The 288,358-nt window shown below is 41.3% G+C and overlaps 5 protein-coding genes across 14 annotated transcripts in view; 3 read left to right on the forward strand and 2 right to left on the reverse strand.

The window, feature by feature from the left end:
* Top3b (DNA topoisomerase III beta) overlaps positions 1-16,889 on the reverse strand; it is a 25,843-nt gene extending 8,954 nt beyond the window's left edge. For 3 of the 6 annotated variants that reach the window (XM_038345082.1, XM_038345084.1, XM_038345079.1), the window contains exons 1-7: positions 16,798-16,889; positions 7,721-7,905; positions 6,562-6,693; positions 6,213-6,319; positions 3,200-3,274; positions 952-1,148; positions 375-531 (exon numbers count right to left, since the gene is read on the reverse strand). In XM_038345082.1, coding sequence (XP_038201010.1) covers positions 375-531; positions 952-1,148; positions 3,200-3,274; positions 6,213-6,319; positions 6,562-6,693; positions 7,721-7,790 — 738 coding nt within the window. In that variant the 5' untranslated portion in view covers positions 7,791-7,905; positions 16,798-16,889. The other 3 variants (XM_038345081.2, XM_038345080.1, XM_038345083.1) reach the window with 3 other exon arrangements.
* A 2,201-nt stretch (positions 16,890-19,090) lies between these two features.
* Vpreb1 (V-set pre-B cell surrogate light chain 1) lies at positions 19,091-20,181 on the forward strand. Of its 2 annotated transcripts, none has more exons than XM_038345086.1 (3): positions 19,091-19,365; positions 19,445-19,569; positions 19,656-20,181. In XM_038345086.1, exons 2-3 carry the CDS (start codon positions 19,524-19,526, stop codon positions 20,018-20,020), a joined length of 411 nt encoding a protein of 136 aa, XP_038201014.1. In that variant the 5' UTR covers positions 19,091-19,365; positions 19,445-19,523; the 3' UTR covers positions 20,021-20,181. The 2 variants fall into 2 exon arrangements, with proteins under 2 accessions (XP_038201014.1, XP_038201015.1); XM_038345087.1 differs by having other exon boundaries at positions 19,448-19,569.
* Positions 20,182-59,845: 39,664 nt separating this feature from the next.
* On the forward strand, positions 59,846-71,438 carry Igll5 (immunoglobulin lambda like polypeptide 5). The gene is made up of 3 exons (XM_038344958.2): positions 59,846-60,339; positions 69,596-69,711; positions 70,993-71,438. Exons 1-3 carry the CDS (start codon positions 60,146-60,148, stop codon positions 71,313-71,315), a joined length of 633 nt encoding a protein of 210 aa, XP_038200886.1. The 5' UTR covers positions 59,846-60,145; the 3' UTR covers positions 71,316-71,438.
* A 301-nt stretch (positions 71,439-71,739) lies between these two features.
* On the forward strand, positions 71,740-213,433 carry LOC119824649 (sperm-associated antigen 6). 4 transcript variants are annotated; one of them, XM_038344955.1, is made up of 12 exons: positions 71,740-71,821; positions 75,166-75,420; positions 75,504-75,599; positions 101,834-102,000; positions 138,761-138,944; positions 164,738-164,943; positions 166,212-166,385; positions 167,274-167,426; positions 168,855-169,046; positions 176,232-176,348; positions 176,872-177,017; positions 211,862-213,433. In XM_038344955.1, the coding sequence occupies exons 2-12, from the start codon at positions 75,396-75,398 to the stop codon at positions 211,929-211,931; spliced, it is 1,530 nt and encodes a 509-aa protein (XP_038200883.1). In that variant the 5' UTR covers positions 71,740-71,821; positions 75,166-75,395; the 3' UTR covers positions 211,932-213,433. The 4 variants fall into 4 exon arrangements, with proteins under 4 accessions (XP_038200883.1, XP_041911809.1, XP_038200884.1 ...); XM_042055875.1 differs by having other exon boundaries at positions 71,743-75,420; XM_038344956.1 differs by having other exon boundaries at positions 71,743-75,410.
* A 15,874-nt stretch (positions 213,434-229,307) lies between these two features.
* Positions 229,308-230,362, reverse strand: LOC119824319 (Kruppel-like factor 18). Its single transcript, XM_038344445.1, is given in 2 exon segments — positions 229,308-229,514; positions 229,517-230,362. Coding segments are annotated over 2 exon segments (1,053 nt in total).
* Between the last annotated feature and the right edge of the window lie 57,996 nt (positions 230,363-288,358).

Raw genomic sequence — 288,358 nt, forward strand, 5'->3', positions numbered from 1 at the left:
CTCTGTTATGCTTTAGGAGGTTTTTATGTAAAAAGGCTCTAAAAACCAATGAAGTTTGAAAGCACACAGTCTTCATTCTATGCTTGGACTTCCCCACTGCAGACAATGGCTGAATGGCTGACCTCACTTCACACCCCCAGAGGGAACTCACTCCTACTTATCCGAATTTAATGCATCCAGATTCAGTTCAGCCTACTGTCCCCATGAAAGCTGGCGCCTCTTCCTCCTGGGCACCGGGACCAACAACTGTTTGGTTCTGTAACCCACACTCGTGCACTCAGCCTGGAGTTAATGAAGTGCTGATGCTGACCAGGAAAACTCTCAGAGTCCACACCCCAAACCTACAACACAACAGGAGTTGAAGGGAGGAGAACCTTGGCTTGTAGCACCCAGTAGGTCTCTGGTTTGAAGGATTGGATTTTATCATGTCTTTCCACACAGAATCCCAGGGTAGGAGTCTGACATGGCCCAAAGGAGATGAGAGAGCTGTCTAAATCTCCATATTTTCCCTGGAAATACTTTGTTTGGAACCTACAGGGTTGGGGAAGAGAGAAAAATGGTGGATCAGTAATTCATTCTAGACAAATCCTAAGCAAACCTAGCTTGTGGATCTGGGGGTACATGAAGAGAGGTCACACAAGGAGGATGCTCTTCACTTAGAAGACAGCAAAAGTGACAGAGCAGAAAGTCATCAAAGAACAGGATGTTCATTCTGTGTGCACAGGATGGAGCGAGGATAGAATGCACACAAATAAATAATCTGCTTCTGAAGTTGTGGCCTATATGATGTACACCTGATAAATATGCAGTTTTATTGAGTTTTTTTTTTTTTTTTTTTTTTTTTTTTAAAAAAAAAAGGTATCTCTGGTAGCTTATGCAGGCTCCAAAGACCATAGGCAAGGCAGTACCCTGGCTCAAGGGGCATTATGTGCACGTGGCAGGAAACAGCACCTAGTGAAAGCACAGCCGATGCGTAGGTCTAGTTCCTGGCGGGCATCCACTGAGAGTGCCTCATTGTGGTCTGGCTCACTCAGGCGGGTCATGGCATTACAGATGTCTGTGTCAGTGATGGAACTGAACCTGGCCCGGAACACTGTCTTCTCACCACTGTGGGCATTATTCATGACAGGCAGAATGGCATCAAGGACCTGGGAGGAAGAATACTGGCTGTGGTTAATGCCTACATCCTGTCTTTCACTCTTTGGCCCCACTGCAGGGCTAGCCCCCTTCCAGGGCTAATCTTTCCCCACCCATTCTAGGTCCCCCTATATCCCTTTGTCCTTTCAGACAACTCAGCCTCCCCACAAATCCCTTACCATGTGGCTGACTCTTCTTCTGGTTACCTACACTTCCAGATAAGATATCCACCTACCCCATTAGCCCAGTTCCTTTCTTAGTGTTGCCCCACAGCCACTACCCTCTTTCATTTCTCTTGTGCTTTTATCCAAACCAACCAGTGAGTGCCAGTGCCAAGCACATAAAGGACCTCACACTCCAAACCCCTTCCCTTTTCTGGAAGTAGGGAGTGCTTGGATGGATAGGCAGAATATTTACTTACTTACTTACTTACTTACTTAATTTATTTATTTATTTATTCATTTATTAATTATGTATACAACATTCCTTCCATGTATGCTTGCATGCCAGAAATGCCAGAAGAGGGCACCAGATCTCATTATAGATGGCTGTGAGCCACCATGTGGTTGCTGGGAATTGAACTCAGGACCCCTGGAAGAGCAGTCAGTGCTCTTAACCTCTGAGCCATCTCTCCAGCCCAGATACGCAGAACTTTTACATGACAGGAGAAAAAACAAGGAAAAGAGAAAATGTGTAAGAATGGGAAGGTTATTGTACACCTTATGTGTATGTGGGAGCTGTGTGGCCATGGAATTGAGGCTTAGGCTATACAGAGGGAGGAAAGCCACTAGAGAAGCTGGAGCATGCAGTGACATCATTAAGGGAAAGCAGGACCCATAAGCAGCTATTGTTTCTAGCCCCAGAGGGCATACTCCTGTGAGGTGGACAGGGAAAGAAGAGAAGCAGGTATCTGAGAAGGAACAGTACAGAATTAAGTTTGCTAAGAGAGCTATACGAGAATGCTGGGTACCCTGAATTCCTGTTTTACTGGAACCATCTCCTGCACTTGTGTGTCAATTCCCAGGGAGGGCTGGAACATAAGGACACCGAGGTGACCTGTATGGAGCCACAGCGTGAGGGGCACTAGTAGGAATAGCAGGCATAGCCAGCAGCATTAAAGTGTCATTACAGAGGGCACATGGAAAACCTTCACCAGCCTCCCTACAGGCAGGGCTCCCAAGGATAAGTAGGGCAGAGGACATGCGAAGGTGGGAGGTGAGACCTGGGGCTGGAGTGATGGCTCCTTGGTTAAGAGCACTTGCTCTTGCAAAGGACTCAGGTTTGCAACCATGAGTAACTCGAGTTCTGGGGAATCTGATACTCTTTACTGATTTCTGAGGGCATCAGACATAAACACAGTACACATACACACATCTAGACAAAACACTCATATGTATTAGGAGATTTTCAAGGAGATTAACAGCAACTGAAGGTCTGATATAGGCATGGAGCTAGGCAAACACTATTATATATATTATATATTATATTATATATAAATATTATATATAAATATATATAAAATGATGACAATAATAATAATAATAATAACAACAACAAGTTATTATTATTGGTATGTGTATGTGTTTATGTTCCATGGTGTGAGTGTAGAGGTCAGAGAAAAACTTTCATGAGTTGGCTTTCTCTTACTACGTGGGGCTCTGGGAACTGAATTCAGGTTGTCAGACTTGGTAGCAAGCAAGGAACCATCTAGTTTATGAATTAAAAAAAATAATTATTTAACTTTATGTGTATGTATGTATGTATGTGCCCCATGTGCATGCTTGGCACCCTGGGAGGTCAGAAAGAGGGCATTAGATGCTTTGGAACTGGGAGTTATAGATGGTAAATCTGGGTCCTTTGTAAGAGCAGCTCTTAACCACCGAGCCATCTCTCCAGCCTTAGTTCTATGCATTTTAAAGTAGCTACAGATTTTCTGAAGCAGAGAGTGGGAGAAGACTTTTGTTTTAAAGCTACTATACTTCCTATGCTAGCCTCAGGAATAGTGACAAACTCAGGTCAGGAAGGGTGAGGAAAAGGGAACCAGAGTGCTCCCCACACTCACCTCAAAGCAAATATTCTCGCCTTCCTTGTCACAGTCCAGCCACAGCACGACATAGTCACAGCCTCTGCCCTCCACCTGTCACAAAGCACACATTGACAAATCTCTGTAGCATTCCCCTTCAGGGACAGGAGATGAAGCCCCGTACTGAGCTTCCAGTTGGAGGACCAAGCCTGGGCTGAGCAAGAAGCTGTCTGAAGCGAGGCTATCTTAGAACTCAGAAAAGATTTTGGTTCAGAACTATCATATTGTTAGATCAAAATATTATAATTACAATATGATCGATCCTTCTGTGATAGAAATGAATACTTTACATTGGCATGGACTTTGGTTTATTAATATAAATTTAAGGTCAATTTTGTTATATGTATATTTCTACTCTTATTTAAGGTATTATGTTTATACAGCTCATTTGAAAATGTAATGTATAATTAAAAATATGGATTAATAGATAGTCATTTATAATAGTCAAACTTGTAGTCATGTTAGTTAGGTTTTCTAGATGTACAGAGATATATTTCAGTAAGATAATCTTCAACACTTCAAAGAACTACAAAATATGGCATTTAAAATGTTTTAAGAGTTTAGACTTTTCTCGACAGTGAGACACGTCTGCTTCTGGCAGTGCCAATTACTTCAGGAGGCATCAAAAGGCTCCTTACGAGTTTGTTAGCCATCTGGGTAAGAAACTGCTCTTGCCTAGACTGCTGGATGGTATGCTGTACAAACTGGACATGCAGGACTCACAGAAAAATGACTGCTGAACTTGCCTAAAGGTGAGATAATCCTTTAGGGTTCTTGCTTCATGAAAGAGTCTGCCAGACATTCTGCAGGACATAAACTGCCAATATAGGTGAAACAATCTTTCAAATTTCCTGCTTCATGGAAAAGTCTGCCAGATACTATGGGCCTGTAGACTCAAGATGGATGCCCCAATGTTACAAAAGAACTTTGGGTGACTGTCCAGGCAGCAAGATGTCTTTGTTAATTTTAAACTTTGGAAGTTGCTTACAATGCATTTCCTGTTTACTTGGGTAATATTATGTCCTTCTGGGGTCTTTGATGGAGTTGAAGACAGATAGTTATAATTATATAGTTTTCCTTGGTTGTGATGGAAGATGAATTAGATATAGAACTTTAGACTTACAAAGACAGGATAAAGTATCTTTCTTAATTTGCCAAATGGAAATGGACTAAATATTGTACTATAATTCTTGCTTGATAACTGTTTTGTTGTATGTAATTTTACTATGTTAAAGTTAAAAACCTTCCTTTTTACTTAGACAATAAAAGGGAGATGATGTGGGATTCCCCTCTGTATGGTGTGAATATGTCTTATTACCATTGGTTAATAAAGGCTTTGGCCTATGGCAGGGCAGAATATAGGTAGGCAGGAAAACTAAATTGAATACAGGGAGAAAGAAGGCAGAGTCAGGCAGTCACCATGTAGCTGCCAGAAAAGAAAGACGCCAGAACCTTATTGGTAAGCCACAGCCTCGTGGCAATACATAAATTAATAGAAACGGGTTAATTAAAGTTGTAAGGGGCTGGAGAGATGGTTCAATGGTTAAGAGCACTGGCTGCTCTTCCAGGGGTCCTGAGTTCAATTCCCAGCAACCACATGGTGGCTCACAAACATCTGTAATGAGATCTGGCGCCCTCTTCTGGCATGCGGGCATACATGGAGGCAGAATGTTGTATACATAACCAATAAATAAATCTAAAAAAAAAGATGTAAGAGTTAGTTAATAAGAAGCCTGAGCTAAAGGGCCAAAGAGTATGTAATTAATATTAAGCCTCAGACTGGTTATTTTCTAAGCAGGCGATGGAGAAAAACCTGATCCAGGGGCACCAATGGACAGAGAATATTTGTAGCTACACTTCTGCTTGTGGTGTGGTATATGTGTAAGGCTGTGCAGGTGCATAAACCTGCTGGCAGAGGACAGAGTGGGTTTCTAGGTACTTTGCTCTACCATTTTGTCTTATCCCCTTAAGACAAGGTTTCCTGCTGACCCTGGAGATGTGTGGTTGGCCAGCAAACCTCAGTAATCCTTCTGCCTTTGTACTCCATAGCACTCACCATGGGTGCTGGGATCCAAACTCAGGTTCTCATGTTTGTGCAGCAAGTGTTCTTACCCAATGAGCCATCTCTCTAGCCCCTATGATAGATATTTAAAAAATACTTACTTTTATTATGTGGTCACAAAACATATGTGCTCCATAATTTTCAGAGGGAAATAAAGGATTAAAGTGGATTTATTGAAGGTTTTATTTTTAATAGTTTTCAAACATATATATATAAATATATAAAATATACTTTGATTATATTCAACCCCATTATTTTTTCTTGTCCACTTTCACTGACCCTCTTTTTCTCCTACAATGTGACCTTAATGCCCTTAATGCCCTGATCTAAATAAACATTCAGTGAGCTGAAATATTAATAGTGGTTGTTTTGGATCATGTGGCCATACTTTTTTCTTCTTTAAATTTATCTTTACTTTTTAGTTTTTAAAAAAATAGTGTCTACATATTTATTTACTTATTTTTAAAAGGTTTATTTATTAATTATGTGCAGTGTTCTGTCTGCATATATTCCTGCAAGCCAGAAGAGGGCAGCAGATCTCATTATAGATGGTTGTGAGCTACCATGTGGTTGTTGGGAATTGAACTCAGATCTTTTGAAGAGCAGTGAGTGCTCTTAACCTCTGAGCCGTCTCTCTAGCCCATACATATTTATTTTAAAATTGGGAAAACCCTTTAGCTGAGCCATTATAAAAGCTCTCCAAAATTGGTCACAAGGATGTCTGGGACAGGGAATCAGGCATAGATAGTGGTGCAGCAGAGCGTACTCACAGAAAGGGCAGAAAGATGGGTCCAGGGCTGCCACCAAGAAGCCCTGGGTATTAAGATGTGGATGAGGACACAGATAATGGTGCAACAAGACAGCTGTTGGCACCTATGATATAGGGAGCTGGGAGGGGCCTCCTTGGTGAGCTTTTACTCCCTCACATACCTGCAGGAACTTGACCATGTTCAGCTTGGGGTTAGCTTCCTTTTTCTCTGTTGGAGCTTGGCTGAATAGCTCCGCAGGATCCACCTTATCCCACTTGTTGTACTTTCCTGTAAACCATACCCATGAAGACACTGAATCACACTTCACAGTTCACAAAGGCTCAGCCTCTACAGTTGTCACAACCCTAGTTACAAGGTAGGGCACATCATGCAGAGATGGGTATGGGTACTTTACCCAGTGACTAGCCCACTTCATGGTCTGTTGGAAACAGGCTTTAACTGGATCCTGGATAGTGCTGTACAGTGCTCCTTTCAATAGGACAGGGACAGGAGGGGAACAGTCATCTTACCCAGAAAATCCAGGGTCATCACATGACCACAGACAGATGTCATCTTGAAGTGGACAGGCTGGCCAGCGAAGGTTCCTGTGTACTTGTGCACTGAACATGCCCCATTCAGCCCTTTGTGTGAGGACATGTTCCCTGGTGAGGAAGGCACACAGACAGCTGTGAGGTTGAGCTGCAGATGCTGTAGGTCCCTGAGCCTCCATGTTGACTCTCAGAGGACAAGAGTCCTCCTTCCCCAAAGTGGTCATTGGTAACTTTCCCCAGCCCACCTGCAGTTAACTAGGTCCTGGGTGACTTAACAGTGCTCAGGGACAAAGGAATTTATGAAAATTTAACAGTGACTCACACCAGAGTCCCATATTGGCTGGGAACAAGAGGCAGAGACTCTTGGATTCTCACCGCATCTGTTCTTTTTTCAATTTGAGTTCTACCTTCATTTATTTAAAGGTTACCAGAAACTTCGTAATTATCATATCCTATGTTTCCTCAGCTGAATACTCCTGATACTTGGAGATGAGATGATGTCTTCTGTACCTCTCTGGACCTTTGGATGCGTTCTCAGCTTAAGTAGGGGCTCTTTCTCCTCCAACTGTTGGTAAAAGGGAGGTCACAGTGGATGTCTGCTATTGCTGGGTACTCACCCAGGATCCAAGTGTTCTTCCTATTTAGAGGGAAACAAGCCCCTATGTATGGCCTCAATTGCAGAGTGGATCCTGATGAGAAAATCTTCCTCTATTTTCCTGCCTTGTAAGTCACTGGCCATTTGTGAGTGATATGAACTGTGGAGGATGTAACCGTAACAACCTCAAGGGTCTAATAGGCAGTAGTGAGTATTTAGTGGTGCAAAATTCAAGACTTAGTCTCATCTACCTCCTTCCAGGACTGCTTCTTGTGCTTATGAGCACTGCCCCCTACTGGTCTAGCATGCTGACAAACACTGCCTCCTTCACTGTTTTTCCTGCAGGCTTCAGCCATGATATTGCACATACAGCACATCATAGGAGACTTGCTACTGAGGTGTTTCCTAAAACCTGTCAATCCCAGCCGAACCTTCCAGCTGGGAGAGGTACACTTTTGGAAAAAGAAATGCCCTAAAAATCACAAATGACTGTGCTCACAGGTTAAAACAATCACGCAGCCTAACATTTTTTTCTTTTCTTACCTCGGGAGAGGATTTTGGCAATGGACTGTGCCAGGGATGGCTTTTCTGCTACCATGAGCACGGTCTTCATTCCTGTTTCCGGCTGTTAGGGCCCACAAACTGTAGCACCCACACCCAAGACAACAGCAGTGAGAAAGCTTAGAAACGTCTCCTCTGTAGCTCCACACGGCTGCCAGTGCTGACTCCTGAAGGGAAGAGAAGACAGTACATTTACCCCATCCCCTCCAGGGCTCAGGGAACTCTGTGATGAGGGCAGGAAGACGGTACAGGATAGAAGGAGTGAAGCGTTGTGGAAAGCCTTCTTCCAGGCAGCAAGGACCTAAGTGCAGTTGCTGAGGGAAGGAGAAACATTTCCTTCAGTGGCGTAGTGTCTAGGACCCTGTAAATAACCTAATGAAACTTACTGAGTCACACACACACAAAGATGATATGAAAGAAGAAGGGAATCACAGAGAATGGGGCAAAAAGGGCAATCAGTCATGAATGTAATAAAATACATTATATTCATGTATGAAAATGTCATGATGGAACTCACTAGTAGGTATAATTAACATTTGCTAAATGACTGGGTTGGCAAGATGGCTAAGTGGGTAGAATAAGGAAAGTCACTTTTCTTTCTTACATTGGTACTGGAGATGGTACTGAGGGCCACCAGTATGCTAAGCAAATATTTTACCACTCAGTTATACCCCAGTCCTAAGGAAACTAAATTAATGAAAGCTGAGGGCAAGAAGAAAATCTGGGAAAACTAGACAAAATCTGGCCTACAACCTACTGCTCAGGTTAAAGCAAGTGGGAGTCTGGCTTTATGCAGGGGAAGCAAAAGTGACACTATAGTTTTACGTCAAGTTTGCTGGAAAGATGCTGGGAACTACAGACCTAGACTCACAGGCTAGGAAAGGATATGGATGTCCAAGTCCCTGGACTTGGGATACCTGTCTGCAAACTCTTATCTTATATGGCAGAGGAATGACTAATTTCTAGGTTGAGAAAGGTACTTTATCTGGCTGGGATATATGTTACTCAATGCAGACAGCCAGGCCAGGGCCCCCTAGGCCCTATGAAAACTATCATATGGCCTGAGACCCACTAACTGCACAGTGCAGTCCCCATCAGAACACAGCAAGCTCTTCCTAAGTAGCCTCACATCTACCTTACTATCCTATTATTTTGCAGGTCATACTCTACAATCAAATTACAATTTCACCCAATGGGGGGAAACCTATTTGGACTAGGACAAAGAACAGGATTCCCCAAGGAAAGAGAAATAGAATACATTGTAATGGAGATAAGAAGAGGAAACTAGAATAGGAGGATTAAACAGGGAAGGGACTAGAAGGATAAAGGAAAGAAAATGAGGAGGAGCAACTAATACTAAAAGCCATTTGAGAAACCATATGGAAACTTACTCCTGCAGAAGCTTCCTAAAATAGAATCATATGAAAGGAATCAGAAAGGAGTTGCTGAATAACAGAGGAGACAATACCCCAACTAGACATCTTATGCCACCAGGTAAAACCTTCAGTGCCAGGAATGAGTTACATCTTGTTGAGTGAGCCTATGGGGCCCCCTAGAAATCCCAATCTTAGCAGACTGTTGTCAAGGCTATTGGTTGCTCTCCACAATAATAGGGCTAAAGCCCTATTACTGAGAACACTTACGAATACCATCAAACATCAAATGTGGAGAAGCAGAGCTTGTTCCAAACTAGAGGTTTCACCCTACTGACTAGCATTTATGGTATTGCAAAGTACTCTGCATGCCACCAGAGAAGAAAGGTAATTATCATCTCTTCCAGCTACAATCTTCCCGACCTCCAACAGAGACTTGCAAGTTATATTGGTACCACAGTGGCACGAATGCTATGGGAGTAACTAACTACTTCCTGACTGGCAAAGGCATAATTAGTTTCTTCCAACAGAGTCTCAATGTGTATATTAACCATACCTCAAGGCAGGCACTATGCCCAGGAGTAGTTGGCCAACCCAAAATGAACCGAAGAGGATTTTTGTAGTCTTTTTGTCTCATTTTGCTTTGTTTTGGCATTCTTTTTGTCTTATTGATCTTTCCCTTGTTTGATTTTCACTTGTACTTTGTGTGTGTGTGTGTGTGTGTGTGTGTGTGTGTGTGTGTGTGTGCGCGCGCGCGCGCTTTGCTTTTTTTAAGCAGGGGAGAAGAAAACAAAGTTGAGTGCATAGAGAGGTCATAGAGAGGTGGTGAGGAATTGGAGGAGGGGAAAACATGATCAAAATATATTGTATGAAAAAGTAAAAATCTTTTTTTCATTAAAAATGTCTTAAAAAAATAAAACAAAAAAATCCAACCATATTTGGGCACTTAGAAGGCAGAGGTGAGAGGATCAATAGTTTAAGGTCACTGGCTACACAGAACACTCAAGGCCAGCCTGGACTACATGAGACTCCATCTCAAAATAGCAAAACCAAAAAACATCCATTTAGAGCCTTGCCTGTGCTCCCTGGCTGAAATGTTCTACCATTCTGAAAAACACTGTTTGGTGACCCTCTTCTTTTTGGCTTATTTTTGGGGCAGTGCATGGAGCTGTACTGAGCCTTAGAGTTCTACTAACACTGCTTACCAGAGTCAAGGCTCTCCTCTCACACCCACTGTCCTTGGCCAGGCTTCTGTCTTAACTAACTCACATTACACTGCACTATGGCCAGTGATCCCCTGCAAGAGGTCATACAAACTTCATATCTGGACCACTGTTGCCCCCTGCTATTGTTTTCTGAAACACTAAAGCCTGATGGTAGAGCAGGAAAAAAGACAATAAACACAAAAACCCTACCAAACCAAAATGACAACATACCAACCAAAATAAAATGGAGTGTGTGTGTGTGATTTGCATTTCTTACTTTCAAGATTTCTTTTGTTATGTGTATAGATGTTTTGTCTATATGTGTGTCTGGGCATCATATGCATGCAGGGTCCGTGGAAGCCAGAAGAGGGTGTTGATTCCCTGGAAATGGAGTTACAGATGTCAGCTACCACATGGGTGCTGGATACTGAACCTGGGTCCTCTGCCAGAGCAACAGATGCTCTTAACTGCTAAGTCAACTCTCCAGCTCCTTTTTCCTTTTCGTTGTTGTGCTGGGGTTTGAACCCAGGGCTTCATGCAATCCAGGCCATAACATGAATCCTACCTCCAGTTTCCCTTCCTTTTTGATCTACAGACATACAGCATTATTATTTTGAGATAGAGTTTCACTCTGTATTCCAGGTTGGCCTTGAACTGGTGCTAATTCTCCTATCTCAGTTTCTCAAAGTGCCATGATTATGGGTCTGAGCCACCATACCCAATTGCATTAATGTTTATAAATAAAGCATTGTGTATATTAAAAAACTGAAAGAGCTTTGTTCAGACAACTAGGCAACCTTCTGGGGAAAAAAGTGATGTGAGACATTTACTTTATAACTTGAGATGGCTCAGTAAGGTGCTTGCTGTGCAGGCCTAAGGACGCAGCTTTGAGACCCATATAAAAGCTAGATGTGGCGGTATGGGCTTAGAATTCCAGCGCTGGAAAAATGGAGACAGGCTGGTGATGGTGCTCACCGCTTGGCTAATCTAGTAGAAATGACGAGCTTCAGGTTTACTAGAGATTCTGTCTCAAAAAAAAAAAAAAAAAAAAAAAAAAGGAGGAGAGCAAGAAAAGGAAAACCTTGACTTCTGGCCTACAAGGGCAAGCATATCTGCAAACATAAAAAGTTTCTTTTTCTGTTTACTTAGAGTTGCTTATATATTTTGCTCACAATTGGGGATAATTGGACTGCTCCCTTATTTTGAGGAATTGTAAAAGAGAATCAGAATTTTGCTGGAGATGGCTGAGCAGGTAAGAGTGTTTACTACTCCTGCAAAGGACTGGAGTTTGGCTCCCAGCACTCATATGGGTAGCTCACAACTACTTGTAACCCGAGTTCCAGGTTCTGGCCTCTATGGGCACTATACTTATGTACACCCCCTCTTATATATACATAATTAAAAGTAAAACCTAAAAAAAATATTTTGTGATATGAAAGGCTGTGTGACAACACTCATAAAAAAAAAGAAGAGTTAAAGTAAATCTGTAGTTAGTAGCAAAGACCAGCGTGGGACAGCTAGACCAGAGCCATCTGTGTAAGTGCACCTCCTCAGCAGTTCCCTGCCTAGAAATGAATGCCATCAACAGCAATTTTATTGAGCAACTACAATACTCTTGGTCCAGTCCTGGGTTCAGGTAAGATGATACAAAGCAATACTGGTTCATGTCTTCTTAGAGCTCACACTACACTGTTATGTCTCCATGGGTGAGAAGGGTCAGGGTAGGACTGGACAAGATGGCATCTGGGAGAGGTGTGCAGGTGATCAGGGAAGGTGAGGCCTGGAGAGAGGTGGCTGGACAGTTGGAGGGGCAATAAAGTGGATGGTGTGGGGTGGGGAAACCGGGTGTCAGTGTCCATTACCGTGGAGTTTAACAACCTGACCTCAAATGTTAAAGGGACACACAGCTGACACACAGGTGACTGGACCCTGAAGAGCCAGGGCTAGGCGAGACTGGGATGGAATAACACAGATAACCTCTAGATCTTTGGCTTAGACAACTGAAGGAAGAGATTCCTGCTGGCTGATGGAAACTTGAGAGAGCAGCGGCTGAAGTCAGAATTCAGGAGCGGTTAAGGTGTGGTGGAGGAAGCAGCAGTGGTACATGGGAAGGAACGCAGCTGGGAGCCAAGGAGATGAAGAGGAGCCATTGGATGGTGGCAGGAGAGGTGAGGCCTGAAATCTAAGAAAAGAGAACACTTTAGTGTCTTTTATGACAGCACTACAGTGTCAGATGCAGGCTGTGTGATATGGCTGCCAAGAACTGACCATTGGGTTAAGCGACCTGAGTGAAACCCAGTGACCCTGATGGGAGCCATCTATTCAGTGACAAACGCAAAGGCTGATGGGATGAATTCTAGAAAATCCCAAGTGTGCTTTTACATTTTGTTTTGAATGGCACGCCACTGTGATAACTGTCCCTGTAGAACAGAAGGAAGACAAAGGAATGGGGAAACTGCTGGAGAGACATCAGAGTGGGTGAAGGGTCGAGAGGCAGCTGGCTAGCCAAGGGCATGGAGAAAAGGCTGGGAAGGTGTCCAGGTAGTTTGGGGCTCAGACAGGAAGCAAAGGAGGTGGCACTGCTCGATCAGGAGAGGGCAGAGGTTAAGAGGCATGATCAAGATGGCAACCTAATTCTAGGAGGGGAAGGAAAGGGTGTTGGAAGGGGCTACAACACTGTGTTATGTGGGCTGTAAGGATAAAAATCTTGGTACTAAGGTGGGAATGAAGTCAGAGGGATCAACACTTGGCTTTTAAGATACTGAGTCAGGAATATAGATAGGCTTAGATAATGAACACTGATCTGAGGAGGGACCACAGAAACAAGAGGTAAGTGCTAGCAAGACTGTTCATGTGGACAGCGAGCCCTGTGAGGTAGAACCAGAAGAGACATCTACGAGAGAACACTACTGGGGAATTCTCTGCAGCATCATCATTCAAAGTAAAAGAGCAGAACCAACCTAGTAGTCAACAGGGAACTGGTTACAAAAAAGAATGTCATGTAAATACCTCAGAACACCCAGGGGTCACCAAGATGAGTTACATAGGGAACCTTATGCAATTAATCCAAATAGAAAGCATTGTTATCAGTGATCAAACACATCTATGTTTATATATGCTCTTACAAAAGGCAGATGCATCTGCATACAACTTGGAAGCAGTTGCCTGGGAAGGGTGTGAAGGTCTGGTGGTGGTGGTGGTTCTAGCTTGTCACAATCCCTTCTGTATTATTTAAAAATTTCCTGTCTTGGATGTGTGACTGATGGAAGAGAACAAAGACAATGGATTTTAGAATACTGACGGCTGCAAAGAGCACTGTTCAGAAACAACGGAGATGTCAACAAATACTCCTCCACCAAAGGGGTTTCTACTAAAGGGGTTTCTGCTACTCTTTATGATGTACGGAAGTAGCCTAAGTCAAGGTTAGCCTGGGCTTCAGTTCTTGCTGTAGAGCCACAAAGAAATAAATTTTGTTCCAAATAAAAACTTGAATGTTTTCCCTAAATATACAATGTCAGGGGGAAAAGAGCCAAGCTCTTAAAATGTACTTGTTCTGACTTCCTGACTCATTTCCCCCTGAAAACCATACTCGGGCACCATAGGTCTGTCTCTATATGGATTGTGTCTTGGTTACTGCTGTTTTTCTTTTTCTCTTTTTTTTTTTTTTTGGTTTTTCAAGGCAGGGTTTCTCTATAGCTTTGGAGCCTGTCCTGGAACTAGCTCTTGTAGATCTGGCTGTCCTCAAACTCACAGAGATCCACCTGCGTCTGCCTCCCAAGTGCTGGGTTAAAGGCGTGCGCCTCCACTGCCTCGCTTACTGCTGTATCTTTGGCATTGTGTGCACAAGGCCCGTTTGTTGGAGCAATGAATAGATGGAACAGTCATGTTTCTGATGTTCACTCTGGGCAAGTTTTGGCTTAACCACAGTCAGAGGCCTAGAAGTGAAATTTAAAGGAGACATGGGGCCTTCCTCTCTCTCATACAGAGATGTCAGAAGCCAGAACGGAAAACTGGAAGCAGGAGACTGTTCTATGAAGGATTTTTGAGTTTCCTGTCTCTTCTAAAGAAAGGAGAGGCACTGGATAGTCCTGCCAGGGTTGCTGGGATGGGGGCATTGTCATTATATTGCTCTATAATGGGAAGGTGGGTCACACTAGAGCTGGAGTGGAAGGACGTGGATTTGCCCTGGCCCTGTTTGCTCTAAAACCTGTGCTCTAAGATTTTATCCTGTTGCTTCTGAGAATATCTCTGTTGCACTGCCTGCAGCACTTACTAAGCCGGGTGTGGACTCTATCAGGTCCTTGTCTTAGAGCCCCTAGAACATAAGCAAGTTCTGGGAGAACAGGGACTTTTCTTTGCTCACCCTAATGGGAAGAAGTAGATGATGAGCAAACCCTGTTGAATGAATGTCTGAATACAAGAGAAAAATTTGTCTGTAATGCAAATAAAATGCTTTAGGGCCTTAAAATTAAAAAAAAAAACAAAAAACAAACCCAAAACCCAAACTGAAAACAAAAACTTACTTTAGGCAAGTCATGGTATGAGGCAAAGGCAGGGAGATCTCAGTGTGTGTTTGAGGCCAGTCTGGCCCATACAGTGAGTTTCAGGCCAGACAGGACTACACAGTGAGGCCTCGGCACATAAAAACAAGAGCAGCACGGCACTTTAACCATAGGGGCTGCAGACACTTCTATCCTAGGTGATCTTCTTCCATCTCTACCTCTCCTCTGCAGCCCAAGATTCTAGGTTATTGAACAAACTGTCAAGGCCCTTCAGACACAAACATTCTGCCTTAGCAGGGATTATGTCTTTTGTCCAGGAAAAGGAATATAATTGGAATTATACATATACATATATACACATACACATTATATACATCCAGGAAAGGAACACTTCCCTTTCCCCAGACCAGAGTCTACCTTTTAAAAAGATCTCTGCAGATGTAACTGTAATTCTCTATGAAGGCACATCTTCCATTTCAAAATGGAAACCAACGAGCAACCCGAACCTGATGGCTGACATGCATCACTTATACACCGCACTCACTTCTGACTCAGTAACACGTCAATTCACTTAAGTTCTTGCTTTTTGTGTATGTGGAGAGAGGACATTGAGACAGTGCCTTGTGTAGCCAAAGCTTGCCTCAGAGTCACTATGTAGCCAAGGATGGCCTTTAATTTACATTCTTTCTGCCTTTAACTCCTGAGTGTTGGGAAATACAGGTAAATGCCAAAATGTCTGCTAAGATTTTTTCTATATGATCACTTAAATATATAAAATAGACTCTGTAACATAAACCTACATGACACACCAAGTTCGATCTTGTTTCCCAATGCTCTGAGACTAGTTTGTCCTGTTCGGGAGTGAGGTAAGCAAGTGCTATTTAGGTGTTCACTGCAAAGAGAGAATAGCAAGGCAGCCTGTTTATACTTTGCCAAATCTCACTGCCAATGCCACCATCACTGCATCCTTTTGGAGACATTGTAAATATGGGCATTTCATTTCTGGCCAGTGTCTTATGAAGTAGCAGATTTCGTCTGAAGAGGAGGCCTGGAAGAGGTCAGCAAAGCATCGAAAGTCTGAGTATTTAGCACTCCAGTGACGTTTAACAATCTACAGACTCAGGAAAACAGCCTACCTCTTAAGCTCCTTTGTACTGAGTATGCTGCAGCTCTATCTACCAACATCTCTATAAAATAGGAGTTAAATAAAAAAAAAAAAAAACATTTATTTTTTTATGTGTGCGTACATGTATGGGTGCACACATGAGCAGGCTACAAGTGGAGGTCAGAGGGCAGCTTTGGGATTCGGCTCTTTTCTTTTACCATGTTGGTTCCAGGGATTGAAATCGGGCTGCCAAGTTTGGTTGCAAGAACGCTGAGCCATCTCAGCAGCTGAAGTTTTAAAGCCAGAGTAAATTGCAATTCGCAACAATTAGGAACTAGTGAGAAACCTTGGCAAGTTTTGTTTCTGTTTTTGCCTCTCCTACTATCAAACCCTGACTGTTCTGGCTTCTTACGACCGGTTCCCAAAGGCGTGAGTGATAAACAGGTTCAGGGAGGTCACAGTCTTCCCTCTCACCTATGCGTAAGTGCTGGCTCTCGATTCTAGTTCACGGGTTCACCCAAGTTTTCTCCAAGTCAGAGAACAGCCGCGGTCTCCAGACGGAGAGGCGGCGCGCGGGCCTCTGTGGGCGGCACGGCCTCCCAAGCCGGTTTCCCTACCCGTGAGTCGGGGGGAAACACCTCACCTCGGGGCCGCGGGGCGCTCGGTGGAGGAGCCACAGTCGCCCACTCCGCGCCGGCCCAGCATGGCCCAGAAGCCCCACCGCGAGAGCCGGGCGCGGCGGCGAGAAAGTGGCGCCAGGCAGGGACCGTGCTCCGCGCCCCCGCCCGGGTCTGAGCTCCGCTACTATTCCGGAAATGCCTGAGGAAAGCGAGCGTTTTCTGCTTCCCCGCGCCAGCAGCAGCCCACCGCTCACCCGCTGTGCCGCTTCACCGGGCTTCTCCGGTGGCCACTCGCGCATCCACTTCCGGCTCTGTCCGCATGTGGCGTCCCCTCGTTTGTTCTCCGATGTCGACACTTCGGTGTCTGAAAGTTCCGAGGCTGGTGAGTTCCGGGTGCCGAGCTGTCTGCATCCGATTTGGTGCAGCTGCGGTTCCCCAAGCCTCCACTATATCCCTTCTTCTCCCTGCATCCTGGAGGGGGGTCCCCCAAAAATCACCCAGAGAAACAATGATAATGATTGTCATTATGGATATGAAAACTGACATGAAAACAGATGCTATTAATAATTAAAATAATTTTAAAATTGCAGAAAACAGACTTCTTTCAGAGTTAGAAACTTTTGAGAGTCAAGGATGGTGACTCATACCAGGAATTCTTTCAGTAATCAGGAGACTGAGGCCAGTCAGGAGCTACACATTGAGTTTCATTCTAGCCTGGACTACGTGCTATACAAAACAAAGCAAAAAAAAAAAAAAAACCCAAAAAAACCCCCCAAAACTCCCCCCAAACCCCCAAACAACAACAAACAAAACCACCTAAAGTATTATTTGTGTTAATATAACTGGGAAATGATGTATAAATTTTTTTTAGAGAATTAGGATCACAGAAGTTTTAAAATAGTTTCATGACTTTATTAGCATATTGCTCTTAATAGCCTGGTGTAGCGACACATAACCTTTAATTCCAGAATTGGGGGGGGGGGCGGCAGAAGCAGGTGGATTTCTATGCCAGCCTGGTCTACAGAGCTAGTTCTAGAACAGTCAGGGCTACACAGAGAAACTCTCTCTCAAAAAATGAGAGAGAGAGAGAGAGAGAGAGAGAGAGAGAGAGAGAGAGAGAGAGAGAGAGAGAGAGAGAGAGAGAGAGAGAGTTCTCCTGGTTTTAAACCATCACTCTGACAGTCCTAACAAGCTAGGGTTGGGCACCCATTCTGAATACGTCAGTGAAAGAGACAACTAAGGCTGCATGACTGCACATGACAACAAAGGCTGCATGACTGCACAGCATGAAAAGACACTGCCAAGCTGGCCATGTGCACATGACATAAATAAAAATAAAGAGATAAGTATTACTAAAAAGCAGAGAAAAGAGGTTTATTCAATGTGCTCACATATGGTTGAGTAGCAACTAATGAGGTCTAGTAATTCCCCACAAGTTCTTGGGGTCCTGAAATGAGACTTAGGTTTAAGTAGAGAGCAAGAAGTACACTTAACTACATTACTACATTGTCAAGGTTGTTGTTTCAAACTTGGGATAAATGGCTGAGGTGCCTATTTAACATATCAAAGCGAACCTGGCCTCCAGGTTCTCCCAGCATCCCTCAGTCCCTACCTGCTGGCACACCTCTGCCTTCTACCCTGAACTCTCTAGGCCAGGGGCTGGGCTGCCCTTGCCTCAGAGGTTCTTCCTTATATAATCCAGACTCTTTGGTCACCTGCCTCTTTGGCCTCCTGGCTGCTGCACCAGGTTCCCCTCTCTTTTCTCTCTGCTCCCTCCTCCCCCATGGCCCAGCTCAACCTGGTCATGTCCACTCTGGACTTTCCCAGATGTCCCTGCCTGTCTCTAGTTACACTCTGCCTTTTATCTATCATAAACCTTCACCTCCACTATGCCTAAGAGCAGTCATGGGCTTCCCTTTCCTTTTCAGTTCTTTATTTCATTCCGAGATTATTATGAGATTATGGGTCTCGCCCATAATCTCATCGATGTCACACAGTGATCTGATAGATTGTCAGAACTGAGTGAAATCTCTTCCTGAGAGGCAAGGCCTTCAGTGGCTGGCCCCAAGTCTTCAGCCTTTGCCCTCTACCAGAATGGGATTCCTAGGGAAATTTTAATTCTCTGGGGACAATAGTCTGATAGCATAAGTGTTTGTCTTTAAATTGTCATTGTAACATCCTGGCAGGGTGACTCCATTCTAAAGAGCAGCCCCTCCCTTTGTCCATCAGATTATGATCTCTGTTGCTTCTTTTTTTAAAAATTTTCTTTACCTGGCTTTGTTCTAGGAGGGAAAGACCTGGGTTGACAGCTCTTCAGAATTTAGAAGGGGTAAGAGCACCCCTCTCCTAGGACCCCCGATTTCCTGCTGTGTGAAGAGGTGCTTTTCCTGCCCTGAGGATGCATCCTCTCGTCCCAGTTCACCAGGCATTTACACGTGAACAAGAAATCTGTTTCGGGGGCTGGAGAGATGGCTCAGCGGTTAAGAGCAGTGCCTGCTCTTCCAAAGGTCCTGAGTTCAATTCCCAGCAACCACATGGTGGCTCACAACCATCTGTAATGAGGTCTGGTGCCCTCTTCTGGCCTGCAGACATACACACAGACAGAATATTGTATATATAATAAATAAATAAATATTAAAAAAAAAGAAATCTGTTTCTACGGGACTCATCTTCTCAGGGGGAGTTGAGGTCACCCTCCTCAGGGAGATGAGCCCACCAGCTAGCTCCTGGGTTCTGGTCACGAGCTTCTAGCAGGTGCTTCCTCCCAGCACACTTCCACAGGACCAAGGCAGAGCCACAAAGGCTGCTGTCACACCATTCTGGTAAGTGATGCTCCAGAGCCCCAGAAAGCTCCGGAGGGTGGTGAGCAGGAACCAGGGTGCAATGACCCTCTTCTCAAAGCAGGGAGGAGAGTGTTTCCCAGCTGGCAAGGGCCCCAGGAGCAGTGGCTGTGGGAAGCAGACTGTGCAGGTCGCAAGCCATGGCCTGGACTTCTGTCCTGATCATGCTGCTGGCCCACCTCACAGGTAAGGGAACTCCTGGGGCCTAGAGCCTTTTTGCCCTCCTTTTGCCTTGCTCTGCCCGGGTGATGGGCATGCTTCTGTCTTCCCAGGTTGTGGCCCTCAGCTCGTGTTGCATCAACCACCATCTGCCTCTTCCTTGCTTGGAACCACCATTCGTCTCACCTGCGCCCTGAGCAGCAACCATAACATCGACATTTACAGCATTTACTGGTACCAGATGAGGCCGGGTCACCCTCCCAGGTTCCTGCTGGGACATTTCCCACACTCAGACAAGCCCTGGGGTCCCAAGATACCCGCTCGCTTCTCCGGATCCAAAGACGTGGCCAGGAACCTGGCATATCTGAGCATCTCTGAACTGCAGCCTGAGGACGAGGCTGTGTATTACTGCTCCATGGGGCCCCGGAACCAGGAAGGGGAGAAGTGGATGGAGAGGGAGAGAGGAGGAGAAAAGTAGTTCCAGATTCGGGATCCCAGGCTCTAGAGACATTCAGACCCTGCACTTTAGGTGCAGTTTGCTTTGCTGGGCTAGGCTGGTAGAGGGAGGAGGGGTAGAGCATGGGGCTTCGCAGAGCCAAGGAGATGGAGCCATTCAGCTTTCCCTTGTCTTGCAGTGTTGCTGTGAGCCCCACTGGAGGCTGGATTATAGAATTAAAGCTGTTTCTCTGAGTTTGGCTTGACTGCTTTGTGATCTCAGAACCAATGTAAGAACTGGCTAGTCCCTGGAACCTGACTAGTGGTTCTCAGCTTGGCCATGAACAACAAGCTCATTATGATCACGGGGCAAGTGGGTGACAGAAACATCCTGGAGGGGGACCTCCTTGCCAGGGGCAGGGTCTTCTATTGTCGCCTTCATAGTCACAGGGTGAAGGGGCTTAGGGAACACCATTACTGGCCCTCTACTTTGGGGTACAGCAGGTTCCCTTCCTTGGTACCTAGTGGTGCTTAGGGATGAGGCTGCTTCGTCATGGGGCTGCCTGTGCATTGCAAGTGTTGAGCAGCTTCTCTGGCCTCTACTACCAGATGCAGTGCACAGCACATGCCCCCACTGTAAGTGATGACAACCCAGATGGCTCCAGATAGTGGTAAAGGTCCCCACGGTAAGAGAGACACATCTACCTTCTATACAGTGGAGTTGTGGAGCCAGCTAGTATTTAAAAAATAAATACACAAGAAATACTTATTTTCTTTCTTTATTGATGTTTTTGAGACAGGGTTACTCAGTACCCTTAGCTGTCTTGGAACTCAGAAATCCTCTTGCCTCTGCCTCTCAAGTGCTGAGATTAAAGGCACGCGCCACCATCACCCTGTGAAATAATTCTTTATTATTGCAGCTGGTTAGTAAGTCAATTGTCATTCTGTAAAAGTCAAAGGACAAAAGTATTTACAAATAACTATGGTTAAATAATACTAGTGAACACATTATAAGAATAGTTGCAAATTGTGACATCAGTGAGTACAATGTGAAGGGAGGAGAGGTAGAAAGCAGAGCATTCTTGCAAATATTTATCAGCTTAAAATAGACTGCCGAAACTACAAGTTATCTTATGTGAGTCCATTGGTAACCACGAATGAAATAGTATAGAAGTTACACACACACACACACACACACACACACACGGTATGGGGGATGTCCAAACAATGCAAGACAATAATTGAAAATAGTAACAACATCAAAAATTACATCAAAATAAATTCAACAAGTGAAAAGTCTGTATATATTTTTGCGTTATCTTTTTTCTTTTATTGAAAATATATATTTTCATATATTCTCTTCATATATTCTGATTACATTTTCCCGTCTTCCTGTTCTTCCCACCTCTCTTTCCATTGGATCCACACCCTTTTCATCTCTTTTTAGAAAATAAAAAGGTATCTGAGGAACATAATAATAAAATATAATAAGATAAAAACAAATCAGAATAGGACGAATGAACCAAACAAACAAACAAACAAACAAACAAAAAGAGCCAAAGAAAATCACAAGATAACACATATAGACTCAGAGACACACTTGTTGGAACACTCAGGAATCCCATAAAAATCCAAAACTGGAATCCAAAATATACACAAAAGGACATGAAGGACACACACACACACACACACACACACACACTCTGACTTAGCATTATGACACCTCCCCCAAAGATGCCATTGGGTTTGTTTTGTGTTGACATCCACTGCTGGGCATGGGGCCTCTCTTTAAGAGTGGTTTGTTTCCCCAGTGAGACTCCCTTGGAGACACAAATATTTCATTTGCAAGTGGCTGTCAATTGGAGATAGCTTCTGGGCTAGAGATGAGCTGTGTGTCCATTTCTCCTTTCAATTCTAGGGCCCCATCTAGTAGAGACCCATGCAGGCTGTGTGCATGCTGTCACAGTCTCTGAGAGTTCAAATGTGCACTGTCCTGCTGTGTCTAGAAGGCCTTGACTCTCTGGCGTCCTCTGTCCCCTCTGGCTCTTTCACTTTTTTTTTTTTTTTTTTTTTTTTGCCTCCTCTTCTGCAGGGTTCCCTGAGCGCTGAGGGGAGGGATTTGATAGAGACATCGCATTAGAGCTGTGTGTTCCAAGGTCTCCTTACTCTGCATATTGTCTATTTGTTCCCATCTGCTGCAGGAGGAGGCTTCTGTGCTGACTGAGCAAGGCAGGGATCTATAAGTATAGCAGAATGTTCATGAGGAGTCACTTTATTACTACATTCAGAACAGTAGTCTTTGGTTTTCCTCTAGGTTCCTGGCCTATCTAGTCTCATGTTCGTGACCACCCAAGCAGTATTGGGTATGGGATCCACCTCAGAGTAGGCCTTAACTCAGATCAGATACGGTTGGTTACTTTGTGTCCTCACTGCACCAGCAGATCCTGCAGGCATGCCACTTTTGTAGATTGCTGGGTTTATAGCTGGGTTGGGGTTTACCTCTCTTTGGTAGCATGCAGAGTACCTTCTTATGAACACTACTCTGTAGGGGTGAAGGCTCAAGGTAGGCACCAGCCCACCTTTTCTGTATTCAATGAGTAGTGTAGGTGTGGTCTTTGTCAATAGGACCTTGCCATCTGTTTGTGGGAATCGTTTATCTCTTTCCATCCGGTGTGCCTGAGGGACCAAACTCCGATCTTAAGACTTGGCAGCTAACACTTTTACCGGCTGGGATGAACTGTCAGGCTTGCCTGCCATGGATGTGGCCTGTTCTTCCTTGGTGTCACATCAGTTATTTGCCTTCATCTGAGTCGTTTCTCACCCCGCCCCCCCTTGGGCTTCCTACTTCTTGCTCTGCTGTAGCGGTGACTTGTCCTCCATCCTTGCTGTCCCTTTGCCTACTCTGCCTTCACTCTGATGTTTCCTCTATTCTGAGGCATGGCGGCTGGCCGTGTCTGTAGTCCCCAACTTTCTAGTCACCACATTCAAATAAAGTGACTGTCTGTTGGCATGAATCTATAGTCCTGGAGGCTGAGGCAGGAGAATTAAGTTTGAGGCAGGAGAATTAAGTCTGAGGTTAGTCTGGGCAACATAGTGAGATCCCCTCATGTAAGTCCTGACTCAGAAAGGTGGAACTTTCCTTTTTTCTTCTTTTCTGTCTTTTCTTTGGAATGTGGGCCAGAATGCAAGTATGCTTTCTCTGGCACTTTGGTTTTTTTCAGTCTTTCTCTGAATCTATTCCCTTTTTGCTAGGTGGCTGTCTGCTGACCCTCCATACCTAACTGAATGGGTATGGTTTTTTTGTTTCTTCTCCACCTCCCTCTCTCCTTGGGCAGCTGCTAATGTTTTCAGCCTGCCTATCCTGTTGTTTTTCTTTTAAATGCTAATGAAATTGTCCTCGAGCTTAAAAAAAGAAATAAGTAAAAAAAAAAAAAAGCAGGTGAAATGATTTCTAATTATATATTTTATTTAACACAGCATGTCCCAAATATAGTTATTTTAATGAGCAATCAGTATAATAGGCACGTATGAGGATTACTTCTTCTTTGATATTCCATCTTTGAAATCCAGTATGTTTTTATCTGGATGTTGTGGTTTATCTCAGCTCAGAACCACAACAACTGTGTATGGTGTATGAAAAGAACACAGACTGAAGGGACAGAATTCAGATTCCTCATCACCCAGCCCTTCCTGTGCTGGAACTCCTGTCTTGTCCCCTCCACCTGCACTGTCCATTTCTGCCGCGTTCCCCTAACTGCCATTGATCAGGTGCCTGGTTCGCTTTGTCGCCTCCAAACCTTCCCTCAAGCTGCTTACACCGGGAGGGTTCCTGTGCCTGCCCTCTGCAGTGATGCAAGGCTCCACAGCAATCTCGCCTCCCCCTCCTTGGGCAACCGTTTCCTGGCTCTACAGTTGCTCCCTCCCTCCAGTGGGCAGACAGCCTGTTTTCCTAATTACAGTTAGCACCTGCCTTGCAGCTCTGTTTTTATTTAGCAAGACTCTTACACTAGCCTGCAAATTCCCAGCTGGGTGGAGGCTCTGCGTGTGATAAACACTCTAGGTGATGAGACAGGCGGGTGAGCGAGGGAATGAGTGATGAATGCATGGGCGAGGGAATTCTAGGCTACTCTCAGTAGGATCTCACTGGGACCCCACGGTGGCTGGGGTCACTGTGATTCCGGGAGACTGGGGAGAAGCAGCCCCGGTTCACATTCACATTTGTGACTGGCCACACTCTCCCACTGTCTGTACAACTGCCTCTCTGTTGCTTCCCTCTGTCGCATTACCATCCTCTGATGTCTGACTGATGAAACAAGTGACTGAATGCTGTAACCAAGAGGGGCCCGGAAAGGGAAAGCTTGAAGGAGGAGAAGGTGATGTAGGTATGTCTTCTATCTATCTGATGATTTCATTGGATAATTAATAAAGAAACTGCCTGGCCCATCTGATAGACCGGCCTTTAGGTGGGTGGAGTAGACAGAACAGGAAGAAGGAAGTGAGGTATATGGCTCAGTCAGATGCCACGCCTCTCTTAAGTTAGGCAGACCACCATGCCTCTCCTCAGAGATGCCAGATGCGATGAAGCCAGCCATCAGGTCAGACATGCTGAATCTTTCCTGGTAAGACACCACTTTGTGGTGTTACACAGATTATTAGATATGGGTTAAAGCAAGAGATGTGAGAATAAGCTAATAAGAGGCTGAACCTAATGGGCTAGGCAGTGTTTAAAAGAATACAGTTTCCGTGTAATTATTTCCGGGTAAAGCTAGCCGGGTGACCAGGAGCCGGAAGGCGGGAAGCCGGCCCACAGCTCCTCACTACAGAATGGCGCCCACGTGGATAACTGAATCCACAGAAAGCCTGAGAAAGCTTGGGAAAGACTAGAGTAAAGCATGTTTTCTTGATAACAGCAATTTCTTGGGTCTGAGCAAGCGCTTTCATCTAAGAGAGGCTTCCTGACTCAGCTTTAGCTGCAAAACCCTGCAGCTCATTAAGAGGTCCTGCCACAAAACATTTAAACGGTGTTGATGAAAAGCTTTTCAGTTTTCAGCTGTAGCAAGAAAAAAGTTGTGCTGTTTTAAAATGCCAGCTTTCTGGGTCATCCTACCAGGGCAAACTCTGACTCTTTCAAGCGGGCGGTACTGACTATGGAGCTTTTGATTGTTGTTTAACACTGTTGCAGCTTGCTTGCTGGCAGGGACCTTGAAATGCCATAGAGTTGTGGCGATAAACATGGCTCCTGCGGGTACCTCCGCCATGAGGCTGGAAAGCTAAGGAATGGGATGGATCTAGCTGTTAAGGCCATGGCTTTGGTCCTACCTATATTGCTTGGTAAATTAAAGACTCGTGTGATCAGAAAAAGAGAGATATACAGTAAAGAGAGATTCAAAGACAAAGAAAACCTCTAAATGGTTTACAGCGAGTTAAAAATACATGTAGGCTAAAAGTTAAAGTTCTTACAGTTTAAAAAAGAGAAAGAAAGAAAGAAAAAGGAAGTAGTTTGTTGTGGTGGTATACACCTTTAATCCCAACACTTGGGAGGCAGAGGTAGATTGACCTCTGTGACTTCAAGGTGTGGCAGGACACACCTTTAATCCGAATGCTTGGGAGGCAGATACAGAAAGATCTCTGTGAGTTCAAGGTGTGGTAGCATACACCTTTAATCCCAGCACGTGGGAAGCAGGGGCAAGTAGACCTCTGAGTTCAAGGACAGCCTGGTCTATAGAGTTATTCCAGGACAAAGATATACAGAGAACCTGTCTCAAAAAGTAAAAGTAAAAAATAAATGAAATAGAGGTTAAAATAAAGCCGCAAAAAGATGGAAAATACACAGAGAACCTTGATACTGTATGCTATTATGCTCTCTTTGAATTGTTTGAATGCTGAGGAAGGAGCAACAGCTGCTAAAATATATTTGTTTAAAAATGCTGCTGAACTAATCCAAGAAAGATATCTTGAAAATACCTTGACTTCAGAATTTGGATCTAAGGATATGATACTTTGGAAAAGAGATTTTTCTTTTATTTTTACAGAAAATGAGAACCATTGGATTGCTATCATCCCAATATGGTATGATAGACCACGACCTCCTGAAAGGTTGCTGTGAACACCTTCAGAAAATTACTTCACCCAACTGATGACTGAGATGAACCTGGCACACAGGTTACACCATGAAAGATCTGATTAACAGCGTCCCCATTCAGCAGGAAGCAGTTTGGAGAGAGATAACTGAGCCCATATTCCCAAATATTGTTTAAAAATGTTCTTTTACATTTAAAGGGGGATATGATATAGATATGAATAATTTTATGATATAGATATGAATAATTTGTATTGGTATAGATTTTAAGGTCAATTTTGTTATATGTATATGTATTTCTGCTCTTGATTAAGGTATTGTGATTGTGTAATTCATTTAAAAATGTAATGTATAATTAGGAAATATAGGTTGTTAATGAATAATCATTGATAATAGTAAAACTTGTAGTCATGTTAGTTAGATTTTCTAGATATATAGAGATATATTTCAGTTAGATAGGCATACTTCGTATCTTTCAAAAACTGCAAAATATGGCATTTAATGTTTTAATAAATTAGGACTTTTCATGACAATGAGACATGTCTGCTCCTGGCAGCACCAATCTACTTCAAAAGGAAGATGGGCATCAAAGAGGATCCTTATTGAGTTTGATAGCCATTTGGGCAAGAAACTGCTCTTGCCTGGACTATTGCATAAACTGGACATAGAGAACCCTCAGAGAGAGGAATGCTGAACTTGCCTAAAAGTGAGATGATCTTTCGGGATTCCTGATTCATGAAAGAGTCTGCGAGACATTCTGCAGGACACAGCAGATAGTGAACTGTCATTGAAATTTCCTGCTTCATGGGAAAGTCTGCTGGATACTGTGGGCCTATAGGCCGAAGATAGATGCCCCAACAATACAAAAGAACTTTGGGTGACTGTCCAGGCAGCGAGATGTCTCTATCATTTCTAGAGTTATATGGAAATTGCATATTTCTTATTTACTTAGGTAATATTGTGCTCTTCTGGAGTCTTTGATGGAGCTGAAGAATAGATAGATAGTTAGAGTTGTTTTCCTTTGTTATGATAAAAGATAAAGTAGATATAAATATTGTAACTGTAATTTTTGCATGATAACTGTTTTATTATATGTAATTTTACTATGTTAAAGTGAAAGCTTTTCTTTTTTGTTTAAACAGAAAAAGGGGAAATGATGTAGGTATGTCTTCTATCTATCTGATGATTTCATTGGATAATTAATAAAGAAACTGCCTGGCCCATCTGATAGACCAGCCTTTAGGTGGGTGGAGTAGACAGAACAGGAAGAAGGAAGTGAGGTATATGGCTCAGTCAGATGCCACGCCTCTCTTAAGTTAGGCAGACCACCATGCCTCTCCTCAGAGATGCCAGATGCGATGAAGCCAGCCATCAGGTCAGACATGCTGAATCTTTCCTGGTAAGACACCACTTTGTGGTGTTACACAGATTATTAGATATGGGTTAAAGCAAGAGATGTGAGAATAAGCTAATAAGAGGCTGAACCTAATGGGCTAGGCAGTGTTTAAAAGAATACAGTTTCCGTGTAATTATTTCCGGGTAAAGCTAGCCGGGTGACCAGGAGCCGGAAGGCGGGAAGCCGGCCCACAGCTCCTCACTACAAGAAGGCACTGAAGGAAAGCAGGGAACCTTCTGAGCCTGAGCCAGAGAGCTAGTGGGGGGCGCGAGGTCCCAGCGTCAGGACCCACTACCCAGTACTGCTAAGACTCCGCTTAGGGAATCAAGAGGACTCCTGACAGTCGTGTGGAACTGTGGGGTTTGAGGACTGTGACCTATGCACACAGCTTCCAAATGCAACAGGAAAGAGAACCAACTGAACTGGACATGTTGACAGCAACTCAAACATTCTGACCTGAGAAAGATCCTGAGTCCCTGGGGGAGGGGATCTGAGGAGGCTCCTGCGGGGGGGTCTTACAGGGAGGCACTTAGATTTTTGTCATCCACCCCACAGCGAAGCTATTACGTTTATTTCCCCTGCAGGGCCCACTTTTCTTTTCTTTTTTTTTCTTTTGATTGGCTTTTATTTTTTTTTCTTCTCATGATTTATTTTTTTTATATTTAAAAATTTCCATCTCCTTCCCTCCTCCTCCCCCCTCCCTCCCCTCCTTCTCCCCCTTCCCTCCCCTCCTTCTCCCCCTTCCCTCCCCTCCCCTCCACCCATACCTCCCCTCCCTCCCTCTCAAGGCCAAGGAGCCATCAGGGTTCCCCACTCTATGCTAAGACCAAGGTCCTCCCAACTCCCCGCAGGTCCAGGAAGGTGATCGACCAAGCTGAGAAGGCTCCCACAGAGCCCGTCCATGCAAAAGAATCAGAGCCCAGCGCCAATGTCCTTTGCTTCTCAGTCAGCCCCCGCTGTTGGCCACATTCAGAGAGACGGGTTTGGTCGCATGATCCATCAGTCCCATTCCAACTGGAGTTGGTGATCTCCCATTAGTTCTGTCCCACCGTCTCCATGAGTGAACGCACCCCTCTCGTTCCTGACTTTCTCTCTCATGTTCTCGCTCCTTCTGCTCCTCATCAGGACCTTGGGAGCTCAGTCCAGTGCTCCAATGTGGGGCTCAGTCACCTTCCCCATCTGTCGCCAGCTGGAGGTTCCCTCACGGTCCTGACTTTCTTTCTCATGTTCTCTCTCCTTCTGCTCCTCATCAGGACCTTGGGAGCTCAGTCCGGTGCTCCAATGTGGGGCTCTGTCATTTTCTTCATCTATCGTCAGGTGGAGGTTCTATGGTGATATGCAAGAAATTCATCAGTATGGCTATAGGAACTGGCCTTTTCAGGCTCCCTCTCCTCAGCTGCCCAAGGAACTAACTGGGGGCGTCTCCCTGGAAACCTGGGAACCCCTCTAGGGTCAAGTCTCTTGACAACCCTCAGGTAGCTCCTTAAATTAAGATATATGCTTCCCTGCTCCCATATCCACCCTTCCTATATCCCAAGCACCCCATTCCTCCGAGCTCCCCCCGTTCTCCCCTTCACACTTTTCTCTCCCAATCTTCCCTTGGCCCAGTCTTGCCCAACCCTCAAGTTCCCAATATTGCCTGGCGATCGTGTCTACTTCCAATATCCAGGAGGATTACTATATCTTTTTTTGGGAGTTCACCTTCTTATTATCTTCTCAAGGATCCCAAATTTATAGGCTCGATGTTCTTTAATTATGGCTAGAAACCGATTATGAGTGAGTACATCCCATGTTCATCCTTTTGGGTCTGGGTTACCTCACTCAGAATAGTGTTTTCTATTTCCATCCATTTGCCTGCAAAATTCAAGATGTCATTGTTTTTTACCGCTGAGTAGTATTCTAGCATGTATATATTCCACAGTTTCTTCATCCATTCTTCCACTGAAGGGCATCTAGGTTGTTTCCAGGATCTGGCTATTACAAATAATGCTGCTATGAACATAGATGAGCATATGCTTTTGTTGTATGATTGGGCATCTCTTGGGTAGATTCCCAATAGTGGAATTGCTGGGTCCTGGGGTAGGTTGATCCCGAATTTCCTGAGAAACCGCCACACTGCTTTCCAAAGTGGTTGCACAAGTGTGCATTCCCACCAGCAATGGATGAGTGTACCCCTTACCCCACAACCTCTCCAGCAAAGGTTACTATTGGTGTTTTGGATTTTAGCCAATCTGACAGGTGTAAGATGATATCTCAAAGTTGTTTTGATTTGCATTTCCCTGATAGCTAGGGAGGTTGAGCATGACCTTAAGTGTCTTTTGGCCATTCGAACTTCTTCTGTTGAGAATTCTCTGTTCAGTTCAGCGCCCCATTTTTTAATTGGGTTAATTGGCATTTTACCGTCTAGTCTCTTGAGTTCCTCATATATTTTAGAGATCAGACCTTTGTCAGTTGCAGGGTTGGTGAAGATCTTTTCCCAGTCAGTAGGCTGCCTTTGTGTCTTAGTGACAATGTCCTTTGCTTTACAGAAGCTGCTCAACTTCAGGAGGTCCCATTTATTCAATGTTGCCCTTAAAGTCTGTGCAGCTGGGGTTATGCGTAGGAAACGGTTCCCTGTGCCCATTTGTTGTAGAGTACTTCCCACTTTCTCCTCTATCAAGCTCAATGTGTTCAAATTAATATTGAGGTCTTTAATCCATTTGGACTTGAGTTTTGTGCATGGTGATAGATATGGATCTACTTTCATTCTTCTACAGGTTGACATCCAGTTATGCCAGAACCATTTGTTGAAGATGCCCTCTTTCTTCCATTGTGTACTTTTGGCTCCTTTATAAAAAATCAGGTGTTCATAGGTTTGTGGTTTAAGATCCGGGTCTTCTATATGATTCCATTGGTCAACTTCTCTGTTTTTATGCCAATACCAAGCTGTTTTCAATACTGTAGCTCTGTAATAGAGTTTGAAGTCAGGGATGGTAATGCCTCCAGAAGAACCTTTATTGAATAAGATTTTTTTGGCTATCCTGGGTTTCTTGTTTTTCCATATAAAGTTGATTATTGTCCTCTCGATCTCTGTGAAGAATTTTAATGGGACCTTGATTGGGATTGCATTGAATCTATAGATTGCTTTTGGTAGAATTGCCATTTTTACTATGTTGATCCTCCCAATCCACGAGCAGGGGAGATCCTTCCATTTTCTGGTATCCTCTTCAATTTCTTTCTTCAAAGACTTAAAGTTCTTGTCAAATAAATCCTTCACTTCCTTGGTTAGAGATACTCCCAGATATCTTATGCTCTTAGTGGCTATTGTGAAAGGTGACGCTTCTCTGATTTCTTTCTCTGCTTCCTTATCCTTTGTATATAGGAGGGCGACTGATTTTTTGGAGTTGATCTTGTATCCTGCCACGATACTAAAGGAGTTTATCAGCTGAAGGAGTTCTTTGGTGGAGTTTTTCGGGTCGCTTATGTACACTATTTTTTTTTTCGAGACAGGGTTTCCCTGTAGTTTCTAGAGCCTGTCCTGGAACTAGCTTGTAGAACCTGGCCTCGAACTCAGAGATCCGCCTGCCTCTGCCTCCCGAGTGCTGGGATTAAAGGCATGCGCCACCACCGCCTGGCTAGTACCCACTTTTCTTAGCCTCTGATGATGCTGATGTATGTGTTCCATATTTGCTTCTCTGCTGTTATCTAGAAACAGGTCATGGCTTGGGGATGCTGACAGATCCCAACCTAACACTTCTCAATCAGGCTTCAACCCTGGCTCATAAAGACTACGCAAACACTGACCAGTTCTAAACACTGGAAGGTCTAGGAGGACCCAAATCCCTCCCTCTTGAACTGTCTCCTGAAAACTGCAGAATGAATATAGTCAGGGGAGGCTCCTGTTAGAAGTCTCTGCTGGAGAGGGGGAGCCTAACTTCAAACAGCCCCAGTCAGCACTCCTAGAGTGGCAGTGGTAAGAACTGCAGATTTCTCATTATAAACCAGTAATTAGTAATTAGCAAATATGCCATTCTACACAAGGGACATGAACATCTCTGGAACCAGAGGACAACTCCACTTTTTGCCATTTTAAAAAATTCTTTAATTTTATATAACAATGCCAGTTCCCCCTCCCTCCTCTCCTCTCACTCCCCTTCCTCCACCCCTGCCCCCATCAGTTCTTCAGAGAGGTTAAGGACTCCCCTGGGAAGTCAACTAAGTCTGTCTCATCATCTCCTTGAGGAGGACCAAGCCCCTAGGCTGAGCTAGGTATCTCTGCATAGAGAATAGTCTCCACAGTGTCAGTACATATATTAGAGTTAGATCCTGGTCACACAGCCAGGGACCCCATATACTGCCCAAGCCATGCCATTGTCACCTGTATTCAGAGGGCCTAGTTCGGGCCTATGCATGCTCCTCACTTGTCAGTATGGAATTAGTGATCTCTCACTAGTTCGGGTTAGCTGGCTCTGTATTCTGTGGGTTTCTCTATTGTGTACTTGACCCCCTTTGTTCATATTATCTCTCCTCCCTCTCTTCAGCTGGAGCTCAGCCCAGTGCTTAGTTGTGGATCTCTGTATCTGTTTCCATCTGTTTCTGAAAGAGGATTCTAGGGACTTCTCTGGGGCTGGGGACTTCTCTGATTATCCTTTATTTTATGTCTGGTATCCACTTAAGAGTGAGTATATACCATATTTGCCTTTCTGGGTCTGGATTATTTTCAGGATGTTTTTTCTAGTTATGTCTATTTGCCTGCAAATTTCAAGATGTCATTTGTCATTTTTTTTTTAAAACCATTAAGTAGTACTCCATTGTGTAAATGTACCACATTTTCTTTATTCATTCTTTGGTTGAGGGACATCCCGGTTGTTTCCAGGTTCTGGCTATTATGAATAATGTTGCTATAAACATAGTTGAGCAAATGTCCTTGTGGTGTAATTGTGCCTCTTTGGGTATATGCCCAAAAGTGGTATTGCTAGGTCTTGAGGTAGACTGATTCCTAATTTTCTGAGAAATCAGCAGACTAATTTCCACAATGGCTGTACAAGTTTACATTCCCACCAGCAATGGAGGAGTGTTCCCCTTACTCCACATCCTCTCCAGTCATCAGTGTTTTCTATCCTAGCTATTCTGATTGATTTAAGATGATATCTCACAGTTGTTTTGACTTTCATTTCCCTTATGACTAAAGTTGTTGAGCATTTCCTTAAGTGTCTTTTGGGCTATTTGAGATTCTTCTGTTGAGAATTCTCTATTTAAATCTGTGCCCCATTTTTAATAGGGTTATTTGGTAGTTTGATGTCTAGTTTCTTGGAGTTCTTTATGTATTTTGAAGATCAACAATCTGTCTGATGTGGGATTGGTGAAGGTCTTTTCCTTTTCTGTAGGCTGCCATTTTGTGTTGCTGACTGTGTCCTTTGCTTTACAGAAGCTTCTCAGTTTTGGGAGATCTCATTTATTAATTGTTGCTCTCAGTATCTGTGCTACTGGGGTTATATTTCGGAAGTAGTCTCCTGTGCCAATGTGTTTGAGATTACTTCCCACTTTCTCTTCTAACAGACTGTGTGACTGGAGGTCTTTGATCCATTTGGACTTGAGTTTTGTGCATGGGCATAGATATGGATCTATTTACATTCTTCCATATGTTGGCATCAAATTATACCAGCAAGAATTGTTGAAGATGCTGTCTTTTTTCCATTTTATGTTTTTAGCTTCCTTGACAAAAATCAGTTGTTTATAGGTATGTGGGTTAATATCAGGATCTTCCATTCGATTCCATTGGTTCACCTGTCTGTTTTCATGCCAGTACCAAGATGTTTTTTAGTACTATAATAGAGCTTGAAGTCAGGGATGGTGATGCCTCCAGATGCTCCTTTATTATTCAGGGTTGTTTGGGCTATCCTGAGTTTTTTGTTTCTCTATATTAAGTTGAGTGTTGTTATTTTGAGGTCTGTGAAGAATTGTGTTGGCATTTTGATGGGCATTGAACTGAATCTGTAGATTGCTTTTGGTAAGATTGTCATTTTTACTATGTTAATTCTACCTATCCATGAATACGGGAGATCTTTCCACTTTCTGGTGTCTTCTTCAATTTCTTGCTTCAAAGACTTGAAGTTCTTGTTCTACAGGTCTTTTACTTATCTGGTTAGAGTTATCTCAAGATATGTTGTTTATGTTGTTGGTGGATATTATAAAGGGTGATGTTTCTCTGATTTCTTTCTCAGCTTCTTTATCATTTGGGTGTAGGAGGGCTACTGATTTTTCTGAGTTGATCTTGTTTCCTGCACATTACTGAAGGGATTTATTAGCTGTAGGAGTTCCCTAGTAGAGTTTTTGGAGTCACTTATTTATACTATACTATCATCAGCAAATAGTGAAAGTTTGATTTCTTTCATTGTAATTTGTATCCCATTGATCTCCTTTTTATTGTCTTATTGTTCTAACTAGGACTTTGAGTACTATATTGAATAGATATGAAGAGAGTGGACATCCTTGTCTTGTTCCTGATTTTAGTGGAATTGTCTTGAGTTTCTCTCCATTTAATTTGATGTTGGATGTTGGTTTGTTGTATATTGCCTTTATTATGTTTAGAAATGTTCCTTGTATCCCTGATCTCTCCAAGACCTTTGTCATGAAGGGGTGTTGAATTTTGTCAAAGGCTTTTTCAACATCTAATGAAATGATCATGTGGCTTTTTCTTTCAGTTTATTTATATGTTGAATGACATTGACAGATTTTCATATGTTGAATCATCCCTGCATCTCTGGTATGAAGCCTACTTGGTAATGGTGGATGATGTTTCTGATATGTTCTTGGATTTGGTTTGTCAGTATTTTACTGAGTATTTTTGCATCAATGTTGATGAGGGAAATTGGTCTGCAATTCTCTTTCTTAGTTGCATCTTTGTGTGGTTTGGGTATCAGGGTAGCTGTAGCCTCATAAAAAGAGTTTGGCAATGTTCCTTCTGCTTCTGTTTCATGAAACAATTTGGGGGAGTTTAGGTATTAGCTGTTCTTTGAAATTATGGTAGAATTCTGCACTGAAATCATCTGACCCTAGGCTGGCTTGCTTGTTTGTTTGTTTATTTATTTATTTATTTATTTATGGTTGGGAGACTTTTGATGACTGTTTCTATTTCCTTATGGGTTATAGATCTATTTAACTTGTTTATCTGATCTTGACTTAATTTTGGTATGTGGTGCTTATTCAGAAAATTGTTCATTCATTTTATATTTTCCAATTTTGTGGAGTACAGGTTTTTGAAGTATGACCTTATGATTCTCTGAATTTCCTCAGTGTCTGTTGCTATGGCCCCCTTTTCATTTCTGATTTTGTTAATTTTGATATTTTATCTCTGTCTTTTGATTAGTTTGGATAAAGGTTTGTAAATCTTGTAGATTTTCTCAAAGAACAAACTCTTTGTCTCAATGATTCTTTTATTATTTTCTTTGTTTCTATTTTATTGATTTCAATCCTCAGTTTGATTATTTCCCACTGTATACTCCTTCGGGTAATTTTTTTTTTGTTCTAGATCTTTCAGGTGTTCTGTAAATTTGCTAGTGTGAGATTTTTCCAGCTTCTTTTTGTAGGCATTATGTGTTATGAACTTTCCTCTTAGCACTGCTTTCATGTTATCCCATAAGTTTGGGTATGTTGTGTGGTCATTTTCATTGAATTTAAGGAAGTCTTCAATTTCTTTCCTTATTTTTTCTTTGACCCAGTTGTGATTCAGGTTAGCATTGCTAAATTTCCATTTGTTTGTGGGTTTTCCTAAATTAGTATTGCTGTTGGATTCTAACTTTAAGCTGTGGTGATCCAATAAGATACTTGGGGTTATTCCAATATTTTTGTATCTGTGGAGGTTTGCTTTGTTACCAAGTAGGTAGTCAGTTTTTAACAAGGTTCTATGACATGCTGAGAAGAAGAAATATTCTTTTGTGTTTGGGTGGAATGTTCTACAGATGTCTGTAAAGTCCATTTGAGTCATAACATCTGTTAGTTCTCTAATTTCTGCTAAGTTTCTCTGGCAGACTTCCCAGTGGTGAGAGTGGGGTGTTGAAGTCTCCCACTAATAGTGTGTGTGGCTTAATGTGTTATTCAAGCTTTAGGATTTTTTTTGTAAACAAATGTGGGTGCCCTTACATTTGGGTCATAGATGTTCAGAACTGAGAGTTCCTCTTGATGGATTTTTCCTGTGATGGATATGAAATGTCCTTCTTTTTCTCTTTTGATTGAGTTTGAAGTCTATTTTGTTAGATATTAGGATAGCTATACCTGCTTGTTTCTTAGGACAAATTGATTGCAAAAAAATCTCCCAACCCTTTAGTCTGAGCTAATGTCTGTCTTTAAGGTTGAGGTGTCTTTCTGATATGCAGTAGGAGTCTGTTAGCCTTTGTCTTTTTTATAGTGTATTGAGTCCATTTGTATTAAGGGATATTAATGACCAGTGATTTTTTTTCTCATTTTTTTAAATTAAAGATTTCCATCTCCTCCCCTCCTCCTCCCCCTTCCCTCCCCTCCCTTCCACCCAAACCCCCACTCCACCACTCTCCAAGACAAAGAGCCATCAGGGTTCCCTTCACTATGTTAAGTCCAAGGTCCTCCCAGCTCCCCCTAAGTCCAGGAAGGTGAGCAACCAAACTGACAAGGCTCACAGTGAGCCCATCCATGCTGTAGAGTTCATGTTCATTGCTGTTGTCCTTGGTTTCTCAGTCCTCCTCCACCATCAGCCACATTCAGAGAGTCCTGTTTGGTCCCCTGTTCCATCAGTCCCATTCCGACTGGACTTGGTGGTCTCCCGTTAGCTCTGTCCCACCGTCTCAATGGGTAAACGCACTCCTCACGGTCCTGACTTCCTTGCTCATGATCTCCCTCCTTTTGCTCCTCATCAGGACCTTGGGAGCTCAGTCCGGTGCTCCTATGTGGGGCTCTGTCATTTTCTCCATCCAATGCCAGGTGAAGGTTCTATGGTGATATGCAAGATATTCATGAGTATGGCAATAGGATCTGGACATTTCTGGCACCCTCTCCTCAGCTGCCCAAGGACCTAGCTGGGGGCATCTTCCTGGACACCTGGGAACCCCTCTAGAGTCAAGTCTCTGCCAACCCTAGAATGGCTCCCTTAACTAAGATATATAATTCCTTGTTCCCATATCCACCCTTCCTATATCCCAACCATCCTATTCCCCCAAGCTCTTCCCATCCTCCACTTCACACTTTTCTCTCCCCATCCCCCCCTCCCCCATCCCACCCCACCCCTATGTTCCCATTTTTTGTCTGGCAATGTTGTCGACTTCCAGTATCCAGGAGGATAACTATATGTTTTTCTTTGGGTTCACCTTATTATATAGCTTCTCTAGGATTTTTTACGAATTATAGGCTCGATGTCCTTTATTTATGGCTAGAACCCAATTAGGAGTAAGTACATTCCATGTTCATCTTTTTGGGCCTGGGTTACCTCACTCAGGATGGTGTTTTCTATTTCTGTCCATTTGCATGCAAAATTCAAGATGTCATTGTTTTTTTTACCGCCGAGTAGTACTCTAATATGTATATATTCCACACTTTCTTCATCCATTCTTCCACTGAAGGGCATCTAGGTTGTTTCCAGGTTCTGGCTATTACAAATAACTATAAACATAGTTGAACAAATGCTTTTGTAATATGATTGGGCATCTCTTGGGTAAATTCCCAAGAGTGGTATGGCTGGGTCCTGGGGTAGGTTGATCCCAAATTTCCTGAGAAACCTCCACACTGCTTTCCAAAGCGGTTGCACAAGTTTGCATTCCCACCAGCAATGGATGAGTGTACCCCTTACTCCACATCCTCTCCAGCAAAGGCTATCATTGGTGTTTTTGATTTTAGCCATTCTGACAGGTGTAAGATGGTATCTCAACGTTGTTTTGATTTGCATTTCCCTGATTGCTAAGGAGGTTGAGCATGCCCTTAAGTGTCTTTTGGCCATTCAAACTTCTATTGAGAATGCTCTGTTCAGTTCAGTGCCCCATTTTTTAATTGGGTTCATTAGCATTTTAAAGTCTAGTCTCTTGAGTTCCTTATATATTTTAGAGATCAGACCTTTGTCTGTTGGAGGGTTGGTGAAGATCTTTTCCCAGTCAGTAGACAAATAGTGCCTTTTTGTCTTAGGGACAGTGTCGTTTGCTTTACAGAAGCTGCTCAGCTTCAGGAGGTCCCATTTATTCAATGTTGCCCTTAATTTCTGTGCTGCTGGGGCTATACGTAGGAAGCGGTCTCCTGTGCCCAAATGTTGTAGAGTACTTCCCACTTTCTCCTCTAACAGGTTCAGTGTGTTCAGATTGATATTGAGGTCTTTAATCCATTTGGACTTGAGTTTTGTGCTTGGTGGTAGACACGGATCTACTTTCATTCTTCTACAGGTTGACATCCAGTTATGCCAGCACCATTTGTTGAAGATGCTTTCTTTCTTCCATTGTGTGCTTTTAGCTCCTTTATCAAAAATAAGGTGTTCATAGGTTTGTGGGTTAAGATCTGGGTCTTCTATTCGATTCCATTGGCTGACTTCTCTATTTTTATGCCAATACCAAGCTGTTTTCAATACTGTAGCTCTGTAATAGAGTTAGAAGTCAGAGATGGTAATGCCTCCAGAAGTTCCTTTATTGTATAAGATTGTTTTGGCTATCCTGGGTTTCTTGTTCTTCCATATAACGTTGATTATTGTCCTCTCAAGATCTGTGAAGAATTTTGATGGGATCTTTAAGGGGATTGCATTAAATCTATAGATTGCCTTTGGTAGTATTGCCATTTTTACTATGTTGATCCTCCCAATCCAAGAGCAAGGGAGATCCTTCCATTTTCTGGTATCCTCTTCAATTTCTTTCTTCAAAGACTTAAAGTTCTTGTCAAATAGGTCTTTCACTTCCTTGGTTAGAGTTACCCCAAGATATTTTATGCTATTTGTGGCTATCGTGAAAGGTGACGCTTCTCTGATTTCTTTCTCTGCTTCCTTATCCTTTGTATATAGGAGGGCGACTGATTTTTTGGAGTTGATCTTGTATCCTGCCACGATACTAAAGGAGTTTATCAGCTGAAGGAGTTCTTTGGTGGAGTTTTTCGGGTCGCTTATGTACACTATCATATCATCTGCAAATAATGAAAGTTTAACTTCTTCCTTTCCAATTCGAATCCCCTTGATCCCCTTGTTTGGTCTTATTGCTATTGCTAGAACTTCAAGCACTATATTGAAGAGATAAGGAGAGAGTGGACAGCCTTATCGCGTTCCTGAATTTAGTGGGATGGCCTTGAGTTTCTCTCCATTTAATTTGATGTTAGCTGTCGGCTTGCTGTAAATAGCCTTTATTATATTTAGGAATGACCCCTGTATCCCTAATCTCTCCAAGACCTTTATCATAAAGGGGTGCTGAATTTTGTCAAATGCTTTTTCTGCATCTAATGAGATGATCATATGGTTTTTATCCTTCAGTTTATTTATATGATGGATTACATTGATAGATTTTCGTATGTTGAACCAGCCCTGCATCTCTGGGATGAAGCCTACTTGATCATAGTGGATAATTTTTCTAATGTGTTCCTGGATTATGTTTGCCAGTATTTTATTGAGAATTTTTGCGTCAATGTTCATGAGTGAGATTGGCCTGTAATTCTCTTTCTTGGTTGAGTCTTTGTGTGGTTTAGGTATCAGGGTAATTGTAGCTTCATAAAAGGAATTTGGCAATGACTGTTCTGTTTCTATATTATGAAATACCTTAAGGAGTATAGGTATTAGGTCTTCTTGGAAGTTCTGGTAGAATTCTGCATTGTACCCATCAGGTCCTGGGCTCTTTTTGGTAGGGAGGTTTCTGATAACAGTTTCCAATTCTTTGCGACTAACAGGACTATTTCGAGCATTTACCTGGTCCTGGTTTAACTTTGGTATATGGTACTTACCTAAAAAACTGTCCATTTCTTTTACATTTTCCAATTTTGTGGCATACAGGCTTTTGTAGTAAGATCTCATGATTCTCTGAATTTCCTCTGTGTCTGTGGTTATGACCCCTTTTTCATTTCTGATCTTATTAATTTGTGTGTTCTCTCTCTGCCGTTTGATTAGTTTGGCTAGGGGTTTGTCAATCTTGTTGATTTTCTCCAAGAACCAGCTTTTTGTTTCATTGATTCTTTGGGTTGTTTTCTGTGTTTCTATTTTGTTGATTTCTGCCCTCAGTTTGATAATTTCCAGTCTTCTACTCCTCCTAGGTGAGTCTGCTTCTTTCTTTTCTAAAGCTTTCAGGTGTGCTGTTAAGTTTCCAATGTGTGCCTTCTCCATTTATTTTAAGTGGGCACTTAGTGCTATGAATTTTCCTCTTAGGACTGCTTTCATAGTGTCCCATAAGTTTGAGTATGTTGTGTCTTTATTTTCATTAAATTCAAGAAAGACTTTAATTTCTTTCTTTATTTCTTCCTTGACCCAGCTGTGGTTCAGTAGTTGACTGTTTAGTTTCCATGAGTTTGTAGGCTTTCTTGGGGTAGCATTGTTGTTGAATTCTAATTTTAATCCATGGTTATCCGATAAGATGCAGGTGGTTACTAATATGTTTTTGTAACTGTGGAAGTTTGCTTTGTTACCGAGTATGTGGTCAATTTTCGAAAAGGTTCCATGAGCCGCAGAGAAGAAGGTATATTCTTTCCTGTTTGGGTGGAATGTTCTATAGACGTCTGTTAAGTCCATTTGGTTCATTACCTCTATTAAGTCTCTTAATTCTCTGTTAGGTTTCTGTCGAATTGACCTGTCCATTGGTGAAAGAGGAGTGTTGAAGTCTCCCACTATCAGTGTTTGGTTTGATGGCTGCCTTGACTTCTAGTAATGTTTCTTTTATATAAGTGGGTGCTTTTGTATTAGGGGCATAGATATTCAGGATTGAGACTTCATTCTGATAGATTTTTCCTGTAATGAGTATAAAGTGTCCCTTTCCATCTCTTCTGATTGATTTTAGTTTGAAGTCAACTTTGTTAGAAATTAGTATGGCCACACCGGCTTGTTTCTTTGGTCCATTTGCTTGATAAACCTTTTCCCAACCCTTTACTCTGAGTAGATGTCTGTCTTTGTGGTTGAGGTGTGTTTCTTGTAAACAGCAGAATGTTGGATCCTGTTTTCGTATCCAATCTCTTAGCCTGTGCCTTTTTATAGGTGAATTGAGTCCATTGATATTAAGTGATATTAATGACCAGTGGATGTTAACTCCGGTTGTCATTTTTTATTTGGTAGTAGATATTGTGTGTTTCCTTTCTTTGAGATGTGCTGGTGAAGGGTCGCTAGATGTCTGAGTTATTTTGGGCAATGCTGGACTCCTTTGTTTGTGAATTTCCTTCTATTACTTTCTGTAAGGCTGGATTTGTGGCTATGTATTGTTTAAATTTGTTTTTATCCTGGAATATTTTGATTTCTCCATTTATAGTCAATGAAAGCTTGGCTGAGTATAGTAATCTGGGCTTGCATCCATGGTCTCTTAGTTTCTGCAAAACATCTATCCAGGACCTTCTGGCTTTCATGGTTTCCATAGAGAAGTCAGATGTTAGTCTGATAGGTTTACCTTTATATGTTACTTGACCTTTTTCCTTTGCAGCTCTTAATATTCTTTCTTTATTCTGTATGTTTTGTGTTTTGATTATAATATGGCGAGGGGATGTTTTTTTTTTTGATCCAGTCTATTTGGTGTTCTGTAAGCTTCTTGAACCTTAATAGGAATATCTTTCTTTAGGTTTGGGAAGTTTTCTTCTATAATTTTATTAAATATATTTTCTGGACCATTGAGCTGTATTTCTTCTCCTTCTTCTACGCCTATATTATTCTTAGGTTTGGTCTTTTTATTGTGTCCCAGATTTCCTGAATGTTTTGTGATGAGAATTTGTTGGATTTGCTGTTTTCTTTGATCAGTGCATTTATTTTCTCTATGGTATCTTCAGAATCTGAGATTCTTTCTTCTATCTCTTGTATTCTGTTGGTTATGCTTGTTTCTGTAGTCTCTGTTCGTTTACATAGATTTTCCATATCTGGCTGGCCCTCGGGTTGTGTTTTCTTCCTTGCCTCCATTTCAGTTTTCAAGTCTTGCACTGTTTCCATTATCTGTTTGATTGTTTTTTCTTGGTTTCCTAGGATATCGTTTACGGATTTACTCAATTCTTCAAACTTTTTGTTATTCTTCTCGTCCATTTCCTTAAGGGAGTTTTTCACCTCCTGTTTAAGGGACTCTATTACTTTCATAAAGTCAATTTTTTCTACTTCTTCTTGATTAGTGTGTTCAAGTCCTCCTGTTATAAGTTCGCTGGGTTCTGGTGCTTTCATGTTGTTTTTCAAATTGTTAGAGGAAATCTTGCATTGGCGCCTGCCCATTTGTTCCTCTGAATAATCCCCTTTGGGTCTTCTTTTAGAAGTTCAATTCACCCCAATGAATTCAATTCACTCACCCCAATGAATGATGGATCCTCTGGCAGACTGTCAGGTCTCCTTGCAGGCTAAGCAGCTCACTGACAAAGGGCCTACCTTGCTGCAGGCAGACTAATGAAGGACGGGACCTCCCACCGGCCTGGGTGCACTCAATTCCAGGTCCCTGGCGCCCAAACAGGCTGAGCTGTGGGATTTTGTGGCCCCATAGAAGGGAGGATGAGGCGGGGGAGGGGGGTTCTGGGTGCAAGCTGGGAAGGGACAGGAAGAGAGAGGCAGTATCCTGGGAGAATAACCCCTGCAGGAAGAGCAGGAAGTGTGTGGGTGGTGGGGAGGGGGGGGGAGTTGGGGAATGTCGGTGGTCCCTCTCCCGTGGTTCGGGCACTCACTCCTCACTCACCCCAAAGAATGATGGATCCTCTGGCAGACTGTCAGGTCCCCTTGCAGGCCAAGCAGCTCTCTGACAAAGGGCCTACCTTGCGGCAGGCAGGCTAATGAAGGAGCGGACCTCCCACCGGCCTGGGTGTAATCAATTCCAGGTCCCCGGCGCCCAAACAGGCTGAGCTGTGGAATTTTGTGGCCCCAAAGATGGGAGGATGGGGGGGCTTCTGGGTGCAAGCTGGGAAGGGACAGGAAGAGAGAGGCAGTATCCGGGGAGAATAACCCCTGCAGGAAGAGCAGGAAGTGTGCGGGTGAAGGGGGAGTTGGGGAATGTCGGTGGTCCCTCTCTGGGCTGCTGCCGCGGTTCAGACACTCCTCACTCACCCCAATGAATGATGGATCCTCTGGCCGACTGTCAGGTCTCCTTGCAGGCCAAGCAGCTCACTGACAAAGGGCCTACCTTGCTGCAAGCAGACCAATGAAGCTGACCAGTGATTTTTATCTCCTGTTATTTTAGTTTTCATTGTTGGTCATGTTATTGTATGCATTTTTCTCTTCTTTGGAATTTGCTGCTGTGTGATCATCTATTGTTTGTGTTTTTGTGGATGTAGCTAGCTTTGTTGGGTTGGAGTTTTTCTTCTAGTACTTTGAATAGGGCTGGGTTTGGTTAGGTGTTGGTTAAATCTGGTTCTGTCTTGGAATATCTTGTTTTGTCCATCTATGGTGATTGAAAGTTTAGTTTGGAATAGTAGTCAGGGCTGGCATTTGTGGTCTCTTAATATCTGCATAACGCTCGACCAGGACCTTCTGGCTTTCATTGTTTCCATTGAGAAGTCAGGTGTAATTCTGATAGGTCTTCCTTTATGTGTTACTTGGCCTTTTCCTTTTGCAGCTCTTAATATTCTTTCTTTATTCTGTATGTTTATTGTTTTAATTATCGTGTGTTGAGTAAACGTTTTTTAATCCCAGTCTATTTGGTGTTCGGTAAGCTTCTAGTATCTTCATATGTATATCTTTCTTTAGGTTGTGAAAGTTTTCTTCTATAATTTTGTTGAATCTATTTTCTGTGCTTTTGAGTTGGACTTCTCCTTCTTCTATACCTATTATTCTTACGTTTGGTCTTTTCATGGTGTCCCATATTTCCTAGATATTTTGTGTTAAGCTTTAGTTAGAGTTAATATTTTCTTTGACTGATGAGTCTGTTTCCTTTATTGTATCTTCAGCACTTGAGATTCTCTCTTCCATCTCTTTTTTTTTTTTCTCATGGTTTATTTTTTTTATATTTAAAAATTTCCATCTCCTTCCCTCCTCCTCCCCCCTCCCTCCCCTCCTCCTCCCCCTTCCCTCCCCTCCTCCTCCCCCTTCCCTACCCTCCCCTCCACCCATACCTCCCCTCCCTCCCTCTCAAGGCCAAGGAGCCATCAGGGTTCCCCACTCTATGCTAAGACAAGGGTCCTCCCAAATCCCCCCTGGTCCAGGAAGGTGATCGACCAAGCTGAGAAGGCTCCCACAGAGCCCGTCCATGCAGAAGAATCAGAGCCCAGAGCCATTGTCCTTTGCTTCTCAGTCAGTCCCCGCTGTTGGCCACATTCAGAGAGATGGGTTTGGTCGCATGATCCATCAGTCCCATTCCATCTGGAGTTGGTGATCTCCCATTAGTTCTGTCCCACCGTCTCCATGAGTGAACGCACCCCTCTCGTTCCTGACTTTCTCCCTCATGTTCTCGCTCCTTCTGCTCCTCATCAGGACCTTGGGAGCTCAGTCCAGAGCTCCAATGTGGGGCTCAGTCACCTTCCCCATCTGTCGCCAGCTGGAGGTTCCCTCACGGTCCTGACTTTCTTTCTCATGTTCTCTCTCCTTCTGTTCCTCATCAGGACCTAGGGAGCTCAGTCCGGTGCTCCAATGTGGGGCTCTGTCATTTTCTTCATCTATCGTCAGGTGGAGGTTCTATGGTGATAAGCAAGAAATTCATCAGTATGGCTATAGGAACTGGCCTTTTCAGGCTCCCTCTCCTCAGCTGCCCAAGGAACTAACTGGGGGCGTCTCCCTGGAAACCTGGGAACCCCTCTAGGGTCAAGTCTCTTGACAACCCTCAGGTAGCTCTTTAAATTAAGATATATGCTTCCCTGCTCCCATATCCACCTTTCCTATATCCCAAGCACCCCATTCCTCCGAGCTCCCCCCGTTCTCCCCTTCACACTTTTCTCTCCCCATCTTCCCTTGGCCCAGTCTTGCCCAACCCTCAAGTTCCCAATTTTGCCTGGCGATCGTGTCTACTTCCAATATCCAGGAGGATTACTATATCCTTTTTTGGGAGTTCACCTTCTTATTATCTTCTCAAGGATCCCAAATTTATAGGCTCGATGTCCTTTAATTATGGCTAGAAACCGATTATGAGTGAGTACATCCCATATTCATCTTTTTGGGTCTGGGTTACCTCACTCAGAATAGTGTTTTCTATTTCCATCCATTTGCCTGCAAAATTCAAGATGTCATTGTTTTTTACCGCTGAGTAGTATTCTAGCATGTATATATTCCACAGTTTCTTCATCCATTCTTCCACTGAAGGGCATCTAGGTTGTTTCCAGGATCTGGCTATTACAAATAATGCTGCTATGAACATAGATGAGCATATGCTTTTGTTGTATGATTGGGCATCTCTTGGGTAGATTCCCAATAGTGGAATTGCTGGGTCCTGGGGTAGGTTGATCCCGAATTTCCTGAGAAACCGCCACACTGCTTTCCAAAGTGGTTGCACAAGTGTGCATTCCCACCAGCAATGGATGAGTGTACCCCTTACCCCACAACCTCTCCAGCAAAGGTTATTATTGGTGTTTTGGATTTTAGCCAATCTGACAGGTGTAAGATGATATCTCAAAGTTGTTTTGATTTGCATTTCCCTGATAGCTAGGGAGGTTGAGCATGACCTTAAGTGTCTTTTGGCCATTCGAACTTCTTCTGTTGAGAATTCTCTGTTCAGTTCAGCGCCCCATTTTTTAATTGGGTTAATTGGCATTTTACTGTCTAGTCTCTTGAGTTCCTTATATATTTTAGAGATCAGACCTTTGTCAGTTGCAGGGTTGGTGAAGATCTTTTCCCAGTCAGTAGGCTGCCTTTGTGTCTTAGTGACAATGTCCTTTGCTTTACAGAAGCTGCTCAACTTCAGGAGGTCCCATTTATTCAATGTTGCCCTTAAAGTCTGTGCAGCTGGGGTTATGCGTAGGAAACGGTTCCCTGTGCCCATTTGTTGTAGAGTACTTCCCACTTTCTCCTCTATCAAGCTCAATGTGTTCAAATTAATATTGAGGTCTTTAATCCATTTGGACTTGAGTTTTGTGCATGGTGATAGATATGGATCTACTTTCATTCTTCTACAGGTTGACATCCAGTTATGCCAGCACCATTTGTTGAAGATGCCCTCTTTCTTCCATTGTGTACTCTTGGCTCCTTTATCAAAAATCAGGTGTTCATAGGTTTGTGGTTTAAGATCCGGGTCTTCTATACGATTCCATTGGTCAACTTCTCTGTTTTTATGCCAGTACCAAGCTGTTTTCAATACTGTAGCTTTGTAATAGAGTTTGAAGTCAGGGATGGTAATGCCTCCAGAAGAACCTTTATTGTATAAGATTTTTTTGGCTATCCTGGGTTTCTTGTTTTTCCATATAAAGTTGATTATTGTCCTCTCAATCTCTGTGAAGAATTTTAATGGGACCTTGATTGGGATTGCATTGAATCTATAGATTGCTTTTGGTAGAATTGCCATTTTTACTATGTGGATCCTCCCAATCCACGAGCAGGGGAGATCCTTCCATTTTCTGGTATCCTCTTCAATTTCTTTCTTCAAAGACTTAAAGTTCTTGTCAAATAAGTCCTTCACTTCCTTGGTTAGAGATACTCCCAGATATCTTATGCTATTTGTGGCTATTGTGAAAGGTGATACTTCTTTGATTTCCCTCTCTGCTTCCTTATCCTTTGTGTATAGGAGGGCGACTGATTTTTTGGAATTGATCTTGTAACCTGCCACGTTACTGAAGGAGTTTATCAGCTGTAAGAGTTCTTTGGTGGAGTTTTGGGGGTCACTTATGTATACTATCATATCATCTGCAAATAATGAAAGTTTAACTTCTTCCTTTCCAAATTGAATCCCCTTGATTCCCTTATGTTGTCTTATTGCTATTGCTAGAACTTCAAGCACTATATTGAAGAGATAAGGAGAGAGTGGACAGCCTTGTCATGTTCCTGAATTTAGTGGGATAGACTTGAGTTTCTCTCCGTTTAATTTGATGTTAGCTGTCGGCTTGCTGTAAATAGCTTTTATTATATTTAGGAATGACCCTTGTATCCCTAATCTCTCCAAGACCTTTATCATAAAAGGGTGCTGAATTTTGTCAAATGCTTTTTCAGCATCTAATGAGATGACCATATGGTTTTTTTCCTTCAGTTTATTTATGTGATGGATTACATTGATAGATTTTCGTATGTTGAACCAGCCCTGCATCTCTGGGATGAAGCCTACTTGATCGTAATGGATAATTTTTCTAATGTGTTCTTGGATTCGGTTTGCCAGTATTTTATTGAGAATTTTTGCGTCAATGTTCATGAGTGAGATTGGCCTGTAATTCTCTTTCTTGGTTGAGTCTTTGTGTGGTTCAGGTATCAGGGTAACTGTAGCTTCATAGAAGGAATTTGGCAGTGACTCTTGTGTTTCTATATTATGAAATACCTTAAGGAGTATAGGTATTAGGTCTTCTTGGAAGTTCTGGTAGAATTCCGCATTGAAACCATCTGGTCCTGGGCTCTTTTTGGTAGGGAGGTTTCTGATAACAGTTTCTAATTCTTCGCGACTAACAGGACGATTTAGAGCATTTACCTGGTCCTGGTTTAACTTTGGTATATGGTATTTATCTAAAAAACTGTCCATTTCTTTTACATTTTCCAATTTTGTGGCATACAGGCTTTTGTAGTAAGATCTAATGATTCTCTGAATTTCCTCTGTGTCTGTGGTTATGTCCCCCTTTTCATTTCTGATCTTATTAATTTGCGTGTTCTCCCTCTGCCGTTTGATTAGTTTGGCTAAGGGTTTGTCAATCTTGTTGATTTTCTCCAAGAACCAGCTTCTTGTTTCATTGATTCTTTGGATTGTTTTCTGTGTTTCTATTTTGTTGATTTCTGCCCTCAGTTTGATTATTTCCAGTCTTCTACTTCTCCTAGGTGAGTCTGCTTCTTTTTTTTCCAGAGCTTTCAGGTGTGCTGTTAAGTCACCAATGAGTGCTTTCTCCGTTTTCTTTAAGTGGGCACTCAGTGCTATGAACTTTCCTCTTAGCACTGCTTTCATTGTGTCCCATAGGTTTGAGTATGTTGTGTCTTTGTTTTCATTAAATTCAAGAAAGACTTTAATTTCTTTCTTTATTTCTTCCTTGACCCAGGTGAGGGTCAGTAGTTGACTGTTCAGTTTCCATGAGTTTGTGGGCTTTCTGGGGGTAGCATTGTTGTTGAATTCTAATTTTAATCCATGGTGATCCGATAAGACACAGGTGGTTACTAATATTTTTTTGTAATTGTGGAAGTTTGCTTTGTTACCAAGTATATGGTCAATTTTCGAAAAGGTTCCATGAGCCGCAGAGAAGAAGGTATATTCTTTCCTATTTGGGTGGAATGTTCTATAGATGTCTGTTAAGTCCATTTGGTTCATTACCTCTATTAAGTCTTTCAATTCTCTGTTAGGTTTCTGTCTGATTGACCTGTCCATTGGTGAGAGAGGAGTGTTGAAGTCTCCAACTATTAGTGTGTGTGGTTTGATGGCTGCCTTGAGTTCTAGAAGTGTTTCTTTTACATAAGTGGGAGCTTTTATATTAGGGGCATAGATATTCAGGATTGAGACTTCATTCTGATGGATTGTTCCTGTTATGAGTATAAAGTGTCCCTTTCCATCTCTTCTGATTGATTTTAGTTTGAAGTCAACTTTGCTGGAAATTAGTATGGCCACACCCGCTTGTTTCTTAGGGCCATTTGCTTGATAAACCTTTTCCCAACCCTTTACTCTGAGTAGGTGTCTGTCTTTGTGGTTGAGGTGTGTTTCTTGTAAACAGCAAAATGTTGGATTCTGTTTTCGTATCCAGTCTCTTAGCCTGTGCCTTTTTATAGGTGAATTGAGTCCATTGATATTAAGTGATATTAATGACCAGTGGTTGTTAACTTCAGTCATTTTTAGTAGTAGAGTTTGTGTGTTTCCCTTCTTCTAGTTGTGCTGGTGAAGAGTCGCTAGATGCCTGAGTTATTGTGGGCGTTGTTGGACTCCTTGGTTTGTGATTTTCCTTCTATTACTTTCTGCAAGGCTGGATTTGTGGCTGCGTATTGTTTAAATCTGTTTTTGTCCTGGAATATCTTGTTTTCTCCATCAATGGTGAATGCAAGCTTTGCTGGGTATAATAGTCTAGGCTTGCATCCATGTTCCCTTAGTGTCTGTAGCACATCTATCCAAGCTCTTCTGGCTTTCATGGTTTCCATTGAGAAATCAGGTGTAATTCTGATAGGTTTCCCTTTATATGTTACTTGACCTTTTTCCTTTGCAGCTCTTAATATCTGTTCTTTATTCTGTATGTTTTGTGTTTTGATTATTATATGGCGTGGGGATGCTTTCTTTTGATCCAGTCTATTTGGTGTTCTGTAGGCTTCTTGTACCTTCATAGGAACATCCTTCTTTAGGTTGGGGAAGTTTTCTTCTATAATTTTGTTGAATATGTTTTCTGGGCCTTTGAGTTGTAATTCTTCTCCTTCTTCTACCCCAATTATTCTTAGGTTTGGTCTTTTCATGGTGTCCCAGATTTCCTGAATGTTTTGTGTTAAGAATTTGTTAGATTTGTTTAGTTCTTTAATCTGTGAGTTTATTTCCTCTATTGTATCTTCAGAGTCCGAGATTCTTTCTTCCATCTCTTGTATTCGGTTGGAAATACTTGTCTCTGAAGTTTCTGTTCGTTTACTCAGAGTTTCCATTTCCAGACGTCCCTCAGATTGTGTTTTCTTCAATACCTCCATTTCATTTATCAGGTCTTGTACTGATTCCCTTGCCTGCTTGATTGCTTTTTCTTGTTTTTCTTGTTTTTCTTGGGTATCTTTGAGAGATTTATTTATTTCCTCTACCTTTTTGTTTGTCATCTCCATTTCTTTATGGCAGTTTTTTACCTCCTGTTTAAGGTCCTCTATTATTTTCATAAAGTACTGTTTAAGGTCGGTTTCTTCTATATCTTCTGGGGTAGGGTGTTCAATTCTTGTTTTTTCGGGATGTCTGGCTTGTGGTGATGTCATGTTGCCTTTCATGTTGTTGGAGGAGCTCCTGCATTGGCGCCTGCCCATCTCTTCCTTCAAAAGGAGCCCGGAGGAGTTTGGTGTCCTAGACCAATCTTTGCTGTGACTGAAACTGGTTGGATCTCCCCAGTGCCAGAGGAGGACCTATTCCTTGCTTCACAATCTGAAGAAGCCCGCACTCCCTTGCAGGAATCCTCAGACCTGCCTGGAGGCCAGAGTCTGACCCCTCTGGGTGGATGGCCTTAGAACAGGAGCAGGACACCTGAGAACACTAGGGAAAGCTTGGGAGACACAAGCCAGTTCAGATGGAATGTCAGGGCACAGGATCAGGGATTCCAGGCAGCCCAGGGTCGCAGCCCAGACAAAAGGGCCAAGGTGGGGGCAGGGCGGGATGGAATACCACACAGCGAACCTGGCAGCACAATCTGAAGGAGCCCGCACCCCTCCGCAGGAATCCTCAGACCTGCCTGGAGGCCAGAGTCTGACCCCTTTGGGTGGATGGCCAGTTCAGATGGAATGTCAGGGCACAGGATCAGGGATTCCAGGCAGCCCAGGGTCGCAGCCCAGACAAAAGGCTCTTCCATCTCTTGTATTCTGCTGTTTATGCTTACATTTGTGGTTCCTGATGGTTTTCTCATGATTTCTTTTTCTATAATTTCCTCAGTTTGTGTTTTCTTTATTGTCTCTATTTTGGCTTTCAAGTCTTGAATCTGTTTGATTTTTCTTGGTTTTCTTTGAGGGATTTTCTTCCAATTTTTTGTTTGTCTTTTCCTTCATTTCTTTGAGAGAATTTTTTATTTCCTCTTTATGGGGCTCAAACATTCTCCAAAAGATTTTTCTTAGGTCATTTTTTTTCCTGCTTCATCTACATTGGGGTGTTTAAGTCTTGCTTTTGTAAAGCCACTAGGTTTTGTTGGTGTCATGTTGTTCTTTGTGGTGTTGAGTGTGTTCTTACCTTGTCTACCCATCTTTTTCTCTGATTTGTGTAGTTGGGGCTATGTCTCTGATGATCAATCTTCCAGGTGCCAGTGGATCCAAGGCTCAGATGGTTGCTCCTCATGGTGCAATCAGGGCCACAGTTCCAGTCACTCCAAAGGTCACTCGGTGTTCCCAGATGTCGGTTGGTGCTCCCAGAGTTTGCTCTGCAATCCCAGAGGTCACTCTGCAATTCTGGAGGTCATTTGGGTCTGCTCCCATGGAAGTTGCTAGTTCAGCCTTTTTTTTGGTTCTTGTAATCATTTTTTTATTGAAAAAATAAAGTAATCATTACTTTTTCTTTTATTGAAAATAGTTTTTTTCATACAATATATTCTGATTATGGTTTTTCCTCCTACTCCTTTCCCCAGTTCTTCCCCACTTCCCCTCTCATCTGGATCCACATCTTTTCTGTCTATTGTTAGAAAACAAACAGGCATCTAAGGAAAAATAATAGGTTTATTTTAAGATATTTTAATAAAATAAAATACAATAAATCAAAAACAAATTAGAATAGAACAAAACAACCAAACAAGAAAAAGACCAAAGAAAATTTCAAGAAACACATATAGACTCAGAGATACACATGTTGGAACACTCAGGAATCCCAAACTGAAATCCAAAACTGAAAGCCACAATATATACACAAAGGACCTGAAGGATGGACACACACACACACACACACACACACACACACACATACACACACACACTGACTTAGCATTATGAGATCACCCCTCAAAGATGCCATTGGGTTTGTTTTGTGTTGGCATCCACTGCTGGGCATGGGGCCTCTCTTTAAGAATGGTTTGACCTTAAGTGTCTTTTGGCCATTTGAACTTCTTCTGTTGAGAATTCTCTGTTCAGTTCAGAGCCCTATTTTTTAAATGGGTTAACTGGGACTGAAAAAGCACAGGATAAAACCGGACTCCCTGAACATGGTGGACAATGAGGGCTACTGAGAAACCAAGGATAATGGCACTGGATTTGGCTCCTACTACATATTCTGGCTTTGGGGGGGGGGGCCTAGCCTGATTGGATGCTCACCTTCCTAGACCTGGATGGAGTGGGGAGGAACTTGGACTTCCCATAGGGCAGGGAACCCTTATTGCTCTTCGGACAGAGAGGGGGAGTGGAGGGGGGAGGGGGAGGTATATGGGAGGCGGGGAGGAGGCGGAAATTTTTAATAAAGAAAAAAAAAAGAATGGTTTGTTTCCCCAGTGAGACTCCCTTGGAGACAACAATTATTTCATTTGCAAGTGGCTGTCAATTGGAGATAGCTTCTGGGCTAGAGATGGGCTGTGTGTCCATTTCTCCTTTCAACTCTAGGGCCCCATCTAGTAGAGACCCATGCAGGCTGTGTGCATGCTGTCACAGTCTCTGCGAGTTCAAATGTGCACTGTCCTGCTGTGTCTAGAAGGTCTTGACTCCCTGGCGTCCTCTGTCCCCTCTGGCTCTTTCACTTTTTTTTTGCCTCCTCTTCTGCAGGGTTCCCTGAGCGCTGAGGGGAGGGGATTTGATGGAAACATCTCATTGGGGCTGAGAGTTTCAAGGTCTTACTCTGCATGTTTTCTGGTTGTGGTGCGGGTGTCCTTTTGTTCCCATCTGCTGCAGGAGGAGGCTTCTCTGATGATGGTTGCCTATGAGCTGTGCTTATTCCTTTCTTCACACTGAAGTATTGCTTTCAGTATTTTCTATAAGTCTGATTTGATGGACATGGATTCTTTCAGCCTGTGTATATTATGTAATATTTTTCTTTCTTCTTCAACTATGGTAGGTAGTTTTGCTGGGTATAACTAGGTGGGCATCCATGGTCCTTTTGAACTTGAAGTATATTTTCTAGGCCCTGCTGTCTTTTAAAGTTTCCACTTAGAAACCATCTGTAGTCCCAACAGGTGTCCCTTGTATGTGACTTGTGCTGTTTCTCTTGCAGCCTTCAGTACACTCTCTTTATTATTTATTCTATTTTTTTATTTATTTTATTTATTCTTTTTTATTAAAAATTTCTGTCTCCTCCCCTCTTCCTCCCCTTTCCCTCCCCTCTCTTCCACCCATACCTCCACTCCCTCCCTCTCCAGGCCAGAGAGCCATTGGGGTTCCCTTCACTATGTAAAGTCCAAGGTCCTCCCAACTCCCCCCAGGTCCAGGAAGGTGAGCAACCAAACTGACAAGGCTCACACAGAGCCCGCCCATGCCGTAGAGTCCAAGCCCATTGCCATTGTCCTTGGTTTCTCAGTCATTCTCCACCATCAGCCACATTCAGAGAGTCCGGTTTGGTCGCATGTTCCATCAGTCCCATTCCAACTGGACTTGGTGATCTCCCGTTAGTTCTGTCCCACCGTCTCAATGGGTGATCGCACCCCTCACGGTCCTGACTTCCTTGCTCATGATTTCCCTCCTTTTGCTCCTCATCAGGACCTTGGTCTCTTTATTATTTATATCTAGTGTTTTAACTGTACAAAATCATAGGGAATGTGATGGCTATTCTTGGTTGTCACCTTGACTACATATCTGTAATTTACTACAAATCCAAGCAGCGAGGCACATCTGTCAGGGATTTTTCTTGATTGGATTATTTGAAGTTGGAAGGCCAACCTTAAATCTGGATCATACAAGGTCAGAAGACCCCCCAAACCTAGGCCACACTTGGGCCCATATAAAGGACGTGGAAGAAGAAAGCTTTTGCTTTTCGTTTGTTGGCCTTCACTCTCCCTGACAAGTTCTTATATCTTGCTACAGAAGCATTTCTTTGCTGGTATTCGATCCTAGTTCTTCAGGGTTTTGATGTATGCTGAGGAACAACTGAGGCATCCAGCCTCGTGGAAAGAAGAGCTATTGGGTTCTTGGGAGACAGTGACAGATGGACTAGCAGGAGCACAGCATGTAAGCCCTCTAATAAAGTTTTCTTATATATAAATTCATGTATCAGTTCTGTTCCTTTAGAGAACCCTGATTGATATGGGGAGTTTCTTTTCTGATCCTGTCTTTTTGTGTTCTAGGTGCTTCTTGTATCTGCATGTGTATGTTCCCCCTTAATTTGGGGAGTTTTTCTTCTGTAATCCTGTTGAAGATCTGATCTATGCCATTGACTTTGTATTCTTCTCCTTCATCTATAATCTGAAGATTTGGTCCTTTTATGGTATCATACAATTCTCACAAGTTTCCTTCATGTGTTTAAAGTATTGTTTTCATATTCTTTGCTTGTGTGGTCTAATTCCTCCATGTTATCTTAAAATTCATGTATTTTGTCTTCTAATTCTACTTGATCATACTTATAAGACTTCCCCTTCAGCTTTCTGATTGTGTTATTTTCAGTTCCATTTTTGTTTCAGCTTGAATTTTCAATATTTCTCTCTTTAAATAAGCTTTTGAGTCTTGGATTATCTTCATCATTTGATTCACCTGTAGACATATCTTAGGTGCTTTTTGCTCTCCATTTAAGTTCATTGAGTGCCACGGACTGGCTCAGGGGAGCCACTCAGACTGTGGGAGAAGCAGGGTCTTGGTACACAGGAAGGCACAAGTTCGGTGAATGACAGACAGACACAACATACAAGAGAATGGTTGGAATCTGCTGCGATTTTACTGAATTCATGTTTTTATTATATAGTATTCAATCAAAGAACAAATCAGAAGGTCATATATCATTGGTTGGCACAGTATGAAAGCTTCTTTCAGTCACATCAGCGATATTTAAGAAAAGCATATTATCAGGGACAGGTGTTAGACATAAAGCATCCTTAGAAGAGGAAATCTTGTCCTTGGGAATGTAAACCTCAGACAAGTGGTATCATCTTATGAATAGAGAGTTTCTATCTCATTATCGCTATCATGGCCTTTCCTCTTTCTAACCCTTTCTTTATCTCATCTAGTGACCAAATATGCCTAATCAGCTCTCTGCACCTGTTGAAATATATTTTTTAGTACCTTCTTATGCAGCAGACACCATGGGGGTTGGGATCTAGCAAGCCTATCCATAAAGTTCAAAGTATACTATAACAGTCTTTCTTCATCAACATTAACCCATCTATTCCTTTGCTCATCATACGCCCCGTGTATGACAAAGGTTCTGCTGTAGTCTTATACATTCCCATACTGTGCTTCCCTATCTCAAAGTTGTTCCTGAAGAGAATGATCCTTGTCTTGTATATATAAAGACTATCACTATTATGAAAGAGATTGTGCAAAGCTCATATCCTGCATAGCCAGCTAATCGAGAAACCTGTGTATGCCCCAAGGACGGCCAATACCGGGCTGTCTGACATTGACCTCCAGGAAGCCTAGTCCCATGAGATATGTAGCTCCCGTCCGGCATAATGACATATGTCATGTCACACAGACGACACTGGAGTTGGTGTGGCAATTGAGGTTGGGTTTTTTTTATGTCTTCTTTAATCTTTTTAGATTCTTTGTTCAAGTTTATGATTGTTCTCTAAATTTATGTGTGCTGAGATTTATCTCAGTAATTGTCTTTGGAGAACATTTCTATAGTACTAACTAGTGGGTGGGTTTTGCGAGGGAGGAAACATTATCTTGGTATTTCATATTGTTTTTTTTGTGATATTTCCTGGGCATGTGAACTTCTTGTCTTGGTCTTATATGGAGTCCAGCTTCAGACTGGGCCAGCGCAGGAGCTGCTGTGGGAGTAGAGCCAGGTTTGGGAGAGGAGATAGTGTGGCATACTGGGCTTGAGTAAACTCTTTAGGGAAAGACAGTGAGCTGTGCCTCCTGCATTGAGAAGTTCTAGGAAGTTATGTTCTAAATCAAAGAGTATTACTGGTAGCAAGACAATGGTCAGTAACCAGCTGGTTGAGGACTCTTTTGTTTTGTTTTTGCATTGAATAGGCAAGAAGCTTTTATTTAAAAAATGGTCATTTTCACTACATTTATTCTATCAATCAATGAGTATGAGATGTCTTTCTTATTAATTAATTAATTAAATTTCCAACATGATCATAGGTTCCCCTCCCTCTCTTCAGTCCCTCGGCAAAACCTCTCTTCTCCACACACCTCCATCCACTCCTCCTCCTTTAAGGCCCATATGGCAGCAGGAAGATCCAGCCCGAAAACTCTTGTTCTATGTTGCTAGGACTTTTGGTTGGGCAAGGAAAGCTTTTTTTTTTTTTTTTTTTTTTTTTTTTTTGGTTTTTCGAGACAGGGTTTCTCTGCAGCTTTTTTAGAGCCTGTTCTGGAACTAGCTCTTGTAGACCAGGCTGGCCTCGAACTCACAGAGATCCACCTGCCTCTGCCTCCCGAGTGCTGGGATTAAAGGCGTGCGCCACCACCTCCCGGCTAAGGAAAGCTTTTTAAATGCTCGTCTCTAGTAATTTTTATTTCCATAAGTGGGTAATATCACTAAATGGCTGTTATCTACCTATTAATTAATTAATGTTATCATCCCAGGTAACCCCAGGCATCAGAGCCTTTAGGCCTTGCAGTTTTAAATTCCTGCACAGATCTCAGACATTAGAACCCTTGGCTCTATAAGTCTAACATCCTTTTGCTGATATTGGGACCTTGCCCCTTTAAGTGCCATTGGCCTCACAAGTATTATGATCTCCATGCAGTCCTCTGGTATGGTTCTACTAAACCATTCCATAGGTGAATGCCCCAATTACCTAATTACCTTCTAGTAGACTCTACCTCTGTTTGAATGTGTATTTGTGTATACATGTTAATGTGTGTGTGGGATGTATGTGTGTTGTATATAGAGGTCGGAAGTTGATTGCTGAAGCAGGGCCTTTCCCTCGAACCCAGACCTCAGCAATTCCGCTGGTCTAGCTGGCCAGCTTGCTCCAGGAATCTTCACTTTCTACCTTCAGAGTGCTGGGAGTATAGATGGGCATTTATGTGGTTCTGGGGTTCAGACTGGGGACCTCTCCCTTGTGTGACAAGCACTTTGACCTCTGAGTCATCTCCCCAGCTCTTAGACCCTACCTTTCAAAGGTACCATCATCTTTAGGATTGCCACACTGGGGACAAAGCTTTGAGCACATGAACTTTTAGAGGGCAAACTCCATCCACACCAGAGAGAGTGGGTGTCAGGGAGAGGTATTTGCTTTCTTCTCTACACTCACACATGGCACCTGCGTGTGTCCTCGTGGTTTCTGACATAGATGTTTTGAAGAGCTCTGACTGGCCTGTGGTGGAAATCTTATTTAGCAATGCAACCCAGGCGTCTCCTTTAAGGGCAGTCCTTTCACAATTGTGCTGTTAGCGCTGCTCAGGCCAGTCCCAGCTTTGGCATTCTCAATTGCCATGGGTTTTGGTTTATCTCTTTCAGGAAGTGTCGGCAGGGCAGGGGAGGAGGGCAGAGTTGGTTATCTGTGGGTGTTCGTCCCATTCACTGACCAGAAGGTCAGTGTGCCCAGGTCACTGTAAGTCCTGCAGATCTGTACCCATGGTTCTAGTCGGCCTCGGGCAGAGCATCAGAATTAGTGACTAGATTTGTCTTCTATCTGGAACTCGAACTTGATCTTTCTGTGATTCTCTCTACCAAGAGAGCCTTGACTACACCTTGTATCTCATGTATCCTGATCATGAAACATGAAACATCTGTCTGGACTGAACTCTGTGAATCCTGAAGCCACTGAGTGCCATCATGTTCGGGGTTCAGTGCACAAGAGAAGCTGAAATGAATGTGGACATTTCCCGCTCACCCCAGATTTCAAGTCTAACATATGTGTAGTTAACTGTGGAGCCCCGCGGGTCAGAAGCAGCATTGTATGGAGGCATACATTGTTTTCTGAAAGATTTTCTGTGGCTTTCCTCACATTTTCAAAAATATTCATGACTCATAAAAGGCTTAGTGTTTTTGGACTTAAGGCCCTCTATTCTTTCCTGGCTTGGGCAGGAAGTGTACCAGTACAAACCTATGCAGGAAGTGTACCAGTACAAACCTATGGCTTTCAGTGTGCCTATCTATGAGAGACTGTAGTGAGCACTCCATGGATATCAGATGACATAGCTTATTTATTAATAGCATAGAGAAAAATGTGTGTGTGTGTGTGTGTGTGTGTGTGTGTGCATGCAGAGAGATTAAGATTTTCAGGAATTGTTGTCCACAGCTTGAAGATGGCAAGTTCAGAATCTGAAGGGGGCTGTCGGACTGGAAGCCCAGTGAGGCGTTGCTGTTCATGTTCAAAGTCATCAGCCGGCAAAATTTCCTCTTGTTCAGGGAATTTCCATCTTTGTACTCCAGTGAGCTAGATGAAGCTATCAATATCACAAAAGGAAATCAATATTATTTGAAGTCCATGATTTAAATATTAATTTCACCAAAATAATTCACAAAACCTCAAGATTAATGTTTGACCAAGTCCCTGGACTCTGTGGCTCAGTCACATAGACACATAGACCTCATCACATTGGCTTCAATACTTGCCAGTGGTTGTTCCATTATCATTCTTATGTACAAGGAAGCCTTGAAACCTCTGGGCTTTGGAGAGTGGTTTGCGCCCTCCAAAAAACACAGAAGCCACTCCAGAGAGGGTCTTGGGAGCCACAGAACAGGTCAGGGATTCTGAAAGCCAAGAAGCTTTTTAGAGCATCAACAAGTGTGATCTAGAAAAAGCAGCTCTGTAGCTGTCCTAAAGTTAATCTGTGTAGGTGAGTGTGCAATGGTGGCAGGCTGCAGCGAACCCCCCTGCCCAGCAGGGAAGAACAACCACCCAGTCGAGGATTCTTCTCAAATCACGCTTTATTGGAGCCTCTTGGTTAAAGGGAGAGCTGGAAGCGAGGGGCCCAGAGCACTAAACGGCAGCCACTTATATAGGGAGAGTGGACACGGGTCGTGCCTGCGGGAGGTTCTGTCTAGAGCCTTGCCTAATATGGAGTTGTTTACTTGGCGCTGCAGGGGCTCAGCACCATCTTGTGATGGTGGCCGGCAAATCGGCTCCCTGCAGCAGGCAGCCTCGCTGGAGCCTTGAGGGGAGAGATGGGCAGGAGCTAGAGAAAAGGGGGCATTTTTTTTGGTCCCAAAGCAGGGCTGAAGTACCTGAAGAGGAGACAGTTTTCTACCTGAAGAGAGAAGTCACGCATCTTGAGTGTTCAGGCATCTTGAGTGTTTAGGCATCTTGAGTGTTCAGGCATCTTGAGTGGCGAGCGAGGGTGCGGTCTGATGGCTACATCTGGATAACTGCAGGAAGCAGTGGTTTGTGGCTGCTTCTTTCCCAGAGGCCATGGTAGGATCAGGACTCAGAAAACAGTTGTGAAGGGCTGGAGATCTGGCATTGCTCCAAGGGGGCATCCATGAATCCAAGGATGTGGAGTTTCTGGAGTAGAACAACATAGGTAATATCCTTTTGGATTCTTCCTTCGATGTTCAAGTTATAAAGAGCCCAAAGAAGGCAGTGCCATGTGCCTCAAGCGAGGAAAAGCTAGGCTGTACCAGAAGCACCCCTTACTTCGCATCTATTAGGTAACTCACACTCTGTTTTCTGGTGCCTGTCCTCGACTGGATGGACCATAGGCACTCCAAGATGTAGTACTTGTCCCTCAGGGTCTGCAGTCAGTTTTTGAGGACACAGGGATCCAAGCAGAATCTCATGAGTTCATGGAGTCTGGGCTCACTATGGCCCTTATGATCTCTGTGAGACAAGCAAGACATCATCTTGTTACAGAATCCCACAGTGTGGCTGGATAGATGATGGGGGAGGCTTGCATGGCCAAGCAAAAGCTTCCACAGCTGGCGAAGAAGCCTACGGGCTTTGGGCGAAAGTTGTACAAATGAGTTCTGAAGTTCTGCCATGCCATAGGAAGTTAACAGGTCATTAAAAATGGTGATGAGGGTAGACTTTACATGATCTGATCATACAGAAAACAAGAGTTCAAGCTACTTCACAATGCACATGTAAGGTGTGTATCCAATGAGCATATAATATACTACTGTAAAATTCATTATTTTCTCTGTTTTGTGTTGCTTTCTTTGCAACAGGATCTTATTATGTCTCAGGATGGCTTTTAACTTACCATCCTCCTGTTTCAGCCTCCCCAGTGCTGAACTGTAGACAGGGACCACCATGAGCAGCTAATGTTTATCAGTTATACTTTTACAGATATGGAGTGTTATCTATAAAGATCTATGGGTGCTGAACATGGTGCATTAAACACCATTCTAAATACTATCTCATAATTCCTGGATCATGATAATGGCTTTTTGCTGAATTCAAACCTCGTTTTCAGGACACCCATGACCCTGCATTAGCTACAACCGCACCTCCTTGGCATTAAGCCTCTAGAGACTCTTGTTTTGTTAGGCAGGTGTTCAACTGCTCTCTGTGGCCTCTCTAAGCTCTGGGGACTTGCTCTACAGACCCAGGGGCCCGTGGGGGACTGGATATCAGTTAGGCAGAGTCCCCCAGAGCTCCAAGGATGGGGTTAGACAGGCAGGTGTGAGCTTCATTCCAACCGCAACAGGGTAGTTTTCAGATGTCCCTCTGGGAGAGGCTTCCGCAGAAGAGGACTGTGGGCACTAGAGGGTGCCTGCTGCTGGTGGAAACCACAGCCAGCCTGGGGTTTGGCTACACAGATCCATTTGCGCTGGAACAGCTTCTGGCCATCAGTGGAGGAGTGAGCCTTTTTGCCAGGAAACCTACACTGCAAGTGGGGCCAGAGTTAACTTTGGACCTTAGGGACAATGCAACTCAGAACAGGCCAGTCATTGGGTACCATCCCCAGGCAGTGCAAAATTCTCCTACTGTTGCTGCTGGTGGGTCTAGTAGGTGGTGTTCAGCATGTACTTTTGCCAAGCTCAGCACGAAGGAGCAGAGCTATGGGCCCTGGAGCTTCAATGAAAAGCAGCAGGCCTAGTCTGTGGGCCTTGCCAGGCAGGTAAGGGACTTGCTTATGGGTGAATGTTTGGGTCCATGGACTGGAGGCTGGAATGGGTGACTAGGAAGGAAGGTGGCCCTTGAGGCCAGAGGTGAGAGAAGGGAGGATCTCCTCTGTGGGAGGAGGGCTCTGGGCAGATGATAGTTTAAACTAAGTTTAAACCTTGTTCATGGTGGGCCAGTTTTCTACCAAAGAACCACACCCTTAGCCCATCTTCCTTTTCCTTTCCTTTTCTTTCTTTCTTTCTTTTTTTATTTTGAGAAAAGGTCTTGCTAGGTTGCCCAGGCTGATGTTATTACTCTCTGTAGCCTAGGCACGATTTGAACTTGCAATCTTCCATCCTACACTGTCTGGAATAGCTGGGATTAAGACCATGGCGCAAGAACATTTTAGTGTCCCACGGTCCTAATTCATTTAGAATTAACTGTGTGTGTTCATCTTTGTCAAGTAGTTGTAGTTCTAGAAATTTATTCTAAGAGAATTATCAAATTGTCCATTAAATATTATGGAAGTCTTGGGTGGGGAGAGTAGAAACTGGAGCCACAGAGATGGCTCGGTCCAGAAGACCTTGCCCCTCAAACACGAGGACCTGAGTTCAGACTCTCAGTGTGCATGCAAACAGTGGGAAGTGGTAGGCCTTGCTGCTAATGCTAGCACAGGGAAGTTTTGGGGAACACTGTGGCTCACTGGTTAGGTAGTCCAACTGGATCCATGGGCTCCAGGTTCAGTACAAGACCCCGTCTCAGCGGGCTCTGTGGGAGCCTTCTCAGCTTGGTCGATCACCTTCCTGGACCTGGGGGGAGTTGGGAGGACCTTGGTCTTGGCATAGAGTGGGGAACCCTGATGGCTCCTTGGCCTTGAGAGGGAGGGAGGGGAGGTATGGGTGGAGGGGAGGGGAGGGAGGGGGGAGAAGGAGGGGAGGGAAGGGGGAGGAGGAGGGGAGGGAGGGGGGGAGGAAGGAGGGAAGGAGATGGAAATTTTTAAATATAAAAAAAAATAAACCATGAGAAAAAAAAAAAAAGACCCCGTCTCAGATAATAAGATGGTCTGCTCTGAGTTGCACCATGGCTGTGTTCTGCAGAGGGAAGCAATGTGTATTTTTCATTTGGCCTGATACACTGGATGTTCACCAGGGGGTGGAGGAATCACTAGTTATTTCCTCTTTTTAAAGATGAGGAATCTCAGTGTATATAACCTTTGAACTTGTACTCTTTAGCTCAGTATGACACTTTTGCGATTTATCCAAGTTGTTTTATCAGTATTTTGTTCTTTGATTACTGAATGGGTTCCCACTTTTAACAATCATAGCCAAAGAAAAAATTAATGAAACATTAAAATTTTTTATTAAATCATAATTAAAAAACATTAGAAATGATCAAGAAAATGGAAGAAATAAAAGCAAAATTATAAACTACTCTTCATATAGGTTGAACATATCTATTCAAAAAAGTTCCAAACTCCCAAGCTTCACGAGTGCAAACCTGGCTCTGCTCATGGAGAACTGTGTAACTGGCCTCATGGCCAAAATGCAGGCACACTGGGAATGCTATATCATGGCCTCGTAGTCAAAATGTGGGCACACTGAGACTGCTGTATAAAAACACTTCCAGACTATTGTATGATGTGTATATCAAATATAAATACTGCTTTGTTTAGAGTTGGGGCTCATTCCTCATAGATCAGATATGTGCAAAAAAATCCCCAAATCTGAACTATTTAAGAGTTTCAGGTAAGGAAATCATTACTTGTGACAGGGTGGAGGTCATCATAGTAGGTGCTATAGTTGAAGTATGCATCAGAAATACTTTGTCCCAATAAATTTCAAACACAAGCTACCAAAACGACACAAGAAAAACACAAACCTGTAGTCCTTCTTCTGTGGAAAAAACTCAATGCCGATGTGGAAAACTGGTCTTTCCTATTGGAAGCCTCTTCTGGCATGTGACGGTGTTGTCTGTTTTTTACTTGAGAATGGGACATTGTGCAGAGGACACTGTAACACTGGTGATGGTAGACTGTGGTCCTCACTACACTGTGAGCGTGGCTGGATAATTTGGCAAGATGCTTTAGCATCATTAAGTATTTCTCCTTGACCTGACTCTTACTGCTGTTTTCCTGGAAGATTAAAAACTAGCTTCTAGTATTTGGGGCACTAAAATAGAAAAGAGACCTTAGGGAATCCCAGCTTCCGAGGTGCAAGTGTTCACTTAACTTTCAGTTCCAAGGTGGTAATTGACCTCAATTGGACGTGGCATTCCCTAGTCCAGATTTATTGTCATTTCCCTTTATGGTTATGTTCAAGGTAGATGGTATGCAGCTTTGGGGAAGAGTGCTAAACATTTTTTTGTAAACAGATTTCACATTTATTTTCATATAACCCCACCATTTAAGTTGTAGCTCTTTTTCTGAGATCTCTGATCAGCTCATGTGTGTGGTATGATGCAGGGAAGTGCCTGTCCCTTTGTCTGAGCCATATGTTGAATGGTAATTCTCACCTTGAACCGTTTTGGCACCTTTGCCAGCATGTCAGTCATGAATGTTTATACTATCCAGAGTGACTAGACTCAATGTAACCCCTATCAAGATTCAATCACCTTTTTTTTTTCTCTCATAAATAGAAAAGAATAGAACTGGGTGTGGTAGTGCACACCTTTTATCCCAGCACTTGGGAGGCAGAGGCAGGCAGATATCTGAGTTTGAAACCAGGCTGGTCTATTTAGTGATTTCCAAGTCATCCAGGGATACAGTGTGAGACCCTATTTCAACACACAAACAAAGCAAACAGACGAACATCTTGAAATTCATATATGGTGCAATAGCACAACCAGTGACCATTCCTGAAGAATCTAGCAAACACCTCTGTGATAAACACAATGGTCAAAGCAACTTGGGGAGAAAAGGGTTTATTCAGCTTGTGCTTTCACATCACAGTTCATCATCAAGGAAATCAGGACAGGAGCTCAAACAGAGTGGGAAACTAGAGCCAGGAGCTGGTGCAGAGGCCACAGAGGAATGCTGCTTACTGGCTTGTTCTCCATGGCTTGTTCAGTTTTCTTTCGCCAGTTGTTTCTTTTTAAACTTTACTGTATGTGCATTGGTGTGAAGGTGCCAGGTCCCCTGGAACTGGAGTTACAGACAGGTGTAACTGTGAGCTGCCATGTGGGTGCTTGGAATTGAACCCATGTCCTGTGGAAGAGCAGTCAGTGCTCTTAACCAGAGTCATTTCTCCAGCCCCCACCTTTTAAAAAAGATTTATTTACTTATTATATATAGTGTTCTGCCTGCATGTGTGCCTGCGGGCCAGAAGATGGCGCCAGATCTCATTACTGATGGCCGTGAGCCACCACGTATTTGATGGGACCTATAGAAGAGCAGGCAGTACTCTTACCCGCTGAGCCATCACTCCAGCTCCTCCCCGACCCATTTTTTTTGAGACAGGGTTTCTCTGTAGCTTTGGAGCCTGTTCTGGAACTAGCTCTTGTATACCAGGCTGTTCTCGAACTCACAGAGATCTGCCTGCTTCTGCCTCCCGAGTGCTGGGATTAAAGGCGTGCGCCACCACCATCCAGCAGCTTTCTTTCTTACAGAACCCAGGAGGACCTCCTCAGGGTTGGCCCCACCCACTATGGGCTGTGTCCTCCCACATCAATCACTAATTAATTAAGAAAATGCCTCAAAGACTTTCCTACAGCCAGATCTTAAGGAGGCATTTTCTCAGTTGATGCTCCATCCTCTCCAATGGCTGTAGCTTGGATCAAGTTGATGTATTACTAGCCTGCACATCCTCTGGCCAAGTAAATGTCTCCTAGCTATGCTGTAAGAATCACTTTCTTTGTTTCTGAGAAACAAACTTTGAATGACTTTTTGTAGGTGATAGTAGGTTGCAATTGTTATTTACTTTGAAATCTATTTTGTATTGGTTAATAAAGAACAAAATTCAGAAATCATATACAATGTGGAAGAAACTTGAAGACATTGTGTTTAGTGAAATAAGCCTGACCCCATAGGACCAACAGTGGTTCCACTCACGTAGAGTACCTCACAAGTGTAGATTCATAGCGAGGGCACAGACAATGTGATAAGGGGCAGGTGGAGGGGAATGAGAAGTTATTGTGTAATGAGTACAGAAAAACTCTATGAGCATATATTCACACCATTGGGCAGAGCAGGTAGAGATGGTGTAAATGGGAAAATACACTGTTTTCCTACATAGTCTAGACTGATCCTCCTGTCTCCTAATCCCACACACTGGCATTACCAGCACATGCCACCATGTCTGGCTTGCTATGTTTATCTTACCACAATTTTTGCATTTATATTTGCTTAATTGTTTTATGTTCTTATAATTTTAAAGCAATAAGAATTTTAAGCAAAAACATTATTTTGCATCATAAAATCTAACTATTCCTTATAGTAGAAGTGATTTATAAAGTAGAAGAAGAGTCATGGTTGTTTCAAAGATAGAAAGAACTCATGGAGTCAGGGTCATTATCATCTGGACACAATGAGTTTGGGTATTTGTTGTACGAGGAGGCTGCTTGTTTGTTTCCTGGCTGCCCAGACTCCCGAAATAATCCCTCAGAAATCATATTATTTGCAATACTGTTTGGCCAATAGTTTAAGCATATTTTTGGCTAACTCCTATATCCTAAACTAACCCATCTCTATTAATCTGTGTATTTCCATGTGGCTGTGGCTTACCGCGTAAAATTCCATCTGGGGTCTGTCTCTGGTGGTAGTAATGGGGGTCTTCAGTATGGGAAGATGGCAGAGAAAGAGGACCCAGGGGCTGATTTTGAGCTAGCAGTTATGCATGGTCAGGGCAGAAGGGGAAGCCAGGAAGGGAGGGGAGTGTGTGGTCTGAGACACCCAAATGAAGAGAGACACAGGAAAGAGGGATGGATCATTTGATTGAGAAGGCCTTGGACTTGACCACGATGAGGGTCTTGTGAGCCTTGTCATGAGAGGTGTCACAGAAAATGGAGGTAGGACCAAGGGGGACTCCTGCCATGTCTTTACCATGAGAAACCATAGATGGTATCTTAGCCGGGATTCCTATGGCTGTGGAAGGGCACCATGGCACGGTAACTCTTGTTTTAAACATGGTAATTACTCTTTCTTTAACATCATGGAATCTCAGTTCCATTCATTTCCCTGTCCCTTCATATCTGCACTCTGCCTTTGCAACCTCTTCCCAAAATAAAATAAAATTTAAGAGAAGAGAAGAGAAGAGAGAGAGAGAGAGAGAATTAAAAAAATCTCGTCACGGAAGCAGTAGTGTGACACAGTGAGTCACAGTCACAGTATCTCCTTCTGTCCATTTAGCTTTACTTGCAAATGTTCCTTACACAGAGCCATTCCTCCCCACCAGGTGAGCTCTCCAGCATTGCCCTGCCTTTCACCCTATGCAGCAATGAGCAAGGGGCTGGGCCAGTTCTCCTGCTTTCATGCCCTCAGGGTTGGCACCCCCACACCTATGCCATCAGGGCCAGGCGAGATGCAGGGGCTTTTGTCCTGAGTGCTGCATTTGGTGGGGGAGCAGGGACAGCTCTTCTGCTTAAGAGAGGCCTCAGGGCCAGCTCTTCCAACTGCCACAGGCAGTGAGGGCAAGATGGCAGAGGGTGTCTTGCTCCTGCCACTCACACCATAGGGCAGATGAGGGGTAGGGCCAGATCTCCCAAGCTCACACACAGTGCTGTCAACAGGGTCAACTCCACTGTGCTGCACAAAGCAAGGTAAGGGGGAGGGTCAGCTTCCTCACCTGCTGCCAGTGGCAGGGACATTGTGGGGAGGGCATCTTTCGCCAGCCCTCACCGCATGGCAGACGAGGGGAACATGGTCAGCAATCCCACTCTCACTCTCTCAGGGCCGGGTTACCTGCATCCCCTTCCACGCCAACAGGGCCAGCTCTATTGTGTTGCCTAGGTGAGGAGCAGGGCCCACTTTCTTTTTTTCTTTTCTTTTTTTTTTTGTTTTTTTTCGAGACAGGGTTTCCCTGTAGTTTCTATGGGCCCACTTTCTTGAATGCTGCAGCTGGTAAGGGGGAGGGTTAGCTCCTTCATCTGTTGGAAGAGGCAAGGGGCAAGAGGGGCATCTCTCCCTTGCTCCTGCTGCATGGCAACTCTTAAAGAAAAATCATTTAATTAGGGTGGCTTACATTTTCAGAGGTTTAGTCCATTATCATCATGGTGGGATATAGCAGCGTGCAGGCAGACATGGTAATGGAGAAGTAGCTGAGAGTCCTACATCTTGACTTGCAAACAACAGGAAGTGCTTTATTTAACTGGGCATGGCTGAGCAGAGTGACACACTTCCTCCAACAAGACCACATCTACTCTAATAAGGTCACACCTCCAACTAGTGCCACTCCCTTTGGGGCCCATTTTCTCTCAAACCACCACATTCTACTCCCTGGCCCCCAAAGGCATGTAGCTATATCTTAATGCAAAAATGTGTTTAGTCCAACTTCATAGTCTATAAGTCTCAAATTTATTTGAAAGCTAAAGTTCCAAGTCTCTTATGAGATTCATACAATCTCTTAACCGTAATCCCCTTTAAAATTAAAATAAAAGCAGATCACATATTTCAATATATAATGGCATAGAATATACATTATCATTCCAAAATTTAGGGAAGGGAGCATAGTAAGAAAATACTGGACCAAACCAGTTGGACAAACTCCAAACTTTGCATCTCCATGTCTGATGTCAAAACATTCTTCACATCTCCAACTCCTTTTTGCTTTGTTGACTGCAATACACTTCTCTCAGGGGTGGTTTCATTCTCTGTCAGTAGCTGTCCTCACAGGTATCCCATGGCTCTGATATCTCCAACATCTTGGGGTCTCCAAGCCAATTCAGACTTCACCTTCACAGTTTCATACAATGGCTGGCCTCTCTAGGCCTCCATTCAGGGACACTGCTGACACATGCCTGCCCTCAGTGGCTTTCCTCAGTCGTGGAGAAATATTCCGTAACATCTTTATTCTATCCTCAACTCTAAAGCCAGAACCACATGGTCAACGCTGCCAAGTTCTACTGCTTGCTGGGGCTGGAACATGGCCCCTTGTTAACTACATCTTCACCAGCTTTCTGTTTTTCATGGTTTGCTTCATCACCTAAGCTTGGCTGTCTAGAACTTTTTCTGTAGACCAGGTTAGCCTCAAACTCAGATCTGCCAGGTACCACCTTCTGAGTGCTGGGATTAAAGGCCTGTACCACCACATCTGACTCTGAGCTTTTCTTAATTCCTTTTTACAAGTTGCATACTTAGCTGGGTGGGATCTTGCCCTGAGGTCACCACTTCCTTTATTCCATTTCTTAATCTTTTTATTTTCCTTAAACACAGGGTTTAGCTCTATTCCACTTCCTGGTACCCATTTTTCAATCTGTACATTTTGTATTTTATTTGCTCAGCCTGCTCCTTTTCTTTATAAATCTTCACCAGAGTTAACACTAATAACCACACAACAGAGTCAGTACTAGGTTGTTTGGGGATTTCCTCTGCCAATGAAATTAATCAAAAAATTCTTCACTTTAGCCTCAGGCAGACTTTTTGGACAAGGGCAAAAAGCAGCCATATTTTTCACCAAAATATCACAAACCAGTCTCTAGGCCACATACTAATATTTTTTTCCTCTGTAGCCTCTTGAGTCAGGCTCCACAGTTCTAGTAACACTCAATAGCACAGTCTCCCATGCTCCTACTAGTGTGGAACATTTAAGCAGCAATAAAAGTGTTCAACTGCTTTTCTAATCCAAAGTTCCAAGGTCCATGTTCCTTCAAGCAGAAGTCAGGTCAGGCCTGTCACAGCCTGGTACAGTTCCTGGTACCAATTTCTGTCTTAGAGTTTCTATTGCTGTGAAGAGACACCATGACCACAGCATTTCTTATAAAGGGAAAACATTTAATTGGGGCGACTTACAGTTTCAGAGGTTTAGTTCATTATCATCATGGTGCGACATGGTGTTATGCAGGTGGACATGGAGAAATAGCTGAGTGTCCTATATCTTGGCTTGCAGGCAAAAAGAAGTGGTCTGTCTCACTGGGTGTGGCTTGAGAATATATGAGACCTCAAAGCCTACCTCCACAGTGATGCACTTCCTCCAACAAGACCACACCTCTCCAACGAGGCCACAACCCCCATTAGTGCTGCTCCCTTTGGGGGCCATTTTCTTTCAAGCCACCTGAAGGCCTCATGACAGAAATGGAAAGCATTGGAATCCTCACAGGGTAGTGTGATTGGGTCCTGGTTTGGCTTAGATTACCAGAAACTGGTACGGAAGAGACTCAGACACTGTAAAAAGACACATTAGTGTGTAGCACGAATTCTAATTGGTCTTAATAAATAAAACCCAGAGTCAGATATTAGGGGGTGAAGGCTGAAGGATCAGAGTAGCAGTGCAGCCAGCCACTTTTTACTTTTCCCGAATACTCAGAATGAAGGGGCGATCCTATCTCTGAATCCTCAGACTGCACGCTTAGAATGCCTTGAGCTCCTGTCTCCTCCCGCCTCTTATTCCTCTCTCCGCCCAGCCTATCACTCCTGTATTCAACTCCCTACTGCTGGGATTAAAGGCGTGAGATCCCAAGTGCTGGGATCACTTTTGTGTGAGCTCCGTTTCTCTTTTAAAAAGACTAGATCGGGGGCTAGAGAGATGGCTCAGTGGTTAAGAGCATTGCCTGCTCTTCCAAAGGTCCCGAGTTCAATTCCCGGCAACCACACGGTGGCTCACAACCATCTGTAACGAGAGGTCTGGTGCCCTCTTCTGGCCTGCAGGCATACACACAGACAGAATATTGTATACATAATAAATAAATTAATTAAAAAAAAGACTGGATCAATTTTGTGTAACCCAGGGTGGCCTTGACTTAACAGATCCATCTGCTTCTGTTTCCTGAGTCCTGGGATTAAAGGTGTGGCCACCACTGCTTGTCCTCTAGAGGCTTAGTTCTGCACTGTGATTTTCAGGCAAGCTTTATTTGTTAAAACACAAACAAAATACGTACACATGAGCATGTACACACATACACACACACACACACAAACAGGTTCCACCATTTTCACCAGTGAAGATATACCACCCAGAAATTTTTTTGAGCATCTTCTGGGCCTGGTGTTGCTATCAGCACCAAAAAATTCAGAGAGAGAAGTGGCAGATGGGATAGCAAGACTTGTGGGATACTTACTGTTCATCTACTTTCTGCCAAGGGACATAGTTCATTTACTGTGGCCATGTGCCTGTCTTGCCCAACAGGTTCCTGTTCCAGACCATCCCACGGGGCACAGGCCCCAGGTGCTGGCCCCATGGGCTTTCATCTGAGCCCCAGTCAACGTTGGTCTTTGGTGGTGGCACCCAGCTCACAGTCCTAGGTAAGCGGCTCTCATGATCCGACTGTCTCAGAAAAGCCTGCTTTCCCTCGAGGGAATTATTCCCATCTGCCTTCCCTTGCCTTACAGTCTGACACGTACTGTTTTCTGTGGGTGAGGGAGAGGCAGCTGTCTTAGAGTAAACCACAGGAAGGACCCCAGTAGCTTCATCTTTTGAGACAGATCCCCAACAGGACCCAAAGGCTGGGTTTTCAGGTCTTAAAGATGGCTAGATCCCAGTGTCTGAATTGAGGCCCAGATGTGTATCCAAACTGAGAAGGCCACAGAGTATGGCCATTTATATGGCTGGTGCCATGAACCCAGGCTTTAGAGCTAAGGTCACTCCAGGTGGAAAACCGTGGAGGCTGGGAGAGGGATCTGTCTCAGTCTAGGCTGCAGGTCTCTAATTTTTGGCTGGCCCACGAAGTCTCAGGGATACACAAAGGCTCAGGGTGACAAGGTAACTAGAACCTGGTCCTCTCTGGATGATTACTAGGAAAAAGAATGAAGACTGTCAATTGCTCCTGGGCTCTCTCAGGCTTGGGGCCTGGTAGCTAACTTGGTGAGGTGTTTCTCTTGTCTTTCCTCAGATTTCCCTAGACTTAGATGAGGAATGAGGGAACAAATGATGCCAAATGAAATCAGGGGTCACCAGAGACCTCTGGTGTGCTCAGGGGGTTGCTATCATCATAGTCTGGGATATGGAGCCCCAGGAACACAGCCAATGCAGGGTCCTGTGGTTAGGTAACCACTGTGCACAAAGTGTCAGTTCCTCGGGTTTTTCTGGATGGAATCTAATCCTTGGTGAGACATCTGAATGGAGTCTGGAGCCCAGGCCCCAGAGCCCTTAGACAGCAGGCACACCTCAAGATCTACTCCCCAGGACCAAGCTCCCAGAGTAAAGGAGTATTCCAGTTCATAGGGGAGGCTCTTAGCATTGGAGAAGTAATGGAGGTGGCAGGGCTGAATCAGAGTGGATGGATGTACAGGAGGTCAGCGTCAGGTCCCAATTCAGACTCTAGCTACTGGGAGAGAGGAGCAGAGTCAGCATTGGGCCAAGTGGGGAAACTGAGATTGCAAGGGGCTGGGTCTGGATCATGTCACCTAATAAGGTACCAGGCTATCTGCTCTCTAGGGGACTTGAGTGGACAGAGAAGAAGAAGGAATCAGGATGGAACTCTGATGGTATCATGAATGGTCACAGAGCTCCTGTTAGGAGAAAAGTGCTTCCCTGTCACTTGGGCTCTCCTGAGACATCTCTCATCCCCTTCTCTGTCTGCACAGGTCAGCCCAAGTCTGACCCCTTGGTCATGCTGTTCCTGCCTTCCCTGAAGGATCTCCAGGCCACCAGCAAGGCCACACTGGTGTGTCTGGTGAGCGAATTCTACCCAGGCACTTTGACGGTGAACTGGAAAGTGGATGGAATCCCTGTCACGCAGGGTATAGAGACAACCCAGCCTTCCAAGCAGATTAACAACAAATACATGGCCAGCAGCTACCTGACATTGACCTCTGACCAGTGGACACCTCACAGCAGATACAGCTGCCAGGTCACTCATGAAGGGAACACTGTGGAGAAGAGCGTGTCACCTGTTCAGTGTTCTTAGACCATGATCCTCCCTGAAGTCTCAGGGGCCTGGATCTGAAGTGCCAGAATAAAGGTCTATTTTGTCCCCCCCCCCACCTCCTGTGCCCAATACTCAATAAATATCTTGTTCTTTATCTCATTATCCCCATGCCATATGTCACTGGAATGCCCAGGAACTTCAGAGTTGGGAAGTTTTGGAGCCCAGGGGGAAACTCACCCAGTGAGAGCCCACAACCTGCACATTATCTGGGAAACAGTGTTATTGTTAAAGTCCCTTCCTGGGGAGACATAAGCAACATATTTCCTCCTTCTAAGGTCCCAACAAAAAACCAAGGAATGATTCCACCAAAGTTCACCCTTTGCTTCCTTACAGAGCCTAGGTGAGGGGTTACTTACGGGGGTGTGGGTGCCCCTCTCTCCTCACAGAGTGTACCTGAAAAATAAGGGATGAGGGCTTTTCCATAGCCCTCACCAATTAAGGCAGAGTTGTACTCAACAGGCCGTGACAAAGAGTGCGACACCCAGGTGAGAGTCTCATGCCCCCTCCACCCCTCCATTTGGGGGGTGTAAACTATCAACAATCTCAACTGGATGATTTTTTGCATGGGTGTGGCTGAATGCCCCAAGATGGCAGTTGCTTGTGTTGGAGAACAGGCACTCACAAGTGTGGTTTTCAGGATTTCGGTTCACGTTCCCTCCCCTGTGTTTTCTTTCGCCTTCCAGTGTAGCTCTTTCATTACTCCTGCCTCCCTCCAGGATGGAACTAGGACCTCCTGAGATACCGTCATTCTGTCTCTAGTCTGAGAGATCAAGGCTTAGAGACATTAGGAAGTGGCCCAGGTCACATCTGAGTCACAACCAGAACTGGGATTGGAGCATACTCAAAGACAACTTTTTCTCCACCCCTACTTTCTACGTCTTAAGAATCCTCTGTCTAGTACACAGTGTTTCAATTTAGAAGAAATTTCTACACAGAGTTATAGGCAAGGTCACTGGCATTGGGGAAGTGACCTGTTCCAACCTTTCTCCTTTTTTACTGGCCTAATTCACACTCTGTAGCATCTTAGGGTACACTGCCTATCTTGGCTCTGTTGGCAGCTCCTGCATCCAGGGACTTTGAGCTTTCTCAGATGGCTGACCTTTGAGGTCCCTCACCAAATTCTCCTTTGGCTCTTTTAACTGGTATCTCCTGCCATCTTCCTTCAATGACTTACTTTCCCAGGTGGTGAACTATCTGATCCGTGTGCGTTGTTGGATTCTGTCTTTGTTAGGGCTTCTGTTGCTATGATAAAAGATTATGACCAAATACAACTTTTGGAGGACAGGGTTTATTTCAACTTACAGTGTGCAGTCCACCATTCAGAGGAGTCAAGGCAGTGACTCAAGGCAAGAACTAAAGCAGAGGACAGGGCTGCTTACTGCCTTCCTCTTCACGGCTTGCTCAGCCTGCTTTCTTTTAGTACCTAGGAACCTGCCCAGTGGTGACACCATCCATTCTACATCAATCATCAATCAGGAAAATGCAGCATAGGCTTGTCTACTGGCCAGCCTGGTGGGGCCATTTTCTCAGCGGAGGGTCCCCATTTCCAAATGACTCTTGCTTGTGTCAAGTTGACAAGAAGCTAGTGAGCACAATAGACACTGTGTCAACTTGACATGACAATACCCCACTATCAAACCATAACTTTTTCCTTTTTTGTTGTCTCTAAGATTTCATTTAATATCAATAACACAATATAAAATATTCCAACTTTCAAGGGTCCCATAGTCTTTAAAAATTTCAATATTTTAAAAATTCAGATTCTTTAAAATATCCAAAGTCTCCCTGAAATTCCAAATATCTGTAAAATTCCAAAGCTTCTTAACTGTGGGCTCCTGTAAAATAAAAATGTAAGTTAAATACTTTCTTACTCTAAGAGGGAAAAACCAGGTACCATCACAATCATTTCAAAGCAAAACCAAAGTCAAACATCGTGAAGATCAATGGCAGGCTTTTGGGACCTTAAATCTCAAAGGGTATTTTGGCCTGCTCAGGTAGCCCGTATCAGAGGCTCAGACCAGCTTCTGCCCACAGATGCTGCTGTTCTTGCTGATTAGTTTAATGTATTGGTGTCTCTAAAATGCTGCAGTCTCCTGCTGAGACTGGGCTGCACTTTGACCAGCAGTCTCTCCTGGGCCATCCTCAGGGACTCTGATCTGCTACATGATGCCAAGTGTAAACTTCTCTCCAGCACCCCTCAGTTTTGATGGTTCTACGTTAGGCTAAACTTTTACCAAGGGTTATCCACACTTCTCCCAGTGCCAAGACTCAGCAGTTCTCCACGACTCCTTCATGCCTCAATGACCAGTAAGTACTACCTGGAAAACACATTACCAGGTTTGCCTGCTAGCACAAGATACAATCTTGGCCCTGTCTAGATCACAGCTTCTGTGTGCTCACCCTGAAGAAACACTTCCCAGAAGATTCTGCCTCATTTATGTTGGTCTCTTCTTTTTTTGCTTTTATTTATTCTTCTCTCATAAAATACATCCGATTGCAGCTTCCCTTTTGTCCATTCCTCTTAGTCCCCTCCCCAACACCCGCCGCCTTCATTTCCCTTCAGAAAGAAGGTCTCCCAGGGGTATGAACCAAATACGGCATTACAAGATACAATAAAACCCTTGTATCAACTGGACAAGGCAACCCATTAGGAGGAGCAGTGTCCTAAGAATGATGTGTCAGAGACACACTGACTCCCACTGTTAGGAGTCCCACAAGAAATCCAAGCCAAACAATCACAACATATATGTAGAGGACATAGTACAGACCCAAGCAGGCTCTGCGATTGCTACTTTAGTCTCTGTGAGCGCCTATAAGCCCTGTTTAGTTGATTCTGTGGGCTGTGTTGTTCTGGTGTCTTTGACCCCTCTGGCTCCTACAATCCTTCCTCACTTTTCACAGGGTTCCCAGAGCTCTGCCTTATGTTTGGCTGTGGGTCTTTGAATCTGCTCCCATCAGCTTCCAGAAGAATCCTTTCTGATGGCAACTGGGCTAGGCATGGATGTATAAGTATAGCAGAATATCACAAGAAATCATTTCATTGCCTTTTTTTGGGTTCTGTCCTAGGTCTCTGAACCATCCAGCTTCTGATTCCTGGCCACTCAGGCAGTGTTGGACATAGGCTCCCTCTCATAGCATGCATGGGTCTCAAGTTGGACCAGTCATTGGTTTGTACTCCCACAAGCTCTGGGTCACCACTGCCCAGCACATCTTGCAGGCTAGACAGATTGTAGGTTGAGGATTTTGTGGCTAGGTTGGTGTCTCAGTCTCACCACTGGAAGTTGCCTGGTTACAGAAGATGGGCAGTTCAGACTCCATATCCTCCTACAGGGCCAGTTTGAGACATTGTGTGAGACACTACTGTATATGACTTATAAATCATTACATTTATACATATATAAAATTTTCAAAGAATAAATTTTTAATAAGTAAGAAGAAGAAACTGGGTTTCTTTAAGCTTAAGATATATTTTCCCCACCATGAACCGTTGGACATTAATTATGTTATTTGCTCTTCTGTTTTCCCCAATGAATTTCTCTGACGGACTGCTTACTTGCTATCTGAAGTGTAATTAAGTATTTGGTTGTTGTGAGCCTTCAGAGATCCGGAAATAAAAACTTTCATGTGTACCAAGGATACACTAAAAAGAAAACACTGAGTTAAGGATGCTTTGACAATATGGGATCGATCATATTATACATGATTTACGTGTTTGGTTATTCTTGACAGTCCAGTTACAGTTTTCTCCAGACACCCCAGCGCTCACACCTATAGGTGCGACACCAGCTACTCTGGGTCAGTGTGTAAAAGGACCGTGTTCTCCTGACAGTCGCCAGCCTGGAAAAAACCCACGCCCGTAGACTGGTGCTAAGCAGTACTCAAAAGTGTCAGCCTCCGACACCCTGGCCGTGACGTCACGACCTCGACTGGCGGTTGCATCCGGTTTGGCTCGGTTGCCCTGGAGACGGATACACAGAGGAACGGATCCTGGAGCAGTCCGGGAGGTGGCGGAGGTCCTGTTACCTGCGGACCTGCTGCGCCTGAAGGACCAGCTTCACCATGAGCCAGCGGCAGGTGCTGCAAGGTATGACCAGGGCGGGCGGGCGGGCACTCGGGAGCGTTGGAGCCGCGGGTCACGGGACGGCTACACCGGGTCTCTCTCCTCAGTGTTCGAGCAGTACCAGAAAGCCCGGACGCAATTCGTGCAGATGGTGGCGGAGCTGGCGACCAGACCCCAAAACATCGAGACGCTGCAGAACGCAGGTGAGCCTGCATCTCATGCGTTGCCCGTCTGCCTCAGTCCATGCCCTCTTGGCTCTTACCACCACTTTGGGCTTGCCTCTAATTTCCCACGCCCGCCGACCTGCCACCTCACTCCTAATTCGTCCTTAATCTCAATCCCCTGGACCCCGGCCCTCTCAGTCCCTGACTGCTATCCGTTGTACCTCTGACCCTGAGCTGCTGAACTTGTGAGTCCCTTGCCTGCTAAGCTTTGTGTGTGGGGGTGGGTATGGGCTCGCGGGTGAGGCTGGGGTCTGGGCGACCGGAGGAGACATCTCCAAGATCCTCCTGTACAATTTCAGTCCCAGTAGGGGTCTTAATGGGTGAGGCCAAGAGGGTGAAAGGGCAACTTGATGTCTTTATTTCCATTTTCACTGAAATCAGGCAGGGTGTCAGGTATTTTAAAGCAGTATGAACTCTCTGAAAGTCATTTTGCATAGAGGTTAATCTGCCCTAATCAGACCCATTTTACCCATTAGCCATGTGGACGTATATATCATGGTTCCTGCCAGGCACTCCTGTGGCTGAATATAGGTATATGTCTTCCTCACACAGGAATCTGTACCCTGCCATACAGGGTTGCAATACTGGCTGTTGGCAGCCTCACAGCTTGGGGACCACAGGCACCTGCCACCATGCCCTGCCTTTTTGTGGGTGCTGGGGATTCCTAGCAGAGTCTGTAAACTGGCTCAGCAAGTGCTTTACTAAGTCATCTCCTAAATCAATCCTTTTCAATGATTAATTTTTTTTTTTTCTTTCTTTTTTTTTTTTTTTTGGTTTTTCGAGACAGGGTTTCTCTGCAGCTTTTTTAGAGCCTGTCCTGGAACTAGCTCATGTAGACCAGGCTGGCCTCAAACTCACAGAGATCCGCCTGCCTCTGCCTCCCGAGTGTCAATGATTAATTTTTATTTCATGTGCATTGGTGTTTTATCTGCATGATTGTCTGTATGTGATTGTTGGATCTCCTGGAACTGGAGTTGTGAGCTGCCATATGGTTGCTGGGAATTGAACCCAGGTCCTCTGGAAGAGCAGTCAGTGCTCTTAACCGCTGAGCCATCTCTCCAGCCTTTTTATAGAGATATATTTAAAACTAACTTACATACCCCTGTACCTTTTTGGTGCTTTCTTTGATCCCTTGGATTTTGGTGTTTATTCTTGGTTATTTTCACTGGTAGAGGTGGTGAGGGAAACATTTAGATCTTTAATTTTGAAAAATTTGAGATAAGTTTAGGCTTATTACCTTCTATTTAACTTCCACTAGTAACGTATGCCAACATTTTATTATTACAATTATGATGCTGAAATTGACAGAAATTCATTAATTTAGTCCACATTTCCCCAGTCTTCTTCGTGTTCTTCATTCTACGTATTTTTATCTCCTGTACTCACCATCATTATTCTCAAGGTACATTGCATTAGGTCAGTATGCGGGACTCTCCATTGTCCTTTACATTAGGTCAGTATGCGGGACTCTTGTGTTGTTCCTTACATTAGGTCAGTAAGGGGGACTCTCCATTGTCCTTCCAGAAGCACACCCACCTCCTTCTGTCCCCAACCACTAAATTAGTACTAAGTTATGAGAGGTTGTCATTAAAAACATTATTTTGGGGCTTGAGAGATGGTTCAGCCATTAAGAGCTTGTGCTGTTCTTCCTGAGGATTGTAGGGGAATTTGTTATAGCTGTGGAGCCGCAAAGATATCCTGACTTACCACGAACCCAGGCTATACTTAGAGCCGGAATAGTACAGCTCTGTAGGATAGAGCCGCAACAGGACAGCTCAGCTCTGGAGGGAAGGTGCCTCATTTATAAGGAAGCCAGGCAACCTAGCGCTGGGGTGTGGTGGGGGATGGTCTCCCCACAGGATATAGCTATCCGGTTCTTCTTCCGGAGGGCCCTTACAGCTGAGGTCTTCTCTGTTCTCTTAAGAGAATGTCCTAGCAGAGCTATCTGCTTCTGCCCAAGATGTTACTTCTTTTGCTAACACTCTGTTAAAGGGGAAGCCCCTTGCAGAAATGTAGCAATCTATTTCGACTCTAGAGAAAACTTGTTACCTTTTCTGCTCAGTCTTGCTTAGCCCCCCCACCCCAATCCCTTAGGTAGTATTCCAGCAAGATTCTTCTGTTCTGTTGTGCTCAGCCTTGCTCCGCCCCCATAAGGAAGCACCTCAGCAAGGTTTTTCAGTTCAGTCCCCTAAGGGACGCCCCAGCCAGGTTCTTGTATTCTGTGCTGGTGAATGAAGACCATCACCGAAGAAAGAGATTTATTTAGGAAGGAGTTCAGGAGAGTGGCTGCCTCTGCCAGGGAGGGAGTAAAAGGGAACTTTTAACTGAATGGGCAGAGAAGCTTATATAGGGCTTTTTAGGGGTAAAGTTTTCCCAGGGAGAAGAGGGATTGGTTAGTTTTCCCTGCTCAGGGATTAGTTTAACTGGTAGGGACAGAGATGGCTCTGATTTCATGGCCAATCTGTGTTTCTTTCACTGGTCCTTTTTAGCCTTTTGACTCTAATCTTAGGACCAGAGCATATTTCTTTCACTGGCTCAAATTCTAGGGACACTGGTTTCAGAATCAGGGCATGTTTCTTTGGGTCCTGGGTTCAGGGATAAAGATGTTTCTTTCCCTGGCTCAAGTCTCAGATCCATGATGTGTTTCTTTCACTGGCTCTAGGCTCAGAGTCAAGGTGCTCAGTGATTGGTTGGTTTCCTGCTGCATTTGGCCCTTTTACCCTACATTCCCTCCTTTTTTGTTTGTTAATAAATAACTGGGGGACTAGAAAGGTGGAGACATTTTCATTAGACTACTGAATTGGGATGTCGAGGTTCTTGGGACAATCTTGATCTTCATCCGCAGAATGTAACTGAATGCTGCAGGTCTCCGACTCTGTAGCTAGGGCTTGGTAATCCCATAACAGTAACTGGTTAGAAAATAAACTTAAAAAATCGGTTATTTTGTTTTGCAGATGTTTTATGTAGATGAATTTTTTATTCCCTGTTTGTGCAGATGTATTCACAATCTTTGGAGTGTCCATAGTAGAAGTGTCCAATGTAATAGTAAACTTTACATTCTAATTCATCATCTCCTTCCATTTCTGTCTCCTCTGCCTCCTAGATTCATGGCCTTCTCTTCTTTAACCATCATTGTTGCATGTACATGCGAATGAAATAAATGTATACATACAACCTGTTGGGTTCCTTCAGGGTTGGCTGCACATGTATGTTTCTAGGGCGGTTGGCTTGGTATTGGGCACTCATCCCTGGGGAAGTCTTCCTCTCTCAGCAGGTGCTAATTGCTTGTAGCTTTTCATCTAGGGATGGGAGGAACCCTAGTATATTTCCCCGAACTTATGTTGGGATGTCAGCCATTGTTGGAATTGTCTTATTTAGGCAGTCATGTTGTTGAGCTTTCATGGCTGTAGCTTTTCTGCTGTAGCTAGAAGGCACAGTCTCACAGCAGTCCTCCTCATCCTCTGGCTCTTGCAGTCTCCCACCATTTCTTCCAAATGTTTCCTGAGCTGTAGGTGTAGGAGTGTGTAGTAGATACATCGATTGGGGCTGGGCACCCCATGGTCAGTTGTTCTCTGCATTCTGGCACTCATGGCTGTCTGTAATGTAACTACAAAAAGAAACTCCTTTGATGAGGGCTGTGTTTTACATTCATCTGAAGTCCTAAGGATAAGAATTTAGAATGTCCTTAGGAATTATACTGATGGAGGGAAGTCTAATATCCATGACCTCACTAGCCCTAGGTAGTTGTCAGTGTTTACAGTACCAGGCACAATTTGCCCTCTGTTAAGTGGGTTTTGAGTTGAATTAGACACCTGTTGTTTGCTGCCAAGATATGAATACTGCCCTTGAACTTTCAGAAGTATCTTGCTGTGCTGGTCATTGTTGTGGTCATAGGTGTTATAGCTGAGTCATGACAACCATCGAATGTTTTTCTTCCCAGCAGCTTCCATAGTACCTTCAAGTATTGCCCAGGGAGGAGGCTTTAGGTCAGTTCCAGTTCAAATCTTTTGAGTTCTAAGTCAAAAGTGCATGCTGTCCTTGGCAATGGGTATTTATTTACCTTCAACTTCTGGGAACAACCAAGGACAATGACAATGACCTATATTGTTTATGTGTGCTGATGTAACCTAAACAACAAATCAAAAGGAAGTTTCTCATACCTGTACCCTAATTTATTAATTAGTCTATAGCTCCTGGGGGTGGGAGTATAACTTCCTTATGTTATACACAGTCATATGTATTGTATATAAGTTTAGATAAATATAAAAAACAGTGATTCTCCATGTCTCTCAAGCATGCCCTGTTATTTATCCTTCTGCTCCCTCTGCTGTACTGACTCACTGTGCAGTCGAGGTCACACTTTCAACATCTGATGATGCATGTGGATCACCACACCTGACTTTTAACATACAATTTTAAGAGCTGAAATCGTTTTTTAAGAACTGGCTTTTCCCGTAACTTCTTTAAATCAATCAGTGAAGCCGTCAGTTATCATGCCACACACATCCAATAGGAAGACATGCTTACTTATTCTGTAAGCTTTAAATGTTTTGTTTAATGCTTGTAGCTGGGCATAAAATTTTAGTCAAAAATTTATTCTTTATTTTATTTCATAACATCTATGTTCACCTTTTTTTTTTCTGCCAGGAAACTCATGTGCAGAACTTAATTTCTGTGGAATCCCATCTGTATTTCTGATACCGCTATCAGTGCCCATCTTCACCACATGAGGATTTGTTGTTATCTCTTTCCATGTCTTTTTATGTGTGCTGAGAACTGAACCTGAGGCCTCTGCTATGTTAAGGATGTCTTATACCATATATACATGTCTTTAAAACTAAACTTTCTCTGAAGTATACATATAAACTGTCTCAAATCTTTTAGAGTAGGTGAAATATGTACAAAATAATGGATTAATCCTAACTAAAGGTGGATTTTGTGTGCGTGATGCTGGATAGTGAATTTAAGCCTTGGCTGTGCTAACGTTGAGCTGCATCCGAAACCTCAGACAGAGTTTTAATTAACTGTCTTATAAATATTTCCTTTGTGAATACCTCCCATGAAGCTCTTGCAGAGGTCATCTTTTCAGTCTGCCCCTCTTACTCACTGGCGGTCTCCTTCCTAGGTAGTCTATCTTCTGCTGACAGACGAATGCAGTAGGTATGTATTACAGAAGGGAAAATACATTAGTAAGAATAGGCAACATATGCCCAGAATTTTGGCCTCCCTAGAAGATCTTCAAATTAAAGCAGTATTGTCTTTGTGGGGTGATTTTAGGTGAGGAAACACTTTATTTTAATGGGTGTTTTGTCTGTATGTGTTTCTGTGCACCACGTACATGCCTGGTGCCCACAGAGGCCACAAGAGGGCACTAGATCACTAGAACTGAAGTTATAGACACTTGTGATCTGCTGTGTAGGTGCTGGGAATTGAACACAGGTCCTTTGGAAGAACAGCTGGTGTTCTTGATCACTGAGCCATTGCTGCAACCTAAGAAGGAACAGTTTGAATGACCAATATGAATTTCCTAAAGCTATGATAATAGTAGTTTCTGATACCTGGCATCTTGCACCTAAAATTTATTTATAAATGCGGTGTTATGTATTTTCTTTGGAACCACAATTTAACTGTAAGGAGAGAAAATTGTACACTGACTTTCACAAGTCTCTTCATTTGTCATTCAATGAAGATTTATTACATCCACAAGATCAATGGGTTCTGAGCCCTCATGACACTTGCATGATGCTAAAAGGAATGTCTTTGTCCATAAGGGGCTTGTTTCATAATAGAATTCTGTGTGTACTGTTGTTATGTATTGCTGTGTGTTTAAAGTTGCTATGTATCTGAAGGGAACTTAAGCCAATTTGGGAATAAGAAGTACTGTTTAAAAGACACATCTAAGTATAAGTGTTAGTTCTCCTGCATTTGCTAGAAATTAGCCACATGCAACTGCATTTAGGCAGAGAGAGTATTTTGTGTAAAAGCATACACACAAATGCAAAGCTGATACTGAACAGAAATGGTCGATGTTTAGATATCACTCGTGAGTGAGGGAGAGGCTGGAGAGGAAAGCAGGACATGATGTTTGTGTTTCTGTTGAGTAAATACATAGCCACTCAGGCTTGTAGTTAGAGGAATTGTTGGACTCACTTTGTGCATTAGAGAGTTTACTACCAGGCTTTTCCAGTTGCTTGGACACCAGTGCCATTCAATAGCAACAGACACACAACACAAAGGGAATTGTGATTTCTTCTGGAGGCTGAAGTATGTCAGGGACATGTGCTCACTTGGGGTATTATTAACTGTGATAAGCAGTATGGAGACAGAGAGCTGAGGTTTGGGAAAGAGATCTTAGTTGGAAAGAAACAATTAGACACACGAAACTTAAATGCTCATTTGATAACAATATAAAAGTCCATTTACTATTTCCTTATGCAATTGTAAACATATTTCAATCATTTTGTTTCTAGTATAATGCAAACTTAATTTTAAGTAACTTTAAATATGTAGTTCTGGGGATTGACCCTAAGGCCCTGTACTTGGTAGGCAAGCATTGTATAACAAAGCTATGGTTGTTATCTATAGCTTTGAGATAACTTTTATGTTATTGACATACTCTTTTAGTTTAAAATATCACGGGGAAATGGTAACAGTGTTGATGGAGTAAAGAGCAGGGTAGTTCTGTAAGCAAAATGAGTGGAGCTTTGAGTTGATGGAGTGATTGTGGAGCATAGTTCTGGCAATGCCAATGGCAGGCAAATGAATCCCACAGGCTGAACCTTTGAGTGTATATTCTAGATCTGTCAGCTGTGATAGACAGTGAGAGAAACATACCTTAGCGACTGATGCTGCCAATAGTAGTATTTACCTCACAGAATTGAAGATTAAGAGCGTTGATGTTTGTTAGTTTCTTAGGGAAGCTCCTAACAGATAGGAAGACTATACAAGTGTTTGCTGAATTAGTAAACAGATTGAGAACATGCATCTTTGCCAATCTAGAATAGTTGCTAGACAGCCAGGGAGAGCCACTGGTCTGTGTCCCATCTATCACCCCTCCACCCTCAGAAGTCACATACCAGACATGGCAGTCCTTGAAGGGAAAGGAAGGCCAGATAGGTTAGTTTATATTTGGACAACATGGTGCCGATATGGATATCAGGCATGGGCCAAGATGGCTAACACTGGCTATCCAGGGGACTGTGAGTTAGAGTCAATTTGTCTGATGTTGGATGTCTGGGGAACCCACAAGTAAGCAGTGGTGTAATTTTGTATAATTATTCCTTGCAAAATGTCACTTTTGTATGATAAATATGGCCTTGTGGTCACCTTCACCAGCCTGTCTCTCTGTAGTCCCATGTGTGCCTATCTCCACTGTGGCCATATGCTTATATGCATACGTTTCTGGCCATCTTTGTGAAGACCATGTGTGTTGGCATGTGTCTGTGTACCTGCTGCCATCTGCCTGCCTAGTGGTCTGTGTGCCAGTAAATAAAATATGACTTAGCCGATTTGGATCCTTGCAGTCTCTTCAACCTCCCAGCCTCCCAGAACCCTTCTCCTTTCTTGCCACTGGAACTTAAATGTCACAGGAATCCACTCATACCCAAATTACTATTGAAGTACTAGTCAGAACTCAGAGGGTATGAGACTGCATGAGAATTCTAGTTCATAACAGTATCTTGATGGATGTAGTGCTATTGTTGAATTCTCTGACAGCAGATTCTTTGTGTTTCTTTAGGACTGAGTAAAGCACAGCACTGTGTTACAAGGGACACGATGTCTTAGATCATAATTGACTTCATAATTATGACAGTAAAAATTGCTTCATGGGAAATAAGGCAAGTAGATGTGCTATACCAAGAGTTTACATCTGAGCTTTGACAATACAGTCCTTTCCAACTGAACACTCTCCTGTCCTTCCCTTTTTATGTCATCCATTTCCCCCCGGGGGCATCTGCTTACGTGCCCTAGATTTCAGCTTCAGTGTCACTTTGTGTCCCTCTCTGTGTCCCCCAGAGCCTTCTTTGCTGTAGGGCAGCAGAGAGCAATCCTTCTCTAGGTGCACACATTACAATGTATTGAGATCATCTTTCTTTTTTTCCTATTTTTTAAAACAATCTCAATAAAATGATTTTTGTTTTATATACCAATCTCAGTTCCTCTTCTGTCCCCTCCTCCCACTGCTCTCCTCTCCCCCCTCACATTGTCTCCTCAGAGGGGGTTAGGCCTCCCATGGGGAGTCAACAAAGTCTGTCACATCCCATTGAGGCAGGACCAAGGCCCTCTCTCCTGTTCATAGGCTGAGCAAGGAATCCCTCCTTAGGGACTGGAAGGTCCTTGTTCACAATTTATCTGAAGTTCTTTGAGGACAAGGTGTTTCCAGCACCTTGAAGATTTACATTTTATATATTTTTCGAGAAAATTCAAGCTGCGTGTGGTGCTGTACACCTGTCATCCCAGTGTTTAGGAGGCAGGGACAGGAGAGTCACCATTGTGAGGCTATCCTCAGTGACATACATAGTTTAATTTTGTTTCAAACAAAAATCAAAACACAGCAACATTAAAAAACCCAAAAAGTAAATAAAAATAAATCATTCAAAGGTAATTCTAAAATATATGGTAAAATGGCAGTCAGATCATAAATATTTATTATGGTAGAATATATTAGCAAATTCTTCATTAATAATAAATGTATTAATAAAAAACTTAGCAAATTGATTCTTTTCACACTAACTTGATGGTATTTACCTAGAATTTGATAGTTTCTATTTTGTTTCAAATAATGTTCCTGGCACTTTAGATATTTTACCTATTCCCATAACTTTATGCAAAATTTTAGTATTTATTACCATTTTACATACGAGGAGACCAACGCACACAGATTTTAGGCAACCTTGTCTGGGATCCATAACTAGGAAGTGGCAGAGGCCAGATTTAAACAGTCTTTCTTTAGATTCATGCTTTTAACCTTATTACTCTTACACTTATTACACAAGTGATCATGTAGCAGGCAGGACCAGAGACCCTAATATCTGAGTCAGATGGCAATCCTGCAATCAAAAATGGATCCTTTGCCTTGTAATTGTTGTCTGGTTGCATGCAAGTATCACTTTCTTAAGACGTGAATGAACTGTAGGAATTGTAGATTCATAGTAAATGGTGAATGAACTGTAGGAATTGTAGATTCAGAGTAAGTGGTCACATGCATTAAAATGAGATGTACTATTAGGATTTAAAATTTTAAAGCTTTTAAACATAAAGTAACAAATATCTAATGTGTTTTATAAACTCTTGATTAATTTTGAATTGAAAAATGAATAAAAGACCTGGTCAAAATCACTTCATTTTAAATCCAAATCCTGGAGTGGAGGGCTGCAGTGAATAGACTGTGACAATCCTAAACTCTAGAACCAAACAAAAGTCTAAGACTGCCAAGGGACCCTATCCAGAGACTATGAAGACAGTCTTCAGAATGGAAGAGAATGCATGCAAAGTGTAGAAGTGAGAAGAGATTAATATCTAAAATTAATACTCCAAGAGTCCCTGCAACTCAACAAAAATTGTCCAATTCAAAAATGGGCAAATTACTTGAATAAATTGACTAGGAAAAACATACAGATGGCCAATAGTTATATGGAAAGATTCTCACTAGACAAGAAAATGTAAATTAAATTCATTTGAGTGGTATCTTCCTGTAGTCCAAGATGTTCAGGAGACTGGAGCAGACTGTTTGTTCAAGGTGAACCTAGGGACAAAGGGAGACCTTGTGTGATTACTGTAGCCTTGGTTGCCTCTGTAGTCAACTGAGCCATTTGCTTGGTCTATGAGGACATTTTCAGGAAGGATTACTGATGGGAAAGGGGCCTCTCACAATGTGTGGTACCTTCTGGTGTGCTCTTCAGACAGAAGGAGAGTCTAGAGGAAGGCTGTGCTCTTGCCTGGCTACCGTGGCTCTTTCTGCTCAGCTGTTGCTGTTGCAGTTACAATCTTTTGCTGATATCAGGACCCAAATTCTTCAGACTTCTAACATGAACTGAAGGCCAGTGACTCTCTTGGAATCTTCTAGACCTTCAACAGAAGACTGGGGCTGCTGAGACATCCTGGGGATTCCTGGGAGTTTCCCTAACATCAGGTTTCTCCCTAACCTCATAATGGTTCCTTCTACAAGCTATCTCTTTTATTCCCTCAATCTCCACCCCTCCCCCAACCATCCAATTCTCTCATGTTCTCATTCCCAGTTCCCCCCTCTACCGCCCCCCCCCCCAGTTTACCCAGGAGATCTCATCTGCTTCCCCTTCCCAGGGCAATCCATGTATCCATACCTCTAAAGGTCCTCCTTGTTACGTAGTTTCTTTGGGGCTGGAGATCGTAGCTTGGTTATCCTTTGCTTTAAATCTAATACCACTTATGAGTGAGTACATACTGTGTTTGTCTTACTGTGTTTGTCTTTCTGGGTTTGGGTTACTTTACTCAGGATGATTTTTTTCTAGTTCCCTCCATTTGCCTGCAAATTTCATGATGTCGTCATTGTTTTTTACAGCTGAGTAATACTCCATTGTATAAATGTGCATTTTCTTTATCTATTCTTCAGTTGAGGGGCATCTAGGTTGTTTCCAGGTTCTGGGTATTATGAATAATTCTTCTATGAACATAGTTGAGCAAGTATCCTTGTAGTATGATTGAGAATCCTTTGGGTATATGACCAAGAGTGGTAATAATGGATAGATTGATTCCCAATTTTCTGAGAAACTGCCATACTGATTTCCAAAGTGACTGTACAACTTTGCACTCCCACCAGCAGTGGAGGAGTGTTACCCTTACTCCTCATTTCATACTTTCCAACATAAGCTGTCATCAATGTTTTTTGATCTTAGCTATTCTGATAGGTATAAGATGGTATCTCAGAGTTGTTTTGATTTGCATTTCCCTGATGACTAAGGATGTTGCGCAATTCCTTAGACTTCTTTGACCATTTGAGATTTTTCTGTTGCGAATTCTCTGTTTAGATCTGTACTCATTTTTAATTGGATTATTATTATTTTTTGATGTCTAGTTTCTTGGAAATCATCTCTGTCAGATGTAGAGTTGGTGAAGATCTTTTCACATTAGGTTGCCATTTTGTCTTATTGACCATGTCCTTTGCTTTACAGAAGTTTGTCAGTTTCAGGAGGTCACATTTATTTATTGTTGCTCTCAGAGTCTGTGCTACTTGTGTTTTATTTAGGAAGTGATCTCCTGTGTCCATGTGTTCAAGTGTACTTCCCACTTTCTCTTCTATCAGGTTCAGTGTGGTTGGCTTTATGTTGAGGTCTTTGGTCCACTGGATTTGAGTTTTGTGCATGGGGATAGATATGGATCTATTTGTATTCTTCTCCATGTTGGCATCCGGTTATGCCAGCACCATTTGTTGAAGATGCTTTCTTTTTTCCAGTTTTTGTACAGTTTTGGCCTCTTTGTCAAAAATAAGGTGTTCATATTCCTATGCATATCTGTAATGAGAAGGAGAAAGCTGAGTAAAAGAAATTGTAAAATGTATAGACTGAGGAGAAAAGGGTTACCAGGAAATAGAATGGAGCTAAATCCTGGGTTCAAGGAGATAAGCAGATTAAAGAAAATCCTGGTGTTAAATGGAATAAAGGGAGTGGTGACCTCAGGGTAAGATGCTACTCAACCAAGCTTCCTACTTGTGAAAAGGAATTAAAAATTCAGAGCTGGTTGTGGTGGTGCACACTTTTCCTTCATTTCAGTATTCAAAAGGCAGAGGCAGGTGGAGCTCTAAGTTTGAAGCCAGCCTAGTGTACAAAGCAAGTTCACAGACAACAAATCCTTTTTTGACATGGCTTTAGTATATTTTTTATTGTCCACAAACAAAACAAAACAACACAACCCCACTTTGTATCATTGTTGGGGGAAAATGGTTAGAAGAAAACATAGTAGAATACAACATGAGATTAATCTGTGTCAACTGTAACTTTTGACATCCCTCAGAGAACTTGCATGTTTGTTAGGATGGAACTGTACAATGGAGGCAAATCAGACAACCAATCTTAGGCAGTGAAGGTAACCATCAAAAAATCTGCTGAGGCCAGATTGTGTCAGGGGTGTCCCTGCAGGGAAGCCTAGAGTGGAGAGACCATTGTGTGAAGCTGTGAAAATGAAGCATGGATTGCCTTGGCGACCCAAAATATTGGAGATGCCAGAGCCATGAGATACCTACCAAGGAGAGTTGCTAACAGGGACTGGAAATAGTCCATGAGAAAGAAGTGTGCTGCATAAAAAAAAAAAGAAAAGAAAAAAAGAAAAAAAACAGAAAGAAAAGCCGGGCAGTGGTGGAGCACACCTTTAATACTAGCACTTGGGAGGCAGAGACAGGAGGATCTCTGCGAGTTCAAGACCAGCCTGGTCTACAAGAGCTAGTTCAAAGCTATAGAGAAACCTTGTAGCAAGGGCGCCAATCTGTTGGAGAAGGGCTGCTTGCTAGTTCCCCGCTGCCTGGCTAGCTTAGGCTGGAAATAATCACATAGAAACTGTATTAATTAAGCCGGGCGGTGGTGGCTCCCAGCACTCGGGAGGCAGAGGCAGGCGGATCTCTGTGAGTTCGAGACCAGCCTGGTCTACAAGAGCTAGTTCCAGGACAGGCTCCAAAGCTACAGAGAAACCCTGTCTCGAAAAACAAACAAACAAACAAAAAAAAACAAACAAAAAAAGAAACTGTATTAATTAAATCATGGCTTGGTCCATTAACTCTAGCTTCTTTTTGGCTAACTCTTACATATTAATCTAACCAATTTCTAGTAATCTGTGTATTGCCACATGGCTGTGTTTTATCAGCTAAAGTTCCCAGTGTCTGTCTCCAGCAGGGGCTACATGACGTCTTTCTGACTCCACTCTTCTTTCTTCCAGCATTCTGTTAAGTTTTTCCCACCTAGTTCTGTTCCACCCTGCTATAGGTCCAAAGTGGTCCTTTTTTTTTTTTTTTTGGTTTTTCGAGACAGGGTTTCTCTGTAGCTTTGGAGCCTGTCCTGGAACTAGCTCTTGTAGACCAGGCTAGTCTCGAACTCACAGAGATCCGCCTGCCTCTGCCTCCCGAGTGCTGGGATTAAAGGCGTGCGCCACCACTGCCCGGCCAAAGTGGTCCTTTATTAACCAATGGTATTCACAGCATACAGAGGGGAATCCCATATCAAAACCCTGTCTTAAAAACAAAACAAAAACAAGCAAACAAACAAATAAATTGGCATTGTCATAGTATCTCTTTCACAGCAATAGAAACCCTAACTATGACAGAGGGGCTTCTTTGACTGTAAGCATAAGGATAAGATTTAGAATGTAATAGGAATTATGCTGGTCTAGTAAAATGGAGGTAGTGTATGCTCTTCTAAGATCCATGACCTTACTAGCCCTGGGAAGTTGGCTAGGACCCCAGTACCAGACATGACTTCCCTCCAGTTGAGTGGACCTTTAGTTAAATTAAACAGATGTTTGTTACCACCACCATGTGAGTGCCACTTATTGCACCTTTATGGATATCTTGCCATGTGGGGTGTTGTCCATAGGTGTTGCAGCTCTGTTGGACTGATTAATTGCTTCCCTACCTTAGCGGCTTGTATGGTATTTTCTGGAATAGTATAGTTTTTGGAATTGCACAGTGTGGAAGCTAGACCTCAGGAAAGGTGATTTCAAATCAGATCCAGCTTGAAACATCAGTCTTGTATTCCAAGTGTCTTCAGCAATAGGGACCTACCTTCAACCCCTGAGAGGCACTAAGGGCTTCATAAATAGTCTCTATTGCCTTTGGAGTCACGAGGATTACTCTGACTAACCATTTGGAACCATGTTTCTTGTGCCTGCTACTGAGACTTTTTCAGTCTATGGTTCTTGTGGGAAGCATTGTCAGTCCAACTGGCTTAGCTTACACACACACACACACACACACACACACACACACACACACACTTCCATGTATAAATTGATGGAGGATTCTCATTGGCTAATAAACTGCCTTGCCAGCCCTTAGGTGGGTGGAGTAGACAGAACAGGAAGAAGGAAGTGAGGTAGATGGCTCAGTCAGATGCCACGCCTCTCCTAAGTGAGACAGACCGCCCTGCCTCTCCTCAGTGAGACAGATGTAATGAAGCCCCAGTGCAAGATGGACGTACGCTAGAATCTTCCTGGTAAGGCACCACTTCGTGGTGCTACACAGATTATTAGATATGGGTTAATCAAGATGTGAATAAGAGGCTGAAACCAATGAACCAGGCAGTGTTTAAGAGAATACAGTCTCTGTGTTATTATTTTGGGGCATAAGCTAGTCAGAGGCCGAAAGCAGGGCGGCGGGAACACAGCCCACAGCTCCTCACTACAATAAACTTAGGTAAATATAAAATAATATGATTCCTTGAGGCTTAATCAAACAACCTTGGTGTTATTTTTTCATTGTTCATTCTCCATCTTTATTGACCCCCTTCCTCTTACCTAAGTGGAGATCTTCCCCATTTTTCATTTTCCAATTCATATTACCTAAATCCTGCTATTCTCATATCATCCTCCCACTGCCAATGTATGGTCTCTTTATATTTTCCTGGTTTCTGTGGCTACTCTATGTTGTATAGTCACATCTGATGATTTGTAATAAGAAACCACAAATGGGCAAGAACATGCAGTGTTTGTCTTTCTGGGTCCAGGTTACCTACTTAATGTATTTTAAGGTCCATTCATTTACCTGAAAATTTCATGATTTCATTTTTTTACAGTTGAATAGTATTCCAGTGTGCATATATACCACAGTTTCATTACCTATTAATCTGTTGAAGGGCATTTAGCTTGTTTCTATTTCCTTGCTACTGTGAACATGTCTGAAAAAGTATCTGTGGAATAACATATTGAGTTCTTTGGGCATATACCAAGAAGTGGTATAGCTGGGTCATATGATGGATGTATTTTTAGTATTTTGATAATTCTCCATTTTGATTTACAGAGTGACTGCACCAATTTGCATTTCCACCAACAATGAATAAGGTTTCTTTCTTTCCCCAAAGCAACACTGGCATTTATTTGTTTTTAGTTGTTTTCTTGATATTAGTCATTCTGAGTGGGGTGAGATGAAATCTCCAAGTTGCTTTATTTTGTATTTCTCTGATTGCTGAGTGGTCTGAGTGTCACACTGAATGAAGCTTGAGCAAAGGAGACCACAAAGTCCACTGCCTCAGGGACACACTTCCTCCAACAGGGCCACACCTACTTTAACAAAGTCACACTTCATAATAGTGCCACTCCCTTTGGGGCCATTTTCTTTCAAGCCACCACATTTCACTCCCTGACTCCCAAAGGCTTGTAGCCATATAATAGTGCAAAACTGCATTTATTCCAACTTCAAAATCCCCAAGTCTATTACAATCTCAACAATGTTTAATGGTGCAAAGTTCAAAGTCTCTTCTGAGATTTATACAATCTCTTAACTGTAATCTACTATAAAATCAAAATAAAAAACAGATCATATACTTTCAACATACAGTGACACATGATGTACATTACTATTCCAAAACCTAGGGAAGGGAGCATAGTGAGGAAATACTATACCAAAACAAAAACAAAAACTAGTTGTGTAAACTCCAAACTTTGCATCTCCTTGTCACATGTCAAGGTGCTTTTTAGATTTCCAATTCCTTTCAGCTTTGTTGACTGCCGAATACTTCTTCTCTTGGGCTGGTTTCACTCCTTGTTAGCATCTTTTCTCAGCAGGTATCCCAATTGCTCTGGCATCTCCAATATCTTGGGTTTCAACTTCACAGCTTCACGCAATGCCCTCTCTAGGCCTTCATTCAGCCTCACACATGCCTTGCCCCTGAGACTTTCCTTAGGCACAGAGGCAAATTCCATAATCCATTTCTTCTCTCCTTGACTCTAAAGCCAGAACCATGTGGCCCAAACTGTCAAATTCTGCTGCTTGCTGGGGCTGGAACATGGCCCCTTTGTTCAATTACATCTTCACCAGCTTTTTGTTTGGGATTGTTATCATCACTGCCTAATCTTGACTGTTTTGGAACTTGCTCTTTGACTACACTGGCCTGAAATTTCGAGATCCACCAGCCTCAGCCTTCTGCATGCTGGGATTATAAGTGTGTGCCCAAACACTTGATTCTCAGCTTTTTTTAGTTCCTTTTCATAAGTTGGAAATTTAGCTGGGTGGGGTCTTGCCCTGGGGTTACTGTAAAAAGAGACTGCTCTTTTTGTTCTTGGCTCTCCAGACCCAAAAAATCACACAGAAATTATATTAATTACAGTACTGTTTGGCCAATATCTTAGGCATATTCATACCTAGCTCTTATATCTTAAATTAACCCATTTCTATTAACCATGAGGATCTGGCCTACTGGTAAGGTTCTGGCATCTTTCTCCTTTGTCAACTACATGGTGTGTCCTTGACTCCTCTCTCTCTCTCTCTCTCTCTCTCTCTCTCTCTCTCTCTCTCTCTCTCTCTCTCTCTCTGTGTGTGTGTGTGTGTGTGTGTGTGTGTTTCCTGCCTGACTTTATTCTGCCCTGCCATAGGTCAAAGTAGCTTCTTTATTAACCAATGGTAATAAAACATATTCACAGCATATGGAGGGGAATCCCACATCATCTCCCCTTTTCTGTCTAAATAAAGAGGAATATTTTAACTTTAACATAGTAAAATTACATATAAAACAGGTATCAAGCAAGAATTATAGTTATAATATTTCTTTGTGAGTCTAAAGTTTCATATCTAATTTATCTTTTATCATAACTAGGGAAAACTTATCTATAACTAACTGTCTTCAACTCCATCAAAGACCTCAGAAGGATATAATGTTACCTAAATAAACAGAAATCACATTGTAAGCAGCTTCCAAAACTCTAGAATTGACAGAGACATATGACTTTTGGATAGCCACCCAAAGTTCTTCTGTAATATTGGGGCATCCATCTTCAGCCTATAGGCCCATAGTATCTGACAGACTTTTCCATGAAGCATGAAATTTCAAAGACTGTTTCACCTATATTGGCAGTTTGTCAGTCACTTTCTACTGTGCTCTTCAGTATGTCTGGCAGACTAATGAAGCAGGAACCCTGAAGGACCATCCTGTCTTTGGAAAGTTAGGCAGTCACTTTTCTGTGGGTCTTGCAAGTTCATACAGCATTTCATCAAGCAGTCCAGGCAAGAACAGTTTCCTGCCCGAATGACTAGCTTTGTCACATTGAAGGCAAATTCCATAATGAGTTTCTTCAATTCCCAGCAACCTCTCTGAAGTAATTGGTGTTATTAGAAGCAGACATGTCTCACTGTCGAAAAAAGTCTTAAGTTATTAAATCCTTTTAAATGCCACATTTCATAAGTCTTTGAAGTGTTGAAGATTATCTATCTAATTGAACTATATCTATAGAAAACCTAACATGACTAAAGGTTTGACTGTTATAAGTGACTATCTATTAATCTGTATTTCTTAATTATACATTGCATTTTTAAATGAGCTGTACAAGCACAACACCTAAAAAAGAACAGAAATACATATACACAGTGTAACAAAATCAGTCTTCAATTTGTATCAATAAACCAAGATTCATACGCTGCAAAGTAGTCATCTGTGCATCATATTCTTCCCCCGTTTTTTTAAAAAAGAGATTGACTGTGACCATTAATGATTTATAGCCAACCCCTTTTAAATGAAAACAAACATTTATAAACAATCATTTTGGGAATTTGGGCACTGTTTTCTCCAAACTGCTTCCTGCTGTTTGTTGGACAAAGTATTTTTAGGGTTTATGGATACATTTCAGGGGCAATTGTTCCATCAAACTACATTAGCCTGGAAGGAATCCACAGGTTCTCATCTTCTGTGGAAACAAAAGCAGAACCTCTTTTCTAAAGTAACATATCCTTAGACTCAAATTTTTAAATCAGAATACCTTTATATTGGTTTAGATTAGCAACCCCCAGAATCAAACATCTCTCTGCCATGAAGAAATTCAAAGAAAATACAATAATATACATAATCCAAACTCTTTTTGTATTTTTCATCTTCAGGTGGCTTATTTTTATCTACTACTTTTTAGTATTTATTTTATTATCTTTACTCCTTTAATCTATTACTCCTTTATATTACTTTTACTGTCTCTTTAAAGATTTTGTTTTATTTTTTAAACTGTTTCTTTTTAAAACTGCCTATACCCACTTTCCTTTTTTTTTAAAGCCTACATACATTTTTAAAAACACACTGTGACTCATTTAGAGGTCTTTTATGTCTAAATCTGTCCTATTGTATATCTGTATATCTGTAATTCTTTTTAGACCAGAAGAGTTCTTTTTTTAAAAAATTTATTTATTAAAAATTTCCACTTCCTCCCCTCTTCCCATTTCCCTCCCCCTCCCTCTCCAGTCCTAAGAGCAGTCCAGGTTTTCTGCCCTGTGGGAAGTCCAAGGTCCTCCCCCCCCATCCAGGTCTAGGAAGGTGAGCATCCAAACAGACTAGGCTCCCACAAGGCCAGTCCATGCAGTAGAATCAAAACTCAGTGCTATTGTCCTTGGCTTCTCAGTCAGCCCTCATTGTCAGCCACATTCAGAGTCCAGTTTGATCACATGCTCTATCAGTCCCAGTCCAGCAGGCCTTGGTGAACTCCCATTAGATCAGTCCCACCATCTCTGTGGGTGGATTCACCCCTCATGGTCCTGACTTCTTTGCTCATGTTATCCCTCCTTCTGCTCCTCATTTGGACCTTGGGAGCCCAGTCCAGTGCTCCAATGTGGGTCTCTGTCTCTATCTCTATCCATTGCCAGAGAAGGTTCTATGGTGATATGCAAGATATTCATCAGTGTGGCTATAGGATAAGGCTAGTTCAGGCACCCTCTCCTCTGCTGCCCATGGAACTAGTTGGGGAAATCCCCTTGGACACCTAGGAACCCCTCTAGAGCCAAGACTCTAGCCAACCCTAAAATGGTTCCCTTGGTTAGGATAACTTCTTCCCTGCTCCCATATCCACCCTTCCTCCATCTCAATTATCCCATTCCCCCAAGCTCTCCCCAATCCTCCCCCCTCCCTTCTCTCTCTCCATCTCCCCTTATCCCTAATCCTCCCCACCACCCTGCTCCCAACTTTTGCCCGACGATCTTTTCAACTTCCAATATCCAGAAGGATAACTATATGTTTTTCTTTGGGTTCACCTTCTTATTTAGTGAAGGCATAAGTCACAAACAATCCCACACCAGTTTGGAATTATGATTAATAGAATGGTTATTTATTTAAAGGGGAAAAACTTACAGATCACGGTCCCAGTCAACAGCCCTCTGCGTAATCAGGAAGGAGGAAGCGAGCCTAATCGCCAGAAACAGAGCTGGAAACCAGAGAGCGAGCGGAGGGAAGTGGCCGCGTTTTTTTTTAAAGGGAGAGACCACGCCCCAATAGGCTGGTATCTCAACGGCTATTGGCTTAAAGAACAGAAGGAGCTCCCGCAACACCTCCCCCTTTTGTTTAAGTAAGAAAGTTCTAAACCTACTACGAAATTATATACAATAAGTACAACTATCCTATTCCAACTAGTTTAAGTCTTGTATAATAAATAACTTGGCCAAATCATGAGAGGAAAGTCACTACATGTATATAGTCTTCAATCCCATCGAAGATCTGAGAAGGGAAATAATGTTACCTGAGTAATTAGGAAGTACATTCAAACAACTTCCAAAACATGCAACAAATCACAGAGACAACTAGCTACCTGGACAATCACCCAAAGTCACGTTTGCAGCGTTGAAGCAACCAACTTTGGCTAAGGCCTAACGTAACTGACATACCATTTTTAAAGGCAAGAAACTTTTCAGAACTATCTTACCCTGTCTTGGCAGGATATGACAGTCCTGTTTTATCCATTTATGGATACTCTGTATCTGTCAGTGGTTGAGGTATGGGCATTTCTTTGCCCAAAGACCAGTTCTGCCAAGAAGAAAGGCTCCAGGTGGAGTGTCTTTGGTGCTCAACATTCTTTCGGGAATAGATTGGTGTTGCCAGGAGCAAACCTGTCTCATTGTCATGAAAAGCCCTAAGTTATTAAAACATTTTAAATGCCATGTTCTGTAGACTTTGAAAGATATGAAGAATGCCTATCTAACTGAAATTATCTCTATATATCTAGAAAATCTAACTAACATGACTACAAGCTTGACTATTATCGACAATTAACCATTAACAACCTATATTTCCTAATTATACATTACATTTTAAAATGAACTACATAATCACAATAGCTTAATCAAGATCAGAAACACATATACATATAACAAAATTGACCTTAAAATCCATACCAATGCAAATTATTCATATCTATATCATATCCCCCTTTAAATGTAAAAGAACATTTATAAACAATATTTGGGAATATGGGCAGTTATTTCTCTCCAAACTGCTTCCTGCTGAATGGGGGCGCTGTTAATAAGATCTTTCATGGTGTAACCTGTATGCCGGTTCATCTCAGTCGGCAATTGAGTGAAGTAATTATTTTTTTATTTATTTTATTTATTTATTTATTTATTTATTTATTTATTTATTTATTTATTTTGGTTTTTTGAGACAGGGTTTCTCTGTAGCTTTGGAGCCTGTCCTGGAACTAGCTCTTGTAGACCAGGCTGGTCTCGAACTCACAGAGATCCGCCTGCCTCTGCCTCCCGAGTGCTGGGATTAAAGGCGTGAGCCACCGCCGCCCGGCGAGTGAAGTAATTTTTTTGAGGGTGTTCACAGCAACCTTTCAGGATGGCGTGGTCTATCATACCATATTGGGATAGAAGCAACCCACAGGGTCTCGTTTTCTGTAAAAACAAAAGAAGAATCTCTTTTCCAAAGTATCATATCCTTAGATCCAAATTCTGAAGTCAAGGTATTTTCAAAATATCTATGTTGGATTAGTTCAGCAGCATTTATAAACAAATCTCTTTTAGCAGCTGTTGCTCCATCCTCAGCATTCAAACAATTCAAAGAGAGCATAATAGCATACAGCATCAAGATTCTCTGTGTATTTTCCATCTTTGTGTGGGTTTATTTTAACCTCTATTTCTTTTATTTTTACTTTTATTTTTTTTTTTGAGACAGGTTCTCTGTATATCTTTGTCCTGGAATAACTCTGTAGACCAGGCTGTCCTTGAACTCTCAGAGATCCACTGTCTTGCTTCCCAAGTGCTGGGATTAAAGGTGTGTGCTGCCACACCTTGAAGTCACAGAGATCAATCTACCTGTACCTCACAAGTGTTGGGATTAAAGGTGTGTACTACCACACCCAACTACTCTTTCTTTTTTTTTTTACTTTTAAGAACTTTAACCTTTAGCCTACATATATTTTCAACACACTGTAAACCATTTAGACGTTTTCTTCGACTTTGAATCTTTCTTTTACTGTATATCTCTTTTTTTGTGATGACATGAGTCTTTAATTTACCAAACAACTAAAGCCGTGACTTAGACAGCTAGATCCAGCCCATTCCTTAGCTTTCCAGCCTGGTGGTGGAGGTACCGGCTATAGCCATTTTTATTGCCACAACTCTATGGCATTTCAAACAAGTTGAGTGTTGTTTAATACTCAAGAGCTCCATAGTCAGGACTGCCTGCTTGAAAGAGTCAGAGTTTGTCCTGGCAGGACAGCCCAGAAAGCCAGCATTTTAAAACAGCACAACTTTTTTTCCTGCTGCTGCTAAAAACCAAAAAGCATGTGTTCAGCTTTTCATCAACATTGTTTAAGTGTTTCGTGGCAGAACCTCTTAAAAGAGCTGCAGGGTTTTGCAGCTAAAGCTGAGTCAGGAAGCCTCTTGTAGATGAGAGTGCTTGCTTGTCTCTAGCAAGCAGAGCAGACCCAAGAAATTGCTGCCACCAAGAAGCCATGCTTTACTCTATTCTTTCTCAAGCTTTCTTAAGCTTTCTGTGGATTCAGTTATCCACGTTGGGTGTGAGCGGAGGGAAGTGGCCGTGTTTTTTTTAAAGAGAGAGACCACGTCCCAATGGGCTGGTATCTCAATGGCTATTGGCTGAAGGAGCGGAAGGACCTCCCACAACAATTTAGCTTCTCTAGGATCATGAACTATAGGCTCAATGTCCTTTGTTTATGGCTAGAATCTGCTTATGAGTGAGTACATACCATATTCCTCTTTTGGGTCTGGGATATCTCACTCAATAAAGTGTTTTCTATTTCCATCCATTTGCATGCAAAGTTCAAGATATCATTGTTTTTTACCGCTGAGTAGAACTCTAAAGTATATATGTGCCACACCTTCTTTATTCATTCTTCTATTGAGGGGCACCTAGGTTTTTTTTCCATGTTCTGGCTATTACAAATAGTGCTGCTATAAACATAGTTGAACAGATGCTTTTGTAGTATGATAGTCATCTCTTGGGTATATTCCCAAGAGTGGAATTGCTGGATCCTGAGGTAGGTTGACTCCCAATTTCCTGAGAAACTGCCACACTGCTTTCCAAAGTGGTTGCACAAGTTTGCATTCCCACCAGCAATGGATGAGTGTTCCCCTTACTCCACAACCTCTCCAGCATAGGCTATCATTGGTGTTTTTGATTTTAGGCATTCTGATAGGTTTAAGATGGTATCTCCAAGACTTTTATCATAAAGGGGTATTGAATTTTGTCAAATGCTTTTTCAGCATCTAATGAAATGATCATATGGCTTTTTTCTTTCAGTTTATTTATATGATGTATTGCATTGATAGATTTGTGTATGTTGAACCAGCCCTGCCTCTCTGGGATAAAGCCTACTTGGTCATAATGGATAATTTTTCTAATGTGTTCTTGGATTTGGGTTGCCAGTATTTTATTGAGAATTTTTGCATCGATGTTCATGAGTGAGATTGCTCTGTAATTCTCTTTCTTGGTTGGGTCTTTGTGTGGTTTTGGTATCAGGGTGACTGTAGCTTCATAAAAAAAGTTTGGCAATGACTCTTCTGATTCTATTATGTGAAACACGTTAAGGAGAATGTGTATCAGCTCTTCCTGGAAGTTCTGATAAAATTCTGCATTAAAACCATCAGGTCCTGGGCTTTTTTTGGTTGGGAGGTTTTTTTATGACAGCTTCTATTTCCTCACGACTTATAGGTGTATTTTAATTGTTCACCTTGTCTTGATTTAATTTTGGTAAGTGGTACTTATCTAAAAACAAGTCCATTTCTTCTACATTTTCCAACTTTGTGGCATATAAGCTTTTGTAGTAAGACCTAATGATTCTCTGGATTTCTTTAGTGTCCATTGTTATGCCCCCCTTTGCATTTCTGATCTTGTTAATTTGCATGTTCTCTTTCTGCCTTTTGATTAATTTGGATAAAGGTTTGTCAATCTTGTTAACTTTCTTAAAGAACCAGCTCTTTGTTTCATTGATTCTTTAAATTGTTTTCTGTGTTTCTATTTTGTTGATTTCAGCCCTCAGTTTGATTATTTCCTGTCTTCTACTCCTCCTGGGTGAGTCTGCTTCTTTTTTTCTAGAGCTTTCAGGTGTGCTGTTAAGTCTCTAATGTGTGCTTTCTCCGTTTTCTTTATGTGGGCACTTAGTGCTATGAACTTTCCACTTAGCACTGCTTTCATAGTGTCCCATAGGTTTGAGTATGTTGTATCTTTATTTTCATTAAATTCAAGGAAAACTTTAATTTCTTTCTTTATTTCTTCCCTGACCCAGGGGTTTTTCAGTAGTTGACTGTTCAATTTCCATGAGTTTGTAGACTTTCTGGGGGTAAAATTGTTGTTGAATTCTAACTTTATTCCATGGTGATCCGATAGTACACTACAATTTCTTTGTATCTATGGATGTTTGCTTTGTTACCAATTATGTAATCAATTTTTTGAGAAGGTTCCATGAGATGCTGTGAAGAAGGTATATTCTTTTCTGTTTGGGTGGAATGTTCTATAGATGTCTGTTAAGTCCATTTTGTTCATTACATCTGTTAGTTCTCTTATTTCTCTGTTAAGTTTCTGTCTGGTTGACCTGTTCATTGGTGAGAGTGGAGTGTTGAATTCTCCTACTATCAGAGTGTGTGGTTTGATGGCTACCTTGAGTTCTAGTAATGTTTCTTTTACATATGTGGGTGTTTTTATATTAGGGTTGTAGATATTCATGATTGATACTTCCTCCTGATGAATTGTTTCTGTTATGAGAATAAAGTGTCCTTCTCCATGTCTTCTGATTGATTTTAGTTTGAAGTCAATTTTGTTGGATATTAGTATAGCCACACCCACTTGTTTCTTTGGGCCATTTGATTGGAAAGCCTTTTCCCAACCCTTTACTCTGAGGTAGTGTCTGTCTTTGAGTTTGAGGTGTGTTTCATGTAAACAGCAGAATGTTGGATCCTGTTTTTGTATCCATTCTCTTAGCCTTTTTATAGGTGAATTGAGTCCATTGATATTAAGTGATATTAATAACCAATATTGCTACCTCTGGTTATTTTTTCTGGTGGTAGAGTTTGTGTGTTTCCCTTCTTTATGTTGTGCTGGTGGAGGGTTGTTAGATGCTTGTGTTATTATGGGTGTTGTTGGCTTCCTTGGTTTGTGGTTTTCCTTCTAGTATTTTTTAGCTGGGTTTGTGGCTAAGTACTGTTTAAATCTGTTTTTGTCTTGGGATATCTTGTTTTCTCCATTGATGGTGAATGCGAGCTTTGCTGGATACGGTAGTCTGGGCTTGCATCCATGGTCTCTTAGTGTCTGCAGCACATCTATCCAAGACCTTCTGACTTTCATGGTTTCCATTGAGAAGTCAGGGTTAATTCTGATAGGTTTCCCTTTATATGTTACTTGACCTTTTCCCCTTGCAGCTTTTAATATTCACTCTTTATTCTGTATGTTTGGTGTTTTGATTATTATATGCTTTTTTGATCCAGTCTATTTGGTGTTCTGTATGCTTTTTGTACCTTCATAGGAATATTCTTCTTTATGTCCCAGATTTCCTGGATGTTTTGTGTTAAGAATTTGTCAGACTTGTTATTTTCTTTAATCAATGAGTTTATTTCCTCTATAGTATCTTCAGTATCTGAGATTCCTTCTTCTATCTATTGTATTCCGTTGGTTATACTTGTCTCTGTAGTTCAGGAACTACACAGTGAAAAGACCAAACCTAAGAAAAATAGGGATAGAAAAAGGAGAATTACAGCTTAAAGGCCCAGAAAATATATTCAACAAAATTATAGAAGAAAATTTTCCCAACATAAAGGGTAGGGTTGTGTGGAGCCAAGAAGCCCCTGCTGCACGAGCTGGAAGTGCCGTGCACTACCCTCCAGCTGGGCAGGTGCACACTCACCCTTCTGGGTGGGTAGCCTCAGTGCAGGAGCAGGAACTGTTCCTGGGCCAAGGACCTCACCGACAATAGGGCAGGCTTGGTGGGGTCAGGGATGTGAGGAACAAAGAGGCCCCTGCAGCAGGAGCTGAATGGGCCAGTGCTCCTTTCCCAGATGTCTCAAGTACTTTTCTATTGCTGTGATAAAATACCATAAGTCCACTTAGAAAGAATCTCTTTGGGTTTGTGGTTCCAGAGGGACAACAGTTTGTGATGTGAGATGTGGACAGTAAACAGCAGGCATGATGCTGGTGACTGGAAGCCACACCTCTCAAGCTACTTCAAACAGAGCCATGAACTCGGAACTAAGGGTTCAGATACGAAGCTCTGGGGCATTCTCATGCAAACTACCGCTGTGGCACATGCTATTACCATATGCTGGATATGTGCTGGCAGGAGGATCATGAGATCATCAATATATTTTTAAAAGAGTTTGCATGATTTTGTATCTTGTCCAATTTGATACCAGCTATATATCTGTACATTGCAGTGTCTCTCTTTGCAATCTAGGCTAGCTTTGAACTTGTGACTACTCTGCTCAGCTTCCTAAATGCTGAGATTGCAGACATGCACTGTGATATCTGGCTATTAGTTGTTTGCTTTTGCTGGAAGTTTTACCCTTGTTTTTTGTGTATATGTTAAATCACATGTTTGAAAATGTTTTATGTGTATAAGTGTTTTGCCTGCACATATGTATGCCTAGTTTCTGAGAAGGCCAGAAGATACCCCGGATCGGATGTTGCAGACAGCTGTAAGTGGCCTTGTGGTTATGGGGAACTGAATGCAGGAACCCTGAAAAAGCAGCAAATTCTCTCAAGCACTGAGCCACCTCTCCAGCTTCCATGTTTTGTTTTCTAATAACAATTTTGCTGATTTCTGTTTTTCATAATTTAACTCAGGTGTAATGTCTTTGCTGAGGCCTCTTCTTCTGGATGTGGTCCCAACAATTCAGCAGACTGCTGCTTTGGCTCTGGGGAGATTGGCCAATTACAATGATGACTTAGCAGAAGCAGTTGTGAAGGGCGACATTCTTCCACAGCTTGTTTATTCATTGGCAGAACAAAATGTAAGATTTTTTTCAAAAATAATTTATGTATTTTTGGCTTTAGATAAAATATGACAATTTTGTCACATAGTTGTGGGTTTGAAGACGTTGGGATGATTATATTATTTTGATTTGGGTGTGATAGGCAGCTTCTTTCCATCATTGTTAATTTTGGGCAGTGTGTAAAAGAATTTTTGCAAGGCATGCATGAAGTAGTGTGTGTGTACATGGGAGCTTTGAACAGAGCTGTAGGTTCTATCTGAGGGAACAGTGCAAAGACCCTAGGTGAATAAACTCTTTTGCCATCCTTATATGAAGGTGGTTAGTGGGAAGAGTAAGTCCTGAAGGGAGAGAGTACCTTTAATGAAAGTTTTGATAAGCATTTTTTAACTAAATAGATGAGCATTTCAAGTCATTAAATATACCCTCTGGATGTGTCCACCCCCACCCCAAATGATGCAGTGTTTTTTCTCTACAGTGTTGCCAATTTAGTTTATACAATAGTTATGAATTTAAGCATTTTAAACCATCCATTACCCTCCATTAGTCTATCATAACCTAAAGATGACACTAAATTTCTTGACATTTTTAAGACTAAATTTCTACTTGCATAATGAAACAGAGCTCAGCTGAAAAGTGGGCAAAAGTCTTGAATATTTTCCCAAAGAAAATCCATAAACAGTCAACATGCACGTGCAAAGGAGCTGAACAGCATTAGCAATTAAAACTAAAAATCAACTCTCAACGGGTAACTCCTTATATCTACTAAGATGACCATAATGAAAATAATAAAAAGGAAATAAGTATCAGTGATGATGAGGAAAAATTGAAACCATGTGGTATTGGTTGGCATGTAAAACGGTACAGTTGCTGTGGCAAACCAGTTGGCAACATACGATCAGTGTATTTACCATCTGATGGGGCAACTTTCCTTCCCATCATACACCCAAAAGCACTAAAACGTTGTGGCACGTGTTCAGACAGCACTACTCAGCGGTCTGTGTGTGGAAACAGCACAAAGCCATCAACAATTAAATAGCTAAACAAAGTACTGTATCTATACAACAGACTGAAGCACTGATAAATGTGATATTTATGATTTCAAAACCATTTTATCAGGGATCAAAAAGATGGCTCAGTGGTTAGATCACATACTCCACAGAGACTTATTCTTACTTAAGAATGCCTGGCCTTATCTTGGCTTGTTTCTAGCCAGCTTTTTAAACTTAAATTATCCCATTTCTCTTTAACTACATTTTGCTCCCGGGCTTTTTACCTTTCTTTATTATATATGTCTTTCTTTCCTATTTGCACCATGACTGCCTGTGTGACTGTGTGCCTGGCCCCCGATGTCCTCCTCTCCTTGTTCTTCTCTTCCCTAGATTTTCCTTTTTATTCTCTCTGCATGCTAGCCCTGTCTGTTTTTCTCTCCTGCCTTGTTATGGACCATTAAGTTCTTTATTAGACCAGTCTTGTGTTTTAGGCAGGTAAAATTACACAGCTTTGCAGAGTTAAACAAATGCAACATAAAAGAATGCAACACATATATGCATCACTAAACAAATATTCCATAGCATAAACGAATGTAACACATTTAATATAATATTCCACAATTCTGTTCAGAATTGTTTATGACTGTTCAGGACTTTTTTTTCTATTTACAAATGAAATTTAAGATTATTCATTTTAATTTCTTTAAAGAATTGCTTTGGATTGAATTTATAAATTGCTTTTGGTGAAATGGCCACTTTCACAATATTCATGAATATAGAAGGTCTTTCCATATTCTTGTGTCTTCTTCATTTTTTTGATGTCTTAAAGTTTTAATTATAAAATATTTCATTTTCTTAGATTTATTCCAAGGGGTTTTTGAAACAATTGTGAAGGAAATGGTTCCCTGCTTTTTTGGGTATGTTTGTCCATTTGTACATAGGAAGGCTACTGATTTTTGCGTGTTTTTTGTAAATCTCTACTTTGCTGGTCTATTACTGGTGGAGTATTTGCTTTTATGTATAAGATCATATCACCTACAAATAAAAGTTATTTAACTTATTTTTCTACTAGTATCCTTATCTCATTCACTTTTCGTATTGCTTTAGCTCAGACTTTAAGAACTATGTTGAGGAAGAATGGAGAGATTGGATATGTTGTCTTAGTCTTGATTTTGTGGAAATGTTTGAGTTTTTCTTCATTTTTTTATGATGTTGCTTGTGTGGTTGTTGTGTATTGCCTTTACTATGTTGAACTATGTACTCTATATCCATACATCCTCTAGGACTTCTATCCTCAAGTGATGTTGGGGTTTGTCAGAGGCATTTTCTGCATCTAGTGAGATGACCATGTGGTTTCTGTCCTTTATTTTGTTTATGTGGTGGATTACATTTATTTATTTATGTATGTTGTTGAACCACCTCTGCAACTCTTGAATAAAGAGAACATGACTGTGTGTATAATCTTTTTATATGTTTTTAAATTCAATTTGCAAGTATTACATTGAGAATTTTTGCATCTATGTTCATAATGAGTATTAGAGACATCTGGATTTGGTGTCAAGGTAATGATGACCTCATAAAAAGCACGTTCAACAATGTTTCCATCTTCAGCTGACTTCTTTTTAGTTTGATGAATCTTAATTTTTGCTTTTCATTGGTTGTTAGGGTTTATTTTAGTTACTTAGCTCATCTTGCTTTAGTTTTAATATAATTTAATAATTTATACATTTAAAACCTTATCAATTTCTCTTAGATTTTTCCAGTTTGGTGGAATATAGATTTCTAGACTACATCTTTGTGTCTCTTAATTTGCTCAGTATCTGTTGAAATGTTTCCATTTTCATCTCTAATTTTTTGAATCTTCTCTCTCTTTTGATTAATTTGGCTAAAGATTTCTCAATCTTGTTAATCTTTTCCAAGAAAATCACCTAGTCTGGGGGGAGTTGGGAGGACCTTGGTCTTAACATAGAGTAGGGAACCCCGATGGCTCCTTGGCCTGGAGAGGGAGGGAGGGGGGTATGGGTGGAGGGGAGGGGAGGGAAGGGGGAAGAGGAGGGGAGGAGATGGAAATTTTTAAATATAAAAAAATAAACCATATAAAAAATCACCTAGTCTTCCTTTAATTGATTTTTTTTGTTTTTTGTTCCATTTTATTAATCTTAGCCTTGACTTTTATTATCTCTTCTCATTTACTTTTTTTGGGCACCATTTGTTCTGGTTTCCCAAGGCCTTTAAGTAATATTAAGCTATATCTCTCCATTTTTAAATGTAGGCATTTAATGTTATAAACCTTCCTCATAGGGAAGCCTTCATTTTGTTCCATAGATTTTGGATATTATGTTTTTATTTTCATTATGTCCTAGGAAATTTTAAATTTCTTTTTTGATTTATTCCCTTATGCAACTTTCATTGAGTAGTGTTTCATGACTTCTTATACTTTCTGTCATTTCTACTGTTGTTGATATCTAGCTTTGTTTCTTTGTGGTTAGACCTTAAACAGGATTCAATTTCAAGTTTTTAAATTTCTTGAGACTTGCTTTGTTTCTCCTTTTGAAACTCGGTGCCCCTGTGGTTGGTGCATAGATTTTCAGAATACCTACCTCTCTGTATTTTTCCTTTAATGAGTATGCAATGTCTCTCCCTATCTCTTTTATTTTGTTTTCATTTGAAGTCTATTTTGTCAGATATTAGGACATCTATGCTTGCTTGTTTCTTAGTTGTATTTGCTTAGAAATACCTTTCTCCACCACCCATTTACACTAAAATGGTGTCCATCACTGGTGAGGTGTGACTTTTTCTTGGGTGACACTCTTCCCTAGGAGACATGAACAATCATCTACTTATCACAGATAATGAACTGATGACAGACCAAAGTAAGTATATTATAAAGTAAGTATATTATAAAGTAGGTATATTATAAAGTAAGTATATTATAAAGTAAGTATATTATAAAGTAAGTATATTATAAAGTAAGTATATTATAAAGCCCAGCTTGGTGAACCGATGACTTTTATTGGGTTACTTTCAGGAATATGGGAGAGAGATTGCTTTGAAGGAACTTGTACTATATAATTTTAGCTGTTCCAACAGCCATCAGTGTGCCTGAAAATAAAACCTGGGTTCAACACTTTTGAGACAAGACTTGGGGCATCAAGAAATTCTAATGAACTTTGATTTAGACATTTGAAAAAAAAAGTTCTGTGCTCTGTCTTCTGATTCCCTGTCTAGGACTGGTAATGCTAAGAACTCTTTTCTACTTCCTCCTTTCCTCTATTTTGTGTCACCAGTCAAGGTTTTCCTTTCGTCACTAATGTTGGGGTCTTTTAGGAGGAATACTCTGACCACCACATCTAATGCCTCATTCAACTTGAAGAAGCTAGTTCAGTCATTGCTTCAATAAGAGTTATGGCATGATAAAAACAGGAGGAAGAAATTGACTAGTCAGTGTAGGGTAAGAATATTCCTCCCCTAGAGGTAACTAGTTTCCTTGCTAAAAGCCGGAAGTATCATTAGTCCTCTTGGCAGTCTCGTCCTTGCTACAGATCATAGATGCCAGAAATGTTTAGGGCTCTGATTTCTGATTTGGCTTCTAAGTAATTTTAGGGTTAAGTTTTAGTAGGTATTGGGGGGAAATATTAGAGTAGCAAGAAAGTCTTATGTGCTGGTTAGTTTTTGTCATCTTGACACAAACCTAGATGTTTCTGGGAAGAGGGAATCTCAATTGAGGAATTGCACTTTGTAGGAATGCTTTTGGGGTATTTTCTTCATTAATGATTGATGTGGAAACATTCAAGCCTCTGTAGGAGGGCTGCCCCTGTATTCTGGGGGTTGTATAGAAAGCATTTGGAGCAAGCCATGAAGAGCAAGCAAGTAAGAAGCTCTCCTCCATGGTTCCTGTTTCTGCTTAAGTTCTTGTCCTGACTTCCTTCATGTTTGATTGTGATCTGATATGACGCCAAACCAATTTCTCTGAACATGCTTTTTGGTCAGTGGTTCATTATAGCAACAGAAGACAAAGTATCCTGTTAAGGGAAAATTTCTGATCAATAGAGTATTATCTCTGACCTGTGTGGAGACCTAAATGATCCAGCTGGGCCTTCTCTGTCACCTGGCAAGGGACTGCAACTAAGAAGGTGGGCTTAATTTAAGCCGTGCTAAAGAGATAGGCAGAATAATTTATTCCATGTCTTAGGGGCTTTGTCCAGAGGCTCATGGAGATTTCTGTACCAAGGAATTGCCATACACTTATTACAGCAATTTATCGCTACCAGAGACTGCAAATTCACATGATCTTCCCAGGTCTTGCCACCTCAATTATTAGCTCTGATTGGTTGGTTGCTGGCTCTAGTGTTGGAGGCACATGGTTAGGCAAACTCTGGTTCTCTAAAAGCTAGTAAACATATCCTGTAAAACCTTGTCAAGATTTAAGAAATGTCCCTCTGGGGAGGTCTGGTATTACTTCCTTAGTTCAGTATAAAAACTTCTGTGACCTTCTCACTTGACAGCAGAGCCTCCTCTGGCTCTCATATTTCCATGATCTCATGAGGCAACCAGGAAAGATCATAGAAAAGGAGAAGGCTAAGATGTGTGACTGACTGCCTGTGGTTCAGGAAATTCTAGGGTGTGGTTATCCTCTGAGAGGGCTCAGTGGCATTGGGACATTTCAGGGTGCTGTCATTTTGGTTTACGCAGTATGGTTCTATTAGCCAAGATGGCAATAAAGTTCATTTGATCTTTGTCATCTTGATGATATCAGTAGCCAAGCTGCTGTCCATGTCACATGGTGGCTACGATCTTACTGGGATCACCAGCCAGGATGGTGACAAAGCCACATGGCTACTTTTTTTTTTCTTGATGAGAGTGTTTATTTCTTTTTTTTTTTTTCTCATGGTTTATTTTTTTTTATATTTAAAAATTTCCATCTCCTTCCCTCCTCCTCCCCCCCTCCCTCCCCTCCTTCTCCCCTTTCTCTCCCCTCCTTCTCCCCCTTCCCTCCCCTCCCCTCCACCCATACCTCCCCTCCCTCCCTCTCAAGGCCAAGGAGCCATCAGGGTTCCCCACTCTATGCTAAGACCAAGGTCCTCCCAACTCCCCCCAGGTCCAGGAAGGTGATCGACCAAGCTGAGAAGGCTCCCACAGAGCCCGTCCATGAAGAACAATCAGAGCCCAGAGCCATTGTCCTTTGCTTCTCAGTCAGCCCCCGCTGTTGGCCACACTCAGAGAGACGGGTTTGGTCGCATGATCCATCAGTCCCATTCCAACTGGAGTTGGTGATCTCCCATTAGTTCTGTCCCACCGTCTCCATGAGTGAACGCACCCCTCTCGTTCCTGACTTTCTCCCTCATGTTCTCGCTCCTTCTGCTCCTCATCGGGACCTTGGGAGCTCAGTCCAGTGCTCCAATGTGGGGCTCAGTCACCTTCCCCATCTGTCGCCAGCTGGAGGTTCCCTCACGGTCCTGACTTTCTTTCTCATGTTCTCTCTCCTTCTGCTCCTCATCAGGACCTTGGGAGCTCAGTCCGGTGCTCCAAGGTGGGGCTCTGTCATTTTCTTCATCTATCGTCAGGTGGAGGTTCTATGGTGATATGCAAGAAATTCATCAGTATGGCTATAGGAACTGGCCTTTTCAGGCTCCCTCTCCTCAGCTGCCCAAGGGACTAACTGGGGGCGTCTCCCTGGAAACCTGGGAACCCCTCTAGGGTCAAGTCTCTTGACAACCCTCAGGTAGCTCCTTAAATTCAGATATATGCTTCCCTGCTCTCATATCCACCCTTCCTATATCCCAAGCACCCCATTCCTCCGAGCTCCCCCCGCTCTCCCCTTCACACTTTTCTCTCCCCATCTTCCCTTGGCCCAGTCTTGCCCAACCCTCAAGTTCCCAATTTTGCCTGGCGATCGTGTCTACTTCCAATATCCAGGAGGATTACTATATCTTTTTTGGGAGTTCACCTTCTTATTATCTTCTCAAGGATCCCAAACTTATAGGCTCGATGTCCTTTAATCATGGCTAGAAACCGAATATGAGTGAGTACATCCCATGTTCATCTTTATGGGTCTGGGTTACCTCACTCAGAATAGTGTTTTCTATTTCCATCCATTTGCCTGCAAAATTCAAGATGTCATTGTTTTTTACCGCTGAGTAGTATTCTAGCATGTATATATTCCACAGTTTCTTCATCCATTCTTCCACTGAAGGGCATCTAGGCTGTCTCCAGGATCTGGCTATTACAAATAATGCTGCTATGAACATAGATGAGCATATGCTTTTGTTGTATGATTGGGCATCTCTTGGGTAGATTCCCAATAGTGGAATTGCTGGGTCCTGGGGTAGGTTGATCCCGAATTTCCTGAGAAACCGCCACACTGCTTTCCAAAGTGGTTGCACAAGTTTGCATTCCCACCAGCAATGGATGAGTGTGCCCCTTACCCCACAACCTCTCCAGCAAAGGTTATTATTGGTGTTTTGGATTTTAGCCAATCTGACAGGTGTAAGATGATATCTCAAAGTTGTTTTGATTTGCATTTCCCTGATAGCTAGGGAGGTTGAGCATGACCTTAAGTGTCTTTTGGCCATTCGAACTTCTTCTGTTGAGAATTCTCTGTTCAGTTCATCGCCCCATTTTTTTTTTTTTTTTTTTTTTTTTTTTTTTTTTTTTTTTGATTTTTCGAGACAGGGTTTCCCTGTAGTTTCTAGAGCCTGTCCTGGACCTAGCTCTTGTAGACCAGGCTGGTCTCGAACTCACAGAGATCCGCCTGCCTCTGCCTCCCGAGTGCTGGGATTAAAGGCCTGCGCCACCACCGCCCGGCCGCCCCATTTTTTAATTGGGTTAATTGGCATTTTACCGTCTAGTCTCTTGAGTTCCTTATATATTTTAGAGATCAGACCTTTGTCAGTTGCAGGGTTGGTGAAGATCTTTTCCCAGTCAGTAGAAAAATAGTGCCTTTTTGTCTTAGGGACAGTGTCGTTTGCTTTACAGAAGCTGCTCAACTTCAGGAGGTCCCATTTATTCAATGTTGCCCTTAAAGTCTGTGCAGCTGGGGTTATGCATAGGAAACGGTTCCCTGTGCCCATTTGTTGTAGAGTACTTCCCACTTTCTCCTCTATCAATCTCAATGTGTTCAAATTAATATTGAGGTCTTTAATCCATTTGGACTTGAGTTTTGTGCATGGTGATAGATATGGATCTACTTTCATTCTTCTACAGGTTGACATCCAGTTATGCCAGCACCATTTGTTGAAGATGCCCTCTTTTTTCCATTGTGTACTTTTGGCTCCTTTATCAAAAATCAGGTGTTCATAGGTTTGTGGTTTAAGATCCGGGTCTTCTATACGATTCCATTGGTCAACTTCTCTGTTCTTATGCCAATACCAAGCCGTTTTCAATACTGTAGCTCTGTAATAGAGTTTGAAGTCAGGGATGGTAATGCCTCCAGAAGTACCTTTATTGTATAAGATTTTTTTGGCTATCCTGGGTTTCTTGTTTTTCCATATAAAGTTGATTATTGTCCTCTCAATCTCTGTAAAGAATTTTAATGGGACCTTGATTGGGATTGCATTGAATCTATAGATTGCTTTTGGTAGAATTGCCATTTTTACTATGTTGATCCTCCCAATCCACGAGCAGGGGAGATCCTTCCATTTTCTGGTATCCTCTTCAATTTCTTTCTTCAAAGACTTAAAGTTCTTGTCAAATAAATCCTTCACTTCCTTGGTTAGCGATACTCCCAGATATCTTATGCTATTTGTGGCTATTGTGAAAGGTGATACTTCTCTGATTTCCCTCTCTGCTTCCTTATCCTTTGTGTATAGGAGGGCGACTGATTTTTTGGAGTTGATCTTGTATCCTGCCACGTTACTGAAGGAGTTTATCAGCTGTAGGAGTTCTTTGGTGGAGTTTTTGGGGTCGCTTATGTATACTATCATATCATCTGCAAATAATGAAAGTTTAACTTCTTCCTTTCCAAATTGAATCCCCTTGATTCCCTTATGTTGTCTTATTGCTATTGCTAGAACTTCAAGCACTATATTGAAGAGATAAGGAGAGAGTGGACAGCCTTGTCATGTTCCTGAATTTAGTGGGATAGCCTTGAGTTTCTCTCCGTTTAATTTGATGTTAGCTGTCGGCTTGCTGTAAATAGCTTTTATTATATTTAGGAATGACCCTTGTATCCCTAATCTCTCCAAGACCTTTATCATAAAAGGGTGCTGAATTTTGTCAAATGCTTTTTCAGCATCTAATGAGATGACCATATGGTTTTTTTCCTTCAGTTTGTTTATATGATGGATTACATTAATAGAATTTCGTATGTTGAACCAGCCCTGCATCTCTGGGATGAAGCCTACTTGATCGTAATGGATAATTTTTCTAATGTGTTCTTGGATTCGGTTTGCCAGTATTTTATTGAGAATTTTTGCGTCCATGTTCATGAGTGAGATTGGCCTGTAATTCTCTTTCTTGGTTGAGTCTTTGTGTGGTTTAGGTATCAGGGTAACTGTAGCTTCATAGAAGGAATTTGGCAGTGACTCTTGTGTTTCTATATTATGAAATACCTTAAGGAGTATAGGTATTAGGTCTTCTTGGAAGTTCTGGTAGAATTCCGCATTGAAACCATCTGGTCCCGGGCTCTTTTTGGTAGGGAGGTTTCTGATAACAGTTTCTAATTCTTCGCGACTAACAGGACGATTTAGAGCATTTACCTGGTCCTGGTTTAACTTTGGTATATGGTATTTATCTAAAAAACTGTCCATTTCTTTTACATTTTCCAATTTTGTGGCATACAGGCTTTTGTAGTAAGATCTAATGATTTTCTGAATTTCCTCTGTGTCTGTGGTTATGTCCCCCTTTTCATTTCTGATCTTGTTAATTTGCGTGTTCTCCCTCTGCCGTTTGGCTAAGGGTTTGTCAATCTTGTTGATTTTCTCCAAGAACCAGCTTCTTGTTTCATTGATTCTTTGGATTGTTTTCTGTGTTTCTATTTTGTTGATTTCTGCCCTCAGTTTGATTATTTCCAGTCTTCTACTTCTCCTAGGTGAGTCTGCTTCTTTTTTTTCCAGAGCTTTCAGGTGTGCTGTTAAGTCACCAATGAGTGCTTTCTCCGTTTTCTTTAAGTGGGCACTTAGTGCTATGAACTTTCCTCTTAGCACTGCTTTCATTGTGTCCCATAGGTTTGAGTATGTTGTGTCTTTGTTTTCATTAAATTCAAGAAAGACTTTAATTTCTTTCTTTATTTCTTCCTTGACCCAGGTGTGGGTCAGTAGTTGACTGTTCAGTTTCCATGAGTTTGTGGGCCTTCTGGGGGTAGCATTGTTGTTGAATTCTAATTTTAATCCATGGTGATCCGATAAGACACAGGTGGTTACTAATATTTTTTTTGTAACTGTGGAAGTTTGCTTTGTTACCAAGTATATGGTCAATTTTCGAAAAGGTTCCATGAGCCGCAGAGAAGAAGGTATATTCTTTCCTATTTGGGTGGAATGTTCTATAGATGTCTGTTAAGTCCATTTGGTTCATTACCTCCATTAAGTCTTTCAATTCTCTGTTAGGTTTCTGTCTGATTGACCTGTCCATTGGTGAGAGAGGAGTGTTGAAGTCTCCAACTATTAGTGTGTGTGGTTTGATGGCTGCCTTGAGTTCTAGAAGTGTTTCTTTTACATAAGTGGGAGCTTTTATATTAGGGGCATAGATATTCAGGATTGAGACTTCATTCTGAAGGATTTTTCCTGTTATGAGTATAAAGTGTCCCTTTCCATCTCTTCTGATTGATTTTAGTTTGAAGTCAACTTTGTTGGAAATTAGTATGGCCACACCCGCTTGTTTCTTAGGGCCATTTGCTTGATAAACCTTTTCCCAACCCTTTACTCTGAGTAGGTGCCTGTCTTTGTGGTTGAGGTGTGTTTCTTGTAAACAGCAAAATGTTGGATTCTGTTTTCGTATCCAGTCTCTTAGCCTGTGCCTTTTTATAGGTGAATTGAGTCCATTGATATTAAGTGATATTAATGACCAGTGGTTGTTAACTTCAGTCATTTTTAGTAGTAGAGTTTGTGTGTTTCCCTTCTTCTAGTTGTGCTGGTGAAGGGTCGCTAGATGCCTGAGTTATTGTCGGCGTTGTTGGACTCCTTGGTTTGTGATTTTCCTTCTATTACTTTCTGCAAGGCTGGATTTGTGGCTGCGTATTGTTTCAATCTTTTTTTTGTCCTGGAATATCTTGTTTTCTCCATCAATGGTGAATGCAAGCTTTGCTGGGTATAATAGTCTAGGCTTGCATCCATGTTCCCTAAGTGTCTGTAGCACATCTATCCAAGCTCTTCTGGCTTTCATGGTTTCCATTGAGAAATCAGGTGTAATTCTGATAGGTTTCCCTTTATATGTTACTTGACCTTTTTCCTTTGCAGCTCTTAATATCTGTTCTTTATTCTGTATGTTTTGTGTTTTGATTATTATATGGCGTGGGGATGCTTTCTTTTGATCCAGTCTATTTGGTGTTCTGTAGGCTTCTTGTACCTTCATAGGAACATCCTTCTTTAGGTTGGGGAAGTTTTCTTCTATAATTTTGTTGAATATGTTTTCTGGGCCTTTGAGTTGTAATTCTTCTCCTTCTTCTACCCCAATTATTCTTAGGTTTGGTCTTTTCATGGTGTCCCAGATTTCCTGAATGTTTTGTGTTAAGAATTTGTTAGATTTGTTTAGTTCTTTAATCTGTGAGTTTATTTCCTCTATAGTATCTTCAGAGTCCGAGATTCTTTCTTCCATCTCTTGTATTCGGTTGGAAATACTTGTCTCTGAAGTTTCTGTTCGTTTACTCAGAGTTTCCATTTCCAGTCGTCCCTCAGATTGTGTTTTCTTCAATACCTCCATTTCATTTATCAGGTCTTGTACTGTTTCCCTTACCTGTTTGATTGCTTTTTCTTGTTTTTCTTGTTTTTCTTGGGTATCTTTGAGAGATTTATTTATTTCGTCTACCTTTTTGTTTGTCATCTCCATTTCTTTATGGCAGTTTTTTACCTCCTGTTTAAGGTCCTCTATTATTTTCATAAAGTACTGTTTAATGTCGGTTTCTTCTATATCTTCTGGGGTAGGGTGTTCAATTCTTGTTGTTTCGGGATGTCTGGCTTGTGGTGATGTCATGTTGCCTTTCATGTTGTTGGAGGAGCTCCTGCATTGGCGCCTGCCCATCTCTTCCTTCAAAAGGAGCGTGGAGGTGTTTGGTGTCCCCAAATAATGATGGATCCTCCTGCAGACTGTGAGGTCCCCTTGCAGGCCAAGCAGCTCTCAGACAAAGGCCTACCTTGCTCCGGGCAGTCAAATGAAGGAGGGGACCTCCCACCGGCCTGGGTGCACTCAATTCCAGGTCCCCAGAGCCCAAACAGGCTGAGCTGTGGGATTTTGTGGCCCCAAAGACGGGAGGATGAGGCAGGGGGAGGTGGGGAGGATTCTGGGTGCAAGCTGGGAAGGGACAGGAAGAGAGAGGCAGTATCCGGGGAGAATAACCCCTGCAGGAAGAGCAGGAAGTGTGCTGGTGGCAGGGGGAGTTGTGGAAAGTCGGTGGTCCCTCTCCGGGCAGCTGCCGCGGTTTGGGCACTCACTCCTCACTCACCCCAAAGAATGATGGATCCTCCTGCAGACTGTGAGGTCCCCTTGCAGGCCAAGCAGCTCTCAGACAAAGGCCTACCTTGCCCCAGGCAGTCAAATGAAGGAGGGGACCTCCCACCGGCCTGGGTGCACTCAATTCCAGGTCCCCAGAGCCCAAACAGGCTGAGCTGTGGGATTTTGTGGCCCCAAAGACGGGAGGATGAGGAAGGGGGAGGGGGGGAGGATTCTGGGTGCAAGCTGGGAAGGGACAGGGAGAGAGAGGCGGTATCCGGGGAGAATAACCCCTGCAGGAAGAGCAGGAAGTGTGCTGGTGGCAGTGGGAGTTGTGGAGAGTCGGAGGTCCCTCTCCGGGCAGCTGCCGTGGTTCGGGCACTCACTCCTCACTCACCCCAAAGAACGATGGATCCTCCTGCAGACTGTCAGGTCCCCTTGCAGGCCAGCAGCTCTAAGACAAAGGCCTACCTTGCTCCGGGCAGTCAAATGAAGGAGGGGACCTCCCACCGGCCTGGGTGCACTCAATTCCAGGTCCCCAGAGCCCAAACAGGCTGAGCTGTGGGATTTTGTGGCCCCAAAGACGGGAGGATGAGGCAGGGGGAGGGGGGGAGGATTCTGGGTGCAAGCTGGGAAGGGACAGGAAGAGAGAGGCGGTATCCGGGGAGAATAACCCCTGCAGGAAGAGCAGGAAGTGTGCTGGTGGCAGGGGGAGTTGTGGAGAGTCGGTGGTCCCTCTCCGGGCAGCTGCCGCGGTTCGGGCACTCACTCCTCACTCACCCCAAAGAATGATGGATCCTTCTGCAGACTGTGAGGTCCCCTTGCAGGCCAAGCAGCTCTCAGACAAAGGCCTACCTTGCTCCGGGCAGTCAAATGAAGGAGGGGACCTCCCACCGGCCTGGGTGCACTCAATTCCGGGTCCCCAGAGCCCAAACAGGCTGAGCCCAAAGAACGATGGATCCTCCTGCAGACTTTCAGGTCCCCTTGCAGGCCAAGCAGCTCTCAGACAAAGGCCTACCTTGCTCCGGGCAGTCAAATGAAGGAGGGGACCACATGGCTACTTTTGTTGGAGTTTAGCTTCTTGATAAAATAAATCCATGGGAGCATAGGCCTTCTTGGATCATGTGTCTCTCAGATTTAATGAGGAGTCACCCCCTTCTCTTTAGAATGTATATCCAAGTAAGGAGAGAGTGATTTTGCTGCCATTTTGTTCTATCCAAGCATGGTGTGGGCTGAGATCAGATAGCTCTGTGATGCTCTGTGTGGGAAGGAATCTTGAGTCCCTTAGAAATCAACTTTTTATAAATAGTTAATCTTTTTTTAAAATAATGTTTTCTTTCTTTTTTTAAGATTTATTTATTTATTATGTATATAACATTCTGCCTCCATGTATGCAGGCCAGAAGAGGGCAACAGGTCTCATTACAGATGGTTGTGAGCCACCATGTGGTTGCTGGGAATTGAACTCAGGACCTCTGGAAGAGCAACCAGTGTTAAAAGCCTCTCTAGCCTTGTGCTTTTACCCATTTAGGGAAGCAGCTGCTTGGAGTGCACGTGCACTAAGACAGTGTCAAGCCGAACCACACCAAGTGGCCTTCTTTCTCTTTTCCCCCAAACCCGATTCAAAGACCCTCAGGTTCTCTACAGAACTGGGAGGAAGAGGGGAAGAAGGGGGATCCTGTGCCCAGAGAAAGAAGATAGGGCACTAAATGAGGCATTATCTGGCTCCACCACGTGGCCGTCAGTCACCCACAAAAGCCTGAGCAAGAACAAAAATGACTTTGGGTTTTGTTTCTCAGGTAGGCAGAGCAGCATGAAGGTGCTTACAGCCCGAAGGAAGACAGACAGAGAACTTGCCTGTTTGTCCTCAGATGTGCTTGTGACTTTCCTTGTGCTGTTCTGTGCAGAGTTGCCCGGCTGCTGCCATGCTTCCTGGGCCTATAGGGAGAAGATAAGAAACTTTCTGTCCTGAAATTGTTGCTTATCCAAAAGTGTCATTTGATTGAGACACTGGGGGTGGGTGTCACCAAATGGACCATGGAGCAATTATTCAAGGGAAGTAATCCAGATATTCTCACAGATACATTTGAAATCTTGGCTATGTTCCTAAATTGTTGGCAAAGAACCCAGGTTGAAGGAAACTAATAACTCCGGTGTTACACAGAGACAGCTTAACAGAGCAAAAGTAACCCAGCAAGCAAATTTACTTTTGCAAAGAAGTGTACAGGTTTCAAACTGGGCAAATAGTGCAACAAGGCAAGAGTTCACTTAGTCCATGTCCTAACACAGCATGGTGATTGTGTCTCACCCATTGGTGGGAGCTAATCCCACAACCGGACACAATTGACTAATTCATAATGGGCACAACAGGAGAGGATGTGAGATTTAAATATCAGGAATGTGTGTCATGCAGGGATTGGGCAAACAAGAATGTACAAAGAATATCACAACATGGTGGGGACGTACATTGCCATCTCTTGATGTGCTAGTTATATTTTATAGAAAGGACCGTTTCTCACATGCCAACACCTTTAATTTCATGCAGTCTTGTTTGTTATTCTAGGGCTCTGTCCTGTGCTACTGGAGTCCTGTGCAGGAAATTCTTGCCGATCCTGAGTGGATTCCCTGTGCTTTCCTCTGAAACTTGCAATGTGTCACATTTTAAAGAAGTGCTTTGGTTCACTTTGAATTAGTTTTGTGTGCATAAAGGGTGAGAGACAGAGGTCAATTTTAATTTGTTATGGTGTTAATTCAGTTTTGCCAGGGCTATTTGTGGGATAGAAGACTCTTTTCCTCTGTATGCTTTTGGTACCCTTGTCAATCATTAGGTGTTATATTACTGGACTTAGGTGCCCCATCAGCCAAGTTCAGCCATCTAGTCTCAATAAACCAATTAAAGGAGCCAAACTAATCATGAAAAGCAGTAAAAAGCAGATATAGTCCATGTGTCCACATATGGAACAGGAACAAAGAAATCTAGTGATTCTCCACCTCCCTTCAGGGTCCTGACACCAGGGTAGGCTCGCATAGAAAGTAAGCAAGGGCATCCCTCCCTACCACTGTCAGCCCCGTGCGTCTCTATGTAGATGATCTTTCCTGCAGAGTCTTCCAAAAGTTTTCAACCTTTTCCCAGGTGACCCATTTTTCAATCTTTCTCTAGTAGATAAGTTTCTTCTCTGGAGACCCCAGGAGCTTCAGTCATTCCCTTTCTCAGCAGGAAATTCCTGGGGGAGTTCTAATTGCTTGAAGTTATGAAGTGTGTTTCCATTATATCTAATTTATTTTGTCAGTATCTTAAAAGTTTTCAGTATAGAGGTATTTCACTTCCTTGGTAAGGTTATTCCTAGGTACCTTCATGTTTTGCTTTTGAAGCTATTATGAATGAGATACTTATCCTATTTTCTCAGCATTATATATATGAAAACTACTGAGTTTTGTACACTGAATATTTATTGAAACTGTTTATTAAGTTCAACAGTGGTATTATTAGAGACTTTCCCGGCCACCGGCTAGCTTATCCCCCCCCAAAATAACAACACACAAACTATATTCATTTAAACACTGCCTGGCCCATTAGTTTCAGCCTCTTACTCACATCTTGACTAACCCATATCGAATAATCTGTGTAACACCACAAAGTGGTGTCTTACTGGGAAAGATTCAGCATGTCTGACCTGGTGGCTGGCTTCATGGCATCTGTCTCCCTGAGGAGAGGCACGGCGGTCTAAGCTTCCCCTTCAAGAACCATGTCATTTGTTAATGGGAATAATTTGGCTTCTTCCTTTTCTACAAAATACAATGTATTTTTTTAATTTTTTTTATTTTTTCTCATGGTTTATTTTTTTATATTTAAAAATTTCCATCTCCTCCCCTCCTCCTCCCCCTTCCCACCCCTCCTTCTCCCCCTCCCCTCCCCTCCCCTCCACCCATACCTCCCCTCCCTCCCTCTCAAGGCCAAGGAGCCATCAGGGTTCCCCACTCTATGCTAAGACCAAGGTCCTCCCAACTCCCCCCAGGTCCAGGAAGGTGATCGACCAAGCTGAGAAGGCTCCCACAGAGCCCGTCCATGCAGAAGAATCAGAGCCCAGCGCCATTGTCCTTTGCTTCTCAGTCAGCCCCCGCTGTTGGCCACATTCAGAGAGATGGGTTTGGTCGCATGATCCATCAGTCCCATTCCAACTGGAGTTGGTGATCTCCCATTAGTTCTGTCCCACCGTCTCCATGAGTGAACGCACCCCTCTCGTTCCTGACTTTCTCCCTCATGTTCTCGCTCCTTCTGCTCCTCATCAGGACCTTGGGAGCTCAGTCCAGTGCTCCAATGTGGGGCTCAGTCACCTTCCCCATCTGTCGCCAGCTGGAGGTTCCCTCACGGTCCTGACTTTCTTTCTCATGTTCTCTCTCCTTCTGCTCCTCATCAGGACCTTGGGAGCTCAGTCTGGTGCTCCAATGTGGGGCTCTGTCATTTTCTTCATCTATCGTCAGGTGGGGGTTCTATGGTGATATGCAAGAAATTCATCAGTATGGCTATAGGAACTGGCCTTTTCAGGCTCCCTCTCCTCAGCTGCCCAAGGAACTAACTGGGGGCGTCTCCCTGGAAACCTGGGAACCCCTCTAGGGTCAAGTCTCTTGACAACCCTCAGGTAGCTCCTTAAATTAAGATATATGCTTCCCTGCTCCCATATCCACGCTTCCTATATCCCAAGCACCCCATTCCTCCGAGCTCCCCCCGTTCTCCCCTTCACACTTTTCTCTCCCCATCTTCCCTTGGCCCAGTCTCGCCCAACCCTCAAGTTCCCAATTTTGCCTGGCGATCGTGTCTACTTCCAATATCCAGGAGGATTACTATATCTTTTTTTGGGAGTTCACCTTCTTATTATCTTCTCAAGGATCCCAAATTTATAGGCTCGATGTCCTTTAATTATGGCTAGAAACAGAATATGAGTGAGTACATCCCATGTTCATCTTTATGGGTCTGGGTTACCTCACTCAGAATAGTGTTTTCTATTTCCATCCATTTGCCTGCAAAATTCAAGATGTCATTGTTTTTTACCGCTGAGTAGTATTCTAGCATGTATATATTCCACAGTTTCTTCATCCATTCTTCCACTGAAGGGCATCTAGGTTGTTTCCAGGATCTGGCTATTACAAATAATGCTGCTATGAACATAGATGAGCATATGCTTTTGTTGTATGATTGGGCATCTCTTGGGTAGATTCCCAATAGTGGAATTGCTGGGTCCTGGGGTAGGTTGATCCCGAATTTCCTGAGAAACCGCCACACTGCTTTCCAAAGTGGTTGCACAAGTGTGCATTCCCACCAGCAATGGATGAGTGTACCCCTTACCCCACAACCTCTCCAGCAAAGGTTATTATTGGTGTTTTGGATTTTAGCCAATCTGACAGGTGTAAGATGATATCTCAAAGTTGTTTTGATTTGCATTTCCCTGATAGCTAGGGAGGTTGAGCATGACCTTAAGTGTCTTTTGGCCATTCGAACTTCTTCTGTTGAGAATTCTCTGTTCAGTTCAGCGCCCCATTTTTTAATTGGGTTAATTGGCATTTTACCGTCTAGTCTCTTGAGTTCCTTATATATTTTAGAGATCAGACCTTTGTCAGTTGCAGGGTTGGTGAAGATCTTTTCCCAGTCAGTAGGCTGCCTTTGTGTCTTAGTGACAATGTCCTTTGCTTTACAGAAGCTGCTCAACTTCAGGAGGTCCCATTTATTCAATGTTGCCCTTAATGTCTGTGCAGCTGGGGTTATGCGTAGGAAACGGTTCCCTGTGCCCATTTGTTGTAGAGTACTTCCCACTTTCTCCTCTATCAAGCTCAATGTGTTCAGATTAATATTGAGGTCTTTAATCCATTTGGACTTGAGTTTTGTGCATGGTGATAGATATGGATCTACTTTCATTCTTCTACAGGTTGACATTCAGTTATGCCAGCACCATTTGTTGAAGATGCCCTCTTTCTTCCATTGTGTACTTTTGGCTCCTTTATCAAAAATCAGGTGTTCGTAGGTTTGTGGTTTAAGATCCGGGTCTTCTATACGATTCCATTGGTCAACTTCTCTGTTTTTATGCCAATACCAAGCTGTTTTCAATACTGTAGCTTTGTAATAGAGTTTGAAGTCAGGGATGGTAATGCCTCCAGAAGTACCTTTATTGTATAAGATTTTTTTGGCTATCCTGGGTTTCTTGTTTTTCCATATAAAGTTGATTATTGTCCTCTCAATCTCTGTGAAGAATTTTAATGGGACCTTGATTGGGATTGCATTGAATCTATAGATTGCTTTTGGTAGAATTGCCATTTTTACTATGTTGATCCTCCCAATCCACGAGCAGGGGAGATCCTTCCATTTTCTGGTATCCTCTTCAATTTCTTTCTTCAAAGACTTAAAGTTCTTGTCAAATAAATCCTTCACTTCCTTGGTTAGAGATACTCCCAGATATCTTATGCTATTTGTGGCTATTGTGAAAGGTGATACTTCTCTGATTTCCCTCTCTGCTTCCTTATCCTTTGTGTATAGGAGGGCGACTGATTTTTTGGAGTTGATCTTGTAACCTGCCACGTTACTGAAGGAGTTTTTCAGCTGTAGGAGTTCTTTGGTGGAGTTTTTGGGGTCGCTTATGTATACTATCATATCATCTGCAAATAATGAAAGTTTAACTTCTTCCTTTCCAAATTGAATCCCCTTGATTCCCTTATGTTGTCTTATTGCTATTGCTAGAACTTCAAGCACTATATTGAAGAGATAAGGAGAGAGTGGACAGCCTTGTCATGTTCCTGAATTTAGTGGGATAGACTTGAGTTTCTCTCCGTTTAATTTGATGTTAGCTGTCGGCTTGCTGTAAATAGCTTTTATTATATTTAGGAATGACCCTTGTATCCCTACTCTCTACAAAACTTTTATCATAAAAGGGTGCTGAATTTTGTCAAATGCTTTTTCAGCATCTAATGAGATGACCATATGGTTTTTTTCCTTCAGTTTATTTATATGATGGATTACATTGATAGATTTTCGTATGTTGAACCAGCCCTGCATCTCTGGGATGAAGCCTACTTGATCGTAGTGGATAGTTTTTCTAATGTGTTCTTGGATTCGGTTTGCCAGTATTTTATTGAGAATTTTTGCGTCAATGTTCATGAGTGAGATTGGCCTGTAATTCTCTTTCTTGGTTGAGTCTTTGTGTGGTTTAGGTATCAGGGTAACTGTAGCTTCATAGAAGGAATTTGGCAGTGACTCTTGTGTTTCTATATTATGAAATACCTTAAGGAGTATAGGTATTAGGTCTTCTTGGAAGTTCTGGTAGAATTCCGCATTGAAACCATCTGGTCCTGGGCTCTTTTTGGTAGGGAGGTTTCTGATAACAGTTTCTAATTCTTCGCGACTAACAGGATGATTTAGAGCATTTACCTGGTCCTGGTTTAACTTTGGTATATGGTATTTATCTAAAAAACTGTCCATTTCTTTTACATTTTCCAATTTTGTGGCATACAGGCTTTTGTAGTAAGATCTAATGATTCTCTGAATTTCCTCTGTGTCTGTGGTTATGTCCCCCTTTTCATTTCTGATCTTATTAATTTGCGTGTTCTCCCTCTGCCGTTTGATTAGTTTGGGTAAGGGTTTGTCAATCTTGTTGATTTTCTCCAAGAACCAGCTTCTTGTTTCATTGATTCTTTGGATTGTTTTCTGTGTTTCTATTTTGTTGATTTCTGCCCTCAGTTTGATTATTTCCAGTCTTCTACTTCTCCTAGGTGAGTCTGCTTCTTTTTTTCCAGAGCTTTCAGGTGTGCTGTTAAGTCACCAATGAGTGCTTTCTCCATTTTCTTTAAGTGGGCACTTAGTGCTATGAACTTTCCTCTTAGCACTGCTTTCATTGTGTCCCATAGGTTTGAGTATGTTGTGTCTTTGTTTTCATTAAATTCAAGAAAGACTTTAATTTCTTTCTTTATTTCTTCCTTGACCCAGGTGTGGGTCAGTAGTTGACTGTTCAGTTTCCATGAGTTTGTGGGCTTTCTGGGGGTAGCATTGTTGTTGAATTCTAATTTTAATCCATGGTGATCCGATAAGACACAGGTGGTTACTAATATTTTTTTTGTAACTGTGGAAGTTTGCTTTGTTACCAAGTATATGGTCAATTTTCGAAAAGGTTCCATGAGCCGCAGAGAAGAAAGTATATTCTTTCCTATTTGGGTGGAATGTTCTATAGATGTCTGTTAAGTCCATTTGGTTCATTACCTCCATTAAGTCTTTCAATTCTCTGTTAGGTTTCTGTCTGATTGACCTGTCCATTGGTGAGAGAGGAGTGTTGAAGTCTCCAACTATTAGTGTGTGTGGTTTGATGGCTGCCTTGAGTTCTAGAAGTGTTTCTTTTACATAAGTGGGAGCTTTTATATTAGGGGCATAGATATTCAGGATTGAGACTTCATTCTGATGGATTTTTCCTGTTATGAGTATAAAGTGTCCCTTTCCATCTCTTCTGATTGATTTTAGTTTGAAGTCAACTTTGTTGGAAATTAGTATGGCCACACCCGCTTGTTTCTTAGGGCCATTTGCTTGATAAACCTTTTCCCAACCCTTTACTCTAAGTAGGTGTCTGTCTTTGTGGTTGAGGTGTGTTTCTTGTAAACAGCAAAATGTTGGATTCTGTTTTCGTATCCAGTCTCTTAGCCTGTGCCTTTTTATAGGTGAATTGAGTCCATTGATATTAAGTGATATTAATGACCAGTGGTTGTTAACTTCAGTCATTTTTAGTAGTAGAGTTTGTGTGTTTCCCTTCTTCTAGTTGTGCTGGTGAAGGGTCGCTAGATGCCTGAGTTATTGTGGGCGTTGTTGGACTCCTTGGTTTGTGATTTTCCTTCTATTACTTTCTGCAAGGCTGGATTTGTGGCTGCGTATTGTTTCAATCTTTTTTTGTCCTGGAATATCTTGTTTTCTCCATCAATGGTGAATGCAAGCTTTGCTGGGTATAGTAGTCTAGGCTTGCATCCATGTTCCCTTAGTGTCTGTAGCACATCTATCCAAGCTCTTCTGGCTTTCATGGTTTCCATTGAGAAATCAGGTGTAATTCTGATAGGTTTCCCTTTATATGTTATTTGACCTTTTTCCTTTGCAGCTCTTAATATCTGTTCTTTATTCTGTATGTTTTGTGTTTTGATTATTATATGGCGTGGGGATGCTTTCTTTTGATCCAGTCTATTTGGTGTTCTGTAGGCTTCTTGTACCTTCATAGGAACATCCTTCTTTAGGTTGGGGAAGTTTTCTTCTATAATTTTGTTGAATATGTTTTCTGGGCCTTTGAGTTGTAATTCTTCTCCTTCTTCTACCCCAATTATTCTTAGGTTTGGTCTTTTCATGGTGTCCCAGATTTCCTGAATGTTTTGTGTTAAGAATTTGTTAGATTTGTTTAGTTCTTTAATCTGTGAGTTTATTTCCTCTATAGTATCTTCAGAGTCCGAGATTCTTTCTTCCATCTCTTGTATTCGGTTGGAAATACTTGTCTCTGAAGTTTCTGTTCGTTTACTCAGAGTTTCCATTTCCAGTCGTCCCTCAGATTGTGTTTTCTTCAATACCTCCATTTCATTTATCAGGTCTTGTACTGTTTCCCTTACCTGTTTGATTGCTTTTTCTTGTTTTTCTTGTTTTTCTTGGGTATCTTTGAGAGATTTATTTATTTCGTCTACCTTTTTGTTTGTCATCTCCATTTCTTTATGGCAGTTTTTTACCTCCTGTTTAAGGTCCTCTATTATTTTCATAAAGTACTGTTTAATGTCGGTTTCTTCTATATCTTCTGGGGTAGGGTGTTCAATTCTTGTTGTTTCGGGATGTCTGGCTTGTGGTGATGTCATGTTGCCTTTCATGTTGTTGGAGGAGCTCCTGCATTGGCACCTGCCCATCTCTTCCTTCAAAAGGAGCCCGGAGGCGTTTGGTGTCCTAGACCAATCTTTGCTGTGACTGAAACTGTTTGGATCTCCCCAGTGCCAGAGGAGGACCTATTCTTTGCGTCACAATCTGAAGAAGCCCACACTCCCTTGCAGGAATCCTCAGACCTGCCTGGAGGCCAGGGTCTGACTTCTCTGGGTGGATGGCCTTAGAACAGGAGCAGGACACCTGAGAACACTAGGGAAAGCTTGGGAGACACACAGGGAAGGGAGAAACCGACACAAGCCTGCAGAGGGAAGTGGGGGTAGGGGGTCTGTGCTCTCTTCCAGGGCAGGTTGCCCCCGGGTCCGCATTCACTCACCAGTTCATATGGAATGTCAGGGCACAGGATCAGGGATTCCAGGCAGCCCAGGGTCGCAGCCCAGACAAAAGGGCCAAGGTGGGGGCAGGGCGGGATGGAATACCACACAGCGAACCTGGTAGCACAATCTGAAGGAGCCTGCACCCCTCCACAGGAATCCTCAGACCTGCCTGGAGGCCAGAGTCTGACCCCTGTGGGAGGATGGCCTTAGAACTGGAGCAGGACACCCCAAAGAATGATGGATCCTCTGGCAGACTTTCAGGTCCCCTTGCAGGCCAGGCAGCTCTCAGACAAAGGCCTACCTTGCCCCGGGCAGTCAAATGAAGGAGGGGACCTCCCACCTGCCTGGGTGCACTGAATTCCAGGTCCCCAGAGCCCAAACAGGCTGAGCTGTGGGATTTTGTGGCTCCAAAGACAGGAGGATGAGGCAGGGGGAGGGGGGGAGGATTCTGGGTGCAAGCTGGGAAGGGACAGGGAGAGAGAGGCGGTATCTGGGGAGAATAACCCCTGCAGGAAGAGCAGGAAGTGTGCTGGTGGCAGGGGGAGCTGTGGAGAGTCGGTGGTCCCTCTCCTGGCAGCTGCCGCAGTTCGGGCACTCACTCCTCACTCACCCCAAAGAATGATGGATCCTCCGGCAGACTGTCAGGTCCCCTTGCAGGCCAAGCAGCTCTCAGACAAAGGCCTACCTTGCCCCAGGCAGTCAAATGGAGGAGGGGACCTCCCACCGGCCTGGGTGCACTCAATTCCAGGTCCCCAGAGCCCAAACAGGCTGAGCTGTGGGATTTTGTGGCCCCAAAGACGGGAGGATGAGGCAGGGGGAGGGGGGGAGGATTCTGGGTGCAATCTGGGAAGAGACAGGGAGAGAGAGGTGGTATCCGGGGAGAATAACCCCTGCAGGAAGAGCAGGAAGTGTGCTGGTGGCAGGGGGAGTTGTGGAGAGTAGGTGGTCCCTCTCCTGGCAGCTGCCGCGGTTCGGGCACTCACTCCTCACTCACCCCAAAGCTCTTGTGTTTCTTTATTATGAAATACCTTAAGGAGTATAGGTATTAGGTCTTCTTGGAAGTTCTGGTAGAATTCCGCATTGAAACCATCTGGTCCTGGGCTCTTTTTGGTAGGGAGGTTTCTGATAACAGTTTCTAATTCTTCGCGACTAACAGGACGATTTAGAGCATTTACCTGGTCCTGGTTTAACTTTGGTATATGGTATTTATCTAAAAAACTGTCCATTTCTTTTACATTTTCCAATTTTGTGGCATACAGGCTTTTATAGTAAGATCTAATGATTCTCTGAATTTCCTCTGTGTCTGTGGTTATGTCCCCCTTTTCATTTCTGATCTTATTAATTTGTGTGTTCTCCCTCTGCCGTTTGATTAGTTTGGGTAAGGGTTTGTCAATCTTGTTGATTTTCTCCAAGAACCAGCTTCTTGTTTCATTGATTCTTTGGATTGTTTTCTGTGTTTCTATTTTGTTGATTTCTGCCCTCAGTTTGATTATTTCCAGTCTTCTACTTCTCCTAGGTGAGTCTGCTTCTTTTTTTCCAGAGCTTTCAGGTGTGCTGTTAAGTCACCAATGAGTGCTTTCTCCGTTTTCTTTAAGTGGGCACTTAGTGCTATGAACTTTCCTCTTAGCACTGCTTTCATTGTGTCCCATAGGTTTGAGTATGTTGTGTCTTTGTTTTCATTAAATTCAAGAAAGACTTTAATTTCTTTCTTTATTTCTTCCTTGACCCAGGTGTGGGTCAGTAGTTGACTGTTCAGTTTCCATGAGTTTGTGGGCTTTCTGGGGGTAGCATTGTTGTTGAATTCTAATTTTAATCCATGGTGATCCGATAAGACACAGGTGGTTACTAATATTTTTTTGTAACTGTGGAAGTTTGCTTTGTTACCAAGTATATGGTCAATTTTCGAAAAGGTTCCATGAGCCGCAGAGAAGAAGGTATATTCTTTCCTATTTGGGTGGAATGTTCTATAGATGTCTGTTAAGTGCATTTGGTTCATTGCCCCCATTAAGTCTTTCAATTCTCTGTTAGGTTTCTGTCTGATTGACCTGTCCATTGGTGAGAGAGGAGTGTTGAAGTCTCCAACTATTAGTGTGTGTGGTTTGATGGCTGCCTTGAGTTCTAGAAATGTTTCTTTTACATAAGTGGGAGCTTTTATATTAGGGGCATAGATATTCAGGATTGAGACTTCATTCTGAAGGATTTTTCCTGTTATGAGTATAAAGTGTCCCTTTCCATCTCTTCTGATTGATTTTAGTTTGAAGTCAACTTTGTTGGAAATTAGTATGGCCACACCCGCTTGTTTCTTAGGTCCATTTGCTTGATAAACCTTTTCCCAACCCTTTACTCTGAGTAGATGTCTGTCTTTGTGGTTGAGGTGTGTTTCTTGTAAACAGCAAAATGTTGTGTCCTGTTTTTGTATCCAGTCTCTTAGCCTGTGCCTTTTTATAGGTGAATTGAGTCCATTGATATTAAGTGATATTAATGACCAGTGGTTGTTAACTTCAGTCATTTTTAGTAGTAGAGTTTGTGTGTTTCCCTTCTTCTAGTTGTGCTGGTGAAGGGTCGCTAGATGCCTGAGTTATTGTGGGCGTTGTTGGACTCCTTGGTTTGTGATTTTCCTTCTATTACTTTCTGCAAGGCTGGATTTGTGGCTGCGTATTGTTTCAATCTTTTTTTGTCCTGGAATATCTTGTTTTCTCCATCAATGGTGAATGCAAGCTTTGCTGGGTATAGTAGTCTAGGCTTGCATCCATGTTCCCTTAGTGTCTGTAGCACATCTATCCAAGCTCTTCTGGCTTTCATGGTTTCCATTGAGAAATCAGGTGTAATTCTGATAGGTTTCCCTTTATATGTTACTTGACCTTTTTCCTTTGCAGCTCTTAATATCTGTTCTTTATTCTGTATGTTTTGTGTTTTGATTATTATATGGCGTGGGGATGCTTTCTTTTGATCCAGTCTATTTGGTGTTCTGTAGGCTTCTTGTACCTTCATAGGAACATCCTTCTTTAGGTTGGGGAAGTTTTCTTCTATAATTTTGTTGAATATGTTTTCTGGGCCTTTGAGTTGTAATTCTCCTTCTTCTACCCCAATTATTCTTAGGTTTGGTCTTTTCATGGTGTCCCAGATTTCCTGAATGTTTTGTGTTAAGAATTTGTTAGATTTGTTTAGTTCTTTAATCTGTGAGTTTATTTCCTCTATAGTATCTTCGGAGTCCGAGATTCTTTCTTCCATCTCTTGTATTCGGTTGGAAATACTTGTCTCTGAAGTTTCTGTTTATTTACTCAGAGTTTCCATTTCCAGTCGTCCCTCAGATTGTGTTTTCTTCAATACCTCCATTTCATTTATCAGGTCTTGTACTGTTTCCCTTACCTGTTTGATTGCTTTTTCTTGTTTTTCTTGGGTATCTTTGAGAGATTTATTTATTTTGTCTACCTTTTTGTTTGTCATCTCCATTTCTTTATGGCAGTTTTTTACCTCCTGTTTAAGGTCCTCTATTATTTTCATAAAGTACTGTTTAAGGTCGGTTTCTTCTATATCTTCTGGGGTAGGGTGTTCAATTCTTGTTGTTTCGGTATGTCTGGATTGTGGTGATGTCATGTTGCCTTTCTTGTTGTTGGAGGAGCTCCTGCATTGGCGCCTGCCCATCTCTTCCTTCAAAAGGAGCCTGGAGGCGCTTGGTGTCCTAGACCAATCTTTGCTGTGACTGAAACTGGTTGGATCTCCCCAGTTCCAGAGGAGGACCTATTCCTTGCGTCACAATCTGAAGAAGCCCACACTCCCTTGCAGGAATCCTCAGACCTGCCTGGAGGCCAGAGTCTGACCCCTTTGGGTGGATGGCCTTAGAACAGGAGCAGGACACCTGAGAACACTAGGGAAAGCTTGGGAAAGACAGGGATGGGAGAAACAGAGACAAGCCTGCAGAGGGAGCTGGGGGAAGGGGGTCTGTGCTCTCTTCCAGGGCAGGTTGCCCCAGGGTCCGCATTCACTCACCAGTTCAGATGGAATGTCAGTGCACAGGATCAGGGATTCCAGGCAGCCCAGGGTCGCCGCCCAGACAAAAGGGCCTACAATATATTTTGATCATATTCTTTTCCCTCTTTCAGCCCCTTCTAATTTTTCCCCCACCTCCCTGCTTATTCAATGTCATTTTTCTTTATTTCTTTCTTAAAAAGCAACACAAACCCCCCAAAACTAAGACAAAACTATGTAAAAGCACACAAAAGCCAACGAGTACAGTTTGTGTTGACCAAATACTCATGAGAGTGCGGCCTGCCCTGGAATATGGCTGATGTACCTAGTCTCACTCCATTAAGGAAAACTGATTTTTCTCCCCAGCAGATGTCAATTTCAAAGAGCTTCTTGTCCAGGGTGGGATTTTGTACCCACTTCTCTTTCTCCATTTTTGGATTTTGTGTGGCTTGAATTTATACACATTTTGTGCTTTCTGTCACAGTCTCTGTGTTCATAAGCGCAATAATCCTATTGTATCTGGAAAATGCTGTTTCCACTTCCTGTGACTTTTGAAATCTTCCTGCTTCTCTTCCATGTAGACCCCTGAGCCTTGAGGGGAGGGAGTCGATAAAGACATGTTTAGAATTGGTTGAGTGCTCCAAGGTCTCTCACTTTCTACAAATTCGAGTCTTCCTACTAATTCCCATCTACTGTAGGAAGCCTGTCTGCTGAGGTCTGAGCTCTGCACTATCTGTGGTATAATATGCAGTACATCATTGGGGGTGATTTTATTGCTATGCTCATTTAGTGGAATGTGAGTAGATGTTCTCCCTAGTGTCTATGACATATGTTGACATAAAAACCACAGCTCTCTTCTTAAATGATTCAGGAGCACAGATTTAGATTTCCCCAAATTCCAGGTTCCGACGTGGAAGCATTTTCAAAGCCTTTTTTTAGTTTTACAGAACAAAGTCATATCAGCACAAATGCATTGGTGGGGAAAAGAGGCAGGAATGAGATGTACGGAGCTATTCCATATGTTTAAGATCCTGTATCTAGCTCATGTTCTCCCTCCTTCTGCTCCTCATTTGGATCTTGGGAGCTCAGTCTGGTGCACCAGTGTGTGGCTCTGTCTGTATCTCCATCCATCGCCAGATGAAGGTTCTATGGTGATATGCAAGATATTCATCAGTATGACTATAGGATCTGGCCTTTTCCGGCTCCCTCTCCTCAGCTGCCCAAGGAACTAGCTGGGGGCATCTCCCTGGATACCTGGGAACCCCTCTAGAGTCAAGTCTCTTGCCAACCCTAAAATGGCTCTCTTAATTAAGATATATACTTCCCTGCTCCCATATCCACCCTTCCTATATCCCAACCATCCCGTTCACCCAAGCTCTCCCCATCCTCCCCTTCACACTTTTCTCTCCCTGTCTCCCCTTACTCCCATCCCACCCTGCCCCCAAGTTCCCAATTTTTGCCCGGCAATCTTGACTACTTCCAATATCCAGGAGGATGCTAAATATATTGCTTATCAATTTTGATGAATACAGATAAAGGATATTCAATAAAATAAAACCAATGTAAATTAAAAAAATATAAAAAAAGATCCTGTATCTATTGACTTTCTTAGCTCTTGGATTAGCAGAATCTAGTGTTCTGCTAAGTCAATAGCTTTTGTGGTGCTTTGAGTAAGAATTTCCAATAGGCTTTCATATTTGAATCTTAGGCATCAGGGAGTGGCACTAGTTGAGAAGGATTAGAAGGTGTGGCCTTGTTGGAGGAGTTGGGACCCTGCTGTTGAGGTTTCAAAAGCCCAAGCCAGGCCCAGTGTCTCTGTTTCTCTCTCTGCCTATTGATCAGGATGTACCTCTCAGCTACTGCTTCAGTACCCACATGCCTGCTGCTATGCTCCCGGCCATGCTGATAATGGACTAAGCCTCTGAAACTGTAAGCGAGCTCCAATTAAATGATTTCTTTCATAAATGTTCACTGGTTCATTATTTATAGCAACAGATCAGAGACTAAGATGATTTATAAGGTAATTTTAGTTAGGATTACAATATTCAGTTACAGCCTGAGATAAAGCCTTTGAATCTGCAAAATTCCAGTCTCTCAGAATACCAAAATTCTAGTCAGTCATCTCTGCAGACACAGATTCCTTCCAGGAGTTTTTTGTTCACAGAGAGACACAACAGTTTCTTTTTAGGACTTTTTGTTCACACATATATAGTCTCAGGTTCTTGGCCCCATTAACAGTGTCAGGGATGGGTTTCATCTCATGGAGTGGGCTTAAATAGAATAAAAAGTGGTTAGGTATGCCTGTAACATTTGTGCAACTAGTTTACAAGTGTGCATACCTTGCAGGCAGAACGTTGTTATAGCTGGGTGAGATCGGTGACTTCTGCAGTGGTGTGTATGCACCTCCCGGCACCATGAATGTAGTCAATAGGGAAGCAGCTTCCAGTGGACTTTGATTTCTCCAAGTATAAGTATGTGATATCTTTAGAAATAACATCTTTACATTAGATTGTGGAAGGTATAGCATTTGCAATAGCCTATAATGTTTGGAGGGTCTATGGAGCCACTAGGGCCAGTGACTCAAGATGATGTAACCAATTTCTGGCACTTGGAGTTTAAGTTGTAACAGATAATGTCTAATTGGGGCATTGTCTCTCCTATTATGTGCTAATTCTGTTGAAACTATATATATATAACTATATATATTGGCCAGGTGGTGGTGGCGCACGCCTTTAATCCCAGCACTCGGGAGGCAGAGGCAGGCGGATCTCTGAGTTCGAGGCCAGCCTGGTCTACAAGAGCTAGCTCCAGGACAGGCTCTAGAAACTACAGGGAAACCCTGTCTCGAAAAACCAAAAAAAAAAAAATAAAAAAATAACTATATATATTACATATATATTACACATATATATGCATATATACAGTAGTAGGTTCAAAAAAACTTTGAGAAGATCACTAGTGTTAGTTATCCCTTCTCTCCCCTACCTTTTCATCCTGCTCCTCATTTAATTCTGGTCTAATCTCCCCTTTGTCCCTTTATAGCACTGTATTTGGTTCTTCTTCCCCTTCTCCAAATCTTGTCCCTTATTAACTACCTAAGCTCTGTGGATACTCTAAATGAAATATACGTCTAAAGTTTAAAAGCTCACATCTACATATAAGAAAAATGCAATAGTTGCCTTTCTGGCTGTGAATTACTTCACTCAGAATGATTGCTTTTCGACTCCTCCATTTTCCTGAAATTTTTATAATTTTAACAGCACATTAATTAAATCAATTATTTTAGTTTAATTTTAATTAATTAATAAATTTTGTTTTGCATAACTATATCACATTTTCATTATCCATTCTTCAGCTGATGGGCATCTAGCTAGACTAATAGCTAGGCCAATTTCTAGCTTTTATTAGTAGAGCAGCGATGAACATGGATGAACAAGTATCTCTGTAGTGCAATATGGAGTCCTTCATATAGTTGTCTAAGAGTCACACACCTGGATCTTCATTCCCATCTTCCTGAGGAACTGCCACACTGCTTTCCATGGCTGTACCAGTTTACACTCCCACCAGTAATGGATGAGAGTTCCCCTTATTCAATATACTCATCAGTCTAATAAGCTACCATTTGTTTTATTGCTCTTGGCCATTTTGACTGGGGTACAATGAAATCTCTAAGTAGTTTTAATCTGTATATCCCTGTTGGCTAAGGATGTTGAACATTAAAAATAAAGTGTTTCTCAGCCATTTGTGTTTTATATTTTGAGAGCTCTGTTTAGTTCTATACCCATTTTAAAAGTGGTTTATTTGGCCGGGCGGTGGTGGCACATGCCTTTAATCCCAGCACTCAAGGCAGAGGCAGGTGGATCTTTGTGAGTTTGAGGCCAGCCTGGTCTACAAGAGCTAGTTCCAGGACAGGCTCCAAAGCTACAGAGAAACCCTGTCTCAAAGCAAAAAAAGTGGTTTATTTGTTTTTGCTACTCAGCTTATTGACTTCTTTGTATATTCCAGGCAGTTACTCTATCAGATGTATAATTGGTAGTTTTCCCATTCAGAATATGTTCTTAACTCCGACTATGGTGTTCTTTGCTGTACAGCACTTTTTACTTTGATTGCGTAAGGCTGACACTACACGTTACTTAAAGAAATAGTGGAACACAAATGACTGAGAGTATTAAGCCCCCCAGTATGTTTTAATTTCATATTAACATCCTGTCATATGGAGCTTCTGCAACTCTCTCTCAGGATGGTTTTCTGTGTTGAAGGATGTAACTCTCCCATAATCACTTTGTGTTTTCTGAGACAGAGGCTTGCTCTGTGACCCCATGTACTGACTGGTTTTGTGTGTCAACTTGACACAGACTAGAGGCGTCAGAGAGGAAGGATCCTCAGTTGAGAAAATGCCTCTGCAAGGTCCATCTGTAAGGCATTTTCTCAATTAGTGATCAATGGGGGAGGGCCTAGCCCATGTGGGTGCTACTGTCCCTGGGCTAGTGGCCCTGGGTTCTATTAGAAGGTGGGTTGAGTAAGCCATGGGAAACAAGCCAGTAAGCAGCTCCCCCAACCCCATGGTGTCTGCATCAGTTCCTGTCCTTGACTTCCTTCAGTGATGAATAAATAGCAAAGCTGAAGTGTAAGCCAAGCAAACCCTTCCCTCTCCAACTCGCCTTTCAGTCATGGTGTTTCTTTGTAGCGGTAGAAACCCTAACTAAGACACTCCAGGTTGTCAGGCCAAGTTCAGGTAGATTAGACATCGTGAGAGCCTCCTTTAACATTTCCCTTGCCAGACTCTGATCACTCATCAGACCAAGGGCAAGCCTAAAACTAAAACTAAACCAAACCTGTTAAATTAACTGTGGTCATTAACCTTAAAAAATTTAAACTTCAGGCTTTTACTTTAAGTTTAAAGGGATTGTTAAAGTTCAGGGCAGTTTTAATTTTGAGCTTAATAAGACTTCCTTACTAGGTAACAGGGTATTCAGAAGTACCTGAGAAATACTCCCAGAAAATCCCAGAGGAGGAAACAATTGGGTTTTCCCATGTAAGGATGAAGAGTCACATCTGGCTGATTCTGTAAATGAAACAAAAATGTGGACAATAGCGCAGCATAACAGTTTCATGGAGGAAGAACTTTCTGGAAGGCTTTTGTTTTTACTAGATTCAGTAGACAATGATGTAACAGATTCTCAGGCTGTACCAAAACTAATTTAGGTGAAAACTTATAAATAACCTAACGTCAGGCCGGGCGGTGGTGGCGCACGCCATTAATCCCAGCATTCGGGAGGCAGAGGCAGGCGGATCTCTGTGAGTTCGAGACCAGCCTGGTCTACAAGAGCTAGTTCCAGAACAGGCTCTAAAGCTGCAGAGAAACCCTGTTTCGAAAAACCAAAAAAAAAAAAAAAACTTAACTTCTACTAATTGTATTTTTGGTTCAGTACTTCTTTGGTCTCCAAGGAAATTTAAGAAACCCAGAATTATGTTTGTATTCCATGACCACCACATTATTCAGAAGAAATCTTTAAAAAATTTCCAATTTACTCCATTTTCCCTTTTAAAATCCATCTCAAGCCTGTTTATGCTGCCATTTAAATTTTTTTTTGTGATGTTGTACAAAAATATAAACTTTAAAAATGAAGTTTTAGTAATCACCAGTATTAAGGAGTCTGGGTGGTTTGGATTTTCAGTGCCTAAAAGGCCTGGAATGAGAAAAAACTATTTCCATTTTTTGACATAAAAGACAAGATAAAATTTCTTACTTTGCTAATACTGTGAGCATATCAGTGGATGGATGTTTAATTTGATCAGGAGCCATGTATTAATTTGAAATGAACTTTACTTGTTTTTAGTTACTTGCTTTAGGTTTAACTTAGACAGTATATAAGAAGGCTAAATAAAGCTTGTATTGGTAACTGAATTATGTTTGTACTCAGCATGACCGCAGCTGTAGTTCTGAGCACATTATAAAGAATTTGATCATTTGTAAGGCGACTGACCATTAACTTGTATGGCTAAATTATTTCTAACAGTTTACAAGAAGTTAGTAGCTTTTATAAGACTAGGATTTTATAGTTTTATCACTGTTAAGTTTGAACCTTAAAACATTAAAAAGAAGATCCTTTAGCATCAAAATAAATACAGTTGTAAAGACAAAGGGACTAGACCTATATTTTTTAGTCAGTTTCTGATAGTGAGAATAGACCTTAGGAATTTACAGAACTTATTTATTAAATATGCCTTATTTATTAAACATAAGTTGTTTCTTATTTAAAAATTTAGAACCTGGGTTTGAACACTGTTAGCAAAGATGTGAGTAGTTAGACACACATCTCCAAGTCAGTTTTTATTATCCTGAGTTTTGTTTCATTATATCTTTAAACCTTGGGAATTTGTTGTCATATAAAAGTCATACTAATTAAAAATATCTTAGAGACCTGCTGTGGCCTCCTTAGTATAAAGGAAGACGTAGTAAGCAGAGGGCTCAGAAATACTAAGAAGTTTCCCAAGTGCTGCCTTTACCAATAACAGCCACGGTTGTTCCTGGCTTCCCTCTGGTCTTCCTGCTAGTCTTTTCTAGAGATGGAGGTGCCAGCAGGTCAGTATTACTTTCATGTTTTAATAAGATTGGATTTATTTACTTTTTAATTTAGTCCCTTTTAGAGCAAAAACCATAGCTGAAGGAACACACGAAGCTTTCCTCCCATTTCTATCTCTTCCATTTATAATTAGAGATGGGTACATGTGGGGAATTATGACATGCATAATTTATAATTAATAAGAAAGATTATTTCTGTGAGTTACCACTTAAGCAACAGCTTTATTTAATGGACTGATAACTCATTCTGCTTCAGGTGTTACATTTCTTATAGAATTTAAGTAAGAGTCTCAAGAAAGCAACGTCAAAATTTTTAGTGGTGATAGGCAGGTAAGAGCATATACAATCTGACATAGCCTGAAATTGAAAAATGTGCTCCTTTAGTTTATTTACCATGATAGTCAAGCTCTCATTTACGCATTGGTTGGAAGAGAAGGAGACAATGCCTTCCCTATACTGAATGACCGATACCCCAGGGAGTTGAACCAGCATTGGCACACGTGCTCCGTGTCCTAGGCGCACTGTTTCACTGGGCTTGTTTGAATGTTTTCTCCATCAAGAGACCATCGATCAATGTGTATTGAGTTGTTGCCAATATGAGCGAAAGCAAATGAAAAATAAACAAAAGTTAAACAAACAGACAAGAAGCTAAGCTCTGGGGAGCCAGGCTAGCTCATGCTGCTGGTGGTGGAGCCCTGCCTGCTGTGCCTAGGAATTCAGGTGCTGCCACTCTGCCTGGTGTGGAAAAGGCCGACAGGCAGCAAGCAACCACAGAGATTTGGGTTCCAGTTTGATCACGCAGGACGGCGAGCCCCCAAAGTATGCGACTGGCCTGCAGGCCCAGTGGCGGCAGTTGATTCTGCCCACACTGCCAAGACGTGTCCAGAAAAAATATTTTCCCTTTCTCCAGTTTATAAAAATAACTGACTAAAATTTTATCTCCCCTTTCATGGACTCTCTTTACATTAGGTCCTATGTATATAAAGTTGCAGAGCTATAGCTCCGAATTACTTTGTTTTGTGTATATTAACAAACATTTCGATAATGGTACAGAATGCTCTGTTGGAAAGGACTGAGGAGAATCCGGGCTGATCCCACTCTCTCACTTAAGGTCTCAAATCCTTTTCAGTGAGAGGCTCAAGCTTTCTGCATCTCTATATCTATTCAAAGAAACCTTTTCATACCTTCCCCTGAGGTTGTATGCCTCACACTGGGGGCCAGTTGCAGGAGTCCCTACAGGCATCATGGCAGGCAGGGAACTGAACCTTAAGAAGGTGAGAATGGAAACTGTCCAGTACAACTTAGTCAGAGTAGATCTCACGGAGCGTCTGATGCCAGGGATTTTATTGGCAGCATATTTAAACACAGTACAATTTGGGAAAAAAGTTTCCTGATGTAATACAATCCCCGGTTTGCAAGGAGACATGCTTACCTTGAAACTCAACTCTAAGTGTGTGTCATTTCTTCCAAGGTGTGTTCTAGAGATAGGATACATGTATTTAGCTTAAGGGCCTGGGGAAGGATATGGCACGAGAAGAATATCAGTCATAGGATAGATAGCATAGATGTCATTTAAGCTAATCGCCACCTACAGTCCTGGTCATAGGTGCTTGATATGGCCTGGTCCTCCATATAACGCAGATCACCAGGCTGTTAATCACCTCCAATTCCCAGACTTCTGAATGGAAATAAGGTTGTATGTCCTTTCCTTTGAGAGGACAATCATGTGTGCTTAATATTTCTGGTTTCCCTGGAGGTCTGTGGGCACAACAACCTTCACACTCATAAGTTCATATATGCAACTGCATTGCTGTGTCCAGAAAACACTTTTCTAGAAGGGTCAAATAACTTATATTGTACTGTTTAGTTTACCAGGAGAAAATGAAAATATATGACTATTTTACCTTTATGTTTATGTGGTGACTGCTCAGGACATCCTAAAACATTGTTATTTCATGATAACTTGGGATACAAGAAAAATTAATAGAGGTCATGAAAGTCCTGCCATGATTACAGACTGAAGACAAGTAAAAGAATGAATTAGCTGACAGAAAGCACAGTTATCGACAGCCTTTTGGGGTCCAGCTCCAAGGTCCTCTTCAGGGTTCAGATTGGATGCTCCAGCAAGTGAAAGGAACTTATTTATTTCTTAGGGTAACTGAGGGTGAATGAACTCTTGCACACATGTGCTCTTCTGAACAAGAGTCTTAATTCTTCTGCCTCTATTCTAATTTCCTGTCCTAATTATAATTCTTCCTAGCTTCTTGTCTTTTTAGCCTCCAAACTTTTCTCTTCTATAGGAGGCTTGGAGTGATAATAAAAAACTCTAAAAGTTACCTCTCATTGCTCAAAAGCACATTCCTAGGGTAAGCGAATAAGGAGCTGAGCCATTTACCACGGCAACACAAGGATGTCATGGCTTCAGGAGTAAGACTGTGACCAGACAGGGAGGAGGACACAGTTTCCAGTGATAAACTTTGAGACATAGGTCTGTTGTCAGTAGACTGGCAAGCGAAGAATTGGCATGCTTCTCTTAGGGTGCTTTGTGTAGTGACCTTGGTTGGACACCCGTGATTCTGACCTTGTGCATAACTGTAAAGTTTTAAACTCATGATCTATTTGCAAAAATCCTTTAGTCTAGTTTGAACTTGCTCTGAGGTGAAAGTGAGCTAATCATGTGTAGTTAGTCTGAGCAAAAGAACAAAGCAGGCTTTTAAGTGTCTACAGCCTCGTGGGACAAATAGATCCAGTTTTGAAGCATGTCCAAGTATATTTTCTTTTTATCAATATTATATAAATAAATAAAAAGTCATCTTTATGAACACTCACAGATATATGTGCCCATAAGGTTGAGAAGTAATCATGAGATTACATATGTACATCACATGAGATTACACACTACAATGCAGGTATTGGGGAGACACCAAACTGTCTTACCAAATGTGAGCAACAGTTTTCAGAGTCGATGGTCCTGCAGGTCTTGCCAAGACAGGTTACCCTCCATCAGAGTCTCTCATCTGATGGGTTGACATCTGAATTATAAATCGCCGTATGTTGTATAGTTCCTTGGTCTCCAACATACAGTGACATATTTGAACAATCTAAGTGTTTGTATGAGCTAAATAATATCATCAGTATCATGAAATCTCATTACTTTGTGAAATTATGAAAAACTCATGTTTATATTTGATTTTTACAATTTTCAAATGCATGCGTAAGTGTAAGGCATTTGAAAATGTAATTATAAACATATTGTATTTTTAGTTTACCAAAGAAGAGCAATGGGGGAATTTCAAAGCATCAAAATGATTTTTCAGTTTGTTTTGTCTTTTGTATTCCATATCTTTTAAGTTTAAGTTTTCTTTAATTCTAAAGCTGTTTTTAATCTGTTCTGCTGTCTTGCCTGATAGCGTTTCTACAAGAAAGCAGCTGCCTTTGTGCTGAGAGCAGTTGGTAAACATTCCCCGCAGCTGGCCCAGGCCATAGTCGACTGTGGAGCTCTGGACACACTGGTGATATGCTTGGAGGACTTTGACCCTGGAGTCAAGGAGGCTGCAGCCTGGGCACTTGGATATATTGCAAGACACAATACAGGTAATGGAGCATATTTGAAAGTAGGGTAACTCCAGATTTATTACATAAATCCAGTTTTAATAAATAGTTGATTGAGTTTTAGGGTGATTGAGTCCATGGTAAATCAGGTTTTGAGTGTTAGTCCAGCTATTTAGATCACATGCCCACAACATGCTTATACATAATAGTCTTACAAGAAAAAATGAAGGAAAGGGTGGTGTAAGGAAAGAGACTGTTCTCCAAGGCTTCGGTAGCCAGTTATATGAATGGTAGCACCAGAATCTGGGTTTAATTCTGATGCCAAGTTCATGTTACTATCTGCTTTCTGAGAATACTGTTGACAACCCATAAAACTAGCAGTACCAGTAGAGACAGAAAATAGTATATAAGAAAATTAAGAAAGAATATTATTGTCTTCCTTAGAAGGATTTAAAATTAATATATAAAATTCATTGCCTAATTTGTAGAGCAGCAAGAAGTTCTTTGTTTTTCTTCTTTCTTTCTGTTTTGATTTCAAGATTTTTAAGACAGGGTTTCTCTGTGTATCCCTGGCTGTCCTGGAACTCACTCTGTAGATCAGGCTGGCTTTAAACTCATAAAGATAAACCATTCTGTGCCTCCCAAGTTCTGGGATTAAAGGCATGTGTCACCATGCCCAGCTTAGAATAATGGTTCTTAATCTCTGGGTTACAACCTATTTTGGGGTCAAACTACCCTTTCACAGTGGTCCCATACCAGATATATTGCATATCAGATACATTATGATTCATAACAGTAGCAAAATTATAGTTATGTAGTAGCAACAAAACCTCTAGAGTTTGGTTTCCTAATAGGTTCACTTAAGCCTGTTATTTAGTACTCATTGGGAAAGTAAGCAGTACTTTTCTTTTTTTAACTCGCATATGTTAATGATATGTAATAATAGGCTTCATTATGACATTTTCTTACACACACATACACACACACACACACACACAAAATGTATTTTGAATTTACACACCCTGCTCCCCCAAACCCCATTACCTTCTCTGTTCTGCCTCCTGCTAATTCTTTTCCTTTTCCTAGTCCTCTGTTTTCATTAGGGTTACTATTGCTGTGATAAAACACCATGATACAGAGGCCATGGAAGAGTGCTGCCTACTGGCTTGCTCCTCATGACTTGCTCGGCTCATCTTATTACACTCAGGAGCACCAGCCCAGGGTGGCACCACCCACAATTGAAGTGGCCCCTCCCCATCAATCACTAATTAGGAAAATGCCCTACAGGCCTGCCTACATCCTGGTATTATGCAGGCATTTTCTTATTTGAGATTCCTTCCTCTCTGATGACTTTAGTTTGTGTCAAGTTGACATAAAACTGTCCAGCACATCCTCCTTTTCTTCTTATGTCGTATTATTTTATATTTTTGTTTACCCAGTGAGTTTTATTGGGGTTGAGAATTTGATACATGACTACTCAGTATTACATAATTTTTGTCCTTCCCTCTCCTTTCTCCAAGTCCTCTTATATCCCCACTCTCACATCTTCCCAAATTCATGCCCTATTTTAGAATTATATATTAATATATTACATATATTAATACATATACATTAATTCTTATAATCCTTAATTGCATTTATCTTTAATTATAGTATAATGATTATATTATATAATTTTATAATGTTTATACATTACATACATATTTATGCATAAATATAATATTTATATTACACAACATAAAATATTATATTTATTAATTTTAACATAATATAACATACAATATTAATATAATAATAAACTAGTAATACATAATATAAATATTACATTTAATACATAAAATATATTATAATATAGTTATATATAATGCAATAAATATAATTATATTTTATTAATTATAAATATCACATTAAATATTGATATAACAATTACTATATATTAATATATACAATATATGACTGCATATTATACATAAATTTATGTTAATAGTATATAATTATATGTTAATGAATATGAATATTAATATATAGTATAGTCTACTGAGTCCAATTAGTTTTATGTGCATTAGCATTTGTTTAGGGTTGACTATTTAGAATTGGGAGCTAATCCCTGAAGACAGCTGGCTCTCCTTCCTTCACACCCATCAAAATCCTGCAGTTTATAATCTAGGGTAGACTTTGAGAAACTTTCTCCATCCCTGTTGGCATCTACTTGCTGTGGCCTTTGCAGGTCTTGTTGAGAGTTCATGGACCCAGCATCCCTGTCCTGTCCAGCAGACACTGTCTTGTAGCAATCATCTGCTCCTCAGGCCCTTAACATCTGTTTCCCTGCTCATCTGTCACGTTCCCTGAGCCTTAGGTGTAAGAGTTGTGTTATAGATGTCTCTCATGGGACGGGGTATCCCATGGCCACTTACCCTCTGCATTTTGACCAGCTGTAGATCTCTCTAGTAGAATCTTCAAAAAGAAGCCACCCTGATGAGGGAATGAGAGTCGCAATGATCTATGGGTATAAAGATAAGTATTCAGAAGATAGATGGGCACTATATCCATTTAGGAACACGGTAGTAGTATGTTCTCATATTTCCATCTTTGGGTTCTTGGCTAGGTTTGCAGCACCAGGCATGTGCTCCCTTTCCTCCTTCTAGCTGCCCCCCATATAATCCTCCTTGCTCTCTTTCAAATTCATGGTCTCTTTTCTCATTAATTATTGTTACATACAGATATGTATATCCATATATATTTCAAAAAAAAGTAAGCATGCCCTGTTCAGTCTGTATAATGTCCTTTGTATATATGTCAGACCTGACTATTTTGTGCTGGATCACCAGTTTGTGTGCTCTTCCCTGAGAAAGACTATTTCTTCTGATCCTCGTGTTGTTTAGTTGCCTGTAATTCTTTGTGTAGGGTTGAGTCCTTGTGAAGGTCCCTCATCTCCCTTAGCATGTCTGTTGTTGTCTTTCTTTAGATTTGGGAAGTTTTCTTCTATGATTTTGTTCAGGAAATACCGTGTTTTTGTGATATAGACCATTGGAGTTACAATGTTTGTAGTAGTTCCTTGTGTGGATTACTGGTCTCAACATTGTTACATGTGTTTAGTTCTTTGATTGCTGTTACCACAGTCTTGTCAGGATGTGGACCAGAAGAATGATGTTTGGTTTTCAGTTTCAGGGGCCACACTAGGTTTTGAGGGTTCAGACTCCCAGCAGTCCCCGATAAGCATAGTTAACGAGGTGGGTGTTATGCTAGTGGTGGGGGAAATTGACTGACTGGAGGTGTCTTAAGTAGATTTTGTGGCCTGGCTCCATGGGAATCAGCACTGGCAGAAATATGGGTCAGTTCCACATGTGGTGGTGTGTCCCAAGGGAATAGAGATGGGCTGAGAGGGCAGGCCAGGATAGACAGCAGTAGCTAGTCCAGGGTTACCCTAGAGACGCCAGATGGGTTCCTGCCAATTATGGTGGCCATAATATCCCTGGAAGAGCTTGGGTCTGGAGTTGGTGGAGACTCACAAAGGAATCACTGTTTTTCTTTAAAGTCTTTTTTTTTTAAATCTTGGAGATGTTGCAGTACACACAGTATAGAAGTCACAGGATTATGAAATGTGTATCACATCTACTTGATCTTGAGATGTATTTCTCCCAATTTCTTTCTAACTAGCTATGTGTTAGTGAAGAAAAATAAAGTAAAATAAATTTCTTCTTTATGTTCTTTGGGCATAGTGGTCATGTGTTAAACATAACATTTTACCATGTTTTCTGGGTGGTTATCTAATTTGTTGCTTGTTTTCTGGATTTAGTTTGCAATTTGATAAGAAATATATTGTGGTTCTTCAGAAAAATTATATTAATTTAGTGTGTGTGTGTGGTACACGAGTGGAGTTTAGAGGACAACTTTCTGCTTCATTCTCTCCTTCTGCCATGTAGGCCCCAGAGATTGAACTCAGGTCACCAGCTTGACAACAAGGGCTTTCATTCACTTAGCTGTCTCACCAGCAGAACCTCTTCTGAGTTTTTATTTTATTTTTAAAATTAGGAACTCTTGATTAATTAAACCTGCCCTTTTGTATTTAAGAATGAATTTTGATTCTAGAACAACCAAGTATAATGATTTAATCTCAGCTTCTGATCACTTAGCGTCAACCTTTACATATGCTACTAGTAATGAGCAACATTACCATCATGGTAGTCATGAGAGAGCATGTAAGGCTCTTCAGAGAGCATTACTATATGTCAGTACCAATTTCTGTTTTAATTACTATTCTGTTGTCGTAAAAAAATCCACCATTACCAAGACAACTTACAGAAGAAAGAGTTCACTGGGGGCTTACAGTTTTCAAAGGTGAGTCTATGACCATCATGTCAGACCATGACAGCAGGCAGGCAGGCATAGTGCTGGATCAGTAGCTGAGAGCTCACATATGATCCATAACCATAATGCAGAGAAAGTTAGCTGTGGAATGGCATTGGCTTTTGAAACCTCAAAACCCACCCCAACATATATACTTCCCCCAACAAGGTCATACCTCCTAATCCTTCCAAAAGAGTTCCACCAACTGGGTGCCATGTACTCAAACATATGAGCATATGGCGGTAGGCATTCTCATTTAAACCACCATGTGAATCATTCCGTGGAAAGTATATGATAGTTAGGTAAGCCTGAGCCTGTACGTGAGGCGGAAAGCAGTGCTCCTTCACAGTTTGTGCTTAACTCAGTGCTAAACTGTAACCTGTAAGCTTAAACAACCCCTTTCTTCCCTTGTTTTTGATTATGGTATTTATCAAAGTAACAGAAGTGAAGTTAGAACAACAGTCCACAGGAAAATAAGAACTATACCATATATTTTGGGTGCCCATTTTGATCTTATAGTTGTCTTTAGATAAATGACCCATGATCCAGGTTGCTTTACAAATAGGCTAATTGCCTTAAAGCATTTTACTTAAGATAGAATATCTGGTGGTCCAAAGGTGGTGATTCATGGTATAATGCTATGATTACGTAGAGCACTTCTTTGTCTCTTTTGGTTTGATGGTATAGCTTTGTCAACATGGTGACAGGTAGTCACATTTAGCTTTGTTCACATCAGCTGCGACTAGTGCATTTTCACCCTTAATTCAATTAAAAACTGATTCTTAATTTAGATATTTAGATTAGCCTCTTTTTCTTTGATTATTATTAGTTCATGCACACATACACACACATACACACACACGTATACATATACCCTCCTCAGTCTGGTTTTACTGTTTGTGTGTATGTGGTTTCAGGGTTGACCAGTTGGTATTGGATAATCAACTGGGGGACTCATCCCTGGGAATGACTAAGTCTCCCTGACTCAGGAGTCATTCATGGCCTGTAGTTCTTTGTCTAGGAGTGAGACCTCAGGAGATTTCCCCACTACTGAATAAGCATGTCTATTGATATTATCATGGGTCAGGTGTTGTTTATGCAGCCATTTCTAGGCAAGGCAATGTCACAGCAGACTTCCTTATATTCTTGCCTTTAGAATCTTTTTACTCCCCATCTCATAGTTCTTTGAGCTATAGGTGCAGGAACTGTAATGCAGATGTATCCATTGGGGGTGAGCTCCCCACAATCTAGGAAGAAATAAAATGGCTAAGTGTCAGAAGTGTTTATTATTGTTAGCAATTAGGGAAGTACAAGTTAAAACTCATATTTTGCCAGTCAGAATGGCAAAGATCAGCAAAACAATGAACAACAAATGTTAGAAGGGATATGGGGAAAAGGAACCCTCAGTCACTGTTAATGAGATTGCAAACTGGTGCAACCATTCTAGAAATTAATATGGAGAATCATCAAAATACTAAAAATAAATATGATCCAGCTATACCACTCCTTGGCACATGTCCAAAGGACTCCACATCCCAATATACAGATAAATTGCTCAACAATGTCCATTCATGCCTTTTCCACAATAGCTAGGAAGTGGATGGAGACAGCCTAAATGTCCTTCAACCAATGCATGGATAATGAAAATGTGGTACATATACACTATTGGAATACTATTCAGCTATAAAGAAAAATGAAATTATGAAAACTGCAAGTAAATGGATAGAACTAGAAAAGATTATGTTGAGCGAGGTAACCCAGACCAAGAAAGACAAATATTGCATGTTCTCTCTGTAAGTGTTACAGCTCAGATGGAAAGGGATCCTGGCAGTCGGGAGTCAAGGAATACTACAAAGTCATCATAAGCCTAGCAGCTTACAGCTCTGCTCCAGGGAAAGATTCCCCAGTGTAACAGCTCTGCTCTGGCAGGGGAGGGTTTCCCCAGCCAAGTTGTTATAGTTCTGCGCAGGTCCCCAGGAGTGTAACAACTCTGTTCCAGATAGGGGAAGGTTTCCCCAGCAAACGTGGTGCAGTACTGCTCTGTTCTGCTCCAGCTCTGAGGAAGGTTGTCACTTCTCTGCTTTACTTTATTCCAGCAAAGAAAGGTGTCATCCAGACCTCATTCAAGAGATTTATTAGGAGGGAAGAATTCAGGAGAGTGGCTGCTTCTGCCAGGGTAGAAAAAGGCAGGTCCCAACTGAGCAGGTACAGGATTTATCTAGGACTTCTTAAGGGTGAAGTTTTCCAGGGTGAAGATTTTCAGGGTGGAAATTGGTTGGATTTCAAACCCTGATCTTAGACAAGCTCAGAAATGGACTGGATTTAGTGTTCAGGCATTGGTTGGTTTTGTGTTTATGGATTGGTTGGTTTTGGTGCTGAGTTGTTCAAGGGCAGAGTGTGTTTCTTTGGCTCTAGTTTCAGGGTCAGGGTGTGTTTCTTTGGCTGGCCCTTTTACCCTACACTCCTTCATCCTCAGTTCCTAGTATATAATATGTAGTGGCCACAGGAATCACAGGCCTGAGCGGGAAATAGTAGGATATTTCCCCGTGGAGCACCTGCTCTGGACTTCATTTACTCAGCCTAGTTTTAGCTGTTGAGGTCAAGTGTGGGCTGGGGGAAGGGCTTAGAGGGGAAAGGGACTCTGCTGCCAGGGCTGATGACCTGATTTCAGGTAGAACCAACTCTTGAAAGTTGTTCTCTGACCTCTACAAGTGTGCACATCACCCTGACACCTGCAATAGTGTACACACACACACACACACACACACACACTCAAAACAACAACACAACCTAAACTAAACAGCAGCAACAACAATAAAGCATGGTTTCAAGAATTAAAAGTGGAAAGACTGTCATTTTTTTTTCTATCCAGAAATCCTCCCAAAGGATTTAAGAAATTTAAGAAATTTCTTAAATTTAAGAAATTTAAGAAAGCATATTTTTGGTATTTTATTTTTATTTTACATAAAACCACAGCTCCTCCTTCCTTCTCCTCCTCTTTCTCACCTCCCCCCAAACCACCCCATCCACTTCTCTGGAAGGGTAAGGCCTCCCATGGGGAGTCAACAAAACCTGGCACATTCACTTGAGACAGGACCAAGGCCTCCTCCCCTGCATCAAGGCTGAGCAAGGCATCCCACCATATAGACTGGGCTTCAGAAAGGAAAGAGATATCTTGATAGATGGAGACATTATAGGACTAGGGAGAAACCTGATGCTGGGGAAATTCCCAGGAAACTACAAAAATGACCCCAGCTAGGACCCTAGCAATAGTGGAGAGGGTGCCAAAAATGACCTTGCCCTGTAAACACCCTATCATCATGAATCTTCATCCAGTAACTGATGGAAGCAGATGCAGAGATCCACAGCCAAGCACCAGGAGGAGCTAGCTACTGGAGTCCAGTCAAAGAGAGGGAGAAGGGATTATTCGAGCAAGGTGTGGGGTGGATGGAGGGGAGTGTCAAGATCATGATGGGGAAACCCACAGAGACAGTTGACATGAACTTGCAGGAACTTATGGGTTCTGGACTGACAACTGGGGATCCCGCATGGAACTGAACAAGGCCCTCTATATGTGGGCAACATTTTTGTAGCCTAGTTTGTTTGTGTGACCCCTAGCAGTGGGACCAGTATCTATCCTCAATAAAAGCATAAAGTTGTATCCAAGGTTGTACAATGGAGGCATTCTTCTCTGCTTTGTCTTTCTTTTCAGCCTGTATGAGGTAGTTCTTTATAAATTCTTTTTTTTTTTTGGTTTTTTTCGAGACAGGGTTTCTCTGTGGCTTAACCAATTTTCATACCAAATGTTGTAATAATAGTTTACCCTTCCCATGATCCTCCTAGATCCTCCCGATATCCCCACCCACCCAACTCCCCCCCCCCTCTCTCTCTTAATTTAAAGGTAAATTTAGGGTAGCATCTAGCTATCCTAAACTCTAGGAAAAGTATTATTATTATTATTATTATTATTATTATTATTATTATTATTGTTACAAATTTTCACCTCTTCCCCTCCTCCCATTTCCCTCCCCTCCCCCCATCCCCCTTTCCCTTCCCTCTCCAGCCCAAAGAGCAGTCAGGGTTCCCTGTCCTGTGGGAAGTCCAAGGTCCTCCCCCCTCCATCCAGATCTAGGAAGGTGGGCATCCAAACAGACTAGGTTCCCACAAAGCCAGTATATGAAGTAGAATCAAAACCCAGTGCCATTGTCCTTGGCTTCTCAGTTAGCCATCCATGTAAGCCACGTACAGAGTTCTGTTTGATCACGTGCTCCATCAGACCCAGTCCAGCTGGCCTTGGTGAGTTCCCATTAGATTGGCCCCACAGTCACAGTGGGTGGGCGCACCCCTTACGGACCTGACTTCCTTGCTCATATTCTCTCTCCTTCTGCTCCTCATTTGGACCTTGGGAGCTCAGTCCAGTGCTCCATTGTGGGTCTCTGTCTCTATCTCCATTCATCGCCAGATGAAGGTTCTATGGTGGTATACAAGAAATTCATCAGTGTGGCTATAGGATAGGGTCAGTTCAGGTGCTCTCTCCTCTGCTGCTCAAGGAACAAGCTGGGGACATCTCCTTGGATACCTGGCAACCTCTCTAGAGTCCAGTCTCTTGCCAACCCTCAAGTGGCTCCCTTAATTGAGATATATACTTCCCTGCTCCCATATCCACTCCTTCTCCATCCCAACTGTCCCATTCCCCCAAGTTCTCCCCATCCTCCCCTTCTCACTTCTTTCTCCCCATCTCTCCTTACCCCCATTTGACCCCCACCCCCAAGCTCTCCATTTTTGCCTGGAAAGCTTGTCTACTTCCAATAACCAGGAGGATAACTACATGTTTTTTTTTGGGGGTTCACCTTCCTATTTAGCTTCTCTAGGATCATGAATTATAGACTCAATGTCCTTCATTTATGGCTAGAATCCACTGAGTGAGAACTTACCATATTCATCTTTTTGGGTCTGGGTTACCTCACTCAGGATAGTGTTCTCTATTTCCATCCATATACATGCAAAATTCAAGATGTCATTGTTTTTTTACTGCTGAATAGTACTCTAATGCGTATATATTCCACACTTTCTTTATCCATTCTTCCATTGAGGGGCATCTAGGTTGTTTCCAGGTTCTGGCTATTACAAATAATGCTGCTATGAACATAGTTGAACAAATGCTTTTGTAGTATGATAGGGCATCTCTTGGGTATATTCCCAGGAGTGGTATTGCAGGATTCTGGGGTAGGTTGATCCCGAATTTCCTGATCAACCGCCACACTGCTTTCCAAAGTGGTTGCACAAGTTTGTATTCCCACCAGCAATGGATGAGTGTTTCCCCTAACTCCACATCCTCTCCAGCAAAGGCTATCATTGGTATTTTTGATTTTAGCCATTCTGACAAGTGTAAGATAGTATCTCAAAGTTGTTTTGATTTGCATTTCCCTGATCACTAAGGAGGTTGAGCATGACCTTAATTGTCTTTTGGCCATTTGAACTTCTTCAGTTGAGAATTATATGTTCATATCAGTACCCCATTTTTAATTGGGTTAATTAGCATTTTAAAGCCTAGTTTCTTGAGTTCTTTATATATTTTGGAGATCAGACCTTTGTCTGTTGTGGGGTTGGTGAAGATCTTCTCCCAATCAGTAGGTTGCCTTTTTGTCTTAATGACAGTGTCCTTTGCTTTACAGAAGGTTCTCAGTTTTAGGAGGTCCCATTTATTCAGTGTTGTCCTTATTGTCTACTGGGATTATACGTGGGAAGTGGTCTCCTGTGCCCATATGTTGTAGACTATTTACCACTTTCTCTTCTATCAGGTTCAGTGTGTTCAGATTGATATTGAGGTCTTTAATCCATTTGGACTTGAGTTTTGTGTATGGTGATAGATATGGATCTATTTTCATTCTTCTACAGGTTGACATCCAGTTCTGCCAGCACCATTTGTTGAAGATGCTTTCTTTCTTCCATTGTATAATTTTAGCTCCTTTGTCAAAAATCAGGTGTTCATAGGTTTGTGGGTTTGTAGTGAATGAGCTGTGGGCCGGCTTCCTGATACCCAGCTCCCGGCTACCGGCTAAGTTATGCCCCGAAATAACAACACACAAATTGTATTCTTTTAAACACTGCCTGGCCCATTATTTTCAGCCTCTTTACTCACATCTTGACTAACCCATATCGAATAATCTGTGTAACACCACAAAGTGGTGTCTTACCAGGAAAGATTCAGCACGTCTGTCCTGGTGGCTGGCTTCATGGCGACTGTCTCCCTGAGGAGAGGCATGGCGGTCTGTCCCAGAGAGGCGAGGCATGGCAATTTATTAACTTCCCTTCCCAGCATTCTGTTCTCTCTACTCTGCCCACCTAAGGGCTGGCCAATCAAATGAGCCAGGCAGTTTCTGTATTAACAAATGAAATCAACTCAAACAGAAGACCCTCCCACATCATGGGTTAATATCTGGGTCTTCTATTCGATTCCATTGGTTGACTTCTCTGTTTTTATGCCAATACCAAGCTATTTTCAATACTGTAGCTCTGTAATAGAGTTTGAAGTCAGGGATGGTAATGCCTCCAGAAGTTCCTTTTTGTATAAGATTGTTTTGGCTATCCTGGGTTTTTTGTTTTTCCAAATAAAGTTGATTATTGTTCTCTCAAGGTCTGTGAAGAATTTTGTTGGGATTTTAATGGGGATTGCGTTGAACTTATAGATTGTCTTTGGTAGAATTGCCATTTTTACTATGTTGATCCTACCCATCCAAGAGCATGGGAGGTCTTTCCATTTTCTAGTGTCCTCTTCAGTTTCTTTCTTCAATGCCTTAAAGTTCTTGTCAAATAGATCTTTTACTTCCTTGGTTAGAGTTACCCCAAGATACTTTATGCTATTTGTGGCTATCGTAAAAGGCGAAGTTTCTCTGATTTCCCTCTCTGCTTCTCTATCCTTTGTGTATAGCAGGGCAACTGTTTTTTTTTTTTTTTTTTGAGTTGATCTTGTAGCCTGCCACTTCACTGAAGGTATTTATCAGCTGTAGGAATTTTTTGGTAGAGGTTTGGGGGTCACTAATGTACACTATCATATCATCTGCAAAGTTATATCATAACGAAAGTTTGACTTCTTCCTTTCTGATTCGAATCCCCTTGATCTCCTGATGTTGTCTTATTGCTATAGCTAGAACTTCAAGAACTATGTTGAAGAGATATGGTGAGATTGGACAGCCTTGTCTTGTTCCTGAATTTAGTGGAAAGGCTTTGAGTTCCTCTCCATTTAATTTGATATTAGCTGTTGGCTTGCTATATATTGCTTTTATTATATTTAGGTATGATCCTTGTATCCCTAACCTCTCCAAAACCTTTATCATAAAGGGGTGTTGAATTTTGTCAAATGCTTTTTCCACATCTAATGAAATGATCATATGGTTTTCTCTTTCATTTTATTTATATGATGGATTACATTGATAGATTTGCATATGTTGAACCAACCCTGCATCTCAGGGAGGAAGCCTACTTGATCGTAATGGTTATTTTTTAAAATGTGTTCTTGAACTCTGTTTGCCAGAATTTTATTGAGAATTTTTGCATCGATGTTCATGAGTGAGATTACTCTGTAATTCTCTTTCTTGGTTGGGTCTTTGTGTGGTTTTGGTATCAGGGTGACTGTAGCTTCATAAAAAGAGTTTGGCAATGACTCTTCTGATTTTATTATGTGAAACACATTAAGGAGAATGCGTATCAGCTCTTCCTGGAAGTTCTGATAAAATTCTGCATTAAAACCATCAGGTCCTGGGCTTTTTTTGGTTGGGAGTTTTTTTTATGACAGCTTCTATTTCCTCACACCTTATAGGTCTATTTTAATTGTTCACCTTGTCTTGATTTAATTTTGGTAAGTGGTACTTATCTAAAAAGAAGTCCATTTCTTTTACATATTCCAACTTTGTGGCATATAAGCTTTTGTAGTAAGACCTAATGATTCTCTGGATTTCCTCAGTGTCCATTGTTATGTCCCCATTTTCATTTCTGATCTTGTTAATTTGCATGTTCTCTCTCTGCCTTTTTATTGATTTGGATAGAGGTTTGTCAATCTTGTTGACTTTCTCAAAGAACCAGCTCTTTGTTTCATTGATTCTTTGGATTGTTTTCTGTGTTTCTATTTTGTTGATTTCAGCTCTTAGTTTGATTATTTCCTGTCTTCTACTCCTCCTGTGTGCATCTTCTTCTTTTTTTTTCTAGAGCTTTCAGGTGTGCTGTTAAGTCTCTAATGTGTGCTTTCTCTGTTTTCTTAATGTGGGCACTTAGAGCTATGAACTTTCCTCTTAGCACTGCTTTAATAGTGCCCCATAAGTTTGGGTATGTTGTGTCTTTATTTTCATTAAATTCAAGGAAGACTTTAATTTCTTTCTTTATTTCTTCCCTGACCCAGGGGTTTTTCAGTAGTTAACTGTTCAATTTCCAAGAGTTTGTAGGCTTTCTGGGGGTAGAATTATTATTAAATTCTAACTTTATTCCATGATGATCTGATAAGACACAGGTGGTTACTAATATTTTTTTTGTAACTGTGGAAGTTTGCTTTGTTACTGAGTATGTGGTCAATTTTTGAGAAGGTTCCATGAGCTGCAGAGAAGAAGGTATATTCTTTCCTATTTGGGTGGAATGTTCTATAGATGTCTATTAAGTCCATTTGATTCATTACCTCCATCAATTCTCTTATTTCTCTGTTAGGTTTCTGTCTGATTGTCCTGTCCATTGGTGAGAGAGGAGTGTTGAAGTCTCCTACTATTAGTGCGTGTGGTTTGATGGCTACCTTGAGTTCTAGTAATGTTTCTTTTATATAAGTGGGAGCTTTTATATTAGGGGCATAGATATTCAGGATTGAGACTTCATCCTGATGGATTGTTCCTGTTATGAGTATATGATTGATTTTAGTTTGAAGTCAACTTTGTTAGATATTAGTATAGCCACACCTACTTGTTTCTTAGGACCATTTGCTTGATAAACCTTTCTCAACCCTTTACTCTGAGTAGATGTCTGTCTTTGTGGTTGAGGTGTGTTTCTTGTAAACAGTAGAATGTTGGATCCTGTTTTCGTATCAAATCTCTTAGCCTGTGCCTTTTTTTTTGTTTTTTTTTTTTCGAGACTGGGTTTCCCTGTAGTTTCTAGAGCCTGTCCTGGAGCTAGCTCTTGTAGACCAGGCTGGCCTCAAACTCAGAGATCCGCCTACCTCTGCCTCCCGAGTGCTGGGATTAAAGGCGTGCGCCGCCACCGCCCGGCTAGCCTGTGCCTTTTCTTTTCTTTTTTTTTTATTTTTTGTTTTTATTAAAGATTTCCATCTCCTTCCCTCCTCCTCCCCCTTCCCTCCCCTCCCTTCCACCCATACCCCCACTCCACCCCTCTCCAAGACAAAGAGCCATCAGGATTCCCTTCACTATGTTAAGTCCAAGGTCCTCCCAGCTCCCCCTAAGTCCAGGAAGGTGAGCAACCAAACTGACAAGGCTCACAGTGAGCCCGTCCATGCTGTAGAGTTCATGTTCATTGCCGTTGTCCTTGGTTTCTCAGTCTTCCTCCACTGTCAGCCACATTCAGAGAGTCTGGTTTGGTCCCCTGTTCCAACAGTCCCATTCCAACTGGACTTGGTGGTCTCCCGTTAGATCTGTCCCACCGTCTCAATGGGTAAACGCACTCCTCACAGTCCTGACTTCCTTGCTCATGATCTCCCTCCTTTTGCTCCTCATCGGGACCTTGGGAGCTCAGTCCGGTGCTCCTATGTGGGGCTCTGTCATTTTCTCCATCCAATGCCAGGTGAAGGTTCTATGGTGATATGCAAGATATTCATGAGTATGGCAATAGGATCTGGACATTTCTGGCACCCTCTCCTCAGCTGCCCAAGGACCTAGCTGGGGGCGTCTTCCTGGACACCTGGGAACCCCTCTAGAGTCAAGTCTCTGCCAACCCTAGAATGGCTCCCTTAACTAAGATATATAATTCCTTGTTCCCATATCCACCCTTCCTATATCCCCACCATCCTATTCCCCCAGGCTCTTCCCATCCTCCACTTCACACTTTTCTCTCCCCATCCCCCTTCCCCCATCCCACCCCACCCCTATGTTCCCATCTTTGGTCCGTCAATCTTGTCTACTTCCAGTATCCAGGAGGATAACTATATGTTTTTCTTTGGGTTCACCTTCTTATATAGCTTCTCTAGGATTTTTTACGAATTATAGGCTCGATGTCCTTTATTTATGGCTAGAACCCAATTATGAGTGAGTACATCCCATGTTCATCTGTTTGGGCCTGGGTTACCTCACTCAGGATGGTGTTTTCTATTTCCCTCCATTTGCATGCAAAATTCAAGATGTCATTGTTTTTTACCGCCGAGTAGTACTCTAATATGTATATATTCCACAGTTTCTTCATCCATTCTTCCACTGAAGGGCATCTAGGTTGTTTCCAGGATCTGGCTATTACAAATAATGCTGCTATAAACATAGTTGAACAGATGCTTTTGTAATATGATTGGGCATCTCTTGGGTAAATTCCCAATAGTGGAATTGCTGGGTCCTGGGGTAGGTGGATCCCGAACTTTCTGAGAAACGTCCACACTGCTTTCCAAAGTGGTTGCACAATTTTGCATTCCCACCAGCAATGGATGAGTGTACCCCTTACTCCACATCCTCTCCAGCAAAGGCTATCATTGGTGTTTTTGATTTTAGCCATTCTGACAGGTGTAAGATGGTATCTCAATGTTGTTTTGATTTGCATTTCCCTGATTGCTAAGGAGGTTGAGCATGCCCTTAAGTGTCTTTTGGCCATTCGAACTTCTTCTGTTGAGAATTCTCTGTTCAGTTCAGTACCCCATTTTTTAATTGGGTTCATTAGCATTTTAAAGTCTAGTCTCTTGAGTTCCTTATATATTTTAGAGATCAGACCTTTGTCTGTTGCGGGGTTGGTGAAGATCTTTTCCCAGTCAGTAGGCTGCCTTTTTGTCTTAGAGACTGTGTCCTTTGCTTTACAGAAGCTGCTCAGCTTCAGGAGGTCCCATTTATTCAATGTTGCCCTTAATGTCTGTGCTGCTGGGGCTATACGTAGGAAGCGGTCTCCTGTGCCCAAATGTTGTAGAGTACTTCCCACTTTCTCCTCTAACAGGTTCAGTGTGTTCAGATTGATATTGAGGTCTTTAATCCATTTGGACTTGAGTTTTGTGCATGGTGATAGACACGGATCTACTTTCATTCTTCTACAGGTTGACATCCAGTTATGCCAGCACCATTTGTTGAAGATGCTTTCTTTCTTCCATTGTGTGCTTTTAGCTCCTTTATCAACAATCAGGTGTTCATAGGTTTGTGGGTTAAGATCTGGGTCTTCTATTCGATTCCATTGGCCGACTTCTCTATTTTTATTCCAATACCAAGCTGTTTTCAATACTGTAGCTCTGTAATAGAGTTTGAAGTCAGGGATGGTAATGCCTCCAGAAGTTCTTTTATTGTATAAGATTGTTTTGGCTATCCTGGGTTTCTTGTTCTTCCATATAACGTTGATTATTGTCCTCTCAAGATCTGTGAAGAATTTTGATGGGATCTTTAAGGGGATTGCATTAAATCTATAGATTGCCTTTGGTAGTATTGCCATTTTTTACTATGTTGATCCTACCCATCCAAGAGCAAGGGAGATCCTTCCATTTTCTGGTATCCTCTTCAATTTCTTTCTTCAAAGACTTAAAGTTCTTGTCAAATAGGTCTTTCACTTCCTTGGTTAGAGTTACCCCAAGATATTTTATGCTATTTGTGGCTATCGTGAAAGGTGAAGCTTCTCTGATTTCTTTCTCTGCTTCCTTATCCTTTGTATATAGGAGGGCGACTGATTTTTTGGAGTTGATCTTGTAACCTGCCACGATACTAAAGGAGTTTATCAGCTGTAGGAGTTCTTTGGTGGAGTTTTTCGGGTCGCTTATGTACACTATCATATCATCTGCAAATAACGAAAGTTTAACTTCTTCCTTTCCAATTCTAATCCCCTTGATCCCCTTGTTTTGTCTTATTGCTATTGCTAGAACTTCAAGCACTATATTGAAGAGATAAGGAGAGAGTGGACAGCCTTGTCGTGTTCCTGAATTTAGTGGGATGGCCTTGAGTTTCTCTCCATTTAATTTGATGTTAGCTGTCGGCTTGCTGTAAATAGCTTTTATTATATTTAGGAATGACCTCTGTATCTCTAATCTCTCCAAGACCTTTATGATAAAAGGGTGCTGAATTTTGTCAAATGCTTTTTCTGCATCTAATGAGATGATCATATGGTTTTTATCCTTCAGTTTATTTATATGATGGATTACATTGATAGATTTTCTTATGTTGAACCAGTCCTGCATCTCTGGGATGAAGCCTACTTGATCATAGTGGATAATTTTTCTAATGTGTTCTTGGATTCTGTTTGCCAGTATTTTATTGAGATTTTTTGCATCGATGTTCATAAGTGAGATTGGCCTGTAATTGTCTTTCTTGGTTAAGTCTTTGTGTGGTTTAGGTATCAGGGTAATTGTAGCTTCATAAAAGGAATTTGGCAATGACTGTTCTGTTTCTATATTATGAAATACCTTAAGGAGTATAGGTATTAGGTCTTCTTGGAAGTTCTGGTAGAATTCTGCATTGAACCATTCAGGTCCTGGGCTCTTTTTGGTAGGGAGGTTTCTGATAACAGTTTCTAATTCTTCGCGACTAACAGAACTATTTAGATTGTTCACCTGGTCCTGGTTTAACTTTGGTATATGGTACTTATCTAACAAACTGTCCATTTCTTTTACATTTTCCAATTTTGTGGCATACAGGCTTTTGTAGTAAGATCTAATGATTCTCTGAATTTCCTCTGTGTCTGTGGTTATGTCCCCCTTTTCATTTCTGATCTTATTAATTTGTGTGTTCTCCCTCTGCCGTTTGATGAGTTTGGCTAGGGGTTTGTCAATCTTGTTGATTTTCTCCAAGAACCAGCTTTTTGTTTCATTGATTCTTTGGATTGTTTTCGTGTTTCTATTTTGTTGATTTCTGCCCTCAGTTTGATTATTTCCAGTCTTCTACTCCTCCTAGGTGAGTCTGCTTCTTTCTTTTCTAAAGCTTTCAGGTGTGCTGTTAAGTCTCCAATGTGTGCTTTCTCCGTTTTTTTTTTTTAAAGTGGGCACTTAGTGCTATGAATTTTCCTCTTAGCACTGCTTTCATAGTGTCCCATAAGTTTGAGTATGTTGTGTCTTTATTTTCATTAAATTCAAGAAATACTTTAGTTTCTTTCTTTATTTCTTCCTTGACCCAGCTGTGGTTCAGTAGTTGACTGTTCAGTTTCCATGAGTTTGTGGGCTTTCTGGGGGTAGCACTGTTGTTGAATTCTAATTTTAATCCATGGTGATCCAATCAGATGCAGGTGGTTACTAATATGTTTTTGTAACTGTGGAAGTTTGCTTTGTTACCGAGTATGTGGTCAATTTTCGAAAAGGTTCCATGAGCCGCAGAGAAGAAGGTATATTCTTTCCTGTTTGGATAGAATGTTCTATAGATGTCTGTTAAGTCCATTTAGTTCATTACCTCTATTAAGTCTCTTAATTCTTTGTTAGGTTTCTGTCGAATTGACCTGTCCATTGGTGAAAGAGGAGTGTTGAAGTCTCCCACTATCAGTGTGTTTGGTTTGATGGCTGCCTTGAGTTCTAGTAATGTTTCTTTTATATAAGTGGGTGCTTTTGTATTAGGGGCATAGATATTCAGGATTGAGACTTCATTCTGATAGATTTTTCCTGTAATGAGTATAAAGTGTCCCTTTCCATCTCTTCTGATTGATTTTAGCTTGAAGTCAACTTTGTTAGAAATTAGTATGGCCACACCGGCTTGTTTCTTAGGTCCATTTGCTTGATAAACCTTTTCCCAATCCTTTACTCTGAGTAGATGTCTGTCTTTGTGGTTGAGGTGTGTTTCTTGTAAACAGCAGAATGTTGGATCCTGTTTTCGTATCCAATCTCTTAGCCTGTGCATTTTTATAGGTGAATTGAGTCCATTGATATTAAGTGATATTAATGACCAGTGGATGTTAACTCCGGTTGTCATTTTTTATTTGGTAGTAGAGATTGTGTGTTTCCTTTCTTTGAGATGTGCTGGTGAAGGGTCGCTAGATGTCTGAGTTATTTTGGGTAATGCTGGACTCCTTTGATTGTGAATTTCCTTCTATTACTTTCTGTAAGGCTGGATTTGTGGCTATGTATTGTTTAAATTTGTTTTTATCCTGGAATATTTTGTTTTCTCCATTGATAGTGAATGAAAGCTTGGCTGGGTATAGTAATCTGGGCTTGCATCCATTGTCTCTTAGTTTCTGCAAAACATCTATCCAGGACCTTCTGGCTTTCATGGTTTACATAGATAAGTCAGGTGTTAGTCTGATAGGTTTACCTTTATATGTTACTTGACCTTTTTCCTTTGCAGCTCTTAATATTCTTTCTTTATTCTGTATGTTTTGTGTTTTGATTATAATATGCCAAGGGTATGTTTTTTTTGATCCAGTCTATTTGGTGTTCTGTAAGCTTCTTGAACCTTAACAGGAATATCTTTTTTTAGGTTTGGGAAGTTTTCTTCTATAATTTTATTAAATATATTTTCTGGACCATTGAGCTGTATTTCTTCTCCTTCTTTTACGCCTATATTATTCTTAGGTTTGGTCTTTTTATTGTGTCCCAGATTTCCTGAATGTTTTGTGATAAGAATTTGTTGGATTTGCTGTTTTCTTTGATCAGTGCATTTATTTTCTCTATGGTATCTTCAGAATCTGAGATTCTTTCTTCTATCTCTTGTATTCTGTTGGTTATGCTTGTTTCTGTTGTCTCTGTTCGTTTACATAGATTTTCCATATCCAGCTGGCCCTCGGGTTGTGTTTTATTCCTTGCCTCCATTTCAGTTTTCATGTCTTGCACTGTTTCCATTATCTGTTTGATTGTTTTTTCTTGGTTTCCTAGGATATCATTTACGGATTTACTCAATTCTTCAAACTTTTTGTTATTCTTCTCGTCCATTTCCTTAAGGGAGTTTTTCACCTCCTGTTTAAGGGACTCTATTACTTTCATAAAGTCATTTTTTTCTACTTCTTCTTGATTAGTGTGTTCAAGTCCTCCTGTTATAAGTTCGCTGGGTTCTGGTGCTTTCATGTTGTTTTTCAAATTGTTAGAGGAATTCTTGCATTGGCGCCTGCCCATTTGTTCCTCTGAATAATCCCCTTTGTGTCTTCTTTTAGAAGTTCAATTCATCCCAATGAATTCAATTCACTCACCCCAATGAATGATGGATCCTCTGGCAGACTGTCAGGTCTCCTTGCAGGGCAAGCAGCTCACTGACAAAGGTCCTACCTTGCTGCAGGCAGACTAATGAAGGACGGGACCTCCCACCGGCCTGGGTGCACTCAATTCCAGGTCCCTGGTGCCCAAACAGGCTGAGCTGTGGGATTTTGTGGCCCCAAAGAAGGGACGATGAGGCGGGGGAGGGGGGATTCTGGGTGCAATCTGGGAAGGGACAGGAAGGGAGAGGCAGTATCCGGGGAGAATAACCCCTGCCAGGAAGAGCAGGAAGTGTGCGGGTGGCGGGGGGAGTTGGGGCTAGCCTGTGCCTTTTTATAGGTGAATTGAGTCCATTGATATTAAGTGATATTAATGACCAGTGGTTGTTAACTCTCGTTATTATTATTTTTTTTGGTAGCAGAGTTTGTGTGTTTCCCTTTTTTGAGTTGTGCTGGTGAAGGGTTGCTAGATGTTTGAGTTATTGTGGGCATTGTTGGACTCCTTAGTTTGTGATTTTCCTACTATTACTTTCTGTAAGGCTGGATTTTTGGCTACATATTGTTTAAATTTGTTTTTATTCTGGAATATTTTGTTTTTCTCCATTGATAGTGAACGAAAGCTTGGCTGGGTATAGTAGTCTGGGCTTGCATCCATGGTCTCTTAGTTTCTGCAAAACATCTGTCCAGGACCTTCTGGCTTTCATGGTTTCCATAGAGAAGTCAGGTGTAAGTCTGATAGGTTTACCTTTATATGTTACTTGACCTTTTTCCTTTGCAGCTCTTAATATTCTTTCTTTATTCTGTATGTTTTGTGTTTTGATTATAATATGGCGAGGGGATGATTTTTTTTGATCCAGTCTATTTGGTGTTCTGTAAGCTTCTTGAACCTTAATAGGAATATCTTTCTCTCGGTTTGGGAAGTTTTCTTCTATAATTTTATTAAATATATTTTCTGGACCATTGAGCTGTAATTCTTCTCCTTCTTCTACGCCTATTATTCTTAAGTTTGGTCTTTTTATTGTGTCCCAGATTTCCTGAATGTTTTGTGATGAGAATTTGTTGGATTTGCTGTTTTCTTTGATCAGTACATTTATTTTCTCTATGGTATCTTCAGAATCTGAGATTCTTTCTTCTATCTCTTGTATTCTGTTGGTTATGCTTGTTTCTGTAGTCTCTGTTCATTTACATAGATTTTCCATATCCAGCTGGCCCTCGGGTTGTGTTTTCTTCCTTGCCTCCATTTCAGTTTTCAAGTCTTGCACTGTTTCCATTATCTGTTTGATTGTTTTTTCTTGGTTTCCTAGGATATCATTTACGGATTTACTCTTTTCTTCAAACTTTTTGTTATTCTTCTCATCCATTTCTATAACTGAGTTTTTCACCTCCTGTTTAAGGGACTCTATCACTTTCATCAATCAATTTTTTCTACTTCTTCTTGATTAGGGTGTTCAAGTCCTCCTATTGTAAGTTCTCTGGGTTCTGGTGTTTTCGTGTTGTTTTTCAGATTGTTGGAGGGATTCTTGCATTGGTGCCTGCCCTTGTCTTCTTCCAAATGCTCCTTGATGGATCTTCTGGTTAAGGATCAGTTCCCCTTGCTGGCCAGGGACTCCTCTGATGGATCTTCTGGTACAGGATCAGAGCAGCTAGGTGGCCAGGGACTTCGCAGACAAAAGGCCTACTTCATTGCAGGCAGGCCCTCTGATGGATCTTCTGATACAGGATCAGAGCCCCTAGGTGTCCAGAAACCTTGCAGACTAAAGGCCTACCTTGCTGCAGGCAGGCTATTGAAACAAGCGAACTCCTGCCCGAATGCACTCACTACCCCGTCCCAGTGCAGGGAGGAAGAAGGGAGGGGTTTTTGGGTGCAAGCTGGGATGGGATAGGAAGAGGGAGGCAGTAGCCGGGGAGAGTAGCCCCTGCAGGATGACCAGGAAGTAAAGGCCTTTCTCTCTCTCTTTAGAAAACAAACAAATAATCAAACAAACCAGAACCAACAAAAAATAAAGAAAGAAGGAAAGAAAGAAAGAGCACAAGAAACTCACACAAAACTCATAAAAATACAAAATTGGAGACCATAATATTCAAGCAGAAATCAAGTAAGGAAAAAAAATGTCCAAGCAAAGCAATATGAGACAGTAGTCTACAAAAGTAACATTGAATTCATTTCCTGTTGGCCGTCTACTTCTGGTTTATATCCCAGTGAGACTCCATTGAAGAAAACTGGGTTTTCATTGGCAAGTAGATGACTGCTGGAGATAGCTTCTTGGTTAGGGATGGGAGCTCTTGTCCACTTCCCTGTTTTAGTGCGAGAACTCCACTGACCTGAACCTGTGCAGGCTCTGTGCCTGTCGCCGCAGTCTCACAGAGTTCACATTGCAGCAGTCTGTTGTGTATGGAAGACCCTGTTTCCTTGGAGCCATCCATCCACTCTGGCTCCTACAGTCTTCCTGCCTTCTTTTCCTCATAGCTCCCTAAGTCCTGAAGAGAGTGGTTTGATGAGGACACACCCTTTGGGACTCAGCGTTCCAAAGTCTCTCGGTCTCTGCCTACTGTCCAGTTGTGGGTCTCTGTTAGTTCTCATCTACCACAAGGCAAGCTTCTCTGTGACGTCTGAGTGAGATACTGAGTCAATTCTAATGTCCCACCCATCTCGTGCTGGAACTAACTTTATGATGTGGTTGACCTTCAAAGTCCTCCCTTCTATCCTTGTTCTATTTTGTAAACCTTAAGCTTATTCTGTGATTTTTGATTATTTAAGGTAAAGATTTTGATCCATTTCACTTTACAGCTGTTAGTGCAAAATCAGTACAGTTCAGTCCAGCACCAGTATGTTAGAAAAAGAACCAAATAAGCAAACCACTCCAGGCATGTTCTACAAACAGCTCAGACATTTTAAGAAGAATTGTGAAGTAAACACTCATTTATTCCAGTTTTCCATGTTGCTATTATTTAAAAATTGTTGCATATCAGCCTTATAGCTCTGTTAGAAACAATTATGGAAAGCTCCAGAGATGGAGAACTGTATAAAGATGCAGCTCAAGGAGGAGTAGCCTGACTTTGTTCTCTACTCACAGTGATGAGGACAATTAGGGTCAACTGTTCCTGTGCTGAAAACTCTTGGCTGTCAGGTTCCAATTAATTAATAGAAACAACAGAAGTGTGAATAAATGAATGTTTCTAGTATATAGTGCTAATTCTTAAAATTTTTATGTATATGTACGTATCTGTGTGATATATATCATATGTGTAGGTGCCTATGGAAACCTGAAAGATGGTGTAAGACTCCTGAAATCTGAAATTGTGAGCTGCATGATGTGGGTGCTGGGAACCAAACTCTGGTCCTTTGAAAGAGCAGTGAGCATTCTTAACCACTGAGCTATCTTTCCAGGACTAGTAATTAAAAAAATAATCTTCATTTTTACTTTGTGTGTTTGATTGCTGTGTGTCTGCAGCACCACATGTATGCAGTGCTGGAGTGGCCAGAAGAGAGTGTTGGATCCCCTGGGACTGGAGTTACAGATGGTGTGAGCTGCCACGTGGGTGCTGGGAATGAAGCCTGGGTCCTTTTAACTGCTTGCTGCTCTCTTTAGCCCTAATAGTAGAAATTCTTGAAAGTATCTTTTTAAAAAAAGTTTAGAAAACTTTCATGCTTAAGTTTTTTTTTTTTTTTTGTGTGTGTGTGTTTGGAAATTTCATTCAAAGTGTTTTGATCAGATGCGCCCTTTCCTTGAACTCCTCCCAGATCCACCAGCCTTTCATTACATATCCTGTAGTTGGTGGTTTTTTACTCTTTGCTCTTTGGGGGCCCATTACTCAGCTCCCAAATAAACACACAGAGACTTATTCTTACTTGAGAATGTTTGGCCTTAGCTTGACTTGTTTCTAGCCAACTTTTCCTAACTTAAATTACCCTATCTATTTTGCCTCTGAGCTTTTATTTTTCCCTATTCTATACCTTCCTTCCTTCCTTCCTTCCTTCCTTCCTTCCTTCCTTCCTTCCTTCCTTCCTTCTTTCCTATTTTTTCCTCTTTCTCTGTCTCCCTTCCTCTCTCTTTTTTATTTCCTTCCTTTTTCTTCATTCTTTTTCTGTTGCTGGTTGTGTAGCTGGATGGCTGACCCCTGATGTCCTGCTCTCTGTCTCCTTTTCTCGTGCATCAATCTTACATTATTCTCCTTTTATTTATCCTCTCTGTCTGCCAGCCCTGCCTATCCTTTCTCCTGCCTATCTATTGGCCATTCAGCTCTTTATTAACCCAATTAGGTATTTTAGACAGGAAAAAAAAGACAGCTTCACAGAGATAGACAAGTGTAACATAAAAGAATACCATACATCTTTGCATCATTAAGTAAATGTTCCACAGCATAACTAATGTAACACATCTTCAACTAATATTCCACAACAATACCCACCTAACTTTTATGTTATCTTTTATTTTTATATATCCTTGATGGCTGGTTTCTACTGCTCATATATTTTTGTATGTGTGGCCTTTGGCTGGAGCACGATCAACTTAATAGGAGATATATTCTACAAGAAAACCAACTGTGCTTCACCTAGCGGCTATCAATTGCCAATAGCTTCCTGGCTAGGGGTGAGACTTCTTGTCTACCTCCCCTTTTCATGTTGGGGTTTGGTTTGACTAAGTTTGCACAGGTCTTGTATATAAAGACTGTCATAATTGCTGTGAGTTTATATGCGCAGCTACCCCTGCTATGTCTTGCAGAGGATAAAATGTATGGGAGTATAAAGAGAAATAATTATTTTACAAAAGATGATTTATGTCTTGCTATCCATTTTGGTACGTCAGCTTGTGTTGTTATTATGGAGGTCTTGTTTTGGAAACTGTATCATTGAGGTTTCAGGGTGCAGGTTGCCTAGAAGATACAATCTTGCAGCACATGTGCTGAACCTCTGGCTCTTATAAGCCTTCTGCCCTCCCTTCTGTGATTTTTTTCCTCTGAGCCCCAGGTATAGGAGTTGCATTGTGAATGTATTATTTGGGGCTGGATGCCCGATGGTTGGTCAGTTTTTCTTGGCATTTTGACTAGTCATGAATCTCTGCCAAGTACAAGGACAAGTACTTAGAATACAGCTATAGATTGTATTGGTTTAGGAAAATGGCAGGGCCTAGGGTCTTATAACCTCTCTAGCCAGTGCCAGTTGTTTAGGTTTCCAGTACCTATCATAAATTCCATTCTATTGATCAGACCTGAAATCCAATTAGATAGCTGTTGGTTACCCACAAGATAACTGTACCGATATTGCAATATCAAGGATATTTTGTTGAGTTGTACATTATTGTGGTTCACAAGCTTACAGCTGGTGGCACTGCTGATTGCTTTTTCTTTTGGCCGCTTACATAGCACCTTTTGATATTGTGAGAGCTATCCCTCAGGTACTGTAGATGGAACGGCGGGCTGTGTCCCACCACCAGGCTAGCTTTACCCAAAATAATTACATGGAAACTGTATTCTTTTAAACGCTGCCTGACCTATTAGTTTCAGCCTCTTATTGGCTAATTCTCACATCTTGCTTTAACCCATATTTAGTAATCTTTGTAGCACCACAAGGGGTGGCTTACCAGGAAGATTCTTAACCTGCTTCCATCTTGGAGAGGAGAGCTATGGCGACTGCCTGAAGCGTCTGCCTGACTCCCTTTCTCTCTCCCACAATTCTGTTCTGTCTACTCTGCCTATCTAATTTTCTGTCCTATTAAAGGGCCAAGGCAGTTTATTTATTAACCAGTGAAGGTAACACATAGACAGATGACCATCCTCCATCAAGGTACAAGGCTTCCAGTCAGTTCCAGCTTGATTTAAGCCCAGTGTTTGAACTGTGTAATATGATTTTCTCTTTGAGCCAGGCCCTCTTGTAGCCTAGGCTAGCCTCAGACTTACTATATATCTGAGGCTTGCCTTGAACTCCTGAACTTCTTCCTTTACCTTTTAAAGAGGTATGTGCTCCCATGCCCAGTGGTCAATAATTAACAGAAATTATATTAATGAATTATACAAATCAAATTGGAGTTCTTTTTTTTCTCTTTGGTAGATGTGTTGTATGTGAGGGAAACATAGATCACCTACTCCATCTACTGACTTAAAATGCAGCTGTCTAGAGAGTCGAATAAACCCTCATCCTTTTTATTTGCTGTACTCATCAGTGTGAAAATGGCTTGCCCAAGAGTCAGCCACCCATACTCACTTACTAACTTTTCTTGGACCCACAGAATTATCTCAAGCTGTGGTGGATGCAGGAGCAATTCCTCTTTTAGTTCTCTGTATCCAGGAGCCAGAAATTGCTTTGAAAAGGATTGCTGCCTCTGCTCTCAGTGATATTTCAAAGCATTCTCCAGAGTTAGCACAGACGGTGGTGGATGCAGGAGCGATTGCTCACTTAGCCCAGATGATCCTCAACCCTGATGCAAAATTGAAGGTAATAAAAGTGAGATTAAGAGACAGACAAACCAGTGCTTTTATAGTCTAAGAAAATGAAAAGATGTACATATTGATGTTATATAGTAAAAAGAATTAGTAAATATAGTTGAAAACATACAAATATATTATGTAGTTGGTCTTTTAATATGTGAAAATAATGCTATAAAGATTATACAGTAAAGATATGATTGGGATCTGTTTTGCTACTATGATAAAAGCACCATGACCAAAGCAATGTGGGGGAAAGGGTTTATTTAGTTTACAGGTTAGAGTCCATCATCAAGGAAACCAGGACAGGAGCTCAAGGCTGGAAACTGGAGGCAGGAGCTGAAGTGGAGACCCCAGAGGAAAGCTGATGACTGGCTTGCTTTCCTGGCTTGCCCCTTTCTTATCCAGCCCAGGTCTACCTGCCTAGGGATGGCACTGCCCACAGTGGGTTGAAGCCTCCTACATCAATTAGCAGCTAAGAAACTGCCTCACAGACATGTCTATAGGCCAACCCAATCTCTTCTTCATTTAATGTTCCCACTTCCCAGGTGACTGTAGGTTTGTGTCAAGTTGACAGCTGAAGCTAACTATGACATTTCGTACTTGTATCTGTGATGTATAAGCACATCGCTTTAAACCATAACCTTTTCTTTGTTGTTCGTCCCCAAGATTTAACATTAATATAACATATTACTATATTATAAATATAGTACAATTTCTAAAGTCCCATAATCTTTAGACATTCCAACACTTAATAACTTCACTGTCTCTTTAAAAATCTAGAGTCCCTTAATTGTGGGCTCCTGTGAAAAATGTTACTTACTTCTCTTATTCCAAGATGGAAAAACCAGGGCACATCTGATCAAAGCAAAACCAAACTCCAACAGATAACTCAGTGCCTGCTATCTCTGGTACACTCATGATCTTCTGGTCTCCAAAGGTTCTTCTCCAGCTCTGCCACCTGCAGCACATACAGCTTGTCTGCTAGGCTCAGAGCAGCTTCACTCCACACCTGCCCCTGTCCTTTGTAGTTCCAGTATGCTGGTGTCTCCACTGTAGCTGAGGCTGTGCCTTCATTGATGGCCTCTCCCGGCCTCTTCAGTAATTCTGACCTTGCCACATGATGCCATGCCTCAGCTTCTCCCCATAATTTCTTCATGCCTTCAAAACCAGCACTGCATGGGAATATTATAAATCCTTTAAAACTACATCTGAATTATAAGGTGCACAATTGGATTCATATGATGTCTAATGTTACATTTTATTTTTGCTCGGCAGCGCCAGGTCCTTTCTGCTCTCAGTCAGATTGCAAAACATTCGGTGGATCTGGCAGAGATGGTTGTTGAAGCGGAGATTTTCCCGGTTGTACTCACCTGTCTGAAGGACAAAGATGAATACGTGAAGAAAAACGCTTGCACTTTAATAAGAGAGATTGCAAAACATACACCTGAGGTAAAAACAAACAAACAACTAAAAATTGTGCTTCAGGATGCAATATACTTAGTTCTAGTGAGTACCAGTATTCCTGGCTTGTGCCCACTCGATGGCTGCAGCACCCCTCCCCCAGGTGGGGACAATCAAAAAATTCTCTGTCCATTGCTAAATGTTTTGCAGGCTGTGACATTCCCTCCAGTGAGAACTACGGAGTTGTGTTGATGTAGTTGGAGTTTAACACCCAGCTTCTAATCACTTTTAGCTTTCCATGTCTAGGTGTAGGGGCTGTGGGCTTCTGTCATTGTGTGTCAGCTAGGAGCAAGGTTGGTTCAGACCACAGAGATCTCCTGGCCTGTATCAGTTCTGTAGATTTACATGCAAAAAATAAATACAAAGAAAGCCTGTGCTGATTCTGAAGTTTTAACCATTTCTGTACATGGGTCGCTTCACAGTTTTGATTTTACTGCACATTAGTCCCCGTGTTTCATTTATCTTTATTTGCATGGACTTTCCATAATGGAAGTACACTCAGCTGACTAGTCGTTGCCAGCAAAGGGGCAAGTGGGTTAGACTCTTCTAATGTCGGAGTTTTCAGTGATTAATATTAGCTGAGTAATTAGCTAGTTATAAACTAGCTCCAATTTTAGGCTCTAGATGAAGGATTTTAACATCCATTATACAGGCAAACCTTGTTCCACTGATGTGAAGAAAGTGAACCACAGAATAAGGTTCTCACGTGCGTGTATCTGTAAACAGCAAGAGTGCTATACTTGTGTATCTCTTTAGGAAGTACAGAGTTTCTCTACGTCATAGTTCAATTTTGTCAATTGTATTTTAAGTCCTAAATAAAGTGTTGTCAAGCCATATTTAAAGATCACCTTGTGTTATCTGGGCTTCTTTCCTCAGCTGTCACAGCTGATTGTTAATGCAGGAGGCGTGGCTGCTGTGATTGACTGCATCGGATTGTGCAAAGGGAACATACGGCTGCCAGGCATCATGTTGCTGGGTTATGTGGCTGCTCATTCTGAGAACCTGGCCATGGCAGTGATCATTTCCAAGGTGTGTGCTCTTCACTTCCGGTGGCGTAGCCAGCTGTTCTGTGGTGGAACGGCACATTGACATTCTCCATAAGAAGAGAAAATCTAACTGAGCAGAGCAAGAAACCACCCATTTTCCCAATTGTTTCACTGTTGAATTCAGTGCTTGTTAGTATATCTCCTAGAGTAAACCTTGGAAAAAACGCGGGGAAACTGACAATGTTGTTTTACTCAGTTTCTGGAATCAATAATTATTACCACCTTTAAATATTGTTATCTGCTTTATCTGTTAAGTATATGTATTGGTGGATGAAACACGCAGTTGTAGGAAAGGAACAAATGAAAAAAATTAGTAGGCCTCTTTAGGAAATTGAACTGCAACCTAGTAATTTTCACCTTTGCCTGGTGCCATGGCCTTCTGATACCGAGAGGATTTTTTTTGGGGGGGGTACTGAATTTGGGGTAATTACTATAATATCAAATTAGAAAAATATGCTCACCAAGAGTCTGGAATTAGAATTTGATTTGTTTTCCTTTGATACAAAAGCTGTGATATATTTCAGGTATTCTAGGTAGTCATGTTTTTACTATTTAGTTAACATTAATGCTTATGATATAAAATATAAGCATATTCTACTAGTATAACAAAAGGATTCATTCCTACTTAGGCATTCAAGCTTGTTAGGATGAGCAAAGATGTAATTAAGTTGAACAAAATAAATAAATAAATATGTGTTATTTCAAGAAAGACATTAATGGGGTATAGTCCACTTGCTCATATTATTAAAATTTTACTCCATCACGTTGCTTTCAGATTTACTATAATTGGTAAAAATAAATTAATGGGGTGTGTGTGTGTGTGTGTGTGTGTGTGTGTGTGTGTGTACTGATGAAGATTGAACCCAGGGTTGCACAAATGCTAGGCAAGGGCTCCTGGCTGTATTCTCAGTCCTTGGTTAACTTTTTAAAAATATTTATTTATTTATTTTTTGTATACAAGTGCTCTATCTGCATGAATGCTTGCACACCAGAAGAGGGCATCAGATTTCATTGTAGATAGCTGTTGAGTCACCATGTGGTTGTTGGGAATTGAATCCAGGACCTCTGAAAAAACAGCCAGTGCTCTTAAGTGCTGGATCATCTCTTCAGGCCCCCTTTGTTAACTTTTTAAACAAGGAAAAAGAAAAGTTTTATAATCCTAAATAGTTTTAGTTGATCACAGTAGCATTTGGGAAGTAAAAGCTATTAGAGATACAGGATAGTTAAGTTAGCTTGTTACAGATAATTAATACAGTTTGATTCTAGCCAGTTCATTGGCCTAAATGACAGCAGGCATTATGATATGCCCATTTCTTGAGTCATTTGGGAGAAAGGAATGAAGGTCAATATGCCTTCTTTTGATGTCCGCTCTAGATTTACGTATAACACTCGCCCTTTGGGTTCCTGGCAGGGTGTACCCCAGTTATCAATCTGCCTCTCAGAAGAACCAGAAGATCACATTAAGGCTGCTGCTGCCTGGGCCTTAGGACAGTTGGGAAGACACACGCCAGAGCATGCCAGGGCTGTTGCAGTCACAAACACTCTGCCAGTTCTGCTTTCTTTGTACATGTCCCCAGAGAGCTCCGAGGACTTGCAGGTGAAAGTGAGTGTTTAGTCTTTATACTTTGGGAAGATGTGCTAGGTAGAACTAGGTTTTTTTCTTTACATGTGATTTATCTTAATTTTCTGATGGATAATATGTTTTTTTCTAAATCAAGAAATACAAATTAAAAATCAAGCGTGGTGGTACACACTTACAATCTTAGGACTCTGAAGACAGAGGAAGAGGGGAAGCGGTCAGCCATCTTTGGCTACAGAGTAACTTCAAGGCCAACCTGTGCTACCAGAGACCCTGTCTTGAAAAAAGAAATAGAAATTTATCAAAAGAATTGAAATCACTTTCCTTTAACAATGGATTAGTTGTGTGTTTTAGAAAGACATTCTCTAAAGATATCAAATTATTTATAAAATTAATGGTTTTTAGACTATATTTCTGTTGGTATTTCCTACGAAGAATTATTTTCATGCTATTTTATTAAAATTTTATTATGTTTTATCTGATTATTTGAGCATGTGTGTATTTGTGTGCACACGCATACCATGGTATACTTGGGGAGGCCAGAAGACATCATTTGAGAATTAGTTCTCTCCTTCCATTATGTGGGTCCTTGCTGATTGAACCCAGGTTTTCAGACATGGCAGCAAGTATCTTGACTAATTGCTCTAGATTTTCTTCCTAATGTGTTTTAGTTTATCAAATGTGTCTTATTTACTATAAATTAATTGCTTTTAGTAGCTTCTCTATATATTAAACTGAAAAACGAACCATTGTCAGTCCTGATATTAACACTGCAAAAATCTTTCTCAGACTTCAATTCCTCTGAGCATCTTATTGTAGGGGATCCACCATTCTCCTCCCCCTTCTCTAAAGTCTCTTGGATTATATCAACTGTTGTTTTATAGATTTAGGATGGAGTTCAGTCAACTCTGCTTGATTTGACAGTACTATACTGGGGAAAAGTATATCTGAAAACATTAAGAACTGTCTTGTGATAATTTCATCTGTTATTCTGGCAAACTAGAAGGCCATGCTAAAGTTCATTTTGTCCCAAAAGCATGCCACTATTTTAGTTATGGATTCTTTTGCTGTGATAAAACAATGGGACCAAAAGCAATTCAGGGAGGAAAGGCTTTATTTGGCTTATCTATTCTGGGTCGTAGCTCATTGAGGGAGGGAATCCAAGGCATAAATCTGGAGGCAGGAACTGAAGCAGAAGGCATGGTAGAACCCTGATTACTATCTTGCTCTTCATGGCTTGCTTTTTTTCTTTTTTACAATTTTGAACCACCTGCCTAGGGTTGGCACTACCCACAATGGGCTGGGTCCTCCCACATCAATTATCAATCAAGGAAATGCCCGATGGACTTGCCTGTAATGATGGAGGAGTGTCTATGTGTTACTTTCATTATTAATAAAGAAAACTGCCTTGGCCCTTTAAGAGAACAGAAAATTAGGTAGGCGGAGTAGACAGAACAGAATGCTGGGTAGCAGGCAGTGGGGAGACGCTTCAGGCAGTCGATATATGCAGCCGCCATGCTTCTCTCCAAGATGGACGCAGGTTAAGATCTCTCCTGGTAAGGCACCCCTCGTGGTGCTATATAAATTACTAAATATGGGTTAAAGGAAGATGTGAGAATTAGCCAATAAGAGGCTGAAACTATGGGCCAGGCAGTGTTTTAAAAGAATACAGTTTCCGTGTAATTATTTTGGGTAAAGCTAGCCGGGTGGCGGGACACAGCACGCTCCATTCCTTCTACACTGTAGACTAATCATGTGGAACCACTTTTCTCAATCAAGATCCCTCTTCCCAAAAGACTTTAGCTTGTGTCTAGTTGACATAAATCTAATGAACACAATCACTTTCTATAAACACTCTTTAATCCATAATTGAATCTATTCTGGGAGAACCAGAGAGCAGTTGTTAGCATGCTGCCACATAATACTACTGTTTGTCTGCTCCTTTGCCATCCCAGACATTTCAATAGAAACTAAGGTATTCTATCTGACAAACTTATCTACATATATTATGAACATTCTTGTCTATTTTCATTTGTTTTGTTTAGAGGCATCAATATTAAATGTTTATCTTAGTTTGACATTTGGATCAGTTTCAAAGCTATTTATAGAATATTTATTATTATTATTATTATTTACCTATTGTGTACTATTTCCAGAATATTTAATATTAATTAGTACCTATTGTGTTCACAGTTGTTATTTCATTTTAGAAGCTTTATTGAGGTGTTATTCATATACCACCCATTTTACTCATTTAAAGAATGTAATTAAAATGTATTAAGTATCCTTACAGAATTGCAACCATCATCAAAGGTTAATTTAAAAACCTCTGTATTTCAATCAGAATACCCAGAGAAGTTAGGTTAAGAGGAGAGTTGTAGAGGGGACACAAGGATCTCCCTGGGAGGGGAAATAGAATATATTTTATGAGTGGACTGGGGGCAAGAGGGGACAGTAGTGGGGGAATCAGGTAGGAGGAGATGGGGTGGAAGGAAAGAGTATAGGGAGAGACGCTTGGAGTTAGGGGGCACTTGAGGGTGATGTGGAAACCTAATACAATGGTAACTTCCTAGAATTTATGAAGATGATTCTATTGAGGACTCCTAGTAATGGGGGATACAGAGTCTCAACTGGCCATCTTTTGTAGCCAGAGGAGACATCCAGTGGCAAGACTAGATTACATTCAATTGGATTGTTGGCCAAAGGGATACCATGGAAATTCCCAAACAACCCAGGCTGTTGCTAAGACAAACTTAGCAAAAGCTTGCTCTCCACAAACTGATGTCAGGGCCCCACTTCTGGGATGCACACAACTCATTGAGTTGAGTTGGTGCCTACATGGAACTCTCACCTATAAGTTCTAGTCTCTTTGGTGGATCAAAGACCTCTACATACACACTGAACTTGATAGAAGAGAAACTAGGGAATATCCTTGAATACATTGGTACAGGAGATGACTTTCTGATTAGAACACCAATAGTGTAGGTACTGAGATCAGTGATTAATAAATGACCTCATGAAACCGAAAAGCTTCTGTAAGGCAAAGGACGCTGTCATTAGAACAAAGCAGCAGTCTACTTAATGGGAAAATATTTTTACCAACTTGACATCCGATAGAGGACTAACATAAAAAATATATATAAAAATGCAAGAAACCAAATATCAAAAAACCAAATATCCCAATTTAAAATGGAATATAGATCTAAACAGAAAATTTTCAACAGAGGAATCTCAGATGGCTGAGAGATACTTAAAGAAATGCTCAACATTTTAGCCATGAGGGAAATGCAAATCAAAACTACTTTGAGATTTAATTTTATACCAGTCAGAGTGACTAAGATCAACAACATAAATGACAGCTCATGGTGGTGAGGGTGGAGCCAAGGGAACACTCCTCCATTGCTGGTGAGAGTGAAAACTTGTATGATCACTATGGAAATCAATATGGCAGTTCCTCAGAAAGTTGGGAATTGATCTACTCAAGATCCAGCTATACCACTCTTGGACATATACTCAAAGGATGCTCCATCCTACACAAGGATACTTGCTCAACTATGTTCACTGTGGGTTTATTCATAATAGCCAGAAACTGGAAACAACCTAGATGTCTCTCAAAAGAAGAATGGATAAAAAAGTGACATTTACACAATGTAGCATCAGCTGTTAAAAAATGACATCAGCCGGATCTCTGTGAGTTCGAGGCCAGCCTGGTCTACAAGAGCTAGTTCCAGGACAGGCTTTAAAAAAAAAAAGCTACAGAGAAACCCTTTCTTGAAAAACCAAAAAAAAAAAAAAATGACATCATGAAATGTGCAGGCAAATGGATAGAACTTGAAAAAAAAATCATCCCTAGTGAGATAACCCAGACCCAGAAAGATAAATATGATCAGTGCCTTATCTAGTCATCATCAGAGAGGCTTCCTCTGGCAGTTTATATTATCCAAAGTGGAATTTCTGGGTCACTGGTAACACTGTTTAACACAACAAGGAACCACTAAAATATTTTTCAATTGTAACCGCACCATTTTACATCCCTACTAGCTAATTAGGAGTGTTCTAGTTTTGTTCACACCCCATATAGTGGTTTATCTTTTGTGTTTTTTTTAAACAAAGCTTGCCTGAAAATCAGAGCACAAAGCAGCCATACTAGTCAGCCATACAGGCTGGGGAGTGGTGGCACGTACCTTTAATCCGAGGGCTCAAGAGACAGAGGCAGACAGATCTCTGTGAGTTCAAGGCTACCCTGAGCTACACAAGATTGAATATATCTAAAAGAGAAACAGAGCTTACACAAAGGTGATCCCATCACTTGGGATCACACACGTTTAATCCAAGCACTAGGGAGGGAAGACAGGAGCCATATGGCTGGGTGGAGAGAGGAATATAAAGGGGAAGAGACAGAAACTCAGTGGAATGTGGTGCGTGGAGTCTTCAAGATTCATGGAGACAGGATCTCACACATTTTTGGTTTGAGGTAGAGGTAAGAGTCAGTGGTTGGCAGCTTTGCTTTCTGATCTTCAGTTTGAACCTCAAATATGTCTACAGTTACCACTCATAGTATTTACTTACTTATTTTTGATTGTTGCCATTTTTGTGGTTTTGATCTGAATTTGTTTAGAATATCTTATATACTTATTGCCATTCATGTGTATTCTTGGAGAAATGTCCATTCAGATCTTTTTCAATTATTATAATTAATATTTTATAGTGATAGGAATATAATTCAGTCTCTTGCTTATGCTAGGAAAGCCTTCCACTGTATTAAAATCCCTGTATCTTAAAACTGGGTCATTTTTTGTATTTTATTATTTCTTTTATTTTTGAGATTATAATTACATAGTTTCTGCCTTCCCTCTCTTCCCCATAAACCTTCTCATATACTCCTCTACTCTTTTTCAATTCATGACCTCTGTTTTTCATTAGTTGTTGTTATATACATGTATGCATATGTATATACATTAATACTCCTGAATATAACCTGCTCATCTATTCTTTATAATGTTACTCCTATATATGTCTTTAGAGCTGTTCATTTGGTATGGGATAACCAATTGGTGTGCTCTTACTCAGGGAAGACTATTTCTCCTGCTCTCAGCCTTCTTAGTTGCTTATAGTTCTTTATGTAGGGCTGACGCCTCCTGGGCTTTCCTTGGTCCACTTTTACATGCCTATTGTCCTTGTTTGGCTGATGCTTAGGTAGTCACATTGGTGGGACTTCATGACTATAGCTTCTGACATTCCTAGAAGACACAATCTCATAGTAAATTTCCCATCCTCTGACGCTTACAATCCTACCCCCCCAATTCCATAATATTCCCCAAGTATTAGGTGAAGGAGTAGAGGTATTGTTTGTGACTGGGCTACAAACTCTGCATTTTGTTTGGTGGTTGTTTTCTGTAATGTTCTCTGTTACATAGAGAAGGTCCTGATGAGCAGAGAGGACTACACTTAAATCTGAAAATTTGGAGCTAGCAGCCTCCAGTGGGAGAGAATATACAATGTTTGTCCTTCTGGGTCTGGGTTACCTCATTTGATATGTTCTTTTCTAGTTACATCTATTTACCTGAAAAGTTCATGATTTCATTTTTCTTTACAGCTGAACAGTATTCCATAGTATATAGGTACCACATTTCCACTATCCATCCATCAAAGGAAGGATACTTAGGTGGTTTCCATTTGCTAACTTTGTGAATAGGGCAGCGGGGAACATGCCTGAAGTTATCTGTGGAACAGGAGTTTGAGTTCTTTGGGTGTATGCCAAGGAGTGGTATAGCTGGGTCATACTGTAGATTTATTTTTAGCCTTTGAGAATTGTCTACACTAATTCCCACACTGCTGCATTGGTGTGCAATTCTACCAGCAGATAATGAGGGTGCCCTATTCCCCACACCCAGTCTCAGATGTTGTTGGTTGTTTTGTTGGTCTTTGCTGTTTGACTGGGATAAATGGAATGTCAGTATTGTTTTGATTTACATTTCCTTCATTGCTATGGACAATGAATATTCTGTGATGTAATCACAAAGTCCTTCCCTACACCTTTATTGTGTAGGACTCTGTTTATGTTTTCTTCTAGTGGTTTTGGGTTTCACATTTAGGTCTTTGATCAGTTTGGAGATTTTTTTTGCAAGATGATAGATATGGATCTAATTTCATTCTTCTTTGTGTAGACATCCACTTCCCCGACCTTTGGTTGAAGATGTTTTTTCTTCTTCAGCTTGGTTTTATTTTTTGTCACATACTAAGTGGCTGAAGTTATGTGTGCTCATGTTTGGCTCTTCTATTTTGCTCCATCAGTCTGCATGTCTATTTTTGTGCCAAAACTTTATGTTTTTATTACTTACTATGTCTCTGTAATATATTTTAAGTTCTGGAATGGTAATCCCTCCAGAATTTATTTTTGCTCAGGATTGTTTTGGGTTTTTTGTGTGGTTCTTTATGAGTTATAGGATAGTTTTTGTTGGCACTTCATTGAATCTGTAAATAGCTCTAGAATGGCCATTTTCACCATATTAATTCTACCAGCCCATGCGCATGCAATGTCTTTCCATTTTCTAGTGCTTCTCTCTCTCTCTCTCTCTCTCTCTCTCTCTCTCTCTCTCTCTCTCTCTCTCTCTCGGATTAAAGTTTTTATTTTAGATGTCTGTGGTAGTTTGAATGTAAGTGGTCCCCAAAGCTTTTAGAGAATGGTACTATTAGGAGGTGTGACCTTGTTTAAGTAGGCGTGACCTTGTTGGAGGAAGTGTGTTACTGTGGAGGCAGGATTTGAGTTTTCCTATGTTTAAGCTACGTTTAATTTAGTTCACTTCCTCTTGTCTTGGAACAGGAGGTAGAATTCTCAGCTCCTTCTCTAGCACCATCTCTGCCTGCATGCTGCCATGTCACACCATGATTTTAATGGACTAAATCTTTGCATTGTAAGTCATCCAAATTAAATGTTTTCCTTTGTAAGAGTTGCTGTGGTCATGGTGTCTCTTTTAATTAGAAACCCTAAGTAACTAACTTAACAATTCACTTTATATTTTAAGATTTAACACAATGATATCTGCCAGGGTATTCTATCATTAAAAACCAGTCAAAAGTTTTTTTAAATAACTATTTGTGAAAATGTAACCACTGCAGGATAGGCCTGTAAACTGGTTTCATTTTCAGTAGGAATATAGGCTATGGATTGTTAAGATTTTATATGCACTTTGCTTTGTTTTTCAACAGAGTAAAAAAGCCATAAAGAATATTCTTCAAAAATGCACCTACCTCCCAGCCCTCGAGCCATTTTTGTATGATGCACCTCCCAATATCCTGAAACACGTTGTTGGTCAGTTCAGTAAGGTAAGAAACATACCTTCAAGGAAGGAAAGAAAATCTTAAAGTTACTGCCACAAATAACAAGTTGGAGTTAACCAGGCAGGGGAGGATGGATTCCTATAGTGGGAAGGCATTCTAGAGAGAAGGAAGAGCACAGGCAAAGGCAAGCAATGCCACAACATCTGTGCTCTGAGTTACTACAACCGCTGCAGTTGATGACTGGCTGGTGAGGATCTGGGATGAGTACTAGGGACCCTTCTCCCCTTGTTAAAGAGCCTGCCTCTATTTTGTAGAGGCGGAAAGACTGGAGTGTAAGCTTAATGTATGAGTGGATAGCATTAACTTTGCTCATGTTCATTGCCTTATTCCATTTCTACAACATGAACAGTTGATAGACTTTTAAAAGCTGTTTTACTTCCCATTACCCGCAGATTTGGATTACTCTGTTATAGACACACTGAGAGTAAATTCTCTACTAAGTTATTTTCAGTAGTAAAATGCTAGCTTGGGAAGGAAGATGTGATTGTCTGTTCATTTTCCCTTTAAGGTGCTGCCTCATGACAGCAAAGCTCGGCGGCTTTTTGTAACTAGCGGAGGACTTAAAAAGGTGCAAGAGATAAAAGCAGAGCCCGGCTCTCTCCTGCAGGAATACATCAACAGCATTAACAACTGCTACCCAGAGGAAATAGTACGGTACGGAGATAGACTGGGAATTTCAATATTGCAATGTTTTCAGTATTCAAGTATGTAAATATGTGGACTTTGAAATTCCAAACAAGGCTCTTTTACCCCATGCAAATGAAATAATTAGATTATGTTCTTATTGACACATTAAGTCAATCTGCAATGTTATTTATCACATGTGTATGCTATTTTAATATATATTTTACTAAATACCCAAATGCAGAGTTCAAATTAAATTGCTTTGAAATTGTGAATGTCTGCTATAGAGGTTGATAGATTATGACTTTCACAGTTTCCTGCACATTGTATTCCTTAAGTTTGTATTTATGCTAATGGAAGTATATTAATTAGAAAGGTGAAAATTTTCATAAATAATGTTTATAACATACAATAACTCAGAATAAAAGCTATTTTCTATTGTTTGTGATAGGGCCTCACTAAATAGGCCAGGGTTGACTTGAATTCCTTCCGCCTCAGCCTCCCAAGTGTTGAGGTTACAGCTGTGAGTCACCATGCTCTTGAACAGGAGGCTGTCGCAAGACTTATAGCATGCATGCTTTTTTGCAGTTCAGGAACTTTACCCAAAGCCTCACGTTTGTCAGACAAGATCACTTTTGAGCTCCACCTGCAGCTCAGATTAATATTTTAAAAATAAAGTTGATTTGCAGAGCAATGATTCTAAGCCTCAGATTTTATTTTATTTTATTTTATTTTATTTTTTTTTATTTTTTATTTTTTTTTTGCGTGGGAGAATTATTTATTAAGGGAAGGGTGTGCTCGACAGTGCGGGTCAAGGGAGGGAGGAACAAGAAAAAGAGGGATAGAGAGAGAGAGAGAGAGAGAGAGAGAGAGAGAACAAGAGAACACATGGCGGGGGATTTAAAACTTTTAAAGGGGTACAGTGTTCTTGGGAAATGTAGTTTTTGGGTCCGGCGGGGTGAAACTGCGATCTGCGCTTGCGCGCAGGGGCCTTCTGCTCACAAAGGCCTTCTGGGAGGTGTAGTCCTCATCCCATGAGAATCACATCTCCACCCTTTTTGGTTTATTAAAATTTGGGGGGAGTCTTAGTGGGTAGGGAATGGGGGCGTAGCCCGGTCTCATAGCTGCTTCCTGCTGACTTTGTGGGCGTCGAGGGGTTTTTTTTTTGGGGGGGGGGTCGATGTCCTGGTGTCCTGGTCCCATTTGCTGGCGTCCTAGGATGGTTCCGGTGTGTCCTGGTAATGATGTCCTGTTTACTGACGTCCTGGGATGTCCTGGTGGTCCGTGTCCCGGGGATGGCTGATTGAAACCGCATCCGTTGGTATCTTGAGGAACTGGGTTGTCGTTAGGTGCTGGAAAACAAGAATCGCATTAGGAAAGGAAAGATTAAAGGGGGGAGGGATATGAGGTGAAGGCTTAAGGATTCGAGGTAGTGGGGGGCTTTAGGGTTTTTTTTGAGGCCAAGAGTGATAAAAAAATTAAATGATACTTATTCCGTTTGAATACTTATTTTGTTCGTGTCCAATCCGTTCAGGTGTGTCAAGCTGGCTTCCTAGAACTTAAAGAAAATGCCTTAAAAGAGAAATAAGGTTTTTTGACCATATTTATCACCTGAATTTCTTGTCTCCGTGAGCGATGATGATTCCTGTAAGGACAACTAAGTAGTTATTTAGAATTTAGAGGTCACACATAGGAAAAGGAAAAGAGGGTGTGTTAGTGTAATAAGGAGTTAAGTGTAGATGGAACCATTATTTTTCTTGGACTGAAGTTGGTGTCCTCTGGAACTTGAGAGAGCAAGGTCCTGTCTGAGTTACTGTGAATGAGGAATCTTTTTGAGTTGGAGGAGTGAATGGTTTAAGGTGTGACAGGTGAATCCAGTGAGGAAGTCCTTCGAGCTTGGCAGCTGTGGGAGTTAGAAGAATTACTCTGAGGGGACCCTGCCATTTAGGGGAAAGGGGTGAGGGACGTTGACCTGGGGGAGAAAATAGTACCTGTTCTCCAATCTGAATTGGTGGTGGACATGGATTAGTACATGGTCGAGGTAATGAGTGATCAGTGAAATCCCACAGTAGCGAGCGTAAGTGGGTTAGTAATGGCGTGAGCAGGTGATCAGGTAGGGGGGAGGTTTCAGGTGGAAGGCCAGGGGTTAGAACCGGCCGTCCATACATGAGTTTAAAGGGTGAAATAAACAGCGGGCTCTTTGGTAGGGCCCTGAGTCTAAGAAGGGCCAAAGGTAAGAGCTTTACCCAGTCGAGATGCAGTTCCTGTGACAACTTAAGAAAGGTGTCCTTTAGAGAGCGATTGGCACGCTCTACCTTACCTGAAGACTGAGGATGGTACGGGATATGAAAATGCCAAGGAATGTCGAGGGCCTTAGACAGGTTTTGAGAAATCTGGGAGGTGAATTCAGGGCCGTTGTCTGATTGGAGAGAGGTTGGAATCCCAAACCGGGGGATGATCTCTCGGAGAAGAATATCAGAGACTGTCTGGGCTCTCTTGTTAGTAGTGGGGAAGGCTTCAACCCACCCGGACATTGTATCCACCAAAACCAGAAGATATTTAACTCTTTTGACTGTAGGCATATGAGTAAAGTCTAGCTGCCAGTCAGTCCCTGGAAGAGAGCCCCTAGCCTGATGGGTAGGAAAAGGGAAGCTACGGTATTTAGTCTTAGGATCTGACTTTTGACAGATCTGACAGGAGGCAGTCATGGCCTTTAGAAATCTTATATCCTCAGGAGTAGGTTGGAGATGAGCCTTAACAAAGTGGAGCAGGGCCTTATTATTAGGGTGAAAGAGCCTGTGTAGGTAGGACAGGATCTGCTGGGTGTCAGGTGTCTGCGGGAATGTGGGCTGTGCTGTAAGGACTCCCTGGGGAGACTGAGGTAGATCCGGGCTCTGGAGTGCTGCTGTCTTAGCTGCCCTGTCAGCCCGATTGTTTCCCTTGGAAACAGTAGAACTGTCGGACTGATGAGACCGGCAGTGAATAATTCCTATAGCTTTAGGGAGATGAGAGGCTTTTAATAAGTCCATGATATGATCAGAATTAGTTATGGATCCACCTTTTGTCGTAAGAAGCCCACGCTCCTTCCAGATAGCTGCGTGGGATAAGAGGATATGAAATGCATACTTAGAGTCTGTGTAAACATTTAAAATTTGTCCTTCCGCTAGCTGAAAGGCACGGGTGAGAGCTATTAGTTCAGCCTGATGGTTGGTAGTATGAGCAGAGAGTGCCTTTGCCTCAATTATCTCTGTATCTGATACTATAGCATAACCCGCTTTACGAGTCCCATCACATAAAAAGGAGCTGCCATCTGTGTACCAGGTATAAGTGGCCTGGGACAGTTTGCCCTCCTGTATATGTGAGGGGTGAGGTAGTAGATCCTCTAGGATTTCAATGCAGGAGTGGGATGGGGAGTCATCAACCTTAGGTCGAGGTAGAAGGTTTGAAATATTAAGAGGTGGGCAGCATTGAAACGTGAGACTGGCATCTTCCACCAGCGCCACCTGTAGGGAAAGAACTCGAGAAGGGGGTAGGGTTTGTAAGCCTTTGTAAGTTAGGAGATTGGGCAAGTTATGGTGAGAGAAGACTGTGGTATGCGCTCCAAAGGTCAGTTTTTTTGACTCACGAATCAGAAGCTCAGCAGCTGCCAGCGCACGTATGCAGGGTGCCCAGCCCCGAGTGGTGAGGTCCATCTTCTTTGACAGGTATGCTACAGGCGCAAAAGAAGGTCCCAGTTGATGTCCTAAGACCCCGAGAGTGTATCCCTCCTTCTCTGCTCAGTAGTGGACAGCTGGGCCTTAGAGGATGAGACTCTATAGCCCCTTTTGGATAGGAAGTTTAATAGGGCGGCAGTGTCCGTCTTGCTGATCTCCAAAGACGGGCTGCATAGGAGAATATCATCTACATATTGAATTATTTTTGATTTATGGAGAGACAGTGAAAGCAGATCAGAGGCCAAAGCCTGGCCAAAGAGGTGTGGGCTGTCCCGGAATCCCTGGGGAAGGACGGTCCAGGTGAGCTGTGTGGAGAAATTAGTGTCCGGGTCAGTCCAGGTGAAGGCAAAGATGTTTTGAGATTGAGGGCTAAGGGGAATGGAGAAAAAGGCATCCTTAAGGTCTAGAACTGAAAAGTGAGAGGTTCCTGGAGGAATATTGGATAAAAGTGTAAAGGGATTAGCAACCACTGGGTGAAGGGGAACAACAGCTGAGTTAATAAGCCGGAGATCCTGGACCAAACGATAAGTCCCGTTAGGTTTTTTAACAGCCAGTATAGGGGTGTTGAAGGGGGAGGAGGTGGTGCAGAGCAGTCTTTTCCTCAAAAGGTCAGAGATAATCGGTTTAAGTCCTCTGCGGCTCTGGGAAGAGAGAGGGTACTGAGCTTGAGTAATGTATCTGGTGGGGTCCTGTAATTGAATGACCACAGGGGAATGGTGTTTAGCAACAGCAGGATTTTGAGTGTCCCATACCAGAGGATCCACCAGGGAGGCTGGAAGAGGAAGAGAGGCATTAGTGTCAGAAGGCTGGGGAGCCAGGAGCAGCAGTAACTGTGTCGTTGGCGAGTCTGGAACAAAGCGAGTGGGGGGGGGCAAAAGAAATGGAGGCTCCCAGTTTAGCTAAAAGATCTCTTCCCATTAAAGGCACTGGGCAGGTTGGCATGACTAAAAACGAATGAGTGAGAAAAATACCTCTAAACACGCAATTGAGTGGCAGAGTCCGCTGGGGCAAATAGGGCTGTCCCCCTACCCCGACAATAGGGGAATTTGAAGGGCTAGAGTGCGGGAATGAGGGGAGTGCCGCGATACCCTAGAAGACCGAGGAGGCGGAGTCGGCGGGCGGGCGATGGGGAGGATGAGGCACCTGAAGTCCCACGTGATCTTTGCCGAGACCTAGACCGGGACCGTCTGCGCAAAGGGGGAGGGGAGGGGGAGGAGCTGGTGGAGCCGGATGAGGACCTGCTGGGAGGAGAGCAGGAAGAAGAATGTTTAAATGTTTTGTTATGTCTGGACCTTGAGGAAGCAAGGTTAGGTGAAGATTCTTTAGCTTCGGGAGGTTGTTCCTTAGACCTAAAAGAGACTCTGGGGGATCTAAGTAGAGTGTCGTCCGCCTGGGCGGAACGAAGGGAGGCTGCTCTCCTGGGCCTGGAAGGCGGGGGTTCATCCGCAGGGTCCATTGCGGGAGTGGCTGGTCTTGAATTAGCAGCAGGTGGCATAGCTAGAAACATGTGGGCAGACGAACAACGAGAAAGGGCAGAAGAATCTATCTTGAGAGCTAGGTAAAAGAAAGCAGAGACATATATTAGTTCCTTACATCTGCCTGTGCGATGGCAATGATTGGCTAACTCCCGTAAAATATCGGGGTCACAGGTGCCGTTAGGCGGCCATTTGCAATTACCCTCTAAGGAATATGTGGGCCATTTTTTTGAGCATAGACGTATTAACTTTGTTTGATGAACGCTTGGCATTAGAGCGTGGGGCTTGAGTGTTTCTAAGAGCTGCCCCAGTGGGGAGGCAGGGGGGATCGGTTTAGACTGCTTGGCTCCCATAGCTAGACCGTGAACACGCCCGCAAAGAAAAACCGTAGCACTTCAAACCTGAAGGACCGTTCCTGGCAGGTGAAATGCATGCAGATGGAACGAACATTCAGGCGCGTGACCCAGCGTCCCGGTGCCACGCGTGGAATGTTACGCTTGGCTGGCTGAACCCCAAGTGTACGAGGACCGTTCCTCCGACAGGAGAGGTGCAGCAAGACCAAGCCTCCGTCCTGGACGGGAGATCACACCTTAGTGATCACGTGGAGAGTCAGAAGCAGGGAAGGAAGAAAAGAAAAGAAAAGAGAGCCGGAGCCCCGGGCCCCGGGTGCGAGCGGAGTGAGAGGCTTTCTTGCCGTCTCAATCACAGTCAGAGCTGGGAACGCAAGCCGGATTGAAGGCCGGAGAAGGGGTTCAGAGAAGTCCCCCCCAACCCTAGGAATAGCCCACGGGCCGCCGAGCGCGCAGTGGAGACCAGTGGGTAGACCAGGGTCGTTTGACCAGCTGGAAGGGAACTAACTCACGGTTGAAGCCGGTGTTGGATGAAGAGCCGCGCACAGGCAGGTGTTGAGATGTGAAGCAGGTGGCTTAGTCCATAGGGCCTCCGGTCCTCAGGTCTCAGGTCTCCAGTTCTTCAGCCGGTCCGGCACGGTCCGGGGGAACCAGGCTGGCGCCAAGCCTGGAGCCCCAGTCCCGAAATCCGGGGGACACAGCCGTCGGGTTTCAGCACCAATGTTGTTCTTCTTTTTGGCGTGGGGTGTATCGCGGAGCCGGAGGAAGGGAGACCCAGGACGCGACCACGTGCGTGGGAGAATTATTTATTAAGGGAAGGGTGTGCTCGACAGTGCGGGTCAAGGGAGGGAGGAACAAGAAAAAGAGGGATAGAGAGAGAGAGAGAGAGAGAGAGAGAGAGAGAGAGAACAAGAGAAGCCTCAGATTTTATAAACCAAAAGAGAATTATACATTAACTGCCCCTTAAATAAAAAATAAAATTACGAAGAAAACCAGAGTAGCCTAACTGAGCCTTGACAACATGATTGTATTTTCTAGATCATTATTAGAAAAAGAAGTTCCAGATTTTAAAACTTACATGTTATATGTAAATTATAGCTGTTATCTGTGTCTTACTATTTAGTAATTATTATTTTTATTTTTAAACAGGTAGTAACCTTGATTTTAAAAGCACAAAACTTTATTCATAATTGTTCAGACAATGGGCACTAAAGTTCCAAGTTTATGTTGTGATTTTGTGTGTATGAGTGTTTTGCCTGCATGTGTGGGTGTGCACCACCCATGTGCCTTGTGCCCACAGAGGCCAGAAGAGGGGGTGAGATGCCTTAGAACTGGAGTTGTGGGCCCCAGTGTGGAAAATGAGCCTGGATCCTCTGAAAAATCACCAAGATGACTTGCCAACTAAGCCATCTCTCCATCTCCAAGTCTATATAATTAAGATGCTTACAATAACTCCTTGGCTAAAAAAGTTTTAATAAATCACTTGAAAGCTAACAAAAAGGCTAATGTTATAACATGTATAGCTGCTTATACATGTTATAACATGTATAAGATAGAGTAAACACTGGAAGACCTGCAATGCAACCCCTTCACGTGAGACTCAGGGAGCATCCCAGAAGTGGGGCAGGAAGGTGGTAGGAGCCAGAGGACCGTGTGTCTGCTCTGTACCTGTGCCTTCTCTGTAGTTATGAATGTATAAAATATATGTGAAACCACTAAATGCAGGAACTGTGAAAGTATTACTAAAATTAGCCTTTACACTTGGAATGTATGTCTCGTTAGGAAGAATACTATGTTATGGAAATTTTAAAAACTCTCAGTTCAATTTTCTGAAAAATAAAACCAAAATTAATGAAAAATGAATGTATGCTAAAGGTACCTCAAATGGAATGACCTATGAGAATCAACCAATGGTAAGGCTTTTCCTGCGTGCCTATTTGTGTTTTACCTCTCTTAGTTTTATTGTATACTGAGTACCAGGAGAAATAAAAAACTATGACATTAGAACTTAATTTAGTACTTTGTCAAAACACTATTATAATTTTATTATTTTTTCAACAAACTTATTTTTTTTTTCAAAAATATGTTTTACCCCAACAAACTAAACTTTACCTTTTTTTTTTTTGGTTTTTCGAGACAGGGTTTCTCTGCAGCTTTTTTTTTTTTTTTTTAGAGCCTGTCCTGGAACTAGCTCTTGTAGACCAGGCTGGCCTCGAACTCACAGAGATCCGCCTGCCTCTGCCTCCCGAGTGCTGGGATTAAAGGCGTGCGCCACCACCGCCCGGCTAAACTTTACCTTTTTGAGAGTTTTATATATGAGTACTGTTTTTATATCATTTCTACCCCTTCCAACTTCTTCCCTTCTTCTCCCATTCCCTCTCAAATCCATGACCTCATCTTTAATTCTACACACACACACACACACACAAAACCTCTGAGTACATTTAGTGCTTGTACCGTTTTAGGACTGACCTCTTGGGACTGGATAACCCACAATGTCAGGATTTATTCAGTAACAAAGTTCATAAGCTACAGTGGTTTCAATGGCAGTAATTTACCAGGTTCTCCTACCTTCTTCGACAGCCCTAACCAAAGTAAACTGGATTCTTTTTTCTCATCTTAATTATTAACATTACACATCACACAGTAAATACATCTATTATCTACAAATGTAAATGAGTAGGTGACAGGGTGACTTAAAGGGTTAAGAGGTCAGGGTATTAAAGTTCATAATATTGTAAAGAGTTTAGAATTATTATAAACCTCAGTGAAGGTGGTACAAAGCTAACAAGAAGTGGTTGCTATTGAAAATGTCTATACAGTGTCTCTTTGGTGCATAGTCAGTCACTAACAAATCAATTAAACACATTTGTCAGCAAGATAATGCTCAATATTGTCCATTGACATATAAATGGTGAAAGATAAATATGGGGATTCAATGCTTCTTATTTCTGTAAGTATATTATAAAGAAAATGCTAGTATTTATGTTTATGTTCAGATCTTAAGTATCTACATAATAATTAGGAATCATGAGGTCATAAAGCAAAAGGTGGACCCAGTTCCCACCAGTTTCAAGAGTATATTTAGTTAAAGTCTCTTTTAAAGTTCTATTCATTCTCTCTACTTTCCTGAGCTCTGTGGATGATACATACAGCAAAGTTTCCAATTTATGTTAAGAGACTTAGAGACCAATGGCAATACCTTGGCTGTAAAGGCTGGGACTGTTGTTGGATCCCATAGATATGGGGAAATCAAATCTGGGAATAATTTCCATTATTAATTTCTTAGCTAACACTTGGGCCATTTCTGCTGGGGATGGAAAGAACTCTACCCAGCTCTTAATGGTCTTGACAAAGACCAGCAGATATTTGTAGCTATGCAGTCTTGACTTGACTTTCGTGAAGTCCAGTTCCCAAAATTCACTGGGTACAACACCTTGATTGTGTTGACCTGCAGGAAGCATATCCTTCTTTGCATTTACTTGGGCACAGGTCAGGCAATGATCAGAAATTCTCTTATGATGCGGCGAAGATTGGAAATAACCAAAAATAGTCCTTTTATAATTATTTAATTTTAATACAAAGGGAGATAAGGGAACTTACAGAACCAAGGGTCCAGCGGAGTGAGCGCGGGGCCAACGAACGGGGCGCCTTCCGTCTCCCCAATCCTATTTAAGGGGCATGGCTACCCCGCTGGAGCAGCCACGCCCCTGAACGCAGGGATTGGGCCAGCTGCCCCAACATCTCCCCTTTTTTGTCTAAATAAGACAGATTCAGAAACCAAATACAACTATATACAATGGGAACTGATCATATAAAATTACAAAAAGTAAACAATATCAGGCGAGAAGTATATAATGAAGAATTTTTTTAATCACTCTACTTTGAGAAGTCTAAATAATCTAGAAGGTAGCTACCATTATCTAATCTTTAACCCCATCAAAGATCTGAGAAGGAGAGTAAAATTACCAAAGCAACCAAGAAGCACAAACGAGAAACTTTCAAAAAGTGCAACAGAAGACAGAGACAATTGACTACCTGGGCAACCACACGAAGTCTTGATAGCAATGTTGAGGCAACCAACTTTGGCTGAGGCCTGAAAAAACCTGACATACCATTATACAATGGCAAGGAACCTTTAGTAGAACTATCCTATCCTGTCTTGGCAAGATAAGACAATTTTGTTTTATCCACTTATGGATATTTTGTACTTTAGTCAGTAATGGAGGTATGGGCTTTTCTTTGCCCCAAGGCCAGTTCTGCCAAGTAGAAGACAAACTCCCAGTGGAGTGTCTTTGGTGCTCAACGTTTTCTCGGGAGTAGAGCATTGTTGTCAGGAGTGATTGTGTCTCATAAATACAAAACTGTAGGTTAGATTAAAGGCCATGTTTTACAGTTCTTTAAAGAGGTTGAAGATTATGCTATCTATACTAAATACAACCTCTATGTGTCTAAAAAACCTGATTGTCCTAAATATAAATATGACCAACATAAAATTTTTAACACTTATGTAACTGTATGACTAATAGAATAGACAACTGTGCAAAGAATGAAGACAATGATTTCCAAATGTAAACAGGGTCCTTACATAAATAATATCTGAGGTAGAAATGTACAGTGCAATATGGTAAACAATGTCAATATAACAATTGTTTTAAACAGAGGTAGTATCATACTCTCATACAATGTTCAACATATCAATATACAAGCATCAACACTCATATAGTTTTTTCTTGCCCCAACACTCTTAAGTTTATTTTCCTCATTGTTCAGGTAGCCAGAACTGAGGGGAGATGAGTTTTGAAATCTTAGCTGACAAGTGCATAGAGCAATGCAAGACAGTTAGCCAGTTTTGGCCCAGTACTTTCAGCATACAGATTTTTCCATCAGACAAATCGCCATGCATTTCAGTTCCCCTGAGCTCTCAAGTCAGAACATGACTTGATCTCTTCTGGATCGTGCTTAGGAACATCTTCATTGAAGCTGAGCAGGGGCTCAGGGACAGCAGCTGGTTTTAGGACAGTCTGAGGTTTGGATTCCCAAAGAGCAGCCTCTTTGGTGACTTGATCTGCTTGGTTGTTAACTTGAATTTGGGTGTTTTTTGTCTTTTTTCTGTCCTGGCCAGTGAATTTTGGCCAGTTGGCAGCCATATGACCTCTATCAGCTGGACAATTTCATGTTTGTTTTTGATAATCTTACCCTCGGAGGTGAGTAAGCCACTCTTTTTATACAACTGTCCAAGAACATGAGTCATGGCAAAAGTGTATCAGTTGTCTTTGTCAATAATATGCATTTTTTTTTTTTAAAAAATCCCATTTTAAAGTCGGTGTCAGAGCAATTATTTCTGCTCTCTGGGGGATGACCTCCTTTTGGCCTGTAACCACTGCTGCCCTTGCACACTTGATTCCTTCTTGAATGAAGCTGCTGCCTGCATCCCTGGGAGTGAGAGAGGAACATCTGTCAAGTCAGGTCACATACCTTGGATGACATCCAGCATCTCCAGGTAATCATGGATGGGCTCCTCAGACTCATCATCTAGCAGCAGGGTGGGAGTGAAGACCAAGCAATTCAGAGGACTGTCACTCAACTCAGTGGAGGTCAAGCTTAACCTGGCTAAGCTAGCGAGAGAGACTCAGGTGCATGGTACCAGGGCTTCTGTGGAGATGAGAAGGTGAGAGAAAACCAAGCTCTAGGGGGAGAGTCTCATCCACAGGAAAGGACTGGAAAAAGGAGCCACAAAATCTGTGATGGCCTAGGATTATGGGATCATGGGCAACTCCAAAGGGGCACAGGAGGAGAGGACAGGAACGGATTCTATAACCTGGTTGGGCCTAAGGAAACTCTGATTGCAGCTTCAAGCGTAGTAGGAAGCCACTTTTTTGTTTCCCGGCTGCTGGGCAGCTCAGACCCGAAATAATCACACAAAACTATATTATTTAAAATACTGCTTGGCCTATTAGCTCTAGCTCCTTATTGGATAACTCTTACATCTTAATTTAACCCTTTTTTGTAATCTGTGTATCGCCACATAGCTGTGGCTTACTGGGTAAGGTTCTGGCATCGATCTCTGGCAGGGCTACATGGCTTCTCTCTGACTCCACCTCCTTTCCCTTAGAATTTAGTTTAATTTTCCTGCTTAGCTCTTCTCTACCTTGTTACGGGCCCAACACAGCTTTTTTATTAACCAGTGGTATTCACAGCATATAGAGGGAAATCCCACATCATCCAACGGTGGAGGAATGTGGTCAGATGAAGAGGGCCAGCCATAGCCTTAAAGACTGTAGCTGGGGGTACCTCCACTTCCAAGAATGCTAAAGGGGTGCTGGATACACAATGATTACTTCCTCAGACCCAGGGAAACGTTTACAGCAACCAAATGTAGAACTCACCTAATCGCCACTGTTGGATGGAATGCTGAGCCATGAGTGATCTGGACTGTGAGTCTGTTGCAGATTCACTGGATATAAGGGATAGGGTCCCAGTGTGGCTCAGACCCCAAGGGGGAGAGTACAGGCATTAAGGGAGCCTATCCTGGGTTTTGACACCAAAACTGGGAGTGTTACAGCTCTGGAGGGAAAGGTATCCTGATGTGTTGGGAAGTCAGACTATACCTGGAGATGGGGTGTGGTGGGAGATGGTCTCCCCACAGGATGTATCAATCTCGTTCCTTGTCAAGCAAGAGTCAGTACAGCTGAGCTCTGCTAGGGTGTTCCCCTAAGGGAACCTTTGCTGAGATGTTCCCCTAAGGAACATCCTGGCAGAGGTATCTGTTTCTTCTGCTCTACTCAGCTGCAGCCAAAAATGTTACTTATTATGCTTCACTCTGCAGAAGTGTAGCAATCTCCTCCACTTTTAGGGAAAAGTTACTTTTCCTGCTCTATTCTTCAAAGAGTTTCCTAGCAGATCAAACTCTTGCTTTTGTGTTTTTTTTCCCTGCTCAACCCTACTAAGGAAACATCTCAGCACAGGGTCATCCATTTTGCATCTTTGAAAGATCTTCATACAAAACTCTTTTAAGAAAGAAATTTATTTGGGAAGGAGGAGTCCAGGAGAGTGGCTGCCTTTGCCAGGGTAGGAAAAGACAGCCCACAACTGAAAAGGCAGAGGGGCAGGCTACATAGGGTGGAGTTTTTCCAGGGAGAAGATTTTCTGCTCAGGGATTGGTTAGTTTTTCTGCTCAGGGACTGCTTGCTTTAGCTGGTCAGGGGCAGAGTTAGCTCTAGTTTCAGGGCCAAACTGTGTTTCTTTTACTGGCCTCTTTTATCCTTTTGGCTCTTTGTTAAAGGCTAATGGTGTAGGAGGTCCTTCTATATTTGTATTGCTTTCATTGGTTGAATAAGCTGCCTTGGCCTTTTGATAGGGCAGCCCTTAGGTTGGTGGAGTAGACAGAATAGAATGCTGGGAAGAAGGGAAGTGTGGCAGACGCCATAATTCTCCTGCCCAAGACAGACCCTGGTTAGAATGCTGGTAAGCCACAGTCAAGTGGCAATACACATTAATGGAAATGGGTTAATCAAGATGTGAGAGTTAGCCAATAAGAGGCTAGAGCTATTGGCTAGGCAGTAATTTAATACAATTTCTGTGTGGTTATTTCGGGTGTTCGCTAGCTGGGCGGGACGAAACAAGGAGCCTGCACCTCTTACTACAGGCTAAGGCATATTTCTTTCACTGGCTCTGGTTCTAGGACCAACATGTATTTTTTTGGCTCTGGTTTGAGAGCCAGGGTGCATTTTTTTGGTTCTGGGTTCAGGGCTAAAATGTTTCTTTCACTAGCTCTGGTTTCAGGGCCAGGGTGGCCATTTTACATAGCACTAACTGAACTAGAGTTTCTCAAGCAGTCCTCCTCATCTTTAGTGACCAAAATAAATCATGCAAATATTGAAAAGCAAGGTTACCTTAGGGTACTTACCTCATAGAAAAGTCCTAAATCATGACTGAGTGCTTTATTAAAGATGCTGGGAGATGGGCGGACTAAATTTTGACAGAGGGATAGTGAAGAATGCATCTTTTCAGTTCAATATAGTGTAAATTTTATGATCTGGGGGTTATACACTGAGCAAATTGTAGGGATTCGGAACAGTCAGATGAATGGATTCTACCCATTTGTTTACTTCCCTCGAGTCTTGTACTGGTTTATAGTTTCAAGTTCCAGACTTTTGGACAGCAACAAGGGAGTATTGCAGGCCAACAGACAAGGAATAAGCCAATGTGAACCTTAATCCTTTCCCTGATGTCTGAACCCATGGGGCATCTCCCCAGATGTTAGTTGAAATGTATGGGTGGCACATGATTGCCAAGCCAGAAAGATTGCCTCTGCTCAAATTGTAGGAAGTTCTTGGATCAGCAACTTTTTTCATTCCCCCTCTAGGGAATGGGCTGGATTTTGGAGAAGCAGATATTTCTCACTTATTGGGCAGGTTATCGTTAAAGTCTTAGCAGAGCCTCCCAACTGCAACCCAGGACTCTCCTGAGAATGATATTGTTGCCTGGAGCTTGTTCAAGGGGTCCTGCCCCCATAAAGGGTAGGGATATTCAGGAATAGTAATAGAAGAATGAGTCACATTCCTTGTCCTAGGTTAACAGTCCAGTCAGTGATCCATTTATATTCTTTGATATCCTCTGTTGCCTCCTGTACTTTCATTGCTGGTTGGTAAGAGGTCCCAGGGGCTCCTGTAATAAAGAATAGCCCCCAAGTAGCCCCTGTGTTCACCAGAAATTATAGTATCTAATACTGAAACAGGTAGCCCCCCACAAACCCAAGCCAATCCTAGCTATATAGGATTAATGAGACCATGGCTCCTTTGAGCTAGCCCCCCAGGAGCCTATGGTAACCTTCACATAAGGGGCCAGCAGGCTTTTGGGCTTCTCATTTCATCCCTTCTAACAGAACCTGGTGGTTCTCACTGAGTGACCTCCTACCTCTCTCTATGTTATAGTCCCGTTGGGGTCTTCATCTTGGCAGAGCATGGCCAATTGCCTCTATCATTGAAACTATTCTGAGGAGTGTTTCAGTTGCTTTCACAGGAATCCATTCCCTTTCTTCAGTAGTGAAGAGGGTACAGAGAGTCTGCTGACATTCATTCATGGGGAGATAATTGAAAAAGATACGACCAAGTAGAGAAATTAAGGAATTGGGATTAGTGCTCAAAGGGGGGGGGGGTTCTGATTCTTCCAGTTGTAGAGATTCCAGTTGTGGAGAAAGGGACATACAGGTGGAGATTGTCAGGAAATGGTCATAGGGGAGTAAGGACTAAAGGAGGTGTCACTCCAGAACCAGAATTGGAGGAGTCAGGAGGGCCATATGGGACCCCCCCGGCACATAAAGAGAGGAGAAATGACAGGGGAGGTTAGGTGGGCTTGGGGAGAGAAGGTATGTGGAGGTAGGGAAGAGCTAGATGGTCGGGTAGTGGTAAGTGCAGACAGGATGTTGTAATTTAGAAAAAAGCAGCACATGAAAGAAAGACGCTATGCAACAGAGCTCAGGTGGAGAGGCTTTTTATTGGGGGAAAAGTGAATGGGAAGAGGGGGGAGGGAAGAGGAGAGATTGGCCTCTGGGTACAGGAGTGGCAGAAGAGGAGAGAGAGAGAGAGAGAGAGAGAGAGAGAGAGAGAGAGAGAGAGAGAGAGAGAGAGAGAGATACAGAGATGAAGAGAGAGGGGAGGTGAGTAGGGTCCTTTTAAAAGGGAACATAGTGAATGTGCACAGCAGGTGCTCTTAGTGGCTACTGCAGAAGACTACACTCCAAGGTCCAGCTAGTACAGACGCCTGAATATTAGCATGGGTAGTAGAGTGAGGCCATGGTGGTGGGGACTAGAGTGGCAAAGGTAGAGGTTGAGGTGAGGAAGGCAACAGGGGGTAAAGATGGTTCTACAGAGGGAGGAGGGATTCTTCCTGTGAGTCCTGCAGAATGGTTTTCAGAGGGTGCTCCTTGGTCTCTGCTACTGGCTCTTGAAAGGTGTGTCTACCAACAATCAGAGCTTGGACACCTTGTCCATTGCAGACATACAGACTGTCATCCAGGGGGGTGGATTGGAAGTTGCTTTAGCCTAAGGCAAGATGTTTCCAATCTGATCTGAGTGGCTGGGTTTACAGAGGGTGACATTAACCACTACTCATGCTATCTGAGAATCAAAACTACCCTGGGGGGGACAGTCAACCCCAAAAGTGGGCCATTGAGCTTTACAGAATGTTTGGAGGTGATACTTGACAATAGGATAATCATAATCCCTTTTAACTATAGGGGTACAATTTATCAAAATCCTCTAGAACACAGGTTAGAGGGCTGTTAGACTTGCTGGTCTTATTACCCATACTGTCCATTAGTTCAGTTGCCCCAAGTCCAAAATAAACCAGTTAACACAGAAAGTACAAAAGGCAGAAAGAGGACAGTAAATTAAAGTCAAAGACAAGATGTATAAGGACAAGACAAACAGAACATAAAACCAGACCAAAAACCTCAGGTGGGAAGTGTGATGTCTCACTTTTTGCTCTGGATGGGAGAATATTTGGGTTCTGTAGAAACCTGCCTGTCATATTCCTGATCAGGATCCCAACAGACCCAGGAGGTCTCCGCAGATGCTGGCTACTTTTGTACAGCACAGCAGTTCACTCTGTTAGTCCGAGTCAGTGAAACGGAGCCGAAAGCCAACCTCAGAGCTTTGAAACTTCTCAGGGTGTTTACCTTCTAAGGTGGCTCCTCACTCCTGGAGTCCTGGAGTGAAGGTCTGGGGTCAGAATTTGGGTGAATGATCTGATCTCACTGAGGTCCTCCAGAAAATGTTAATCCCACTGGGCAAAATAAAACCACCACTTCAACTTTGAATCAAATTTTAAGCAACTTTGATTTTATTGTGTGTACCCAAGAGCTGGGCAGCAACTGTTTCCTAAGTCAGGTTAAAGAGAGCAGCCCCACTGTGTGGGGATGGTGCACGCCTTTAATCCTATCACTCAGTTGGCAGAGGCAGGTGGGTCTCTGAGCTCAAAGCCAATCTGGCCTACCGAGGGAGTTCCAGGACAGCTAAAGCTGCACAGAGAAAACCTGTCACTAAAACCAACCAATCAAACAAGTAAACAAACAAACAAACAAAAAGAGAGAACAGCCTGAATCCATTTCTTTGGCCCCTTTTAAGGAGTAAAATCACAAGTAGTTGCCAAGCAGGTTTGCAGAAGGGAGAGAATGGGACAATAAGAAAATACAAAAAAATCTAAACAAACAAGCAAACAACTCCCCACCCCCAAACATGAGGTCACCATGTGATTAGTGAGGGCCAAAGAGGACCAGGGAGGACCAGGGTAGGCCACGGAGATGCAGGGATGCTCAGCGAGGATTAGGGTATTTTCAAAGCAAGTCAAGGTCAAGGTTTCAGGCTCCAGGGAAACAGACCTAAAAACAGCAACTCAGCTCTTAACATTAAATAGAAACTTTTTAACAATATAGCATAATGGCTCCTATCTTCAAAATGGAGTCAGACAGGTTCCTCAGTAAACTCTGGGCAAGACTCCTCCCAGCTAAACTTTCAACTTGTGAAAAGGAATTAAAGAAAATCTTGGTGACAAATGTCTTATCTCAGCACTCTCTGAGATAAATGTCTTATCTCAGGCAGAAGTAGTTTGATTTATGAGTTCAAGGCCAGCTGGTCTTTAGAGAGAGTTCTAGTACAGCCAAGCTTAGGCAGTAAATAAAATCTTCAAGAACAGAAAGCTGGTGAAGATGTTATTGAATGAGGGACCATGTTCCAGCCCCAGCAAGCAGCAGAACTTGGAAACTTTGGCCACGTGGTTCTGACATTAGAGTCAAGGATACAAGAAAGGGGTTATGAAATCTCCCTTTGCAACAAAGGAAAGCCACTGAGGTCAGGAGTGTGTCAGGGTTGTTAAGAGAGGTCTAAAGAGGCCATTGTGTGGAGTTGTGAGGTAAAGCCTGGAATATCTTGGAGCCCCCAAGATGATGGAGATGCCAGAGTTGTGGGATGCCTGCCAAGGAAAGATGCTAATGGAGTGAACCAGCCCAAGAGAAAGAAGTGTGCTGCATTCTACAAAGCTTGAGGATTGGAGCTCTGACGAGCATTTTGACATCAGACATGGAGATACAGAGTTTGGAGTTTGCCCTGCTGCTTTTTGGTCCTGCCTGGGTTCAGTATTTCCTCACTTTGCTTCCTCTCCTCCGTTTTGGAATGGTAACATACATCCTGTACCTTATATGTTGGAATTTTGTGATCTGATTTTAATTTTATAGGGGATTACAGTTAAGAGATTGCCATGAGTCTCAGAAGAGACTTTGGACTTTGGAATTTTAAATAAGGTTGAGACTGATAGAATGTGGGGACTTTTGAATTTGAACTGAATGCATTTTCTGCAATACAATATGGCTGCAAGCCTGTGGGGGTCATGGAGTGGAATGTGCTGGTTTGAATGAAAATGGCCCCCATAGGGTCCTAGGGATGGCACTATTAGGAAGTGTGGCCTTGTTAAAGTAAGTGTGTCCACACTGGAGGAAGTGTGTTCATATGCTTAAGCCAGGCCCAGTGTTACTCTCTCTTCCTTTGCCTGAGGGTCCATGGTAAGAAAGTCTTTCTGAATATTTATTGGTGGCTGACACAAAGGAATGAAGATGAACTAGAAGGGAAGACTGAGTTGGTCTGGCGGAAAGCCTCAAGCTCAGTCTCCATTGTATTCTTAAGGAAACAAAGTATTTCCCTATGATCTCTTAATATGTCTTTAGGGTTTTCTTCCTGTCTTCCTTCTTCACCCCCACTACTGGCCTCTCTATTTCCTTCCAAGTTAAATACCACCTCCCTTTATGGGTCCTCTACACCCATCTCTAGAGCTCTTGCTATCTGCAATAGTCCCTTTTAAAAAGATTCCCTGGTTTCTGTGACTCATTGATGTTATGTACTCACATATAAAGCTTTGGAGTTGGGACCAACAATCAATAGTGAATGTGTGGTGTTTGTTTTTGTGAATCAGAGTCACATCACTGAGTGTACTATAGTCTTTTCTAAGCTCCAGCCACTTAGTGCAAATATGATTTCATTTTTTTTTCCAGCTGAAGAGCATTCAATACTGTATATGTATCCCATTTAACCATTCATTGATCAGCTGAAGGCTATCTAGGTTTCTCCACTCCCAAGCTTTGGTGAATTGAGTGCTGATGAGTATGGCTGAACAAGTATCTCAGGAGTAGGGTGTTGAGAATTTTGGGCATATCTCAAGGAGTAGGATAGCCGGGTCATACGGCAGATCAATTTTTAGGATTTTGAGGATTCTCCAGATTTATTTTTGAGATGCTGTCCAGGGTGCTCTCCACTAGGATTGGATGAGGTTCTCCTTTCTCCACATCTTTGTTGTCAGTTGTTGTCTTGATCTTAGTCATTTGGACTGGGGTAAGATGAAATTGTAGAGTAGCTCCAATTCACATTTGTCTAATTCCTAAGGAGGTTAAAAATCTTTAAAGCGATTTTATGATGGTTTAAAGTTTTTCTTCTGAGAACTCTGATAAGGCCTATAATTCATTTTTTCAATTGAGACACTTGTTTTCTTGGTAGTCTCTGTTTTTGGAGTTCCTTATATATTGTTAATCCTCTATTGGAAGCAAAGCTGACTAATATCTCTCCCACTCTGTGGTTTCTTCTTTAGTCAGTTTAGATAGTACTTTTTTTTCTCATTATTTTTTTATTAAAAATTTCCATTTCCTCCCCTCCTCCTCCCCCTTCCCTCCCCTCCCTTCCACCCATACCCCCACTCTGCGCCCCTCTCCAAGCCAAAGAGCCATCAGGGTTCCCTTCACTATGTTAAGTCCAAGGTCCTCCCAGCTCCCCCTAAGTCCAGGAAGGTGAGCAACCCAACTGACAAGGCTCACAGTGAGCCCGTCCATGCTGTAGAGTTCATGCTCATTGCCGTTGTTCTTGGTTTCTCAGTCCTCCTCCACCGTCAGCCACATTCAGAGAGTCCGGTTTGGTCCCCTGTTCCATCAGTCCCATTCCAACTGGACTTGGTGGTCTCCTGTTAGATCTGTCCCACCGTCTCAATGGGTAAACGCACTCCTCACGGTCCTGACTTCCTTGTTCATGATCTCCCTCCTTTTGCTCCTCATCAGGACCTTGGGAGTTCAGTCCCGTGCTCCTATGTGGGGCTCTGTCATTTTCTCCATCCAATGCCAGGTGAAGATTCTATGGTGATATACAAGATATTCATGAGTATGGCAATAGGATCTGGACATTTCTGGCACCCTCTCCTCAGCTGCCCAAGGACCTAGCTGGGGGCATCTTCTTGGACACCTGGGAACCCCTCTAGAGTCAAGTCTCTGCCAACCCTAGAATGGCTCCCTTAACTAAGATATATAATTCCTTGTTCCCATATCCACCCTTCCTATATCCCCACCATCCTATTCCCCCAGGCTCTTCCCATCCTCCACTTCACACTTTTCTCTCCCCATCCCCCTTCCCCCATCCCACCCCACCCCTATGTTCCCATTTTTTGTCCGTCAATCTTGTCTACTTCCAGTATCCAGGAGGATAACTATATGTTTTTCTTTGGATTCACCTTCTTATATAGCTTCTCTAGGATTTTTTACGAATTATAGGCTCTATGTCCTTTATTATGGCTAGAAACCACTTATGAGTGAGTACATCCCATGTTCTTCTTTTTGGGCCTGGGTTACCTCACTCAGGATGGTGTTTTCTATTTCAATCCATTTGCATGCAAAATTCAAGATGTCATTGTTTTTTACTGCTGAGTAGTATTCTAATATGTATATATTCCACACTTTCTTCGTCCATTCTTCCACTGAAGGGCATCTAGGTTGTTTCCAGGATCTGGCTATTACAAATAATGCTGCTCTAAACATAGTTGAACAAATACTTTTGTAATATGATTGGGCATCTCTTGGGTAAATTCCCAAGAGTGGGATTGCTGTGTCCTGGGGTAGGTTGATCCCAAATTTCCTGAAAAACCTCCACACTGCATTCCAAAGCGTTTGCACAAGTGTGCATTCCTACCAGCAATGGATGAGTGTACCCCTTACTCCACATCCTCTCCAGCAAAAGCTATCATTGGTGTTTTTGATTTTAGCCAATCTGACAAGTGTAAGATGGTATCTCAATGTTGTTTTGATTTGCATTTCCCTGATTGCTAAGGAGGTTGAGCATGCCCTTAAGTGTCTTTTGGCCATTCGAACTTCTTCTGTTGAGAATTCTCTGTTCAGTTCAGTGCCCCATTTTTTAATTGGGTTAATTAGCATTTTAAAGTCTAGTCTCTTGAGTTCCTTATATATTTTGGAGATCAGACCTTTGTCAGTTGCGGGGTTGGTGAAGATCTTTTCCCAGTCAGTAGGCTGCCTTTGTGTCTTAGTGACAATGTCCTTTGCTTTACAGAAGCTGCTCAACTTCAGGAGGTCCCATTTATTCAATGTTGCCCTTAATGTCTGTGCAGCTGGAGTTATGCCTAGGAAACGGCTCCCTGTGCCCATTTGTTGTAGAGTACTTCCCACTTTCTCCTCTATCAAGCTCAATGTGTTCAGATTAATATTGAGGTCTTTAATCCATTTGGACTTGAGTTTTGTGCATGGTGATAGATATGGATCTACTTTCATTCTTCTACAGGTTGACATCCAGTTATGCCAGCACCACATGTTGAAGATGCCCTCTTTCTTCCATTGTGTACTTTTGGCTCCTTTATCAAAAATCAGGTGTTCGTAGGTTTGTGGTTTAAGATCCGGGTCTTCTATACGATTCCATTGGTCAACTTCTCTGTTTTTATGCCAGTACCAAGCTGTTTTCAATACTGTAGCTCTGTAATAGAGTTTGAAGTCAGGGATGGCAATGCCTCCAGAAGTACCTTTATTGTATAAGATTTTTTTGGCTATCCTGGGTTTCTTGTTTTTCCATATAAAGTTGATTATTGTCCTCTCAATCTCTGTGAAGAATTTTGATGGGACCTTTAAGGGGATTGCATTGAATCTATAGATTGCTTTTGGTAGAATTGCCATTTTTACTATGTTGATCCTCCCAATCCACGAGCAGGGGAGATCCTTCCATTTTCTGGTATCCTCTTCAATTTCTTTCTTCAAAGACTTAAAGTTCTTGTCAAATAAATCCTTCACTTCCTTGGTTAGAGATACTCCCAGATATCTTATGCTATTTGTGGCTATTGTGAAAGGTGATACTTCTCTGATTTCCCTCTCTGCTTCCTTATCCTTTGTGTATAGGAGGGCGACTGATTTTTTGGAGTTGATCTTGTAACCTGCCACGTTACTGAAGGAGTTTATCAGCTGTAGGAGTTCTTTGGTGGAGTTTTTGGGGTCGCTTATGTATACTATCATATCATCTGCAAATAATGAAAGTTTAACTTCTTCCTTTCCAAATCGAATCCCCTTGATTCCCTTATGTTGTCTTATTGCTATTGCTAGAACTTCAAGCACTATATTGAAGAGATAAGGAGAGAGTGGACAGCCTTGTCGTGTTCCTGAATTTAGTGGGATAGCCTTGAGTTTCTCTCCGTTTAATTTGATGTTAGCTGTTGGCTTGCTGTAAATAGCTTTTATTATATTTAGGAATGACCCTTGTATCCCTAATCTCTCCAAGACCTTTATCATAAAGGGGTGCTGAATTTTGTCAAATGCTTTTTCAGCATCTAATGAGATGACCATATGGTTTTTTTCCTTCAGTTTGTTTATATGATGGATTACATTGATAGATTTTCTTATGTTGAACCAGCCCTGCATCTCTGGGATGAAGCCTACTTGATCGTAATGGATAATTTTTCTAATGTGTTCTTGGATTCGGTTTGCCAGTATTTTATTGAGAATTTTTGCGTCAATGTTCATGAGTGAGATTGGCCTGTAATTCTCTTTCTTGGTTGAGTCTTTGTGTGGTTTAGGTATCAGGGTAACTGTAGCTTCATAGAAGGAATTTGGCAGTGACTCTTGTGTTTCTATATTATGAAATACCTTAAGGAGTATAGGTATTAGGTCTTCTTGGAAGTTCTGGTAGAATTCCGCATTGAAACCATCTGGTCCTGGGCTCTTTTTGGTAGGGAGGTTTCTGATAACAGTTTCTAATTCTTCGCGACTTCAGGACGATTTAGAGCATTTACCTGGTCCTGGTTTAACTTTGGTATATGGTATTTATCTAAAAAACTGTCCATTTCTTTTACATTTTCCAATTTTGTGGCATACAGGCTTTTGTAGTAAGATCTAATGATTCTCTGAATTTCCTCTGTGCCTGTGGTTATGTCCCCCTTTTCATTTCTGATCTTAATAATTTGCGTGTTCTCCCTCTGCCGTTTGATTATTTTGGCTAAGGGTTTGTCAATCTTGTTGATTTTCTCCAAGAACCAGCTTCTTGTTTCATTGATTCTTTGGATTGTTTTCTGTGTTTCTATTTTGTTGATTTCTGCCCTCAGTTTGATTATTTCCAGTCTTCTACTTCTCCTAGGTGAGTCTGCTTCTTTTTTTTCCAGAGCTTTCAGGTGTGTTGTTAAGTCACCAATGAGTGCTTTCTCCATTTTCTTTAAGTGGGCACTTAGTGCTATGAATTTTCCTCTTAGCACTGCTTTCATTGTGTCCCATAAGTTTGAGTATGTTGTGTCTTTGTTTTCATTAAATTCAAGGAAGACTTTAATTTCTTTCTTTATTTCTTCCTTGACCCAGCTGTGAATCAGTAGTTGACTGTTCAGTTTCCATGAGTTTGTGGGCTTTCTGGGGGTAGCATTTTTGTTGAATTTTAATTTTAATCGATGGTGATCCGATAAGATGCAGGTGGTTACTAATATGTTTTTGTAACTGTGGAAGTTTGCTTTGTTACCGAGTATGTGGTCAATTTTCGAAAAGGTTCCATGAGCCGCAGAGAAGAAGGTATATTCTTTCCTATTTGGGTGGAATGTTCTATAGATGTCTGTTAAGTCCATTTGTTTCATTACCTCCATTAAGTCTTTAAATTCTCTGTTTTTGTAAGCTTCTTGAACCTTAATAGGAATATCTTTCTCTAGGTTTGGGAAGTTTTCTTCTATAATTTTATTAAATATATTTTCTGGACCATTGAGCTGTAATTCTTCTCCTTCTTCTACACCTATTATTCTTAGGTTTGGTCTTTTTATTGTGTCCCAGATTTCCTGAATGTTTTGTGATGAGAATTTGTTGGATTTGCTGTTTTCTTTGATCAGTGCGTTTATTTTCTCTATGGTATCTTCAGAATCTGAGATTCTTTCTTCTATCTCTTGTATTCTGTTGGTTGTGCTTGTTTCTGTTGTCTCTGTTCGTTTACATAGATTTTCCATATCCAGCTGGTCCTCGCGTTGTGTTTTCTTCCTTGTCTCCATTTCAGTTTTCAAGTCTTGCACTGTTTCCATTATCTGTTTGATTGTTTTTTCTTGGTTTCCTAGGATATCATTTACGGATTTACTCAATTCTTCAAACTTTTTGTTATTCTTCTCGTCCATTTCCTTAAGGGAGTTTTTCACCTCCTGTTTAAGGGACTCTATTACTTTCATAAAGTCAATTTTTTCTTCTTCTTCTTGACTAGTGTGTTCAAGTCCTCCTGTTATAAGTTCGCTGGGTTCTGGTGCTTTCATGTTGTTTTTCAAATTGTTAGAGGAAATCTTGCATTGGCGCCTGCCCATTTGTTCCTCTGAACAATCCCCTTTGGGTCTTCTTTTAGAAGTTCAATTCACCCCAATGAATTCAATTCACTCACCCCAATGAATTCAATTCACTCACCCCAATGAATGATGGATCTTCTGGTAGACAGTCAGGTTTCCTTGCTGGACAAGCAGTTCGGTGACAAAGGGCCTACCTTGCTGCAGGCAGGCTATTGAAACAGGGGACCTCCCACCGGCCTGGGTGCACTCAATTCCAGGACCCCGGCGCCCAAACAGGCTGAGCTGTGGGATTTTGTGGCCCCAAAGACGGGAGGATGAAGGGGGGGTGTGTGTTCTGGGTGCAAGCTGGGAAGTGACAGGAAGAGAGAGGCACTATCCGGGGAGAATAACCCCTGCAGGAAGAGCAGGAAGTGTCTAGATAGTACTTTTAAAAAGTTTTTTTTTTTTTTTTAATTTGAGGTCATGTGTCAATGGTTGGCCTTAATTACTGAGCATTGGAGCCCTGCTCAGAAAACCTTTCCTGTACCTGTATCTTAGGGCACTGCTTTCTTCTAGTAGTTTCACTGTTTCAGGTTTCACATTGAGGCCATTGGTCCATTTTAGAGTTTATTTTTGTGACAGGTGATGGATGTGAATCTAATTTCATTCTTCTATATGTGGACATCCAGTGCTGTTTGCTGAAAACTCTATCCTTTCTCCAATGATGATTCTGGTATTTTTGTCAAATATCAAATGGCTATAGTTACATGGTCTCATGCTTGAGTCTTCTGTTGTTCTGCATGTTTATGTTTGTGCCAATGTCATGCTGCTTTTATTGCTATACATCCATAATATAGCTTGAAATCTGCAATAATAATGCCTCCAGCATTTATATTTCTGTTCAGAATTGCTTTGGATATCCAGTGATTTTTGGGGTTTTTATTTTTGTTTTGTTTTCTAGTTGCATATGAATTTTAGGGTTTTTCCCTGTTCTTGTGAAAAGTGTCATGCAGATTTTGATTGAGTTTGTATTGAATTTGTAAATTGCTTTTGGTGGAATGGTTATTTTCACAATATTAAATTACCAATCCATGCGCATGGTGAGTCTTTCTATCTTCTACTGCCCTTGTCAGTTTCTTTCTTCGGAGCTTTAACATTTCCTTATAGCAATCTTTCATATCTGTGTTTATTCCTAGACATTTTTGAGGCTTCTGTGAATGGAGGTGTGTTTATGATCTTTTTTTTTTTTTATTTTTGTACTCGAAGCTCAGTTATTTATTTAGTATTCAAGGAAGCTCTGTATACAAATGGTGGTAATATCATTTATAGCCTAAATACAACCCAAGTTTGTATAAAATTATCAAAGGAGTTTTCACAATTTTATAAAAATTTATCCATGAAATTGTTATTTTTTTATCATCATACTTGCTATTGGTGTATAGACATGTTACTTATTTTTGTAGGTTGGCTTTATGTTATGCCACCATATTGAAATTGTTGATCATTTCTAGATGTTTTCTGATAGAATATTTGGGATATGTTATATATATCATCTGCAAATAGGTATAATTTGACTTATTCTTTTCATATTATCCTTGTATCCCTTTAGTTTTCTTTCTTTGTCTTATTTCTCTAGCTAGTAATTAAATATATTAAATAGCAGTGGGGATGGTGATCAGCTTCATTTTTTTCCTGATTTTAATGGTATCATTTTAAGTTTTTCTCCATTTAGGCTAATGTTGGTATTGTGTTTGTCACAGGTAGCCTTTATTATGTTGAAGTATCTTTCTTCTATTCATACTTTGCCTAGAAATTTTATTATAAATACATGTTTAATTTTGTCAAAATATTTTTTGCATCCTATAAGATTATCATTATTTTTTTGTCTGTAAGTCCATTTATATTGTATATTACATTTATTGACATATGTATGTTGAACTATCACTGTATCTCTGGAAGAAAGCCAACTTGATTGTGGTAGATGATCTTTATGATATATAATTGTGTTTGGACTTCAGAATTTATTTTTGCTGTATTTTCATATCATCACAAGGGAAATTGACCTGCAGTTATGTTTATAAAAAAGGTGCTACTTCAGTTTTTAGTTTTGGGGATAATTTAACAATTATTGGTTGTAGATCTTCTTTGAATGTCTGGTAGAATTGTATTGTTAATGTATCTTGGCCTGAACTATTTTTCATCAAAAAGATCTGTTAATTTTTTTTAAAACCAATCTATGCAATATAATTCTTGAGGTTCTATTTAGAGGAATAAGACAACAAAAGGAGATCAAGAAAATACAAATGAGAAAAGAAGTCAAATTCTCACTATTTACTGATGATATGATAGTTTACATAAGTGACCCCAAATATTCTACCAAGGAATTTCTAAAACTCAATAAACAGTAATATAATGTAATGTAGCAGGATACAAGATTAACTCAAAAAAATCAGTAGCCCTCCTTTACACAAATGATAAATGTCATGAGAAAGAAGTCAGAGAAGTATCACCCTTCACAATAGCCACAAATAACATAATATATCTTGGAGTAACACTAACCAAACAAATGAAAGACCTGAATGACAAGAACTTTAAGTCTTTGAAGAAAGAAATAGAAGACACCAGAAAATGTAAAGATCTCCCATGCTCTTAGGTAGTTAGAATTAGCATAGTAAAAATGGCAATCTTACCAAATGCAATCTACAAATTCAATGCAATGCCCATCAAAATCACAGCAAAATTCTTCACAGACTTCCAAAGAATAATACTCAACTTCATATGGAAAAGCAAAAAGCCCAGGATGGCCAAAACAATTCTGTCCAATAAAGGAACTTCTAGAGACATCACAATCCCTGACTTTAAACTCTACTATTGAGTTACAATACTGAGACCAGCCTGGTATTGGCATAAAAACAGGCAGGAGGACCAATGGAACTTGATCAAAGACCCATATATCAATCCACACACTTATGAACACCTGATTTTTGACAAAGAAACAAAAAATATAAAATGGAAAAGATAATATTCAATAAATGGTGCTGGCATATCAACATGTAGAAGAATGAAAATAGATCCATATTTATCACCATGCACAACACTCAAGTCCAAATGGATCAAAGTTCTCAACATAAAACCAGCCACACTGAACCTCATAGAGGAGAAAGTGGGAAGCACACTTGAATGCATTGGCGCAGGAGACCATTTCCTAAATATAATTCCAGTAGCACAGACACTGAGAGAAACAATTAATAAATGGGACCTCCTGAAACTGACAAACTTCTGTAAAGCAAAGCACATGGTCAACAAGACAAAACAGCAGCCCACCGAATGGGAAAAGATCTTCACCAACTCCATATCAGACAAAGGGTTGATCTTCAAAATATACAAAGAACTCAAAAAATGGTCATCATAAGCACAAATAGTCCAGTAAAAAAAATGGGGTACAGACCTAAATAGAGAACTCTCAAGAGATGAATCTAAAATGGCTGGAAGACACTTAAGGAAATGTTCAACATTCTTAGCCATCAGAGAAATGCAAATCAAAACAACTCTAAGATTCCATCTTACACCTGTAAGAATGACCAAGATCAAAAACACTGATGACAGCTTATGCTGGAGAGGATGTGAGGAAAAGGGAACACTCCTCCATTGCTGGTGGGAGTGAAAACTTGTACAACTTCTTTGAAAATTGGTATGGCAATTTCTCAGAAAATTAGAAAGCAACCTACCTCAAGACCCAGCAATACCACTTTTGGGTATCAAAGAATGCTCAATCATACCATAAGGACATATGATGTCGGATTCCCCTCTGTATGCTGTGAATACTATTGGTTAATAAAGAAGCTGTTTTGGACCTGTGATAGGGTAGAACAGAGTTAGGTGGGGAAAACTAAACTGAATGCTGGGAGAAAGAAGGTGGAGCAGAGAGAAATCATGTAGCTCCACCGGAGACAGACGCCAGAACTTTACCTCATGGTGATACACAGATTAATAGAAATGGGTTAAATTAAGTTGTAAAAGTTAGCCAATAAGAAGCTAGAGCTAATGGGCCAAGCAGTGATCTCTGCGTGATTATTTCAGGGCTGAGTAGCCTAGAACTAACTAGCAGCCTCCTACAACAAATTGGCACCAACATGGCCAACTGAAATCCACTTAAAACCTGAGAGAGCTTGAAAAGGAATTCTAGACACATACAGAAAAACAGAGTTTAACACAGCTTCTTGCTGTTTGCTGGCAGCATGCCGAAGCTTCTTTAAGAGAGGTCTTCCTGATTCAGTGGCACCAACCCCCTCTCCCAAAAGAAACAAAAACACCTTTCAGTTTCAAATGGCTGTTTCCTGGGCCCTGCTGTGAGCACAAACTCTGGCTCCTTCAGGAGCCCAAGCATTTAAATGGGGTCTATGAGCAGAATGCTACAACTTACTTAATGGAGACTTAGACACACTGTGTGCCTAAAAATGGGGCAATGTGCATGGCTCTCAGAGGCAATAAGCATACCTCTGGCATGTTTGACTGGGCTGAACAAGCAGGCAGGGCTACATTATGCCTATACATGCCCACTTAGCAAAAAAATAAAAGTAAATAAAAGCACTTCTGGTGAAATTGTGGGCAAATGGATGGATCTAGAAAACATATTGAGTGAGGTAATCCAGACCCAGAAAGACAAATATAATATGTACTCGCTCATAAGTGGCTTTTAGAAATAAAGCAAACCAACCTACAGTTCACAATCCCAGTGAACTCAGCAACAAAGAAAACCCCAAGAAGACATACATGGAAATAATCTACATGGGAAGTAGAAAAAGAAAAGATCTCCTGAGTAAATTGGGAGTGTGTGGATCATGAGAAAGGGCAGAATGGGTTGGGGGAGGAAAAGAGGGGAGCAGAGAAAAATATGTAGCTTAATAAAAACAATAAAAAGTAATTAAAAAGATTCTTATTACTATTTGACCTCCTTATTTGTTATGGATCTGTTTAAGTTGTGATATCTTATTGATTTCAGTTTGGTAGTTTAGATGAACCTACAAATTCTGTGTTTTTTTTTTTAGATTTCATAATTTAATGGCATATGAGTTTTAAAGCTTTCCTTTACAATATTCTGAATTTATTTGCTGTCTGTTGTAATGTTTCCCTATTCATTTGTGATTTTTTAAAAAGAAATTTGTGCCATAATCATTTAATTTGCTTTGTCAAAAATTTAAAATTATCAATTATACTTCTTCTTTGACAGTTTTGTACATGTATAAAATGCATTCTAATTATTTTTCCTCCTCATCTGTCAACTGCCCTTCCTCCCTACAAATCTTGTCTTCACATTCATGACTTTTTATTTTGCTTTGTGATATAATGAGTGATCTGGAATTTTATTTAAAAATATAGGTAGGTGTTAATAGAGGGGATGAGCCTGGGATAGGCTTCAGAAGAAGCTAAGCTTTAAGCCTGGCAGTCAGGTGTGATTTAACTTCCTTTGTTTTCTCTATCTCTGCACACAGTGGGCAGACATATAATATAGGAAAGCAGTTCTATACACATAGATCCCCAATCAGCATATTTTTAATAACTGCTCCGGCAAGATTTTTGGTCAGTTTGACACAATTTAAATTATCTAGGAAGATGAACCCAGGTTAAGAAAATGCCCCCATTAGACTGACTATAGGAAAGTCTGTGGGCCATTTTCTTGATTAACGACTGATGTGGGAGGGTCCAGCCCACTGGATGCCATCCCTGGCTCTGAGGGCCGAGATGGTATAAGAAAATCAGGATGAACAAGTCATGAGGAATAAGCTAGTAAATGGATTCCTCCATGGCCTGTTTTAGTTCCCACCTCTAGGTTTCTGCCTCGACTTCACATAGTGGAGTGTGATCTAAAAGGTGTAATCTGAAATAAACCTTTCCCTCCCCAAGTTGCAGATAGTAATGTTATTTTATCATAGCAATAGAAACCCCACCTACAACAGTAACAGAATTCAATACACTTGATAGTAAGCAAAAGGCCAAAAAGCAATACAGCAACACAATATTATCCCACATAATACATGGGCTAGATAAAGCTAATATATTTGTATTCCGAAAGACCATTTGACAGGTTAGGATAAACAATGATAACAAAAGGAAAAGAGGTTTATTTTGGCTCTTTATTGAGGACTATAGCTAATCTCAGGTTATATACCAAAGAAACTTGAGTTCCCATCTCAATTCCAGTTATTTCTGTATGACCTTGGAGATAATATTTAACTTAAGTTGCAGTTGCTGCATATATAAAATTATTACCTGTTGGGGACCCTTCCCCAACTACCTCAACTATGAATGACCCTGGGTAGTGCCACAGAAATCAGGACACAAGGGATGCAGAGTAGAAGACACAACTGCATTCTTTATTGCAAAGCCAGTGCTCTTTTATAATACTCAAATCACAATCCAAGCTAGGTTCTCATAATACTTGGAAATAGTTACAGAAACTAACAACTTTGTTACAAATTATTTCAAGAGCTTTGTGCCTTTGTTAATCTAAACAAGAGGCCTATTGCTATGGGAATAACTTTTGCCATTATATAATATATAAAAACACTTCATCAGGAGACAAACTACAACCTAATTGTAGCCTTTGAACTACAGTGCACATCTGTGTACTCAAGGACCGACTACTGGCAGGACATTCTACTGATAGAGGAGGTTTGCCTCCTCCTTACATGACCTGCCAAGCATGTCAGCAAGAATGTTACCTTAAGTCAGCCCTGCACAGAGTTTCTATGCTGTTCAAAGCTAGCCCTCCACAATTACCTATCTCATATTATTAGAAGTAAATGAGAACAATGCTCAGCCAAAGGGCTTGTACTAATAAGATTCAGTTTCTTAATCATTTCTTTTCCCTCTTTTAGGCACCTCAATCATCTTTTTTTCCTTTTGAGTTTATTATTACGTAAATCATATTTAATTTTATAATAGTATTGGAAAAACCATGCAGCACTACTTGGTTACTTGTTTTTCACTGTTAATTTTTATGTTTATGTTTTCAAGTGTAAAGGCAATAAAATAAATTCATTCTGCTGATATTTAAATTGCTTTTAGTTGCTGATATAGAATTCCATACTTCCTTTTAATCAGAGGATAGTTTTTAATTTATTGGCATCAGGATACACTAAGAAGAACAGAGGCTTTCTGATGGTTAGTACACAATGTGATATATTTATTTATGAGTCCATATTTTGTGATTCATATGTGATCTGTATGAACTAATAGGGAGCTAAGAATGCTAAATGTAGTTCTGCTGATAAAGGTTAGTGGGTACGTCTGAGCATATTTCCTTCTTTGGGAATTCTGTCATCTGTAAAGCCTTTGAGGTTTTGGAGAAGGAAGTATAGCAATGGCAGGTAGTATGTAAATAAGCTTGGTGAAGCCTAAAGAAGTATTTGCAGTGTCCAATTTATTAGTGGAGATTTATATTTTAAGTTACTGTTTAATAGAACTATAATGTGAGCCACATACATAATTTCAAATTTTTGATAGCCATGTTTAAGAAATCAAAATAAAACAGTATAAATAAATTTTAATTATTTCTTATTAATTCAAATATCCAAACATTATAATTTCAAATTTTATCAATAGAAAATTGTTGAGTTAATTTATGTTTTTATAATATTTTTTCATTTATGCTGAAACTTAATTCAGAGAGCATTTTCTACTATAAACTTTATCTGAAAATTTTTCACATATAAATTATAATTACAAAATTTATAGGTGAAAAAGTGACTCATAGGTTATTCTAGATCCACAGTTGGACAATGTACCAAGACTGAGATATGGAACACTCAGTTGTAAATGGATGTCTTCATTAAAGCTCTCCCTTCAGTGCTCAGAGTTGTATAAGGAAGAGGAGGAAGCAAGATTGTAAGAGCCAAAAGTGATGGGTAACTATAGATGGAAGTTTTTGTCCTACCTGGTCCCACAGCTGTTCAGTCCCAAATAAACACACAGAGCCTTATTTTAGTTTTAATTTGTTTGGGCTATTAGCTCAGGCTTATTATCAACTAGCTCTTACAACTTAAATTAACCTGTAATTCTTGTTTGTTTAGTTAGATAGCTTGGTACCTTTTCTCAGTAAGGCATTCTCATCTTTCTTCCTGTGTGTGGCTAGTGACTGTGTCTTTCTTTCCTCTTCCCAGAATTCTCCTAGTCTGGTTGCCACAACTACACTTTTTGCCTGGCTACTGGCTGATCAATGTCGTATTAAACCAATACGAGTGGCAAATGTTTACAGTGTACAAAAACATTATCCTGCAGCAGTTCCCTTTTTTTCTTTTCAAAACAAGACCCTTAATCTAATCTCCTTTGTTTAGCTTTTTTCCTGACCATTGTCCATAACACCTTGTAACCAACACACTAAACAAAGACAAACATCCATAATCCACTTTTTGGGAATGTGGGCATAGTTTTCTTTCTTTCTTTTTTTTAAAAAATTTTATTGATTTTTTTATTGAGCTCTACATTTTTCTCTGCTCCCATTCCTGCCTCTCCCCTCCCCTTCAATCCTCGATCAAGGTCCCCATGCTCCCAATTTACTCAGGAGAATTTGTCTTATTCTACTTCCCATGTAGATTAGGTCTATGTATGTTTATCTTAGGGTCCTTATTGTTGTCTAGGTTCTCTAGCATTGTGATTTGTAGGCTGGTTTTCCTTGCTTTATGTTTAAAAACCACGTATTAGTGGGTGCATATGATAATTGTCTTTCTGTGTCTGGGTTACCTCACTCAAAAAAATGTTTTCTAGCTCCATCCATTTTCCGGCAAAATTCAAGATGTCGTTATTTTTTTCTGCTGTGTAGTACTCCATTGTGTAAATGTACCACATTTTCCTTATCCATTCTTCAGTCAAGGGGCATTTAGGTTGTTTCCAGGTTCTGGCTATGACAAACAAAGCTGCTATGAACATAGTTGAGCACATGTCCTTGTGGCACGTTTGAGCATCCTTTGGATATATACCCAAAAGTGGTATTACTGGGTCTCGAGGAAGGTTGTTTCCTAATTTTCTAAGAAATCACCACACTGACATTTAAAGGAGCTGTATTGTCTGTTTTCTTTAAAGCAAGATAAAGGGGCATAGAATTGTATAGGTAGAAAAATAAGAAGGCTCTTGAATGAGTTGGAGTGGAAACTATAACCAGAATATACCATTTGAATTTTTTTTCAGATTAAAAAAGTTATCGCTGTGTGGTGGCAGCACATGCCTTTAATCCCAGCACTCGGGAGGCAGAGGCAGGCAGATCTCTGTGAGTCTGAAGCCAGCCTGGTCTACAGAGCTAGCTCCAGGACAGGATCCAAAGCTACAACATATAAATGTTTTCTAATCATTGCATTATCAATTTCAAAACTTAGATACAAAGTATTCAGTTTCTCATGTAGACCAGTTGTTTGGAGTGTTTCTTAGCTTTGTGTGGACAGTGGATACCATAAACAACATAACTTAAAAAAATCATAGAAAATTTGCCTCTTGTAGTTATATAATAAAGTATCTGTTTACATCAAAAGCCCTTATAAGGGGCATAGGAGATTGAGGCAAGCTTTAAAATTTGTACTAACTCAGACTAATAGAGAAATAATTGGGAATGCTTAAGTGCAAGACTGCACGAAGGAACCCACTTCTGAAAGCCATTTTCCAAAGTAGAAGGCCTTGTGAGGAACATTCTTTAGATGTGTGTGTGTGTGTGTGTGTGTGTGTGTGTGTGTGTGTGTGTGTGTGATGTTTAACCCTGACTGTGTATAGGGATGTTATTGAAAAAAGAATACAGCTATTGATTTTTCACATGGTAATTTAACAAATTATGGAGGAAATTAATATAATATTATTCACAAATTTTTAAGTAGGCATAGGTAAAGTTAGCTGAAAGTGGCAAAATCAAGTCCAAACCAAGATAAAATGCTAATCTTTTATGAAATGTTCAATTTTAAAATATAATTCATATCACTATGTGTGTGTGTATGTATCTGTATATGGGTATATGTATGGACATATATGTATACATAGTTTATATTTTAGTAATTTTAAAAGTAATTTGTGAATTAGTTATTTATGTGAATCGTGATCAGATATAATTAAAATATATATTAAGAAATGATTTACAAGGCTTGAATGCAGAATTTGATAGTAATGATAAATTATATAGTCTAACATAAAACATCTATTAGCTATTGTCCTTTTAAAGTAACATTATGGAGTTGGAGAGCTGGCTGAGCAGTTGAGAGCACTGGCTACTCTTCCAGAGGATCTGGGTTCAATTCCAAACACCCACATGGTGGCTTGCAGCCATTTTCCAGGCCAGTGCTATAAGATCTGATCCCCTCTTCAGGCCTCCAAGGGCATGAGACACGGAAGTGATATGCATATATGCATACAGGTAAAACACACATACATATGTATACATACATACAGGTAAAACACACATACACATAAAATAAAAAAAAAGTAAAATTACTCAATTGATAAGACAGTATCTGAGGTGAAATTTTGTTCATGGATTGAAGGTTTTTTTTAGAAAGCATCTAAGTTGTTATTATATATATTTCTTAAGTGTTTTATTCTTTCTCAAGTACAGCGTTGTGAGGTAATTCTTTGTTGTTTCTAACCGTATGCATAAAGCATGTAATGATTAAGACCATACATGAGGTTTTACTTATATTATTTCGGCAGGTTCTTATGTAGACTTTCTTGAGTCTACCTTTGAAAAATTTCCCTATCTAATAACAAATTTATTTATTTTATTTTTTCAGGTACTATTCACCTGGATACTCGGATACGCTTCTACAGAGGGTGGACAGCTACCAGCCACTTACCAACTGAACAAACCATATTTTTATACTCCTCAGTTTCCCAGGGGAGTATGAATAGTGATTGTTAAAGTGCTTTGAAAGTACATTCTAGCTTTGTTTTGTTCAATGTGAGATACCTTTAGATAATGTTTTCTAAATGTATGTAGTAGTTTAAGAATTAGTAGCTGGAATATATATATATATATATATATATATATATATATATATATATGACCAGTCATAGTCATTGCATGCATAGGAATTTCTCTAAAGATAGTCTTGAAGACATTAAAAGGTTTAACACATTTGTTATCATTCTGCTGAAAACCACATATAAACAGCACAAACATTCATTCCCTCCAACTAGCTGAGAAATGCCACTCAGCAATGCTTAGGCTATTTTGCCATTTTTCTCATACATAGGCAAGGGAAACTTGCCTTTCAAGTTACATCTAGAAGGAAAAGAGCTGAAAGGTGACCCTGATGACAAATAGCCCTGAAAGAGGCTCTGATGCTGGGCATACAAACACACTGGACTAACGTAGACGCTCAAGAGCCTGCTAGGTTTCCTAAGAACCTAGGCACATTCTCCTCATTCCCACTCACTGGTCGTGAAGCTCTTTCCCTCTGGTTCTCAGCATTACTCTCTGGTATCTGTGCTCTCCGTTCCTCGTGAGAAGTCTCTTATTCCTGATCCATATGCAAGGACAAAACATGGAATATATGTCTCCATTGTCCTTGTTCTAGATTCACTTCACCAAATTTCAGAAGTCATGTTTTCAGGGATTTAAGTAATTTGAACAGAATACATGAGGCTCAGACTTTATATACATTTTTTATTAGATTCAGTAATGGGGCCAAAGAAGATTTCAATAAAGTGTTAAAAACAGCATTAGAACTGTCCTTTTTGTTTTTTATATCTAGTGATTTTCTGCCTTTGGGAATCTGTCTTTGGAGTTAGGAGTCTTTGATTGTCAGTACATTTGTATCTTTGGACTTACAGAGGTCTCATCAGGAGGCCTGAAGAGGAGGTGCAGGCCAGCCTAGACAACCTTTAGGACAGTGGGGATTGTCCTAAAAAAAAAGCCTAGCTTCAGGTTTCCTTCTTGGACTCCCCCAACCTTCGATTTTTTCATCAAAAGGAAACTGTTCGTTACGTCTGGACATTTTTCTGAACCCATCTCTGCCTTCATTTTTTTTCAGTAATGTACATCTTTGTGGATGTACATTTAAAACTTTAAAACTTCTTTATGACCAGCATTTTCCAACCTATTTTTTATTTATGTCAAACTAGAATTGCTAGTCATTGCACAGGTAAATGTAACATCCCTTGATTTCTCCAACAATGCATGACTACTGCCCTTTTAGGAATCCAAACAGCATCTAAGGTTTCAAGGATTTCTTTTCCCTATTTTAAGACTTTTCCTTCTGAGTCAGTTAGACCCTTTTCTTTATATAAAGCTTCATGTATGTGGATAGTGGTGAAGGCTATTTAGAGATCATGCATATATTGACCTCAGTCCCTGTTGCTCGTTAGAGAGCTGTGGTCAGCACTATGAGTTCTGCCTTTTTTTTTTTTTTTTTTTTTACTGAGTTTCACTTTGGCAGAGATTTCAACTCAGTGATGAAACTCAGTTAATCATGAAGTACCCCCCAAAGGCATTCTCCTTTTGCAAACTACTATCGTGGGTGAAATATTCATGTCAGAGTCCTTGATGGACTGGTCCATTAATTCTGGTCATCAGAAAAAATACCTTATGCATAACTTTAACACAGTCATGATCTGACTTACTGGTCCAACATGTAGGACAGTCTCTAGGGTTTGTGTCCACTCCGCTTTAGATGATTGTGTGATTTTTCTCACATAGCGTTTGTTCTCTGATATCTGACCATCTGGGCATTAGTTAGCCAGTGCTTCCCTTTAATCCACTAATGTTAATACTATGTGTGACATTTGGACTGTTAATTCTTATCCCCAAATCATTTTGTCAGCCTCTGACACTAAAGGGACCATGACCATGCATACCCATAGGCAGGGTGACCAGCCTTGAACAATGAAATCAAGTTTCTAGGAGTGGCATGTCATTGGATCAGAACTGCCGAGATCATGGTGTCTCTTCTCAGCAATAGAAACCCTAATCAAGAGAGTTAGTTTTACTGAGTTTGCAAACTTGAGTAATTTTAAAAGCTTTAATGCGAAAGGAGAAGACAAACCTTAAACAATCACTTCAGATATCACGACATGTCAAAGAATTGTATTTAACAAGTTGGTATGTTCTGGCGTCTTTCTATACAGCTAGGAACACTGTAAAGTGTGCTCATGGCATGTGTGACTGGAATCAAATTCCCTAGAGTCACAGGAGTCTTGTTTAGTAGAACACAGAGTTTTCACGTTTTCTCTTGTGTATCTCAGTGGACTTAGATAAAAACATTTTCTCGGGATAATTTAAAATTCAATATAAAATGCTACTGTGTTTCTTTCATTCATGACTGGTGTATTGTCTATAGTAGATTTTCAGATGTCAGATTGAGAAAAATAAGAGCATAAGGGAGTTTGGAATGGATATTTACACAATAAAAAAGCCTCTAATTTTTCCATGTATACAATTTATAGTAACCCATTCTTGGTAAAATTTATACTAAAACAGTTTCTCAACCTGTGGGTCATGTGACCTTTTGGGGGCCACATATCACATATCCTGATTATCAGATATTTATATTACAATTCATAATAGTATACCAAAATTATAGTTATAAAGTAGCAATGAAAGAATTTTATGGTTGGGGTCACTATAGCACAAGGGACTATATTAAAGGGGGCAACATTAGGAAGGTTGAGAGACACTGTAATAAAATATAAAAAGTAGATATTACTAATTGTGAGTGTTCATTTCAAATATTTTAAATATAAAGAAGTTCAAGTGTTTTAAACTTACACTGAGTTCTCAGTTTTCCAGACGTTTGTGGCATGCACAGTATAGTTTAAATAATCCAAATGTCATTTTTCTATTCTCATCTGCTCCCAGTGCTAGCCAGGATTGCAGCAAGCACATTTAGTTAGAAGTGCTATCAGGTTTGTCTGAAAGTTAGGGCTTGTGGGCACCTGGATGAATTGGACTGATTCAACTTTCAGACCATGGTGAAGTCTCCTCATTACTTTCCTGAACTATCACAGTGTAATGTGAAAGGAGACAGACTAGAGGATCTCAGAATGACTCCACAGAGTAAATAGCCTCACCTGGTTTCTAAAGCCCTCTCTGATAAAATCCTGCAGACTGATTAATGGGGTTTAAAGAGTCCAGAGCTTGACAGGTAGTTAAGTGGTGCCACTACAAATCTATATGATATTTGTGTGAACTGAAAAGGTCTGCATTCCTCAAGACATTTAATTTATGTTTTCATTTATTTATACCAACCATAGTTCCCCTCCCTCATCTCCTCCTATTCCCTCACCCCACCTCCCTTCTACCACCTCCCCACCCACTGCTCCATGTCCATTCAGAAAGGGGCAGGCCTTCCATGGGTGTAGTGGGAGCGGCAGGGCAGGCCTGCTTTTCGTCCTGCCCGGCTCCCGCATGGTTAGCTTTACACCCGGAATAATTACACGGAAACTGTATTCTTTTAAATACTGCCTGGCCCATTATTTTCAGCCTCTTACTCACATCTTGCTTTAACCCATTTCTAATAATCTGTGTAGCACCACGGAATGGTGTCTTACCGGAAAGATTCTAGCGTATGTCCATCTTGGGCTGGAGCTTCATCGCATCTGGCATCTCTCTGAGGAGAGGCACGGCAGTCTGACTAACTTAGGAGAGGCATGGCATCTGACTGAGCCATCTACCTCACTTCTTTCTTCCTGTTCTGTCTACTCCACCCACCTATGTTCTAACCTATGAGGCCAAGCAGTTTCTTTATTAATTAACCAATGAAATCATCAGATAGATAGAAGACACACCTACATCATTTCCCCTTTTTCTGTTTAAACAAAAAGGAAAGGCTTTAACTTTAACATAGTAAAATTACATATAACAAAACAGTTATCAAGTAAGAATTACAGTTACAATATTTATATCTATTTTATCTTTTATCATAACAAAGGAAAACAACTATATCTATCTATTCTTCAACCCCATCAAAGACTCCAGAAGGATATAATATTACCTAAGTAAATGAGAAGTAAGCAACTTACAAAACTCTAGAAATCACAGAGACATCTTGCTGCCTGGACAGTCACCCAAAGTTCCTCTGTACCGTTGGGGCATCCACCTTTGGCCTACAGGCCCATAGTTTTCAGCAAACATTACCATGAAGCAGGAAATTTCAAAGGCAGTTCAGTCACTATCTGCTGTGTCCTTCATAAAGTCTCGCAGACTCTTTGTTGAATCAGGAACCCCAAAGAATCATCTCACATTTAGGCAAGTCCAGCAGTCCTCTCTCATTGGGTTCTTTGTGTCCAGTTTCTGCAACAGTCCAGGCAAGAGCAGTTTCTTGCCCAAATGGCTATCAAACTCCATAAGGAGCCTCTTTGATGCCCATCTTCCTCTTGAAGTAGATTGGTGCTGCCAGGAGCAGATGTGTCTCATTGTCATGAAAAATCTAAGTTATTAAAACATTCAAAATGCGATATTCTGTAGTCTTTGAAAGATATGAAGAATGCCTATTTAACTTAAACATATCTCTAAATGTCTAGAAAATCTAACTAACATGACTACAAGCTTGACTATTATTGATGACTATCCATTAACAACCTATATTTCCTAATTATACATTACATTTTTAAAATGAACTACACAATCACAATACCTTAATCAAGATCAGAAATACACATAACAAGATTGACCTTAATATCATTAACCAAGATTCACAACAATCCAACTTATTTATATCTATATCATCTCCCCCTTTAAATGTAAAAACATTTATAAACAATATTTGGGAATATGGGCGCAGTTATTTCTCTCCAAACTGCTTCCTGCTGAATGGAGGTGCTGTTAATCCGATCTTCTATGGTGTAAGCTGTGTGCCATGTTCATCTCAGTCATCAGTTGCGTAAAGTAATTTTTTGAGGGTGTTCACAGCAACCTTCAGGAGGGCATAATCTATCATACCATATTGGGATAAAAGCAATCCACACGGTCTCATTTTCTGTAAAAATAAACTCCTTTCCAAAGCATCATGTCCTTAGATCCAAATTGTAAAGTCAAGGTATTTTCAAAATATCTACTCTGGAATAGTTTAGCAGCATTTGTAAACAAATATCTTTTAGCAGCTGTTGCTCCTTCCTCAGCATTCAAGCAATTCAAAGAGAGCAAGATTCTTTGTGTATTTTCCATCTTTGTACGGCTTTATTTTAACCCCTATTTCGTTTATTTTTACTTTTTTTAAATTTTTGACAAGTTCTCTGTATATCTTTGTCCTGGAATAACTCTGCAGACCAGGCTGTCCTTGAACTCTCAGAGATCCACTTGCCTTTGCATCCCAAGTGCTGGGATTAAAGGTGTATGCTACTACACCTTGAACTCATAGAGATCTGTCTGTCTCTGGCTGCCAGGCATTGGGATTAAAGGTGTGTCATGCCACACCTTGAAGTCACAGAGGTCAATCTACTTCTGTCTCCAAAGTGTTGGGATTAAAGGTGTATACCACCACACCCAACTCCTTTCTTTCTTCCTTTTCTACCATAAGAACTTTAACCTTTAGCCTGCATATATTTTCAACACATTGTAAACCATTTTGACGTTTTCTTCAACACTGAATCTTTCTTTTACTGTATATCTCTCTTTTTGTGACCACATGAGTCTTTAATTTACCCACCAATATTGGTAGAACTAAAGCCGTAACTTTGGCGGCTGGATCCAGCCCATGCCTTAGCTTTCTAGCCTCATCGCGGAGGTACCCGCAGGAGCCATATTTATTACCACAACTCTATGGCATTTCAAGGTCCCTGCCAGCAAGCAAGCTGCAACAGTGTTCAACAATCAAAAGCTCCATAGTCAGGACCACCTGCTTGAAAGAGTCAGAGTTTGTCCTGGCAGTACAGACCAGAACGCCAGCATTTTAAAACAGCAAAACTTTCTTCCTGCTACGGCTGAAAACAAACAAGCATGCAGTCAGCTTTTATCAACGCCATTTAAGTGTTTCGTAGCAGGACCTCCTAAAAGAGCTGCACGGTTTTGCAGCTAAAGCTGAGTCAGGAAGCCTCTCTTAGATGAGAGTGCTTGCTAGCTTCTAGCAATCAGAGCAGACCTGAGAAATTGCTGCTATCAAGAAAACATGCTTTACTCTATTCTTTCCCAAGCTTTCTCAAGCTTTCTATGGATCCAGTTATCCACGTTGGGCGCCATTCTGTAGTGATTTTAACCATTATGATAGGTGTAATATGGTATCTCAGAGTCATTTTGATTTTAATTCCCTAATAGCTAAGGATGCCGAACAATTCTTTAAATGTATCTAAGCCACTTGAAATTCTTCTGGTAAGAATTTTCTGTTTAGAGGGGACCTGACAGTCTGCCAGAGGATCCATCATTCTTTGGGGTGAGTGAGGAGTGAGTGCCTGAACCGCCGCAGCTGCCCGGAGAGGGACCACAGACACTCCACAACTCCCCCTGCCACCAGCACACTTCCTGCTCTTCCTGCAGGGGTTATTCTCCCCGGATACTGCCTCTCTCTTCCTGTCCCTTCCCAGCTTGCACCCAGAATCCTCCCCCCCCCCCCGCCTCATCCTCCCGTCTTTGGGGCCACAAAATCCCACAGCTCAGCCTGTTTGGGCTCTGGGGACCTGGAATTGAGTGCACCCAGGCCGGTGGGAGGACCCTTCTTCATTTGACTGCCCGGGGCAAGGTAGGCCTTTGTCTGAGAGCTGCTTGGCCTGCAAGGGGACCTGACAGTCTGCCAGAGGATCCATCATTCTTTGGGGTGAGTGAGGAGTGAGTGCCCGAACCGCGGCAGCTGCCCGGAGAGGGACCACCTACACTCCACAACTCCCCCTGCCTCCAGCACACTTCCTGCTCTTCCTGCTGGGGTTATCCTCCCCGGATACTGCCTCTCTCTTCCTGTCCCTTCCCAGCTTGCACCCAGAATCCTCCCCCCCCGCCTCATCCTCCCGTCTTTGGGGCCACAAAATCCCACAGCTCAGCCTGTTTGGGCTCTGGGGACCTGGAATTGAGTGCACCCAGGCCGGTGGGAGGTCCCCATCTTCATTTGACTGCCCGGGGCAAGGTAGGCCTTTGTCTGAGAGCTGCTTGGCCTGCAAGGGGACCTGACAGTCTGCCAGAGGATCCATCATTCTTTGGGGTGAGTGAGGAGTGAGTGCCTGAACCGCGGCAGCTGCCCGGAGAGGGACCACAGACACTCCACAACTCCCCCTGCCACCAGCACACTTCCTGCTCTTCCTGCAGGGGTTATTCTCCCCGGATACCGCCTCTCTCTCCCTGTCCCTTCCCAGCTTGCACCCAGAATCCTCCCCCCCTCCCCCTGCCTCATCCTCCCGTCTTTGGGGCCACAAAATCCCACAGCTCAGCCTGTTTGGGCTCTGGGGACCTGGAATTGAGTACACCCAGGCCCGTGGGAGGTCCCCTCCTACATTGGCCTGCCTGGGGCAGGGTAGGCCTTTGTCTGAGAGCTGCTTGGCCTGTAAGGGGACCTGACAGTCTGCCAGAGGATCCATCATTCTTTGGGAAACTGCAGTCCTGATGACGACTTCTGGAGATGCACTTTCATACCTCGCTGACCTCTCAACACAGTAGCACCAGTGATATTTTCTTAGTTGTTCTCAGGTGTCCTGCTCCAGTTCTAAGGCCATCCACCCAAAGGGGTCAGACTCTGGCCTCCAGGCAGGTCTGAGGATTCCTGAGGAGGGGTGCGGGCTCCTTCAGATTGTGCTGCCAGGTTCGCTGTGTGGTATTCCATCCCGCCCTGCCCCCACCTTGGCCCTTTTGTCTGGGCTGCGACCCTGGGCTGCCTGGAATCCCTGATCCTGTGCACTGACATTCCATCTGAACTGGTGAGTGAATTCGGACCCTGTGGCAACCTGCCCTGGAAGAGAGCACAGACCCCCTACCCCCACTTCCCTCTGCAGGCTGGTGTCTGTTTCTCCTGTCCCTGTGTCTCCCAAGCTTTCCCTAGTGTTCTCAGGTGTCCTGCTCCTGTTCTAAGGCCATCCACCCAAAGGGGTCAGACTCTGGCCTCCAGGCAGGTCTGAGGATTCCTACGGAGGGGTGCGGGCTCCTTCAGATTGTGCTGCCAGGTTCGCTGTGTGGTATTCCATCCCGCCCTGCCCCCACCTTGGCCCTTTTGTCTGGGCTGTGACCCTGGGCTGCCTGGAATCCCTGATCCTGTGCACTGACATTCCATCTGAACTGATGAGTGAATTCGGACCCTGGGGCAACCTGTCCTGGAAGAGAGCACAGACCCCCTACCCCCACGTCCCTCTGTAGGCTTGTGTCTGTTTCTCCCATCCCTGTGTCTCCTAAGCTTTCCCTAGTGTTCTCAGGTGTCCTGCTCCAGTTCTAAGGCCATCCACCCAAAGGGGTCAGACTCTGGCCTCCAGGCAGGTCTGAGGATTCCTGCGGAGGGGTGCGGGCTCCTTCAGATTGTGCTGCCAGGTTCGCTGTGTGGTATTCCACCAGTTCAGTTCCACCTGAACTGGTGTCCTGCTCCTGTTCTAAGTCCATCCACCCAGAGGAATCAGACTCTGGCCTTCAGGCAGGTCTGGGGATTCCTGCAAGGGAGTGTGGGCTTCTTCAGATTGTGACGCAAGGAATAGGTCCTCCTCTGACACAGGGGAGATCCAACCAGTTTCAGTCACAGCAAAGATTGGTCTAGGACACCAAACGCCTCCGGGCTCCTTTTGAAGGAAGAGATGGGCAGGCGCCAATGCAGGAGCTCCTCCAACAACATGAAAGGCAACATGACATCACCACAATCTAGACATCCCGAAACAACAAGAATTGAACACCCTACCCCAGAAGATATAGAAGAATCCGACCTTAAACAGTACTTTATGAAAATAATAGAGGACCTTAAACAGGAGGTAAAAAACTGCCATAAAAAAATTAAGTTGACAAACAAAAAGGTAGACGAAATAAATAAATCTCTCAAAGATACCCAAGAAAAACAAGAAAAACAAGAAAAAGCAATCAAACAGGTAAGGGAAACAGTACAAGACCTGAAAAATGAAATGGAGGTATTGAAGAAAACACAATCTGAGGGACGACTGGAAATGGAAACTCTGAGTAAACGAACAGAAACTTCAGAGACAAGTATTTCCAACCGAATACAAGAGATGGAAGAAAGAATCTCGGACTCTGAAGATACTATAGAGGAAATAAACTCACAGATTAAAGAATTAAACAAATCTAACAAATTCTTAACACAAAACACTCAGGAAATCTGGGACACCATGAAAAGACCAAACCTAAGAATAATTGGGGTAGAAGAAGGAGAAGAATTACAACTCAAAGGCCCAGAAAACATATTCAACAAAATTATAGAAGAAAACTTCCCCAACCTAAAGAAGGATGTTCCTATGAAGGTACAAGAAGCCTACAGAACACCAAATAGACTGGATCAAAAGAAAGCATCCCCACGCCATATAATAATCAAAACACAAAACATACAGAATAAAGAACAGATATTAAGAGCTGCAAAGGAAAAAGGCCAAATAACATATAAAGGGAAACCTATCAGAATTACACCTGATTTCTCAATGGAAACCATGAAAGCCAGAAGAGCTTGGATAGATGTGCTACAGACACTAAGGGAACATGGATGCAAGCCTAGACTACTATACCCAGCAAAGCTTGCATTCACCATTGATGGAGAAAACAAGATATTCCAGGACAAAAACAGATTTAAACAATACGTAGCCACAAATCCAGCCTTGCAGAAAGTAATAGAAGGAAAATCACAAACCAAGGAGTCCAACAACGCCCACAATAACTCAGGCATCTAGCGACCCTTCACCAGCACAACTAGAAGAAGGGAAACACACAAACTCTACTACTAAAAATGACTGAAGTTAACAACCACTGGTCATTAATATCACTTAATATCAATGGACTCAATTCACCTATAAAGGCACAGGCTAAGAGACTGGATACGAAAACAGAATCCAACATTTTGCTGTTTACAAGAAACACACCTCAACCACAAAGAAAGACACCTACTCAGAGTAAAGGGTTGGGAAAAGGTTTATCAAGCAAATGGCCCTAAGAAACAAGCGGGTGTGGCCATACTAATTTCCAACAATGTTGACTTCAAACTAAAATCAATCAGAAGAGATGGAAAGGGACACTTTATACTCATAACAGGAAAAATCCATCAGAATGAAGTCTCAATCCTGAATATCTATGCCCCTAATATAAAAGCTCCCACTTATGTAAAAGAAACACTTCTAGAACTCAAGGCAGCCATCAAACCACACACACTAATAGTTGGAGACTTCAACACTCCTCTCTCACCAATGGACAGGTCAATCCGACAGAAACCTAACAGAGAATTGAAAGACTTAATGGAGGTAATGAACCAAATGGACTTAACAGACATCTATAGAACATTCCACCCAAATAGGAAAGAATATACGTTCTTCTCTGCGGCTCATGGAACCTTTTCGAAAATTGACCATATACTTGGTAACAAAGCAAACTTCCACAGTTACAAAAAAAATATTAGTAACCACCTGTGTCTTATCGGATCACCATGGATTAAAATTAGAATTCAACAACAATGCTACCCCCAGAAAGCCCACAAACTCATGGAAACTGAACAGTCAACTACTGACCCACACCTGGGTCAAGGAAGAAATAAAGAAAGAAATTAAAGTCTTTCTTGAATTTAATGAAAACAAAGACACAACATACTCAAACCTATGGGACACAATGAAAGCAGTGCTAAGAGGAAAGTTCATAGCACTAAGTGCCCACTTAAAGAAAATGGAGAAAGCACTCATTGGTGACTTAACAGCACACCTGAAAGCTCTGGAAAAAAAAGAAGCAGACTCACCTAGGAGAAGTAGAAGACTGGAAATAATCAAACTGAGGGCAGAAATCAACAAAATAGAAACACAGAAAACAATCCAAAGAATCAATGAAACAAGAAGCTGGTTCTTGGAGAAAATCAACAAGATTGACAAACCCTTAGTCAAACTAATCAAACGGCAGAGGGAGAACACGCAAATTATTAAGATCAGATATGAAAAGGGGGACATAACCACAGACACAGAGGAAATTCAGAGAATCATTAGATCTTACTACAAAAGCCTGTATGCCACAAAATTGGAAAATGTAAAAGAAATGGACAGTTTTTTAGATAAATACCATATACCAAAGTTAAACCAGGACCAGGTAAATGCTCCAAATCGTCCTGTCAGTCGCGAAGAATTAGAAACTGTTATCAGAAACCTCCCTACCAAAAAGAGCCCAGGACCAGATGGTTTCAATGCGGAATTCTACCAGAACTTCCAAGAAGACCTAATACCTATACTCCTTAAGGTATTTCATAATATAGAAACACAAGAGTCACTGCCAAATTCCTTCTATGAAGCTACAGTTACCCTGATACCTAAACCACACAAAGACTCAACCAAGAAAGAGAATTACAGGCCAATCTCACTCATGAACATTGACGCAAAAATTCTCAATAAAATACTGGCAAACCGAATCCAAGAACACATTAGAAAAATTATCCATTACGATCAAGTAGGCTTCATCCCAGAGATGCAGGGCTGGTTCAACATACGAAAATCTATCAATGTAATCCATCATATAAATAAACTGAAGGAAAAAAACCATATGGTCATCTCATTAGATGCTGAAAAAGCATTTGACAAAATTCAGCACCCTTTTATGATAAAAGTTTTGGAGAGATTAGGGATACAAGGGTCATTCCTAAATATAATAAAAGCTATTTACAGCAAGCCGACAGCTAACATCAAATTAAACGGAGAGAAACTCAAGGCTATCCCACTAAATTCAGGAACACGACAAGGCTGTCCACTCTCTCCTTATCTCTTCAATATAGTGCTTGAAGTTCTAGCAATAGCAATAAGACAACATAAGGGAATCAAGGGGATTCAATTTGGAAAGGAAGAAGTTAAACTTTCATTATTTGCAGATGATATGATAGTATACATAAGCGACCCCAAAAACTCCACCAAAGAACTCCTACAGCTGAAAAACTCCTTCAGTAACGTGGCAGGTTACAAGATCAACTCCAAAAAATCAGTCGCCCTCCTATACACAAAGGATAAGGAAGCAGAGAGGGAAATCAGAGAAGTATCACCTTTCACAATAGCCACAAATAGCATAAGATATCTGGGAGTATCTCTAACCAAGGAAGTGAAGGATTTATTTGACAAGAACTTTAAGTCTTTGAAGAAAGAAATTGAAGAGGATACCAGAAAATGGAAGGATCTCCCCTGCTCGTGGATTGGGAGGATCAACATAGTAAAAATGGCAATTCTACCAAAAGCAATCTATACATTCAATGCAATCCCAATCAAGGTCCCATTAAAATTCTTCACAGAGATTGAGAGGACAATAATCAACTTTATATGGAAAAACAAGAAACCCAGGATAGCCAAAACAATCTTATACAATAAAGGTACCTCTGGAGGCATTACCATCCCTGACTTCAAACTCTATTACAAAGCTACAGTATTGAAAACAGCTTGGTATTGGCATAAAAACAGAGAAGTTGACCAATGGAATCGTATAGAAGACCCGGATCTTAAACCACAAACCTACGAACACCTGATTTTTGATAAAGGAGCTAAAAGCACACAATGAAAGAAAGAAAGCATCTTCAACAAATGGTGCTGGCATAACTGGATGTCAACCTGTAGAAGAATGAAAGTAGATCCGTGTCTATCACCATGCACAAAACTCAAGTCCAAATGGATTAAAGGCCTCAATATTAATCTGAACACATTGAGCTTGATAGAGGAGAAAGTTGGAAGTACTCTACAACAAATGGGCACAGAGAACCGTTTCCTGCGCATAACCCCAGCTGCACAGACATTAAGGGCAACATTGAATAAATGGGACCTCCTGAAGTTGAGCAGCTTCTGTAAAGCAAAGGACATTGTCACAAAGACACAAAGGCAGCCTACTGACTGGGAAAAGATCTTCACCAACCCTGCAACTGACAAAGGTCTGATCTCTAAAATATATAAGGAACTCAAGAGACTAGACGGTAAAATGCCAATTAACCCAATTAAAAATGGGGCGCTGAACTGAACAGAGAATTCTCAACAGAAGAAGTTCAAATGGCCAAAAGACACTTAAGGTCATGCTCAACCTCCCTAGCTATCAGGGAAATGCAAATCAAAACAACTTTGAGATATCATCTTACACCTGTCAGATTGGCTAAAATCCAAAACACCAATCATAACCTTTGCTGGAGAGGTTGTGGGGTAAGGGGTACACTCATCCATTGCTGGTGGGAATGCACACTTGTGCAACCACTTTGGAAAGCAGTGTGGCGGTTTCTCAGGAAATTCGGGATCAACCTACCCCAGGACCCAGCAATTCCACTATTGGGAATCTACCCAAGAGATGCCCAATCATACAACAAAAGCATATGCTCATCTATGTTCATAGCAGCATTATTTGTAATAGCCAGATCCTGGAAACAACCTAGATGCCCTTCAGTGGAAGAATGGATGAAGAAACTGTGGAATATATACATGCTAGAATACTACTCAGCGGTAAAAAACAATGACATCTTGAATTTTGCAGGCAAATGGATGGAAATAGAAAACACTATTCTGAGTGAGGTAACCCAGACCGAAAAAGATGAACATGGGATGTACTCACTCATAATCGGTTTCTAGCCATAATTAAAGGACATTGAGCCTATAAATTTGGGATCCTTGAGAAGATAATAAGAAGGTGAACTCCCAAAAAAAGATATAGTAATCCTCCTGGATATTGGAAGTAGACACGATCGCCAGGCAAAATTGGGAACTTGAGGGTTGGGCGAGACTGGGCCAAGGGAAGATGGGGAGAGAAAAATGTGAAGGGGAGAATGGGGGGAGCTCGGAGGAATGGGATGCTTGGGATATAGGAAGGGTGGATATGGGAGCAGGGAAGCATATATCTTAATTTAAGGAGCTACCTGAGGGCTGTCAAGAGACTTGACCCTAGAGGGGTTCCCAGGTGTCCAGGGAGACGCCCCCAGTTAGTTCCTTGGGCAGCTGAGGAGAGGTAGCCTGAAAAGGCCAGTTCCTATAGCCATACTGATGAATTTCTTGCATATCACCATAGAACCTCCACCTGACGATAGATGAAGAAAATGACAGAGCCCCACATTGGAGCACCGGACTGAGCTCCCAAGGTCCTGATGAGGAGCAGAAGGAGGGAGAACATGAGAAAGAAAGTCAGGATCGTGAGGGAACTTCCAGCTGGCGACAGATGGGGAAGGTGACTGAGCCCCACATTGGAGCACTGGACTGAGCTCCCAAGGTCCTGATGAGGAGCAGAAGGAGCGAGAACATGAGGGAGAAAATCAGGAACGTGAGGGGTGCGTTCACTCATGGAGACGGTGGGACAGAACTAAAGGGAGATCACCAACTCCAGTTGGAATGGGACTGATGGATCATGCGACCAAACCCGTCTCTCTGAATGTGGCCAACAGCGGGGGCTGACTGAGAAGCAAAGGACATTGGCGCTGGGCTCTGATTCTTTTGCATGGACGGGCTCTGTGGGAGCCTTCTCAGCTTGGTCGATCACCTTCCTGGACCTGCGGGGAGTTGGGAGGACCTTGGACTTAGCATAGAGTGGGGAACCCTGATGGCTCCTTGGCCTTGAGAGGGAGGGATGGGAGGTATAGGTGGAGGGAAGGGGAGGGAAGGGGGAGAAGGAGGGGCGGGAAGGGGGAGGAGGAGCGGAGGGAGGGGGAGGAGGAGGGAAGGAGATGGAAATTTTTAAATATAAAAAAAAATAAACCAGGAGAAAGAAAAAAAAAAAGAAAAAAAGAAAACAAATAGCCCAGTTAAAAACTGGGACATGAAACTAATAGAGTTCTCAAAATAAATAAATAAATGAATAAATAAATAAATAAATAAATAAATGTAGAAGATTGAGGAAAAAAAAAAGAATTTTCTGTTTAAATCTGTATCCTATTTTTAATTGGATTATTTGGTATTTTAATGTTCTTTTAAAGCCAAATAGTGGGTTGAATTGGGTTGGGAAGGGAAGATGGATTTTGGAGGAGTTGGGGGAAGGAGAATATTTGTAGACAGTGAGAGGCCTTGGAGCATTCAACCCTAAACAGATGTCTTTATCAACTTGCTACCATAAAGGCTCAGGGATCTACTGGAAGAACAGCCAGTGGTGGTGGAAATAGCAGTTTTCAGATACAAAAGGTCTGTTGCACTCATGAACTCACAGAGACTGTGGCAGCATGAACGAAATGCGTATAAGTGCCAGCCAGAAAAAAAAAATCCAAGAATGAAGAAAGAGAAGTGGGTACAAAATTCCACCCCTGGATAAGAAGGTCTTTGAAACTGACATCTGCTGGGAAGAAAAATCAGTTTTCCTTGATGGAGTGAAACTGGATACCTCAGCCACATTCCAGGGGAGGCCATATGCTCATAAGTATTTGTCCAACACAAACTGTACACGTTGGCTTTTGTGTGCATTTACATAGTTTTGTCTTAGTTTTTGGGGGGGCTTGTGTTGTTGTTCTTTTAAAGAAAGAAATAAAGAGAAAAAATTATATTGGATGAGCAGGGTGGTGGGGGAGGAGCTAGGAGGAGTTGAAGGAGGGAAAAGAATATGGTCAAAAAATTGTATTAAATTCACCATAAACTAACAAAATATAAAAAATAGGAAAGGAAGAAGTCAAATTATCCCCATTAACAAATGAAATGATTCTGTACTAAGTCCCTAAGGATGCCACCAGAATAGTGTTAAATTTAAAAAACGATTTCAATAAATATTCAGTATATGAAATTCAGTAGCTTTCATATATACAAGTAATGAACTTGCTGAGAAAATATAGGATAAGTATCTCATTCATAATAGCCTCAAAAATAAAACATAAAAGTACCTTGGAATAACCTTACTAAAGAAGGGAAAGACCTCTACACTGAAAACTAAGATATTGACAAAATAAATTAGATACAATGGAAACACATTTAATAAGTTCAAGCAATTAGAACTCCCCCAGGAATTTCCTGCTGAGAAAGGGAATGACTGAAGCTCCTGAGGTCTCCAAAGAAGAAACTATCTACTAGAGAGATTGAAAAATGGGTCACCTGGGAAAAGGCTGAAAACTTTTGGAAGACTCTGCAGGAAAGATCGTCCACATAGAGACCCACGGGGCTGAGACAGTGGTAGGGAGGGATGCCGCCACACCAATCCCTTGCTTACTCTCTATGTGAGCCCTACGCTGGTGTCAGGACCCTGAAGGGAGGTGGAGAATCACTAGATTTCTTTGTTCCTGTTCCACATGTGGACACATGGACTATATCTGCTTTTACTGCTTTTCATGATTAGTTTGGCTCCTTTAATTGGTTTATTGAGACTAGATGGCTGAACTTGGCTGATGGGGCACCTAAGTGCAGTAATATAACACCTAATGATTGACAGAGGTACCAAAAGCATGCGGAGGAAAAGAGTCTTCTATCCCACAAATAGCCCTGGCAAAACTGAATTAACACCATAACAAATTAAAATTGACCTCTGTGTCTCACCCTTTACGCACACAAAGCAAATTCAAAGTGAACCAAAGCCCTTCTTTAAAATGTGACACCCTGCAAGTTTCAGAGGAAAGCACAGGGAATCCACTCAGGATCAGCAAGAATTTCCTGCACAGGACTCCAGTAGCACAGGCAGAGCCCTAGAATAACAAACGAGACTGCATGAAATTAAAAGTGTTGGCATGTGAGAAGTGGTCCTTTCTATAAAATATAACTAGCACATGAAAAGATGGCAATCTTTGTCCCCACCATGTTGTGAGAGTCTTGTGTACATTCTTGTTTGCCCAATCTCTGCATGACAAACATCCTAATATTGTGCCAGTTCGTGAGATTAGCTCCCACCAATGAGTGAGATGCCATCACCCATGGACTAAGTTAACTTTTGTCTTGCTGTACTTGCTTGCCCAATTTGGAACCTCTATACTTCTTTGCAAAAGTAAATTTGCTTGCTGGGTTACTTTTGCTTTGCTCAGTTATCTCTGTGTAACACCAGGGATGTCAATTTCCAACAATCTGGGGGATCTTTGCCAACAATTTGTATGCTTGGCCAAGATTTTATTTTTTATATATTTTTTTAGAGTTTCCAAATTTCAGTGTTTATTTTATTATATCATCTACAAACAAGATTAAAAGATAGTGCTTGTTGACAATGTCTAGAGTAGGAAACAACCCAATTTTACAAGGAAAGATACTGTTTGTGTACTGTCAGGTTCCAGGGTTTGATAAGGCTCCAGGACAGACCCTCTGGTGCTGCTTGAGATAATTCAGTCTGGAAAAATTCTTGTCGCACCTAGCACAAGGGTGAAGACGCTGTCCACCGTGCTTTCTCTTGTGTCTTTGGAGATCTCCAGAGCGGTAAAATTTCCACTGGTATCCAGGATCACTGCACACATAGGCCTTCTCCCCAGTGTGTGTTTCTTCATATGGTCTTTGAGGTGGAAAGACTTTGTGTAAGATTTCCCACAGCCCTGGTAGGTACAGAAGAATCTCCCAGTGGCAGAATTCTTCTGGGTCCCAGGACTCTGAGTGTCCAGGTGTGACTTCTCTTGTGGAAGCTGTCCCTGGGCTGAAGGGAAATCTGAAAAGCTCCCCCGAGCTTGACCTTGGGCCCCAAAGGAACTGGCAGGGTGTGTAGAACCATCCACATGTAGGGTTTGGTTTCCAAATGAAGTCACCTGAACACTGTGGCTTCCTCCAACAGTGGGTGATGGCTTCTGACCTGAGAAGACATTCTCATCTACTGAGGTGGTCTTCACCTGACCCAAGGAATTGTCTTCCCAGCTGGGAGTAGTGTCCAGACACTGGAACAGGTTGTATTCCTCACTCCGTCTTGGGGACGTGCCCCAGTCTTGAATGATGTCCAATCCAGGAGTTTGCGGATGACCGTCCCAGAGAGGCTGGCTACCCACTGGACTTGTCATCTGTTGATGCACCCAGAAATCCTGGTCACATCTGTAGGCTGATATCTCATACCTACTGTGGCTCTGTTCACCACCCTGGATTGACATTGGACTGCAGGATGGCGTCTGACCATAGTGGTTTTTCTGGTCATAGCCGTATTTCTTCCGCAGTTCATCAAAAGCCTGATACCCATCGGCAGTTAACATCTGATTCCCAGAGAACAGGGTATCATGGGCAGTCTGAGGAATACAGGATCCTTGCTGAAAACCAGGCGGGGTTTGGGCTAGTTTCCACAAGATTTCCAACGTGATCTCGAAGTGCTGATCAATTTCCTCAGGGTTGCTGGGACAGTAGGACATCTTGACGAGGAATTAGCTTTTCAGTTTGGCCAAGATTTTAAAAGCATCTCAGAAAATACTTGGATCACTTCCCTTGGATAATTGCTCCATGGCCCAGTTGGTAACTCCCAGTGTCTTAGTCAAATGACACTTTTGGATAAGCAACGATTTCAGGACAGAAAGTTTCTTATCTTCTCCCTATATGCCCAGGCAAGCATGGCAGCAGCCGGGCAACTCTGCACAGAACAGCACAAGGAAGTCACAAGCACATCCGAGCACAAACAGGCAAGTTCTCTGTCTGTCTTCCTTCGGGCTGTAAGCACCTTTGTGCTGCTCTGCCTACCTGAGAAACAAAAAAAAAAGTCCCTCTTTTTCTTGCTAAGGTTAACTGATAGCCACATAGTGGAGCCTCATTTAGTGCCCTATCTTCTTTCCCAAGACTCAGGATTCCACCACAGAAAACCTGAGAATCTTTGAATCAGGTTTGAGAAAAGGGAAGAGAAAAGAAGGTCACTTGGTCTGGTTCGGTCTGACACTATCTTAAACCACATGGTCTCCAGGCAGTTGCTTCCCTAACTGGGTAAAAGCATCACACGAGGATTATAAGGTTTTAAATCAAGATTAAATAAAGAGAAAAAGTTGATTTCTAAGGGACTTAAGATTCTTTCCCACATAGGACATCACAGAGCTATCTGATCTCATCCCACACCATGCTTGGATGGAATAAAATGGTACCAAAGTCACTTTCTCCTTACTTGGATATACATTTTAAAGAGAAGGGGGTGACTCCACATTGAATCTGAGAGACACAAGATCCAAGAAGGCCTATGCTCCCATGGATTTATTTTACCAAGAAGCTAAACTCCAACAAAAGTAGCCATGTGGCTTTGTCACCATCCTGGCTGGTGATCCCAGTAAGATCGTAGCCACCATGTGACATGGACAGCAGCTTGGCTACTGATATCATCAAGATGACAAAGATCAAATGAACTTTATTGCCATCTTGGCTAATAGAACCATACTGTGTAAACCAAAATGACAGCACCCTGAAATGTCCCAGTGCTACTGAGCCCTCAGAGGATAACCACACCCTAGAACTTCCTGAACCACAGGCATTCAGTCACACATCTTAGCCTTCTCCTTTTCTATGATTTTTCCTGGTTGCCTCATGTGATCATAGAAATGTGAGAGCCAGAGGAGGCTCTGCGATCAAGTGAGAAGGTCACAGAAGATTTTATACTGAACTAAGGAGGTAATACCAGACCTCCCCAGAGGGACATTTCTTAAATCTTGGCAAGGGTTTTATAGGATATGTTTACTAGTTTTTAGAGAATCAGACTTTGCCTAACCATGTGCCTCCAACACTAGAGCCAGCAACCTATTACAGCTAATACTTGAGATGGCAAGACCTGGGAAGATCCTGTGAATTTGTAGCTTCTAGTAGCAATAAATTGCTGTAATAAGTGATGACAATTGCTTGGTACAGAAGTCTCCATGTGCCTCTGGACAAACCCCTAAGACATAAAACATTCTCCCTATCTCTTTGGCATAGTTTAAAGTAAGCCCACTTTAGCTATAGTTCAGCTTGATTGATGCTGGGAACCATATCACCTAGTTTCAAATCAGCAAATGAATGCTTGTCCAATGGGTCTCCATAGGCAAGACTCATGCTGATGGTCTCTCACTTGGCAGTACCAGTGGACTTCAGGGCAGTGCACAATACTGCAGAGACCATGAAGCTTGCATGCTATCTTCTCTCTCACAGTATTGAAGGCTTTCTTTGCAGTTTGTAATTTCAGTCATGAATGGAACAGATGTGACCATTCCTGGAAATTCCATTTTTCACCAATATTTCCCCTAAATGCTTTAAGAACTGATGCTTCTTAGGTTTAATATAGAGAGAATACACATGCAAACCCTTTTTGTCAGACAAGGGAACAATTAGAGAAATACAGGCTAACTGTATGCTAGCAGTTTATAGCAATTTGATCCTACTTTTGTACATAGGCTTTAAGTTTTGAGCAATATTGTAGTTCTTGAAAATGTGTACCTATGTTTATCACCTTTTAGCTTTGTAAGGAATTGTTGTGTTTAGTTTGATATTTAGACAAGCTAACAACGTGTCGATCATTGTTTTTGGTTTAAATGTTGTTTTGATGTAAAAGTTGGGAAAATACACTTGTTTGTTTCTGGAAGTTAACCCTGGAGGGTGGGAAAATATGCTTGTTTCTGAAGTGTAATAAAGACTGCTCAAGCTATTTAAGGCTGGCCACTTGTGTGAAACTCATCTGGGGATTGGATACTCCATGTTTTTGCACCGATGCCCCTTCCCTATTTTAGGATTAGAATCCAGGTTGCAGCAAGACCACAGCAGATTGAACAGGTCCTGCTAGAATTTAGGTCTCCACACAGGTCAGAGATTCTATTATCTTGATTATAAGTTTCTCTTAACAGACTATGCTTGCTTCTATTGCTGTAGTGGAACAGTGACCAGAAAACAACTTCAGAGAAATGGATTTGGCATACTTATCAGATCACAGTCAAATATGAAGGAATTCAGGGCGGGAACTCAAGCAGAAGCAAGAACCATGGAGGAAAGCTTCTTTCCCCCATATTTATTCATTCACTCACTCACTAATTCACTCTCATTTTTTAAAAAAGGAAAACAAAATATCTGTTTTTTTTTCATTTTACATACCAATCCCAAGTCCCACTTCCTCCCCTATTCCCATTTCCTCCACTTTGTCTCTCACCACCCCATCTACTGCTCAGAGAGGGTAAGGCACATTGCTTTGGGGAAGGACTAAGGCCTCCCTACTATATCTAGGCTGAACAAGGTATCCATCCAAAAAGGATGGGTTCCCCAAAAAGCAGTACAACCAGAAGGGTAAATTCTGCTGCCACTGCAGTGGCCCCACAGTCTACCCTGAAGGCGTAAGTCACAAACAATCCCACACCAGTTTGGAGTTATGATTAATAGAATGGTTATTTATTTAAAGGGGAACAAACTTACAGATCACCGTCCCAGCCAACAGCCCTCTGCGCAATCAGGAAGGGAGCCTAGTCGCTGGAAGCAGAGCCGGAAGCCAGAGAGCAAGTGGAGGGAAGTGGCCGCATTTTTAAAAAGAGAGACCACGCCCCAATGGGCTGGTATCTCAGCGGCTATTGGCTGAAGGAGCAGAAGGAGCTCCTGCAACACTACCCCAGCCATACAACTGTCACCCACATTCAGAGGGTCTAGTTTGGCCCTATGCTGGTTTCTTCCCTGTCTGGCTCGAGTTGGTGAGCTCCCATTAGCTCAGGTAAAATTTTTTAGTGGGTGTTCCATGGGCTGGTATCTTAAAAGCTATTGGTTGAAAGAGTTCCCATTTCACCTCCTTTTTTTTTTGTTTAAATAAGAGAGTTCTAAGTCTAATATAATATAAAACTATATATAATAAGAACAAATATCAAGTGCTGTCCAGAGAAAAGAAGAGGCAAAAACATATAAAAATTAGAATTACAACCAACATGAATAGCATCAAACAAGAAACATATGCTAAATGTTTCAATAGTTATCCCATCCAGACCCGAATAATCACACAGAAACTATATTAATTAAAACACTGCTTGACTAATAGCTTAGGCATATTCCTGGATAATCCCTATATCTTAAATCAACCCATTTTTATTAATCTGCGTATCACCAAGTGGTTGTGGTTTACCAGAAAGGTTCCAGTGTCTGTCTCCTTTGGCAGCTACATGGCATCTTCCTGACTCTGCCTATTATCTGTATATCTCTGTTTGGATTTCCCACCTGGCTTTAATCTGCTAAGCCATTGGCCCAAACAGCTTTATTCATCAGCCAATCAAAGCAGCACAACACATATCATCTTCCCCTTTCCCATTCGCCATTCACTCCTAAAAGGGGGTAAGGCCTTCCTTGAGGAGTCAACATGGTCTGGCAATACCACTTGAGTCAGGACCAAACCCTTCCCCCCTTATCAAGGCTGAGTAAGGTATCCTACCATAGGGAATGGGCTCCAAAAAGTGAATTCATACATTTAGGATAGATCCTGGTATCATTGCCAGTCCCCACAACATATCAAGCCACATAACTGTCACCCACATTTAGGGGGTCTAGTTGGGTCCCATGAAGATTACCAGCTCCCACTAGCTCTTGTCAACTGTCTCTATGGTTTTCCCCATCATGTTCTTGACTTCCTTGTTCATATGATTCTTCCTCCCTCTCTTCAACTGAACTCCAGGACCTCAACCCAGCGCTTGGCTATGGGTCACTGCATCTGCTTCCATAAATTTCTGGATGTAGGTTCTATGATGACAATTAATGTAGTCACTAATCTGATTAAAAGGGAAGGTCCTTTCAGACAGCCTCTCAACTATTGCTAGGAGTCTTAACTTGGGTCATCCTTGTAGATGCCTGATAATTTCTCTAACGTCAGGTTTCTCCTAAACCACATAATGGCTCCCTCTATCAAGATATCTCTTTCATTGCTCTCCCCCTTTGATTCTCTCCCAACTCCCATCCCCAATCCCCTTCCTCCTTTTACCCAGGGGATCTTATCTATTTTCCTGGGACCCTCCATGTATATACCCCTTAGGGTCCCCCTTTTTACCTAGCTTCTCTGGGATTGTAGATTGTAGATTAATTATCCTTTTCTTTACATCTAATGTTCACCTATGAGTGAATACATTCTGTGTCTGTCTTTCTGTGTCCTCACTCAGGATGCTTTTTTTTCTAATTTCCTGCAAATTTCATGATATTGTTTTGCATTTCTTAGTAATACCCCATTATGTAAATATACCACATTTTCTTTATCCATTATTTGGTTAATAGGTATCTAGTTGTTTTCAGATTCTGGATATTATGAATAATGCTGCTATGAATATAGTTGAACAAATGTCCTTGTAGTATGATTGTACATCCATTGGTTATATGCTCAAGAATGATATTGATGGGTCTTGAGGTATGTTGATACCCAAGTTTTTGAGAAACAATCATACTAATTACCAAAGAGATTGTACAAGTTTCTACTCCCACCAGTGATGGAAGAGTGTTCCCCTTACTCCACATATTTTCCTGAATAAGCAGTCATCAGTGTTTTGGTTCTTAACTATTCTGATAGGTGTAAGATGGTTTCTCAGACTTATTTTGATTTACATTTTCCTGATGGTTAAGGATGTTCAACAATTCCTTAAATGTCTTTTAGCCATTTGAATTTCTTCTGTTGATAATTATTGGCTTAGATCTGTATCCCATTTTAATTGGATTATTTGATATTTTGGTGTCTAGTTTCTTGAGTTCTTCACGTATATTAGAGATCAGTCCTTTGTCAGATGTTGGGCTGGTGAAGATCTTTTCCCATTCTGTAGGCTGCTGTTTTGTCTTATTGACCATATCCTTTGCCTTATAGAAGCTCCTCAATTTCAGGAGGTCCCACTTCTTGATTGTTGTTCTCTAAATTTGTATTACTGGTGTTATATTTATAAAGTGGCATCCTGTGCCCCTGTATTCAAGGGTACTTCCCACTTTCTTTTCTATCATGTTCAGTGTAACTGGATTTATGTTGAGGTCTTTGATCTACTTGGACTTGAGTTTTGTGCAGGGCATAGATATGGATCTAATTGCACTATTCTACATGTCAACATCCAGTTATGCCAGCACCAGTTTTTGAAGATGATTTTTTCCCCATTGTACACTTTTGACTTCTTGTTAAAATTCAGATGTTCATAGGTATGTGGGTTAATATCCGGATTTTCGATTCAATTCCATTATCCATGTGTCTGTTTTTATGCCAATATCAAGCTGTTTTTATTACTATAGCTCTATAGTAGAGCTTGAAGTCAAGGATGGTAATGCCTCCAGAAATTTCTTTATTGGACAGGGTTGTTTTGCCTATCTCGAATTTTTTGTTTTCTATATGTATTGTTCTTTCAAAGTCTGTGAAGAATTGTTCTGGGACCTTGATGAGGATTGCATTGAATTGTGAAGGGTGATATTTCTCTGATTTCTTTCTCAGCCATTTTATCTTTTGTGTATATGAGGGCTACTGATTTTTTTGAGTTAATCTTGTATTCTGCCACATTACTGAAGGTGTTTATCAGCTGTCAGAGTTCCACTTAGAATTATTGGGATCACCAAGGATGGCCATCTTCTTCTACATGGTATGGAGCAGCATATCTTGATGATAAATGAAATCTACCACATTAAGTACGGGAATGGCCCTCCCCAATAGCTGATTAAAGGTACCAAGTCACATGGCTAATGCAGACAAGAATTAGGGGCTGGTGTGCCAGAAACCTCTGTCAACAGGCTACTTCCCACTTTCTCTTCTCTTAGGTTCAGTGTGGTTAGATTTATATTGATGTCTTTTATCCTTTTGGATTTGAGTTTTGTGAATAGGGATAGATATCGGTCTATTTACATTCTTTTATATGTTGACACCCTGTTATGCCAGCACCATTTGTTGAAGATGCTTTTTTTCCCCACAGTATAATTTTAGATTCTTTGTCAAAATTCAGGTGTTCATATGTGTGTGAATTAATATCCGAGTCTTTGATTCAAATTCATTGGATAACCTCTCTGTTTTTATGCCAGTACCAAGCTGTTTCATTACTGTAGCTCTGTAATAGAGCTTGATGTCAGGGCTCACGTTGCTTCTGAAGTTCCTTTATTCTACAGGATAGTTTTGGCTATCCTGGGCTTTTTGTTTTTCCTTATGAAGTTGAGTATTGTTCTTTCAAGTTCTGTGAAGAATTGTGTTGGGATTTTGATGGGGATTGCATTGAATCTATATAGATTGCTTTTGATAACATTGCTATAATGTTGACCCTACCTATCCAAGAGCATGGGAGATCTTTCCATTTTCTGATATCTTCTTCAATTTCTTCCTTCAAAGACTTAAAGTTCTTCTTCAACTTAAATTTTTTCACTTCTTTGGTTAGTGTTAATTTGGATAGTCTCTCTGCCTTTTTGTTAGTTTGGATAAGGGTTTGTCTATCAACAATGATTTTCTTGTGGAACCAATTCTTTGTTTGATTCTTTTTATTATTCTCTTTGTTTCTATTTTATTGATTTTATCTCTCAATTTAATTATTTCCTGTTCTCTACTCTTCCTGAGTGAGTTTGTTTGTTTGTTTAGTTTTGTTTCTAGGGCTTTCACCCAGGAAGAGTTTCTTATGTAGGCACTTAAGAGTTGTGAATTTTCCTCTCAGTACTATTTTTATAGTATCCCATAAGTTTGGGTATGTTGTACTTTCATTTTTGTTGAATTATTGGAAGTCTTTATTTTTTTTATTTCTTACTTGGCTCAGTGATCATTCATTTGAACATTGTTCAGTTCCCATGAATTGTAGGCTTTCTGCATTAAGTGTTGTTAAATTCTAACATTAAACCATGGTTATCTGTTACAGAGAATTCCATTTTTTTCCTGTTTAGGTTTGTTTTGTTATTGAGTATGTGATCAATTTTAGAGTACCATGAGGTACTGAGAAGAAGATATATATATATAATACTTACATATATTTTGTTTGGGTGGAATGTTCTATAGATGTTTGTTAAGTCCATTTGAATCGTGACGTCTGTTAGTTACCTCATTTCTCTGTTATTTTTCTGTCTGGAAGACCTGTCCAGTGATGGGAGTGGAGTATTGAAGTCTCTTACTATTAGTGTGTGGGGTTTGATGTGTTATTTAAACTTTATTAATGTTTCTTTTACATATGTGGGTGCTCTTGTATTTGAGGTATAGATGTTTAGAATTGAGAATTCACCTTGATGGATTTTTTCTGTGATGAATATGAAGGCTCCTCTTCCATCTGTTTTGATTAATTTTTAATTTGAAGTCTGTTTTATTAGATATTAGGATAGCTACACCTGTTCATATCTTAGATCCATTTTCTTGGAAAATCCTTTCCCAATCCTTTACTTTGAGGTAACATCTGTCTTTGATATTGAGGTGTGTTTCATGTTTTCAGGAGAAGGATGGGTCCTGTTTTTTTTATACATTCTTATAGCCTGTGTCTTTTTTTTAAAGTGAATTGAGACCATTGATATTAAGAAATATTAATGACCAGTGATTGTTAATTCCTGTTCTTTTTTGGTGATAGTGTTTGTGTGTTTCCCTTCTTTGGGGTTTGCTGGTGTGAGGTTATCTATTGCTTGTGTTTTGTGGGTGCAATTAACTTTCTTGGGTTGGAGTTTTCCTTCTAGTACTTTCTGTAGGGCTGGATTTATGTATAGGTATTGTTTAAATCTGTTTTTGTTCATGGAATATCTTGTTTTCTCTGTCTATGGTAATTGAAATTCTTGTATTCTGGGCTTATATCTGTGGTCTATTAGTGTCTGCATAAAGTGTGTCTAGGACCTTTTTGTTTTGGCTTTCAGAGTTTCCATTGAGAAGTCAGGTGCAATTGATAGGTCTTTCTTTATATTTTCCTTGGCCTGCTTCCTTTGAAGCTCTTGGTATTCTTTCCTTATTCAGTTTGTTTAGTGTTTTGATTATTGTATGATAAGGGGACTTATTTTTGGTCTAATCTATTTGGTGTTCGATAAGCTTCTTGTACCTTCATAGGCATACCCTTCATTAGGTTGGGAATGTTTTCTTCTATGATTTTTATTGATTACATTTTTTTTGCCATTGAGCTGGAATTCTTTTCCTTTTTTAAATCTCTATTATTCTTAGGTTTTGATTGAAGGTGTGTGGTTGATCGGCAGTTATGATTCACCAGACAAGCTTTAATATATATAATTCAGTTTTAATAAAGGAAAGGAAAGGGAACTTACAAATCCAAGGTTCCAGTGAGGAGGGCAGGAAAACAAAGAGCAGGCGGGCCACAGGCCCGCAAGATTTTATAAGTCAATATTAGCCTAAGGGGGACACACCTAAGAGGGACACGCCTAAGAGGGACACGCCTTTAGACCAAGGGGGACACGCCTTTAGACCAAGGGGGACACGCCTTACAAAACAAGGTTTTTGGTTAGGCTTCCCCTTCATCTCCCCCTTTTGTCTAAATAAGACAGAACCAAACCAAATACAACTATATTCAATAGGAACAAATAATAAATATAAAATTACAAACAACAAACAATATTAAGAAGAAACATATAACAAAAGTTTTACTAAGCATTCTATTTCAAGGAGTCTAAATAATGTAGAGGGTAACTACAATTATCTAATCTTCAACCCCATCAAAGATCTGAGAAGGGAAGTAATATTACTTAAGCAACCAGGAAGTACAAACAAGAAACTTCCAAAATGTGCAACAAATGACAGAGACAACTAACTACCTGGGCAGTCACCCAAAGTTTCGTTTTGCAATGTTGAGGCAACCAACTTTGGCTAAGGCCTAACACAACTGACATAACATTTTTCAAAGGCAAGGAACTTTTTGTAGAACTGTCCAACCCTGTCTTGGCAAGATAAGACAATCTTGTTTTTATCCATTTACGGATACTCTGAAACTCTGTCAGTGGTCGAGGTATGGGCTTTTTCTTTGCCTAAAGGCCACTTCTGCCAAGAAGAAGACAAGCTCCCAGTGGAGTGTCTTTGGTGCTCAACATTCTCTCGGGAGTAGAGTGGTGTTGCCAGGAGTGATTGTGTCTCATAAGTACCAAACTCTAGGTTAGATTAAAGGCCATGTTCTACAGCTCTTCAAAGAGGTCGAAGATTATACTATCTATACTAAATATAATTTCTATGTATCTAAAAAACCTTAAAAACAACTGTGCAATAAATGAGGACAATATCCCCAAACGTAAACAATGTCATTATACAAATAATATCAGAGGTAGAAATGTACATTGCAATATGATAAATATCTCAATATAACAATTGTTTTAAACAGAGGTAGAAGCATACTCACATACAATGTTCAATATACAAGAATCAACACCAATGCAATTTTCTAATAACAATAATTCACAAATACCAATCATCCCATCAAACCAGGTAATTCCCCCCCCTTTTTTTCATAAACACCCCTGAGTCCATATAATACCTCCCCCATCCCCTCAACCCTATACCAACTACTAAATGATGTCCCTAAACCAGAGGGCAAACTCTGTTGGGAGAGGGGGCGTCGTCCTCTAAGATTGCTTCTAGCTGACATGGGGACGACGTTCTTCTCAGGGGGTTCCATGAAAGCAAATGATGGTAAAATTCCCAGAATAACATTTGGTCGAGGAAATTGTAACTAGCCTCTGAGTGTTTTGAGGAGGTCCGGCCAGAGTGTTGTCAAAATTGTACACCATTTGAAACTGTCTTGTGTAGTTGGTACCAAAAAAAAGTCTAATTTTAGCGCTATTAAAAACATGACGTCATAGTAACCAGGTGAAATTGATGTTGTGGGGCCCCATCTTCATCCTGGAAACTTCAAAGATTACTGAAGGAAAATTTGTTGTTTGTTACAGGAAAGGTAAACATTATCTACAAAGACATATACAGACATATATATTCGATGGAAGGTATAATAAAGACAGACACAGATATGAGGAAAGGCAAAGAAAGTTTATCAAGTATCATCATCATCATCATCATCATCATTATCATTATTATTATTACTATTATTATTCTGTCCCATTTCATGGCTCCTGACCTGAGACAGAAACTCTGAGATATCTCTTATAAACAGGCTTGGAATTGAAGAAGGACTGAGCCATAGTCCAACTCCAAAACCAGCTCTATATACATATAAATAAAGGCACAGTATATATGTAAAAAAATGTTTTATACTTACTAAACATATTCGGGTTCTGTGTTGATCCATATTAGGTTGTAACTAGTGTCCATGAATCAGTATTTAAATATCCAGGGTCCCTTAAGTTCTTTGAAGATGAGTGGTTTCCTGTGGAGATAAGAAAAGAACCCTGCCCCCAACCTATATGCTTTTCTTACCATCAGTATGATCATCATCCTTGTGAATGAATTATTTTTCTTTTCCAAGGGGCTTCTTCTCTTCAAACCGAACCTTTATTAATTTTGACGGTATCCACAATTTTTCCTCTCCTGTGGAGACAAGAGCAAAACCCCTTCCCCAACGTAGCACATCTCCTGGCTTCCATTGCGAGATCAGCACATCCTTGAAATAAACTGGTTGATTTAATTCAGCAGACTTTTCCATTATCCAATGTCTTTCTGCAGCCGTTGTCCCCTTCTCATTAGCGTTGAGAAAATTCAAGGTTAATAAAGCACTATGTAACCTATTTCTAGGGGTATTTTCCACCCCTTTCTGTTTGTTTAACATATCCTTTATAGTTCTATTTGATCTTTCTATGACTGCTTGACCTGTAGGATTGTATGGTATACCTGTAACATGCTTAATATTGTAATAAGCAAAAAACTGTTTCATTTTCCTAGAGACATAAGCTGGACCATTATCTGTCTTTATTTGTGTAGTTATACCCATGATGGCCATAACTTCTAATAAATGAGTGATTACTGAATCAGCTTTTTCTGAGCTTAAAGCAGTTGCCCATTGAAAACCTGAATAAGTGTCAATGGTGTAGTGTACATATTTTAATTTGCCAAATTCTGCAAAGTGAAACACATCCATCTGCCAGATTTCATTCCTTTGAGTGCCCTTTGGATTAGCCCCTGCAGGCAGTGGTGTTTGGTTATAAAAAGAGCAAGTAGGGCATTTCTTTACAATTTCCTTAGCTTGTTGCCACGTAATAGAAAACTCTTTCTTCAAGCCTTTGCTATTGACATGATGTTTTTTATGAAATTCAGAGGCCTGCAGCACACTACCAATCAACAATTGATCAATTTCTGCATTGCCTTGTGCTAGAGGACCTGGCAGACCTGTATGGGATCAGATGTGTGTTATATACATAGGGCAAAGCCTGTTCCTGATCATGTCTTGTACCTGGATAAACAATGAGGTTAGTTCTGTATCATCAGGTATAAATTCAGCAGTTTCAATATGTAAGATTACTCTTTCTGCATATTGTGAATCAGTAACTATATTAAGCGGTTCTTTAAAATCCCTTACCACCATAAGAATGGCATATAATTCTGCCTTCTGGACAGAATTATAAGGACTTTGTTCCACCTTACTCAAATCTTCTGATTTGTAACCTGCTTTCGCTGATTTATTAGCATCAGTATAAAATGTACGTGCTCCAGTTATCGGAGCATCACGGATGACTCAAGGGAGAATCCAAGAAGTTCTCTTTATAAAGTTAAGCCTCTTGCTTTTCGGATAGTTGTTATTGATTTCTCCCAAAAAATTAGCGCAAGCTCTTTGCCATGGTTCGTTATCTTCCCACAACTTTTTTAGTTCATCAGCAGTGAAAGGCACTATAATTTCTGCTGGGTCTATGCCTGCTAGTTGACGAAGTCTCAATTTGCCTTTTATAATTAATTCAGAGACTTTTTCTACATAAGTTTTTATTTTCTTACTTGGTTTATGTGGTAAAAAGATCCATTCTAAGATAATATCATCTCTCTGCATTAAAATTCCTGTAGGAGAAATTTTGGAAGGCAATATGACGAGAATACAACTGAGCTCTGGATTCACCCTGTCCACATGTGTCTCTTGTAATTTCTCCTCAATCATTCTCAGCTCCTTTTCTGCTTCAGCTGTTAATTCTCTGGGACTGTTTAAGTCTTTTTCACCATCCAAGGTTTTATTTAAATGAATTATCATATCAGGTGTTATGCCAACAGCTGGTCGTAAGCTGGAAATGTCTCCTAACAACCTTTGAAAGTCATTGAGAGTCCGTAACCGATCTCTCCTAATTTGTGCTTTTTGTGTCTTAATTTTTTGCAAACCTATTTTATAACCTAGATAATTAACAGAATCTCCTCTCTGAATTTTTTCAGGAGCAATCTGCAATCCCCATTTAGGTAAAAGTATTTTTACTTCTTCAAACAGTCTTTCTAAAGTAGCCATGTTTGAATCAGATAACAGAATATCATCCATGTAATGATAAATTATCGACTTGGGAAATTGCTTGCGTATTATTTGCAATGGTTGATTTACAAAATATTGGCACAGGGTGGGAGAGTTCAACATGCCCTGTGGGAGGACGGTCCACTGGTATCTCCTTGTAGGTTGAGAGTTATTATAAGTAGGCACTGTGAAGGCAAACTTTTCTCTGTCTTTTTCTTGTAAAGGTATAGTGAAAAAACAATCCTTTAAATCAATAACTATGAGAGGCCATTCTTTTGGTAATAAAGATGGCAGAGGAATTCCAGATTGCAGAGAGCCCATAGGTTGAATAACTTTATTGATAGCCCTGAGATCTGTCACCATTCTCCACTTACCAGATTTTTTCTTAACAACAAATACAGGAGAATTCCAAGGGCTGTTAGATTCTTCTATATGTCGAGCATCTAATTGCTCTTGTACCAGCTGTTCTAAAGCCTGCAACTTTTCCTCAGCTAAAGGCCATTGCTTTGTCCATATTGGTTTCTCAGTCAACCATTTTAGAGGCAGTGCTGTTCTTATCTCTGAAGGGCCATCAATTGCTTTGCATTCTTGTACAGCCCGAACAGCCGGTTTCCGCCTTCTGTAATATCTTTTAATATTTCCCTCGGCGATATAGGCTCTAGAAGCAGCAGGAATGTTAATTTGGGTATTCCATTGCTGCAACAGGTCACGGCCCCATAAATTCACTGCAATATTGGCTACATATGGCCTTAATTTTCCTATTTGTCCTTCTGGCCCTATGCATTCAACCCATCTCGTGCTCTGCCTTACTTGAGATAGGGTTCCAATTCCCAGGAACTGAACATTTACATCCTGAAGAGGCCAATACGGATGCCAAGATTCTGGAGTAATGATACTTACATCCGCACCTGTGTCCAGTAGGCCAGTAATAAAAATGCCATTTACACACACTCTTAACTTTGGTCTTTGTTCATTTATAAAAGTCTGCCAAAATACACGTAACTCATCTTTCAGGCCATTTTTGCTTTTAACAGCAGGCATGGGGCTTTCTAATTTTCTTGACGAGGCATGTTCTCGGCAGTAACTGGAAATGACTGGACCACATTCGCCATGGGGGCCTGCGAGAGGCCCCCCATTGAGTTTCCCAGTGGCAACAGGTTGCCTTGTCTATCTCTTGTTGACCTGCACTCATTTGTCCAGTGTCTGCCTTTTCCACATCTCCTACATATACCTGAAGGCTGAGTCCTCCTACGTCTGTTATTTCTAGAAGAGGCATTATTATTATTATTGTTATTTTTATTATTATTATTATTATTATTTCTGAAAATCCGTTGTCTGCAATTCCTTTTAATATGTCCCACCTTGCCACAATTAAAACATTTGGTAACTTGATGTCTCCTTTTTGCATTAGAAATTGCTTCTTCTACCCATGCTTCAGTGCCATAGTCAAATGATTCAACATTCATTGTATGTAAGACCCATTCGTCCAAGGGCGCTGATCTCATCTTTAAAGGCCCCAGGATCCTTTTACACTCCACATTGGCATTCTCATAAGCCAAATACTCAATTATTATACGTCTTGCTTCTGGGTCAGATATCTGTACAGCTTTAGTTAGCCTTTGTAAAAAATCACTAAAGGGTTCTCTCTGACCCTGTTTAACTTTGATATATGATTCCAGTCTCTGTCCTGGGTCTTGAACCCTGTCCCAAGCCTTTAAGGCTGCTGTAGTACATATGGATAAGGTGTGTTCATCATAATTAGCTTGTTCCAGAGGATCGGAGAAAAGTCCTTCACCTAGAATTTGATCTAGGGAGATCTCAATTCCCTTTGCTCTTTCCTGCTGTTCTAAAAGTTTAGCCTCTTGTCTGAACATGCATTTCCAATTTAATTGTGACCCACTCTCTAGAACAGCTGATACTAATTGTACCCAATCATGGGGCGTTGCCTTATTGCTTATAGACCAAGTTTTGAGCATCTCTCTAACAAAGGACGAATGTAGCCCAAAGTTCATAATGGCTTGTTTAATTTCTTTGAGATCATTCATACGGACGGTTTCCCATGTATATTCCTTGATGACCTTAGGGTTTTTGGAACCAGTCACCTTTTCTGACGTTATTATTGGAAAGGCAGGTAGAACTTTATGGAAATTATCCCGGAGAGTTTTACTCATTGATGGAGTTAAATTTCGCCTTTCTACCATTTGCTCCTGTTCATCATAGTCTATAATTTCCTCAATCTTTTCTAATCTGCTTACTATTGCCTTCTGTAAGGCCTGGATCTCCTGTCCAGAATTATGCTCCAAGGCCTTCATGGAGGATTCCAAAACATGAAGTTTGTCCAGTAGAGTTAGTATCTCATCCTTGGATAGAATTTTCATGGCATGAATTGTGCCTTCTTGTATTGACAATCTGTCAGCCAATCTGTCATATCCTTTAGACAAAGTCCGATTTTCACATTCAGCAGTTTTAATTCTCTCTGATAATGTTTCAGACAGGGACTGAAGTTTACGATCCAAATCAGCTGTTCTCTCCTCCGCAGCAATGAATCTCTCCTTAATATCAGACTGTAGTTTTTCTAAATTTTGCTCATTTGACCGAGTCATATCAGACAAAGCCCTATTCCCTTCCTTGAGACCTTCAAACTCTTTCTTGGTGTCAGTCTGAATTGTTTTTGCAAATACCTCGACCGACTTAAAGTTGTCACTCAAAACAGTTGTGCCCTTTCTTAAGCATTCAACCTCTGTCCTAAGAATCCTGGTTTCATTCTGTAAGGACTTTATCATTTTTCTATTTTCAAACCATGTAAGGGAGAAACCAAATACGAGAAAAATTGCAATCCCTATAAACATCCAAGTTATGGGAATATCATATGTATCCTGTAATATTTCTACCATAGTATAATTAAATAGACTGCAGAAGCTTTCAACGGTGATATGGTCAGACATTTTTTTTTTTAATCAAAAGAAATTTTACCTGTAATGACCGTTCCCTGCCAGTAGGTGGCGAGGGCAGTAACCGCTCGGCCAAACCGAGTCTGCAGTACCGGTGGAGCTCGAATGCTGGGACTCCGGCAGTAACCGCTAGTCTCTGGCAGGTCAGGGCCCAGGCCGAACTCAGCCAGGACTGGTGCTGCCTGAGGGGTTAGCGAGCTCGGACTGAGTCACCGGCACACAGACACACACACACACACACACGTCCTTTGCTCCGTACAAGCGGGGCTGGGACAGGCTAGTCTGGGAAACTGCTCTAAAGCAATCAAGAGCCCAAGGCCGAATCCCTGCCACGCAGTATGGGAACTGGAGCTGAAGGCTCCCAAATGCCCGAGTTGGACGCTAAATGAAGGTGCGTGGTTGATTGGCAGTTATGATTCACCAGACAAGCTTTAATATATATAATTCAGTTTTAATAAAGGAAAGGAAAGGGAACTTACAAATCCAAGGTTCCAGCGAGGAGGGCAGGAAAACAAAGAGCAGGCGGGCCACAGGCCCGCAAGATTTTATAAGTCAATATTAGCCTAAGGGGGACACACCTAAGAGGGACACGCCTAACAGGGACATGCCTTTAGACCAAGGGGGACACGCCTTTAGACCAAGGGGGACACGCCTTACAAAACAAGGTTTTTGGTTAGGCTTCCCCTTCATTTGATTTTTCATGGTGTCCGAGATTTTCTGGTTGTTTTATGTTAAGACTTTGTTGGATTTAACATTTTCTTTTACCAATAAATCACTCTCCTTTATCGTATCTTCAATGCCTGAGATTCTCTCTCCCATCTCTTGCATTCTGCTAGTTATGCTCACATCTGTAGTTCCTGTTCATTTATGCAGATTTTATAAGACCAGAATTCCCTTTCTTTATAGCCTCTATATGAATTTTCAGCTCTTGCTCCATTTCATTCACTTGTTTGATTGTCTTTTATTGTTGTTGTTGTTGTTTTGCTTTTCTTCACTTTCTTTAAGGGATTCATTGAATTCTTTCAAATTTTTTTTGTTTGTCTTTTTCTCTATTTCTTTTAGGGATTTTTCTCATTTCATCTTTAAGGGCCTCTATTATATTAATAAAGTTATTTTTAAGGTTGTTTTCTTCTGATTTATCATGTTGGGATGTTCAAGTCCTACTGTTCTAGAACCACTAGTTTCTGGTACTTCCATATTGCTCTTTATGTTGTTGAATGCATTCTTACTCTGCCGTCTATTCATGTCTTCCTCCAATTGGTACATGCGGGGTCTATAGCTCAGGTTTTAACTTTTCCACCAGGTGCATTTTGGGCCTCTTCCTCCAGGAGCAGTTAGGGCCTATGGCTCCAGTTGGGTGGGGGGGTCATTGTCCCTCCAGGTGCATGTGGTGCCAATGGGTCCAGTGGCCGCTGGTCCCATGGTGGATGACTGTTGGGAGAAAGTGCTACTGCCTGGTCACAGGGGTGCCATGGGTGGTGGACAGGTATGGGTTAGGACCTAGAGAGCAGAAATTTCTAGCTGGGATATCAGACACTTAACTGTCCCTCCAGGTGCAGTGGGGTCAGTGGTTCTGGTGGTTTCTGGTGCAGTAGGGGAATGGTTGATGGGAGAGGGTTTTGTTGTCTGGTTGCTGGGGGTGCTATGTATCATGGAGGAGTAGGGACTATGGCCTTGAGAATAGGACTCTCCAGCTGGGATATCAGACACTCCCCTGTCCCTCCAGGTTTGGAGGAAAGCTTCTTATTGGCTTCTCTTCATGACTTTCTCAGAATGCTTTCTATACAACCCAGGAGACTCTGCACAGTGGTGGTACTCCTACAGTTGTCTGAGTATTTGAATGTCAATCATTAATCAAGAAAATGCCTCACATGTGTTGAAGGAAGGGCCACTTGTTTTGTTCCCAACTCCTCAGCCCTGAAATAATCACACAGAAACTATATTAATTAAATCACTGCTTGGCCCATTAGCTCTAGTTTTGGCATGTCTGACTCTGTCAGTGGCTCCATGGCTTCTCACCCCTCCTACTTTCTCCCAGCCATGTATCCCCGCTGGAGACAGATGCCGGAACTTTAGCCAGTAAGCCACAGCCATGTGGCCATACACAGATTAATAGAAATGGGTTAAAATAATAGGTAAGAGTTATCCAATAAGAAGCTAGAGCTAATGGGCCAATCAGTTGTTTAAATAATATGGTTTCTGTGTGATTATTTCAGATCTAAGTTAGCCAGGTGGCTGGGAACCAACAAGTGACTTCCCTTCTGCAACACACAAGCATTCCCAATGGACAAACAGATGTGAGCATTTTCCCAACTGAGATCCCTTCTTCCCAGTTTCACCTAGGTTTGTGTCAAATTGGCAAAATCTGACCAGCACATAGGATTTTTTTTGCTTCTTTAAACCCCCTACCTCCTGTTTTAAAAACTTATCCCTAAAATCAAGTATAAGCTAGATCAGAAATCAGAGCCCCAAATACTTCTGGCTTCTCTGACCTCTAGCATGAATGAGCCTGCTAAGAGAACCAATGATACTTCTGGGTTTTATCAAAGAAACTGGTTACCTCTGAAGGAGGATATTCTTATCCTACATTGTCTAGCATTTTTCCTCTTGTTTTCATCATCCCCCAATTCTGCAGAGATAACCTTTATTTCCAATGTAATTAGAGTGATCTGTTTTATTCAAGTTGAATGAGTACATTATGTGTGGCAGTCAGAGTACTCTTTTTTAACAACCCCCAAAGTGCTATATAACTACTATATAGAGAGATGAAAGGAACTCATTGACTGGTACCTGAAAACAGAGGAAAGGAAGAAGTAGTTCTTAGCATTCCAAGTCCGAGAAAGGGAATCAGAAGAAAACAACACAAAGAGTTATTCAAATGTCCAAATCAAAGTTCATTAGGATTTCTTGATGTTCCATGGCTTGTTTCAAGAGTGTTTTCAGGCACAGTGATGGCTGTCAGAATGGCTAAAATTATATTGCAAATTTCCTGAAAGCAATCTTTCACTAATATTTCTGTAAGTAATCCCAATACAAGTCAATGGTTCACCAAGTTGGGTTTTATAACAAATATACTAAGTTTGGTCTGTCATCAGTTCATTATCTCTGATGAGTATATGATTTTTCATGTCTCTTAGGGAACATTGTCACCCAACAAGAAACCATACCTCACCAGTGATAGACACCATTTTACTATAAGTGGATGGTAGTGGTGGTGGGTTTTTCCAAGCAAATAAAGCTAAGAAACAAGCAAGCATAGCTAATATAATTTCTGACAAAAGAGACTTCAAATGAAAACAAAATAAAAGATAGGAAGAGACATAGCATACTCATTAAAGGAAAAACACAGAGAGGTAGGTATTATAATTCTGAACATCTATGCACCAAACACAGGGGCCCCAAATTTCAAAAAAGGAACAGTATCTGCTCCAAAAATTACAATTTGGCTACAACACAATGATAGTGGATGATATCAGTACTCCACTTTCACTAATAGAAATATCATTCATACAAAAGCTAAACAAACTCTGGAGTAGTTAAATTTCATCAAATAGATATCCTAGACATTTACATAACATTTCACCCAAACACTAAAGAATATACTTTCTTCTCACTAGTGCATGGAACTTTCCCTAAAATAGACCACACAATTAGGACAAAAACATGTCTCAACAAATTTAGAAAAGTTGAAATTGAATCCTCTATATAATCTGACCACAAAGGAACAATGTTAGAAATCAGCAATAATAGAAATGACAGAAAGTATAAGAATTAATGGAATCTAAACAGCACACTATTCAATGACAGTTGTTTTAGGAAATAAATAACTAAACTTAAAAAATTCTGGGACTGAATGAAAATAAAAATGTAATAAACCAAAGACTCTGGAACACAATAAAGGCTTCCCAATAAGGAAGGTTTATAGCATTAAGAGCCTACACTAAAACACTGGAGAGATAACATATTGCTAGCTTAATGTTACACTTAAAGGCTGTTGTAGGATATATGATAACACAGTGAACCTGGAGTTTGTGTTAAGTAATCATAGAGAGTCAGAAGGTGTCTGGAAAATGGATAGACAGATGCACATGAAGTAATAGGGAGGGATGTTGAGTGTGGCTGTCCTTTTTGGTTAGGTGGAGTGGAATAATACTCTCCTTCTGATATGCTGGTGAAGAAATAAGATCACCTAGTTTCTTCTCAACCTCTCTGAGCTAGCAGATTTTTACCCCAGCCTCTGATTCCCAAGTAGTATTAATAAATAGAATCATAGAGATTTAGTTAATACATTTGATGGCAGGAGTAGGGGCAGATCTGGCTTGATGTCAGTGTCCCATTGGGCAGTTATTGGACAAGTGGTTCAATAAATGTGAAGCTCAATTATTGGCTGAAACAACAGTGGAATTAGGTGCATCCACTGTGCCAGAAATAAAAAAGCCCCTGGGGAAACAAGAAGAAACAATACCCCAAAAGAGTAGATGAGATAATAAATGTCAGGGCTAAAATTAATGAAATAGAAAAGAAAAATAAAAAAAAATCAACTAAAGGAAGAGTTGATTCTTTGAAAAGATCAACAAGATTGAGAAATCCTTAGCTAAAATTAACCAAAAAAGAAAAGATTCAAAGTAATAAATTAGAGATGAAAATGGAAACATAGCACTAAGTGCCCTTGTAAAGAAAATGGAGAACACTCTCATTATTGGCTTAACAGCACACCTGAAAGCTCTATAACAGAAAGAAGCAGACTCACCCAGGAGGAATAGAAGACAGGAAATAATCAAAATGAGGGCTAAAATCAACAAAATAGAAACAAAGAAAACAATACAAAGAATCAATGAAACAAAAAGCTGGTTCTTTGAGAAAATCAACAAGATAAACCCTTATCCAAACTAATCAAAAGGCAGAGAGAGAACAACCAAATTAACAAGATCAGAAATGAAAAGGGGTACATAACATCAGACACTGAGGAAATTCAGAGAGTTATTAGGTCATACTACAAAAACCGGTACTCCACAAAATTGGAAAATGTAAAAGAAATGGACAATTTTCTAGATAGAGACCATATACCAAAATTAAATCAAGACCAGGTGAGCAATTTAAATAGACCTATAAGCTGCAAGGAAATAGAAGCTGTCATCAAAAAGCTCCCAACCAAAAAAGCCCAGGGCTGGATGGTTTTAGTCCAGAATTCTACCAGAACTTCCAAGAAGAGTTAATACCTATACTCCTAAAGTGTTCCACATAATAGAAACAGAAGGAACATTGCCAACTCTTTTTTATGAGGCTACAGTTACTCTGATACCAAAACCACACAAAGACTCAATGAAGAAAGAGAATTATAGACCAATCTCACTCATGAACATGGATGCAAAAATACTCAATATAATACTGGCAAACTCATCCATAAAGATAAAGTCAGCTTCATCCCAGAGATGCAGGGCTGGTTCAACATGCAAAAATATATCAATGTAATCCATCATATAGAAAGAAAAAAAAACATATGATCATTTTATTAGATCCTGAAAAAGCATTTGACAAAATCCAACACCCCTTCACAATAAAGGTCTTGGAGAAATCAGGGATACAAGGAACATATCTAAGTATAATAAAAGCAATATACAGCAAGCCAAAAGTCAGCATTAAATTAAATGGAGAGAAATTCAAAGCAATTCCACTAAAATCAGGAACAAGACAAGGCTGTCCACTCTCTCCATATCGCTTCAACATTGTTCTTAAAGTTTTGGTTATAGCATTAAGACAACAAAAGGAAATCAATGGGATTAAAATTGGAAAGGAAGAAGTCAAACTTTTGTTATTTTCAGATGATATGATAGTATACATAACTGTCCCCAAGAACTCTACCACAGAACTCCTACAGCTGAAAAATGCCGTCAGTAATGTGGCAGGATACAAGATCAACTCAAAAAAACAATAAGTAGCCCTCCTATATACAAATGATAAAGAAGTTGAGATGGAAATCAGAGAAATATCACCTTTCACAATAGCCACAAATAACATAGAATATCTTGGGGTAACATTAACCAAGGAAGTGAAAGACCTATTTGACTAGAACTTTAAGTCCTTGAAGAAAGAAACTGAAGAAGATACCAGAAAATGGAAAGATCGTCCATGCCCTTGGATAGGGAGGATCAACACAGTAAAAATGGCAATCCTACCAAAAGCACCTATAGATTCAATGCAATCCCCATCAAAATCCCAACACAATTTTTCACAGACCTTGAAAGAACAATAATCAACTTTATATGGAAAAACAAAAAACCCAGGATAGTCAAAACTATCCTGGACAATAAATGAACTTCAGAGGCATTACCATCCTGACATTAAGCTCTATTATGGAGCTACAGTAATGAAAACAGCTTGGTACTGGCATAAAAACAGAGAAGTTGACCAATTGAATTGAATCAAAGACCTGGATATTAATCCACACACCTATGAACACCTGATTTTTGACAAAGAAGTTAAAATTATACAATGGAAAAAAGAATGTATCTTTAACAAATGGTGCTGGCATAACTGGATGTTAACACATAGAAGAATGAAAAATGATTCATATCTATCCCCATGCACAATACTCAAGTCCAAATGGATTAAAGACCTCAATATAAATCTGACCACACTGAACCTGATAGAAGAGAAAGTGGGAAGTAGTCTTCAATGCATAAGCACAGGAGACAACTTCCTAAATATAACCCCAATAACACAAACACTGAGAGCAAGAATAAATAAAGGGGACTTCCTGAAACTGAGACGCTTCTGTAAAGCAAAGGACATAGCTAATAAGACAAAAAGGCAGCCTACTGAATGGGAAAAGATTTATAACAACCCCACATCAGACAAAGGACTGATCTCCAAAATATATAAAGAACTCAAGAAATTAGACATCAAAATCCTAAATAATCCAATTTAAAAATGGGGCACAGAACTAAACAGAGAATTCTCAACAGAAGAATCTCAAATGTCCAAAATATACTTAAGGAAATGTTCAGCATCCTTAGCCATCAGGAAAATGCAAATCAAAATGACTCTGAGGTACTATCTTACACCAGTCAGTATGGCTAAGATCAAAAACACCAGTGATAGTTTTTGCTGAGGAGGATGTGAAGTAAGGGGAATATTCATCCAATTCTGGTGGGAATGCAAACTTGTACAACCACTTTGGAAATCAGTATGGCAGTTTCTTAAAAAAGTGGGAATCAACCTACCACAAGATCCAGCATTACCACTCTTAGGAATATACACAAAAGATGCTCAATCATACTACAAAGTCATTTGTTCAACTATGTTCAAAGCAGCATTATTTGTAATATCCAGAACTTGGAAACAACCTAGATGCTCCTCAACCAAAGAATGGATAAAGAAAATGTGGCTCACTTACACATTAGAGTACTACTCAGTGGTAAAAAAAAAATGACATCTTGAATTTTGCATGCAAATGGATGGAATTAGAAAACACTATCCTGGGTGAGGTAACCGCGACCCCCAAAAATGAATATGGTATGTACTCGTTCATAATTGGATACTAGCTATAAACAAAGGAATTGAACCTATATTTCATGATCCTAGAGAAGCTAAATAGTAAAGTGAACCTTAAGAAAAACATATATAGATCCACCTGGAAAGTTGAAACAGAGAAGATCGCCTGCCAAAACTGGGAGCATAGGGGTGGGGGGTGGATAAGGAAGTGTGGAAGAGGAGGGGAGAAGAGAAGGAAATAGGAGAACTTGAGGGAATGGGATAGTTGAGAAGGAGGAAGGACAGAGATGAGAGCAAGGAAAGAGATACCTTGATTGTGGGAACCATTATAGGGTTAGCAAGAAACCTGGCTCTAGAGAAATTCCCAGGAATCCACAAGGATGACCTGAGCTAAGACCCTAAGCAATAGAAGAGAGGGGGCCCATTGTTGATCTGCCCTGTGGTCAGACTGATAAATATCTTAAATATCACCATAGAGCCTTCATGCAGCTACTGATGGAAACAGAGGCAGAAACCCACATCGGAGCACTGGGCTAAGTTGCCAAAGTACAGTTGAAGAGCGGGAGGAATGAGAATATGAGCAAAGAGGTCATAACCATGATGGGTACACCCACTGAAACAGTCTACCTGAGCTAATGGGAGCTCACCAACTCCAGCTGGGCTGGGAAGGAACAAGCATAGGACCATTGAAAGTTGTATGGCTGGGGAAGACTGATGGGCCACTGGCAGTGTAACAAGGATTTATCCATACTACATGTACTGGCTTTTTGGGAACCTATTCTCTTTGGATGGATGGTGTAGGAAGTACTTCTGTTTGTGTGTTGCTTTTATTGGTTAATGAATAAAGAAACTGCTTTGGCCTGATAGGGCAGAACTTAGGTAGGTGGAGAAGACAGAACTGAATTCTGGGAGGAAGAAAGGCAGAGTAGGAGAGAGCTGCCATGGAGCCCCCAGAGTCTGACATGGTGAATCTTTCCCGGTAAGCCACTGCTATGTGATGATATACAGATTAATAGAAATTGGTTAAATCAAGATATGAGAGTTAACTAATAAGAGGCTAGAGCCTCTTATTACAAATTAATTACAGATTAATTAGCAAATTAATACAGTTTCTGTGTGGTTATTTCAGGGCTAAGTTAGCTGGGCAGCTGGGACAAACAAGCAGGCTCCCCTCTCCTTACAACAGATGGATTGCTTAGCCTATGTATAGTAGGGAGGGCCATAGGCCTTCCACAAAGCAATGTGCCTTACCCTCTCTGAGGATTGGATGAGGGTAAGGTGGGAGGGTATGTGGAGGAAATGAGAGGAAGGGAGGGAGTGGGAACTTGGATTGTTATATATAATGGAAAAAGATTTTTCAATAAATAAAGAAGGGGAAAAAGCAAAGGAAAAAATAAGAAAAAAAGAAAACGAAAATATTACAATACCTACTGAGCCAATTCAAAGAATGATAAGAATATATTTTAAAAATCTATATTCCACCAAACTGAAAAATCTAAAAGAAACAGATGAATTTTGATATATAGAAGAGTTACCAAAATTAAATCAAGATGAGCAAAATAATTAAAATGGACCAATAACAACAAATGAGAAGCACTAATTAAGAATTGTCAAACTAAATAAAAAAATCCACCTGAGAATAGAAACACTGCAGAACATGCTTTTTATAAGTTATTATTACCTAGAAACCAAAACCAATCAAAATCTCAACAAAAATTATAAATAATCTTTATGAACATATATGCAAAAATTCTCAATGAAATACTTGCAAATTGAATTTAAAAACTGATGGAGGAGAGTTATCTGTCTATGTTTCTTTCATTGGTTAATTAATAAAGAAAACTGCCTTGGCCCTTTAAGAACAGAAAATTAGGTAGGTGGAGTAGACAGAACAGTATTGTGGGAACAAGGAAGTAGAGTTGGGGAGACGCTTCAGGGAGTCGCGTGGTGAGTCTCCATGCTGCTCCTCTCCGAGATGGACGCAGGTTAAGATCTCTCCTGGTAAGCCACAACTCGTGGTGCTACCCAGATTACTAAATATGGGTTAAAGGAAGATGTGAGAATTAACTAATAAGAGGCTGAAACTATGGGCCAGGCAGTGTCTTAAAAAAAATACAGTTTCCGTGTAATTATTTTGGGTAAAGCTAGCCGGTTGCTGGGAACTGGGCGGCGGGAACGCAGCCCACCGCTTCACACTACAAAAAACAAATAAAAATGTTATCTTTATGGTTAATTTATCTTTATCCAAGAGATGCAAGGGTAGTTCAATACATATGTTTAAATAAATATAATCCATCACATAAACACAATAGAGTAACCACATGATCATCTCATTGGATGCAAAAATGACTGATGGAGGAGGGTCATCTTTCTATGTGTTGCTTTCATTGGTTAATTAATAAAGAAAACTGCTTGGCCTGATAGGTCAGAACATAGGTAGGTGGGGAAGACAGAACAGAATGCTGGGAGGAAGAAGGCAGTGAGGCAGTCACCATGCCTCTCCTCTCTGAGATGGACGCAGGCTAAGATCCTTCCTGGTAAGCCACCATCTCATGGAGCTACACAGATTACTAAATATGGGTGAAAGCAAGATATGAGAATTAGCCAATAAGAGGCTGAAACTAATGGGCCAAGCAGTATTTAAAAAGAATACAATTTGTGTGTTGTTATTTCGGGGCATAAGCTAGCCAGGTGGCTGGTCCTTCTACACCTGACAAACTGAACCTCTCTCTGGGATGAAAGTCCCAGACTGGTACAATGGCTATGAAAATTGGTGTGGAGTTTTCTCAAAGAGCTTGAAATGATCCAGCTATGCTACTTTTGGGCATATAACTCTAAACCTTACTACAAAGGCTTGCTCATCCATGTTCATTGCTGTTCTAGTCACAATAGCCAGAAAATACAAATGACCTAGATGTTTATCAACTGATGCATGGACAATAAAATGTTCATTTATACACTGTGAAATTATTATTTAACCGTTAAGAAAAATGAAATTCAAATAGAAAGTAATAAATCTAGAAACAATCTTCCTGAGTGAGACAGTTCAGTCACAGACAGACAAATATCATATACTTTTCCTCATGCATGGATGTTAGCTTTGGATCTTCACATATGTGAGTTTCATTTGGAATTCCCATTGCAGTCAGGAGTTTATGAAGGGGCCTTGGTGGCAGAAGTGATAGAATGCACTAATCTGAAGGGGTTAAAGGGAATTATGAAACAGAAAAGGGTAAATTGGGGTGAGGGTGGAAGGGCAAAGTAGAGGGGATTATGCAGGAATGATAACTAACACCAAAGGCCTTTTAAAATTATTATTTTTACAATAAATCTCAATCTTATGATTTTACCAATAAAGACTTGTGAGTCAGATTTCAGGGGTGACAACCTGCAAGCTCACAGAGGCTGAGGAGCAACAAGTTGACCTTCTTCCTTAGCCAGCATCTTAGAAATAGGGCTCCTCTCCTTCTGCCCCACCCCCAAAAGGGCACCAAACTCAAAGTCCCTCCTCTCTATATCCTGTACATTTCTGTTTTCCATACTTCCTCTTACTCTCTATGGCTACTTCCTGTCAACCAGTTGCTGGTTCCACCTCTTGACACAGGCTGATTTTATTTAATTAAGTTAATCTCAGGATTCACTGTGTGATCAACTATGTCACAATAGAAAAACCATTTGGAAATTCACTACTCCAGAACCTTCCTAAAACATATACATATATTAAAAGAGTTTTAATGAAGAAATGCTACAGTAGGGTGACAATAACCCAACTAGACACTTAATGCTAGGAAATTATAAACCCAATAATAGCAACTGGTTAACTCCTTTTGAGTTGTTAGCCTATGGAATACCATAGATCTGCAGGCATTGCAGGGTATTGCAATACTCTTAACTGCTCTCCAGAGCTTGATGACAAAATCCTATTGCTGAAGACTCCACATACTTAAGTCATAGAACATAGAGAAACCAAACTGAGTCTCATCTGGAATCTTCATCCCTATGGCTAGTTCTTATAGTGCTTGAAGATGATATGGAAACTCCCATAGGAGAAAAGAGATCATGTCTGTAGGATACAAAATGACTGACCTAACAAAATATGCTGATGTGATACTGATATGAACGTATGGAAGTCAACGAGCACTTTTTGATTGGATTTTAAACCTGTTCCATGAGATGGAACCCATATCTGACACTGCTAAATGAGCCAAGAACCTGTGGCTAGATGGGTTATAGGCCCTAGGGGAGAACCACAAAGCATCATTTTGCTAAAATGACATATTATTTAAATGACCCTAAGGACTTATTGCTATAAACATAGATCAGTGCATCTCTCAACTCCTATCAGAGAAACTTGTCCTTACAGTAAATGACAATCAACAGAGCCACTCAGTTGGTCAATGCAAAGAACAGGAGACTATAGAGTGTTCAAGCCTAAATGGGATACACATATCATACCTTACCCCCAATAAGTGGGGAGTCTTCATGGAAAAAAGGGTACAAGAGCCACAGGTTGAAGATAACATCAAGGAAACTGTTTTCCAGACACAAGGCAGTTGCACTTATGAAATCACAGGGATTATGAAAGTATGCACAATACCTGTACAAGCTCAAACTGGACAATAATTCCAGCATGGAGAGAGGAAAGTGGGTACAAATCCCAGTGAGAACTACCTGAGGAGCAATTGATTTGATAGCTGCAGGGAGAAAGGGAATCTGTTTTCTTTAATGATGTCATCACTGGATGGCCAATCACATACCAGAGCAGGCCTCACTCACAAGAGTTGTTGGGTAACACAAACTGGACTTGATGGAACATAAAATGAAGACGGCAATGTGGAGAAGTTGGATATGGGAGGAGTTGGGGGGAGGGGTGAATTTGATCAAAATACATTGTATAATATTCTCAAAGCATTGCAAGAATCTTTTTAAAGATGCAGGCAAATCCCACACATTCTGTTTTATAAGTAGATCCTGGCTTATAATATTTATGTATATGTATACATGGGAGAAAATGTGGTTACAGGATATAAAAAAAAGGGAAGAGAGTGAGACCAATCAGGCACAAGTAACATGAAAGCAGATCGGGTTGTGGAGTCAGATGGAAGCGACAAGGGGGCTGGAAGGGTGAGAAGATGAGAATCAGCAAAACTGAAAATGTCATAGTGAAAGCTAATATTGTATATGAAAGTAAAACATTTTTAAATAAAAAAGTATGCACAGATTCTTTTAAAAATGTATTTATTTTGCTTTCTGCTCACAGTTTTCCCTCCCTCTTCTCCTCCCAGTCCCTCTGTCTCCATCCCAAATATACTCCTGCTCTGTTTCTATTCAGAAAAGGGCAGGCCTCTCATGGATATCAACAAAACATAGCATATCAAGTTGCAGCCAATCTGAGCACCTCCCCATGTATTAAGGCTGGGCAAGTGTCGTAAGCCACATTTTGGGATGATTTCTGCCGTGGTCCAGCCATGACAGGTTTGTATGTTTCAGGGTAGAGCATGTGAGTTATAAACATTAGGTAGGAGGAGCAGAGATATGAAAGAAATACAGAGACACAGGATAGTGCAGGAGGGCAGGTCAGTGAATACTGAATACTGAATTCACCCATTTTTTTTCATATGCTTTTATACCCCAATATATGGAGTATGGAGAAGGCAAAAGATTACTTTAACATGACACAAAGGACAACAAGAAAAGTTACTTGCTTCAATACTTGAAATATCAAGCCATTATTTCCCAAGTAAAACATTTGATGTTTTGGGCAGGAATATGCAGTGAACACACCCTAGACCAAGTATCCTGTAGGCAGCCACTCCCTATGTCAAATCCTCCTGTTTTAAATGAAGGAGCAGGAGTAGGCTTGAATTCTCTGACCTTTGGTCAGGGTGGAGTGGATCCACCTGTATGGACCATCTTAATGTTCAAAACACTAAGTAACCACATCCTAGGTCAGGATTTATATTATACCTGTTCTCAATGACTCTGAAAGAACAAAAATAAACTCAAACTCTCTGACCTCCATTCAAGGTGGAAAAGCCTCACATTTGTGTGTCTCTATAGACACGGCAATCCAGTATGAGGTATAGGTTCCCCAAAACCAGCAAAAGTGTCAGAGATAGCCCTTGTTCCTACTGTTAGGAGTCTCACAAGAAGACCTATTGCTGGGTCCTAATGGCTCCCTCAGGGGAGGGGTGAGAAGGCACAGCTTCATCAGCATAGACACCTGGAGTCAGGTAAACAGCAAACAGGGGAGAGCCTTATGTATCCTCCCAGCACCCAGCCTGCATTCCAATCCACTGACATTGTGTTGTTGTCCCTTGGCACAATCAGGACCTCTGACAGTGCCTGTTGCTAGGCCCTCAGGCAGACTCCAGGTTGTCTCATCTCTCAGTCTTACAGACCTTATCTTCCTACATATCCACCCTGTTTTATTTATTACATGGGTGCTCAGGCCTTGTTGACCCGGCCTTAGGAGGACTCAGCAACTTGACAGTGCCTGTCTTAGGTTGACCTGCCGAACAAGCCCTTACCCATCATTGACTACTAGTCCTCTAAGAGTATTCATTCCTGGAGAGCTGCTAGGGTGAGGTATAGCAGTAGCCTTTTGAATTCAGGTAACCAGGCTTGAATAACCTCCTGCAGAGGACTGTGAGAGGAATGCCTAAGAGCCATTAACAGCTGAAGAGTCACCTTAGTTGCCCACTGCTGTTGAATATGCTGCAGGAGATATTTAAAGAGAATAAGGATTAACAATACTCCCCCCCTCCCCCAATTAAGGTATGTGTGAACATCCAGGAGGGATCAAATAGCCTTTTTGTATTATGCCAAACCTTTTCAGATATGGGGGTGGGAACTCAGGGCTGGTTAATGGTGTTTTGTCCCAGGTTTACCTGAAAGGCTTCCGCTGGCCTTTGAGGCCTGAGATGGGAGGGGGACTGCAGCACCTAGGGATCATACCACAGCATGGGGGAATTTCTTGAGGGTCAGGTAGACATTGAGGCACTTCAAGGGTGCTACTGTGGAGGTGTAGCCTTCTGAAGCAGAAGGAGAGCTGATGGGAAGTGACATGTGCTGTCTTAACTGTGGCTGCACTCTCTTTAGCATGTTTCATGGGGTCTGAACTGGCTGTCTCCTCATCAATGGATGCTGTAGAGAGATCAGCTATGGAAGGAGTAGAGGTGCTGGAGAGCTTACCCATTTCGTAGAGGGAGATAGTAAGCAAGCAACAGTCAAAGATGGCAGTCAATAGGTGTGGAAAATGTGTCAGACCTTCATGTTTTATGCTTAGTGGGAGACTTCCGTGACTTTTTAGGCCACAGCCATATGCCCACATGACATCTCTGGACGAGGGACAGTGTTTGGGAGCTGAGCCTTGGTCCAGCTCCTGGGGGGGTCAGCCCTCATGTGGAGGTGCCAGGTAAACTGAAACAGGAAAAAAATGTGCCTTCCTAACTGGACTGGCAGAAAAAACATGACAGACAACACAAAAGATGGAAAGAAAGGGGGTCCCCAATGCTTTCTTGCCAAAGAGACTAAAAACATACAACATGGAGGGGATTTCTCGCTGAAATACTTCTTGGGGGCACTGTCTGTCCCTGCAAATGAGGAATGAGAGACAACTAGAACCTGTTCACGTGCTGGATGTTGCTGGGTCCTAAAGTCTCCGGGAGTCAGGTAAAAGGCAAATAGCAGACTCATTTATTCAGCAATGGGGAGCGCCTTTTATACCCTCCTCCCAACACCCAGACTGCATCTGATCTCTTGATATTGTATGATCACTCTTCATTGGCTAGGCACAATCAGGATCCTCTGATAGCACCTGTTGCTAGGTCCTCAGGCAGACACCAAGTTGACTCATCTCTCGGTCTTGTAGGCCCTATCTTCCTAAAGACTAAGTAAGCTACACAATGGTCACATATATGCTGAGGGCCCAAGTTAGTCTCATGTAGGCTCCCTGGCTGTTGGTTCTGTAGTATGAAGCGGCGGGCTGCGTTCCCGCCGCCCAGTTCCCAGCAACCGGCTAGCTTTACACCCGAAATAATTACACGGAAACTGTATTCTTTTAAAACACTGCCTGGCCCATAGTTTCAGCCTCTTATTGGCTAATTCTCATATCTTGCTTTAACCCATATTTAGTTATCTGGGTAGCACCACGAGGTGTGGCTTACCAGGAGAGATCTTAACCTGCGTCCATCTCGGAGAGGAGAAGCATGGAGACCCACTATGGCGAGTGCCTGAAGCGTCTCTCCAACTCTACTTCCTTGTTCCCACAATTCTGTTCTGTCTACTCCACCTACCTAATTTTCTGTTCTCTTAAAGGGCCAAGGCAGTTTTCTTTATTAATTAACCAATGAAAGAAATATAGACAGATAACTCTCCTCCATCATTTCCCCTTTTTCTGTTTAAACAAAAAAGAAAGGCTTCAACTTTAACATAGCAAAATTACATGTAACAAAACAGTTATCAAGCAAGAATTACAGTTACAATATTTAAATCTATTTTATCTTTTATCATAACTAAGGAAATCTATAACTATCTATTTATTCTTCAACTCCATCAAAGACTCCAGAAGGATACAATGCTACCTAAGTAAACAAGAAATAAGTAACTTATAAAACTCTAGAAATGACAGAGACAACTCGCTGCCTGGACAGTCACCCAAAGTTCCTCTGTACCGTTGGGGCATCCATCTTCAGCCTTCAGGCCCATAGTGTCCAGCAGACTTTTTCATGAAGCAGGAAATTCCAAAGACAGTTCAGTCACTTTCTGCTGTGTCCTGCAGAACGTCTCGCAGACTCTTTCACGAATCAGGAACCCTGAGAGACCATCTCACCTTTAGGCAAGTTTAGCAGTCCTCTTTCTGTGGGTTCCTTGTGTCCAGTTTATGCAACAGTCCAGGCAAGAGCATTTTCTTGCCCAAATGGCTAACAAACTCCATAAGTAGCCTCTTCGATGCCCATCTTCCTCTCGAAGTAGATTGGTGCTGCCAGGAGCAGACGTGTCTCATTGTCATGAAAAACCCTAAGTTATTAAAACATTAAATGCCATATTCTGCAGTCTTTGAAAGATATGAAGAATGCCTATCTAACTGAAATGTTTCTATATATCTAGAAAATCTAACATGACTACAAGCTTGACTATAATTGGTGATTATCCATTAACCTATATTTCCTAATTATGCATTACATTCTTAAATGAACTACACAATCACGATACCTTAATCAGTATCAGAAATACATATACATATAACAAAATTGACCTTAAAAATCTATACCAATGCAAATTATTCATATCTATATCATCTCCCCCTTTAAATGTAAAAGAACATTTATAAACAATATTTGGGAAAATGGGCGCAGTTTTTTCTCTCCAAACTGCTTCCTGCTGAATGGGGGCGCTGTTATTTAGGTCTTTCATGGTGTAACCTGTGTGCTAGGTTCCTCTCAGTTGGCAGTTGAGTGAAGTAATTTTTTGAAGATGTTCACAGCAACCTTTCAGGAGGGCGTGGTCTATCATACCATATTGGGATAGAAGCAATCCACAGAGTCTCGTCCTCTGTGAAAACAAAAGAAGAAACTCTTTTCCAAAGCATCATGTTCTTAGATCCAAATCCTGAAGTCATACCGTTAAGATGTCCATTCTGGTCTAGCCTGGCAGCCCATATAATGAAATGTCTCTCTGTATTTAGCTCCTTTACAGTCAAAAAAATCAAAGAAAACACAACAAAATACATAATCCAGACTCTCTGTGAATTTTCCATTTTTACGTGGCTTATTTTTACTCTATCACTTTACTTCTTTTAATCTATAACTATCTATATTCTGTCTCTTTAAAGACTTTAACCTTTTTTTTTTAAGGCATTAACTTTATTCTCTATATTTTCTTTTTCTCTCTTTTAAACCTACATGAGCCATTTAAAGGCCTTCTATGTCTGAATCTTTTATATTGTGAATCTGTAATTTTTTACTATCCAGGAGCACTTCTTAAAAGGTTAACCACTTCTTAAAAACTTAAGTTGCGCCAGGTAGGGGTAATACGGTACCGCCTGTTTACAGCCAAGTCCAAACCTTAACTGCGCTGTTATTGTGGTAATTACGATAGATCCTGCCTGAGATCAGCACAGTTCAGCATGGCGGAGCAGAGCCAAAGCCGCTACTGCCTCAGTCATTTGGTGTCCCTGAGCTGCACACAGTTACAGGTACACAGTAGTCCACATTGGAGCTGCACTCAGCAGTTTAATTTTGATACTGAGCGTGCAGCACAGAAACTCTTTTAATCCAAGTCACAGCCGAATCTGAGGCGCAGAGCACCACGCAGTTTGAAAACACCTCTCTCTCTATGGCGGCAGGAATCCGCAAATGCTGTCCCGCTCGCCTAAGCCTGATTCCGCCATCTGCCCAGGTGCAGGCAGGGAGCAGTGAGCCATTGGCATGGTCTCAGTACTTTTTTTTTTCCAAGCGGGCAAGGTTTTTAAGTGGATTTAGTGACCACGTTGGAGCGCCAATCTGTAGTGTGAAGCGGCGGGGCTGCGTCCCACCACCCGCCGCCCAGTTCCCAGCAACCGGCTAGCTTTACACCCGAAATAATTACACGGAAACTGTATTCTTTTAAAACACTGCCTGGCCCATAGTTTCAGCCTCTTATTGGCTAATTCTCATATCTTGCTTTAACCCATATTTAGTTATCTGGGTAGCACCACGAGGTGTGGCTTACCAGGAGAGATCTTAACCTGCGTCCATCTCGGAGAGGAGAAGCATGGAGACCCACTATGGCGAGTGCCTGAAGCGTCTCTCCAACTCTACTTCCTTGTTCCCACAATTCTGTTCTGTCTACTCCACCTACCTAATTTTCTGTTCTCTTAAAGGGCCAAGGCAGTTTTCCTTATTAATTAACCAATGAAAGAAATATAGACAGATAACTCTCCTCCATCATGGTTCAGTCTTAGTGAGCCCTGATGAGGCCAGATAGTTGATTTTGTGAGTTTTCTTCTTGTGGTGTCCGTGACTCCTCTGGCTCCTACAGTACTTTCTTCCCATCTTCTGCAGGATTCCCTGACCTTCACCTAATATTTGGTTGTGGGTCTCTATACCTGTTACCATCAGGTGCTGGATGATGCCTCTCTGAAGACAACTGGGCTGGGCACCAATCTCTGAATATAGCAGAACATTGTTAGGCATCATTACATTGACTTTTTCACCTCCAGTTTTGTTTGGTTTTATCCTAGGTCTCTTGGGTCATCCAGCCTGTGAGTTCTGGTGCTCCACGCGGTGTCAGGTGTGGGCTGACTTTCCTGGCATGGGTTTTAGGATATACCAATCATTGGTTGACCAGCACCTCAATCCCTAGGACATCCTTACCTCCAGCATAATCCACAGGTAGGACAGACTATAGGTTGAAGGTTATGTGGCTGGGTTGGTGTCCCAGTACCTCCACTTGAAGTTTTGCCTGGTTACAGGAGATGATGGCCAGTTCAAACTACTGTAGTCTAGACCAGACTCAAGCTAATGGCAATCCTTGTTCAGTTTCCTCAATTCTAAAACATAACCCTGTATCAACACTACGCTCAGCTTCCATATATATATATATATATATATATATATATATATATATATATTATTTGTTTATTATTTAATTCCATTATGGGTGAGGCATGGGATACATGTTGAGGTGAAGATAACTGATGGAGGACTCCCATTGGCTAATAAAGAAACTGCCTGGCCCATTTGATTGGCCAGCCCTTAGGTGGGTGGAGTAGACAGAACAGGAAGAAGGAAGTGAGGTAGATGGCTCAGTCAGATGCTATGCCTCTCCTAAGTTAGACAGACTGCCGTGTCTCTTAGGGAGAGAGATGCGATGGAGCCAGCCACCAGGTCAGACATGCTGAATCTTCCCCTGTAAGACACCGCTCGTGGTGTTACACAGATTATTAGATATGGGTTAGTCAAGATGTGAGTAAGAGTCGGAAAATAATGGGTCAAGCAGTATTTAAAAGAATACAACTTGTGTGTTGTTATTTCGGGGCATAAGCTAGCAGGCAGCCAGGAGCAGGGCAGGGCGAAAAGCAGGCCTGCCCAAAGCCCTCACTACAGAATGGCGCTCAATGTGGATGGCTGAATCCACAGAAAGCTTGGGAAAGCTTGGGAAGGAATGGAGTGAAGCATGTTTTCTTGGTAGCAGCAATTTCTCGGGTTTGGCTAGCAAGCGCTCTCATCTAAGAGAGGCTTCCTGACTCAGCTTTAGCTGCAAAACTGTACAGCTCTTTTAAGAGGTTCTGCCACGAAAAGCTTAAATGGTATTGATGTAAAGCTGAACGCGTGTTTTTCGGTTTTCAGCTGTAGCAGGAAAAAAGTTGTGCTGTTTTAAAATGCTGGCTTTCTGGGCTGTCCTGCCACTGCAAACTCTGACTCTTTGAGGCAGGAGGGCCGGCTCCAGAGAGAGGACTTGAGTGTTGTCTGTGGACATACTTTTGCAGCTTGCTTGCTGGAAGGGACCTCAAAAAGCAATAGAGTTGTGGTAATAAACATGGCTACAGCCGGTACCAATACCATGAGTCTGGATAGCTAAGGAATGGGCTGGATCTAGCCAGCAAAGCCACGGCTTGAATCCTACCCATATTGCTCAGTAATTTAAAAGCTCATATGGTCAGAAAAAGAGAGAGATACAGTAAAGAGAGATTCAAAAGCACAGAAAGCCTCTAAATGGCTTACAATGTGTTAAAAATATATGCATGCTAGTTAAAGTTCTTAAAAGTAAAAAAGAAAAAGAAAAAAAGGAAGTAGTTTGTTGTGGTGGTACACACTTTTAATCCCAACACTTGGGAGGCTGAGGTAGATTGACCTCTGTGACTTCAAGGTGTGGCAGGACACACCTTTAATCCCAATGCCTGGGAGGCAGAGACAGATCTCTGTGAGTTCAAGGTGTTGTAGCACACACCTTTAATCCCAGCACTTGGGAAGCAGAGACAGTGGATTTCTGAGAGTTCAAGGACAGCCTGGTCTACAGAGTTATTCCAGGACAAAGATATACAGAGAACCTGTCTCAAAAAGTAAAAGTAAAAATAAACGAAATAGAGGTTAAAACAAAGCTGCACAAAGATGGAAAATATACGGAGAACCTTGATACTGTATGCTATTATGCTCTCTTTGAATTGTTTGAATGCTGAGGAAGGAGCAACAGATGCTAAAAGATATTTGTTTATAAATGCTGCTGAACTAATCCAACATAGATATTTTGAAAATACCTTGACTTCAGAATTTGGATCTAAGGATATGATACTTTGGAAAAGAGATTCTTCTTTTGTTTTTACAGAAAATGAGACCGTATGGATTGCTTCTATCCCAATATGGTATGATAGACCACGCCCTCCTGAAAGGTTGCTGTGAACACCTTCAGAAAATAACTTCACCCAACTGATGACTGAGATGAACCTGGCACACAGGTTAAACCATGAAATATCTGATTAACAGTGTCCCCATTCAGCAGGAAGCAATTTGGAGAGAAATTACTGCGCCCATGTTCCCAAATATTGTTTATAAATGTCCTTTTACATTTAAAGGGGGATATGATATAGATATGATATAGATATGAATAATTTGCATTGATATGGATTTTGCTTTAGTGATTTAAATTTAAGGTCAATTTTGTTATATGTATTTCTGATCTTGATTAAGGTATTGTGATTGTGTAGTTCATTTAAAAATGTAACGTATAATTAGGAAATATAGGTTGTTAATGAATAATCATTGATAATAGCTAAGCTTGTAGTCATGTTAGTTAGATTTTCTAGATATATAGAGATATATTTTAGTTAGATAGGCATACTTCATATCTTCCAAAGACTACAGAATATTGCATTTTAAATGTTTTAATAACTTAGGACTTTTCATGACAATGAGACACATCTGCTCCTAGCAGCACCAGCTACTTCAAGAGGAAGATGGGCATCGAAGAGGCTCCTTATGGAGTTTGATAGCCATTTGGGCAAGAAACTGCTCTTGCCTGGGCTTATGCATAAACTTGACACAAAGAACACGCAGAGAGAGGACTGCTGAACTTGCCTAAATGTGAGATGATCTTTCGGGGTTCCTGATTCAAGAGTCTGCGAGACATTCTGAAGGACACAGCAGACAGTGACTGAACTGCCTTTGAAATTTCTGCTGCATAGAAATGTCTGCCGGATACTTATGGGCCTGTAGGCCGAAGATGGATGCCCCAACAGTACAAAAGAAGTTTGAGTGACTGTCCAGGCAGCGAGATGTCTCTGTCATTTCTAGAGTTCGGAAGTTGCTTATTTCTTGTTTACTTAGGTAATATTATATCCTTCTGGAGTCTTTGATGGAGTTGAAGAATAGATAGATAGTTATAGTTTGATAACTGTTTTGTTATATGTAATTTTACTATGTTAAAGTTAAAGCCTTTCTTTTTTTGTTTAAACAGAAAAAGGGGAAATGATGGAGGACTCCCATTGGCTAATAAAGAAACTGCCTGGCCCATTTGATTGGCCAGCCCTTAGGTGGGTGGAGTAGACAGAACAGGAAGAAGGAAGTGAGGTAGATGGCTCAGTCAGATGCTATGCCTCTCCTAAGTTAGACAGACTGCCGTGTATCTTAGGGAGAGAGACTTACATAGATCTAATCTTCATGGGAAGTAGAAAAAGACAGGATCTCCTGAGTAAATTGGGACTATGCAGACCTTGGGGGAGGGCTGAAGGGGAAGGGAGAGGCAGGGAAGCGAGCAGAGAAAAATGTAGAGCTCAATAAAAATCAATAAAAGAAAAAAAATAATAAATGGAATAAAAGATCCTGGCTTTAAAATTTTTTTCAGGCTTGGAGAGATGGCCCAACAGACAAAGCAGCACACTGTCTGCTCTTTCAAAAGTCCTGCTTTCTATTCCCAGCACCCACATCACGGATCACAGGTATCTGTAAGTCTTCTAAAAATCTTTACTGACCTCCCATGCACTGCTTGCAAATAGTGCACATTCTTACATACATATACATACATACATACATACATACATACAGTCCTAATACCCATACACACAAAATAAATAACACATTAATAATTAAGACAAAATTCCTTTATAAAGCTGGTTAGAATTTTTGTTTGTGTGTTAGTCTTGGGTTAGTTAAGTTTTAATAAGAAATGACTGATAGGCTGGAATTTAAGTTTTAGCTTGTTCGGGGTTTTTGAAACAGGATTACACAGAGCCCAGGCTGGTCTTGTACCTCTAGCCTTGTAGCTTTGGCCCTGATTCTCTGCTATGCTGGGATTTCAGTTATGGTCTCATTGTAATATAATTAGTTTGTAATCTAAGGAATTATCCTTCATGGGTTGCAGTTTTGTGCTTTAATTGAAATATTCTTAGCAGTATCTTACAAAGAAGCCTGGGGATGATTTTGTTAAGAGGAGTCAGGAGAGATTCAGAGTAGCGAAACTTGGAAGTAGATGGGACAATAAAGAGTGTGAATGATTGCCAGAGGCTCTCTGTGCTGCCAGGGAGAGGAGCTTTCCTTTGAGATCATCAAATAGTGGCTGTAGTGAGTAAACTTCAGACTTCATTGTGGCCAGAGTGGTGACAGTTGCTCACTGTGAGTGGTGAAAGCTTCATAAGAGACTCTGAAAATGCTTTCTCTCTAAATCCTTCTACAGGACCTTCTCCTTGAAGATCCACCAGACTGATGTTCAGGCCCAACCCACCCTCCTGCAGCTGGGCAGAGCCTGATGAGGAATGAGGCCTTGGCTATCTCTGCTCTGCAGGGTCGGCTAATGGTGTTCTATATCACTGTTCAAGGAGGCCAACACTCAGAGAAGAGCAAAGATGATTAAGGTCCTGGTGGCAGACTGACCCTTACTGCTGTGGAATAATCCTCCTGTACACTGAGAATATGTATTACTCTCATTTGGTTAATAAAGAAGCTAAATGACCTTACAGCAAGGCAGGACAAAGTTAGGCAGGACAATCAAACTCAGGATACTGAGTTGAAGAAGGGCAGAGTTGGAGGAGATGCGAGGAGCCACAGAGGAGTCAGGGTATGTGAAATTACAGGTAAAGCCATGAGCTACATGGCAGAATATTAATTTAAGTTGTAAGAGCCGGTTAGTAATAAGCCTGAGTTATCAGCCAAATATTTATAATTCATATTCATCTTCTGAGTCAGTTATTTGGGAACAGGCAGTTGGGACAGGAAAACTCTTCCTATGCTTACCTTTTTGTTGGGTTGCTGATGAACAACCCCAACTTGGAGACCTACCAAGTTATGCTTGTTGAAGCCTGACATAGAAGTTTCTCCATAGGAAACAATAGCTATTTGATGCCCAATGGCACACACTGGGGTGTAGAGACAGAATATCTGGGCTCATAGAGGATGGTATCAAAGGTGGATCAAAGGCTTTTGCTGGTATCAACTTGGAGGGTTGCAGAAACCTTGACATCATTGAATCCTTATAGCAAGTATGGGGTACAGCTTGGAGCAGATGTAGCCACAGAAGAATGACCCTATCTTCATGTCTCCACCAGATAATAGAAATAGGAGCAAAGAGAAGTCCAGAGACACGGAACCGCAGGAAGTAGGACAGGTTTGGTTTTGGTCTGAAAGAAAATGAACTCGACACACCATTCCTGCTCTTCCTGCAGGGGTTATTCTCCCTGGATACTGCCTCTCTCTCTCCCTGTCCCTTCCCAGCTTGCACCCAGAACCCCCCCCCCGCCCCGCTTCATCCTCCCGTCTTTGGGGCCACAAAATCCCACAGCTCGGCCTGTTTGGGCGCTGGGACCGGTAATTGAGTGCACCCAAGCCGGTGGGAGGACCCCTGTTTCAATAGCCTGCCTGCAGCAACGTAGGCCCTTTGTCAGAGAGCCGCTTGGCCAACAAGGAAACCTGACTGTCTACCAGAAGATCCATCATTCATTGGGGTGAGTGAATTGAATTCATGGGGTGAATTGAACTTCTAAAAGAAGACCCAAAGGGGATTATTCAGAGGAAGAAATGGGCAGGTGCCAATGTAAGAATTCCTCCAACAATTTGAAAAACAAAATGAATGCACCGGAACCCAGCGAACTTGCAACAGGAGGACTTGAACACACTAATCAAGAAGAAGTAGAAAAAATTGACTTTATGAAAGTAATAGAGTCCCTTAAACAGGAGGTGAAAAACTCCCATAAGGAAATGGACGAGAAGAATAACAAAAAGTTTGAAGAATTGAGTAATCCATTAACGATATCCTAGGAAACCAAGAAAAAACAATCAAACAGATAATGGAAACAGTGCAAGACTTGAAAACTGAAATGTAGGAAAGGAAGAAAACGCAAACCGAGGGCCAGCTGGGTATGGAAAGTCTATGTAAACAAACAGAGACTACAGAAACAAGCATAACCAACAGATTACAAGAGATAGAAGAAAGAATCTCAGATTCTGAAGATACCATAGAGAAAATAAATGCACTGATCAAAGAAAACAGCAAATCCAGCAAATTCTCATCACAAAACATTCAGGAAATCTGGGACACAATAAAAAGACCAAACTTAAGAATAATAGGCGTAGAAGAAGGAGAAGAATTACAGCTCAATGGTCCAGAAAATATATTTAATAAAATTATAGAAGAAAACTTCCCAAACCTAGAGAAAGATATTCCTATTAAGGTTCAAGAAGCTTATAGAACACCAAATATACTGGATCAAAAAAAATCATCCCCTTGCCATATAATAATCAAAACACAAAACATACAGAATAAAGAAAGAATATTAAGAGCTGCAAAGGAAAAAGGTCAAGTAACTTATAAAGGTAAACCTATCAGACTAACACCTGATTTCTCTATGAAAACCATGAAAGTCAGAAGGTCCTGGATAGATGTTTTGCAGAAACTAAGAGACCATGGATGCAAGTCCAGATTACTATACCCAGCCAAGCTTTCGTTCACTATAAATGGAGAAAACAAAATATTCCAAGATAAGAACAAATTATACAATACGTAGCCACAAATCCAGCCTTACAGAAAGTAATAGAAGGAAATTTACAAACAAAGGAGTCCAGCATTGCCCAAAATAACTCAGACATCTAGCGACCCTTCACCAGCACATCTCAAAGAAAGGAAACACACAATCTCTACTACCACATAAAAAATTACAACTGGAGTTAACAACCACTGGTCATTAATATCACTTAATATCAATGGACTCAATTCACCTATAAAAAGGCACAGGCTAAGTGATTGGATACGAAAACAGGATCCAACATTCTGCTGTTTACAAGAAACACACCTCAACCACAAAGACAGACATCTACTCAGAGTAAAGGGTTGGGAAAAGGTTTATCAAGCAAATGGACCTAAGAAACAAGCGGGTGTGGCCATACTAATTTCTAACAAAGTTGACTTCAAACTAAAATCAATCAGAAGAGATGGAAAGGGACACTTTATACTCATTACAGGAAAAATCCTTCAGAATGAAGTCTCAATCCTGAATATCTATGCCCCTAATATAAAAGCTCCCACTTATGTAAAAGAAACATTACTAGAACTCAAGGCAGCAATCAAACCAAACACACTGATAGTGGGAGACTTCAACACTCCTCTTTCACCAATGGACAGGTTAATCAGACAGAAACCTAACAGAGAATTAAGATACTTAATGGAGGTAATGAACCAAATGGACTTAACAGACATCTATAGAACATTCTACCCAAACAGGAAAGAATATACCTTCTTCTCTGCGGCTCATGGAACCTTTTCGAAAATTGACCACATACTCGGTAACAAAGCAAACTTCCACAGTCACAAAAACATATTAGTAACCACCTGCATCTTATCGGATCATCATCGATTAAAATTAGAATTCAACAACAGTGCTACCCCCAGAAAACCTACAAAATCTGTGGAAACTGAACAGTCAACTACCGAACCACACCTGGGTCAAGGAAGAAATAAAGAAAAAAATTAAAGTCTTCCTTGAATTTAATGAAAATAAAACACAACATACTCAAACCTATGGGACACTATGAGGCAGTGCTAAGAGGAAAATTCATAGCTTAAAGGCCCACTTAAAAAAAATTAAGAAAGCACACACTGGAGACTTAACAGCTCACCTGAAAGCTCTAGAAAAGAAAGAAGCAGACTCACCTAGGAGGAGTAGAAGACTGGAAATTATCAAACTGAGGGCAGAAATCAACAAAATAGAAACACAGAAAACAATCCAAAGAATCAATGAAACAAAAAGCTGGTTCTTGGAGAAAACCAACAAGATCGACAAATCCCTAGCCAAACTAATCAAATGGCAGAAAGAGAACAAACAAATTAATAAGATCAGAAATGAAAAGGGGACATAACCACAGACACAGAGGAAATTCAGAGAATCATTAGATCTTACTACAAAAGCCTGCACGCCACAAAATTGGAAAATGTAAAAGAAATGGACACTTTTTTAGATAAGTACCATATACCAAAGTTAAACCAGGACCAGGTGAACAATCTAAATAGTCCTGTTAGTCGCGAAGAATTGGAAACTGTTATCAGAAACCTCCCTATCAAAAAAAGCCCAGGACCAGATGGTTTCAATGTGGAATTCTACCAGAACTTCCAAGAAGACCTAATACCTATACTCCTTAATGTATTTCATAATATACAAACAAAACAGTCATTGTCAAATTCCTTTTATGAAGCTACAATTACCCTGATACCTAAACCACACAAAGACTCAACCAAGAAAGAGAATTACAGGCCAATCTCACTCATGAACATCAATGTAAATATTCTCAATAAAATACTGGCAAACAGAATCCAAGAACACATTAGAAAAATTATCCACTATGATCAAGTAGGCTTCATCCCAGAGATGCAGGGCTGGTTCAACATATGAAAATCTATCAATGTAATGCATCATATAAATAAACTGAAGGATGAAAACCATATTATCATCTCATTAGATGCAGAAAAAGCATTTGACAAAATTCAACACCCCTTTATGATAAAGGTCTTGGAAAGATTAGGGATACAGAGGTCATTCCTAAACATAATAAAGGCTATTCACAGCAAGCCGACTGCTAACATCAAATTAAATGGAGAGAAACTCAAGGCTATCATACTAAATTCAGGAACACGACAAGGTTGTCCACTCTCTCCTTATCTCTTCAATATAGTGCTTGAAGTTCTAGCAATAGCAATAAGACAACACAAGGGGATTAAGAGGATTCGAATAGGAAAGGAAGAAGTTAAACTTTCGTTATTTGCAGATGATATGATAGTGTACATAAGCGACCCAAAAAACTCCACCAAAGAATTCCTACAGCTGATAAACTCCTTTAGTATCGTGGCAGGGTACAAGATCAACTCCAAAAAAATCAGTCGCCCTCCTATATACAAAGGATAAGGAAGCAAAGAAAGAAATCAGAGAAGTGTCACCTTTCACGATAGCAACAAATAGCATAAAATATCTTGGGGTAACTCTAACCAAGGAAGTGAAAGATCTATTTGACAAGAAATTTAAGTCTTTGAAGAAAGAAATTGAAGAGGCTACCACAAAATGAAAAGATCTCCCTTGTTCTTGGATTGGGAAGATCAACATAGTAAAAATGGCAATACTACCAAAGGCAATCTATAGATTCAATGCAATCCCCTTAAAGGTCTCATCAAAATTCTTCACAGATCTTGAGAGAACAATAATCAACTTTATATGGAAGAACAAGAAACCCAGGATAGCCAAAACAATCTTATACAATAAAGGAACTTCTGGAGGCATTACCATCCCTGACTTCAAACTCTATTACAGAGCTACAGTATTGAAAACAGCTTGGTATTGGCATAAAAACAGAGAAGTTGACCAATGGAATCGAATAGAAGACTCAGATCTTAACCCACAAACCTATGAACACCTGATTTTTGATAAAGGAGCCAAAAGTACACAATGGAAGAAAGAGGGCATCTTCAACAAATGGTGCTGGCATAACTGGATGTCAACCTGTAGAAGAATGAAAGTAGATCCGTGTCTATCACCATGCACAAAACTCAAGTCCAAATGGAATAAAGACCTCAATATCAATCTGAACACACTGAACCTGTTAGAGGAGAAAGTGGGAAGTACTCTACAACATTTGGGAACAGGAGACTGCTTCCTACGTATAGCCCCAGCAGCACAGACATTAAGGGCAACATTGAATAAATGGGACCTCCTGAAGCTGAGCAGCTTTTGTAAAGCAAAGGACACTGTTACTAAGACAAAAAGGCAGCCTACTGACTGGGAAAAGATCTTCACCAACATTGCAACAGACAAAGGTCTGATCTCCAAAATATATAAGGAACTCAAGAGACTAGACTTTAAAATGCTAATGAACCCAATTAAAAAATGGGGCACTGAACTGAACAGAGAATTCTCAACAGAAGAAGTTCAAATGGCCAAAAGACACTTAAGGGCATGCTCAACCTCTTTAGCAATCAGGGAAATGCAAATCTAAACAACTCTAAGATACCATCTTACACCTGTCAAAATGGCTAAAATCAAAAACACCAATGATAGCCTTTGGTGGAGAGGATGTGGAGTAAGGGGTACACTCATCCATTGCTGGTGGGAATGCACACTTGTGCAACCACTTTGGAAAGCATTGTGGCAGTTTCTCAGGAAATTTGGGATCAACCTACCCCAGGACACAGCAATCCCACTCTTGGGAATTTACCCAAGAGATGCCCAATCATATTACAAAAGCATTTGTTCAACTATGTTTATAGCAGCATTATTTGTAATAGCCAGAACCTGGAAATGACCTAGATGCCCTTCAGTGGAAGAATGGATGAAGAAAGTGTGGCATATATACATATTAGAGTACTACTAAGCAGTAAAAAACAATGCCATCTTGAATTTTGCATGCAAATGGATGCAAATAGAAAACACCATCCTGAGTGAGGTAACCCAGGCCCAAAAAGATGAACATGGGATGTACTCACTCATAATTGGTTTCTAGCCATAAATAAAGGACATCAAGCCTATAATTCGTAAAAAATCCTAGAGAAGCTATATAAGAAGGTGAACCCAAAGAAAAACATATAGTTATCCTCCTGGATACTGGAAGTAGACAAGATGGCAGGACAAAAAATGGGAACATAGGGGTGGGGTGTGATGGGGGATGGGGAGATGGGGAGAGAAAAGTGTGAAGTGTTGGATGGAGAGAGCTTGGGGGAATAGAATCGTTGGGATATAGGAAGGGTGGATATGGGAACAAGGAATTATATATCTTAATTAAGGGAGCCATTCTAGGGTTGGCAGAGACTTGACTCTAGAGGGGTTCACAGGTGTCCAGGAAGATGCCCCCAGCTAGTTCCTTGGGCAGCTGAGGAGAGGGAGCCAGAAATTTCCAGATCCTATTGCCATACTCATGAATATCCTGCATATCACCATAGAACCTTCACCTGGCATTGGATGGAGAAAATGGCAGAGCCCCACATTGGAGCACTGGACTGAGCTCCCAAGGTCCTGATGAGGAGCAAAAGGAGGGAGATCATGAGCAAGGAAGTCAGGACAGTGAGGAGTGCGTTCACCCATTGAGATGGTGTGGCAGAACTAATGGGAGACCACCAAGTCCAGTTGGAATGGGACTGATGGAACAGGGGACCAAAGTGGACTCTCTGTATGTGGCTGACGGTGGACGAGGACTGACAAACCAAGGACAACTGTGATGGGCTTGGACTCTTCAGCATGGACGGGCTCACCATGAGCTTTACCCTTCATCTGGCAATGGATGAAGATAAGAGTCAGAGGCCCACATTGGAGCATAGGACTGAGCTCCCAAGGCCCAGATGAAGAGCAGAAAAGAGGGAGAACATGAGCAAGAAAGTCAGGACGATGAGGGTTGCATCCACCCGTGGAGACAGTGTGACTGATCTAATGGGAGCTCATCAAGGCCAGCTGGACTGGGACTGAATGAGCATGTGATCAAACCGAACTATCTGAACACAGCTGACAATTGGGGCTGACTGAGAAGCTAATAATAATGACACCAGATTTTGATTCTTCTGCATGTACTACCTTATTGGGAGCCTAGTCTGTTTGGATGCACACCTTCCTAGACCTGGATGGAGGGTGGAGGGTCTTGGACTTCCCACAGGGCATGGCACCCTGAGTTCTCCTAGGACTGGAGAGGGAGGGTGAGGGGGGTTGGGGGGAGTGGGAGGGAAATGGGAGGATGGGAGGAGGTGGAAATTTTTAATAAATAAATAAATAAACAAAAAACAAAACAAAAAAGAAAATGAACCCAAAGGGAGTGACACTATTAGGAGGCATGACTTTGGTGGAGTGGGTGTAGCCTTTTTAGAGGAAGTGTGTCACTGTGGAGGTGGGCTTTGATGTCTCATATATGCTAAAGTCACACCTAATATCTCAGACTCCTTCCTGTTTCCTCTGAGTCAAGATGTAAGAACTCTCAGCTCCTTCTTTAGTACCATTACTGCCTTGTTTCCCATCATGACTATAATGGACTAAACATCTGCCTCTGTGTGTGGGCCACCGCAATTAAATGTTTTCCTTTATAAGAGTTGCCGTCATGGTGTCTCTTTATAGCAGTTGAAACTCTAAGACAACAGGTCTCCAAATGCATCACAGTCAAAGAGCCCTTGCTTGCAAGCATGAGGTTCTGTATTGGAGACCTAGCACCGGAAACCCTGATTATGTAGAAAATGGAGCAATGAAGTGTAACATAAATTCTTATTGGTCTTAGTAATAGAAACTTGGAGCCAGCTATCAGAGAATGAAAGCTGAAAGATCACAGAAGCAGGGTGGCCAGCCACTAGAGTACTCACCTTTACCAATGCTCAGACCAAAGGGATGATCCTGTCCTCAGTCTGCCTCCTCAGACTGCTCCTCAGAATGACTGCTTCAGATTGCCTTTGACAGCTCTGGGTACCTGTCTTCTCCTGCCTTATATTCCTTTCTCCACCCATCCTGTCTCCACCTCCCTAGTGTAATTAAAGATGTGTGATCCCAAGTGCTGGGATCACCTTTGTGTGAACTCTGTTTCTCTTTTAGAATGCATAAATTTTGTATAGCCCAGGTTAACCGTGAACTAACAGAGATCTGTCTTCTTCTGTCTCTGAAGTCCTGGAATTAAAGGTGTGTGTTACCACTACCTGGCCTTTAATGGCTTAACTCTGCATTCTAATCTTAAGTCAAGCTTTATTTATTAAAACACAAAGAAAATATCACCAAATTTTCTATTTTTTTGTCTAAAATTAAGAAAATAAGGCTGTAACTAAAAAATTAAGAAAAGAAGGCAGTAACTAATATAAGAAAAGCTATATACAATAAATACAACAAATATATATAATATATACAGACAATAAATACATCAACAATGTCTAGTTCATTTGCATTTGACAAATTCAGAGAAAATACTCTATTATCTATCCTATCTTGGTGAGTCCAAAGTGTTGTACCTGATTCAATTTCTATCCTAATTTGCATTAATATCCCAAACTATCCTTTGAATCTTTCAACCTTATATACCTCTTTTTTTTTTGAGACAGTTTTCTGCATCTTTGGAGCCTGTCCTGGAATTCACTCTGTAGACCAGGCTGGCCTTGAGCTCACAAATATCCACCTTTGTCTGCCTCCCAAGTGCTGGGATTAAAGTCATGTGCCACTACCATTAGCATGGCTATTTTACATCTCTTTAATGAGTTTCTTTTCTGAGTCTGGTAAACAAGGAAAACTATAACTATCTAGTCTTCATCTACCTCAGAGACCTGAGAAGAAAATAATATTAACTGACTAAGCAGGAAGTGTGAGCTGGTGACTTCCAAAAATGTGAGAAATGACAAAACTAGCTGGATGCCTGGACAATCACCCAAGTCCTCTGTAATGTTTGAGCCTCTCTCTTTTGCCTACAGGCCTAGAATATCAATAGACTTTTCTATGAAGCAGTATTTTTGAAGTGTTGTCCATCTTGTCTTGACAAGGTTTAATAGTCACTCTCTTTTGTGCCCTCTTGTCCAGTCAGCATATTATTAGTAATAGAGGCAAGAACACTTTCTTGCCCAGTGGCTTACATTTGCCACAACAAAAGTAAACTCCATGTAAAGTTTCTTCAAGGCCCTTCATCTTCTCCAAACAAGATTGGTGCACTCAGGAACAGACATATCTCATTGTCATAAAAATAACCTATGTTATTAAAACATCTTAAATGCCACATTCTGTAGATCTCTGAAGTGTTTGAAGATTACCTGTCTTTAAAAATATATCTGTGGCCATATGGTGGTGGCACACACCTTTGACCCATATGGCATCAGATGTATATTATATATATGGGATGATTCCTATTTCTGATTATTTCATGCAACTGAATAAATAATAAAATCAATTCCATAAAATCTACCATAAACTCAGAGGTTTCATTATGCAAAACATCTCTTTCTGCATATTGTGAATCCATTAGTTCGATGAGAATAGCATATAATTCTGACTTTTGGATAGAATCAAAAAAGCTTAGGTACACTTTAGTTTTCTAGTTTGTATCATGCATTTCCTGATTTATTTGCATTAGTGCAGAATGTAGGGGCTTCAGATATTGGTGTTCTAACAATGTGAGGAAGGACACAATTAGTTCTGTTTATAAGCTGAATTCTCTTTTCTGGGATATTTGCTGTTAATCTATCCCCAAAATTGTTACAAACTCTCTGCCAGGATTCACTTTCTTCCCATAATTTTTGAATTTCATCATTATTAAAAGGTACTGTATTTTTTTGGGGTATCTTCCTGCTAACTGATGAAGTTTCAATTTTCCTTTCAAAATTAACTCAGAGACTTTTTTCACGTAAGTCTTTAATTTCTTACTCTGTTTGTGAGGTAAAAATATTCATTCCAAGATAATCTTCCCTCTTTATTAAAATCCCTGTCAGAAAATTCTTGGAGGGTAATATGACCAGAAAGCAGTTAAGCTTTGGATCCATGTGATTCACATATGTATTCTGTAATTTCTCTTTCACCAAAGCCACTCAGCGTAAGCTGATAATTTCTTGGGACTATTTAAGACCTTGTCACCATCTAAGGTTTTGAACAAATTACTTAGTTCTTCAGGTTTTACCCCAATAGTGGACCGTAGATAAGAAATGTCTTCTAGAAACACTTCTAAGCTTAAATCATACATTAAACCCAACACACTAATAGTGGGAGACTTCAACACTCCCCTCTCACCACTGCACAGATCAGTCAAACAAAAAATGAACAGAGAAATAAGAGAACTAACAGATGTAATGACTCAAAAGAACTTAACAGACATCTATAGAATTTTCCACCCAAACAGAAAAGAATATACCTTCTTCTCAGCACTTCATGGAACCGTCTCAAAAATTGACACACACTTGCCGGGCGGTGGTGGCGCATGCCTTTAATCCCAGCACTCGGGAGGCAGAGGCAGGCGGATCTCTGTGAGTTCGAGGCCAGCCTGGTCTACAAGAGCTAGTTCCAGAATAGGCTCTAAAGAAGCTGCAGAGAAACCCTGTCTCGAAAAACAAAAAAAAAAAAAAAAAAAAAAAAAAAAAAAAAAAAATTGACACACACTCAGTAACAAAACAAATCTCAACAAATACAAAAAATTGGAATAACCCATTGTACCTTATCAAATCACCATGGTTTAAAACTAGAAGTCAACAGCAATACTAATTCCAGAAAACCCACAAACACATGAAAATTAAATAATGCTCACCTGAATCATTAATGGGTCAAGGAAGAAATAAAAGGAGAAATTAAAACTTCCTCAAATTAAATGAAAATGACTAAAAAAATACCCAAATTTATGGGGACACAATGAAAGCTGTGTTAAGAGGAAAGTTCATAGCACTAAACGCCTACATAAAAAAGCTGGAAAAATCCCACACTAGTGAATTAACAGAACATTTGAAACCTTTAGAACAAAAAGAAGCAAACTCACTTAAAAAAACTAGATGGCAGTAAATAATCAAATTGAAAGCTGAAATCAACAAAATAGAAACAAGAAAACAATACAAAGAATCAATGAGACAAAGAGTTGATTCTTTGAGAAAATCAACAAAATAGACAAACCTATATCCAAATTAATTAAAGGACACAGAGAGAATATCCAAATTAACAAAACCAGGGGGACATAACAACAGTCACAGAGGAAATACAGAGAATCATCAGGTCATATTTCAAAAACCTGTACTCAATTGGAAAACTTTAAAAAATGGAAAACTTTCAGGATAAATATCACTTGCCAAAATTAAATCAAAACAAGATAAGCAAATTAAACAGACCTATGACTGCTGAAGAAATAGAAATAGTCATCAAAAGTCTCCCAACCAAAAAGCCCAGAACCAGATGGTTGACCATTTCCTTTGCTTTACAGAAGCTTTTCAATTTCAGGAGGTCCCATTTATTAATTGTTTCTCTCAGTGTCTCTACTGCTGGGGTTATATTTAGGAAGTGGTCTTCTGTGCCAATCCATTCAAGTGTTCTTTCCACTTTCTCTTCTATAAGATTCAGTGTGGATGCCTTTATGTTGAGGTCTTTGATCTATTTGGACTTGAGTTCTGTGCATGGTGATAGATACGGGTCTATTTTCATTTTTCTGCATGTTGATATCCAGTTGTGCCATTTGTTATACATGCTTTCTTTTCTCCATTTGATATTTTTTGCTTCTTTGTCAAAAATCAGGTGTTCAAAGGATTGTGGATTAATATTCTGGTCTTCTATTCAGTTCCATTGATCCTCCTGTCTGTTTTTATTCCAAAACCAGGCTGTTTTCAGTACTGTAGCTGTGTAGTAGAGTTTGAAGTCAGGGATTGTGATGCCTTCAGACGTTCCTTTATTGTACAGGATTGTTTTGGCTATCCTGGGTTTTTTGCTTTTCCATATGAAGTTGAGTACTGTTCTTTCGAGGTCTGTGAAGAATTTTGCTGAAATTTTGATGGGAATTGCATTGAATCTATAGATTGGTTTTGGTAAGTTTTCTATTTTTACTATGTTAATTCTGCCTACTCAAAAGCATGGGAGATCTTTCCACTTTCTGGTGTCTTCTTCAATTTCTTTCTTCAAAAATTTAAAGTTCTTGTCATACAAGTCTTCCACTTGTTTGGTTAGAGTTACTCTGAGATATTTTATGCTATTTGTGACTCTTGTGCAGAGTGTTGATTCTCTGATTTCTTCCCCAGCTGTTTTATTATCTGTGTACAGGAAGGCTACTGATTTTTTTTGTTTTGTTTTGTTTTGTTTTTTTCTCATGGTTTATTTTTTATATTTAAAAATTTCCATCTCCTCCCCTCCTCCTCCCCCTTCCCTCCCCTCCTCCTTCCCCTTCCCTCCCCTCCTTCTCCCCTTTCCCTCTCCTCCCCTCCACCCATGCCTCCCCTCCCTACCTCTCAAGGCCAAGGAGCCATCAGGGTTCCCTATTCTGTGCTAAGACCAAGGTCCTCCCAACTCCCCCCAGATCCAGGAAGGTGATCGACCAAGCTGAGAAGGCTCCCACAGAGCCCGTCCATGCAGAAGAATCAGAGCCCAGCGCCACTGTCCTTTGCTTCTCAGTCAGTCCCCACTGTTGGCCACATTCAGAGAGACGGGTTTGGTCGCATGATCCATCAGTCCCATTCCAACTGGAGTTGGTGATCTCCCATTAGTTCTGTCCCACCGTCTCCATGAGTGAACGCACCCCTCACGTTCCTGACTTTCTTTCTCATGTTCTCTCCTTCTGCTCCTCATCAGGACCTTGGGAGCTCAGTCCAGTGCTCCAATGTGGGGCTCAGTCATTTTCTTCATCTATCGCCAGATGGAGGTTCCCTCACGGTCCTGACTTTCTTTCTCATGTTCTCTCTCCTTCTGCTCCTCATCAGGACCTTGGGAGCTCAGTCCGGTGCTCCAATGTGGGGCTCTGTCATTTTCTTCATCTATCGTCAGGTGGAGGTTCTATGGTGATATGCAAGAAATTCATCAGTATGGCTATAGGAACTGGCCTTTTCAGGCTACCTCTCCTCAGCTGCCCAAGGAACTAACTGGGGGCGTCTCCCTGGAAACCTGGGAACCCCTCTAGGGTCAAGTCTCTTGACAACCCTCAGGTGGCTCCTTAAATTAAGATATATGCTTCCCTGCTCCCATATCCACCCTTCCTGTATCCCAAGCATCCCATTCCTCTGAGCTCCCCCCATTCTCCCCTTCACACTTTTCTCTCCCCATCTTCCCTTGGCCCAGTCTCACCCAACCCTCAAGTTCCCAATTTTGCCTGGCGATCGTGTCTACTTCCAATATCCAGGAGGATTACTATATCTTTTTTTGGGAGTTCACCTTCTTATTATCTTCTCAAGGATTCCAAATTTATAGGCTCGATGTCCTTTAATTATGGCTAGAAACTGATTATGAGTGAGTACATCCCATGTTCATCTTTTTGGGTCTGGGTTACCTCACTCAGAATAGTGTTTTCTATTTCCATCCATTTGCCTGCAAAATTCAAGATGTCATTGTATTTTACCGCTGAGTAGTATTCTAGCATGTATATATTCCACAGTTTCTTCATCCATTCTTCCACTGAAGGGCATCTAGGTTGTTTCCAGGATCTGGCTATTACAAATAATGCTGCTATGAACATAGATGAGCATATGCTTTTGTAGTATGATTGGGCATCTCTTGGGTAGATTCCCAATAGTGGAATTGCTGGGTCCTGGGGTAGGTTGATCCCGAATTTCCTGAGAAACCGCCACACTGCTTTCCAAAGTGGTTGCACAAGTGTGCATTCCCACCAGCAATGGATGAGTGTGCCCCTTACCCCACAACCTCTCCAGCAAAGGTTATTATTGGTGTTTTGGATTTTAGCCAATCTGACAGGTGTAAGATGATATCTCAAAGTTGTTTTGATTTGCATTTCCCTGATAGCTAGGGAGGTTGAGCATGACCTTAAGTGTCTTTTGGCCATTCGAACTTCTTCTGTTGAGAATTCTCTGTTCAGTTCAGCGCCCCATTTTTTAATTGGGTTAATTGGCATTTTACCGTCTAGTCTCTTGAGTTCTTTATATATTTTAGAGATCAGACCTTTGTCAGTTGCAGGGTTGGTGAAGATCTTTTCCCAGTCAGTAGGCTGCCTTTGTGTCTTAGTGACAATGTCCTTTGCTTTACAGAAGCTGCTCAACTTCAGGAGGTCCCATTTATTCAATGTTGCCCTTAAAGTCTGTGCAGCTGGGGTTATGTGTAGGAAACGGTTCCCTGTGCCCATTTGTTGTAGAGTACTTCCCACTTTCTCCTCTATCAAGCTCAGTGTGTTCAGATTAATATTGAGGTCTTTAATCCATTTGGACTTGAGTTTTGTGCATGGTGATAGATATGGATCTACTTTCATTCTTCTACAGGTTGACATCCAGTTATGCCAGCACCATTTGTTGAAGATGCTTTCTTTCTTCCATTGTGTACTTTTGGCTCCTTTATCAAAAATCAGGTGTTCGTAGGTTTGTGGTTTAAGATCCGGGTCTTCTATACGAGTCCATTGGTCAACTTCTCTGTTTTTATGCCAATACCAAGCTGTTTTCATTACTGTAGCTCTGTAATAGAGTTTGAAGTCAGGGATGGTAATGCCTCCAGAAGAACCTTTATTGTATAAGATTTTTTTGGCTATCCTGCGTTTCTTGTTTTTCCATATAAAGTTGATTATTGTCCTCTCAATCTCTGTGAAGAATTTTAATGGGACCTTGATTGGGATTGCATTGAATGTATAGATTGCTTTTGGTAGAATTGCCATTTTTACTATGTTGATCCTCCCAATCCACGAGCAGGGTAGATCCTTCCTTTTTCTGGTATCCTCTTCAATTTCTTTCTTCAAAGACTTAAAGTTCTTGTCAAATAAATCCTTCACTTCCTTGGTTAGATATACTCCCAGATATCTTATGGTATTTGTGGCTATTGTGAAAGGTGATACTTCTCTGATTTCCCTCTGTGCTTCCTTATCCTTTGTGTATAGGAGGGCGACTGATTTTTTGGAGTTGATCTTGTAACCTGCCACGTTACTGAAGGAGTTTATCAGCTGTAGGAGTTCTTTGGTGGAGTTTTTGGGGTCGCTTATGTATACTATCATATCATCTGCAAATAACGAAAGTTTAACTTCTTCCTTTCCAAATCGAATCCCCTTGATTCCCTTATGTTGTCTTATTGCTATTGCTAGAACTTCAAGCACTATATTGAAGAGATAAGGAGAGAGTGGACAGCCTTGTCATGTTCCTGAATTTAGTGGGATAGCCTTGAGTTTCTCTCCGTTTAATTTGAAAACAAAGACACAACATCCTCAAACCTATGGGACACAATGAAACTAGTGCTAAGAGGAAAGTTCATCGCACTAAGTGCCCACTTAAAGAAAACGGAGAAAGCACTCATTGGTGACTTAACATCACACCTGAAAGCTCTGGAAAAAAAAGAAGCAGACTCACCAAGGAGAAGTAGAAGACTGGAAATAATCAAACTGAGGGCAGAAATCAACAAAATAGAAACACAGAAAACAATCCAAAGAATCAATGAAACAAGAAGCTGGTTCTTGGAGAAAATCAACAAGATTGACAAACCCTTAGCCAAACTAATCAAACGGCAGAGGGAGAACACACAAATTAGTAAGATCAGAAATGAAAAGGGGGACATAACCACAGACACAGAGGAAATTCAGAGAATCATTAGATCTTACTACAAAAGCTTGTATGCCACAAAATTGGAAAATGTAAAAGAAATGGGCAGTTTTTTAGATAAATACCATATACCAAAGTTAAACCAGGACCAGGTAAATGCTCTAAATCGTCCTGTTAGTCCCGAAGAATTGGAAACTGTTATCAGAAACCTCCCTACCAAAAAGAGCCCAGGACCAGATGGTTTCAATGCGGAATTCTACCAGAACTTCCAAGAAGACCTAATACCTATACTCCTTAAGGTATTTCATAATATAGAAACACAAGAGTCACTGCCAAATTCCTTCTATGAAGCTACAGTTACCCTGATACCTAAACCACACAAAGACTCAACCAAGAAAGAGAATTACAGGCCAATCTCACTCATGAACATTGACACAAAAATTCTCAATAAAATACTGGCAAACCGAATCCAAGAACACATTAGAAAAATTATCCATTACGATCAAGTAGGCTTCATTCCAGAGATGCAGGGCTGGTTCAACATACGAAAATCTATCAATGTAATCCATCATATAAATAAACTGAAGGAAAAAAACCATATGGTCATCTCATTAGATGCTGAAAAAGCATTTGACAAAATTCAGCACCCTTTTATGATAAAGGTCTTGGAGAGATTAGGGATACAAGGGTCATTCCTAAATATAATGAAAGCTATTTACAGCAAGCCGACAGATTTTTTTGAGTTAATCTTGCATCCTGCTACATTACTGAAAGTGCTTATGAGTTGTTCCTTGGTAGAATTTTTGGGATTGCTTATGTAAACTATCATATCATTAGCAAAAAGTGAGAGTTTGACTTCTTCTTTTCTTATTTGTAGCCCCTTGATCTCCTTTTGTTGTCTTATTGCTCTAGCTAGGACCTCAAAAACCATATTGAATAGTTATGGAGAAAGTGGACAACCTTGTCTTGTTCCTGATTTCAGTGTAATCGCTAGGAGTTTCTTTCCACTTAGTTTGATGTTGGCTGTTGGCTTGCTGTATATTGCCTTTATTATGTTTAGGTATGTTCCTTATATCCCTGCTCTCTCCAAGACCTTTATCATGAAGGGATGTTGTATTTACTCAAAGCTTTTTCTGCATCCAATGAGGTGATCATGTGGTTTTTATTTTTCAGCTTGTTTTTATAGTGGATTACGTTGACAGATTTTCATATGTTGAACCATCCCTGCATCTCTGGGATGAAACCAACATGATCATGGTGGATGATGGTTCTGATGTGTTCTTGGACTCAATTTACCAGTATCATATTGAGTATTTTTGCATCAGTATTCATTAGTGAGATTGGTTTGTAATTCTCTTTCTTAGTAATATCTTTCTGTGGTTTGTGGGCTGGCTTGTTGCATATGAATTCATTTAACTTTTTTTTCATAGAAGTGTCTCCTATTGCCCTCAACTATGGTAGGTAGTTTTGCTGGGTATAGTAGTCTAGGTTGGCATTACATTTTAGAATTTGAAGTAAACTGCTTCAGGCTCTTCGGTCTTCCCAAGATTTTTTTTGAGATATGAATTGTTTATATGATGAGCTTTTTCTTTACTTGTGGCTTGTGTTTTTTCTCCTGTAGTTTTCAATACTCTTTTTTGTTATGTATATTTAGTGTTATGAATATGATACAACTCAGGGAGTTTTTTTTTCATCATGTCTATTCGGTATTCTGTGTATGGGTATGTCATTCCTTAATTTGGGTGAAGCTATTTTCCATGATTTTTTTTAAGATCTGGTCTATGCCATTGACCTGAACTACTTCATCAGCTATGCTTCTAATTTAAGTATTTCATATTTTCATAAAGTCAAAAAATTCCTGCATATTCCTTTCTAGTATTTGAATTTTTTCATATTTTCTTGTGTGACCTAATTCCTCTACATTGTAACATGACCTTCTATCCTCTACTTGTAAGGTGTTTCCTGGAGTCCTGTTACTGGGATACTGAGTTTTCAATTTCATCTTCATTTCAGCCTCAGCTCTCTTAATTGTTTCGTTTTCAAATCCTGGATTACCTCTTTTTCATTCAGCCTTATATTTGTGTTTTCTTGGACTTCATTTGGTCTTTTATCCTCTTTAAGTTAATTCTCTTTATTTGTGTCTTTTTAAAATTTATTGATTAATTTGATTTAGTGTATGATAGTACTTTTAAATATCTGTGTCCTGGGGTTTTAACTAAGAAATTCTCACTGGAGACCATTTCTAGAGGACAGGTGGATTTGGGGGCAGAGACATCCTGTTTTGACCTTTCATATTGTTTGTGTTTTTGTGAAGAGATTGAGTTATGTGTACTTTTTGTTGTTTGTGTCTGATGTAGACACAGCAAGCTGGGGCAGGATCGGGACTCCTCAGACTGTGTGGTGTATGGTACTCTGGTTCTGTCTGAAGACTGTGGTGAGGGCAGGATTATGACTGTGAACTCAACAAGCTGGGCTAGACTTCAGGCCAGGATAGGCATGGAGGCAGGGTATGACATGGGGAATGACATAACAAGATCTGTAGGAGAACAGTGGAATACATATTTCATTTCTAACAGATATTAAACCATCTTTCTAATATCATGGGCAAAGTATTAATGGTAGCTACCAAGGCCTAACTCTTATTTATGGTCAGAAATAAGTAAATCTATGGTATTTAGTCAGTTAATGAATTTTAGCTAGAAGTGAATTTAATTTAGAATCAGCATTCAGTGATACAAAATCCAATTAAATTCCCTTAGTATTTCTTTTATATTCACATAATTAATTTTAGTTAATTTTGGATTTCAGAGTACCCATTCATAGTATGCAGTTATTTTATCTGTATATGTATGGTTCTATTTATCTTTATATACATGATTTAGGTAGACAGATAAAGAAAGGAGACCACCATGAAAGGTTTGTATATAATTTAATATGAATTAATAACTTATATACATATAAATACAATAATTCATTTGGATTTATATGCATATACATAAAAGCATATTTTGAAATAGTTCTTCCATTATTCTTATTTTGAACTTTTATTGTTCTTATAAAGCTTATTGAGAAATAATTTTTGTACCTGTCTTGTACATGCTTG

Source organism: Arvicola amphibius, chromosome 10, assembly GCF_903992535.2.
Source record: "Arvicola amphibius chromosome 10, mArvAmp1.2, whole genome shotgun sequence".
Taxonomy (NCBI): Eukaryota; Metazoa; Chordata; class Mammalia; order Rodentia; family Cricetidae; genus Arvicola; species Arvicola amphibius.

Coding starts and splice junctions, on each gene's coding strand:
- LOC119824649 (XM_038344955.1), top strand. CDS start 75,396: ATGAGCCAGCGGCAGGTGCTGCAAG. Junction 169,047..176,231: donor CCGAGGACTTGCAGGTGAAA/GTGAGTGTTTAG, acceptor GTTTTTCAACAG/AGTAAAAAAGCCATAAAGAA. Junction 176,349..176,871: donor TTGTTGGTCAGTTCAGTAAG/GTAAGAAACATA, acceptor TTTCCCTTTAAG/GTGCTGCCTCATGACAGCAA.
- Vpreb1 (XM_038345086.1), top strand. CDS start 19,524: ATGGCCTGGACTTCTGTCCTGATCATGCTGCTGGCCCACCTCACAG. Junction 19,570..19,655: donor GCTGCTGGCCCACCTCACAG/GTAAGGGAACTC, acceptor CTGTCTTCCCAG/GTTGTGGCCCTCAGCTCGTG.
- Igll5 (XM_038344958.2), top strand. CDS start 60,146: ATGCAACTCAGAACAGGCCAGTCATTGGGTACCATCCCCAGGCAGTGC. Junction 60,340..69,595: donor CTGTGGGCCTTGCCAGGCAG/GTAAGGGACTTG, acceptor CTTGCCCAACAG/GTTCCTGTTCCAGACCATCC. Junction 69,712..70,992: donor CACCCAGCTCACAGTCCTAG/GTAAGCGGCTCT, acceptor CTGTCTGCACAG/GTCAGCCCAAGTCTGACCCC.